The 243,612-nt window shown below is 39.5% G+C and overlaps 12 protein-coding genes and 2 long non-coding RNA genes across 19 annotated transcripts; 7 read left to right on the forward strand and 7 right to left on the reverse strand.

Moving 5' to 3' along the window:
- The first annotated feature begins 1,381 nt into the window (after positions 1-1,381).
- Positions 1,382-10,175, forward strand: LOC133518416 (uncharacterized). Of its 3 annotated transcripts, none has more exons than XM_061852093.1 (7): positions 1,382-1,550; positions 2,085-2,271; positions 4,043-4,175; positions 4,974-5,233; positions 5,658-5,744; positions 6,157-6,471; positions 8,404-10,175. In XM_061852093.1, exons 3-7 carry the CDS (start codon positions 4,046-4,048, stop codon positions 8,554-8,556), a joined length of 945 nt encoding a protein of 314 aa, XP_061708077.1. In that variant the 5' UTR covers positions 1,382-1,550; positions 2,085-2,271; positions 4,043-4,045; the 3' UTR covers positions 8,557-10,175. The 3 variants fall into 3 exon arrangements, with proteins under 3 accessions (XP_061708077.1, XP_061708079.1, XP_061708076.1); XM_061852095.1 differs by having other exon boundaries at positions 2,144-2,271; XM_061852092.1 differs by lacking the exons at positions 1,382-1,550; positions 2,085-2,271 and having other exon boundaries at positions 3,472-4,175.
- Positions 10,176-18,918: 8,743 nt separating this feature from the next.
- Positions 18,919-50,869, forward strand: LOC133518427 (inactive hydroxysteroid dehydrogenase-like protein 1). Its single transcript, XM_061852111.1, has 6 exons — positions 18,919-19,283; positions 34,731-34,853; positions 47,392-47,502; positions 49,043-49,263; positions 50,016-50,243; positions 50,463-50,869. Exons 1-6 carry the CDS (start codon positions 19,124-19,126, stop codon positions 50,565-50,567), a joined length of 948 nt encoding a protein of 315 aa, XP_061708095.1. The 5' UTR covers positions 18,919-19,123; the 3' UTR covers positions 50,568-50,869.
- On the reverse strand, positions 29,183-137,153 carry LOC133518436 (uncharacterized). Its single transcript, XR_009799480.1, has 2 exons — positions 135,068-137,153; positions 29,183-29,383 (listed from the first exon to the last, which is right to left on the reverse strand). It is a non-coding gene; the product is annotated as an uncharacterized LOC133518436 (long non-coding RNA).
- LOC133518435 (uncharacterized) lies at positions 41,975-43,952 on the reverse strand. Its single transcript, XR_009799479.1, has 3 exons — positions 43,332-43,952; positions 42,919-43,080; positions 41,975-42,229 (listed from the first exon to the last, which is right to left on the reverse strand). It is a non-coding gene; the product is annotated as an uncharacterized LOC133518435 (long non-coding RNA).
- LOC133518417 (reticulocalbin-2) lies at positions 53,146-73,617 on the reverse strand. The gene is made up of 8 exons (XM_061852096.1): positions 72,486-73,617; positions 72,191-72,338; positions 69,344-69,494; positions 64,622-64,699; positions 63,310-63,430; positions 59,174-59,294; positions 55,855-56,870; positions 53,146-55,626 (listed from the first exon to the last, which is right to left on the reverse strand). Exons 1-7 carry the CDS (start codon positions 72,679-72,681, stop codon positions 56,702-56,704), a joined length of 984 nt encoding a protein of 327 aa, XP_061708080.1. The 5' UTR covers positions 72,682-73,617; the 3' UTR covers positions 53,146-55,626; positions 55,855-56,701.
- Positions 75,684-86,886, reverse strand: LOC133518426 (enhancer of mRNA-decapping protein 4-like). The gene is made up of 8 exons (XM_061852110.1): positions 86,700-86,886; positions 84,364-84,484; positions 83,225-83,333; positions 82,905-83,070; positions 80,486-80,633; positions 79,120-79,288; positions 78,487-78,698; positions 75,684-76,000 (listed from the first exon to the last, which is right to left on the reverse strand). The coding sequence occupies exons 1-8, from the start codon at positions 86,869-86,871 to the stop codon at positions 75,823-75,825; spliced, it is 1,275 nt and encodes a 424-aa protein (XP_061708094.1). The 5' UTR covers positions 86,872-86,886; the 3' UTR covers positions 75,684-75,822.
- On the forward strand, positions 87,445-95,498 carry LOC133518423 (pre-mRNA-splicing factor CWC22 homolog). The gene is made up of 5 exons (XM_061852108.1): positions 87,445-88,619; positions 89,922-90,576; positions 91,870-92,008; positions 92,235-92,325; positions 94,319-95,498. The coding sequence occupies exons 1-5, from the start codon at positions 87,581-87,583 to the stop codon at positions 95,281-95,283; spliced, it is 2,889 nt and encodes a 962-aa protein (XP_061708092.1). The 5' UTR covers positions 87,445-87,580; the 3' UTR covers positions 95,284-95,498.
- Positions 102,286-111,308, forward strand: LOC133518422 (protein toll-like). Of its 2 annotated transcripts, XM_061852106.1 has the most exons (5): positions 102,286-102,758; positions 106,704-107,910; positions 108,337-108,485; positions 108,669-108,820; positions 109,265-111,308. In XM_061852106.1, exons 2-5 carry the CDS (start codon positions 106,751-106,753, stop codon positions 110,705-110,707), a joined length of 2,904 nt encoding a protein of 967 aa, XP_061708090.1. In that variant the 5' UTR covers positions 102,286-102,758; positions 106,704-106,750; the 3' UTR covers positions 110,708-111,308. The 2 variants fall into 2 exon arrangements, with proteins under 2 accessions (XP_061708090.1, XP_061708091.1); XM_061852107.1 differs by lacking the exon at positions 102,286-102,758 and having other exon boundaries at positions 105,188-107,910.
- Positions 113,387-124,187, forward strand: LOC133518429 (uncharacterized). The gene is made up of 6 exons (XM_061852115.1): positions 113,387-113,715; positions 114,282-114,405; positions 116,315-116,392; positions 117,383-117,462; positions 121,037-121,198; positions 123,461-124,187. Exons 1-6 carry the CDS (start codon positions 113,611-113,613, stop codon positions 123,614-123,616), a joined length of 705 nt encoding a protein of 234 aa, XP_061708099.1. The 5' UTR covers positions 113,387-113,610; the 3' UTR covers positions 123,617-124,187.
- On the reverse strand, positions 124,316-127,340 carry LOC133518428 (rRNA-processing protein UTP23 homolog). The gene is made up of 2 exons (XM_061852114.1): positions 127,202-127,340; positions 124,316-124,975 (listed from the first exon to the last, which is right to left on the reverse strand). Exons 1-2 carry the CDS (start codon positions 127,319-127,321, stop codon positions 124,343-124,345), a joined length of 753 nt encoding a protein of 250 aa, XP_061708098.1. The 5' UTR covers positions 127,322-127,340; the 3' UTR covers positions 124,316-124,342.
- Positions 124,836-127,428, reverse strand: LOC133518433 (anaphase-promoting complex subunit 13). 2 transcript variants are annotated; one of them, XM_061852122.1, is made up of 3 exons: positions 127,339-127,428; positions 126,878-127,101; positions 124,836-124,975 (listed from the first exon to the last, which is right to left on the reverse strand). In XM_061852122.1, the coding sequence occupies exon 2, from the start codon at positions 127,098-127,100 to the stop codon at positions 126,888-126,890; it is 213 nt and encodes a 70-aa protein (XP_061708106.1). In that variant the 5' UTR covers position 127,101; positions 127,339-127,428; the 3' UTR covers positions 124,836-124,975; positions 126,878-126,887. The 2 variants fall into 2 exon arrangements, with proteins under 2 accessions (XP_061708106.1, XP_061708104.1); XM_061852120.1 differs by lacking the exon at positions 127,339-127,428 and adding an exon at positions 127,202-127,323.
- On the forward strand, positions 127,603-166,573 carry LOC133518431 (ras-related protein Rab-5B-like). The gene is made up of 6 exons (XM_061852117.1): positions 127,603-127,808; positions 132,511-132,758; positions 143,567-143,639; positions 158,582-158,798; positions 159,397-159,512; positions 162,249-166,573. The coding sequence occupies exons 2-5, from the start codon at positions 132,514-132,516 to the stop codon at positions 159,498-159,500; spliced, it is 639 nt and encodes a 212-aa protein (XP_061708101.1). The 5' UTR covers positions 127,603-127,808; positions 132,511-132,513; the 3' UTR covers positions 159,501-159,512; positions 162,249-166,573.
- A 3,468-nt stretch (positions 166,574-170,041) lies between these two features.
- On the forward strand, positions 170,042-179,749 carry LOC133518430 (ras-related protein Rab-5B-like). The gene is made up of 6 exons (XM_061852116.1): positions 170,042-170,421; positions 172,490-172,737; positions 173,767-173,839; positions 174,675-174,903; positions 175,747-175,865; positions 179,707-179,749. Exons 2-5 carry the CDS (start codon positions 172,493-172,495, stop codon positions 175,845-175,847), a joined length of 648 nt encoding a protein of 215 aa, XP_061708100.1. The 5' UTR covers positions 170,042-170,421; positions 172,490-172,492; the 3' UTR covers positions 175,848-175,865; positions 179,707-179,749.
- Positions 179,750-188,212: 8,463 nt separating this feature from the next.
- On the reverse strand, positions 188,213-205,445 carry LOC133518432 (calcium channel flower). Of its 2 annotated transcripts, XM_061852119.1 has the most exons (6): positions 205,299-205,445; positions 205,093-205,213; positions 202,445-202,652; positions 198,089-198,199; positions 190,955-191,074; positions 188,944-189,081 (listed from the first exon to the last, which is right to left on the reverse strand). In XM_061852119.1, exons 1-5 carry the CDS (start codon positions 205,299-205,301, stop codon positions 190,957-190,959), a joined length of 561 nt encoding a protein of 186 aa, XP_061708103.1. In that variant the 5' UTR covers positions 205,302-205,445; the 3' UTR covers positions 188,944-189,081; positions 190,955-190,956. The 2 variants fall into 2 exon arrangements, with proteins under 2 accessions (XP_061708102.1, XP_061708103.1); XM_061852118.1 differs by lacking the exon at positions 190,955-191,074 and having other exon boundaries at positions 188,213-189,081.
- Between the last annotated feature and the right edge of the window lie 38,167 nt (positions 205,446-243,612).

The raw sequence follows: 243,612 nt of genomic DNA on the forward strand, positions 1-243,612 counted from the left end.
TTTTGAAGGTCGTCACCAACGGCTGAGAGAGCGTTGCCTGAATGAGCTGTCATCAAATTATATTTAATGGATGATGATGATAATGGCATACTCGATTCGTTGCGTCTATAAATAGGACCGGAAAACAACCATTCGAGTTGAGTTTCCCAAAGGATCGGGAAACCGTGACCCACTTTAATTTTTTGACATCCTTACAAATCCCAGAACAGTTCGGCCCCAATTATCATATCTACATCAGACGGCTTGTAAAAATACGGGTCCGCTAGGCATATGTTAGATGGAATATTTAATTTTGACACGTCAAATCGATGAGAGGGAATAACGTCTGTAATTGAAGGCAAAATATAACAGTGCAAATCAGTTGCGTACCTCTCGTTGAGCGATTTAATTTCGACTCGACACATTTCAGTTATAAGCGACGACTTTTTAGGGTTCCGTAGCCAAATGGCAAAAAACGGAACCCTTATAGATTCGTCATGTCCGTCTGTCTGTCCGATTATGTCACAGCCACTTTTTTCCGAAACTATAAGAGCTATACTGTTCAAACTTGGTAAGTAGATGTATTCTATGAACCGCATTAGGATGTTTACACAAAAATAGAAAAAAAAAACAATAAATTTTGGGGGTTCCCCATACTTAGAACTGAAACTCAAAAAATCTTTTTTCATCAAACCCATACGTGTGGAGTATCTATGGATAGGTCTTTAAAAATGATATTGAGGTTTCTAATATCATTTTTTTCTAAACTGAATAGTATGCGCGAGAGACACTTCCAAAGTGGAAAAATGTGTGTCCCCCCCCCGTAACTTCTAAAATAACAGAATGAAAAATCTAAAAAAAATATATGATATACATTGCCATGCGAACTTCCACCGAAAATTGGTTTGAGCGAGATCTAGTAAGTAGTTTTTTTTTAAACCGTCATAAAATTAATTTTTTTTTTTTCATCAGACCCATACGTGTGGGGTATCTATGGATAGGTCTTCAAAAATGATATTTAGGTTTCTAATATCATTTTTTTCTAAACTGAATAGTTTGCGCGAGAGACACTTCCGAAGTGAAAAAAAGTGTGTCCCCCCCCCTGTAACTTCTAAAATAACGGAATGAAAAATCTAAAAAAATATGATATACATTACCATGCAAACTTCCAACGAAAATTGGTTTGAACCAGATCTAGTAAGTAGTTTTTTTAATACGTCATAAATGGTACGGAACCCTTCATGGGCGAGTCCGACTCGCACTTGGCCGCTTTTGTTTATACCTATGAGACTTTTGTTTACAAAATCGGTTGCCAGGTTTAGTCTATTATACATTTTTTGAAACATGAGACAAGCCATACATAATATATTTTTATAAATGCAGTTGATAACAGTAGTAACAGTACGTCTTGTGCCCTATGTCAGTAGAAGGCCAAGTACTCGGCGAGACATTTGCTGACAACGCAACCTGAGCCGGCTCGGCACTGGCGGGGAACGAGAGCGCGGGCGCAGTCCACTGGTCGACACCGCTGATAACGCCCGTGGAATTATCACTATTTAAGGTCGATCTAGGTACGAGTATGCCCTCAGATACGTGAATTAGCGTATGGTGTTTTCGTTTGCATATCTTGCTACCAGATTTTTTACAGTGATTGCCATAATGACCACCTCTAAAACAGTTAAAACAAACCGAGTCGAGCCGTATTACTTAACGCAAGAAATTGTGCACAGTTTGATAAACAATGATCGCCCTTACATCTCGGGCACGGCTTAGTCGCCGGCGGCTGAGTTTTATTGCTATTATTACTTGAGTCTTAGTTTTAGTTCCACTTTTATTGTGTTGAAGTGACTGATTCGATGATATAGAATTATGATGTTTCGAGTAAATCAGCACGGCTTTGTAAGAAAGTTCGGAACTCCTCGAAAGTAGCAGTTTTGTTTTCATCTAAACCACCCTTGAACTCCTCCCACTCACGAAATGATTTTGTGTCTAACTTTTGTGAAATAATTTAAATGAGAAGTGTTGACCATTCTTTAACGGGCTCGCCTAGTGTTTCTAAAGAACAAAGGTTTTTGTTAACTTGATATATGACCCTTTTAATGCAGCTAGAAGATTCACGTGCAATCGGTTCAATATTGAACAAGGCCGATACATGATTTTGCAGCAATTTGGGCTTGTTATTGAAGCGATCATATAGAAGATTCCAAGCCAAGGCATAGCTGTCAGACGAGAATTCTACCGGCTGTATGACGACTGCAGCGGACGGATGCCTCCAGGGAAGCCATACCTAAGGTAATCAAATTTGTTTTTGTCGTTTTAATCATCGTTACAGTGAATGAGGCTAGTAAAAGTGTCGCGAAAGCCTAAACAATTTTCATAGGAACCATTGTATATTGGCAATTGAATAGTTGGTAATCGAACAATCTTATTATTTCCTTTATGCGATGATTGGTCGCTTGCGGCCGAGTTGAAAGTCGATTCTTGCTTTTTGGAGTATTTGGCCAATATGTCTTGAGCATTAGAAAGTAATTTAAAATACCTACTCTCAAACTCTGCTCCCTCAGTTAACTGGCTGTAAGAGTCGCTCGAACTGCACTCAAGTTTCAATTGAACCTCATCGTAATGAACATACAACGCCTCAATTTTGCCCATACGCAATTGCAATTCATTTACCTCAGCTGATGTGAGTGAAGCAACTTTCAAACCCTCCATATATTTTAAAAAATGGTTAGTCTGCCTTTATAGCTGGGCCGCCTGGCGATTAGCTCTTTTTCTTCAGTCATTTTGGGAAGCGAGTGTAGTCAACCTGGAATATTTATGTTACAAAGGGTATAGGCGCAGGCGGGTAAGCATAGCCAAACTGCCGTTAGCGAAAAAATTAATTTCCTTTTACTGGATTATTAACCTATATATATATGTAGTGCTTTCACCAAAAATTAAGCCTCGAATGCTTCAGGTTTTAAAAAAATGCAAAAAAAGAAAAAACTTTTTTATTTTATTCTTTTTTTTTAAATACTAATCCGATTTATTTGTAATTTCGGTATGTTTTTTTTTTTTATTTTTTTTATTGTAAATCTATTTATTGACAATAACAATATACATAATGGATATATACAGATGAATACTATAACTTTCGGTATGTTGTATATACAATTAAAGTCGTTTTCTTAAAAAAATATTATTATCTCTTGAAAAAATAGTAAAAAATTAAGTTGAAAATTTTCAGAAAAATTAAAAAAGTCCTTGCGAAATTGCGATCAAGGAATATCAATCGATCGATCAAGGATCATTTATTCATTTGAAAGGATTCATTTATTAAAAGTTATAATTTTAATATATACAGTGTGTATTATTTAATTCAGAAACAAGTTCCTGGTCTTGTGATAGGTATTGAGGTACCTACATACCTATTAGAAGCTAGTGTCTTCAAAGTGCTCTGACTTTATATAGGACACAATTATATCTGAACGCGAGAGGTATGGGTAAATATTATTTTGTTTAATGAACTATTATTACCGCGGCTGTGATATTTCTACAATTTTAGTTTTTGAACAATAAAGAGGGCCTTTACCAGTTGGTGTGGTGAAAATATACTTATCTTTGCTATCATCATCATCATCTTAGCTGAAAGACGTTCACAGCTGGACAAAAGCCTCCCCCAAGGATCTCCGTTCGTTGTAGGGTTATTCGCTGCCCTCAACCAACAGTTTCCCGCAACTTTAACCAGATCGTCGGTCCATCTAGTCTGGGTCCTTCCCACGCTGCGTCTTCCGGTACGTGGTCGCCACTCGAGAACCTTTCTGCCCCATCAGCCATCGGTTCTGCGAGCAATGTGGCCCACCAACTGCCACTTAAGTCTGGCAATTCTCTGAGCTATGTCGACAACTTTGGTTCTCATGCGGATTTTCTCATTTCTAATTCGATCACGCAGGAAACCTCCGAGCATAGCTCGCTGCTTTGAGTGACCTTCTTCTTATGAGGTCCATTGTGAGCGATCACGTTTCTGTGCCGTATGTCATCATTGTGCATCAGTGATCTTTGCTTCAATTGTTTAAAATTTCAGGCCATGCTGTCCCCGAATTCCTTGGATTATAATTGCTGGAAATGCATTCTGGATTACCTATCTGTGAGAGAAATTGTCACGACGGCTAAAGTGTGCAGACATTTACATGATGTAGCCCAGCGATACTTACAAGGTAATTCCTTACTTAGGTAAGGCATAGCCAACGACATTATATATCCACAAATTACTACAAAATTATGCAACGGTTGGCACAAATAAATAACAGTTAATTATTCGATGTAGGTACTTATTTAAACAAGGAAAAAGGATACTTATGCTAATTTATTTACGTCATGCTTCATATAACAAATAGGTAATGAAAATGAAATGTTTGCTTAGATAAGTAAATGCATTCTTGGAACATCCTTGCTTGGCAATATCAGATGCACAACAAGCTTTAACTTAAACTAATATTTGCTGTTAAGAATACTAAATTAACTAAACCTCAATTCAATCAAAAGAATCTAAGATAGCATATCTAAAATTAGCCTCGGGTAGCTGATTGGTTCTAGGAAATAGCTACCTAGCCTGGATAGATCAAAAAATTCCCAAAAAAAACAAGAATTTTACCATTTGTATTTAAATAAATAAATAATAATTATATAAACTTGCAATGTATGTAAGTACGTATCTAACTATGTTTGTACGGACCAAATCTTGCAAGTTAAATGTGACCCACTTCCCGGTTTCCGATGAAGCTGAAAATTTGCATGCATATGTAAGTTGGGTGGCAATGCAATATTATAGTACCATCGAGCTGATCTGGTGATGGAGAAAGGTGACCATAGGAACTCTGTGATAAAACAACGGTTTTTTTTCTCTATGAGTATTAGTTGCCTGTGGAAAGAAAAGTACAGTCAGCGACAAAGGCGTGTACCAAAAATTATTTTATTGCCAAAAACTTATTTCATAAAGATTCTTGTCTTTCCAGAAGATTTAAAACTGAGAATAGAGACTATAACCAACATCTGGGAAATGGACAGTGACCGTAGTAACTGCAGGACAATGGTCCTGACTGTGAATGATGATTACTTTCTTCACGACGAACTTTTAAACGATGACACCTACTTCAACACATTGTGTAGTAAATGGGGTCGTTCCGTGCAAGAACTTGTTTATGATGCTAAAAATGTAGACGAGGATAGTCTATGGGATCTGGCGATACAATGTCCGAATATACAGGATATTACGGTATGTATCTGTGTACAATCTTGGACTCTTGTCTCCAAAGAGAAAACTTAAAACCAAACACCTCGTTTAATTATAAACAGTAGGTAGTATGTTTAATTCGGCTGAACTATTATCCACACAAATCATCTCTACAAAAATATATTAAGTCCTTTAAAATCCACGATAGACAACCTTTAGATAGTTGTAGAAATAAAAAGCGACATCTACCGGGAAATTGATTAAACTGTTTAAACTAAACGTTTTATACGACCTGCTTACTAAATTGCCGATTTTTTATTCAATTTTTAATACAACTTGGAACTCCTGATCCCGTTAAATTTTCGCATTTGAAGGGTATGGTGAAAATGTTTGCTGTCAACGAATAACTTTCGACCTTAATGGACATATCAATTGCATAGATTTTGATATCCAAATTAATTTCCAGTTCGTACGATTATCATGGCAATTTCCGTCCTGCGACTGGGCTACAAACTTCACCAAGCTCAAACGAGTTTGTTTTGAAAATAGTTCGGTAAGTATCTAAATATTAGAAGGTAAGTAGGTACTTATTTTTGCATTTCTGACCGACTAACTAATATAGGTTTACAATGGTTGACATTGTATTGTCGGCCACCTTGACTTTACAGTTTACAAATAAATTACTTACACCCCACGCCAAAGCGGTTGGTATCGCTTACAGTTCATACGTTCCCTAGTGCGTTAGAGTCCGGTCCACCTCGCGGCCTAAATCGGAGACTTAAACTAGACATTAACACACCCTGAGAGCAAACAGGGGCTCCTGACGCTCCTGTGCTGCTCCACAAGTACAGTGCATGCATACCACACACCCTTTCCTAACAGGCGAAACGACCGCCCACACGGGACTGGAATAAGTTTAGGATATAATGCAATGTGTTTTTAAATTAGGTACTCTATCTTTTTAGGTACACGATAGCTGTGTCAGCCAATTAATTAAAAACAACGCCATCGAGGAACTTGTATTTCGATTAACAAATTCAGTCACCGGTAGTTTCTTTCTAAATGTCAAAGAAAATTTAGAAAATTGCAGTGCTTTGGCGAAGTTAAACACATTAATTATTAACAACTGCTCTGATTTGGACTTGAGGCACTTGCTGTATGCCGTTGAGCCGGAGAATTACTTGCCTGAATTAGAAAATTTGACTTTAGACGGCGTGCAACTGGTTTTGAAGAATAAGAATATAATGGCAGATGTTATCAGGCAGAGCGCTTTTTTAAAGGTGGGTGTTTATTACGTAGTTTGATCGCTAACCAGTATTTTACACTTTCAAATTGTAAAATAACTATAACTACACTTAAATCGACCGGGATATAAAAATAAATAAAAACATTTTACACAATTACAGTACAATTTATTACATACCAATTTAAAAATTATAGTTACAATTACAATTATTATTAATTACTGTATATTACACTAAACTAAGCTAAGATTAAAAAGGTGTAAGTGAATCCTTACTCATACAATAGCATAACCGTAGAACCGTACCCGTGATTACCTTTTATAAAATTTATTGAGTAACTGGAGATAGCGGGTACCTACCCACCGTCAAAGTTGTGCAGACCGCGCTCGGTCTACCCTCATTCGGGCGCGTCGGCTGCGTTCGCTTTCAACGTTACCACTGGTCGCGTCCACACTTGTTAGTCTATCTAAGCACACCACACTCACACTGTCACTACGCGTGTTTGATTCGGATATCAATGGTTTTTTACAGAAACAAATCACAGAATTCCACACATTTGACAATTTAAACCCTTCTTCACGATTGAAATTTCTATATTTATGAATTTCAATGGCTTCTCTTACCAATCTTATATCCCTCTTTATATCCCGGTCGATTTAAGTGTAGTGAAACTAACCGTGAATCTTTCAAAACTGATAACTATAAATTGCACACGGCGCATCTACCTTGCCTATTAGGGCACGGGCTACAAACAGCAACACTCTTAACTGTTCATCGGTGGACTTTATGCCTTTTGTAATAAGGTCCAACGGTGGACAGTTAACAGTGTGAACGATGGTACATACGCGAACAACAGAACAATATTTATACGCATCGTTTGCGTGTAACTGGCGCGGGTAGCTTGCGCAAGCAGCGTGCGCATGTTATTTGTATTAGCCCCTACCTTACCTTTACCCCCTTAGCCCCTTACCTTTACTTGTTGCTACGTAGATTGAGCTGGTTACTAGTTTGTGCATTTAGCTTGCGCTGACACATGCTCAACTCAATCCCGCTGGAACTGCATAGTCTTTTATAATACTGTTCACACTATGCATATAGTCTGCGCAAGTGTACATGCGCGAGTTATATGCGCCATGTGCAAGACTTTAAAAACGTGGTCTAAATTTAAAATAATTTCTCAAACATGCACGGAAATATAAGTAGCTTTTGTATTCGCGATAATATGCTGTCAAACATCTATCAGGCATTGACATTTTATATAGTTCATAGTATTGATTTTAGATAGTATTTCGGAAATACTATGTCCGCGCATTTGTTTAAGAAACGCACAATACATACTTCGGTATGAAATAGGATTGTCTGTGTCGTATTCCTATTGGAACTCGCTACGCTCGTACGTCTACTTGCCTGGGAATTCCTTTTTTTAGCTTATTCAGAAACCAAACAGTCATATCAACACATTAAAAACTTTAATTTGCCTTCCTCTACCGTAATATACAGTCAGCATCAAATATTGATGGCCAAAGTAATAAATAAATATAAATAAATAAATAATAAATAAATATTACACAAATTGACTAAGTCCCACAGTAAGCTCAATAAGGCTTGTGTTGAGGGTACTTAGACAACGATATATATAATATATAAATATTTATAAATACTTAAATACAATGAAAACACCCATGACTCAGGAACAAATATCCATGCTCATCACACGAATAAATGCCCTTACAAGGATTTGAACCCGGGACCATCAGCTTCATAGGCAGGGTCACTACCCACTAGGCCAAACTAGTCGTCATTTCCGAAATACTATCTAAAATCAACACTCTATGAACTAAAAATGTCAATGCCCGATAGATGTTTGACAGCCTATTATAGCGAATACAAAAGCAAACAAAGCAAGCAAACCGGTCGTCAGTAATAATAATATAAATATATCGAAGTAAAGTATGTTTAATTCATCAGGCGCCCCGATGCCCCCGATTGCCAGTGCAACCTGACAGTGACAACCCAGTGCCATTGCCGGTTCAAGAAGTATACTACTTGCCATTCCGACCTCAAGAAGACGAAATCGAATTTTACTTCAACCTGTTACATTTTGGGCCCCCGTTTCAATAGGCACCATGCGCGTTGGAGGGTACACATGGCTATGACTTCCTATATACTTACTTATTTTACTCTTTAACATTGACACTTCACGCCAAAGGAAGTGCTGCCATCTATCATTCTCGTTCTCTTTTTTTTCTAGTTTAAGAGGCTGTCAATACCTAAAGCGTGCACACTGTCTATTTGTATCGGAGTAAATGAGATAGCTCTGTCGCATGTTACTGGGCCTGGGCAAGGGAATAATAAGAAAAATATTTAAATAAAAAAAAAGTGGATTATTAGTGTAATATTTTACTCAACCACGGTTTAGATATAAATGTTTTGAAATTGTGATTTTAATTGTAGACCCATAAGTCAAAACAATAGAGTATAAAACCGTTTAATTGTGATTTTAAGACCAATCTTTGCAATTATTTTCTATCGAGCCGATTTCGTTCAATCGTGTATCGAGTACAACCACGGTCTTTGAAATATAATTAATATGAACATATATTTTACTTACTTGACTAAAACAAATAGTCTTTCTTAAAAAACTGTTTAAGTAACATCAATTTCAAGGACATTGGGTGTTGACAGCCTCTTAATATCGTGCGTTTAAGTCACATTCATTCACTCATTCATTCAATACTGTTTTTGCTATTAGTACTGTGCAACTCTCCCGGCAATACCTATAGCACGTTATTCTGGGTATGAATGTGTAAAATTTGAATCTTATCATAGGTAGTAGGTTCTGGCATCTTATGAAGCTACATTGGAAGCATAAACTTCACATTTACGCCTCGCGCCAAAAATCTGACGTCTCCTGTGCTGCCCCCTACAGTTGCACGCTCCCATGCCCTTAAGACATTGTCATCTACAACAAAGTGACAATATTTTATAGGGAGCGTGCATGAACTGTAGGAGGCAGCACAGGAGCCGTCAGATTTTTGGCGCGAGGCGTAAATGTGATGTTTATTGTTCCCAAGTAACCCACAAGATGGCAGAACCGACTATGCACAAGAAAACACTTGACGTGTTAATGTACATGTTTATTGTTCCGATTCAGGCCATAAGATGGCAGACCCTCCAACGCGTACGGCCCCTATAGTAAACACCAATCAAAACGTAATGTATGGAAATTATCACGTTACTTTTTTACTTCTTGATTGAAGTTTTTCGATACAGCTTGCTGTTAGCTGCCTGCACTTTAATAGTTTTACAAATAGTAGTTTTTTTTATTATAGCATAACTTTAAATTTAGGTTCAAGGCGGCGGGAACAGTGGCTCAGCTCGAACAGTGGCTCGATCGCCCAAATATCGCTCTATACTGTAACACCCTCGTGTGTTAGAATTAACCATTGCTCGTCCATTCGATTACTGAATACTGAAGCATTTGCTATTTAGCGTCTCTCACTCGTGTTGAAATTAGGTTCTTCTTCTTCTTAGTCGTATACTCTTGTCAGAGTAGTCGTGGTCATTGCGATCGTTGTACGGCTTTTTTCGCTGTTGCCCGCCCAGTGGCCGCGCAGTGGCTCGAAATTAGGTTGAGTGAGCCACTTTTCGAGTTGAGCCACTGTTCCCGCCTACTTGCATTTTATTGTAATAAGATGAATCCAATGTGATTTTAGAAATAAAAATAGTAATATTTTTTACGTTATATTTTGTTATTATACTTACTGTGGGTGTACGTGTATTATACTTACTGTGGGTACGGTCGTCTGGAAGAGATGGCTTTATAGCGATAAGTTTTTTTTTTTTTTTTTTACCAAAAAATACAATATTTTAAGTACCTTAATCTAATTTTTCGCCAAACTGTGAAACAGTTTGTTGGTGGTGCGCTCTAAAATAATCTTAAACTAAATAGGTACACTAAACATTGAGTAATACGGTAGGTAGAAGTATGAGCATAGTAACATACCTATACGCTATATATACCGGCGAGATTTTCATGTATGCGGATGACGTTGCGGTGGTTGTGTGCGCACCGACCTGTGATGCCCTAGATGCGCAACTAAATGTGACTGCCGCATGCCTATCAGATTGGTTCCGAAGTAACGGTCTCATTTTGAATATAAAAAAAACTCACTTCATTCACTTCGATCTCTCGGGTAGGCAGATGGAGTCACTGTCAGTAAACGCGAACGGAATTAATATAGATCAAGTCACAAATACGACCTTCTTGGGCTTTGAATTGGATAGAGGACTGACTTGGGCGGCCCATATCGATAAGGTGTGTGGTAAACTCTCAGCGTCCTGTTTCGCCCTAAAAAGGCTGGCTCGGATCCTCCCCCGCGACATGGTGCGAAATTGTTATTTCGCATCAGTGCACGCACATCTGCAATACGGAGTAGATCTGTGGGCTAGTGCTGCAGATTGGGAAAGGGTGTTTCGTCTCCAAAAACGTGCCGTACGAGCCATAGTTCGCATCTCACAAACGGAGTCTACGAAGCCTCACTTTAAGTCTCTGGGCATATTAACACTGCCATCGCTGCTGATACTCCAAGCAGCACTGCACGCGCGAGAACAGTTGGAAAATACAGTTTTGAGCAAAAGTAACGAAACGTCTCGCCGTTATGCGGTACGTTCCACTCGAATTGGGAGAAGACTCCCAGCCGTATCGCACAAGCTGGCCAAGTCAGCCAAACTCGTGCACGTTATGGGTCCGAAGGTATATAATCATCTACCCAATGAAATAGTTAACACACACAGCAACACAATCTTCAAAACAAAACTGAAGAGTTGGCTAATCGAGCAGGCTTTCTATGACCATAAAGAATTCTACAGCCGTGATCTTACAAAATCTAATATGTAAATAATATAACGTACTCTGCATGTAATAGTGCAGTTATCAGCCATAATATTATGTGTTAATTTAATGTTTTATATTTTCCTATAGATATAGGCAATTACCGTGACCTGTAATTTTTATTACTAATAAATTGATTATGATTATGATTATGATTACCTATAATCTAGTGAGATTTGACGTGCCATTTCACAACACAAGATAGATATGATAGCTGTTCATTAAGGACGAATTATTATAATATTTTAGCGGCACAAACACTTTGTTGACAACCGAAAATAAGTAAGAAAGTATTAGGTAACTAGGTTAAGTTTTCATATTTGTGTAGTAAAATCTGTTTAAATTTTGATGAATGAAGTGCGCCTGTTGTTACCTACCTACTCATTTCAATTCTGATTTTGTTTGTATAATGAAGTTTTCTTAAGTATTGCACAATAAAGTTTTTTATATATTTAATTAATTTCTGTTTCATTTAATTTCAAAACATCCAATATACATATATTTGAAGTCCGTCTAAGCTAACTCTGCACAACTTGGCAAGTAACAGAGTGGGGCAGTGCCACTATTATAAACGTCAATTTACCTACCGTGATAATGGTGCATTTAGACCTGTAGGAATTCGCCGATTGCCGAGCCGATTATTCGTCGAATAACTTAGTAGTGAGGATGGGTGCTCGCAAATCGCCGAGAAACGATTATTCGTGCTCGCCTTGCTCAAGAATATTAGTAAGTAAGTGTAATTATTGCTTCCATCCACAAATAAGGGAAAGCGCTCGGCGTACGGTATGTTTTCTTATTTTTTTTAATTAAATATAAATTTTGTACAGAAACGAATACACCATATCAACTGCATTTACGCATATTTAGGTTAAAAAGCGGCCAAGTGCGAGTCGGACTCGCGCATGAAGGGTTCCGTACCATTTAAGACGTATTAAAAAAAATCTACTTTCTAGATCTGGTTCAACATTTTATTGGACACACATTTTACCACTTTGGAAGTGTCTCTCGCGCAAACTATTCAGTTTAGAAAAAAATTATATTAGGAACCTAAATATCATTTTTGAAGACCTATCCATAGATACCCCACACGTATGTGTTTGATGAAAAAAAAAATTTTAAAATTTTATGACGTATCAAAAAAAAACTACTCACTAGATTTCGTTCAAACCAATTTTCGGTCGAAGTTTGCATGGTAATGTATATCATATATTTTTTTTAGATTTTTCATTCTGTTATTTTAGAAGTTACAGGGGGGGGACACACATTTTTTCACTTTAGAAGTGTCTCTCGCGCAAACTATTCAGTTTAGAAAAAAATGATATTAGAAACCTAAATATCATTTTTGAAGACCTATCCATAGATAACCCACACGTATGGGTTTGATGAAAAATTTTTTTTTTTTTAATTTTATGACGTATTAAAAAAAACTACTTACTAGATCTCGTTCAAACCAATTTTCGGTGGAAGTTTGCATGACAATGTATATCATATATTTTTTTTAGTTTTTTCATTCTGTTATTTTAGAAGTTATGGGGAACCCCCAAAATGTATTGTTTTTTTCCTATTTTTGTGTAAACATCTTAATGCGGTTCATAGAATACCTCTACTTACCAAGTTTGAACAGTATAGCTCTTATAGTTTCGGAAAAAAGTGGCTGTGACATAATCGGACAGACAGACGGACATGACGAATCTATAAGGGTTCCGTTTTTTGCCAGATCTAGTAAGTAGTTTTTTTTAATACGTCATAAATGGTACGGAACCCTTCATGGGCGAGTCCGACTCGCACTTGGCCGCTTTTAGCCATTAATGTGTCTCCCTTGCACGTAAAGTGCGAGTGTAATTTTTCGCTTCAACCCTACAGTGTGGGATATCGTTGGATAAGTATTTCTAAACGAATAAAGGATCTTCACCAAACATTTTTTGATAAAGAGATTATTTTCGGAAATAATCGCACCGAAAGAAAAAAATGTGTCCTCCCCCCCCCCTCTAACTTGAACCAAAAAATATGAATAAAAATCGTGGAAGTAGACCTTAAGAAACACAGTAAATGAAAAATATAGCGAACATGATCAGTTTAGCTGTTTGCAAGTTTTCGCAAAAAGTCTCCTCTTCATAGTAAAAAGATGTACAACCACAGTTAAACGTATATGACGTCATTAAATGGTGGATGGATAGAATTCCTGAAGTTTAGACTAAAGTTTCCCAAAAATTAAATCATAAATATTTAATAAATTAAATCAAGAGGGGACCAATAAACCACGTTATTATTTTCTATTCTTTAATTTTTATATCTCAATGTGGTTAAAACCCACGACGCGCCCTATTTATCGATATCGATATATTTACACATTAAAACGTAAATCCCTAAATATCATCCTTGTCTCGATTGTCACATCTCGTTTTCATGTATCATTTCTCAGTTTCCTCCTCAGGCGGTTTGTGCGTTGTTTCCGTTTCCGTCAGCAGCAGGTTCTTCTTTGAGTGTGTTTATCCCTTTCAGCTTATTCCGTAGTGCTGCCAATGATACTGGAATTAAAAAAAAATTATAATGTAGAAAAGGGAAAATCCACTGTGCTGAATAAAATTTACATTTGGTTTTTTTTTAGGTTAGGTAATAAAATCAATACAAAGATTTATTCCATCTCTACTAAATACGTTAATGTTAAGAGGAAATATAAAAAGACATTCTGATAAAAAATTATAACTAGAAATAAGCCCTATGTCCCGTTCCGACTGTCACCTGATCCAATTCCAAATGTGCCAAAAATGCTAGCGGCATTGTCGCGTTGCACAGCTAGCGATATTTGCTGAAACAGGAAAGAGCCGGCACGGGGGTCGCTGCCCCTATCTCTCAAACGCCGCCCCAAAGTACTAATAAGTTTTTTGGCCTCCACACACCAAGGCCCCGCAGTTTCTATAGCGATCGGAACAAAGTCGTACGCTGGTACCAAGTTTGCGTATTTATTATATTTGAATTTCGCAGCACTCTCGGCGGCCGCGCCTGCTATTTTGCTAGTATGGGTGATGTGGGAGGGGGCAAATGTGCTAAAGCAAGTGGCGTCCCAAATCAGGCTGCGGCCTTTTGCCCAAGGTATCAGCGTAAGGCCGTCCGGTCGCTTACCGTCTGTGCGGCTCCAGGATACATGGTATATTGGCCGAGACCATGGCACGACGGATCAGCTCGTTGATGGCGTTATGTCTTGGTATTCGCCCCGCACATCGCAAGCAGCTTAAGCCGTGGTGCCCATTAGCCTCGACCATCGTCCCGCAGATGCAGCGATGGGTTTCGCATACCTTGCATCCTATTAGTCTTAAGGCCACTCCGACTCTTATTGTGTCATCGTCTAAAAAGGTACCCAATTGCGGAGAAGGCAGTGCGTGCAGCCAGGCCCCCGACTCAGGTTGCCTAACGGCTTTTAGTCTGGCCACATCTTCTACTTGTGGAGCGCTGTTCAATAGGCTGAATATATATATAGGAAAAAATGAGTTTTAGCCGATATAACAAAACCCGTGCTCATTATTTTTTACTGCTTTCAAACATATACTCAAACCAGCCATTAACTAGCAAGTTGCTTGAGCATCACTTTCTATAGGAGTTAGAAGATTTAGTAATTTTTTAGTACTTTGGAGGAAAATTTCTCCCAATAGGTTGACTTTGGGCAGCTAAAAAAAAATACGTGTCTGTTATTTTAGACTATTCTATAACGTATATAAATATAAATCAAATCGGAACCGGACAGTTGGGTACCTTTCCTTGTAAGCCATGGATGTTTACTCAACCCTCGGTGTATCTACATTTTATCCTTACTTTTTAGGGTTCCGTAGCCAAATGGCAAAAAACGGTACCCTTATAGATTCGTCATGTACGTCTGTCTGTCCGATTATTCTTGCTTACAAGCTTTATAGACCGCGAGCCTGGAACAGATTTCCATGACCAATCGCTTCCCGGCCGAAAACTCGGCCTACCTTTGTTTCATCGCCAATTTTTCCGTAGATTTTAGGTTCACATAAAATATTTCAAATAATTTCACAATGTAAAATAATATTTACACAGAATATTTAATTCAAATAATTTTTAGTTCGGAATAGTTACATTCCGTCCCGTCCATCCCATGAACCCTCGTGGACGTTAGTTGGTGGGTTGAGGAATGGCAACCACCGAAACACGTAAAAAAAAATTCATCGCCTCCTGTTGGATACTTTGTCAGATGATAGTTCAGATGCTATTGTTAATTTAAAAAAACATCAGCCGGTTGTATCGCTCATTCATAATTTTTTTACACAAGATTTCTTGCAATAACACAACCAATACAATTGTGCGTCATATAATCATGAGTTTGCCGGGCGCCGGCGTCGGCCAAGGTTACTACACAAGTTACACAACAAAATGCTTTACTTGACTGGTTAGATACAACAAGGAAGTAATCTGTCTATAGATATTAAAAAAATGGTACGCGATTTTTTTTGTTAATCGACAACACTTTTCGGTAAAATATTGTAAAATTTTGGATAACAAGACAAAAAAAATCCGAGATAATCTCGTTTCTACAATAAAAAAATATTTTTGCTTTAGATTGAGAAAAGTTAAAAACTAAATTTCATCTCATACAACAAGCTACAGTCCGTCACATTTTTAGGAGACAAAAAACAAGACAACGAAAAAAAAATTACCCACTGTACTGTTGCCGATTTGTTTCACCCGCTGGTACTAAAGAAGAGTCGTTTTCCAGATAGATTTACATAGAATACACCCATGACTTAGATACAAAATTCAAAATTCAAAAATTTATTCTGCAAGTAGGCCTCAAGGGCTCTTTTACAAGTCAATACAACATTTATTGTAACATCATATAGTGACATGAAAAATACATAACAACATTTACAAATACAACAGCCAATACCTGGGTAAACATTACATTATAATAATCTCAAATATCCGTGTTCCGTGTTCATCACACAAATAAATGCCCTTACCAGGACTTGAACCCGGGACCATCGGCTTCATAGGCAGGTTCACTAGTGTCAATACCCTGCTAGACCGGTTGTCTGTAGGTACAGTAAAAATATTTATTTTGTGACCCATTCCGTACCTTGTCCAGTGACAACAGTATGAGGTCCCTAGCGACTTTCATGTTGTTTGTCACTGTGACAACTTGAAATAATTGACAATTGGTAACAAATTAAATCTTTTGACTGTACCTAAATTCATTAATAATATGTAAGAAGTTAAGAACTAAGTCCTTACAAGGACTTTTCATGCGGCATACTTAAAATGACACGCTTAAATAAAACAGTACCTGGGCGACCGAGCTTTGCTCGGTTATAACTATTTATTGTAATATGGTGATAATCTTAACTACATTTTTTACTAAATTAAACTTGTCTAAAACAATAAAAATTAAAAATATATATATAAACTTAAACATATAAAAAAAAAAGTTAGTCACCGGGCGATATTTGAACCCGTAATACTCGTTTAGCAGTCCGCGTCTTAACCCGCTGGACCAGACGGACAGTGGCCGGCAACACGAAATTAGCGACCATATTCTGCGTCGAAAGAAAAACGCATGAAAACTCGAAAACACGCGTTTTCCCAAACATAAGACTAATCTAGATAGATTGTATACCCCCAAAAACCCCCATATACCAAATTTCAGCGAAATCGTTAGAGCCGTTTCCGAGATCACAGAAATATATATATACAAGAATTGCTCGTTTAAAGGTATAAGATACTTACCACATCGCAAAAAAATATTTTGCTCCTTGTTATTCCTACACAAGTAAACGAGTTCTATCGATGATATTACTGCTACCATCGTTAATAACACACAAGCGATTATTGCTACTAACATTTCTTTAAATTTTAAAGTACTTATGTAAATAAATATGGCTTGACAAAGACGTTGTCACTCGCGGATGATTTTAAGGCGTTTGAGCACAGAAATGACGGAATAGATAATGTTTGGGGCAATACGAATTCGCGTTTGAAATATTCAAGTTCGATTTGTTATGAATAGGAACAGTCGCCATCAGATATATCGGAGCGGTCGAGGTGCTCACAAATATCTGAACACGCCTCTATTGTCAAGGCGTTAGAGTGCGTGTTTAGATATTTTTGAGCACCTTGGCCGCTCCGATATATCTGATGGTGACTGTACGTGAGGAGGTGAAAATTGCGATGCTTTATAACGCAGAGGAGAGTATTGATTCTTCCCAAATTATTTTTAACTTTAAAAAAATATACTATAGCGTTCAATTTTGAATAATTTCTAACAAGTGAGTACGTATGAAAAGAAACTTTAATTCTATAGCTGCCCAATGTTTAGGGTTCCGTACCAAAAGTGCGACTCTGTCCGTCTGTCACATCGTTATAATACCTCGAAACTACCTACAGTAATGAGTAATGACCCTGCCTATGAAGCCGATGGTCCCGGGTTCGAATTCCGGTAAGGGCATTTATTTGTATGATGAACACAGATATTTGTTCCTGAGTCATGGGTGTTTTCTATGTATATAAGTATGTATTTACCTATATACGTATGTATATTGTCGCCTAGTACCCATAGAACAAGCTTTGCTTAGTTTGGGGCTAGGTCGATATGTGTAAAATTGTCCCCAAATATTTATTTATTTATGTTACTATATAGGTACCTATAGATCACTCTAAGTAAACCAACTTACTTAAGAGGCATATTCTAAATAATCACTTCATTGTATATATTTCCTGCTCAGCGAAGGTCAGTCACTTCAAACAAACTGAGTGGTAAATTGAGACCAATATCAATAGTGAGGTATGGACTTAGTTTTAAACACGAGTTCTAATAACTCTTTAACATTAAAAGTGCCTAAAATCCATACTAATATTATTAATTTGGCGACCGTTCTGGCCTAGTGGGTAGTGACCCTGCCTATGAAGCCGATGGTTCTGGGTTCAAATCCCGGTGAGGGCATTTATTTGTGTGATGTGCACGGATATTTGTTCCTGAGTCTTGGGCGTTTTATATATATTTAAGTATTTATATATTATATATATCGTTATCTGAATACCTACAACACAAGCCTTCTTGAGCATAACTGTGGGACTTAGTCAATTTATGTAATAATATCCTATACCTAATATTTATTATTATTGAAAAAAAAACTTTGCGAAAGTAGCCGTGTCTCCCTGTCTGTTTGTTATCAACCTATATTACCTCTTTACGTTGAAACTGTTACCTACTTAAATTAAATCGAGTTAGATGGCATTTGATATGGATATATTTTTTTTGAGGCCCGGGAAAGGACATAGGATAGGTATATAGTTTTTATTAATCATCGTAATTCCAAAAGGCATTATTTATTTATTTCCCCTAGATTTGAAGACTGGCATTGGTTTTTATTAAAACCGGTGTCTGCACCAAATTTTTGGCACAAGCCGACCCCAGGATCCTTTAATATGCCACCGGGACAGCGCTTCGCTATTATCTAATTCTAATGTACTGAAGATAGTGCATTAGCAAAAACGCACGGGTACTAATCAGCATGTATATTACATGTAGGCGTTTCCACGGTATTCCTTTTTATATGAACGAACGAACGAAAGTAATCATATCATTCATTCACTTAACAGCTGTCAGCTCTCAGTTTACATCCATTCGTGATGCGCTCTCGACGCGCTCGCTAGCCGTCTTTACAAACAAACCACAAAAAAACATTCGAATTTCGAATAAGTATTTTCAAACTTTAAAGCAATATAAGTCTCCCGCGCATTTATTATATTAACAAAATTAAAATTGTATCAACAAAATAAGCCATGTTAATAACGATTCTCGCAATTTTTGGAGCGGTGGTGTTGTTTTTCTCTTTACTAAACTTTATGTGGACACCATTGGAATTAATATCGTCCTATTTGATGCCCTTTTTCCTGCCATCGGAAGTGGAGTCGTTGTCAAAGCGATTTGGACCTTGGGCGGGTGAGTTAAGACTCGATTTATGTTTTGTTATTGTTGTTAGGTTAGGTCAGCTTCGGAACCTGTTACTGACCTAGCCGGTGCATTTTTATAACATGTTTATAGTTTATTTATACTCGTATGCGTTACAAAGTACCTACTTAGGTACCATTTAAATCAAGCTAAATATTCGTTATTGCAACAATAAGAATAGATTTGATAAAAAAATATAACTATAGTAAACACCCCTATAATGGAACAGGCACCAGTAATGGGATGGTATAGACAAGTCCTGTAAAACAAGTATTTACCATCAGTTTTTAATCGCTGGCAGCATTTTACCATAAACAAGACCCAAAGAGCTGGTTAAGTTTAATATTTCATTAATATTTGTTAGTTTGAAAATTAATGGCGCCATACATCCCATGACTGGAGCAAAAAACCATCGTTTTAATTGGTTAATAATATTGAAAACAATTGCAGTAGCTTTCATTAAATACATAAAAAACATAAAGGACGAATTCACTAATTAGATAATATGTACTTATATTTAAATTCTAACTGTTTCTGGTAGTAATTTATTATAGTTATGTTATAATTCAATTCTTATATTCCTATGTGTCATGTCTGGTGTATACTATAAGTGACATTATAAAAAAAAAAAAAACTTTTTAAGAATAAAGCGGTATAAATTTTACAGATGTCATTACATTCGTTTATTTCAGGCCGGGGGCCCATAAAAAAATGTTAGTTACAATACCTTAGACTAGTACCTATTCGTATACAAAAAGAAATTACAATGATATTATTAATAATTAAAAATTAGAATACCAATACCAATTCCACAATAATCAAATAAATAAAAATAATCAAATTAAATTTCCCATGATTGATGATGTTAACATATAGGAAATCCCAAACTTGATTGTGGAAGCATTAGTGGTCATTTTTCCATACAAACATTATCGACATTTTCCCCTCTGGATTTTGACCCTAGATGTTTTTTTATACGAGTGCCATATTATAATTACCTGTGTCTAGGTATACGTATTGCCAATGCTCCAAATAAAAATAAAAAACCTATTGTATTGATACTTCATTTAATTTGATGAGCATTTGCATGACAATCGCAGTAAAGGTCAGGTAATTAGAATAAGGCAGGTATTTATGAGCGTTCTTGTTTCTTTACTTACTCGAGACAAGGTTTGAGACAAGGTCATTGGATTAACTGAAAAAATGACATTGAATATTTATTTTCTGAATAACTGCATAATTATCTACCATAGAGGGACATTGTAACTATGAAGATGAAATGGTAGAGCCGGGAGATGACCGAACGAGATGCTCTTATGTAACTTTCAGTAGGAGTAGCAGAGAAAGCGCTATGATTGTTTGTCCTTGTCACAGTCTCATTTTTTTAATTCCCCATCGTACATTTTAGTATGGTTTATGGTGGGCAACAAATAACCCGACCAAATTACGTTGGTTGTTTTTGGTACGTTGTCAGGAATGTAAAAACTTGTACATCATTAATCTTATACCTTTAAACGAGCAATTCTTGTATATATATATATATTTCCGGGATCTCAGAAACGGCTCTAACGATTTTGCTGAAATTTGGTATATGGGGGTTTTTGGGGGTAAACAATCGATCTAGATTAGTCTTATGTTTGGGAAAACGCGTGTTTTCGAGTTTTCATGCGTTTTTCTTTCGACGCAGAATATGGTCGCTAATTTCGTCCTTTTTCGTTCGTCGCTAATTTCGTTCTGGTCCAGCGGGTTAAGACGCGGACTGCTAAACGAGTGTTACGGGTTCGAATCTCGCCCGGTGACACTAACTTTTGTTTTTTATTTTATTTATATGTTCAAGTTTATATATAATTTTTTAATTTTTATTATCACCTATACACCACCATATTACAATAAATAGTTATAACCGAGCAAAGCTCGGTCGCCCAGGTACTTTATTTAATAATAGAAAACTAGGACATATTATAATACCAGAAAAAAAAAACAAATAAGTATCAGAATTATATAACTAAGTTACCTATAAAATCTTAATAGTTCTATATAATTAAGTACAACATATATTTCTTTAGTTTCTGTCAAGTGTCCAAGGTTTGCATAGATGGCGCCATCTTTTAGGTCACCCCTTTCTCTAGTTATGTCCTATGAGATTTGGCTTAAAGGGCTGGCATCCAGGTCATAAAATACCAAAAAAAGCAAGAATTTGACACAATTCTAGGGATGGTCAGGGCAAGCTATGCTGGCGCCATCTGTATACTTCGACCGGCCAACTCCATTGAAATTTCGTATTTATTCCTCTTAGAAGTGAGCTCTTGTTTGTTGTTGTTTATTGTTTTAATTGTTTGTTGGATCGCGAGCTTCAGTTGTCCTTATCGCACACTTTTTAGACTCCGTCTGCGCCTGCGAGACAGCAACATTCATTTAAATTATTTAAATCTGAAAAGGGGCTTAACTAATTTATCCTCTTCAGAGGCGAGACCGTCAACATCTCCAGCATCTCCTGCGGCGGTATCATGGTCGCATTTTTATCACTTGTCATGTCATGCGTCACTTTCGCACTTACATTGTTAGAACGTGACAGGCATGATGACAGGTGATAATAAACCGACCATATTAGCCCTACTGTAGGGCTAATATGGTCGGCTCTTTATCACTTGTCACTATGTCTGTCACGTTCTAACAAGTATATAAGTGCGAAAGTGACGCATGGCATGACAGGTGATAAAAATGCGACCATGATACCGCTGCTGATGCCTCGTAGAGGTTTGTTATATTTAAGTTTGCAATTTAAAAATGCCTTTTGCAATGGCCACCTAATAGCGATACGCCGCTTACTTGCATAGTAGTAAGAATTAATTACTTATGTAATTATTTTATAATTACTTACAAGGAACTTAGTTCTGTCGTCGAGGAAAATTATGTTGCGTTGACGTTTCAATTTATCGCAGGATCTGAATCTGACAGAGATGAAACTCTAGTTAGAAATAATTAACCTTAAGAAAAGGACTCGAATGGAACCAAGTTCAAACCACAATTTGATTATACACCGTGTTTTATTTTATTTTCGCCGTTAATTTCAAGGGTGCATTCTTGAGCTTAAATTAAGTAACTTTCTCAAAGACACCGGTATTATAATTAACTCCATTTCGGTGATAATCAGTAATTTATTTTTTATCTTATAAGACCCTCACGAGTATACTTGCCTTAGGGCCTGTTTACATATTAATTAGTGCTAAGTACGAGTGTGTTTTGTACATTTGCTACTAAACGTAAATACTATCTCGGACGATTGATGTTCGCAATTGCATTGATATGTCATAGTTTTCAATTGTTTGGTTGAATTAGTCTAATGCCCGTGTTACAACAACGCTATAGGCAACATTTAATGACTTTATATATATATATATTTTTTTTTTTTTTTTTATTTATTAATTATGGCATTTGACGACCGGTCTGGCCTAGTGGGTAGTGACCCTGCCTACGAAGCTGGTCCCGGGTTCAAATCCTGGTAAGGGCATTTATTCGTGTGATGAGTATGGATATTTGTTCCTGAGTCATGGGTGTTTTCTATGTATTTAAGTATTTATAAATATTTATATTATATATATATCGTTGTCTGAGTACCCTTAACACAAGCCTTATTGAGCTTACTGTGGGACTTAGTCAATTTGTGTAATAATGTCCTATAATATTTATTTATTATTTATTTTATTTATTTAGTTTCCTTAAACGTACTTACCCATACCCCGGAGTTAACGGAATTCAATAAAAACACGGTGTATAGTAAACAGTTAAACACCCCTATGATGGGACTGGCTCCAGTAATGGGATGGTATAGATAAATCCTGTAAAATAAGTATTTAACATCAGTTTTTAAACGCTGGCAACATTTTACCTCAAACAAGAGCAATAGAGCTACTTAAATTACATTTTTTATTGATATATTTTGTCAGTTTGAAAATGGCGCTATACATCCCATGACTGGAGCAGAAAAACAGTTTTAATTTTTTGTTAATTACATTGAAACCAATTACAGCATCTTTCATTAAATACATAGAAAACATGACGAATCAACTCAACTTTTAACGCATAAAGCAGTAGAAATGTTACAGGTGTCGGTGAAATATCAAAATACTCCAAATTGTCTCTTAAATGTCCCATAATTGGTGCCGTTAACACACAAGTAAATGTATTATTTACTATATAACATTATTTAATCACAGAGGCAAAGGAGTTGAACGAAGCCAAGTTCAAACCTTGGTCTGAATATAAATGCATTATTTACGTTGCGTCATTCCTAGGGTAACGGCGGCTATTAACGCGGGTATCAAAATCGACGTCTAACACCGCGGTGTTTACAAATACGCATTTTGCAAGCAAACAGATCTATTCTCTAAGAAATAAAGCATACACAAAACAAGCTCATTCATTGGTCTATCGTGCCCATTAGTGTGCATTTGTGTGAGTGTAACAAAAAACTCGCGATTCGTCAGTTTGTGCGACGGCGGCGCAAGAACCGGTTGTTCCATACAGACAGACGCGTGACTCCACAGGTAAGTGCACTCCAATCTTACTTAGTGTTTTACGTAATAGTTATGGCAAATAAACTAGTGCAATGCCTTTTAAGAGGTTGTGTATTGTTTTCTACACGATTTTGAATTACTTTTAACTTAGTTTTTGACCGGGAAATACGTTTAAAATTGAAAATAAAATACAGCGGTGATAGGCGCCAATTACTTCTGTGGTAAGTAATTCCGTGGTATGCCACGTTAATAGAAAAAGTGGTAGTTTTGTTATTTACTCTTTAGTTTTGGTACAAATTATCAATTTTATAATTTCTTTTATTTATTCCAATCTTGATCTATTCACGCTATTAAAGAGCTATTTCCGAGGTATGGAAAGTATTCAACTAACCCTTAATTTTTAACAAAAACTTCAGCACCGATTTCCTTGTTTCTATGGGAACCCTTAATCTGTCAACTTTTTTTTATTTTGAGTTAAAACCTAAAATTTACTTGCCAGTTATGTGATTTTGTCTTTACAAGAAGCTTGTAATATACGTGTTTGATTTGATTTGAAAAAACATCTGTGTTTTATTCTTTTTATGGGTCGGAATTAGGTTTAATTAAACTCCAAATTAAGCCTATTACCGATGGTATGATCAGATTACCCTCGGTAATAGAATGTATAGAAATCTATTACCGACCCAGAGAAATATCGAATGGGTCGGTAATAGGCTCTTAAAGAGTTATCTATTACCGAGTGACTATTTGGTATTGTATTGAAATATCGCATTTAGGGTACCGCAAGTACAGATTTCGTTGATAAAATTTAGACTTCAGTTATCATTATCAGATTTAAATTCTTCTGTTTTCTGCTTCAGTTATTACTCTGACAGACAAGGAAGGGTACCCAACTGCCGGACAATTCCGATTAGATTTTTTTTTTTATAATTTTATTTATACAGTAGTCCAAAATCTCAGACATGATTTTTTTTTGCTATAAGAATCAGCAATAAGAAAAGTACTGTGATTTGTTAGTTATAAACGGGTAAATTATAACACATAATATGTGAGAGACTTTATTTAACTTAATTACCTTATCAAAAATATTAGAATTAAAAATTTTCATGTTTTTATATATAGTCGAAATTTTATAATGTGGACGTTTACCATTTCACTGTGGTAAACTTTCACTCAGGTGGTAAACGTCCAGCTTATAAAATTTCGACTATAATTTACGCTGTGCCTTATGAGAAAATGTTACTTACTTGTTTTTTTTTGTGCAGCTAATTATGTCAGTAAGACAAACTCTTATCAATCTTTATAGTATTTAAAAATTACTTTATTTAATAACAGGCAGACCTATTTGTCATATACGTCCTTAGTAAAACTTTACTAACAATAATTTTTGTTGTTTTACATGTAAAACATTCAACTTATAACTTATACAGGTACTCGTGGGTACTTGGTAAGTTAACTATTTAATAGTATTTGATTGTGCCAAAGTGTAATTATAATCTCTTCGAATATATCTCTTATTTTTAAACATACTCCTATAGTTTTATTTTTTATTTTTGTGTCATTATTAAACTGAATGACACAAAAATAATATACAGAACCCACGTCGTTATTATTGTTTTAAGCCTCGGTATTAGGTTTCGAATTTTGAGTTTGGTTTCTGTTAACGAGTGCAGGAAAATCATGCCAATTGTACCCTCGGTAATGAAAGCTCAATTCGCGATAATAGAATCACAGCCTGTCCCTTGCCACGGTAATAGAAGATTTGGTCATTTTGGCTTCAAAAAATATTTTAATACATATAATAACCCAAAATGAATCCAAAAACGTGTGAAACGGAAAGTTCATTAAATGCTCTGATGAAAAAAAAATATTCCTGGCTGTTAGACAGCATTGATACCCTTAATTTTTGGATCTCTTTTGAAAAGTTCCTTAACTACCACGGTAATAGGTGCCTTTACCCTAAGCCGTATTTTACACAGCGTTTGGACTTCAACACTATTATGCTCGTAGGGAAGTATGCTTTTGGTTATGGTTAAATCTTAAGCTGGCTTCTGACCCCTAAGAAATAAAGGAATCCTAAACACTCGCCCATTACCAATAGCTGCGGCTGAGTAGCTTATTCTATAATTAGTATTAATTAATCGCTGGCAAAGGACTTGAACGGAGCCAAGTTCAAACCTTGGTCTGATTATACAGGTAATGCATTATTTACGGCGCTGCGTCATTCCTTTGACTTAGCCGTGCTTACACAATATGTATACTATAAATAAATAGGTAAATATTCATAGTCATATTATGGGACAATCTCGCAGAAGTTGACCTAGCCCCAGTAAGCTCAATAAGGATTGTGTTGTGGGTACCTAGTTACCTACTAGACGACGGTATACCGGGTAGGGCCTGTGACGTGACAGAATATTAAACAAAAACTTTAAAAATATGAATTATAATATTTTATTTACAATAACAATATACAAAATGGATATATACAGAGCTAGAACTAGCTTATTCTTTATTTGATTTCTTTATTCTTCCTTTACTGCACCATGGTAATCACAAAATGGTATTTACATGCGAAAGAGTAAAAGTATCTCATGGACCCAGAATGGGGCAATTTTATCCTTAAAACTAACTTAAGTGCTAATACATACATAGGTATTTACATTTAAATTTATCAATAAGTATTTGAATAGGAACATAATAACACTGATTAATTTACATCTAAAATAGGCCCTTGAGGCATTGTACCAAGGATGCTGGCGGCATTTCCTCGTTGTATCACAATGCTGATACGTTGTGTGAGGAAGCCGCCAGCTCTTCGGTCACCAGTTACATCAAACAGACGCTTCGCGATTTCTGCATAAAACTGGTGGGCGCTGGTACCCCATGGACCTACAGTTTCAACGCCAAATGGTACAAAATGGTACTCTCTAAAAAAATATTACAGTAATATTGAACGAACTGCACACAGTGAATTTACAAAGATTACTAGCTGGCATTTATGCTATCTGACAAATATTTCGTTATGGCTGTGTTTTACTGTAATGTTTTAATTTCGATTTCAATATTTATTTGCAACCAAAGTAGATTACAGTAATACATATTTTATGTGTGTTGTTAATTGTTAATTGTGTTGTTAAATGTTTGTCTTCCTATATGTAATATATATCAAGTATTGGACCAGTCCGTAAGTAGTGTGTATAGTTGATTATAAATAAAATAAATAAGAATCAATAAACTATACTGTAGATGTAGGTTGTGCTTCACTTGTGCTCCTAAACAATAATTTCATTCAGCGAGTTTTTTAAATTAACTAGTGATTTGATTTAAGTACACTTTAAAGCTTTTTCTAAGAAAGAATATTGCGAAGTCAACTACACTGATGATAGCGTACATTGAAATGACTTAGTACATTTAATTTGTATGAAAAGGGAAAATCTCAAAACTGGATATTAAAAAAAATTAAACATTTTATCGTTTAAGTAGTACAATCTATGTTTTAATTTTAAATATATAAATATATTGATAAATACTTATAAATAAAATAAAATAAATAAATATTATACGACATTATTACACAAATTGATTAAGTCATAAGTGACAAGTGAAGTGAGTGTGAGTGAGTGTGAAGTGAAAGTGTGTGTGAGTGATAAGTGAAGTCTTAAGTGTGTAGTAAGTGACAAGTAAAGATGTACTTCGAAAACATCCATAACTAAGGAACAAATATCGTTCACACACAGTGATGAGACGACAACGAACAGACTTTAAAGTTTCAAAAGGAGGAGGTTTCAATTCGGTTGTATGCTTTTTTTTCTATTCAAAATTATCATTAAATACCTTGCTTGTTATTCGGTTGTTGATGTTGTTATTTCGGTTCACTCTTAGAAAAAAAATTTTCGCTTTTGGTCCAAGAAATGTTATTCTGGGTGGAATAAACACGATACCAAAACTTATGCCGAAACAATGTACTTATGTAATTTTCGGTTATTACATTAAGTAAGTAGGTATGTAAGTAAGTATATATTCTTTATTGCACCAAAAATTATAGATGTTACATACATGTAAAACTACAAATAAATTTTAAAGTAAAATAGAACCAGGTAACATCAGGCGGTTAGGGGGGACATTATCATAACTCAGAGAATATTTTTTTCGGACTTACGTCGAAATATTTTGCGCTTATTTTGTACAGTATAGGGAACTCTGTCTAGTTATACACCAAAATTTATAGAAATATACCAAAAAAAAAAAAGAAAAATCGGTACTAAAATATGACCGCCGCCCTGCGCAGTGCACAGTGCAGTGCATGAATACTGTACGATATGAAATTATGCAGACCTTTAAGGTCGACTGCTTTTACTATAGCTAAATAGCTATATGCATCACTATAGGGCTACATAAACACACTTGACACACATTACATGACGGAGCAGCGCCACCTATAGTAGACGCAAACCAAACTGACGACCGAGGTCATATCACTATCTCTCTCATCCTACCTACGACCACGCGAGTGTGAATGAGAAGTTTTACGACCCCGGTCGTCAATTTGGTTTGCGTCTACTATAGCACGCAATGAGCTTATAAGAGAGGCTCAAAATTTTAATTTTAATTGAATTTTTATTCTAAATTCTTATAAAAGCTAATCATGGGACATTTAAGAGAAAATTTGGAGTATTTTTGATATTTCACCGACATCTGTCTAATTTCTACCGCTTTATGCTTTAAAAGTTGAATGTCCAATTCGTCCTTTATGTTTTCTATGTATTGAATGAAAGCTGCTGCAATTGGTTTCAGTATTATTAACCAATTAAAAAAATGGTTTTTCGTTCCATTCATGGCGCCATTAATTTTCAAACTTTTCAAACAAATATCAATGAAAAATTAAACTAAAAGCAGCTCTTGTTTATGGTAAAATGTTACCAGCGATTAAAAAGTGACGCTAAAAACTTGTTTTACAGGTGCCTGTTCCATTATAGGGGTGTTTACTATAGGTACCGATGTCGTCACTCACTGAGGATTCCTCGCTAGTAAGTACATAGTTACATAGCGAGGCATTATGCTAGCATTTAGTAGGTACCTAATACTAGTACCTACTTAGGAACCAGTTACCATATACGAGTACGTACGTTTAGTAAACATTGTTATATTTGTGCAGACCATGTGTTTACTTGAAGCCGAGAGGCCAATTCTGATTTAACATTTTGTTAAGGTTTTGATCTTGTTTTGATACGAATATGACTATCACTCGCGCTGATTGGCGCGCTCGAAATGCACTGGGGCCTAACCAAGACTATCGTACGTCGACAAACGCCAAACGAAAAAAAGCGGCCAAGTGCGAGTCGGACTCGCCCATAAATGGTTCCGTACCATTTATGACGTATTACAAAAAACTACTAACTAGATCTCATTCAAACCAATTTTCGGTGGAAGTTTACATGGTAATGTACATCATATATTTTTTTTAGTTTTATCATTCTCTTATTTTAGAAGTTACAGGGGGGGGACACATTTTACCACTTTGGAAGTGTCTCTCGCGCAAACTATTCAGTTTAGAAAAAAAATGATATTAAAAACCTCAATATCATTATATCATTTGAAGACCTATCTATAGATACCCCACACGTATGGGATTGATGAAAAAAAATTTTTTTTTTTAATTTTATGACGTATTAAAAAAAAACTACTTACTAGATCTCGTTCAAACCAATTTTCGGTGGAAGTTTGCATGGTAATGTATATCATATATTTTTTTTAGTTATATCATTCTGTTATTTTAGAAGTTACAGGGGGAAGTATTCTAAGTATGGGGAACCCCCAAAATTTATTGTTTTATTTTTGTGTGAAAATCTTAATTCGGTTCACAGAATACATCTACTTACCAAGTTTCAATAATATAGTTCTTATAGTTTCGGAAAAAAGTGGCTGTGACATACGGACGGACAGACAGACAAACATGTCGAATCCATTTTTCTGGTTCTGTTTTTTACCATTTGGCTACGGAACCCTATAAAATACCGGGATAGCAAATGACGTAACTACTTCGATTATTTAAGTTTCGATTGCCATTTTCAGTCAACGATTGGCATCTTGGTTAGGTACCCGGGGTAGTCGTAAAAAGTAGCTTCTTTTTGGCGCGCGTCATATACTGTTACACTGACACGTCGTGTCTTAACAAGATTATAACTTTAACAAATTAAGTAATCAGAATCAGCCTTCGCGGAAGACGCTGCTTATTGACGAATGATCACTATTTATTTACGTCTGATCAATATTTAATATCGTGGCTCTAGTCTTTGTTGGTTTGACGACTAAAAGGATTTAAAAAACCGACTCGTGCTAATCAACACCAAAGAATCACGTGACATAGTGGCACCAGTGAGCCTGTGACCAACAGACCATACATCTAACGCGACATCAAGTAAGGAGTCGCGCGCGAGAACGCAAGTCATACCAGTCGGTCTGGGAACCAGTACCCGACAATTTTCTATTTTTTTATTAAGTATCCAAAAAACGCTTTGGTCTCGGACCGTCTAGAACGCAAAATTACTAGTGTAATATTTTGCCTATATCCCTTTTAGTCTACATCGCAAACGGTCCAGAACACAAAATGACCACTTATAGGTAGGTTAGGTTCGTTAGTTATCTTTTAATGGCCGAAGTCCAAACCGCACAGAAATAGAAGCCCCGCGGCAGCGGGGCTCCGTCGACATCGCTAACGTAAAGGTAAATCGACGATACGTAGATAAATAAAGGTCTAAATAATTGTAGTCATTTTGTGTTCTAGACTGTTTGCGATGTAAAAGGGATATAGGCAAAATATTAAACTAGTTATTTTGTGTTCTAGACAGTCCAAGACCAACCCCAAAAAAATAAGGGTATAAAGCCGATTTATTAATGTGGCAACACTCCAGAAGCAATGCCTAACTTTAACAAAATCTGAAGGAATTTAAACATCTCATTGACCTAAATAAGTACCAAACTCATTAAACACCGTGTGACACATCACATCACGTAGGGCCCGTTTGAATTGCACCATTTGCACATCGTGCACGTGCAGTTATGAGCATGGTGAAAGGCAGATCTATTGTTTATCTATGCACTAGGTGCATTACGTAAGAGTGTTACGCGTAGGTTATGCCGGGTCATGCACGGAACAAGACCGATTTCAGAATACTTTGTATGATATTTTAGTCTTTAAATGCGATCTAGAATACACCTTTAGAATCTTTCGGTGTCGGGTTTTACCAGCGCAAGGTGTATAGGTAAATCTAGAATAGGGTTGTTTCCATTTTTTTGAAATGCTTGTATTACGTTCTATATTAACTAAAAGTTGCCCTAAAATTCAACTTTTATACTAAAAACTGCTTTAAATATGTTAAATTAGCAAAATATATATTGACAGATGCTTTCGCGCCCAAAACGCTCTTTGAAAATTGTGTGACGTCACAGTTTACGGTTTGACACATAACCACATACTCACGTAGAAGATACGAACTGTCTACTGACATTTGTCATTTGTTGTTTATCGCCTAACTGTCAACAGTGTCAATCCGAGAGTTGTGACGTCATCAGAATCTTCAAAGACGTTTCGAGTTTGGTCACGTGACGTGTGTCAAAAGATATTTTAAATTCAATATTTACAAAAATATGGTTATTACAGGTCTCCTAAAAGTAGTTCATGTTCTTATAATCCAAAAGAATTTATTGGGATACAATTCTGCCCTAAGATTTGTAGATGGAAACAACCCTATTAGGAAGAGTAAACTTGATCGGTGGATACCTAAAGGTAGACACCTACATATATAGGGTTTCGGTGTCAGGATTTCCTCTTGACATGTCAGAATTTTTGGTTCTTTATCAGGATTCCGGGGAACATGGCAAGTGTCAGGGTTTTTAAAAACAAAATACAAAACTATGAGGCCCATGGGGACCCAGCGCGCAAAAGTTTTTTGTAGAAATCGCGAAGCGTCTGGTTGACGTAACTGGTGACCGAAGAACTGGCGGCTTCCTCGCACAACGTATCAGCATGGCGATACAACGAGGAAATGCCGCCAGCATCCTTGGTACAATGCCGACCGCTTACCGAATGCTTGGTTTGACGACCGGTTTGGCCTAGTGGGTAGTGACCCTGCCTACGAAGCTGATGGTCCCGGGTTCAAATCCTGGTAAGGGCATTTATTCGTGTGATGAGCATGGATATTTGTTCCTGAGTCATGGATGTTTTCTATGTATTTAAGTATTTATAAATATTTATATATTATATATATCGTTGTCTAAGTACCCTCAACACAAGCCTTAATGAGCTTACTGTGGGACTTAGTCAATTTGTGTAATAATGTCCTATAATATAAAAAAAAAATGCCTCAAGGGCCTATTTTGATTTAAGCTAGATATAGTAATACCTCTATATATATCCATAATGTATATTGTCATTGTAAATACAATTTTATCAAATACGAAATCGTACGTACTTTAAATAACTTAGTTACTATTTACTTTAGATATAAACGCTTCTTAGAGTCGACTCGCATTCAGACCAGCAGTTACAGTGATAATTTGGTGTAGCAAGGTATTGAGTGTGCCTTCTGGGTATTGAGACTATAAGTATTAGGCCTCGGGACTTCGTACTTCGCTGTACGCCTGCAGCCTGTGGACGAGATACACGCAGCGTTCTATGAATGCCATGCGTGTACAGTACAATGACGCGTTCAGGGTACTGTTGCGGCTGCCGCGATACTGCAGTGCGTCGGGCATGTTCGCCGACGCGCATGTGGACGGTTTCCACGCGACGATGCGCAAGCGCTGCGCCGCGACGCTCCGAAGGGTGCGCGACAGCCGCCACAGTCTCCTGGCCGTCGTGGCAGGGAGATGGGACAGTGCATTAATTAGGCACTGGACCTCCCAACATCTTAGTTTAGGTACTAACATAGTAATTTAAGTATATTTGTAACTAACAAAATATGGATTGTGATTGTGTCGTCCGAAATAAATGATTTTATTTATTTATTATAAAGTGATATAATTTAGATACCGGAATTGCATCACAGTTTACTTATTTATTTTAAACTTTAGTGCACAAATACAAATAAAAAGTACAATAGGCGGACTTAATGTCTTGAGGCATTCTGTACCAGTCAACCGCTGGGCCAAACAGCAGATATTTTCTAAGGTTAGATGGTTCTTCTCGTTTTAAAGGCGAAGTAACACTAATCCAATCAGTAACCACTTGTCTGCATATGATAAGGATCCTGAACCAGAGAACGTGTCAACTAAATTGATTCATATTGTTCCAGAAAATTATCATGTGTATGCGACTGTTTCCTAAATAAATGAATACTAAATAAAAAAAAATAAGTTCGACCTATGTTGAAGTTGGTACTATATTATTTACTCATAATACAATATCTACTTATCATTAGAAATACATGCTTAATAACTTTCGGGTGGTCAACTTCACCTATTGTTTAAATTACAAGCTTATGCTTAAGCTTAGCTGTTTAACTTGCCATGTAACTATGTATGCTTGTACGGGTCAAATTTTGCAGAATAAATTTGACCCATTTCCCAGCGGTGACGATGCAATATTATGGTATCATCGAGCGGATCTGATGGCTGATGGTGGAGACAGGAGGTAGCCATAGGAACTCTGTGATAAAACAACGCAACCTAATTGTGTTTGGGGTTTTTAGAATTGTCTCGATGGGTATTAGTTGCCTGTGGAAAGAAAAGTAGACGCAGCGATAAAAGCGTTTACCTAAAACAAAATTTTTGCGAAAACTTATTAATAGGTACAGCAGCTTCTGCCCGTGACTATATTATGCTTGGAGTGATAATAATGATGATACAAACTACCCTATTTCCTTTGCCGGAGCTCAAATAATCTCCATACTAAATTTCAACTCCGTTCGACCGTTTAAGTGTGAAAAAGTAACAGACATAGTTAATAGTTACATAGTTACTACCAAGGACCATTCTTCTAACTAGGTATTATAAACACAGACTAACTTCACCATCGTATCATCTTACAAGTTTCACAAGCCATCTCGTTGTCTAGTAATGACACAAAATTATTGCCTTACGAAACTCAGCTGCTTAAAATGAAAATTATGGCCGCAGTGCCCGTAGTACAAAACACTTGCGGTTTTACAAAACTGAGCGGCGCGGGGTCAATTTGCATTTAAGTATCTACGTTGACGGTTTCATCTCAAGTCAGTTTTTGTACTTAGAGGTACCTACGTCCAGTATCCCTAGTGTAAATATTTTCGACAGCGAAACGTTACGTACGCGTTTGCGTTAAGTGTCATTAGTATGAGATTTTTGACTTTCCAAAACGTCCCGCTTGGCGCGCTGTTCAAAAACCCATACAAAATGAGACTTAACGCAAACGCGTACGTCACGTTTCGCTATCGACTAAATTTACACTAGGGGCACAGATGTTTGCTGTCCACAGTTTGACATAACGTGCCTAATTAAAATAACTCATAAAAGTCATAAAGCATGTAGATAGAATTAGTGGGTGTGCATTAATTACGTGAGCGCTTCAAGGGAGGGAGTCAATCCGAATCTCACTAAATCTCACGTTGGTTGACATGATCATGCATCATTCTTGTGGCCTGTGGGAATTGAAATATATATTTAGAAGTATGAATGAGCTTGAAAATGAACTCTTTATTTTCCTGCTCCGGGACCACGCGGGTATGTTTATGGACACTCTAATTTGGGTTCAATCAGACAGTTAGTCCCTATATTTATTAACCCCTTGGATGCCACCACGTCTATAGTACGTGGCGCGTCATAGTGAACCTTATCGTAATGCACAAATGTTGATTTTTGGCTGAAGCAAACAGGAAAGACGTAAACCTTATTGGTATGTATGTGTAAAATAGTAGTTTAAATCATTAAGTACATGTTTTGTTTGCAGCGGTGACGGGCTGCACGGACGGCATCGGCAAGCATTACTCACTCGAGCTAGCTAAACGAGGGCTCAACATCGTTCTCATCAGTCGGAACCCGGAGAAACTACACGCCGTGGCCAAGGAAATAGGTGAGCTTATCAACAGTATTAAATAAATAAATAAATATTATAGGACGCTATTACACAAATTGACTAAGTCCCACAGTAAGCTCAATAAGGCTTGTGTTGAGGGTACTTAGACAACGATATATATAATATGTATATAAATATTTATAAATACTTAAATACATAGAAAACACCCATGACTCAGGAACAAATATCCATGCTCATCACACGACTAAATACACACGCCCTTACTAGGATTTGAACCCGGAACCATCAGCTTCGTAGGCAGGTTCACTACCCACTAGGCCAAACCGGTCGTCGAGTATTCAATTGAAATTAGTCTGAAGGTCGTCGCCAAGGGGCAGCAAGGGCAGCTGGAGACCAAATATTATTTACGATGTATGGTCCTCCCTTCAGATAGGCGTTCTAGGGATTCGCGAGGTTTCTTACAGAGCCACTTGTTCGCATAATATGGAACCAGGTAGGTTTCAGCTTAGCATTCAAGATACTATTAAGCCGATTGTATCAATCGATTTGTGTGACACGGGTGACAGTGGTGACAATAGGCTGACTTAAAAAAACAAGGAGATTATTTCTAAAAAACAACGTAGTGGCATTAATGTTTTTCAAACCCGCTTTATTTCATTATAGTACATTGTGCAACGATGGTGATTATTCCCGACAGCCGCAGGCTGGAGGGATTTAAAGACCCGAGTTTGCAATATTCTTACCCCCGGAGTTACACACAATGTTTTTCATCACACTTGCGAAGAAAAAACTAAATTTTAGACGAAATAATTCTTAAATACGGTGACATATCAAACATTCGTCCGCCATTTTGTAATTTCTTGACAGGTTAGCATCGAGGGCACAGAACTATTCGGCATTCAGCCACGATTGAAAATTATTTTAAAATATTTTAAACGGCTGTTAATCCAATCAAATTATTTAATTTTAAACATAAACAAAAATATTAAATTATAAACGTCAGTATTTTAAAAGTAAAACTCATTTAAGGTATGCTACTTGGTTTCTATGAATAAGTCACATAATAATAATAAAAAAGCTATAACTCCCTAGGGAGTTATAGCTTTTATAGCCCTTTGTCCTTCAGTACACCTGCATGAAATAAGAACTTTTTCGAGCAAGTGTGATGAATATAGATATTTTTTGCGTTATGAATTGTTTTGAAAGTAAAAATAATTGAAGCACTCACTGTACTTAATCATTATGCTATTCACATAAATTAACTTAATAGATGTAATGATATAAGTATTTATGTGCCATTGTATTCCTTATTGTTATCATCACAATAGTTATGTAGTATCTGGTAATTAAGCACTAATTAGTCTTCCTAGTTCCTAGGTGAATAAGCAAGAAAGATGATGAGTCAGAAAAGTGGTTTCGCAAATTTTGCAGTTTGCTTTAAGTTAGATACAATTTTATTCATTAGGTACAACTTAACACCGGTAAGGAATACAATGGTACACCTTTTGACGACCGGTTTGGTCTAGTGAGTAGTTCAAATCCTTCAAATCCTGGTAAGGTTCCTGAGTCATGGGTGTTTTCTATGTATTTAAGTATTTATTAACATATATATATTATATATATCGTTGTCTAAGTACCCTCAACACAAGCCTTATTGAGCTTACTGTGGGACTTAGTCAATTTGTGTAATAATGTCCTATAATATTTATTTATTATTTATCATTATTTATTTATTATTACACGTTAACAGTCCACATACTACATATATGCATATAGTAGTAGTAGTAAAACACTTTATGGTACAAAAAGAAACATAAAACAAGAAAAAACACACATCATTCGTACAAAGGCGAACTTATCCCTTTCAGGGACCTCTTCCAGTTAACCTTTAAGCAATTGAGGAAGACTTGGAGAACGGTAGACATCAAAATTGTAGTAAACGGCATAGAAGAAAATATTTAATTTCCTAAAAGATAGGTAAACCACTTCAAAGTCAAAGTCAAAATATTTTTTATTCAAATAGGCCTAGCAACAAGCACTTTTAAATCGTCAAATTTTACAAATATCATCTTAATCTAAATATCAGAGCAATTTATTGATGCAGTTATTATTGTTCTAAAAAAACATTGAATTATTATAGATATGGTAAACTTAATAATAAGAATTTCACAAAAGGATCATCAAACATCAAAATTGTATAAAAATACTAGTCTTCACACACACACACTTCACATATCCTCGCACTTTCAAGCAAATTACTTCAATCATACGTCCATGCTCCACATTATGCGTCACTGAGAAAAAAACTCGGACACGCAGTCGAATTAGAACAATAACTTTCTGTATGCTGTTGTCTAACTAGCCAAAAATGTAATTATATAAGGATTAGCCCTATATTATCATGCAGTATTATTTATTTATTTATCGTATGGCGTTTACACACTGGTTTTTACAATAATGATTACATCAAATTAAAATTTACAGTTTTGCAGATATACACTCGCGTCCTTTGTCAGTTCTTTAAAATCTTCGACAGGTCCGTTGTATCTAGTGATGGGGCAATCAAAAACTATATGATGTATGGTCTGTTCCGGATCTCCACAGTCGCACGCCGCCGACTCGCTCCACCCCCATTTGTGCCAGAGGTACGCACAGTTGCCCACACCGGTTCTCAGACGGTTAAGCCTGCACCATATTTGGCGGCTTTCTTTAAACCCTTTGGGCCGCTCCTGTGTGCTGAGCTCAAAGAAGGGGTTTGCTGCATTTTTGTGCTGCTGGGCTTCCCAGTCCCTCATCCAAGCTTGACTGGCCTTCCATGTCGGGTCATGGGTATGAAAGGATTTCGCTGGCGCGTTTCGGGACTTCAGTCGGGTGTTTTTGAGGCTGTCCATGTCTTCGTGTATTGGCAGTAGAGTGTTATCGGACATTTTAGTGAATTCCCGTGCTAGGCATTTTTCTCTGCGGATATTCGGCGGTGCAATGTTGCTGAGGGCTGGTAACCAGTAAGTAGGCGTTGGCATGATGCAGCCCGATATTATCCTCATCGTGTGATTAAGCTCCACGTCCACCCTGGCCACGTGTGCACTGTTCATCCATACTGGTGCACAGTATTCCGCCGTCGAGTAGACGAGGGCCATAGCAGTGGTCTTTAGGCAGGCAGCGCTGGCACCCCATGACGTTCCTGTGAGCTTCTGAACTATATTGTTCCTAGTCTTCAGTTTTCCAGACAACTTGTCAAGGTGGTTTTTGTACGTCAAACTTCTGTCAAGGGTTACACCCAGATATTTTGGGCAGAAATTGTGACGCAAAACTGTACCTCTAAATCTCACTTTTAGCTCTCTGTTCGCTAACCTGTTGGACAGATGGAAACAACAGACCTCGGTTTTGCTGGCATTAGGACATAAGCGCCATTGCTTGAAATACTCGTCCATGGCCTCTAGGTCTCTCTCTAATATACCTTCTGTTGTTTCTATGCTTTTGTTCTGAGTTACTAGGGCCAGATCATCAGCATAGCCAAACTTGCGTGAGGTCGTAGCAGGCAAGTCGTGGATGTATAAGTTGAAGAGGAGCGGAGCGAGCACAGAACCCTGGGGCAGGCCGTTATTTAAAATTCTTACTTTACTAGATTGTTGGCCCAGATATACTTGAAACGGTCTATTTGTTAGAGCATCTTCTACCACTTTAAATATTCTTAAGCATGGAACAGTTTTCAACAGTTTATAGAGCAGACCCTGACGCCAAACTGTGTCGTAGGCGGCGTAGTATGAAGTTATACCAAAAATATACATTATTGAGTAAGATATGTAAAATCAAAGACAATTTCGTGCTTCGAATTTGACAGGTAAACGAGAGGGCGCTGTACAGCTCCATACATTTTGCGGTAACTCTGATTGTCAAAAGTTGACGTTTGACGCAAAACAGTTTGGATGTGAAACTAAGGGGCACGTTTTTTTTTAGACGTTACCTCTCTATTTCAGTAAATTCTCTTTGGTTATACTAATCTAATTGCGTAAGTACCAGATCTTATCTGCGTGACCCATATGTGGGGCACGGATGTGTTGAGATGGTTCAGCTGGACTGTGAACGTATTAATGCTAATTTTATTTTTACCGTGTGGCTTCTCAATTTAAATACTAAAACATTAATTGCAAAAATTAAAGTAAAATTATTTTGTCGTAGGAAATGAAAACATTACAATATTGCAAAATATAATTGAAGTATAATAAATAGTAAGTACCTAAACTAGTTAAGTTTATAAAAAATATAAATGTGTGGTATTAGGATTGACGTAGTGCATATTTGCACTGAAAACCCGTAATAATTATCTCAACTAGTAAGTATTAAAAATAAATAAAAATATGACTATAACCTACAGTTAACCTACAGATAGACTGCGCTAACATTCAGTTAAAAGTGTTAAAACTCCGACGAATCGATCAAATCCAATCAATCGTTAAAATGCTCAGATCTCATTATTAGCACGAGGGCTAAACAACTACTTTATTACTTCTTTATTAACGCTACGTTTAACCGGTAACGCGTGTTTTCCTCTTAGTAGCGAAAAATGCCTATGAACGGAGAACCCAGCGGGTACTAGCTCGCAGTGAATTCGCAGCTTTTTAGGGTTCCGTACCCAAAGGGTCAAACGGGACCCTATTACTGAGACTTCGCTGTCCGTCCGTCCGTCTGTCACCAGGCTGTATCTCATGAACCGTGATAGCTAGACAATTGAAATTTTCACAGATGATGTATTGCTGTTGCCGCTATAACAACAAATACTAAAAACAGAATAAAATAAATATTTCAGGGGGGCCCCCATACAACAAACATATTTTTTTGCCGTTATTATAAATAATGGTACGGAACCCTTCGTGCGCGAATCCGACTCGCACTTGCCCGGTTTTTTGTACGCATCTATGCAAATATCAAGAAGTCATGACACGAGATCATGCAGTATGTAACACGTAAAGGCCAAGGTCATTATTAAAACCCAGCTTATTCGATTATAATCTTTTTTACAGCTAAGTTAACTAAGTTTAGTTATTTTTAAACCACAATTACGTGATGTCTGAATGCTCGTCGAGTTTTTGTGAATATTTATATTGTATTAGAACATCCTGTTACATACGATAATGAACTCACTTGAGTAGATATATATTTATGACGACCAGTTTGGCCTAGTGGGTAATGACCCTGCCTACGAAGCCGATGGTTCCTGGTAAGGGCATTTGTTCGTGTGATGAGCATGGATATTTGTTCCCGAGTCATGGGTGTTTTCTATGTATTTAAGTATTTATAAATATTTATATATTATATATATTGTCTAAGTACTCTCAACAATTGAGCTTACTGTGGGACTTAGTCAATTTGCGTAAGTAATAATGTCCTATAATATTTATATTTATTTATCTCATTATTACCTAGCATCAAAGAGAATTTGAAATAGAGGTGTATTATCAAAGAAAACTTTGTAGCGACGTACGCCATCTAATAGATCAAAGGCCAAAGTGTTAGCAGCATCGTTTCGAGCGATGGCGTAACCTTTGGGTAGTGCCCTGTAAGATGGCACCACTTTTTGATATTTAACATATTGAACACATATCAGTGAAAGAATAGGATCAAAGTCAAATGGCGTTGTAAAAGTTTTAATTATGTATCGAAAGATGGAAGTAAATTAACGTCGCTACAAAGTTTTATTTAGCAATAGACCTCTATTTCAAATTCTCTTTGTTAGCATGTACCTACTACCTATTATTTCAACGTATCTAGTTCGGGTTCGTCCTGGTACGGGTATTAATTTGTTCCTGAATTATGGATGTTTTCTATGTATTATGTATCTATTATATACTTTCGTTAATAGCAAATAAACTCATAAATCTCATAATATATAAACAGGCCCTAAGGCAAGTGTACACGCTCGCTTATCACATATAAATAAATCATACGTTATCTCCAAAATGGAGTTAATTAGAATATCGGTTTCTTAGAGAAAGTTACTTAATTTAAGCTCAGGAATGCACCCTTGAAATTAACGAACTTAAAAAAAACACCGTGGTTATCGTCGTGTAGGACCCACAACACAAGCCTTATTGTGGGGCTAGGCCGATTTGTGTAAGATTGTCCCATATTATGTATTTATTATATTATCACCGATTTCGGGTTTCATGAAATATTAAGAAGTGGTTGTAGGTAATATTCCTTAATCATGAGCGTGGTATACCTACAGTTAGTGGTGGAGCGCTGGTGGCCTAGCGGTAAGAGCGTGCGACTTGCAATCTGGAGGTCGCGGGTTCAAATTCAAGCCCCGGCTCGTAGTCACGTCTGAAATAATCGACTCGATCGAAGTGCCACAAAAATATGTATACACGACTTTATGGCCCATATATTAGGACAGTGTGTACATATTTTTTGCACTTTGTCCGTATCGATATTTTCAGACGTGACCGTACCAATGAGTTTTTCGGAACTTATATACGAAATATCATTTGATATTTATTAGTCGCTTTTCGGTGAAGAAAAACATTGTCAGGAAACCGGATTAAAACCAATAAGGCCTAGTTTACCCTCTGGGTTGGAAGGTTAGATGGCAGTCGCTTTCGTAAAAACGAATGCCTACGCCAATTCTAGGGATTAGTTGCCAAGCGGACCCCAGGCTCCCATAGACCGTAGAAGAATGCCGGGACAACGCGAGGAAGATGATGACCTACAGTTAGTGTTGTGCCATTCTCGAGAACAATCTGTCTACATATGAGGAATGTTCTCGAGCGAGAACATTGACTGCTATTATATTGCACACAGCTGTAGCTAGTACCTACCACTTAACTCAGACTTCGTAAAAACTTGTATATATTAAAAATTAAGTCCGTTTGATCCAGGGTAAGCATTGAATGACTGTTATTAACTTTTCCGTACAAAAATTCCAAATTAAGCATAAATTCAGTCTCCTCGAACCGTCATCCTACGAAAAAACACCGTGCACGTTCAACAACCTCACGGACCGTTTTATTTGAGTGATATTTATAAGGTACCACAACAATAAAATCATTGTAACAACAGCGAGATTTTTAAATTTGTGTTCTTTTTTCGAACCGATAACAAGTTGAACCGCCATGATCGACCAAAAAGTTCCTTCAACGTTTTTTTGCTATAAGTCGGACCAAAGAATATAATACTCACTAGGAGAAGAACGCTAACTCCATACAAAAAAATGCCCCTTTCAAAAGTTCGTTTATACTAGTGGCGCTCTCTTTGTATCTCAGTACTAAAATTGACAACCGGTTTAGCCTGGCGGGTTTTGGTAGGTAGTGATCCAGTTCTAGCTAGTGGTTCTGGGTTCGAATCCCGGCGACGGAATTTCTTTTTGTATTTTTTCATTTTTTGTTTTTGTTGGGGTGAGGTTTTTAAATTAGTATCTATCAAATAAAAAAAATATTATGTTACATATTAATCAAAATCACAGGCATATTTTGTCCTAAGAGATAATGATATCTATATTTTAAAGTTTTTTCAATATAAAAGGTAACAATACAGTTTATTATCAAGTTATAAATATTTTTATTCCTATATATTAGGATCAAAAGAGCTTAATTCGTTCGAAAAACATACAATAGGCAGGAAAAAAGTCATTTTCTATACAAATTTATGTATCGGACGGGGCTTGTTGAACTAACTGTGACACTTCCATATAATATCTACATACCTATATGAATTTTATTCAATGAGACCACAGGTCGGTAATTTCGGTTCATTATTGATGAGGGTACCAAATAGTTAACCTATCCTGTGCGTGTGATTATCTCTTGATTTTTTTAAGGCGTTATTTATGTTTAGGTCGTCTATTTTTAGCGCATGTTTTAATTCCCAGATCACCGTCATAACAATAAATAGAAGTCATTAAAATCTTCATGATAAAAACAATTTTATATATATACATATACTATTTATTGCATTTAATATAGCTTTTTATATATCTAAAACATGATCTTTGGCACATCTGATTTTACTCCACAATTGCAATTAGTGTAACTTGTAATCATATCACATATATCAGCCCAAAAAACTAAAAATTACATGAATATATAACAGACAAAGTTGTTATTACATCTAGCCGACTGTCGGACACTTTCTGCTCCACAGCTCAATGCAGCGGTCTTGTTGATGGTCACCGAGAAACTACAACTAGTCGGAATTATGTGGCGGATCCGTGCCTTTTGATTTTGAGCCTTTTCAAGGAAATGATGGATTATTTTCTCACGTTCACCCTCTAAAACAAAACAGTCACATTTTAAACAATACTATAACCTATGTCCCTAATTACTAACCTTGCTAATAGCTACCAGAGTTCTAAATTGCCGGCTAAAACAATGTAAAATTTTACATCTATGATGAATTTTGATTGTAATTTTGGATGCGATAGGGCGTCCGTGGGACTTAAGAGGGTGGTAAGATTAAATTTATGTATTTGAATTTGGCAATAGTACACTTATTTTATTTATAGATTAAAATATTTCTTACCTTGAAATAATTGTTGTTTCTTAGTTTAGTACAATGGATTAAACTTTAACCGAGTCTGAGCGGAGATACTGTGCGGTGGATTTTTAATTTTAAAAATTAATCAATAAATCTATTTCAAGAACATAAATCGTTATTTAATCATTTTATATGAAAACTGATAGTTTTGAAAATGAAAATAGTCGATTACTTTGACAGCATTGACATTGCAGACTTTTGTCTATGTTCTAACCGGCCAGACCCAAGTGCAAGGCTTTATGGATATACCGATATGTGCCTCTGACCAAAGAGCATATAATCACTACGTTTTAAGAGACGGGACTTCCATACTAGCGAGTGGAATCCCTTTGTTTCGCAAATCATTACCAAAATGTACGACAAAGAACTGTCAAAGAACCATAGTACAAACATAAGCAATTTAAATAGTGTAGTACGCTACACGCTTGCGTTTCTTATCGATATCGATAAAATGGGGAGGGTTGAAATATATACTCTTGTCTACAAATTTTGTACTCGAAATCAAGTTAGGATCGAGTCCACATTTAAGTTGTATGTTATATAGTGGATAGTTCTATGAGTGGACTAATACGTGGTTGAGCTTAATGTGGACTCGATTTTTTTTAGAACACCTTGTTGTTCTTCACCGCTAGGAAGGATGAAAGTAGCACTTTTTTTCCCTACTAGGAGGGATCACTTTTTTCCTCTTTTTGCATACTTCTTAGGTTAAATTATTTAATTAAATTTATTTATTTATTTATTTGTACCATAATCATTTCCTCATAGGTGATGTGCAAAGCAGTATGTAAATTTATCACGTGGTAGCAAAAATATTTCGACCTTAGGGTGGTATTCCACCTATCCAATTTCTTGGTCCAATGTCATTGCGTCTCACTCTGTCATTAATCAAAATGTGAGACGCAATACACATTGGACAAAGAAATTGCATAGGTGGAATACCACCCATAGGCGTTAACACTTGAATCCCTCACTACGCCAGGATTCTATTTTAGAATACCTCGTTACACTCAGATTGTAATTACAAAATCCTTCACTAATTTTATTCTTAATTTTTTTTTATTAAAAGCACTATTTTCAAAATGATCTGCAGATACATGTTTCAATAAATGTAACTTTTCTATGGGAAGATGTATCAGGTCTTCGTTCCCAACAAATTTAACCCACTGCCTGCATCTGAAAACATACAGCCTTGGTTATGTACAGTTTATATTCCAAGTGTTTGCTAATGAGATGATCAACTGATTATTTAGCGCTAATATGCATCTATAAATCAAATTAGACATGTTAAATAATGACCATTAATGCATAGATGATAGATAATTTTCCACTGAAAATTTTCGACGAATTAATTTTGTGTCATATTGCATGCAAGTTCTCAGGAAATTTTACATATTTTATTTAATTACTTACACTGATATACAAATAAACATACAATTATCGATCGTTTTAGTACATTCCTAGTTCACAACTAAACATAATATAAATCAATTTTTCGATGTGTTTAAAGCCGGCTGCACCAAAATAAGGTCAAAAGTATCTAAAGCAACCTACGTACCGGTCTTTATCCAAGGGAAATTTCGCCATAAAATCCCTTTTTTTCGTGATTTTCTCGAGTGGCTCGCTTGCCACATATTTCACACTTAGTAAACCGTTTTCTCGGTGGCATTGTAACAAACTCGTTCTTTACTCTGATCACGGTTCACTATTTTCCATATTTTCACTAAATAATAAAGAAATTGCACGAAATACCCGAACAAAACATTGAAGCCTTCATAACAAACAAAACAATTATGCTGACAGTTGACTTGATGTAAACTTGACAGAATAAATAGCACTGACGTTTTATTTTTCTTCGTTGGCAAAGATTTGCGAAACAAGTTCCATACAAAACTTATTTTGTTCCTAGTTGCGTCAGCCTGCCTCTGACCTCCATAGATTTTATGAACATAGACAAAGACAAACTGAAATAGGTAATAATTTATATAAAATAATAATAATTTACATATGGTAGTGTGACATAAATCAAAATATTTGATAAAAATGTTTTTATTTGTTCCCAAAGTTGAATAGACAAAGTCAGATAGGAGCAATGTTGCTGTAGCAAAATATTTTTATATTAATAACTGGTATCTATTTCCAGAGCGTCAGACCACACATGCGCAATTATGAAGCGTCATATCTTTCTAAGGAAGTCGACAGGCCTTGAGTCGGACGGTCAAGATAAGAGCGGTTTCAGACTAGCGTATTTTTCTTCGCGCATTAATTAGCCCTGATGTCCTGAACACAGCCACTCGAGTACTAAACATATGCCTTAATAAATCAATTTATTTAGTCATCCTAATACACTGCAAAAAGGTAAAAGAAGGTCAGATGGCAATGGGTTCAGCAAATAACTTGGGATGCTTTAGGTAGTAATAAAATATGCTAGGTATCTTGCAATATTGTAAGATACTTATATGAAAAAACCGTGTGACATTGTCATACAGTCGAGGTGTACATTGAATGATGTTTATGTGTTTTACTTGTTACTACTATAGCACAAAAAATAATAAATAAACAGAAGGTCCGTTCCCGCCGTTCTTGAAAATACATACCTAAACTTGCCCGACTCACTAGGGTTGCTTCTGTATTCATTTCGAATTTTAAAAAGGAGTAGGTAATATAAGTTTACAGACATACATACATCGATTCGTTTATAAGTACATACATCTTATCATGTTTACATTCCTTAGAGACTGCATTTTGACGTACATGACAGTAGGTACCCACGTAGCGGCGGGGACGTCAAGTGAGCAACGCGCGCACAGCCCGACTAAGCTCTGCCCGAGAGTGCCCGAGAACGCCTGTAAATGTAACGCCTGTGTGCGTAAATGTCACGTCTGTGTGCGTGCCGCGAAAACGGCACTTTGTACTGAGCGAACTCTCTGCTCTGGCGCGCACCGCCGCTATTTACTTAGTGACTATAGTTAGTCATTCTACAGTCAGACCAAGCTAAGTTGGCAGCAATTTTGATAGCCCATGCCAGTGTAAGTGTTAGGTAAACGTGATAATTTCATAGATCTTTGACGTTTAGAATATCCCTTGCACTGTCTGGCCTATTACAATGGCTGTCAACTTATTTTTGTTTGACTTTGTTTGATTTAAAAACCCGATGAAATTTTTATTAAATTATTCAGTCATAGCCGGTAAAACAAGTTCGTCGGTGGAAAAAGGCGCGAATTTCATATTTTCTATGGGTCGATAATCATTCGCGCATAATTTTTTTTTAATATGCCGCTTTTTTCTACTGACGGAAATGGCTTGACAAACTTTATTATTACCTACTTATGTTAAAATACTATCTTTATATTTGAGCGTATGTTTAAGTTTCGTTTTTATGAATTGACTAAAAATAGTTAGAGGTGTTCCTTTCTTGTATAAATAATATGTTATTGCTAAAATTACCACTTTACTTCCCTACTTTATCCTTTTTCTGTATTTCAGCAAGGAACTTATTATCATTTCATTATTCGATCGCAAAGAGCGATTTCCGACTATCGTATTTTTCTGCAAGTACACGGTCGTTTCGGCGTTACGTTACGAGCACACACGCGCGCGCGTGTTACTTTTCCCTTTTGCTCTATACGAGCTTATACATGCGCATACGCATGCGCTCATAGATATATATCTAAGGACGGGTCTTAAGGGCACTAAGAATGGTGCTGGTTCAACGGTGTCACTTACGAATTCGAGCCAGTCGTGCAGCCTAACGCAATGTTACCAATCGCGCGCGTGATGCGAACTCATCAACCAATTGCGTTGTGGCATTAGACTGTACTGGCCCCATTCTTATTGTCCGTAAGGCCCGTCCTTAGACATACATGTATGTCAATGCGTGCGCTCGTATAAAACGCTAGTCTGAAACCGCCCTTTTTAAACAATGAGCCGATTCAAAAATTTTAGAAAATATCTGTGGTGCCAAAGGCCAAAATGTGAATACAAATCAAATATTTCTGTATCAAACACACTCACAAGATCTCAACTGACCTCGATTTGGTGTTTCCAGAGCAGACGCATCATGTGAAAACCAAGATCATCGTCGCTGACTTCACGCAGGGCGCAGAGATATACCCTCACATAGAGAAACAGCTCAAAGACCTAGACCTGGGGATCTTGGGTAAGATACTACATAGTTTTTAGGGTTTCGTAGTCGAGTAGGAATCCTTATATTTCACCATGTCCGTCTGTATGTCCGTCCGTCCTTAAATCAATCATGGCGACAAAATGGTAAAATAAAAAATTAAGACACCTCCCCTACAATTTTTTTTTTCGCTTTTATCTTATGATGTGGGGTGTCGTTGGATAGGTATTTCAAAATGAAGGGGTCTCCAAAACCCATTGATAAAGGATATGATCGAAAAATATTCGCTCCGATAGAACCCCCTCCCCCCTCCCAAAAAAATTATGGGAAAATCATGCAATTAAAGCTTAGTACTATGGCGCACACATACAAGCCGAGCGCGGTGCGTTTGTATAATGATAACCGATTTTCCCACTCTTTGTACTATGACACTGAGCATCGCCCGAAATGCTCTTGGCCGGTTTTTTAAGCTTTCATGTGTGTAGTGGTCAAAAGTAGGTTTCAAACTAGAGCAGAAAAAGTCGTTCTCGGAAACAATGCAAAAAGATGACTTAGGTCAGGATAGATATAGTCATACATAGATAAGAGGTCAAGGAACGTCTCGTACATTGCGAAAAGTGAAAGTTTCGAACCTAAAGTCATGAACCTATCAACCTATACAAGTATACATTGCCAAACCATAGCAATTAATGTTTAACTGCATATTGATCGTTATGATAATGATTTAAGAAGGTACCTAAACATATTAGCTCTATTGCAAGATTAGAAAGAACTCTACAAAAGTAAGCATATGTAACAAAATTTTAAAGACTGACTTACACTTTCCAAAAAAAATATAAAAAATAAACAAAATATAAAATAGAGTCTGTCAAGTAATTTCCGTCAGTAGTAAAAAGCGGGAAAATAAAAAAAAACGGACAAGTGCGAGTCGGACTCGCCCAACGAGGGTTCCGTCCTTTTTAGTATTTGTTGTTATACCGGGAACAGAAATACATCATCTGTGAAAATTTCAACTGTGATAGCTAGTATCACGGTTCATGAGATACAGCCTGGTGACAGACGGACGGACGGACGGACGGACAGCGGAGTCTTAGTAATAGATATAATAGATAATAGTATAGATACGGAACCCTAAAAAGGTAGGCCCGAAGGGTTATTGTTCCATAGAAAATTTGAATTTCGCGCCTTCTACTGATAAAGTTGTTTGATAGACTATAATACTTCTAGTATTTAATAATGAAATAATCTCAGAAGTTGAGTGTCTTCGAAATTTTGCCTTATTATTAATAGGTTTTATGGATTTATGTGGTCCGAAATAAACGATTTTATCAACTTAATACTTATTCAGCTTAAATTTCAGGAAGTATAAATGTTTTCTAAAAGTGCGCCTAAAACTTATTAAAAATGGGGTTTTCTCCATGCACGGAGTGGGCACTCTAAGCTTACTTCTCTATGTTTTTCTTCAACTTCAAATCACTTTATTGCCAAAGCAATAGCAATACAAACAATACATAAATTCTAGGTTAAGTACTAACTTATTGTCTAATCTAATTGGTGTTCTTAATTTTCTTTCCAGTAAACAACGTAGGCCTAAACTACGAATGTCCCGTCGAGCTGTGCTGCGCTCCTCCGTCGCGATCCTGGGACCTTATCGTCGTCAATGTAGGCGCAGCCACCATGCTCACCCGCGCCATGTTACCTTACATGGCGACCCGGGGGCGAGGAGCGGTCGTTAATATATCATCGTCGTCAGAGCTGCAGCCTATGCCGCTTATGGCTGTGTATGGAGCCACTAAGGTATCTTTCTCTCTTTTGCTCAATTCCCTGCGTGTTGCCTTACATGGCGACCCGGGGGCAAGGAGCGATTTTTAATGTCATCGTCGTCGGAGCTGCAGCCTACGCCGCCGCGTGTGTATGCGGCCCCTAAGGTCTGTCTCTCTCCCTCTTACTATATCTCTAGCTCAATCATACCAGCAAGGTCTGTCTGTCACAATGCCTGAAAACTCGCCTCTTTAACCAATGTGTCCTGCCCACCATGACCTACGGTGCCGAGACATGGACGCTCACTAAGGAGACTGTGCATAAAATTCGAGTGGCACAGAGAGCCATGGAGCGCGCCATGCTCGGCATCAAACTTCAAGACCGAGTGAGGAATGTCGAGATCCGACGTCGCACCAAGGTGCAAGACGTCGGACACGACATTACCAAATTAAAATGGAGCTGGGCGGGACATGTTGCCAGGCAGAGTGATGGCAGGTGGGCCAAAGTGCTAACGGAGTGGTAGCCGCTTTCAGACGAAAGGAGTGCCTGGCGTCCGTTGGCTCGTTGGGTGGACGACATTCGGAAGACTGCGGGTACCTTCTGGATGAGATTGGCTCGGGACCGGGATAAGTGGCGTACTAGAAGAGAGGCCTATGCTCAGCAGTGGGCGATAAAAGGCTGATGTGTTGAAGGTCTGTCTTTGTCTCCCTCGCTCTTGCTCAATCAGGGGCATTCCACGAAAATTCAAAGCGTTAAAACTGTTAAAAAGATGTTTATTATTTCTACAGGCGTACCTCCGTAGCTTCACGCACGCCATCCGCGAAGAATACGCCCCGAAAGGCATCTACGTGCAGCACGTCGCGCCATTCTTCGTGTCCACCAAGATGAATGCGTTCTCCGCCACCGTGATGGCCGGCGGGCCGTTAGTACCTACCCCTGAAGCATACGCGAGATATGCTGTAGCTATGCTGGGAAGAGTACAGGATACTACGGGGTATTGGGTTCATGGAGTTCAGGTTAGTATGATTAAAACTGGTTAGAAAGACCATTAACATGTGTCCACAAAGATGAACGCTGGGTACGATTTTATAATTTTATTTTTTAATTTTTATAATTTTGTAATTTTTATTTACTAACACATGTAATGCAAATCAATAATTTGTTTGTTTTGTTTTTTGGAGTAAGCGCAGTTATCCCGCGTTGGACTTATACCAAATAACCTTATTGTGTTGCAGGCTTTCTTTACCCAGCTGGCTCCAGTCTGGTTCCGCACGAAGGTCGCCTGGCACCTCAACCAGGGATTTCGACAAGAATATTTACGAAGCCAGAAGGTGCAATAGTCTAGAACACAAATGTCTTCGTGCGAAATTCGACCTTCTTTCAATTAAATACGGTTTACAGTTCAATATCATCGGTATATTGCCCTTCCTCATCTGTAGCATATGATTTATGATTCCTCAAATTTTCGGATATTTAGCATTGCAACTTCGTTTCTAATTTAATTAAGTTACCGCTAAATTCTGTTTTAAAGTTGTGAACTAATAGGTATAGAAGAAATTCATAGTTTTGTACAAATATAGTATAACTAATAATATAAGACGGCCATATGTGATGTTAATTTTAAATATATATTTTTTAAGCATCGCCGTTTTCATTTTTTGAAGTGAAACCTTACCTTTATGGTTTACCCATCATACAGCACGAATTACCGAACCTGAAGCAGCGTGCCGACAAAATATACAGAGATCGTCTTAGAAACCGTGTTGGATTCCTATTATTTGAAGGTTTTCTTAACGAAGTATAGGTAATGCGTACTTTTAGATAGTTAGATAGATAGATGCGTACTTTTTGACGACCAGTCTGGCCTAGTGGGTAGTGACCCTGCCTATGAAACCGATGGTCCTGGGTTCAAATCCTGGTAAGGGCATTTATTCGTGTGATGAGCATGGATATTTGTGCCTGAGTCATGGGTTTTTTCTATGTATTTAAGTATTTATATTTATATATATTATATATATCGTTGTCTAAGTACCCTCAATACAAGCCTTATTGAGCTTACTGTGGGACTTAGTCAATTTGTGTAATAATGTCCTATAATATTTATTTATTTATATTTATTTATAATATTTAGATAGTGACTGAGACTTTTTACATTTTAATTTTCTATCCCCTTACTGCATGTAATAAAAAAATATTTGTTGAAATATGAACTGTAATAGCTGTATATAAGAGTTGAATATCACATCTGCCATATATGGCTTCGTAGGCGGTAAAGGGTTAATACAAACAATAAAACCGATGTTTATAACATGTATATCGTTAAGATAGAAAATTAAATATAAGAATATGACAACCATACGTCAATTGCAAAATTTAAACACGACGAAGGAATACAAAGAAATGAATTGTTAATAAATACTCACTTTATTAATATAATCAAGTACTTGCATATCAATTGCGTCACTTAAGTACAAGAAAGACACTCGAACAATAATCACAATACATAATAAAGTATATGGCCACATTCAATAAATTAATGTATTATTCGATGTTAACACTGTAAACATAGATTTATGAAAATTAGATTGCTTTTATATCAAATCATATATATGCACCGACAATAGAGAATATTACGCAAAACTCTGCGTAGGCGCCACTACCACAATTCATTACAGGGGGCGTCCATTAATCGCGTCATACGTTTTTGGCTTGTTTTAGACCCCCCCCCCCTTCCCCCATGGTGATCTTTGGTGATATTTTCAGGACCCCCCCCCCCCCCATCCAATATGACGTGTATTTTTTTCGATAACTAAAGAACAGTTTTCTAACAAATGGACCTAAGTACACGTGAAGGATAATAAGGGCGGAAAACTATTATTTTTATTTTATTGACTATAATACAGTATAGCACAGATGAAAAAAAAAATACACGTGATACGTGTCCATACCCCCCGACCCCTGTGGTGATCATTGGTGATTTTTTGCTGACCCCCTCCCCCCCCCTATACAATATGACGCGATTAATGGACGCCCCCACAATCTGAGGATCTACAGCGCAACAAGAAAATCTTCTAACCTCTTCTAACCTAACGATGAAGAGGCAGATAACTTAATTTCGATTTTCGCGTTTCCCGGTAGGCCCTTTCTAAACAAACGACGTCATATTTTGTTATCTGTGAAAACTTGTCAAAAAACAGTTTTAGGCACAGTATGTATAAGTCACTCTATGGTTTACGAAAGGTGCTAGTGCTGCACTCTGGCGGCAGAACATTGCAGTAATACTCCCTATTATACTGTTTTATATCCCAGATACTATATAACAGTTTGTTTGATCAATTTACTAACATATGGACGCTAAGAACGAAGAATTTAGTACATAAACCCTTCATATCGTATCTCTGTCGAACTCGCATAGTTATATTCCTGTACCGCTCGCACAGTGGCATTGACAGCTGTAATTATGAGGACAGCAATATAATTACGCGCATGCTATAGAGAAGGGACCGGCGAGTCAATGTACGAAATTCCTCGTACTTAGTGTCCTTACTTTACCCATTCGTATCGTCCTGTGTTCGTATCCCAACTAATAAGGGCAAACGAATAGTCAGTACAGAATCTGGGTTATAAAAATATTATGGCTAAATAATGAAAAACAAACAAATTTGTGTAGTTTCGAAGCAAAAAGTCCCACTTTGTCGCTTGCCATAAGGACGCTTCGACAGGATATTCTTGTAAAGAAAAAAACCGGGCAAGTGCGAGTAGGACTCGCGCACGAAGGATTCCGTACCATTATTTATAAAAACGGCAAAAAAAAATGTTTGATGTATGGGAGCCCCCCCTTAAATATTTATTTTATGTTGTTTTTAGTATTTGTTGTTATAGCGGCAATCTGTGAAAATTTCAACTGTCTATCACGGTTCATGAGATACAGCCTGGTGACAGACGGACGGACAGCGAAGTCTCAGTAATAGGGTCCTGTTTGACCCTTTGGGTACGGAACCATAACAAGCAAATCTCGTCCTTATGGTAAGCGACAATGTGGGACGTTTGACTAGACTTCGACACATGTGTTGGGACTGTAGTCTTAGCGTGTGACGTAACTACAGTATATGTCATTTGTTTAAAGGTTCTATATTTAAAAATTAAATTATTATGTCAATGTCATATTCATAAAAAATAATTGGTATTAGTCCTAAAAACTAAAATTCTAATTATCAATCCATAAGACGATACATACAAAATGAACATCATCTTAATGATGAGGTGGGTTTAGGACAATAGAGAAATTCAGTGTTACAAGATTACATACTTAAAGATCGATGAACAGGGATATGATTGGAAAATTTGACATATCGGCACCCACCACATTAGGTAATATAGAGTTATGTTACGTTTTAACAACTTTAAACTTTATGCGTCGGCATTAAAGTTGGTTATTATTTTCGTTTGCAGCCGGATTAAAAGTATAATGCTTACAAAGTAAATTAAAACTGATGTTGCGCAAAAACAAAGTACTAAGGGCCGGTACAAATGGACTGCAACCCGACTGCAACTTGTATGGGAATGCCGTCGTTGCAGTTCCCATACAAATTGCAGTTCGTCTGTATCGACCCTATGACGGTGAAGTGGGGTAACTGGAGACAGGGGTGGTAACATTGGTCAAGGAAAATTTCTCAGTTATAAGAACGTGGCTAACAGCAGTTGCAATCATAGAATATTATTTAAGGAGTTTTATAGGAGGGAATTTTTTTCAACTTGCTAGAATGCAGTTACGAAATAATGCCATTATAGAAGAACGAATAGCCGAGCTGAATATAATAGGTGAGACCAAAGCACATCGTCTCCGATGGCTTGGCTACCTCGAAAGGATGGGTGACGATCGGGCAGTCAAGAGGACTTACTTAGGTCGACCAACTGGACGCCGTCCTGTTGGTCATCCTAGATATCGTTGGGCGGGTAGAGTGGAGGCAGATCTCCGTGAGCTCGGCTTCAGCGAAAGCTGGCGCGAGTCCGCTCTGGACCGAGCAAAGTGGCGTGCTCTTGTGTTGGAGGCCAAGACTCATTTTGGGTCATCGCGCTAGCCAAGTAAGCTAGATTATGTTGTTTTTTTTTTTTTTTTTTATACCTATGTCTGAAATTACCCCACTTGAAAGTATTCTTTTGTCTATGCTGTAATATTATGTACAAGTAATTATGACTAGGGATCATCCATTAATTACATCACACGTTTAGGGGGAGGGAGGGGGTCAAGAAAATGTGACATATTGTGACAAGGGGGAGGGGGAGTCACAAACTTTGTGACGTCACTTTGACTTCATCAGTAATCGAAAATTTATTTAATTGTTTTGTTTGCTGCACAGTTAAATAAAAGTTTTTGGAACGATAATAGTTTTTATTCGTTTAAGTTTTATTTCCGAATCAGTTTTGGGTTATAAAATTACTAATATTTCTTTTATAGAAAATATTTTGATATAATATCAATAATACCTAATTCGATTTGCCAATTTTGTTGAAAACAAAATTGCGAAAAATGTGACGTCACACCAGGGGGGAGGGGTTTGCCAAATGTGACCAATTGTGACAAGGAGGGGGGAGGGGTCAAAAAACCTAGAAATTTGTGTGATGTAATTAATGAAAGACCCTCTAGTCATCTAACGGATACAACATTTGTGAGAACTAGTGAAAACACAAAATACACGTAACAATACGATGTGAACGAGATATAAATATAATTATTTATTTTGTTGGCAGTCAAGGTGCTACAAGACACCATTTAGGTAGCTAGTAGTTGTTTATATTATTGTGTTACATAATATTTTTTTATTATTCATTGCTTTACATTTCAAAAACTTATCACTACTGTCTATATGTCTACTATGGTCTCAAATTATTTATTACGTACATAGAATTAATTTATAAATATTAAAATACAGAAAATATGAACGCAAATTAATCATTTAAGAATCAAAGTAAATAAAATCAAGCCAATAAAATAAAATTCATTCAATATCATTATGAACACTGCTTCACAATATACACCTACCTATTTAGAATTATTCTACTTATGTACAAACTCCGACTGACTTAGTGCCATTAGCAAAATACATTCACAGGCGAATGTTCAAAAATATGTACACATCTGTCAATAGTCGTGTAGATATTTCTGAGCCATTTGCCTGAATAAACTTTGGTTACTCACCACTTTTAAGAATAACTATTTGCGCAGAAACGACTGGTAATATGTGTCGTTTCGCATAAAAGGACTCTTGGCAGTTGGTGGTTACGTCGCAAAAGGCCATCTCACTCACAGCCCTTTATTAACCTCTTGAACGCCAGACGGCGAAGGAATATGCCGCGCCCCGGACGCCAGGCACACGCGATTATTTAAGCGAAACTGAACTTTACAGTACATATGGAGCTACTTTATAGCACTAGTGCGAAAATTAGCATATTACGTTACTGTGTCGAACATTTAAAGGGCCATATGTACTGTAAAACGTTGTACGATACATGTGCGAAAAGGTAATTCGCAACTCGTGTCGATTTAAAACACTTCCTTCGGTCGTGTTTTAATTTATCGCCACTCGTTTCGAATTTCCTATTTTTCGCACTTGTATCGTAATGTACTATTATGGAGTTCCGCGAAATTTCCTATTCAATTGGCGAAGCTGTCGGCTGTAGCCGACGTTGGCGTCCTTGGCAAGACTTTCCGATGACGGCCAGAGCCGACTGTGGCGGTCAATAGGTTAAAATGGCACATGAGGTAGAGCTCATTCATTTTCATCTACTATTGCTGAGTTAAGCATTCCCACCCAAATTATATAAAAAAAAAGTTAAATAACATAAACGTATAAATCTTAACTGTATGTAATATTTATTACATAACTCTTCAAACGTAGCTTTGAATATTACCTATGCTTAACTAAGCAGAATAGATGGCTTCGTCTACTCTCTTTAAAATACCCCCAAAATTGTATATAATGTAGGCCCCATTTTAGTGTCCCATTGTTGAGAGCTGTTCATTATATGCCGGCGCCTTTTAAAAATCTTATTATAATGCAATGTAGAGTAGCCCCTTTAAAGTTGGTACATATACCTCGCCTAAAGCTCATCAAAATGATTTCCTTAAGATGGTCGCCACGATCCGTAGCTTCTTGATAAGGGCTAGTCGTTATGTTTAAGGTGGTAAACAGATCTCGCTAAAGTTCAACGTCAAAATGGTCACCTATGAGATGGTCGTAGTTAGTAACCTCTCGAGTAGCTCCGTTAAAGTAGGTACATATACCTCGCTTAGAGCTCATCATAGAAATGGTCGCCCTTGAGATGGTCGCCGTAGTCCATATCTTCTGACCCAAGGAACAGCTGATAGTGGCTTTATGGTGGTACATAGATCTCGCCAAAATTCACCGTCAAGTTTTCACCTATCTGATGGCCGTAGCCACCTGACGAGTTAAAATTGTTAGATATACCTCGCCTACAACTCATCGTCAAAGTGGTCGCCCATGAGATGGTCGCCGTAGTCCGTAGCTTCTGAGCCAACGAACTGCTGATAGTGGTCGAGGACCTCGGTGAAGCTGAGACGTCCGTCTGAATTGTCATCGGCTGATGCGAAGAGATGTTCCACCTCTTCTACCGCGATTTCGCTGTGGAAAATATATAGGAATATTAGGATGTCTCACACAAATCGAGTGTTTATAACGTATACATGTGGAAAATATACATAAATATATTAGGGGCTAGATCTGTTTTGAACTACTCGAAATGCACTCATATGAAATTACGCCCTGTGATTGGCTAGTTGGCTGCAGCGCTTCACAAGCGCTTCTGCCTCAAAACCCAAATGTCAAATACACGATACGGAAACCTTGCGCTTTATCTCCTAATATGCTAAATATAATATATATAATTACAAGGCAGTCTTCCATAAATCAACTTTTAATAGCAACGCTTGACTACCCAACTATATGCTCCAAATCTATCTCGAATATCTACGTTCAGGTGTGAATATTATTTGAATGTCTTCTTCCTCGCGTTGTCCCGGCATTTTGCCACGGCTCATGGGAGCCTGGGGACCGCTTGGAAACTAATCCCAAGATTTGGCGTAGGCACTAGTTTTTACGAAAGCGACTGCCATCTGACCTTCCAACCCAAAAGGTTAACTAGGCCTTGTTGGGATTAGTCCGGTTTTCCTTCACCGAAAAGCGACTGGTAAATGTCAAATGATATTTCGTACATAAGTTCTGATAAACTCATTGGTACGAGTCGGGGTTTAAACCCGCGACCTCAGGATTGCAAGTCGCACGCTCTTACCGCTAGGCCACTAGCGCTTTTGCGAATATTATTTGAATGTCTCAGATCTAAAGGTATTTCCACAAAAGGCAGAAAAAACTCAGGCAACTAAAAAAGGAGATTGGTATTGTTACTTATTTACGTGATCAACTTGTGAAACGTAGTTCTATTAGTTGTATCAAAGAGAATTTGAAATAAAGGTGGATTGGCAAAGAAAACTTTGTAGCCACAGTAAATTTACTGTCATCTTTCGACACAAGATTAAAACTTTTAGAACGCCATTTTACTGATCCTTATACTTTCACTGACATGTGTTTAATTTGTTAAATATCAATAAGTGGCGTCATCTAATAGATCAAAGGCCAAAGGTATGGCGGCATCGTTTTGAGCGATGGCGCCACAACCTTTGGGTTATACCCGGTAACTTGGCGCCACTTTTTAAAGTTTAACAAATTTATCAGTGAAAGAATAAGGATCAAAGTCAAATGGCGTTCTAAAAGTTTTAATCATGTGTAGATGGCAGTAAATTTACTGTGGCTAAATGTTCCTTGACAATCCACCTCTATTTCGAATTCTCTTTAGTTGTATATAGTAATGGGCAGTATGGTGATTTCAGGGTATTATATTAATAGTTGGGATTGCATTTCTCGGACAATGGACGATATATATGACATTTTAATATGTTTCAGTACGGTCACGTCTGAAAATATCGATACGAAAAAAGTGCCATAAAATATGTATACACGAGTTTATTGCCCATATATTAAGGTAGTGTATACATATTTTTGGCACATTTTTCGTAACGATATTTCCAGACGTGACTGTACAATACCTTGGAGGATGGCTAAGGCGCCAAGCATTTCTAAAATTACTATATAAGAGATAAATGAAAGCTAAAGGTTTTGGCGTCAGCTGAGAATGCTAAGGCGCCAGTACAAATCCGGAATCAGGCACTTTTTTTTAAATACGACATTTATTTTCAAGCGTCGATTGAGAAACTTTTTGCTGGAGAACCCATTATATTCAATTTGTGAATGTTTTGACATAAATGTATAATTTAATTTTTCATATTTGACATTGTTTTTGTTTCTTATTGATTTCATTTAATTTTTATTCTACTATTGTTTTTCTATACATTCTGACTTGACGATCCTTTTCAGGTGAACATTTCCATTTAAAAATTCTGGATTATGATGTTATTTTTAGTCATTATTAGAATTTATTTTTGACGATCACAATTTTTTTTTTTAAATAGCCTATTTTGTGTCCCACTGCTGGTCAAAGGCCTCCCCTTTATTCCGCCACTCATCACGATTTGAAGTATGTTCCCGCCAGTTTCTGCAAAAAAGCGTCGAGTTCATCCCGCCATCTCTTTTTTGGTCTGCCTCTGCCCCGGCTAATCTGCGGTGTCCATTCGGTAGCCAATTTGGCCCACCGATCCGGGTGCATACGGCAGACGTGTCCCGCCCAACCCCACTTAAGGCCTTAACACCCACATCTATGATACCAGTTCTGGAGCGCAGTTCGGTGTTCCTAACTCGATCGGTTCTCCGAACTCCTAATAGATTCTTATAAATTGCCATGAATGTAATTTGTAATGCAATCGTATGTTGTTTAATAAATAAATCTAAATCTATTTAAAAATTATAATACTGACTCGTTATCGGGTATGATCCAGCGACGAATCTCCTCCGTGTTGAGTTTCCCGTCGCGGTCCGCGTCGAGCTCGTGGTCGAACTTGTCGCGTTCCGCCAACATCCACGCCTTGTCGTGACCACCTGTAAAAGACGTTCTAAATTTAAGCCCAGGTATTGTGAGAGTCAGAATCGCGGGTGTACCTAAATAAAATCAATTGAAAAGCATACCATATTTTTGTACCTAATTTGTACTATTTAGTACCTCGTTTAAAAAAAATTTTACCTCACGGTACGTAAAGTTATGATCAAAAAACAGGTCACCCGCCATCCTGACAGTCAGAATGGCGGGTGTACTTTATTACGCTATGTTCCCGTGGCTATTGATAAATTCTATAAAAGCCAAATTTTTGTACCTTTTTTGTACCTTTATATTCAATTAAAATATGAGTCATTTTATTTGTGCTTTCCAAGTTTTACTCATTTTATATTTTGCTTGCTATTACAATTTTGCAGGCGTTATAATTTTTCAAGTTATCGATTTAATTTTTAAGAAAAAACGCTAAGGTACAATTATTTTTATTACGCCAGGATTTAGTACCTTTAATGTTTAATCTGTTAAGTTCTAATAGCTCAGAAAATCATGTCTTAAAAATGATTTTTCTTAGGAAGATTTCTTTGAATTGGCGCCTAGCCTTTTTTAAGACATGATTTACTGAGTTATTTGAACTTAACAGATTAAACATTAAAGGTACTAAATCCTGGCGTAATAAAAATAATTGTACCTTAGCGTTTTTTCTTAAAAATGAAATCGATAATTTGAAAAATTATAACGCCTGCAAAATTGTAATAGCAAGCAAAATATAAAATGAGTAAAACTTGGAAAGCACAAATAAAATGACTCATATTTTAATTGAATATAAAGGTACAAAAAAGGTACAAAAATTTGGCTTTTATAGAATTTATCAATAACCACGGGAACATAGCGGAATAAAGTACACCCGCCATTCTGACTGTCAGGATGGCGGGTGACCTGTTTTTTGGTGATAACTTTAAGTACCGTGAGGTACAATTTTTTTTAAAGAAGATACTAAATAGTACAAATTAGGTACAAAAATATGGTATGGTTTTCATTTAATTTTATTTAGGTACACCCGCCATTCTGACTCTCGCCAGGTATTGGCTGTTGTATTTATAAATGTTGTTATGTATTTTTCATGTCACTATATGACGTTACTATAAATGTTGTATTGACTTGTAAAAGAGCCCTTGAGGCCTACTTGCAGAATAAATTTTTGAATTTTGAATTTTAAGCTTAGGTATAACTACTACTAGCTTATTTCCCGCTACATAGTTTACGGAATTTGGAAAGATTATTTAAATATTAAGCTTATTTCTTATCCAATCTGCTTTTTCGTCAATAATAAACCTTAGATATAGTCATTTTTCAAAAGAAATATTGATCCTGATTACAATAATTCTCCACCCCCTTTTTAACACCCTTAATTAATGATTTTGGGGATAAAAACTACTCTTGATCCTTTCCCACAACTCAAACTTTCTCCATAGCAAATTTCATATATATCGATTGATAATATAATATTTCCCATGCAAACTTCCATTTCACCCCCTTAAAGGATGATTTCTGGGATGAAAACTATCCTTCGTCCTTCCCTGGGACTCAAACTAATTATATACAAAATTTCAACTAAATCTGTTAAGGTTAAGCTGTTTAAGCGTGAAGAGATGAAGTAGAACATACAGACAGACAATCCCGTCGCCGGACACTTTCTGCTGGGAGGGAAAGAGAAAAGTTATTTCTCTGTCGCTTAATAGCAGAAAGATGTCCAAAGAAAAGCTCAGTGTATCTCTTTTAAGATCCGGACTATGCTATTTTGGTGTATGATGGACGTGTTATCCTCGTGATGCAGCAACCGTCACTTTTTAACACCGCGCGATTGATAAAGACAGACGCTCTTAATATTACGCTGTCACGTAGACGTAGACCATCACATCCATAACAGACGACGTGGCAATGGCTTGTGAAGTCGGGTTTAACACATTCCCTGCTAGCGACCCGCTAGGCGGGTTCTCTATTCGTAGACGGTTTTCGCTACAAACGGTGGAAAACATGTTATCGGCTACGCTCGTGTGTTAATACTCGTTAATAACCCAATAACAAATGTGTTAAGCAAGACATATTACAAAGAGCCACGTGCATCCGTCCGCCATTGAAGCAACAGAGTCCTGTTGTGTGATGGAAATTAGCATGGAGCAAGATTCCGACTATAAAAATCTAAACTTGATTTGATATTGATTCATTTGGTGGGCGATTTCTGGATAAGATTAGCTCAGGACCGGGAAAAATGGCGTACTGGAAGAGATCTATGCTCAGTTCAGCTCGATAATAGTTTACTTACTTTTTCTTTAAACAATAATACTTTATTTTGCATTAATATTTTCAATGAATTGTATTTTATAATTGTTGATGTGCTTGTTATTGCTTGTATGTAAATTCCATGTTGACGCGTAAAAGTGCCCTTGTGGCCTATTTGCTGAATAAATGTTGAACTTGAAGAAGTTGAAGTTGAAGCAGTGGGCGATAAAGGCTGTTATGATAATATTAATATAAAGTGTTATTCGCAGTGTGTGTGCACCATATAAAAGCTGATTTTGGTATGTCTCTGAGAAGTGAATCATATGTATACTTATTATCAAAGAGAATTTGAAATAGAGGTGGATTGCCAAAAAGTGGCACCTTCTTACCGGGCAAAGATTATAGCGCCATCACTCGAAACGATGCCGCCATACCTTTGGCCTTTGATTTATTAGATGGCGCCACTTTTTGATATTTAACAAATTTAACACATTAGTGAAAGAATATTAAGGATCAAAATCAAATAGCCTTCTAGAAGTTTTAATCATGTGTCGAAAAATGGCAGTAAATTTACGTGGCTACAAAGTTTTCTTTGACAATACACCTCTATTTCAAATTTCCTTTAATCGGTTTTAGAGACTAAAATGTGAAGAAACTTTTTTTGTTCGCCTAGTTTCAGAGCTAATGCCAATTTTTATCGTGTTTCAGTGCATAACGCCTTTTTGATGGTGACGTCCTTATTGACAGATATCAAAGTGACAAGGAACACTTTGGAACAACTAGTTGTTATAAAAAAAATTAACTACCAATTCATATTCATCCATACATTTTTATTATGTATAAAAACAAACGAAAATAAAACACCAGAAAAAAATTTTTTTTCGGTGTAACTGACTTAAACTTGTATAATTTTTTTTTCTTCTTGACCTCAGGAATACGTGGTAAAAAAAAAACCGTTTCCTCGCGGGCACCTTGTATTGCTTCCCGGACTTCTTCTTCGCACAGTGGCATTGGCAATGGGCGGGACAGCAATATAATTACGTGAGGACGATTGAGATGGGAAATAGTGGGTTAATGTACGAAATTCTTTATGCTGTTTAATGTACCCCATAAATAAAAAACACTATTTTGGAAGTTCGAATGCGTCTCTTGGTTCAGTCCATTAACGGGTGAATTGTCATTATTGGCTTAAATATAAATTCATGACTGTCTGTTTATTTAGCAAGCAAGCATTTAGCAATTATTACTTGCAATAAATCTAGATTAGACGTTAAGAATACCTAAATAAGCAAAACTAGTTGGTTCTGTGAGCTGTAGACCTCGCAATAAGCTTAAAACATGTAAAATTTAAAAATATGTACTCACTTCGTTCATTCATTATCTTATAAAGGCGAGCTCACAATGGGCTTAAGCGCCATAGACCCTACTAGCGCTTAAGTCCTTTATGCCAATTTCCGCCATTTTGAACATTTTCCAAAAAAAAAAAGACAAAAAAAAATATCTAACTATCAAACCTGCTCACATTTTTTTTAACAAGAATCAGTTCACCCAGTTTTACCTCGCGTATTAAAGCTAAGGGATGATAAAATACCCTGCAGATGTACCTAGAGTCCTAGACGGATAATGAATGAATGAATGAATGTTTCTTTATTCAGGCAATAGACCCATTACATAATTTTAAAATACAAATTAAAATCAAAAAGATACAGAAATACAGTAAAAAAATACAGTTTAAAAAAAACACTAAAAACTACTTATAATGATTGAATGAATGAGCCTCACCCCTGTCTCCGATGAACTCCTCGAAGCTGATGCTGCCGTCGTTGTTGCTGTCCTTTTCCCGCATCGTCTGCGCGAGCAGGAACGCGTGCATCTTCTCGTGTTCCTCCGGATTTGTGAATACCTGAGGATATCAGAATGTAATAAATAAGTATTAATCCTTCGGTGTTTAACTTTGACCGCCAAATAGGTCAGCTGGCGCGCGCGGCTGCAACCCAATATGAACCTTTGTGCATTCCGACAAGGTTCACGTTGACGCGCCGCGCTCTATAGGCCAAATAGATATATACACGGTAATTTTTTTTAAGTCTATTAACTTCGGGTTATGACTTAGTATATTTAAGGAAACTTAATGGCATAGTTCATTCTCATGTTTTTTTGTATAATGTAATTAAATGCAGCATAATATAGCGTTGTTGTAATATGGGTATACTATTTAATTTAACCAAAAAAGTGAAAATTGACATATCAATATCATTTCGAATATCGATCTTCACAGATAGTACTTGCGTTTAGTAGCAAATGCATAAACTCATTCATACACTAATCAATAGGAGGGTCCACATCGAGCGAGCACACGCGCAAGGCAATTTCCTCGCGCACAAAACGGCCAGTGTAGACGTCGGCCGAGGAAAAGGCGCGCATCGGCTCGGCCGAGGCACGTCTACACTGGCCGTTTTGTGCACGAGGAAATTGCCTCGCGCGTATTGTCGCTCTGTGTGGACCCGCCTAATGTGTAAACAAGCCCTAAGGCAAGTGTATACGTTCATAGGGGCCTTATTAAAAAAGAAATATTAAACGAAACGAACGGAACGGAACGGAATTAATTAGACTACCGGTGTTTTTAAGAAAGTTGCTTAATTTAAGCTCAGGGATGCACCCTTAAAATTGAAATACCGTGTGGATTGTCAGTTTATTTTGATAAACACTAGGTCACCATCAGAATATATCTGAAATTAGTGAAATTAAAAAGTCCGACGACTCAGATTCAGTCGTCGGAGTTCGAACCGTCAACATCTCCTGAGGATGCCTCGTCTAGAACCACGTGTCGAGTTTTGTATTTTCGGTGGTAGATTGTTATATTTATTTGCGTCTTTATTTTTGCGGTGGGAGGGTGGGAACATTAATTGCATGTAAAAACACGCAAGTATAACGGATTAGCACTGATTAACTAGCACGTTTACTTTTCGCGGGTAAGCAAAGTAATATTTTTTTTATAGTTATTATGGATTTCCGCAAAGTAACGCATTGTATCTGAAATTATAGCAGCAAAGTTGGTCAAAAATATTTCGTCAATACAATCCTGCACACTGACCTCAAACTCGTCGATGTCTAATGTCCCGTCCCCGTTGGCGTCCGCCGCCGCCCACATCTGCTTTTCCTCCTGCACCAACTGTCAACAATATCACAAAATAAAAAATAAACAGAAGGTCCGTTCTCGCCGCTCTCGAAAATACGTACCTAAACTTGCCCGACTCACTAGGGTTGCTTCTGTATTGATTTCGAATTTTAAGGAGTAGGTAATATAAGTTTACAGACATACATACATCGATTCGTTTATACATACATCTTATCATGTTTACATTCCTTAGAGACTGCATTTTGACGTACATGACAGTAGGTACCTACGTAGAGGCGGGGACGTCAAGTGAGCACAGCGCGCACAGCCCGACTAACAAGGAAAGGTACCCAACTGTCCGGTTCCGATTTGATTTATATTTATATATGTTATAGAGTAGTCTAAAATAACGGACACGTATTTTTTTTTAGCTGCCCAAACTCAACATATTGGGAGAAATTGTCCTCCAAAGTACTAAAAAGTTACTAAATCTTCTAACTCCTATAGAAAGTAATGCTCAAGCAACTTGCTAGTTAATGGCTTGTTTGAGAACAGGAAAAAATAATGTACACGTGTTTTGTTATATCTGCTTAAACTCAAGTTTTCCTAAAAAAACACCCGTCTTTACGTGTAACTTTAGCGATAAGATATTATAAAACTTCGAATGTCGATTTTTTAGGAAAAATGAGTTTTAGCCGATATAACAAAACACGTGCTCATTATTTTTTTGCTGCTTTCGAACATATACTCAAACCAGCCATTAACTAGCAAGTTGCTTGAGCATCACTTTCTATAGGAGTTAGACGATTTAGTAATTTTTGAGTACTTTGGAGGACAATTTCTCCCAATAGGTTGAGTTTGGGCAGCTAAAAAAAATACGTGTCTGTTATTTTAGGCTACTCTATAACATATATAAATATAAATCAAATCGGAACCGGACAGTTGGGTACCTTTCCTTGTAAGCTCTGCCCGAGAGTGCCCGAGAACGCCTGTAAATGTAACGTCTGTGTGCGTAAATGTCACGTCTGTATGCGTGCGGCGAAAATGGCACTTTGTACTGAGCGGACTCTCTGCTCCGGCGCGCGCCGCCGCTATTTACTTTGTGACAATATCCTTATGTCAAAATATTAAATGGATGTCATATCATCCCCTATGGTGTCGGGTTAAGAATTTCACCACCCCTTTTCCTCCCGTGAGTATCGTAGAAGTCGACTGTGGGATATGGTTTCAAATTTGTTGTGGGCGATGGCCTGGCAACCTGTCACATCATGCAATATCACTTTTTTTTAAATCCCCTTAATTGCTAGAATTGGCACTGAAACTAGCAGTTTCTGAATCGATGGAGTTACTTGACTTGAGAAAGTTTGCTAATAAAATTTTTGGCTACCGTATTGTGATGTCACGAATACCTATTCCCATTCGTTTACATGTGTTTAGTCACCTGTAATAATTTAGGGGTGAATACATAGGTCATACTGAGCAACTATTACTATTATAGGAATACCGAAATCGCGAAAAATTCATACATTTTGGCTGTCTGACCTTGACATTTTCTATGGGAGAGTTAATATTTTTTCGCGATTTCGGGATTGCTGCCACGGTAAAAGTTGCTCAACATGACCTAAATATTCAGCCCGTAAATATATTGCAGGTGACTAAATAAACATGCTGTATTCAAATATTCGCAATATTTTCAAAATTCGCATCAAATGTTTTGCGAATGCGAATGTGCGAAGGTTGTGACTCGTGTCCTGTCTCGTCGACTCGCGTATGGGCAGTGCGCGCAAACTGTTTTCAAGTAATGCATTTTGACCAGTAGACAGCATTTTAATTTTCAACTCTTTATAACACCCCGTTCTAAGGTAACTATGTTTTATGTATTAACATTTTTTTTTCTAATTAGAATCGATAATAGAACTACATATTCCCTAATATTCCTATTCGGACATTAGCATCCTGGACGTTCGGATTCGCATTCGCGAATGTGAAGAATGCGAAATTCGTGACATCCCATGCGTTACTTTATTGGGTACAGTCAACTGCAGAGTGACCCAACATTCGACCCACCTGCATAGAAGTTTGTAAACACGGGTGCTAAGCGAATAGTATTGCCGACTGTACATGTAGTCACAATTACATGACCACTCTATGAATTAACACTATCACTATGTGACCATGCACTTCGCAGGTCGCCGTACAGCAGTTCATACCCACTATATAAAAGGAATTCATTCATCAAGTAGATTGGGTCATTGCGCTACTTTCCGTCCAGCTCTAATTTTCGTTCACTTGACGGAGTAGCAACTTATATATGTATTTTACTTTTAATTCGCTGCTTGCGAAATATTATTAATAAGTCCAAATCTGTGCTCCAATTTATATTCAAATTTTACGCAATTCTTTCTAGCAACTCCGTCAAGTGGACAGAAAACTAGTGATGTAGCCCTACCACGAGCTTGGCACAGAACTGACACTGACATTAATTAACGTTTGCATAACATACTTTCTATGCATCTAGCTCGTACATTCGTGCTCGTGGTATATTAGTGCGAACGATACACTATCGTCAAAAAGTTTAAAACCAAACAAAATTTGTAGTTTCATTTTCATTTGTTTTGCAAGAATACAACGATTTCAAACATTCAAAGAACTGTAGAGGCTACACAGCTAATAAAGGACACTGAGGTGTATTAAAAACATAATTTGTCCACCACAATCACCAGACCTTAACCCGATCGAGTTTTCATGGGATGAACTCGACCGTAGGGTCCGAAAACAATGTCCGACATCAGCAAAAACTATGGGAGATACTGCAATATGAGAGGAAATCCATAAGCCAAGAAACGCTACTACACAAACTTGTAGAAAGAATGTCAAGACTGCTCTGAAGTGGAAAAGCGTCGAGGATTTTTCGATGCGACAAACGTTTAACTGTTTATTATTATATGCCTTTTTTAAATTTACTGATTAATAAATTGTATAACGCTTTATTTTTTCGATTGTAGGTACCTACTTCAAAGTAGTGTTTCGTGGAAAATCCAAAAAATGTTGATTATTTGCATATTTTGTGTTTGGTCTTAAACTTTTTGACGGTAGTGTATGGTAGAGAGTAAGTTATGCAGACATTAGCGAAGATTTAAAAACTAATCCAGTACCCCTAGTGTAAATTTAGTCGATAGCGAAACGTGACGTACGCGTTTGCGTTAAGTCTCATTTTGTATGGGTTTTTGAACAGCGCGCCAAGCGGGACGTTTTGGAAAGTCAAAAATCTCATACTAAATGCAACTTAACACTTAACGCAAACGCGTACGTCACGTTTCGCTGTCGAAAATATTTACACTAGGGGTACAGGACTTTATCGCGTAAACGTACGTTTATTATATGGCCTGAAACGTCAGGCTATATAATAAACGTAAGTTTACGCGATTAAGTCCCGTATTAGTTTTAAAATTATGAATGAAAATCGTGTTGGTTTAAATCAATATATTAGCGAAGATGTGAGTGTCAACAATAATTTGTTATGTTTATAAAGTTTATCCGTTTTGTATAGTGTCGTCTTGTTAAACTAAGTTCAATGCATAGTAACTTACATATTTGGTATAACTGTTACTGTAAGTTAATAAATAAACAATCAACAAATGGTGGTAGCCATTCTAGACGTAAACTAGCGCAATGACCCTATGCCCTATGCTATGCACTTCTGCAGCTGAGTGTACATATTTTACTCAAAACTCACTACGAAAAGTATGCGACTATGTCAGATTATAATGCCTCATCGATATGTATATTTGTGCTCTCTATTCTTTCCCTCCGATAACATAAACAATAGCTACCGCACGTCTTTACTACAGTTAATACAATTGTATACCATATTGCAAAGTCATAAGGTCGCTATTCAAAGTGTTTTCTTCTGATAGACTCCTTGTACGCTTGTTACCTTTTTCCGTTAAGAAAGCGTGTTATCAAACAAATGGGTAGTGTGTGAGTATTGTTTACGTTACAGATACAACTCATAAGTAAAGTATGTTTAAGCACATTACAATAGGCGGGTCCACACAGAGCGAGAACTCGCGCGAGGCAATTTCCAACGGCCAGTGTAGACGTGCCTCGGCCGAGTCGGCGAGCGCGTTTTCTCGCCCGAGTGCGCCGCTCTGTGTGTAGCCGCCTATTCACACACTTTTTATAAATTTTATACCAGGGACCCGTCCACCCCTTCCCAAAATAAGCCTTTAAATGGCTTACCCCCTTATTCATAAACGTGTGCTAAAGTTGACAAGCCGGTAACAATCGTTTGTCCCTTTCCATCATACCAATACGTCGAAAAGGAACAAACGATTGTTAGCGGCTTGTCAACTTTAGCACACGTTTATGAATAAGGGGGTTAGTTGATTATCGAATAGCCCCAACCTGAGTATATGGTTAAAATTTCAACTCTTTACCTCCACGCGCTCCTGAGATAAATGGTCTTGACAGACGGACAGACGGACCGACGGAAAACAAAGTGATCCTTTTCAAAATTTAAACGAACATTCTCTTCTAACAAGTCAAAAGTCTACACCTCGAGATTGGCAGAATCCACCTTGCTAAAATTGGCGAGGAGTAAAAGCCATTTAGGGAAAAAAAAGTGATCCTTTAAGAATTCTTTTTGAGGCAAGAAACCCTAAAAATGAATAGATTTTCCGTAGCTTGGCTACATACCATGCCAGTATCCCCTGTGTCTTCAGGCAGAATCTCCTCCTCGGAGTCCACTCCGAAGGCATCCGACAAGTATTCAGTCCATGTGACTACACCATCATGGTTGTCATCGGCTTCTTTCATCCTCTCCTCTGTCTCTTCTCGGGATAACTTGCTAAAAGTGTAATACTATTTATTGCACAACTTAGAAAATACAGTATCATCTTGCTAAACTGACACTAATTCGACGACCAGTCTGGCATAGAGGGTAGTGACCATGCCTATGAAGCCAATGGTCCCGGGTTTGAATCCCAGTAAGAGCATTAATTTGTGTGATGAACACAGATATTTGTTCCTGAGCCATGGGTGTTTTCTATGTATATAAGCAGACAGAAGTTTTTGTGGCAAAATAAAGTGTTTGACAAAATTAAATATCGACATGTCTATTATCGATGTTACCCTAACGTTACCTATATAGTTAACCTATATTTTATGAAGTGAAGACAGCTACCGTAAAATACACAACACGTTCGATATCTTCTGTAATATATTGGTCGTTTTCTACTCTTTTAGCACTATATACCACGGTTTATGTTTTTTTTTAAGTACAAAATAGATGTATCAAAGCAATTATGTAAAGATTTATAATTAATTTTCATTCTTGAAATTTCTCGGTAGTTAACAGCAAGTAGAATTTACATCTCTTAATTATTAACCTATGACTGACTTGATAACAGATTTATCTATGTTTAATTTTTTCAAACACTCGTTATTTCTACAAAAACTTCTATGTCTGTATATAAGTATATATTTATAGAAGAGAATAAAATTATTTTATTCGTAAACACAAACAAGACAAATTACATAACATGTATAACAAAAACATAGAAAGTATAAAGGGCCACGAAATGTCCTCATCTCATGAGACCACTATTGTTGCCTAGTACCCATAGTACAAGCTTTGCTTAGTTTGGGACTAGGTCGCTCTGTGTAAGATTGGCCCCAAATATTTATTTAATTATTTATTATTCTGGTACTAGATGGTCAGTAGTGGGAAAATGACAGGATACAGGAGCAGATTTATATGTATTTTATGTTTTTCTTTTTAATTAATTATCTTTTAAACAATGTTTAAAAGAAAATTCATAGTTTTTTGTAATTAGCCGGATCCACACAGAGCGCGTATGCTCGCTTTTTGTGGACCCGGCTAGTCGTAATTTATAAAGAGAAGAAGATTGATACTATACAATTACTAACTATGACATAATATCCTATTTTAGTAATAAAGTAACATATTTTTAAGATTTTACTGTTATATTAAATATATTAAAACAAGTCACACGAAAAAACGAGAAATACGTGAGTTACCCGTTTTAATATCAGTGTCTCATGGAAGTTTTGTTATTTTACTTTTATGTAAAAAAACTTATAAGTACAAAATATTACCATCCGTACAAAAGGCAGCTCTATTACTAATCTCTTCTAATATTTTGTAACCTGTATCTAATTTGACCTAAAAACTTTCAAGATTAGAAATCATATGGATATTAACTTTAATTTAAAATAAAGAGAAAAAAGAGCACAATAACTAGGATGTAACATAATGGTGACACATATTTTATAATTTGTATATGTAATTGAATGATTAAGGTATCAATCATAAGGGATCATATTGAGATTTATATATGAAAATCAGACCAGAATTGACTAAAAATATGTTAAGTTGTTACCATATAATTATTATCTTAAGGACAATATGAATTTTATGAAAAAGTTTTTTCAATCTGTTAAACAAAAGGTATTGTTTCTTTTATGCAGCGAGTACTTCTGCTACTGCCAAAAACGCCGTCATAAGTAAACGGCCGTTTAAAAACCAATTTCACCATCCTATTCATATGGTTCAAATTCATTAAACAGCCCATACAGCGATAACAAGTTTTGTCATCTCCAAAAATAATGTTCTGTTGCTTTTGCCACCCCTGTGGCTGATTGGGTTTCGAAAAAACTGTTATATATTTAACCTTAATACTATATATATAGTAACCGCCATTTGTACAGTTTTCTTTGTTTGTGCAATAAAGTTCAAAGAAATAAATAAATAAACATAAATTTGAACCTTAATACTATCACAATAGATGCTTTTTAAAGACAGTTGCTTTAACACATCCCATAAATTTGACTTTGTAATGTATGAAAAAAATAATTTTGCCGTATTTTTTTAACTATGCTATCTGAAGCTACAAAAACGAATTACAAGGCTAGATTTACCTTATCCTATTGTAAGTACAAAGTTTCAGAGCAGCCTATCTTGTTTTAAAATGAGTGTAACTATGTTTGTATGGAGAACCGAGCTTGCTGGGGGCATTGAGTGCCGGTGACCCAATTTATCATAGGAACTGTGATGAAACAATGCAACCTAATTGTGTTTAGGGTTTCTAGAATTGTCTCGATGAGTATTAGTAGAAAAGTACAGTCAGCAACAAAACCTTGTACCAAAAATGAAATTTTTGTCAAATACTTATTTCAATAAAACTCAAAACTACTAGAATATTACCATGCAACTTCATTAAGTAGTAAAGCTATACAACAAGAAACATTTGCAACTATAACGATGTTTATCAGCCCTTATCACAAACTGAGAATGTAAGTACACAACCACAGCAACAAGCTTAATGTAAAAGATTATTTTTATGTGAAGATTGAGTTGAAATGATTTATTGTTTATGTCCAATATAAATTATTTTAAATTTACGCTTTTGTGTATTTGTGGTTTTATAATGCTTATTATTAAACAGGTACTTAAATATTTTCCATCACCTCTAATCAAATTCAATATTTTGAATACTAGTAAAAAAATAACAATGGACTCACCGGAAAGAATTTAAGATCCACTGTTTGAGCTCAATCTGATCAATAATTTTGTCTCCATTGAGGTCCATCTTCAGTAGCAGGTCGCCGAGCCGCCGCTTCGCCTCCTCAGGACTTAGCTGGTCATACTCCTCGGCTTCCTTCACGCTCCCTATGGAATAATAATACGTGACTATGAGCACCACGGGCGCGACCGCGGCCAGCGCGCGCCTCACCGACATCGTCACTGCCACTTATCGTAAAAAGTTTGCATCACAAAACGTCAGACGCGACAGACAAAAAGATGTAAACAACGCACCTAAAATGGCTTCGTGGTCGAACTCTGAATTATGCCCGGAGTCCCCGTAGTGCTCGAAGTCTCTCGCACGGAAGCTACCATCGCTCTCCCTTTCTTGAGTATCCACCTGGTGGTTGTGTACGGCCGCCGACGCACAGTTCAGCAGCAAATACTGCGTCAGTACGAACATAAACGACAGGACGTATGCCGAAGCCATTTTATCGCACCCGCGATCCGGTTTTTTGATTCAGACCTCAATGGCTTTATTATGCAAATCGCATTATATTTAGTTTATTTTCAAAAATAGACTGTCGTCATTCAGGCAAAATAATAGAACCGCTGACAGATACGAGTTGACTGCCCGCTTGACAGCTGGGAGTTTTTTTTAATATTTTATGGCCTGGTTACAAGACCTTTAATCCAATAAAAAAAGGGGACTTCTGAGCTTTCGTTCGGGAATCGTGACAGTTATGAACCTAACCTAATGACTCGATTTAACTCATCAAACTCGATTCCGTAAATTCGAGTCCATTTTCTGTTATCAAAGTTATTTAATTAGCCATAGCAGAGTCACGATTATCAATTTTTAATTAACCATGAAAATATTTTTTGAGTGTGGGTTTAGTAATGAAATTTTCACTAGTATAAAAGCATGTTTTGTAAATAAAAATGTGACAGATTTCCATCTCTAGTTTTAATGAGCAGTTTTACTTTGGCAAGTAATTTCCGTTAATAGCAAAAAGCGGTAAATTTAAAAGCGTATGTAATGTTGTCGCATAGAAAAAACAGAACCCTTATAGAATCAGGATCACTTTGTAGCCAGTCTGTCCGTCCATCCGTCCGGGCGTCCGTCTATCTGTCAAAATACTTACTTTACTCTTTGGTCAAGACCCTTTATCTCGGGAACGCGTGGAAGTATCGAGTTGAAATTAAAACCATATACCTACTCAGGGTCTACAGCAGTCTACAGTCTTTTAAAATTATGAAAAAATCAAACGTCTAAGTTAACCTTTAAAAAAGATACGGCAGTATTATATGTCGCAAAAAAAGTTCGACACTCTGAAGGGAACCAAAATTTATAGGGTACTTCCCGTTGACCGAGAACCACCTTAGAACTGTAAAATTTGGCAAGCAATATTTTTTTACCCTACAATCTGAAAACTATACAATTGCAAAAAATAAAAATAAATTAAATTTGTATTGAACCCTCGGTGGGCGAGTCCGACTCACACTTGTCCGTTTTTTTCATTTTATTGCGCGGCGCACTAAAACGTGACTAAAACAAACTACACTTGTATTCATTTTTCGTTTAGATTCTTGCGTAAGTACCCAAGTAGCATTCGGGGTTCTATATGACATGTCTAGTCGTTCACATGTACTCCACAAGCTGTGTAAGTCAGCTGTATAAGAGCTGTATAGCTTGCTATAATGCTCTTATAGAACCAGTTTGGGCACAAATTAGACAGCCTTAAGTTCACTATGGCTGTACATTAGCAGTATAATAGCATTATAATAGCAGTTTAAGTAGTAACATCGGACTTAAGGCTGACTAATGGCACTATATGGGACGCAGTGTGAACCATACAACGTACATGAGTGTAATAAAGAGTAACAAGTGGCTAAATACACAGCTATCACAGTTATAAAATCCGACAAAAGTACTCCAGTGCTACCTAAAATTCACGTGGGTCCATTATATTTCTTTATTTTATTTATTCCTCATTAAGTTTGGTTTTTTGTGTGCCATCAGAAACACCGGCGGATATCCTTTGGATAAATTTTATGATAACACGCGGTAAAGTACCTGTTTTAAATTCTTAATAATGTTAAATGCTATGGGAATGCAAGTTTATCGTGAAATGTATACATATTTACAGCTAAAATATTCACGCGCCTCTGTAAAAACGCGATATTCATTTTAAAATATTTAAAACTGGCTGAGAGGAAATCAACAATTTTCAGTTTTTGACATTATATTGGCATTATAATTATACTACGGTAATTAATTATAGCATGAAACCAAAACTCAATCGCTCTATCTGCGTATTTTGTGATAAATCTGCATGATAATTTTGGAGATTTATTTAGTAAATATTTTAGGTTACGCAGAACAAAATGGTGGAAATGAAATACGGTTATGTGAACTGATATAACTCCAATTTAATGCGGTGAGCGTATAATAGGTTCACATGTGTTCTGTTAGAATGCTGTTACCTATATAAAGTCCCACATTTGTACCACTACAGAGCCAATGTCTATAAATTTATTCTAATGTGAACTAATGTACAGCTTTAAGATGTAGTTTAGGTCAATTGTGTATCATCGTATAATTCTTTCAATATACTGAAATTTTAGAGATCCTTTCTTCTTCCACCGGTTCTCGCTCTTATTTTCCAAGGTTTGTTATTCATTTTCAGAAATTTTTGCACGCGACGTAATATAAACACACAGCTTGTGGGATAAGTGTAATAGAATATCACATTCACATTCATTTTCAGCTTACAGCAAATTAGAGTAGTACTTGTGGACAAATAAACTGCTATTGATGTTAATGGACAACACATATAATCCTTTTAACAGCCTACAGTGCACATGCGAACCATTTAAACACTTCTGTACAGCTAGTAAAAAAAGGTTATTTTAATGATCACAAACAAGTCCTACTACAGCTACTAGCTGTATAACAGTCTCAAACAAGTAAACATAACAGCTTTTGGCTTTATAAATGACCATGTGTGTTCTATTAAAATGCTAGCTCTACAACATCGTACAAGTAGGCTGTTAAACAGCGGTTGCCGTATCTCTACCCTCCTATAATGCTCTTAGTCAGACGGCTGACTAAAGGATAGTTGTTAGAGTATTATAACACCAACAGTCGTATAAAAGTATAACTCTACCCTCCTATAAGTCCCTTAGACAGGTATAGGTGTTATTAATAGCAATAATGCAGCTTATACATCACGAGTGAACTGTAATAATGCTTCAAGTACACCTGGGAACTAAATGTGTACTCTTAAATGGAGTAAAATGCTACTTGGGTAATATAGGGAGGAGAGGCTCTTCTTATTTTTTCTTACATAGGGGGGCGGGGAGGGGGTCAAAAAGTGGCGAAAATCGTCTTACGTAATAAATGAATAACGCCTTACGAGATCGAGACCTCTTAAGTAACGCGCTTTTTTCTACTGACAAAGTGGGTTTGAGTAAAAATAATAAAACATATTCTCTTTCATAACTTTAATATTTATTAAAATTAAAAGAAAAAAAAAATGCATATTACAACTACCAAGCCTTAATACTAATTATCAATAAAATACAAAAAATAAAAATAAAACATAATTTCAACAGGCAACATTTCGGATCAGAGAAGTTTTTGTGCAGTATCAATAATGCCGGCTATTCTGTGCGCCTGTAGATGGTGGGGGTACTTATGGAGGAAGGCGGTAAGGTAGCGACGAAGCTCACCCACTACGAGGGGCAAGTGCACCCGCGTCGCGGGATCCGCGGGGTTCAGGTTTATCAAGGCGTACTCCAAATAACTGCAACAAGCATTTCACAGTCAATACCTACATCAAGAAGTACGTCTAAGAATATAAGATCCGCGCTCATGGTTGACTGGTAGAGAATGCCTTTAGGCATTAAGTCCGCCATTTGTACTCTTGATGTATTGTGCAATTAAGTTTAAATAAATAAATATATAAAAAAATCCGCAAGAGCACTAACGTCGTTAACATGTATTGTAATCAACTAATCAATATACCTAATATAGTTAGGTGACAAACAAACTCACTCATTACTAAAAAATAATTAGACAAAAATCAACCTTATTACAGAAGTAATATGGTTCATTATGGCTATGGAATTGTGGCGGTAATTAGTGAGTGTTGCTTGTCATCTTTGCCATGAATTTATAATACCTAGCCCAAGAAAGATACGGTTGCGCAAAAATATAAATATATAAAAAATAAATTTAAATGTAGGTATATTTAGATATTTTAAATTCAATATTTACAAAAATATGCACATTAGAGGTCCACTAAAGGTAGTTTAACATGTTCATATAGTCCATAAGAATTTATTGGAATACTATTCTGCCCTGAGATTTGTAGATGGAAACAACCCTATTCTATTAAGATATTTACAGAAGTGATTTTGATAACCCAGACGGAGCAAGCAAACGTATTAATTTCATAGAAGTTTGACGTTTAAAATGACGCGTGCCCCGTCTGGGCTTATCAAAATCGCTGCCATCTTAGCTTGGTCTGACTCTATGCCTAATAATAATGCTACAAACATTCTACCCCGAAACAAAAGTGGGTAAAAAGAAGAAAAACGTGTTTTTAGGGTTCCGTAGTCAACTAGGAACCCTTATAGTTTCGCCATGTCCGTCTGTCTGTCTGTCTGTCTGTCTGTCCGAGGCTTTGCTCCGTGGTCGTTAGTGTTAGAAAGCTGAAATTTGGCATGGATATATAAATCAATAAAACCGACAAAGTCGTACAATAAAATCTAAAAAAATATTTTTTTTTAGGGTACCTCCCCTACACGTAAAGTGGGGGTGATTTTTTTTTTTTCGCTTCAACCCTAGAGTGTGGGGTATCGTTGGAAAGGTCTTTCAAAACTAATAGGGGTTTTCAAGAAACATTTTTTGATAAAGTGAATATATTCGGAGATAATCGCTCCGAAAGAAAAAAAAATTGTGTCCCCCCCCCTCTAACTTTTGAACCATAGGTCCAAAAAATATGAAAAAAATCGTGGAAGTAGAGCTTAAGAAAGACATTAAATGAAAACTATAGCGGACATGATCAGTTTAGCTGTTTTTGAGTTATCGCAAAAAGTTTTCCCTCCATAGTAAAAAAACTTACTTTAATTAGGTACTGATTATGCAAATTTGCCTATTTGTTTAACTCGGGTGAAAGGTACCGTTTCATCCCTTGGTTAACAATTTACTATACTTTAAGCTCCAGTTTAGTTTATTGTGACGGAAGAGTAACTACGGAACCCTACACTGAGCGTGGCCCGACATGCTCTTGGCCGGTTTTTATTTTATTTAAATTAACTCTAGTTATTTTTATACGGACGATACAAGCTACTTATACTAAGAATCCTACAATGTTTTCTTATTAGATATAAGATATTAATATATTGTTTTTTTTTCTGAACTCCCCATCGGCACAAACCTCCTCAAGGTTTTGCCTACGATGGGTGTTGTATTAAATTCTAGACTGTAACTTATTTTGTTTATTCAATAAATAAATAAAAAATTGCAAGCATTAACGACATTTTTGCCTTAAATTAGTAAAAATCGGCATCATATAAAATGTATCCATGGAAAGCTAAATAAATCTACAAATATTCGGCGCATGTGATATTTGTCTTAATTTGCTAGAAACAAATAACAAATACAACAGACACAATAAGTAAACAAATGATAATTAGTTCTTTGTTTAAACATAGGTACAACGATATTTTATACTAGAACCATGATAAATATCCGTTGAACTAATAACATCAGCTCTTACTAATTATTTCAAATTCGCCATACCTCCGGTCCGTAAAATGATCCAGTCATTTTCAGACAGTCAGTAATAGCCCAGAAAGATAATAGATAATTGTAAGTAGGAGTAGATTGATCGTGGAATCGATCGCAGCTAGAGCACAGAGTTCCGGGGCAAGATTGGTCGTCAACGTCATTCTAATGAATACCTAGGGAATTGATTTAATCCAATGAATGACCTCGAAGAGAGGAGGCATTTTGGTCCAGAAATGCTTAGGACATCAAAGTATCTAAATCTGGCACAGTCTGATCTCATTTACCTGTATGGTCTAGCGGGTTAGTAACCCTTTAAAGCCGACGGTCCTGGCTTCAAACCCAGGTAAGGTCTAAAGTACCTATAACACTTACCAGCTTACTGTGGCACTTTGTCAATTTAGTTGATATTGGGATGTAGCCGCACGTGTCAGTTGATGCTTTTGGCAGTCAAGGGGTTTAAGAGTTTAAGGGGCAAATACTAACTACTACTATTACCTGCACTTGAGCGGCGTATCCAGCAACAAGTCAGTAGCCAGCTGCTGCAGCAGGCTCAGCAGCACCGGCTGCGCCAGCGCCGGCCGCGCCGCCACCGGCACCGCGCGGCACGCCGACACCACCACCGCCAGGTCCGCCGCCAGCAGCGCGCGGGAGAACGCGCCATTCACGTCGCCAGAGCGGATCAGCATTGATACTTCCGCTGTATACATCTAGAACGAAAGTAATAACTCTTTTGCTGTCAGTGTCGAACAACAGGCAGCCAGCTGTCAGAAGGAGGAGCAAGCAGATTTTACAGGTTACAGGACTTTTATAAAACGTGACCTTTGTTTAAATGTAATCGGTTGTTGAAGCGTACGCACGCAAGTGACTCCAGGTATATTTTAAGCAAGTGGCCTGCCTTCAAAAACCTATACTCACATTCCTTTCTTGGACAATCCCATGCTGTATAAAGTTCCCTGAGAAAACTTCAACAGAAATGCATTCCGTAGGAGGAGCGTTCACGAAAGGAATCTTTGCTCTATAAAAGCAGTGAGTAAATGCCCCTCCGCATCCAACGAAGAGCGATGTGGTGATAAAAAGCAGCAGGCATCATGTCAAACAGTTCCTAACACAAATAGTATCTAGGCTTACCATGCGATCGACAGGAGACAGGCCAGCATGTTCGTTAAGTTCAGGTAGTTCAGAGCTAGCATCAGGGAGCGGGTCTGGGGATTCAGCTCGGCCTGAGTCACACTCCGACATTTGCGGTGCGGCATTGGAGACCTCATGGCGCCACTGTTTTAGCTCTCGCTCGATGACCCTAAGAAATAAACAGAGTTTAAGACTAGACGGGGTATATAGAAAGATTCATCCGCCACACATTGGCCCGGTTTATACAATTATTAGTGTTTAGTGAACGCGCACTAAACACTAATAATTGTATAAAAATTGAACAAACACGAATCAAATGTAAATAGCCTCTATATATAAGGTGGCATTTTCAATAATTTTTAAAACTAAATACTTAAAAGTCAGAAAGCTGATAACTCTGCACCGTATTTGATAACACAGTGTTCAGAGACAAACTTCTCATCATGTGTCTCTCCGGCGTTACCCTATTAATCGTCTGTAATAGATGAAAGGGCGAATGCGATGCGATGGTGAGAAAATCAAAAACAATTATAAATCTTACTTCTCGGTAGTACTAGTAACAGCATCCCCCAACCGCCGACTGCCATCGCAAGCATGCTTCAACAAACTCTCGTGTCTCTGCAGGGCTTCTTATAAGGATTATGACTGTCATGATGATCAGCCAACAGGACTTTTGCATCGTAATAAAACATAATAGAAATCTTACTTCTCCGAAGTACTAGTGACAGCATCCACCAACCGCAGACTGCCATCGCAAGCATGCTTCAACAAACTCTCGTGTCTCTGCAGGGCTTCTTATAAGGATTATGACTGTCATGATGATCAGCCAACAGGAGATTTGCATCGTAATAAAACATAATATAAATCTTACTTCTCCGAAGTACTAGTAACAGCATCCACCAACCGCCGACTGCCATCGCAAGCTTGCTTCAACAAGCTCTCGCGTATCTGCAGGGCTTCTTGTAAGGATTATGACTGTCATAATGATCAGCCAACAGGACTTTTGCATCGTAATAAAACGTAATAGAAATCTTACTTCTCCGAAGTACTAGTGACAGCATCCACCAACCGCCGACTGCCATCGCAAGCATGCTTCAACAAACTATCGTGTCTCTGCAGGGCTTCTTATAAGGATTATGACTGTCATGATGATCAACCAACAGGAGGTTTGCATCGTAATAAAACATAATAGAAATCTTACTTCTCCGAAGTGCTAGTAACAGCATCCACTAACCGCCGACTGCCATCGCAAGCATGCTTCAACAAGCTCTCGCGTCTCTGCAGGGCTTCTTATAAGGATTATGACTGTCATGATGATCAGCCAACAGGAGGTTTGCATCATAATAAAACGTAATACAAAGCTTACTTCTCGGTAGTACTAGTCACAGCATCAACAAGCCGACTGCTGCCGTCGCAAGCTTGCTTCAACAAGCTCTCGTGTCTCTGCAGTGCTGTTTGTAAGGACTGTGATGTCTGCCGCAATGCTTCGGCGTTGCATGCGGTATTCTCTTCCACTATAAACAGTAAGCAGTAAAGGCAGGTAATTATATCTACAATGGGTGTATCACGACGGTTAAAAGTCCAAACTTGAGGAGAGGCAGGTAACCAAATTGCAATTTTTCATGCTGTGTTTACATAGCGCCATCTATGCCATTCGGGCGGTAGCGGCGGTGGCGCGGTACTACAAGCAGCATGTCAGTCTGTCTGGCAGGATAATACTTACATTATGCTAATTTTACGGTTTTTAGGGTTCCGGATCAAAATGGAGCAAAACGAACCCTTATGGTAGTTATAGTGCGACTCTGTCCGTCCATCTGTCTTGCTTTGCCAAATATCTTGAGAACTACTTGAGCTATCGAGTTGTAATTTGGAATAGTTATATATACAACGCTAACGCAGATATATTGTATTATTAGGTTTTTTTTTATTAAGTATAGAAAATGCCCTATATAACTAGGTCCAGTGGGACTGTGGGATATCATTTGAAAAAGTTCAAATTGTACATTCCAAAACAATTTTTTTCATAGTGGAAAAAAAAGGACTATATTTTTTTTATATATCATTCATATTATCATAAATATTATAGGAAAAATATAATCACACCTCTATTGTGATAACATTTTTTTTATTATCAAAAACATTTTTTAAATTTTTTTGCAATTTAACCTCTTCTGCGGGTGTTTTTTATACTTGAAATTTCTATGAGATTACATTAAAACCATGTTCTACAAATGAAACAAAAATTGTTGAAATCGGTTCACATCATAAAAAACCGGTCAAGTGCGAGTTCGATTTACTCGCGCACCGAGGGTTCCGTACAAACTTCGAATTATCTATCACGCGAAAGACTTCATCAGAAATACCTATAATAATTGTCCGATATTTGTGCACAGCGCCATCTATCGGCAAATTGTCCAACTAATTTGCGCCATGTAGTGCACGTATGTTGGTTTTTCGATGACAATTCTCTCATGTGAACCGATTCCGAAAATTGTTATTTTATTTGAAAAAATGCCTTTAATGTAATCTCATAGAAATTCCAAGCGTAAAAACACAGTAAAGTTGGTTAAATTACAAATTGAATTCGGAAATGTTTTTTGTTAATTAAAAAAACAGTTATCAATATAGAAGGTCTGATTGTATTATTCGTGTAAAGTTTATAGTAATGTTAATATTATGTAAAAATGTCATAATTTTTTTCGGTAAACTTCGAAGATAAGAGGGGGGGGGGGGGGTATTATTTTCACATTTTCCTTCATAAATCAATTTATTTTTGGAATTTGCAATTTGAACTCTATTAAATAATACCCCCCAAGGGTTAGCGTTGTTCATAACTATTCCAAATTTCCATTCTATAGCTTAAATGGTTCCTGAGATATTTAGTGATGGGACAGATGACATAATAGGGTTGTTTCCATCTACGAATCTTAGGGCAGAATTGTATCCCAATAAATTCTTTTGGATTATAAGAACATGTTAAACTACTTTTAGGGGACCTGTAATGACCATATTTTTGTAAATATTGAATTTAAAATATGTTTTGGCACTCGGTACGTGACCAAACTCGAAACGTCTTTGAAGATTCTGATGACGTCACAACTCTCGGATTGACACTGTTGACAGTTAGGCGATAAACAACAAATGTCAGTTGACAGCTCGTGTCTTCTACGTGTGTATGTAGTTATGTGTCAAACCGTAAACTGTGACGTCACACAATTTTCAAAGAGCGTTTTGGGCGCGAAAGCATCCGTCAAAATATATTTTGTTAATTTAACATATTTAAAGCCGTTTTTAGTATAAAAGTTGAAATTTAGGGCAACTTTTAGTTAATATAGAACGTAATACAAGCGTTTCAAAAAATTGGAAACAACCCTATTGACACTGAATAAGTTACTTAAAAGAGACAGCAATACAAGATTGCTGTCTCTATCTGGCATGACACTTACGGTCAGCAAACGCAGTGGCGACCATCTTGGTGACATGTTTGAGCAGCTGCCGATATGTGCGCGCTCTATTACCGACACGTACACCGGCGACACTTCAATGCTGAATAAGTTCCTTATAAGAGGCAGTAATACAAACAGCATGTTCTCACTGTCTGGCATAACACTTACGGTCGGCAAACGCACTGGCGACCATCTTGGTGACATGTTTGAGCAGCTGCCGATGCGCGCGCTCCATTACCGGCACGTACTTACTCCGACCGACGAGCTTTAAATACTGAATAAGTTCCTTATAAGAGACCGCAATACAAGCATGCTGACTCTATCTGGTATAACACTTACGGTCAGCAAACGCAACGGCGACCATCATGGTGACATGCTTGAGCAGCTGCTGATGCGCGCGCTCCATGATCGGCACGTACAGCGTCGACACTTCAATGCTGAATAAATTCCTTATAAGCTCGTTAATAGACGCAGTTGTTGACAACACTATGCGCTGCTTCAAGTCCTATAATACAAAATACAATAGAAATATAAAAAAAATAATTCAATAAACACTCCTAGCCTACCACGCAGTTCGTTCATAATATGATGACATCCATTTCGTGATTCGTATTGCATTTCGTCATTGCGAATTCGTCCATATTGTGATTTGTCATTACCTCGCTCTGCAGTAAGTCCGTCAGCGCAGTCCCGACGCGGCGCTCCAGGCTAGGTCGGGCTTCAATGGCGCTCAGTAGACTCCTCGCACCGCTCTGTCCATTCTTTTCCCTATATATAAATACAACATAGGTGTAATTTTTAAACGAACCCGATTCACCAAACAGTATACAGGATGAATATGTAGGTGATATTTAGCAACTTTTACTATGGAACTAATCCCGAAATCGCGAGAAAAAAAAAATACTCTCCCATAGAAAATGTCAAGGTAATAGCGCTGGTGGCCTAGCGGTAAGAGCGTGTGATTTTTTTTGCGATTTCGGGGTTGGTCCCATAGTAAAAGATGCTCAATATGACCTATATATTCAGAATGTTTATTTAGTCACCTGCAATAATTTACTGAGTGAATGTATATGCCATACTGAGCAACTTTTACTATGGGCTGACCCCGAAATCGCGAAAAAAAAATTGTCTTTTTCATAAATTATGGCTTCACAGTTTCTATGGAAGAGTAAATTTTTTTTCGCGATTTCGGGGTTGGTCCCATAGTAAAAGTTGCTCAGTATGATATATATATATTCACCCCGTAAATTGTTGCAGGTGCCTAATAAACAGCGTGTATAGACATGCCATAAATGTATGGTCTTTACCGGAGACCATGAATTTTAATCAAAGGAATGTTTTTTTTTTTTATACTACGTCGGTGGCAAACAAGGATACGGCCCGCCTGATGGTAAGCAGTCTCCGTAGCCTATATACGCCTGCAACTCCAGAGGAGTTACATGCGCGTTGCCGACCCTAACACCCCTCCCTCCCCTCGTTGAGCTCTGGCAACCTGGCAATGTTCATTTCAGGGCTGTGAATAGATCTCAACTACCGGAGGGTCCCTAACTAAACATTTAATTATTTTCAAGCGGTAACGCATATTTTAGCTAGATAAATATGTGGCTTTCCATCAGAGAAGGGTCCTTATGCACATGGAGCTTAAGGACCCTTCTCTAATGGAAAAGCCATATATACCTACATTACGGCGTCAATGGCGTCTTTGCACCCGCAAATTCATAAGTAATTTCGCTTCATCTCGACTATATTTCGCGCGAGCTCACGAACATTTTCACATACGGCAAGTAAACTCACGTACCCGTCTTCGGCAAGTTTGTCCAGCAGCTCGGCCAGCACAGCGCCCAGTTCGTCGCCAGCGTTCCGGACGCGGACCTGCTCCGTCAGGTCGGCCAGCAGTCGGGCCTGCTCCGCGCAGATTTCTGCCGAAGGTAGCCCATGTTAAATAAATAAGATAATAATAATTTTATAGTAATTCAGCCTATATACATCCCACTGCTGGGCACAGAGGCCTCCTTTCATGGGAGAGACGGCTTGGACTATAGTCCCCAATCTGGCCCAATCTGGGCTTAAAAAATACTATACAGAATGTTTATTAAGCCACCTGCAATAATTTACGGGCTGAATATAAAGGTCATACTGAGCATCTTTTACTATGGGACCAATCCCGAAATCGCGAAAAAAAATTTACTCTTCCATAGAAACTGTGAAGCCAAAATGTATGAAACAGACAAATTTTTTCTCGCGATTTCGGGGTCGGTCCCATAATTAGTAAAAGTTGCTCAGTAATCTCAGTATGGCATATACATTCACTTTGTAAATTATTGCAGGTGACTAAATAAACATTCTGAATATATAGGTCATATTGAGCATCTTTTACTGTGGGACCAATCCCGAAATCACGAAAAAAAATTTACTCTTCCATTTACGATCCTGTACATCACAATGGAGGAGCGGTGTCTCTTGACACAGGTAATTTTATACTTAAAAAGAGGCATTTTTATTTTATTTTATAGAAACTGTCAAGCCAAAATGTATGAAACAGACAATTTTTTTCTCGCGTTTTCGGGGTCGGTCTAAATAAACATTCTGTATAAGTGGAAGCACCGAACTCAATCGACCGATCCTGTTATATCTGTTGTATTTAGGTATAAATGTGAGTTTTAGGGTTCCGAACCAAAAAGGTACAAAAGGAACCCTTATGGTGCGACTGTGTCCGGCCGTCCGTCTGTCTGTCTGTCACATCGGTAAATATCTCGAGAACCACTTATGCTATCGATTTGAAATATGGAATAATTATGAAAAACACTAACCCAGACACATCAAAATGGAAAATGCCCAATATAAAGAGGGGGCAAAATTTTAAAGTCTGGTGACTAAAGTGGGGTATTATTTGAAAGAGCTCAAATTGTACATTCCAAAGCATTTTTTTTCATAGAGAACAAAACATTAATTATAAAGGAAAATGTGTAAAAAAAATACCGGTACCCCTCCCACCCTTATCTCCGAAGTTTACCGACTAAAAATTATACAACATTACAATTTTTAACATAATATTAATATTAGGTACTATAAAATTTACAGGAAAAATATAATCAGACCTCTATCTTGGTAACTTTTTTTTTTAATTAACAAAAAACCTTTTCTATTTCAGTTTGCAATTTAACCAACTTTACGTGTGTTTATTACACCTGAAATTTCTATGAGATTACATAAATACACGTATTTGCTATCACTATTTGCTATCATAGATAATATTATTTACCTATAGACATTTCAGATACTCTCCCATACACACGGACACGCGGGCGTACTCACAGACACACACACGCTCATGCACACACACACACACGCACACGCACATGCACACTCACACACGCACACATACACGCACACGCACACACACACTCACCCCTCTCCCTACTCCCCACTTAAGGGAACTCTCCATAGCCATACACACACCCCTCCCCCTACTCCCCTCTTAAGTGAACTGGAAACCTGGTATCTTTACCCTGTAAGTTTATTAATTTTCTTCTCTATTTTCTACTCAACTCATCATGTAGTAATATAGCATTTTCTGTATTTTAAGTTAATCTGTATCACCTTTGTTAGTTAAGATACTTTACTGCGGAAGAGCGGTGTCTCTTATCACAAGTATCTCTGAATACTTAAAAAGAGACATCTACCCTGTTATTGTAAAAAGCATGTATGCTAACGAATAAATAAAATTTTATTTTTTATTTATTTTATTTTCAAATAAAACATCAATTTTTGGTATCGGTTCACATGATAGAGAATTGTTCTCGAAAAACCAACATACGTGCATTACATCGCGCAAATAAGTTAGACAATTTGCCGATAGATGGCGCTGTACACAACAATACTATAGGTACTTCTATTCAAAAGTCTTTCGCCCTTAAGTTACACGAGATAATTCAAAGTGTGTACGGAACCCTCGATGCGCGAGTAAGACGAACTCGCTCATGACCGGTTTTTTTTTTTATTCCAACACAATGGGTTGTAAACACCGGCTTGAAATTTTTTTACGATTACTTCTAGTATTCAAGCTAGTACCAAATACTTAGACTGAATATTAGTGATTATTAATATATAGACAATTCATCCAAATTTACTCACCATTCAATTTGTCAACTTTCCTCTCCAAACTCAAAAAGCCATCATGAGACTGCACACCACTGTCGTCGCCAGTATAATTCTCATTCCACTCACTATTTTTATAAACATTTTCTACCAAAGAATCTAAAGATTTCGAGCGCTTCATTTTCTTCGACGGAACGGCGTTGGCCATTTTGCAATTGATTTAAGTTTTGTCTAAGTACCCTCTTTCTGTTGTTACAAAACTAAATAGTTGAAGTAAGAAGTTGGTTGGAATGGACTTTATTGCTAGTGATACGTGATTTTGCTTGAAACTCTCAAAGCCCTCAAGACTCCACTATTCAAAACCACCATTTGCACTCATGCTGAAGCGAGGGTCTGAATATATTAGTAAAAGGGGTTAAAGTTTAATCCCACACTTTAACCGTTAAACAACAACTTTTCCCCTTGTCAAAAAGTATCCGAAAAAACCTCGCATGACTTGTGCAGAAGCCCATTAACGAGCAAATGGCTTAAGTAAAAAAAGGGTATTAAAATTGAAAAATTTAGATATGAACGGCTGTTCCATCCAAAACCTATGCGATTTTCATTGCTCCTACTTGTGTATTATTGCGAAATACTGATGAGTAGTATAATATTGTTGTATTATTGCGCATGTTATATGCTGCAACGTCTGTAGAAGCCTTTACTTAATATTTCATATGCGCTATATACAAGCATCCAGACACACAATGATCATAGACAAAACAAAACAACGTTTTAAAAAAAACGTAGATGTCAAAATACAAAATGGCCACGGGACTCTCTCTTGGAATCTGCGACTTGGTTTAGATTCCTATTTTTGTATAAAATAAAAATATATTTACCATTTTTAATTACTGTGATTGTTAATTTTCTTTAATATGGACGCGGAAGAAAACCGTAAACGCAAGAAAGGTAAGCATCGTGAAGATGATAGTCGTAAGGAAAAGAAGTCTAAAAGAGCTCGTTCTAGGTCTCCTTCCCAGGATAAAGACCAAGATAGAGATTCATATCGAAAGCGGAGGCATTCCAGATCACAATCACCAGCCGTCAAGCGTGAAAGAGATGACCGCAACCGCGAGGAACCCAAAGAACCGGAGATTAAAAAAGATGTTCCCGAAAGGAAAGCCAAAGATATAGACATGCTGAACACGAGAACTGGTGGTGCTTACATACCACCAGCGCGGCTGCGGATGATGCAGGCGCAGATCACGGACAAGTCGTCCATGGCGTACCAGAGGCTTGCATGGGAAGCCCTGAAGAAGTCTATACATGGTCATATTAATAAAATTAACGTGGGCAATATAGGAATTATTATCAAGGAATTATTGAAGGAGAACATAGTCCGAGGACGCGGTCTCTTGTGCCGTTCAGTCATACAAGCCCAAGCGGCGTCACCAACATTCACAAATGTTTATGCAGCATTGGTAGCCGCAGTGAACTCTCGCTTTCCAAACATTGGAGAATTATTACTCAAAAGGTTAGTCATCCAATTTAAAAGGGGTTTCAAACGGAATGACAAGCCTACATGCATATCATCAGCCTCATTTATTGCACATTTAGTGAATCAACGAGTTGCACATGAGATTATTGCTTTAGAATTGTTAACTCTACTTGTAGAGACTCCTACAGATGATTCTGTTGAGGTAGCAATAGCATTCCTGAAGGAATGTGGTCAGAAGTTGAGTGAGGTGTCGTCAAAGGGTGTGAATACCGTGTTTGAAATGTTGCGTAACATTTTGCATGAAGGTCAGCTTGACAAGCGCGTGCAGTACATGATTGAAGTGATGTTCCAAGTATGGAAGGACGGGTTCAAGGATCACCCGGCGCTGATCGAGGAGTTGGAGCTGGTGCCGGAGGAGGAGCAGTTTACACACTTGCTAATGTTGGATGATGCCACTGACCCTCAGGATATACTGAGTAAGTAAAAAAAAAAAAACTTTTTTATTTCTGGGTAACAAAAAAATATATAGAATATTTACAACTTAATCTAGGATTTTAAATCTAACATAAAATTACACCAAATCCTCTTAAGAGGTATAGGCCTCTTCCAAATTATTCCATTTTTTGTGTCTTGGTAAGTATTAACCTAATAATTAATACATAATATATTAGTAAAGTAGACAGGCAAAGAATGGCAAAGCGTAGGACTAGACAAAATCAGATGGAAACTGCTAGAGAAAGAGGAAACACCTAATAAATAATATTAGTTAAGGTACATTCAAACCTATATATATATTCTAATAGTTTTTCATTAATTTAGATAATTACATTATAGTATATTTTTGATATTAAGACTTGGACCTGCAATATTTTAGTGTTTATTATGTTCAGTGCAATCTCACTAATCCAGCACTAATGCTGACATAAGAGAGCTGGATAACTGCAAGTTAGAGCTAATCTGCTTATTATATTGATGTGTTTTTAGTATGTCAAAGCAATACACTATAGGGCTTGTGCACAAATCACGCGAGGGTCGGTAAGGGGGGGAGGGGGTCACGAAAAAATCACGACAGATCACGTTGGGGGAGGGGATATATAAGGAGACCTCACATGTATTTTTTCACAGTGAACGAAAGTAAGAAAAAATATCTATCACATACATAGCCAAAAAAACCTCACGTGATTTGTGCACAAGCCCATACTAATATTCTAAATTCAAAGAAAATTGTACTGCAATTTTGATTTTTGGCATTTATAAATATATTAAAGAGTGATAATGTAAGCGCACATAGTAAATTTGGACAGAATGATTACTTGCACCCTTATTTTAGAGCCACTCACTGGGATTACTGTTGTACCTGACTATCGAAGTGCCGATTATTGAGATTTCACTGTATATATATAAGTTCAGCATCTATAGGCTTGTGTTAAAACTGGAATTCACCAGGGAAGTATTTTATAATAGGGTGGTTTTATAAGATAAAGGGATATTTATAAGAGGGTAACATGAAAATATATTGTACCTGTAAAAGTAGTTTAGTGAGGTAGTGAATTATTGTTTTATTTAGAGATTATATTTTTACTACTTTAATTACCTGCACAATTCTATTATAGGCTGCCTTATCATTTGTCTAGATAGAGATAAATAGCATTTGCACACACAAGTTTATAGTTTAAAAAACCAATATGTTTATACATATATGGTACCTAATTAATTTGCTTATTACACACATCTACACATAAAATTTACTTTCTAATTTTACCCATTAACTATTTCAGACGTCTTCAAACATGATGATAAGTATGAAGAAAATGAGGAGAAATACAAGACACTAAGCAAAGAGATCCTAGGATCTGATGCGGAGTCAGGGGAAGATGGCTCAGGAGAAAGTGGCAGCGAAGAGTCTGATGACGAGGAAGAAGACGGGGAACAGAAGGAAGTAACCATCATTGACAATACAGAGACAAACTTAGTAGCATTAAGAAGGACCATATACTTGACCATTAATTCAAGTTTGGACTTTGAGGAATGTGCACATAAGCTGATGAAGATGCAATTGAAACCAGGACAGGAAGTAGAACTCTGCCATATGTTCCTGGACTGTTGTGCAGAGCAGAGAACATATGAGAAGTTCTATGGATTACTCGCACAACGCTTCTGCAATATTAACAGAATGTACATTGGTCCGTTTGAGGAAATCTTCAAAGAATCATATAGCACAGCTCACCGATTAGACACAAATCGATTAAGGAACGTCAGCAAGTTCTTTGCACATCTGCTGTTCACTGATTCCATAAGCTGGGAGGTCATGGAGTGTGTAAAACTCAACGAAGAAGACACAACAAGCTCAAGCCGCATTTACATCAAGATCCTGTTCCAGGAGTTGGCGGAGTACATGGGGCTGAAGAAACTGAATGATCGGTTGAAGGATCCGTAAGTTCTGGTTCATGGGGTGCTAGCATGCTTTTTTCAGTAAAGCAACATTTTTTATGATAAGCATGCTACCACCTCTTGTGCCTCAAGTTATTGTAATCTTCTTTTCATCCTGTTACCCCTTGCTGGGCTGTAGGGCTTGATCCATTTTATTCCTGACTCTGCCCCTGGGCAGCTTTGGTAACCTCCCACCCTCCCCCATTTGTGTAATGGGGATTACATCCAATTCTTGCTCCACGGAATGACGCAAATTAAATTTAGGGCGACCATGTTTCCGTTTTCCGGGCATCGTCCAGGTCACGGCCACTTTGGATAGACCTGGGTGTCAGGCTTCCTGAGGATATAAAAATAAAATAAATAAAATTTGTTTCATTCAGACCAGGTGATCCATATTTTTGTTAGTAGAACTAGAATAAGTTACACCCTATATTAGAACTTACATAAAAACACTTACCCCCTTATTCATAAACGTGTACTAAAGTTACGACGCCGCTAATAACCGTTTGTCCCTTTCCATCATACCAATACGTCGGAAAGAGACAAACGATTATTAGCGGTATCGTACCTTTAGTACACGTTTATGAATAAGAGCACATTAATCACTCATCAAAAGCAATAGTCAATTCGAACGTACATTTTGATAAGTATTTAAATGATGTCACTTTGTTATTATTTTACGCGTGCATTTCACTCGAACTTGTAATTGTTATAATTGTTGGTGCAATAAAGTATATTTACAGTACATATGGGGCTACTTTATAGCACTAGTGCGAGAAGTAGCATATTACGTTACTGTGTCGAACATTTAAAGGGCCATATGTACTGTAAAACGTTGTACGATACATGTGCGAATAGGTAATTCGCAACTCGTGTCGATTTAAAACACTCCCTTCGATCGTGTTTTAATTTATCGCCACTCGTTTCGAATTTCCTATTTTTCGCACTTGTATCGTAATGTACTATTACTTACTTACTTGTTCGTAAATGTTAGCGCAAGCGAGGCACATGGGCGAATGATAATTAGGCGGGTCCACACAGAGCGAGCATACGCGCGAGGAAATTTCCTCGCACACAAAACGGCCAGTGTAGACATGCCTCGGGTGCGCGTTTTCCTCGCCTGAGCGCGCCGCCTCGGCCGAGGCACGTCTACACTGGCCGTTTTGTGCTCGCTCTGTGTATCCTATCGATAATAAAATGACATCATTTAGATTAATCTTAAATTAGTCTCTTGATCACATTTGAGATAGGTATGTATGTGGTGGTCCCAGTAGTGATGAGGTCTGTGTGTTGCAGGACGCTGCAGGAGGCATTCGGCGGGGTGTTCCCGCGCGACAACCCCAAGAACACGCGCTTCTCCATCAACTTCTTCACCAGCATCGGGCTCGGGGGGCTCACGGATGAGCTCCGGGACCATCTCAAGCAAATGCCCAAGGTCTGTAGTCAATTTTGTATCAGATATGAGCATAGGTAATGCAATACGAAATAGCATACCTTTTGAAATGCTTACACAATAATACAATTTACGTAACGGCTTTTCCATAATCTTATTTGTGAGTTTTTATTTCGATTTATTTTGTACTGAAATCCTTCTCTCAGAACAGTTTAAATAAGAGAGATAAACAAATACATACTCATTAAAAAAAAACCTTTTTGTTCAGAACGTGCCGCCGCCGATCACGCAGATCCAGGTGTCCAGCTCGTCCAGCAGCGACTCCAGCTCCTCGTCCAGCGAGTCTTCCAGCTCCAGCGGTGAGTCCACTTTATCATAGGTGCTAGAATAACCACCACCGTAATAGGGCATTTCTTGAAAAAAATTGCCGTCATTCACATCGGTGAGCCAGTAAGATTAGAATTATTACGAACTAGCTTGAGCTAGATAGATAAAACTTTATTCTTCTCATTATTACATGGCTCTAATGGCCGACATTATTAGTTTAAAACATAATTATAAATAAAGAAAAAAATAGAAACATGCAAAAATAATTGGTACAAACATGCATTGTCTTAAATTCCTAAAGTACACAAAAATAACAAAGTATGAAAATGGGTCAAGCCTTGTGATGGTGCAAAGAACAGGTGCTGGCTCAGCATAAACCTGCAGCGCTGGTATTCTGCCAGTACCTAAAAGAGTAGTGACGCTAAAGATGCTGCACAGCATGAACTACATGACGATTTAGACTGCTAGGTAGATAGAAGGCCGTTATTGTCACTCAAATTTAATAATAGAGCAAATGAAACACGTACGATTCTTCAAATTTATTTTATTTCGAAAGGTCAAATTGCGATGGTTAGATATAGCTTTATATCATTCATTATATAAATATTATTAAGGTGATTTTAATTATTGTGTGAGGAATTTATATTTAGAATGTTTAAATCATCATTAAGTAATACATTAAAGTTTTTTAAGACCACAGTTAAATATGTAAAGAGTTTTTGTCTAAAATACGGTTTAAATTTGATTCTTCGTATTGGTGGCGGGATATTATTCCAGCACTCTGTAGCTTGGTACTTGAAACTTCCGCGAAAAGATCGCGTTTTATGAAGTGGAATGGCTAACACCAAAGCACGATTTGCTCTGACTCGTGGGTTGACGACGAGTTAGCGAGCTTTTTGTGAAGGTATTTAGGGATTTTAAGATTTATGACAATTATGACGTCGAACATTACTCGACACAAAAATGTAGAAGATCGTAGCGAGATGAATTTGATGTAACAATAATGTAACATGAGTGCGTGGCGGAATTTTAAAAGAAAATCCAGCGCAGGCTTATTGCACTCTTTGAAGGAGACGACGCGACCGTTCCAGGGGACAAGGCCATTAGGTGGTTAAACAATAGTATGAGGGCTTCACAAAGTCTTATCTTATTCTTAGATCGACGCTAGGAACTTGCGAAAATTGTAGGGGACCTTCAAGCGGTAGAAACAGTTACGGGCTAACTCTATTCCTTACAGGGAAGGACATAGGATATTTTATGTCCTTCCCTGTAAGGCTCGGAACCGGTTTTAAAAATACCGGTTTTACTCCGAAGTTTCATAAGAACGTGATCGCCCTACGCCACAACATTTCCATTCTCACCACTTAGATGGTTGGCAGTTCTCAACTGTGCGTTTCTCCAGGAACTTTCTGCCTTGCACAGCTAAACTGTGAAATGAACTGTCGCCTGTGTATTGCCGGATCGATACGACCTTCGTACCTTCAAGAAAAGAGCGTACTTCCATCTTACAGGCCGGCAATGCACTTAAAACCCCTCTGGTGTTGCAGTTGTCCACGAGCGGCGGTAATCGCTTACAATCAGGAGGTCCGTCTGCTTGTTTGCCTTCTCTATCATAAAAAAAGTTTTAAGAACTTTATTGTAACCTAAATAAACCGGTTTAATTGACGAGTGACGAGACGGCCGGCCTTGGTAATCAATGACATAGGAAGAAACCGGTTTTATTGTTCTAAACCGGTTATTCTGAAATGAACTTTATGGAAATTATCTCATTAAAACCTGTTTAAAAATAACGGTTTAACGAACAAAACCGAAATTAAGAGGTTTTGCGACAAGAACATGATAACGGTTTGAAAATTTAACCGGTTTCCGAGCCTTGCTTCCCTGGGCCTCAAACTATCTCCATGCCAAGTTTCATCCAAATCGGTTAAGCGGTTTAAGTGTAAAGAGGTAACAGACAGACACACAGGGTTAGTATAGAATTTATAATACATATTAGTAAGGATAATATCATAATTCTCATTGCAGATTCCGAAGAAGAGAGCAAAAAAGATAAGCGCAAGAAATCCAAGAAAGACAAAAGTAAAGACAAAGCCAAGAGTCCAGAAAAAGAGAAGGACAAACCTGTGGAGCGCTGGGGGCACGACGGGTTCTACGACCAGCACGGGCCCGGCGCGGGACGCGGCGCGGGGCCTCGTCGGCACGACGACGGGTTCGCCCGCCCGCAGGACCCGCCGAGGCGGGACAGGAGAAACGGCGATAGCCGAAGAGAAAGAGGTCAAGATGATTCTAGAAGACAAGACGGAAGAAACGATGACAGACGCAGAGACGACTATAGAAGTGACAGGGATAGCGGTTACGAGGACTCCAGAAGACACCAGGAAGATGTAAGGAACGAAGGGCGACGAAGAGATGATTCGAAAAGCGGCAGAGATAGCGGAATTGAAGACCGACGTAGAGATGACTCTAGGGATGATTCTAGAAAGAATAGAGACGGGCGGGATAAAGATGATACTAGAGAAAGGAAAAGAGACAGCGACGACCGGCGACGGAGAGACGATAGAGGAAAAGATCGTGATGATAGCGAAGATGACAGAGACAGGCACAGGGAAAACAGAAGCAAAAGAAGTGAAAAAGATAAAAGCAGTAAAGAAATACGGAACAATAGAGATGAAAGTGATAGCGATTCCGAAGATGACAGGATCAAAAATAAAGAAAGAAAACGCCGAGATTCGAGCGAAGACAAGCGAGGTAAAAAGAAAAGTAAAAAGAAATCTGAAAAGGAGAATATTGAAAGTGATCGGAAAAAGGATAGAAGGAAAGAAAGTAGTTCTGAATCTGAAAATGAGAGGAGTTCTAAACATGGGAAAGAAGATGGCTGGGATATAAGAAGAGCAAGCAGTATAAGAAGAGAGGCTCCTACTGGGTACTGGGACAGTTACAAAGTAGATCCGAGGGAGGAAAGAAGATCTAAAGATAGGAGGAAGCGCTAGTAGAATTGTGCTCTAAACAACACAACGGCCGCTTTTTCACTCGGAAGCGTGTACAACTAAGTGAGGGAACGACCTTAATCGCAATTCAACTACTATAAAAGTAGTACTACAAAAATTCTTTTGGAACATGATGAAGTGTAAAATATCCGATATGTAAAGACTTAGGAGTAATTCCATTTGTTAAATAAGTTATAAATTAAATGAATGTGAACATATTTGTTTTCTTATTATTACTTCCTTGTCTGTCTAAATATGATGCTTTACATCGAGAGGCCTATGAGCTCTGGGGCCCGTTTCCGAAAGGATGCATATCTGTACACTGCGTTTACAAAATATGCAAAAATATTATCTATCCACATAAACTGCCCGTGAGCATTGCGAGAGATTTTAAGACTATATTCCTAATCATATTTAAAGACTAAAATTTCCTATTCCTATAAACTTTTTGGTATTCGCCTAATTTCAGAGTTAAAGCCACTTACAAAAAAAACATGGCGATGTTGCCACTATGGGACCTAGTCCAAATAACGTAGTGATTATATGCTCTTTAATGTTTTTGTTTTAATGTTTATTCTCTTTGGTCCAACTCCAAATATCCTCATTGATAGATGTCAAAAAGTGACACTTTGCAAAAAAGTTCAAATTCTTTTTGAGTTACAGTTAACAAATAACGTTTACAAAAAATGAAAAAAGGTAAAAAAATTTTTTTGTGAAATTGACCTATGCCTTATAAAAAAATTCGTTCTTTTGGCCTCAGAAATGCGTGGTTAAAATCTCTCGGTTTCCTCGTGGGCACCTTGTATAAGTGTACAAGAGATAAGAAACGATTTTGAAAAATTCGACCCCTAAGGGGGTTAAAAAGGGGTTGAACCTTTGTATGGCGTTAAAAGGAACTTGAAACTCGGGAGAAGGTATTACATTAAAAGTGTTTTGAGCGTTTTTGAAAATTCATCCCCTAAGGGGGCTAAAAAGGGGATGATCGTTGGTATGTTGTACAAGGTTTATATTAAGTTAGGAACTTGAATTGAAACTTCGTAATTCCTAATAAGACATTTTCATAAAATACGAGAAAATTAATTTCAGCATTTTTAATTCCCTAATAGGTATAAAAAGGGGTTGAATGTTGTAACGTGAACGATTTGAGTAGGGACTTGAAATTAGTAGGAACAGAAAATATTAGAAAGTACGAAAAATAATTTTAGTGTTTTTGAAAATTCACCATCCCACTAACCCGGGGTTAATCGGTTAACCCGCTAACCCAGTGTCAAATTGTACTGGTAACCATGGTAACTCTAAATTTTAATGCTTGCAACTCTCTCATTCTTTCAACATGGAACTGCAGACCATGAGCTCAGCGAGTGGTTAAAAAAGTGAAATCTTGAGCGTTGCGGGGGTTTCAAGGCACGAGAGGTGAAAAAACTGCTACTACTAGAATTACCTGGAACTATACCTCCAATCAAACCAAAATGCGAAGCAAATTATCTGTGGCGACTTCAACGGCTGGCACTCAGCTTGGGGTTCCAGCAAAAATAACCAAAGAGGTGCAGACGTCCTAGATATTATTATAGCCAACGACCTCAATGTATGTAATATCGGATCTAACCCTACCTTTGAAAACACCGCACTTGGACAAACTAGGACATCAATCATAGACCTTACGCTGGCTTCCGGAAACATATTAACTCTCATTCAAGACTGGAAGATCAACTACGATGCCTCACCATCCTCGGACCATCATGCTATAACATTTACGTACAACATGACAAGTGCAAAGCTATCAAAAAATACCACGAAGACAACTTACAGATACAGCACTGAAAAGGCAGATTGGGAAGAGGTAATCACCAAAATCAAACAAGAAATGCACTCAGCCAGTCTTGAAAATCCCAATGTTGAAAGCTTCGATACTGAAAACATTGATCAATACATCAATTATCTCTCTAACATAATTCTCAGTGCATGCGATGCCACACTCCGAAGAAAAACCCAATACAGGCGCGCGGTTTGGTGGAATGACGAACTCACCAACTTGAAAAAACGAGTCATACACCTACACCATCGGACGCAAGATCTAAAACGAGGCAATAAAAACATAGAACACGTAATTAAAGAACAACAAGAAGCCAGAGTAGAATACGTCAACGCTATTCTAAAATCGTCATCAGAACATTTCCGGGAATTTTGCTCTAAACAAAACCAAGAACACGTTTGGAATATTACCAACAAACTGCTTAAAGACCTACCCCAATCACAGCCTCCAACAACACTCAAGATATCCCCAACTGAATACACAAACTCCAGTCAAGAAACAGCAGAAGCACTTATGGATAAATTCTTCCCAGATGACGATCACCTTAATGATAACCATCAACACCAGATCATTAGAAGATCAACTCAATACTATTCTAATAATAACAATGACAGTGACTTTACCCCAGAAGAAATAATCGAAGTCAGCAAATCTATGAACAGCAAAAAAGCACCCGGAATAGACCATCTTACCCCTGACATATGTCACCACTTCATCAAGACATACCCAATAATCTTCACCAGACTTTTGAACCGATGTTTACACCTAAGTTATTTTCCCAAATACTGGAAAATTGCATTCATCAAAACTATTCCAAAGCCCAACAAAGCAGACTATTCTGATATAGCTTCATACAGACCAATAGGCTTACTGAACGTTTTCGGAAAAATATACGAAAAATTAATTGCCAAGAGATTAACTTATCATATGTACATCAACAACATAGCAAATTCCAAACAATACGGATTTAAAGAACAAAAATCCACCACAGATGCAATAATAAATGCAATAGAAATCATGAAAGAGGCAAAACTCCACAAAAAGATGGTCGTAGCTATTTCACTGGATATACAAGGCGCCTTCGATCACGCGTGGTGGCCCGCCCTATTCAGAAGACTACAATACATCAATTGTCCGGTAAATATATACAATGTCATCCAAAGTTACACACAGGACAGGAAAATAGTACTCAATTACGCCGACGCCACTGCCACCAAAATACAAAACCGAGGCTGCGTACAAGGCTCAGTGCTAGGACCAATAATGTGGAACTTAATCATGGACGACCTCCTAGATACAGAATTACCAAATGGGAACTACATCCAAGCATACGCCGACGACATCCTCCTAATTTGCACCGCCCAAAATAACGAACAACTACAAACTAATGCCAACCACATCCTTCAGACTATCTCTAATTGGGGCACCGAAAACTACCTTAAATTCGGCCCACAGAAAACACAACTGATGACATGCACGCCTAAAGCTAAAACTTGTAATATTACCATGGATAACATCCCAATCAAATTTTCCAACAACTTCAAACTCCTCGGCATTATAATCGATCAAAATTTCAAGTTTATCAACCATTGCGAATATGTCATCGGAAAAGCCTTGAAAATGTATGCAAAACTCTGCCAAATTATCCGCCCAACATGGGGAGTACATGCAGAAAATGTCTCCATTATCTATAATTACGCAATCGAACCCATTATAACGTACGGTGCCGAAGTATGGAGTAGTGCAACGAAATACAAAAAAGTGACCAAAGCGCTCCTCAGCCTACAACGTAGATTCGCAATAAAAATCATCCGAGGCTTCCGCACGCTGCCCACCATCGCCTCCATAGCTCTAGCGAACCTCACGCCGCTCCACCACAAATTAAACGAAGTAGCTGAAGTCGAAAAAACGAAACGGAGTGGAATCAGCAAATACTTACCCACTGATCTCACTCTGGACACCCGAATACCACCAGCGCAACTTCTCCACCCCTCGGACAGGATATCCATCAAAATTAATAAAATCCACAGTGCAACAGACCTCGAACCATACAATACAATAGACATGCACCGAATCTACACCGACGGGAGCAAACATGACGGAGGGGTCGGAGCAGCAGTCATAATACACCACCCTGATGGCCGACACACAATCAAACGCAAAAAGCTACATAAATTCTGTTCCGTATTCCAAGCCGAATGCGTAGCCATAGACACTGCCTGCGAAACATGTATCCACCTCCAAATAACCCATTGCACCGTGTTTTCCGACTCCTTGTCAGCATTACAGGAAATCGCCAATAGAAACAGCACAAACCGCATAGTCAACAGCATTCATCGGAAAATCCACCAAATCACACAAGGAGGCACAATACAGTTCTGTTGGATCAAGGCCCATGCAGGACTGCTTGGAAATGAGGAAGCGGACCAGGAAGCCAAAAACGCCGCCACTCTCCACCGTGCACCCGACTTTGACCACTTTCCCATCTCCTACATTAAGCACCTCTGTAAAACTGAAACACAAAAAGCGCACTGCAATGACTACCTCACCTCTACCACCGGAATGCACCTAAAGAACTGGCTACCAACTCTTAACCACATCAAAGAGCTCCGGAACAAGACCACCATTTCCTTCCATCTAACCCAAATTCTCACCGGACACGGCTACCACAAGAAATACCTAAAAAGAATGAAAATTATCACCGACGATCTCTGCCCCTGTGACGGAAACACCCCACAAACAATAGACCACCTTCTACGATCATGCCCAAAATTCAGCATAGCAAGATTCAATCATGAAATCATCTGTCATAATCTCCAAATTCAACCTTACAGCCTCCCAGACCTCATTAGCAGAGAAAGTACATTGACCTCATTTTGCAATCTATCCAGGACCATAATCAACAGTTTAAAAAAGTTCAACAACACATAACAACTCATCTACACCATCCATCTTCATATCTTAACATTCATTACCACCATCACCTTTCATAACAACACAACATCATCCCAGTGTCACATAATTAATTCATTAGAGATATAAAACATCACACAGACCTTACGGATCCAGCCGCCCGTACACTTCGCGGGGACTGGACCCAAAATTTTAAACGCATAATAAAAAAAAAAAAAAAAAAAAAAAAAACTACTAGAATTTCCTACTAAGGTAAGTTTTGAATTTTTTTGGATCGAGACTTTGAGATTATGAACATTATAATAGCTTGATTTGTTATTAGAATAGATTATTATCATTTACGTAGCAGTAGCCTGTAAAAACCAACTCACCACTGTCATCCCTCCTCACCCCATTCATAACCAATCATTCAATATTTTGTATTTTAAATAAAAAAATTAAAACCAATTTGAATTTTGCATTTCAAATAGTCTATCAAGGAAGTATTAAGTATTCAAATACTCTTTATGAATTATTTTTCACAATTCAGCAGTTTCGACATTGGAAATAAAAATTAGCTTTTTCATACATTTCGCCTGATTTTATTTTAAACAAATATTTTTCGGTTTAAAGAGTATAAATTTATTGTCTGAAGAAATTACAAAATTTCACTTATAAGACAACAATTAACTATACATATAATATATTAGCAGTAAGCAAGCATGCAGACTTATTTGATAGATTAGTTAAATCTTTAATAGGTAATTAGTAAGTAGTTTTTAAATATATTAGCCGTAACACTCACGTATTTTAAGTCGAAAATCACTCGACATGGTTCACTCCGTCGGTTGGAGTTGGAGCTCGTGTTTGCCGACCAGCGTGCAGCGCCGACTGCTGCGAGCTCCCGATTTTTATCGGACTAAAATTGCATGAGACTTTTATTGTTGAAAAAATGTTGTCCAAATCATGTTGTTCTCTCCTACAGAACTTTTGCATGCAATTTTTTTCAGTATACTTGTATTGGCAGAGCCATGTTGATTTCCTTTCTACATTATGTTGAATTGCTACCCAAAAAATTAATAATCGTTATTTTTCCTTTTAGTACAAATGGTATTTCTTGTATTTGGATTTAGGTAGTTATTGTAGAATATGTCCATATAAACTGAAACTACATTCGTATTAGCATTAAACATTAGTGAGATTTTAACTAAAACATTATTTTTTTGTATAAACGAGAGAACCTCAAAAAGCGGCCAAGTGCGATTCGGACTCGCCCATGAAGGGTTCCTTTATGACGTATTAAAAAAAAACTACTTAAACTACTAGATCTCGTTCAACATTTTACCACTTTGGACACACATTTTACCACTTTGGTAGTGTCTCTCGCGCAAACTATTCACTTTAGAAAAAAATTATATTAGGAACCTAAATATCATTTTTGAAGACCTATCCATAAATACCCCACACGTATGGGTTTGATGAAAAAAGATTTTTTGAGTTTCAGTTCTACCCCCAAAATTTATTGTTTTTTTTCTATTTTTGTGTGAAAATCTTAATGCGGTTCATGGAATACATCTACTTACTAAGTTTGAACAGTACAGCTCTTATAGTTTCGGAAAAAAGTGGCTGTGACAGAATCGGACAGACAGACGGACATGACGAATCTATAAGGGTTCCGTTTTTTGCCATTTGGCTACGGAACCCTAAAAATGGTCTGACTAGACGAAAACATGCATATTAGCTCCTACTATAAATAAATAAAATATCTTTATTCAGTAATAAAGGACAAATATTTGCTTACGTTTTTGTCTACAACTAAGTACCTACATATAATAGTTAACTTAGCAAGTAGACAGCACAGCACACACATGGCCAACTCCAGTCCCTAAGTCATTATAGAACAAGGTGTACAATTGGTCAGATAATTGCACTGTTTAGTACTCGTAAAGGTTACAGTAAAATAATAAATATAAATAAATAAATATATATTATAAATATTATAGGATATTATTACACAAATTGACTAAGTCCCACAGTAAGCTCAATAAGGCTTGTGTTGAGGGTACCTAGACAACGATATATATAATATATAAATATTTATAAATACTTAAATACATAGAAAACACCCATGACTCAGGAACAAATATCCATGCTCATCACACGAATAAATGCCCTTACCAGGATTTGAACCCGGGACCATCAGCTTCGTAGGCAGGGTCACTACCCACTAGGCCAAACCGGTCGTCAAATAATATAAATAGGTACGTATAGAATTTCATGAATAAAGTAAGCTACATCTGTACCCCTAGTGTAAATTTGATCGACATCATAACGTGACGAACGCGTTTGCGTTAAGTCTCATTTTGTATAGGATTTTGAGTTTTCAAAACGTCCCGCTTGGCGCGCTCTTTCTAAATCCAATACAAAATGAGACTAAACGCAAACGCGTACGTCACGTTTCGAAATCGAATTTATTTACACTAGGGGTACTGTTCCCCGTATTATATAGTATTAGTAAAAGTATGATAGGCAAATAGCACGCGTTGCTATCGTAGGTAATACTCCCACCACACATAAATAAAATATAGACATATTACTGAATGGACTCCCCTCCCCACCACCACCACACCCACTACAGTCAGTCTAGTGTTTCCGCCGACGTAGATCCCACGTCGCTTCTGCGCGTCGCCACGTGATTTAAAAAAGTGATATTTTATTAATGATAAGTTTTTATTTTGGACGTGCTATATACATTATGGGTTCATTTAGATAAGTAAGTATCTAGATAAGAGAAAACGTGCAATGTAATAAACGCACACTTATGTTTTTTTTGCAAATTTGGCAGCCGTAATTATGGAGACCCACCCAACAAACTTTATAACTAGGCTGTATACTAGGCTATAGGCTGTACCATAATGCAAAATGCCAACGAAGTCTAAAAATAGAGCTAGCTAGCTAAAAATATTAGATGTGCGAAGAGAGGGAAAATAAATATTGATAACTTATATCGACCGGTCAGGTCTAGTGGGTAGTGACTCTGCATATGAAGCCGATGGTACTGGGTTCGAATCCCGGTAAGGGCATTTATTTGTGTGTGTGTTTTTTTTTCGATTTTTATTATACATGCTATGTCACACTTACACTATGACAATTACATGTCAACCTTACAAAAACAAAAACCAAATTCGATTATATAATATTATGTCAATAAAGTAAATAAACATGAATGATAATCAATTAAATTAAGTTCAAAAATTCATAAATGCCTTTAATAATTTGGTAAGATGCATGATAAAAAATGTCAACGTCAGATAATCGCAGAGACATATCATTCAACAGAGCGATAGCTCTAGCAGAGGGAGCGTTTGCGGCCCAGCGCGTGCGCCTCGCCGGGCACGCGAACAGGCGCCGGCGATGAACACAGATATTTATTCCTGAGTCATGGGTGTTTTCTATGTATATCAGAATGTATTTATCTACATACGTATGTATATCGTACCCATAGTACAAACTTTGTTTAGTTTGGGACTAGGTCGATCTGAGTAAGATTGTTCCCAAAATATTTATTTATTAGGTAACATACTCATTTATTTCACGGTTACAATTTTCCTTGAACTTACAGGAAAAAGTTAATTTTGCACATGTAATAATAACATCTATGTTGTATATGTATAGCCAATATCAATGTTATTAGTGTTATTACATATCAGTCCAAAAAATAATCCCATATATAACTTTAAATGGGTATGCAAAAATCACATACCTAATACTAATACTTCTTTATGTAATTAGAGAACAAAGTGTTTGCTTCGAGTGTTTAAGTTACGAGCAAGCGAAATATTCTATAATACAAAAGCAATTTATTCTGAATGTGAATCTGGAGCGTAGTAGGTATTCTTACAAAACTCCAATTCTAATTAGAGACTTTGACAGGTCACATGACCGTATCATAGGTAGGTTAGGTAGTATAATAAGTTTTTAGCAAAAAAATAATTTACAAATAAGGCCATATGTACTGTAAAACGTTGGTATTCGCAACGTGTGTCGATTTAAAACACTCCCTTCGGTCTTGTTTTATTTTATCACCACTCGTTGCGAATTAAATTTCCTACTTTCCGCAATTGTATCGTAAAAAACTATTTTGGTACAATCTTTTATCGCTGACTGTACTCTTCTTTCCACATGCAACTTATATTATATATTTTTTTATACTACGTCGGTGGCAAACAAGCATACGGCCCGCCTGATGGTAAGCAGTCTCCGTAGCCTATGTACGCCTTCAACTCCAGAGGAGTTACATGCGCGTTGCCGACCCTAAACACCCCCCCTCATTGAGCTCTGGCAACCTTACTCACCGGCAGGAACACAACACTATGAGTCTTCTAGTGTTATTTGGCTGCTGTTTTCTGTAAGGTTGCCCAGTTGGGCTCTGCTCTAGAACTGGAATGACATCCACTGGCTGTGCCCTACCACACAAAGCGAGATGACATTCACAATGCCCATACCTCTCTTTTGGACGTAGTTTAAGGATGTACCCGGGTCCAACGCTTAACATCATATCTAATAATCGAGACAATTCTAAAAACCCCAAACACAATAGTTTGCGTTGTTTTATTTATCATAGAGTTCCCATGGCCACAATGTCTCCATCATCAGATCAGCTCCATGTCATCCGATTTACATATTTATATAATTATGTATGCAAAATTTCAGCTCAATCGAAAATCGAGAAGTGGCCCAAATTTAACTTCCAAGATTTGACCCACATTTGTTAGTGGTATGTTACCAACATGCTCAGGGCAAGTTAAATAAAAGCTTGTAAAAAGTAAAAACGTCCAATAATTATTACTTAAACAAAATTCTAAAAATTATTCTATTAGTAGTATGCTTCAAGGGCTCTTTTACAAATCAATATTTACTTACAGTAATATCTTATAATGAATAATAGTACATTGTGCAACGAGGGGGGTAAGTGAAATTTTGGATACGAGGGTGGAATTTAAGACCCGAGTTTGCAATATTCTTACCCCCCGGAGTTACACACAATGTTTTTCATCACACTTGCGAAAAAAAAACTAAATAATAAGCGAAATAATTCTTAAATACGGTGACATATCAAACATTCTTCTGCCATTTTGTGATTTCTTGATAGGTTAAGCATCGAAGGCATAGACCTATTCGTCGGCATTCAGCCACGATTGAAAATTATGTAAAATATATTTTTAACGGCTGTGGTAAATTAATCAAATTAAATAATTTTAAACATAAACAAAAACTTTAAATTATAACGTCTGTATTTTAAAAGTAAACTCATTTATGCTACTTGGTTTGTATGAATAAGTGACATAATAAAAAAAACTACAACTCCCTAGGGAGTTATAGCTTTTTTTACAATCCACAACTCCCCGGGAACAATATAGGCCTTTGTCCTTTAGTCCACCTGCATGAAATAAGGTCTTTTACGAGCAAGTGTGATGAAAGTACAATAGCCAATACTACTACAATATAACAGAAGAGATGTATAATGTTTATAGTTAATAATTATATTAAATTATAATATTCAATTAAATGTTGAGACGTAAAAGGTCCCAATGTCAGAGTATTAATACCACCATCCGACTAATCCGGGGTTAACCGGTTAAACCGTTAACCGAGTGTCAAATTGTACAGGTAACCGGGGTAACTCCAGGTTTAACCGGTTAACCTCGGGTTAATGGGATGGCGCAAGTGGCCCTAATAAGAGTGGGAGGTTTAAAGTCTCTCCAAGTGTCAAATTGAAATTTATATTAAGTTTTTAAACAATTTAAACAATTATCCCGTTACCGAAGAACTTAAAATTAACGCCAATGCATATGTAGGTACTGATATACGCAACGTCTTGATATCGGGGTCAAGTTCATGTTTAGACATTTTATGTCTACGATAAGACACAATAATACATACAAATAGGTAAATGCTCAGTGTAGGTTTACGAATTTGTAACATTTACAACCTTTACAATTGAACCCTGTATTATTAACAAATAAAACACTTTTCATTTTCATTATTTGTTTTTAAGTTGTTGTTTAACCGCTCGTGCTAATATTGATAGGTACCCAAGCAAGCTAAAGATTTCGAAACCACGAGTGTAGCGTTGCGAGAGTATCAAGGATTTTATTTTTTAATTTATTTATTAGAGATTATTCACAATTACAGAATATTTGATCAAAAAGTATCGTTAAACCACAATGGTTTGTCTCGATACTCCATTCCGCAATGTTCAAGGCTTCGATAGTAATCTTTGAATTTAATACTTTTATGCTTTTTATTAGGGTTCCGTAGCCAAATGGCAAAAAACGGAACCCTTATAGATTCGTCATGTCCGTCTGTCTGTCCGATTATTAAAACACTACGTAGGTGCAGATGTAAACTTACATTTTTTTTGGAATCACGACTATTTCTCAATACGAGTTGAAATACTAGTACTTATGCAAAAAGTTAGTTTCCCCTCTTGGTTAAGTCAGGTTGCAGTTGCTTTCGAGAATAACTTGGTACCTAAGTGCTATTTATAAATTGTAACTTTACAATTTAGAACATTATCGAATTGAATTTAGAACTCCGCTTTCGCTTCGATGAACTGAATGTTATTGCGTATCAGAAATAACAAACACTTAAAGTGTTCAGCATGGGGCTTCCCTGGACTAACATTAACCCATGAACCGACATTGTATTTTTTCAGGACTACCAATGTAAGCACCTAATGAATCATGAGAAACAAAGAAAAGAATGACGAATTTGAGTGGCGCGGTGTGCGTGATGGCGTTGTTATCCCTGGCGGCGAGCGAATTGACCACAGAAATGTGTCCTTCTGCCACAAGAAGGCCGACAACGTGCATCCTCCAAAGTGGCACGAAGATCGAGCTCTCCTGGAGTGCTCTAGAATACATAACGTTGGAGTGCTTAGGCAACGGCACCTTCACCTGCGCCGAATTACCGAAAGTCAATATACCCTCACCAATGAGGGTAATGATCGTTAACTGCGTGCTGCCGGCCAATGAATCACTAAGTTGTACGTTTCAAGCCCTCGGCGCACCTGGCGCCACTTTGCTCACAATACGTGGAGCTCATTCTTTCCTCAAACCAAAACATGTCCAAAACCTACATCTTTCCACGCTCAATTTAAAGGGTTCAACGCTCGATGATCCATATACACCGCTAATAGAGCTACCCACAGCCGCTCTAGCAGCTCTACCCTTGTTAAAAAATCTCGTAGTGACTGAATCCCGCTTAAACCTGTCGTCTGATTCTCTGGCAGGTGTTTCTCAATTGAAGTACCTAGAACTATCCGCGAGCGATATCAAAGGGCTTAACGAAAGTGTTTTTCGGGGGTTGAAGTCGCTACTCACTCTGTCTTTGTGGGGTAATGATCTGCGTGAGTTGCAAAATGGTACTTTAGATGGACTACACTCGCTGCAGAGCCTTGAGCTGTCCGACCCTTTGCGATCGTTAGGTGAAGGTGTTTTAGCAACAGCGAAAACCTTGCGCGTGCTAAAGCTCACGAACATAGAGCTGGGTGAGCTAAGCCAGTCGGCGTTGCGTGACCTAAATGAACTTGAAGAACTGATAATTTGGAATGGACGGACACCGCTGAAGGTTGGTTCGCGAGCCCTATCCTTGCCGAAGCTGCGTGTGGTGCGTATAGAGCATTGCAGTTTGGAGACGCTGTCTGGAGACGCGCTGGCTGGCGCACAAGCGCTGCAAACACTATTTTTGTCACATAATGCGTTAGAAACGCTTCCATCAGAACTTTTAAGCGACTTGACGGACTTGCGCGCACTGAATCTTAGTTACAACGCCTTACGATCGCTGGAGCCAGCCTTGTTTCAAAGCTTAGTACACCTGGAGGAGCTCAAGCTCGACCACAACCATCTGGAAGTATTCTCAGGGTAAATATTGCTTCATAGAAATTTTCTTATACCTATACCTGGTTCGTTACTTAAGAAATTGCTAAACCGCCTCGAAAAGTTATAATAAACTTATAATATTCACTTCAATTATTTTCCAAAACGTTTAAGTTTAAGTAACATTAACTAGAGTCGTAATATGGCAAGAATTGTCCGTAGGTTAATTTAACTAAACCGATTTATCTTTGACCGCAAGACAGCGCCGCAAAATCATTAAGAAACCTACATAATAAGTACGTCCTTAACGAGAATTGGACCAGAAAAAAAAAATCACTCTTATCCCTTTCGCGCTATTATGAGAGTCACCTCACCACCCATGGATTACATGTGGTGGGGCTTGACAAAACCTATTAAGTATCATTCATTGACATGCGTTTAACTTATTTTTTACTTATTTTCTATTTTCAGTGCCCTGTTCCAGCCATTAACCGCCTTACGTGTCCTATCGGCCCGCAATAACCACTTGAGTGCTCTGTGGTCCACCGAGTTCCAGGGCTTGGGCGAACTGCAGGAGCTTGACTTGGCTCACAATCAACTCACATTGTCAGGAACCCCAGGTCAGGTCAAGTGACAATCATTGTGTCAAAAAATATGGATTTTATCACGTTACGAGACCTTTAAGCCAAAAAATAATATGGTTTTATATCCAGAGTTGCCAGACAGACAAAAGTAGGCTCTCTGACTTGATCTCTAAGGAAAAACTTTTCCTACCGAAGTTTTATACGTATATAATTTTTCAGGGGTATCGATTTCGCCTTTTCATGCGATGAAAAAACTGCGTCTGTTGGACCTTGGGTACAACAACATTACACAAGTATTTTATGATTGGCGCAATAGTTTACTACAACTACAGCTGCTTGATTTGAGATATAACTGGATTGAGTTCCTTGAGGTAAGCATTAGAGAAAGATCTAGAGTCTGTGCAGAAAGAGAAGAGTCGTGGTATATATGGGTTCCCTTACATTCCACGACTCTTCTCTTTCCGCACAGACTCAACATCAAACAATTACATTAGCGTTATCTACAGAAGTTTCGTTAAACCCTAATCTATGTTTGCCTAGCCTATACCCATAAAGCGCTCACCCCTGACATAAAGTGAACTCTTGGCGGAATGTGACAGAATCTTTTAAACAGAGCTAACTGAAATCAGCCGAGCTTACTAATTTCCCTTAGAATTATGAATGCTGCTGAATTGAATTAAAGCCTGGTTTAATATCTAGTTCTCAAAAAACGGACATCAGTCTAAATACAAACCCTCTTTTAGGAACCACTGTCTGTACAGGAGATAAATGATGCCTTGTATAAGCCTTATATAATACATATAACTTAATTCCAGGATACTGACACAAATTTCTTGAGTAACGTAACAGTCGACTTCAGATACAATCAAATATCATTGATCAAGATCGAAGAAGAAAATCAGTATGCTCGCGTCGACCCCGAGGATACCAGAAAAGGCACTTTGCTACTTGACGAAAATCCTTTCCACTGCGACTGTAGTATGTATCGACTGTTGCGACTCATGGATAGCTCGAGCTACGCGTACATACACCCGGCCATGAAGCTTGATGCTGCCGTCTGTGCCACTCCACCTGCGCTTGCTGATACTAAACTGCGCGCAGCTCCTCTGGATAAACTCACATGCGAATTGCCCACATCAAAATGCCCCATTAACTGCAATTGCACTTCACGTCCTGCGCGAAACACGGTCGAACTGGAATGCATCGAACCACCCGACACCGCACCGGCGCCGGAACCAGCAAAGGACTTTAATCACATAGCCCTAAGGCTTCGACGTGCACCGCTAACTCTCGACCTGTCAGTAGTAGTACACGAGCTCCAACTGGCCGGTCTAGGCCTGACGAAGCTTCCATCGGGATCTACTCCGATCCAACTGGAGCTGCTTGACCTCACAGATAATCTGCTGAGTGAGGTGCCCCTGGCATCAGGCGGCTACAAGCTGCGCCTAGCCGGTAACCCGCTCGCATGTGATTGTGCACACTATGATGCCGTAAATGTGCTATTGCTGTCAACGAACCGCATCCAAGACTGGAATAACGTAACGTGTGCGGGCGGTCGTTTCTTGAAACACATTAAAGATGCAGATGCATTATGTGCGGAAGTTCGCGCAGCGTGGGCAGCTAGCATAGGTGGAGCATTGGCGTTGTTAGGGCTGGTCGCTATCGTCGTGACAATCCTATGGCTGCGCCACCAAAACGAGATCAAGGTGTATCTTTTCGCACACGGTTGGTGCGGCTGTCTCACGCGATCTGGTAAAGAAGCTCCCGCTAAGTACGACGTGTTTTTGTCATTTTCGCATGAGGACGAAGAGGTGGTGGTGCAGAAGTTGGTGCCGGAGCTTGAGCAGCGGGGTTACCGGCTGTGCGTGCACTATCGTGACTGGGCGCCGGGGGAGGCAATCGCGGAGCACTTGTCGCGCTCGGTGCGGGAGGCGCGGCGCACGCTGGTGGTCGTGTCGCCGGGCTTCCTGCGCTCCGAGTGGGCGCGCGCGGAGTTCCGCGAGGCGCACGCGCGGGCGCTCCGCGAGGGCCGCTCCAGTGTGATAGTAGTACTCCTGGGAGAGCTACCTGCACCCGAGCCTGGTCAAGACGACGACTTGCGCGCCTACCTCCGCACAAACACATACGTGGCGTGGGGCGACGCGTGGTTCTGGCCGAAGCTGCAGTACGCGCTGCCGCACCACCCACTCGGGCTTCAAGAGGATATTCCCCTTGTGCCCCTATCATCCAGGCTTTCAGCAGATAAGCTGAGGCTTTGACCGAAGGTTTTGAACGATAAGTTAGCCTTTAAGCTAGCCAGGTGTCCCAAAACATTACCATTTTAATATTTCCTATATTTTCGATTGACTGTCGAAGAAAGTATTATATCTACCTCGTAATTAAGTTTAAAGCATACTTTTACCTGAAGGACCAATCTACCACACCATATCGCTTACCATCTTATAATACTCGCGAATGCTAGGAAGCTGATTATTAGACAGATAATAATAATTAGGTGGTGGTGGTATCCTGCTAAAATGCCGGGCTGCCAAAATATATACTTATACCTAGTCACCGCAGAAACCAAGGTCGAGGTTATTGAGGACCAGCTAGTCAATATGTTAACTAATTATAAATCCAATTAATTAAGGATTTGATTTCTGTGTCAATTCGTTCCTTAATTGTTATAGTACCTACCAGGGATCTCATATTGTTGTAACTGTGGCAAAATACAATTAAGTAAATAATAATATTTATTTATGTGATGTATCAAGCATTTACGGAATAGCTATAAGTGTGCCCATTACAATATTATATATAGTGTAGTAAAGTGAAGAATTTTTAAGATTTCATCAATCGTAGGATATATAAATAATGTTCATAAATTATTTAAAAATAATGTTCATAAATGGGTAGTACCTACTATAAGAATACTTGCAATACCCTTTTCAGGGTGCCATGTGTTTCTATAATTAAAATGTAATAACTATGTACCTTGGCTCGCAATAAATGATTTATTATTTATTTGTAAAGCAGGCAGGCAGTTGAAAAAACTGATAATGCCTGTTGGCACCTGAGCGCGGGCTAGTCCAACGCTCAAAAAACCAGTGTAGGTGCGCTCTCCGATGACGCGCCTTTGTTATATACGCATATCGAGGACACTTTTTAGACTGATTCGGTAGCGTTCGACTCGCCGGCACTCAGTAACCGTACAGTGACCACACAAGAAATCGCAAATTATTTTTCTATTTGTTCATTTTGAATCTTATTTCAATTACCATAGGAGTTGTAATTAAATAACCGGTTAAAGTGACCGGCCCTTTTTTTGCAGGTGTGCACGCGCCGTTTTAGTTAACAATAGACAAAGGATAAGCCGTTGGGGCCAGCTACAAATCTAACGACTATACTTACTAGATATCTATGGAGCTGGCTGTAAATATTAAATATGTATAAAAATAGGCACCTACCTATTTACGTAGGTAATATGTGTAATAAATATATTTTTTTGTAAGTACTACCTACCTGACTTTTAATAATTTACCTTGCCACTTTTAGTATACCTTAGGTAGTAAGTATAGTATTAATGTATTACCTATACGGCTTTTTGATATGTACCGGATGTACGAGTATCAAAGAGCATATAATCAGTTAGTACAGCAGCACTAAAAGAGGAACAATTTGCGAACAACGAAGTTCGCAAATTGCGGGCATCTTTCTCTGTAGGTACGCCTACAATGGCCTAGTACCTGGGCGACCGAGCTTTGCTCGGTTATAACTATTTATTGTAATATGGTGGTGTATAGGTGATAATCTTAACTACATTTTTTTACTAAATTAAACTTGTCTAAAACAATAAAAATTTATAAATTATAAAACTTGAAATATTATATTAAAAAAAAAGTTAGCCACCGGTCGAGATTCGAACCCGTAACACTCGTTTCTAGCCGTCCGCGTCTTAACCCACTGGACCAGACGGACAGTGGCCGGCAACACGAAATTAGCGACCATATTCTGCGTCGAAAGAAAAACTCATGAAAACTCGAAAACACGCGTTTTCCCAAACATCACATTGGGGGTAAACAATCTAGATCGATTGTTTACCCCCAAAAACCCCCATATACCAAATTTCAGCAAAATCGTTAGAGCCGTTTCCGAGATCCCGGAAATATATATATTTATATATATACAAGAATTGCTCGTTTAAAGGTATAAGATATGTGATATCATATCACATTATTTTTGTAGTTTTTAATGTGTTTTGTATTGTTGCAGTCAATGATTTATTATAACTCAAGATTAGGAATGAAAAACAAATGTTTTTTTTTTCGGATTTTTTTCAAAATTTAGTTTTTTCTCAGTTTTATACAGAAAAATTTAATACTTACGTCAGACATAATGCCACTGATCATCCACTGATGACAAAGTCAATACAATGCCAGGAGGCCTACCGCGAAAACCGAAATTCGCAAATTGCGGGGGTCTTTATCTTTTACTCTCACTAAGACGTACCTAATTAGACTGACAGAGAAAAATGCCCGCAATTGACGAACTTCCATTTTCGCAACATATGTAGCCCAGACACTAACAAATTAGACGTGCAACCTTAACCTATTTGTTTAAATTCCTAATTAAGTACATATTGAAAAATATACAAGTTTAAAAAATACTTGTTTTTTTTCGGCTTTATTCGTTTTTATTGGAAGTATTTTTTATTAGTTGCAGAACTTAGATATTTGTATTGATATGCACGTGCTAATGAGCTCTCGCTCACCGAAAGAGAAACAGACAAGCTCATGTTTAACAAATAATATGACATAGATGAATGGAATGCGAAAATTAATCAAAAATAACAGATTTCTTCGTAGGTAAGTATGTAAATAAATAACGAAGTATTTTTTGTGCTCCTTATATATGAGACTATGAGTATCTATAGTTATATAATATCATTGGTTGCAGTGCGTCGCTTTGAATGTAAGTGACCATATAAACGTAGAAACGTTAGAACGTAGTGATTATATGCTCTTTGTAAGTGACAAGACGTCTGCTTTGACAGTTCTCATGTTATTTGATGTTCGTAATGTTATTTTTGTGCTTGTAAACAAAATTTAGACTATTTATTCATCAAATACACAAAACAGGAGGAACTAAAGTACCAAAGCCTAGACTAGAGGGCGTAGCAATTATGGAGACTTTGCTTGGTGCAGTGGGTCCCGACATGAGTCCGGTTTCCGGGTCTTCGGTGGCTGCAGGAGTTATGGCGACTTCAGCTCCTCTGATACCGGCCAAGGTAGGAGCATAGTTAATAGCATATTTTTCATGTTAAGGCCACCTTACAACTTCCTACTTTTAGTCAGCTACATTTGGAAACAGTGGCGGGGCAAAACCAAAACTTTATGTGGGCAAGGTACATTTAGCAAGGCCTTCTTGATGGCGCAAGAAATAACGAATACTCCGACGTGCGAGCAGGATGTTGCTGTAATACGCGCAGAGCGTTGTCTCGCTCAAACAGCGAAGCGACCTGCGAATCGGATGCAGTGTGCATATGCCACAAGCGACCGGCGGGCGGAGAGCGGCAAACATACTTTGGTCGAGCGCAATGATTATAAGTATGAAAGGCCTTGGTTTGCCTTGCCGCTCGCCGCCCTGCCAGTCACGTGCGTCCAGACCGTGGCCTTATAGTCAGTGTACTGAGGGCCTACCGCGAACCACGTTCGACGTGTTGCCTCTGTCGCACTTGTAAATCTGTAAGTGTGACAGGGAGACAACACGTCGAACGTTGTTCACGGTAGCCCTTCTTTAAGTTCTTCACCTTGTGTAGGTAGCTCAAGAACTAAATGTCTCGCTCACACTCAGGTATCATCAGAAGTGCGAGTGAAACAACAAGTGTCCGCTCCCAGTTACTTCGCGTCGCTCAGTGAAAATGCAGCACCTCCGTTCCGACGCCCGGGCAAGGAGGCGCGCCCGAGGATTCTCATAGGCACAGTATCTTAAAGGACTATGCGTCAAAATGGACCAAAAACCAACAGAGTTGAGAATAAGGTCATTAGATAGGTACTTCATTTCGTTCTATGGGCACCAAGCGGAATTCCATTGCAGAACTGCGATATTTGTATTTTAGTCAAAATGTAATCACCCTTATTACCTAGGAAATAGAGTCCACCGTTCGGCGAGAGCGGCGAATGGTTTGGCGCGCTCGTAGCGGTGCGCGAACATCTACCTTGTAGCAATTTTACTTACTTGGACTCTATTGCCTAGGTAATAAGGGTGATGAGTTTTTGACTGAAATACAAATATCTCAGTTCGCTTGATGCCCGTAGAATGAAATTAAGTACGTAGAAATACCTATGTAATGATCTAACTCTCATTTCTGTTGGTTTTTGGACCAGGCTCCATACAAAATTGCCCATGGTCCATTTATAAATGTTACATAATTGTATTAATTGTAAACAAAAAAATCTAAATCTACAATCAAGCATTTTAAGTGACAGCTACTCCATATAGTAACAAAATAGGCCAAGAGTATGTCGGGCCATTCTCATTGTTAGGGTTCCGTAGTTACTATTTTTTCAGAATATGCTAAACGGTGGCTATATTAGTAAAGTAGGTATCATGTAGGTACAAACATAGGGAGTACCTTCGCAGCGCTTTATACGTGTTTTTTTTTTCTATTTATTTACTAAGAAGAGAGACTTTTTTCAATAACTTGACAAGGGCTGGAGCGATCATAATCGCTACAGTTTTAATTGAAAGTATTTATTTAGCTTTTGTTTTACGACTTATTTCATATTTTTTGAACCCATGGTTCAACACATTTTTTTTTCTTTCGGAGCGATTATTTCCGATAATATTCACTTTATCAAAAAATGGTTGCTGGAGACCCCTATTTGTTTTGAAAGAGCTATCCAACAAGATCTCACACCGTTGGTTAGAAGCGAAAAAAATAAATTTTGTATGTACCCTCAAAAAAAGTTTCTTGTACTTTTTATTTTACTGTTCTGACGTCACGCATGATTTTTATGTATTGCTAGCACTAACGATCACGGAACAAAGCCGCGGACGGACAGACGGACGGAAATGGCGAAACTATCTGTCCTAGTGGACTACGGAACCCTAAAAATGAACTTTCATAGAGACCACCGTTTGAACTTTGAAGCGAGAGGTATAATAGTTTGACTTCTCTTTCGATCACAATTTTTGGCAATGTACTCAGCTCGGAATCTATAGGGTTCGTGCGCGTTGGAGGATCTGCCATCTTGTGGTCTGAATCGGAAACATAAACATGTACATTGACACTTCACACCAAAGCCACCAAAGCAAGTGCTGCCACCTACCGTTCTCGTACGTTTTCTTGTGCATAGTAGGTTCTGCCATCTTGTGGGTTACATTGGAAGCATAAACTTCACATTTACACCTCGCGCCAAAAGTCTGACGGTTCCTGTGCTGCCCTCTACGGTTTATGCACGCACCCCATATAGTCCGTGGCTTGGAGCTGTATTGTCCGCGCCATCTAAATTAGCTGTACACTGCCAAGCACGAATTTATAATAGATGTTACACATCGAATACGATCGTTAATTCATCTTTGGTTTTGTATTGAATGAACTTGGGTAGGTACTTACAAAGAGAAATTGAAACAGAGGTGTATTGGCAAAGAAAACTTTGTAGCGACGTAAATTTACTGCCATCTTTCGCACATAATTGAAACTTAGAACGACATTTGAATTTGATCCTTATTCTTTCAATCACATGTGTTCAATTTGTTAAATATCAAAAAGTGGCGCCATCGTGGCGTAAATTTACGTCGCTACAGAGTTTTCTTTGACAATACGCCTCTATTTTCAAATTATCTTTGGTACTTAATACTTATCTAAGTTAACCGTGTCTTAGGCACCATAATGAGCGAGCAGGAGGCTATACAGATGGTGGCGGCGGCTGACGCCCCACACGGACTTTGGAAGTATATCTGTAAGGACTGCTTTTATAACTAGCTTATAATTTAACTATTAAAAGCCAATTAAAATCCACATGCAAACGGGCCGTGAACAGGCCCGACTTCGGGCCTGGGCTATAACAGCGAAAATCGAAGTTCGTCAATTGCGGGCATTTTTCTCTGTCACTCTAATTACGTCTTAGTGAGAGTAAAAGAGAAAGATCTCCGCAATTTGCGAATTTCGGTATTCGCGGTAGGCCCCCAGGCCCGACGTCGGGCCCAACATCGGGTCCGTTTGCATGTGGATGTAATTGGCCCTATAATGTTGTTAATTAATTATACTTTTGGCTCGTTACAATCATCTTGTTAGAAATTAAGAGTAAAATAAGTTTTTGGCAAAAATTTCATTTTTGGTACAAGGTTTTATCGCTGACTGTACTTTTCTTTCCTCAAGTAACTAATACTCATCGAAACAATTCTAAAAACCCCAAACACAATTAGGTTACGTTGTTTTATCACAGAGTTCCTATGGCCACCTCCTGTCTCCATCATCAGATCATCTAGATGCTACCATAATATTGCATTGTCACCCGACTTACATATGTACGCAAATTTTCAGCTTCATCGGAAACCGAGAAGTGGGTCAAATTTAACTTGCAAGATTTGATTACAAACAGACAACGGTCAGGTGAAAGTAAATAAAAGCTTGTAATAATAAGTGTGCTTTATACTCGTACCTACAATCTATAATACACTCTGTCTGGTTGTTTATAAGCCAGGTACAGTCAAGTGTACAAATATGGGTGCACACAAGTTGTTCAAAAATATGTCTTATATATGGCTCTAAAGTCGACGAATTACGCGAGCTAAGGGACATATTTTTGAGTAAGTTGCGTGGACCTAGTTTGAGTAAGTTGCGACTGTTGCGAGGACCGTTGAGTAAGTTAGGTAGTAAATTGGCTAAGCACACTTGTGATTTTAATAATCTATGATATTTTGGGTAAATACTTGTCTTTACATTTCAGATAACTTTGTAGTGGAAAAAAATGTTACAGAAAACTTTAATCTGTCCGAGCGTCAGTTCCTTACGAGTCTCGTGTGCGAGGTAAGCTTCTTCAACAGATAATGGGATGTCCCTGAAGTAAAGAGACAAATTTATTTCCATAAAATGTAATATCAGGTAAACGTTAAAAGTTATAATTTTGGTTGAAAAATGAAAGAAAATTAATTAAATTATTAGATTGATATCGATTTTGCGCTCACAACCTCTTAAATATATTTTTTTCTTAAATTGTTCGCGGCCCGTCACCTTACGGCTTTTCACGATTTTGCAGCCACTCCTTTGGCCATACAAAATGTTTCGTCAAAAAATTGGCTTTTGATACAAGTTTTTGGTTCTATGTCACATCTATATGACTGAATGGAAATCAATGAATGGTTGTATGGAAATATTGCCTTCATGAACATCATTGGGGTTCGCCGGAACATTGGTTCAATAATCGTCAATAAAAGCCGAGTACTTTTTCCAGTTAACTTTCATAAACTTTTCGTCTCTCTTTTTACACGTATCTCTTGGTCCTTTATATGTCTAGAAGTAACTTGGTTCATATTACGGAAGGTGGAGATAAGGAATGGAATCTCCATATACCAAAAAGTGTCATCAAAAAATAAGGTCCGACCGAGAACGCTTTTTTTGTCTCGGCCGAGACCGAGACCGAGATTCAATGGGATTCTCGGCCGAGACCGAGACCGAGACCGAGAATTTATAAAATAGAGAAAAAATACGAATTTTGCACTAAAATTGTTTTTATAATCGAAATTCGACGATTTATCAGAAAAAAGTTATCATAATCAATTCCTAGCGCTATTAAACAGTATTTTTAGGGTTCTGTAGCCATAATGGCAAAAATCGAACCCTTGTAGTTACGTCATGTCCTATGTCTGTCGGTCTGTGCGTATGTCACAGCCATTTTACTCAAAAACTATACGGTATATTTTATAACCAAAGTTGGAACGTAGGTGTAGATGTATTATGTAAGTCGCTTCTTAGTTTCGAAAAAAATAATGTAAAATATATTTTCAAATATATACTCCGTATAAATGTAACAAGAAGTAAAAAAAAAAATCATGTGGCTCATCATTAGATAGATCTTTTTAAAATACAGAAAGGTTGCTAAAACGTTTTTTTTATCAAATAAATACTTTTGACATTAATCGATTTAAAAAAAAATTGTGTGATCCCCTCTAACTTTTGAACCGGGAGAGCAAAACCATTAAAAAAATTCTAAATAAGCAAATAATTTTTCAGGAAAATTATTTTGAATATGGAAGAGTTATAAAAAAAACTGATCTTCTTATTAAAACGACAAAAGTGCCACTAACATACGCTCTTTTGCTTGTACGGCTTTTTTGTATTATATGAAGGTACGGAACCTTCCATTATGCGTGGTCCGACACGCACTTGGCCGGTTTTTCAGTACGGATGTGCACAAAAAGAGGTAAAATAACAATAATCAAAATAAAGAGTTCTATATTGTAACCCAAAATATCCGCCACAGGTGTCGTTTTGTACTTACCTACTGCTTTGCTTTTTCCCTTTGACACAAATATATTTAGTATCAAAATATCCAGTGTCATCTTCCACTCACAACAAGTTAATCTAAGTTACATCCCGATAACAATATACACTCATTTATTCATCAATAACAACTACCACAAAACGAAAAAGAAACAAATGAACAAGTCATTACTTGCAACCGCGCCTATCCGATCCCAACACTTAGTATTTGATAAGTAATTGGCTTAAAATGTGGCTATGAAACCAATTTAAATCACAAAAAACGTCACACCAACCGGGCGATGCAACCAACGAGTGGCTTAGACCCCGGGGATCGTGCGCGGAAAATTCAAATTCACCAATGATAACTCATTGCTCATTCTCGGTCTCGGCAAGAATCTCGGCCCATTTTGGCCGAGAGCCGAGACCGAGATCTCGGCCCGATTTTTGGCCGAGAATGCCGAGACCGAGACCGAGATCTCGGTCGGACCTTATCAAAAAACCTTAAATAGGTGGCGCTACAATACCTAGAATACTTGAAAAAAAAAAACAAATCATAGACAGCGCACTTCACTCCGTCAATAACGCCTAGGTTCTTAGCTACTCTAGCGCTACTCTGGAGAGATTTGGAACTATTATTTATAGCTGACCACTGGACACTTTTGCATAAGTTCTGCCTATGGAGATTGCGTTCCTTAACTCTACCTTCCATAGTTCATATGTTTTTAAACTTAGATCGTTCCTTTTTCATTCTGGCGACAGACAGCGTTGATACTTTTAATTTAACCGCTGTCACTCTGACGGACGTGAACTTCTTATTAAAAATCGATTTAACTCGGTTAATGATTCGAGGTAGCGTGATTGTCCTATTTCTTCCCGGAACCTTCTTAAAACTAATCTCAACTGTTTCTTCATAATATCTTTTTATACTATATATACTAGTTTGTCTAGCTCTTCCTTGAAGAAAGTGTTTGAATATATCTTTTTTAATATGAGACTCGTAAAATAAAGGCAATTGTGAAAAACCCTATTAGCAAGTGCTTCATATTCCGATGCTTAAATTGGAAAAAACGAATAAGCAATAACAAAATTCCCGCTTGAAATGACAGACAATGAAACCATAGAAGCAATGACACCAAAACTTTACTATTGTTTTAATAAAATTTTCAGCCAGTAAGACTTAAAAAGTTGTCTCTTTACTTCCGGGACACCCTTTGCTACGCGCTACGTAATCGCTTAGTTGATTACATATCAGTTTCCCTATATGGGTAAAAGACCTCGTAGGTGGCCTCTACCTTATGCGATGGACTGACCAAATCAAATCTGCCATGGAGGGACCCCTGAACGCATTTGCCAGAATGACCTCCAACCGCGGAAAATAGCGAGACATTGTACGGGAAGCAGCATCTGTGCCTGATGTCAGCAGTTGACCACAACACTCTGCAAAGACTACAACGACAAAGAAGAATATATGGTAAGGTATATCAGCGAAAATTTTTCATAAAGGCGAAACGACAATAGGTCGTGAGGTGTCGCCCATGTGACCCCTCTGGAGTTACAGGCTACAGGCGCTTACGGGTTGCATTCTAAAGGAACCTGCCGTCTGCTTTTCACAACTTAATCCCAAGGATTGGCTTTTTTAGAAAGCGACCGCCCAACCCAGAGAGGAAACTAGCTAGCTGCCGCGAAGCGACGTATTCACTTAGGCTAGTTATGATTTGCGGTTCTGTCCAACACCACCGGTTGCTTTTTAGAGACGATCTTTAATGAAATGCCGATGCGTAAGCGCTGATTCGAAAAACTCTATTAGCGTTGCAAATACGTTGGCGCTAGCATTGGTTTTAAGACATAGTATTTGTGGCAAGATCTACATGTAGACGGCCGATCGTAATGTTCCTGTGTTATGTTTTGACCATCAGTCACATAAAACCAATAAATAGGTAGGATAGGTTGCTTCAGATGTCCGAAGGGCAAACTGTCCAGAAATCAGAGCCCATCGACTCAGTAAACGAGACAAAGATTTTCACGTTTCACGATATAAGTATGCTTAGGAATTTTACGATCTGTCTGATGTTACGATCGGCCGCCAAAATATATAGCCCTCTATTTGTAAATGTTCGAGGTGACGGACTACGCTGCGCAGCGTGACTTCACCGCCTTCAAGCTGGCGTTACTCATCACGCTGTACCTCGACACGCACAAGTACTTCAAGTGGTACTACTGGCTGTCTCCGAGCGAGCTGTGGACGTACTTCGTGGAGAACCTGATAAGACACACCATCGAGGTGGGTACAATGACCGTGACCGTAGATTCGCAGACCGTTGGAGAAAATGTTTTATTTTATGATTTTTTAAATTCCATTTAATTTAAATTGTATTTTTTTATTTAATGCATGTTAGTTGTAAGATGTAATGTTCTGAAAAGATGTATCTCGCCGAGTTTCTTGTCGGTCCCATATTGGGATACCCTCCTACAGTTTAGGAGGGATTCTTCTCGGTTCAGATATGTAGGATTAGAGCCGGCGTAGCTTTATTTGACGTTCATAAGCGCAGTTTAATATGCCTACTTGGAAAATGAACTATCTTTATATTTAAAAAAAGATGGAAGCGCTCCAATTCGTACTTGATATCGCTACTGTCGCTAGGAATCGCGAAATATTAAGGGCAAGCTCGGTTCTCCATACAAACGACCGACCGGTTTGGCCTAGTGGGTAGTGACCCTGCCTACGAAGCTGATGGTCCCGGGGTCAAATTCAAATCCTGGTAAGGGCATTTATTCGTGTGATGAGCATGGATATTTGTTCCCGAGTCATGGGTGTTTTCTATGTATTTAAGTATTTATATATTATATATATCGTTGTCTAGGTACCCTCAACACAAGCCTTTATTGAGCTTACTGTGGGACTTAGTCAATTTGTGTAATAATGTCGTATAATATTTATTAATATTTATTATATGTCTTTCCCATCACGGAACAATGGTGTTCCGGACCTTTGGGAGGCGTGCGCGGAGCCGAAGCCAACACGTAGATGCCCTTTTGACACTTTAATGAAATGTAAGGGGTACACCTAGCGGATGTTGCCCTTGCCCGCCTCATGGGACGCACGCAGAGGCAGCACCCGCCAGGGTGTAAGGACTACTTGAGGGTTGATGGAATCTAATATTTATTATTATTATTTATTATTAAACGTACTTAGTTACGCTCTCGTATTAAAACGGCTAGCTAGATTGCTCTGAAGATTTGTATTTATAATAGTATAGGGAGCGTGCATGAACTGTAGGAGGCAGCACAGGAGCCGTCAGATTTTTGGCGCGAAGCGTAAATGTGATGTTTAATGTTCCGATGTAGCCCACAAGATGGCAGAACCTATTGCACAAGAAAACACGTGACGCGTGAATGTACATGTTTATGGTTCCTATTCAGGCCACAAGATGGCAGACCCTCCAACGCGCACGATCCCTATAAATAAGGTATATCTAGTCCTGTAATTAGTGTATGTAGCTTCCGATACCATAGTTAAAAAATACAGCTAATTTAAATTTTTCATACAAGTGTTTTTGCTCTATTTCGTTTCTTTTATAAACTGGAGCTGTATAAACTATTTCCAGGACTAGATATACCTCATTTCATTATATGTGCAAAGTTTCGTTACAATGCAACACGTATAGTTTTAAAATAAGAACGAAACTCCGTCTGTATGGGAAGGTGAAATTCAGCCGAGCTCGCCGGGGACACTTACTTCAAAAGCGGGATAATTTTGAAAATAGCTAATACCTATTTAAAATGATTCACAGTTAGTTTCAGTTTCAGTAGACTTAACTCGACCGGGATATGGACCGTGATTACCTTTTATATTGTTTATGAGCTCCCGATATTTCGAGGCAGTTACATGCATCTTGTTCACGGGTAGAGATAGCGGGTAGGTGAGGGTAGACCGCGCTCAATCTACCCTTATTCGTGCGCGTCGGCTGCGTTCGCTTTCAACGTTACCACTCGTCACGTCCACACTTGTTGGTCTATCCAAACACACTACACTCACTCGCTTACCATCAGGTGATCCATCTGCTCGTTTGCCTCCTGTGTCATAAAAAAGTGTCACTACGCGTGTTTGATTCGGATATCAATGGTTTTTGGTTCAAAACAATAAAAGGTATCACGGTTCATATCCCGGTCGATTTAAGTCTAGCTTATATCTGTCTACCAAACCAGAAGCAGATATGTACTAACTATGCATTTTACCCCCTTATTCATAAACGTGTACTAAAGTTACGATGCCGCTGATCATCGTTTGTCCCTTTCCATCATACCAATACGTCGGAAAGGGACAAACGATGATCAGCGGCATAGTAACTTTAGTACACGTTTAGAATAAGGGGGTAATTATCCAACGGTTAGCATCTTGCTCGCTGTTGCTGCAGTCGAAATTGCTTCTTAGTTTAGTAGATATGTAGGTATTTGTAATTTTTGTCAAAAGCGGGTCCCATAATAACCTCATGCCGAGGTGTCAAGAAAATGGTTGAAAATAAATTACTTTTACATTTTCTAGGACTCCCCCGACGGACAGGAAGCGTTCGAGCCTGACGAGAGCTACGACATCCTGACGCACTTCCACGCCGCGTACGTGAGCAACCTGCCGCTCGTGCACATAGCCACCTTCGGCGCCACCCGCCTGCGGCTCAGCTGGCCCTTCAAACCCAAGTAGCAGAGGGTGCCAAAGCGAGGAAAACGCCACACACCGCGAGCCAGGAACAGATTTCGATGACCATCATCGCCTCATCAGATAGTTTGACGCTGTAACTCCCAAGGGAATTATAGCTTTTTATTTCACAATCCATAACTGCAGCGGGAACAATACATGCCTTTGTCCTTCAGTATACCTGCATGCAATAATTTCGAGCAAGTGTGATGAAAAATATCTCCTTTTCCCTTTATGTATTAATGTACAACATTACCTAGTCGTTTTTGATGAGATGTACAGTCATCTGTGATGCGCGCAAAAGGGTGTCATTTAGGATGCGCTTCCACCAAAGATGAGCAAGGATGCGTAGAGAGGGCTGTTTATTATGAACCATTAAAATCACTTTATTTACCTATTCTCGCTCAGCACAGCTCTAGTGGACGATATCCTATTAGTTTATAACAAAATATTGCTTACTATGCATCTTCGCACATTTCTGGTGAAAACGCAGCCTAATTCAACCTTTGTTGTATATTATTTTAGGCTGCATAATAAGGCATACAGTACTACAGTGTGTATTGTGAATTTTGGCAATCATTTTATTTTTGTTTAGTCTGAGATATCAGGTTTTTTATAATGATAAAAGAAATAGATTACAAAGACTGCTTGATTATAAACTGTAGTATTGTACTTTTAATCAATTGAAAATAATTTAAAGAAACCTTTACTTATTTAAAACCTTTATTTTAATTAAGCATTCACAGCACTTTTCAATTGCTCCTTCAAATGTTTCGGCAACTTCTTTTTCTTCCTTTTCCTGACTTTCCCCTCACTCACTCCTGCCTGAGCTTCTAACATTTTTGCCGATTTGTTTTTCTTCTTTTTGCACGACAAAGGATTAGGGTTGTGAGGCTTTTTCTTTTTAATTTGCTTTTTAGTTTCTTTTTGTTTGAGTCCAAAGGCTTCTTTCATAATTTTCAATGCCTCATTTTGAGTTTCAGTAATGAAAGGGTTGGCTTCTAGGGCTTTGCCGGCCTTGTCATAGCTTGCTTTTGAAGGTTTTTCAAAAGTTGGAGATTTGTTATGTAAATATAGAAGAGGCATACCAGCTTTCTGCCTTAGTTTTTCTTGCAAGTCCCTATCTTGTGTTGCCACTATGTAATGTTTTGGATTTTTTTTACCAACCATAGATAAAATACAGTTAGCTCCAGATATGGCTTCTTTGTGCCCACATTCATGTGTGCCAAATTGTTTTAAAATGGTCAGCGCACCATGAGTCTTCTTGGCAATCTTTTCTGTCTCAATTATGATGCATCTTGTGGTCAGGAGTTTTACTTGGCTGTTCAGATATTTGGGTACTTGCTCTTTTATATTAATGTGTTCCTAAAACAGTAATTTTAATGTAAATAAACATATTCTTACTAGTTAAACCATTGTTTCATTTTGTTGTTGTCACATGAACTCTTTCAAAAATAGACTAAATAGATACACATTTTAGAACTTTAAAAAGTGCAATATAAACAAGTGCTGTGATATACTTAGACGGATCAGCTCCAAGAGCTGCTAATGTGAAACAAAAAATTCTTGCATTAAGTGCTAGGTGAAGGCTAGATATACAATAAATACTATGGATCCATCAATGCGGTAAAAACTGATCACAATCTCACATTCTGTTCACGCAACAAGGCTACATATGCAATATTTATGCGATTTGGGAGCTATTAATCTAGATTTCCGTGATAAATATTGTGATCCATCACTATACTTGACTAGACAATCAACAGATATCACGATATTTGATAAATATCAAACTATACTAAATCACAGTATACATTATATGTCTAGCCTTCATCTTACACACACCGTACATAAGTCAGTAACTGATTACAGCGATGTGGCTAAACATTGAAGCTTTTTAGCAACTACTCATGAACATCCTTGTGTGTGATTTGGACATAAACAATTTATTTGTGGCACTGACATGTTGAGGGATAGTCACCTCATACAAAACATGTTGAGAGTAAACCTACTGCAAGATTTCTAATTTTTGCCTGTGTTGGTTGAAGCACTTAAAAGAAGAATATGTATGTACAGTTGTCAATATATTTTACATAACTGGGGCACATAATAAAAACAACTATAATGAGTAAGTAAAAAAATATATACACAACTTTGCAGTACAGTCAAGTGTAAAAATATGTCCCATAGGTCTTATTAGGTCTTATGTTAGCGAATTAAGAACTAATGGATATATTATAGAATATAAAAAAGAAATAATAAATAAAAATAAAATGGATGGGTGAAAATATTACAAAACCTAGGATCTTAAACCTAATATATTTTTTGTGAGATATCACACCAGAACCCTTAAGAGGTAAAGGCCTCTTCCAGAACCCTCCACTTCTTTCTGTCTTGGGCCTCCCACATCCAGCTGGCCCCTGCCAGTTTTGTTATGTTATCAATAAGTTGAACCAATATTTTTACACTTGACTGTATGTAACAGCCTCTTTAATACATTCACTGCCAGACAAAAAACGGCACACTACCCCAAAAACCGGTGGTCTATAGCTGTGTACAAAACAACTCGCCCCGCGGGTTGTCCTGAACAAAGTTCACGAGTGCCCACCAGGTGGGTTCCCGACAGTGAATATGTTAACCTGTAGTATATCATGGTCCTAACACAAGGTCAAATTACCTCCAAAGGAATTTAAACTATTAAATTGAACAAACTCTTTGTTTTGTTTGATATTAAATAGCTTGCTATTAAAGGGCTTACTTGCGTCAACCAACACAGGGTCGACACAGGATGGTGTCCTGTTGGTCATGCTAATGCAAATCTCTCCGTGAGGTTGATGTCAGCAAAACCTGGCATGGATCTGCCTCTGGACAGCGTGGCATGCTCCTGTATTGGAGGCCGAGACTCATTTTGAGTCAGCACACCAGCCATGTAAGTAAGCGATATTAAGAAAAAGAACAATTTTATTTTCTAATACCATTAGGCGGGTCCACACCGAGCGAGCATATGCACAAGGCAATTTCCTCACACACAAACCAGCGAGTGTAGACGTGCCTCGGGCGAGGAAAACGCGCGCGCCGTCTCGGCCGAAGCAGGTCTACACTGGCCGGTTTGTGTGTGAGGAAATTGCCTCGCATGTATGCTGGCTCTGTGTGGACCTGCCTATTGATTCAAATCTGACTGGGCCACCAGAGGTTAAACAGGTTTTCAGTAGCAAAATTTTGTCATATCTACAGCAGCTACAAAATATACTATAATAATAAAGGTACCTAGGCTAGATTACTGCTCGGTGTTGGCGGCGGGCTCGGGGAAGTTCTCCTGCCAGCGCATGCTCTGCTCCTTGAGCGTGAGGTGCGAGTCTGCGCTGTCGGCCTCGGGGTCCGGCAGCTCCTCCGCCGGCACCGCGATGTCCTCGTCGGGCAGCCGCTCCGCGCGCCACTCCTCGTCTACCATGTCCAGCAAACGCCCGTTGCGACGGTATTTACTGTCCATTCTGAACAATTAAGACAACTTTAAAACACGTATTTATTACCCACGTGTGGTTTAGTGACCGAGCAGTAACCTAGACCGGGTTTTAGCAGTAGAAAACTCACGGTGAAAGCGGCGAAGCAAAATGTTCCATCAATCAACACTTGATACGGCTGGTGGAAACCGAAGTTGTTGTAGTAGAACTTAAGATATTTCTGGACTTTCTTGTAACGAGTGATTTTCATTTTGATGGCTTACGAACCTGAATTACGAAGAACCGTTTACAAATGAGAATCAAAGGCAAAACATTCGCACACAATCATATCACGAACCCACGCTGTTATACCATATACCATAGACCATTTGACAGCTGTCACTATATTTTTTTGCAATTCGTGAAATTTAATAAAATAGATTCCAGTTATTTGATTATAATAGCGTCGTGTAAACTAGGTTTAAAGCCTAATTTTGAAACCATAAACTAAAACTTATCGTTTTTTAGCGTGACGTATCGGATTCATAGACAACTTTTTTGTGAAACGTCTCGCTCTCTCGCTTCCATGTTTGTTCGTGGTCATTTTGCATTTCTGTGCTAGATTTTCCAGATTAGCATTTAATAGATGATTTTATTCGTGTAACTGTGTAATTAATGAAATTTGTGACATCAAGGCGACCTCGTGAGGACTTGTCGCCCAACAAAAAGCGATAAACGGCGATATAATAACAGGGAGGGTACGTCTTGTTTCATGTCCTTATAATCTACTAAATGCGTCATTTTATCGAATTTTACAATAGATCGGTATTGTGTCTGTAGATTTAGGTCTACAATTTAGTTTTGTGTAACTTAGGTATTACGGGGTTAAGGAAAATGTTGCGTTGAGTGTTCTTGAAGGCCTCCAGCTGATTCGGCCGAGGGCGTCACTCGGGGCAATTGGAGCTGAGACGAGTAGGAAACGTATTGATACGGCCAGATACGGTTAGTCATCATCACAACAGACACGTTTTCGATTGCGTCTGATAAAATAAAGTGTAACTCGTAGTTTGTGATGTGGAAAAATGTGCCAAATAGTTCATGATAAAGTGTCAAGTCCTTTTGTTTCTTTGTGTGAGCATGACGATACGTCGCTTGATAATGATCTTGTTTACCGTTCTGTATGCCAGTTTACATTATAATCCTGAGCACACAGGCTCTTGTTGATTACATAGTTTTTCAACTGTTCTAGTAAGATTTGTGAGGCTAGAGAGCTGGTTCCTCAGCCATATTCCTTTAATTAATTGCATTAAGAGGTTCTTTATTGGTTGTTTGTGTGGCAGCAGTGTGATTGAAACCCAGTCAATGGTTTCTACTTGTGTTTTTGTTGGATTGCTTGCTGGTGAGTATTTTATTGCAAATCACTTCACTTTCAACAGATACAAGGAATATTGATATATTCTTAGTAGTGATAAGATGAGATAAACAAAGTTTTACTATGGAAAATTATACAAAAACTCAACTTCAATTTATCTAAATACATTTATTGTTTGTTTTTCTAGACAGCTGATATTTATGAGGAAGTTTACTTTATATTGTTTTACGTCCAATTCACTAAATAATTTAATTCTTGAAATTAATCCTATTCATATTTGAAATAAGACTGTAAACATTCATTGCAAAGTTAAATGTAATCAATTTTATTATTACTTTTTTGGTGCTAATTATTTGTGTAACTGTTGGGCTAAGAAAAATGCAGTTTTTTTCTTTGCTGTAATAGTATTAAAAATAATATTCTCAGTCGGAAAAATTTATGATATGTAGTTGGCTAGCTTCACTTTCTTTTGGAATAGAAAATCCTGACTTCAAAACTTGAAATTTACACTTTTATGTAACTTTTCTGCCACAGTTACTATGAAAATATAAAATATACTTTGTTTCTTTACGTATTTAAATTTGAGGGTAGATTTTGTGTACTTTTAAAACAAACTACCCTCAAATAGCTCTAAGCCAGTTGGGGTAGATGAAAATGTTACATGATCAAATAATGTAAGTTAAATTCAGTTTGTTCAGTGACAGATCCAGGCTGCTTTGTATTTGGTTGGTTAACCAATAAATGTTATAACCACCTGAAAACATACAAATTGTTTATATACTTATATTTAAATACCTAAAGATACAGAGTATAGGGAATGTAAACCCGTTTTTATTTGTATGAAATTCTGGTTAATACATAACCAGTTTTTCATACAATTAAAAACCGGTTTACATTCCCTAGTCATACTATCCCTTCATCAGTGAAACTCCCACAAGCCTCATGATGAAAAACAATGTGTTCATGGTAGAGTTAAGAATTTTACCTTTCAAAGAAGCCTTATTACTCAAAGATGACTAGTAGCCAATAGTTGATTTCCTCATGAATCACAGCCGTGAGAACATAATATACTATGATAACAGTGGTTGAATGTGTAGTTTCCCTTTTTGTTGCATTTGTTTGACCCATCAATTTTTAATTTTGTTTACAAAAAGTATGACTCAAAATCATTAAGATGTATTTGGTGTATTTTGAATAATGGGTACATCAATCATGAGTACGCCAGCACTGCGTGGTCTCCGCATTACATAATGCATACACTGGTTCGAGCACATACAAGAAAAATTTACAAAGTGTCTAAATTATCGCTTGAGAAAAATCCCTGAAACATATGAGGATAGATGCAGATTTCTTAACATTATCCCACTTAGTAATTGGTGCACTGTAACAAACATGATGTTCCTTCACGATATTCTCAGGTTGGATTGCTATCACAGTTAGGGCTCCGCGCTCATTCGCGCCGTACTTGTCACACCACTCTATTCCATATTCCCTGTCATTTACCAATTACGGCCAAAATTCTATCCTGACTAGAATCGCACCTATAATAAATCGTTTCAAAACATTGACCCTTTCTCCTCCAGATGTGTTTTCAAATCTCAAATTACAAAGCAAATTTCCTGGTAGTCACGCACAGACACACCCACTCACTCACATACACATGCACACACAAACACACCAAATTCCCATAATGGCAAGCAAAATAATAGGCTCGCTCGCTTATGTACTGCATGTAATATTCTTATAACACTTTTACGAAATAAATACAATTTAAAATATTTTCATAGGAAAGTAGGAGATTTAATTTGTTCTTAGAGTGATAACTCGCAAAATAATAACTTTATCTACACATTTTAGGAAATTTCCCAGGTTTCAGTTACTATTTTTCTTTTCTTATTCTATTTTTCTTTGTATCTTAAATATCTACAATTTAATTTATATTTACAATTCTTGTACAGCACAAGTCACAAGTCTACCCACAGATGATATTTTATTTTGTGTAAATTCCAGGGAGTTCTGTTCTTGGCTATTGTTTTTTGTATATTATTCATTGTAAACACTGTAGAATCACTCAATAAATAAATTAAAAATCCATTTGTGGATTTTGTTTTTTTCATGTCCATAAAATAGGTACAAATTTCATTCAAAAATGGATTTGGCAGGTTACACTCTTAGCCAATGAGTATTGTTGTTATTGTAGTTTACTGCTAGTTTAAAATTCCAAACAGTTTCAAAGCACATCTACATTTTTAATTTAAATTACAATTGTTATTGAAGATAATAAAACTTTCTACTTCCAAAATACTCCAAACTCCCACATACTCACACATGTACCTTTTTTTGCTCCAATAGGATCACAATATAGACATCATCCATTACAATTTAGATAAACAGCAAGAAGAAAAAACAAATTGTGTCAATAATATAATATGTTTGCTTAATGGTTTGGCCTTTAATAATAGGCTATCATGAAATAAAATTTGATGGGTATATGATTTATGGAATAACATTGTACATGTAATGTAGTTGTTTTAGACTAATATATGGTTCTAATTATGAGCTCATAGACTATTTCTTTCTTAGTGTTGTATTGTGTGGTCAGTTAAAGATAAAAGATAAAGATATACAAAAAAGAAAGAGAAAGAAGAGAAGAGTTAACTGTTGATACCATTATAAACAGTTAACTGACCATTATTTAGCCTTGTTTCAAGCAGATTAGGTTTATTTATAATCATCTAAGTATAATTAGTACAATTTGTCAAGTGTGTATCATCATCAGTGGTTTTTTTTACAACAATGCAATACAATTAGCCATTATTAAATTTTTTTATGAATATTGCGAGTTGTTGCTAGTCACGTTGTCGGGGTTTCCGACAATGGCCTCCTCTAAAGTTTTCCAATCTTCTCTATTTCAAGCAGTTCTTATCCATTTTGGTGAGAATCATCCTCTCATCTCATTTTAGGTTTTTCTTAAACCAATTGCAAACATCGAAATAGTAACTAACTATTCTATAGATTTGCAAAACCTATTATACTTTTCTTGATAGCTGTTAAACAAACTATTAAATTTGTGTAATCACCATCCTAAGGACTAACAATTGCCTTGAGTGTTTCTTAGCGCAGAGATAGCCACCGCAAAATAGATTATGTCTATTGTTCACACTGGGTTTATTTTTGATTGTTTATCATAGAGTATTGTGACGACTGAAGCACATTTGCAGGCAGGAAGCAATGTTTACGTTTTACTCCAAACATCGTAACTATGTTCATTCCTTTATTTCTCTCTATTTAAAGTTAAACTGCTTGTTACTTATGACTTGGCCTTGAAATGTATTTTGGAATTAATTTAATTCATATAAAAGCTACGCTGTAGCCAGACCTGGAATTCTTAGGGTAAGTTAGGAGAAGTATGAGACAAATTTGTAGCTTGCCTAAAATACTTACTAGCTCTCGGAGTATAAGGTATTGTAGGGGTAGGGTAGAATTGCAACTTATTCTTGTAGGTAATAAGGTGACGTGTATAGATATTTTTGACGTCGATGGTCTAGATATAGTTACATGTAAGTGCATCTTTCAGATGAATGAAGTTTTAGCGAGAATGTTCATATAAATAAAGGATTTTTCAGCTAGAATTAGTTTCGACAAGAAAAATTATTTTAAACATAAACAAACGCGTTGGTAGTTATAAGAACGAGAATCCGCCAGCTGTTTGATATCTAAACCAGCAAGGTTTCCAACAGTGACATGTGTAAAGTTGTGCGCTAGTCAGTGCCTTTGCCTTCCTTCCAAGTCCTCCCAAAAAACAAGTCAAAACATCTCGGCACCTGTGAACTCACAGTTCAATCCTATGTTAACCAAGAGACATAAATACTGTGAAGTTATACAGGGAACACTTTAAATATGTTCTCTTCTCCTTTAGACTGTGGTGTCTGCTTTCCATAAAACATACTATATAAATTTCTGTAATTTTCGTGAGCAACTAATCCTCAACTATATTAACAAGAAAATGACCTTTGTTATTTGGAACCTAGAATTCCAATTAATTGAATTAGAAAGCGTTTATCCTCATTTTCGTTTTTTTTATCCAGGCGATGGCGACAAACAGGAGCGGTGCCGCGCGGCCGAACGGCGCGCCGCAGACCAAAGTGTGCCAGTTCAAGCTGGTGCTGCTCGGCGAGAGCGCCGTGGGCAAGTCCTCGCTGGTGCTGCGCTTCGTCAAGGGCCAGTTCCACGAGTACCAGGAGAGCACGATCGGCGCCGCCTTCCTCACGCAGACCGTGTGCCTCGATGACACCACCGTCAAGTTTGAGATTTGGGATACTGCGGGACAGGAGAGGTCAGTAATCTAATACTCGCAGTAGATTAATAACACCCCTTGTAGAAACACATTGAAAAAGTGGACGCCATTTCAAAACGTTGCATTATTGGGGCGATTGCGTTGAAATTTAATAACGGACCGTGTGCCTAGATGACACCACTGTCAACTTTGTGAACACACGCGGTTAAGTTACACAGATCGGTTCAAATTCATAAAGAAAGTGGACGCCGTTTCGAAATTTTGAGTCATGGGCCGATCGCGCTGAAGTTACATACGTACTAAGACGCGACGTTAGGTTTTCGCCCTTGAACTGGTGGGTAGAGAGCTCATTAGACACGTTTAACGCCAACACCAAGCCACACGTGGCGCCAAGCCTGACATGAGAGTAAAAGAGAGCTTGTAATGCTACCAACACACATTTGTGACCTAAGTATAAGTATACCTACATAATAAAAACATTGACAGGAAAGTTGAGTGGCAGTTTGATATTTATCAAACAAACACTCAAATTATTCTGATACGACAAAAACTTGTAAAAAAAATTGGTACTTGGTAAATTATCGAGATTATTTATATCAGGTAGGTAAGCGTCATTGCAAAAAAATGCACAAGCATTCAGAAACAAAATTAAACCTATAAATCATCACAACACACATTATCGTCTCGTATTCGGTTTCAGAAGAAGCATTTCTGATGATAACGATATAATATTAGTTGGGTCGTAATTCCACGCTCTGCAGTGAGTACTGACAAAATGTTTTTTATGGCTTTAAGTATTTTTACTACCTATATTTCAATAACAATAAGCTATAGAAATTTATCCAGCTTATACGATAAGTTCTAAGATAACGTTCAATATAGATCGTGTTATTCATGACGACGCGTGCCTTGACTTCTATTGTCATGTTATTAAGGGTTAGATTTGACAAATTTGCGCCTCATCGTGAATGTCACGAACTATACTTCCGAGGCTGGTTTTTCACGTTGAATGCAGATGAAGGATCAATTATTGATAATACCGATGAGTCTTACCCCCTTATTCATAAACGTCTACTAAATTTGACAAGCCGCTAATAATCGTTTGTCCCTTTCCATCATACCAATGCGTCGGAAAGGGTCAAACGATTATTAGTGGCTTGCCAACTTTAGTAGACGTTTATGAATATAGTGATTACAATTCAACAGTATTTTATTTTGGAATGCGTTCCTCGATATTCAAAGATTTAAAAAAAACGGTCTGAAAGAAGAACTGACATAATTTATTTAATCGTATGGCATTTTATAGTAGTAGTAGGTAACAGATACAGAGAAATCATAAACTCCTAAGAAATATTCGTGGTTTAATTAGATCAGGTCTTCCGGGCCGCCAGTAGGTTACTAATGGGAGTAATGGGCACTTTTGTATTTTAATGGGTGAGTAAGAGAAGGCACTGATGCATTAGAAAGGGTCGACGTGATTCGCTGTCAAACATCGGGTTTGTAAGACAGTGAGAATTCTGTACTAGTCAATACCAAGAATATTGCGTAGGTATTCGTTTCTCGGCAGCGACTGACAAACCCAGATAGGAAAAAAGCGGCCAAGTGCGAGTCGGACTCGCGCATGAAGGGTTCCGTACCATTTATGACGTATTAAAAAAAATCTACTTACTAGATCTCGTTCAACATTTTACCACTTAGGACACACATTTTACCACTTTGGAAGTGTCTCTCGCGCAAACTATTCAGTTTAGAAAAAAATGATATTAGAAACCTCAATATTATTTTTGAAGACCTATCCGTAGATACCCCACACGTATGGGTTTGATAAAAAAAAATATATTTTTTATTTTATGACTTATTAAATAAACTACTTACTAGATCTCGTTCAAACCAATTTTCGGTGGAAGTTTGCATGGTAATGTATATGATATATTTTTTTAGATTTTTCATTCTGTTATTTTAGAAGTTACGGGGGGGGGGGGGGGGGGGACACACATTTTTTCACTTTGGAAGTGTCTCTCGCGCAAACTATTCAGTTTAGAAAAAAATGATAATAGAAACCTAAATATCATTTTTGAAGACCTATCCCTAGATACCCCACACGTATGGGTTTGATGAAAAAAAATTTTTTTTTTTTATTTTTTATTACGTATTTTAAAAAAACTACTTACTAGATCTCGTTCGAACCAATTTTCGGTGGAAGTTTGCATGGCAATGTATATCATATATTTTTTTTAGATTTTTCATTCTGTTATTTTAGAAGTTACGGGGGGGGGACACACTTTTTACCACTTTGGAAGTGTCTCTCGCGCAAACTATTCAGTTTAGAAAAAAATGATATTAGAAACCTCAATATCATTTTTAAATACCTATCCATAGATACCCCACACGTATGGGTTTGATGAAAAAAGATTTTTTGAGTTTCAGTTCTAAGTATGGGGAACCCCCAAAATTTATTGTTTTTTTTTCTATTTTTGTGTAAACATCATAATGCGGCTCATAGGATACATCTACTTACCAAGTTTGAACAGTATAGCTTTTATAGTTTCGGAAAAAAGTGGCTGTGACAGAATCGGACAGACAGACGGACATGACGAATCTATAATCTATAATCGTTTTTTGCCATTTGGCTACGGAACCCTAAAAAGCCGTCTACTATCAAAACGCTTCATGAATTGTAAATACCTTCGCTTTGGAAAAACCACGATTTGGGAATAACGAAAAAAATGGTGCGCGGTGGGACGCATCTGGAAAGTACTTCTGATTAATGAATAATGGCTATTAATACCGTACCTCTTTGGCTGTTATGACTAATGCCGGGAATTGGAATCTGTCTAGTTTCCCCGTTAAGTAGACGATATTTAATCATATCAAAACAAGGGCACAGACAGATAATAGTATTTTTACTTACAACTATCTAAAAAAACTATGCTTGACAGCGAATTCCTTTTTCCCTCTCTCGCATAATGCGCTTTCTTGCTCATTAAACTGTGACTGCTTGAAAGATTCGAAATTGAATGGCTCTCCATTTTGTTTTGTGCCACTGTTCATGATTAGCAGCGATATGTTCAATTAAATATAAATATTTTAATATAAATATTATACGGCATTATTACACAAATTGACTAAGTCCCACAGTAAGCTCAATAAGGCTTGTGTTGAGGGTACTTAGACAACGATATATATAATATATAAATATTTATAAATACTTAAATACATAGAAAACACCCATGACTCAGGAACAAATATCCATGCTCATCACACGAATAAATGCCCTTACCAGGATTTGAACCCGGGACCATCAGCTTCGTAGGCAGGGTTACTACCCACTTGGCTAAACCGGTCGTCATCATCATCAATTATTTATTAAAATTTTATTGCACAAAAGAAAAACATTGTCATCTACCAGTCAACGTTAGGGCAAAGCAGAAAATACTATTAAAACAAGAAAAATTAATTTGTAATCCGCGAGAAAATAACGTGTTAGTCAACCGTTATACTTACTTGCGTATTTTTACATGCAATTAATGTTCCCACCCTCCCACCGCAAAAATAAATACGCAAATAAATATAACAACCCACCACCAAAAGTACAAAACTCAAAAAACAACATGTAAAAATACGCAAGTAAGTATAACGGTTGACTAACACGTTATTTTCTCGCGGATTAGCAAAGTAATATTTCTTGTTTTAATTAGCATGGATTTCCGCAAAGTAACGCCTGATTCTATTAATTATTTGAAAATACTATTATTTTCAACTTATGTTGAGAAATACTAAAAAATATATTAAATAAATGTGAGAAGAACTAAAACATATTCGAAAAGCTTCAAAACATATACAGCACGTTTTAGGACATAAACAATTAATTCCAGACTCAACTGTCAAGCTGTTTGCACACAAGTTGTTATAAATAGTAAACAATATCGCTCGGAAGCGGCGAAATTAGCATGTTTATCAGCGTTATCAGTACATTACTCCCGCACTTATTTGCGCGGTGATCTACGCGGACGGTCAACGTCAGTCGTGCCATATTGCGCCTTATTGCGTTGAAATAAGATCAAGTACTACATGAACAATGTAAACATATCTTTTGCGTCGATTGTACTAAAGACATCATCATTACAAACCTCATTGTGACGAGAAAATTTTCATGATTCACCGAGCCGTTGCATCGCGGTCCAAACTGGAAATAAATGATCTTTTACGAATACGAAGAGAGGTTAGATCCATACGGTGCAAACTTAGAAATGTTTAAATAACACTTGCACCGTCTGGGGTGTCAAAATCGCTGCCAACTTAGCTTGGTCTAACTCTAGTTGTTACTGAACACGAGATCTTAGCTAAACAGAGGCCATACCGCGAAAATCCACAAACTCACTAATATGACAACTCTATGATCTGGGTTGTCTCCGTTAAACGGCAATGGGAATATATATGTACCCCTAGTGTAAATAAATTCGATTTCGAAACGTGACGTACGCGTTTGCGTTTAGTCTCATTTTGTATTGGATTTAGAAAGAGCGCGCCAAGTGGGACGTTTTGGAAACTCAAAATCCTATACAAAATGAGACTTAACGCAAACGCGTTCGTCACGTTATGATGTCGATCAAAGTTACACTAGGGGTACTGGTTTACAATCGTTAAATTGTCTTCTTGTGCACTGACTCGGCGCTAAACGTCCTTCATCCGCTGTGGTGTGATGTGGACTGGATTATGGATTGTTCAATTACTAACAGACTAAAGGAACATTTTAGACGTCTATGTGTGTACAAACACTTTTTATGTTATTTCTTATCAGAATATCGAGCTGCTGGGATCCCATTGGGACAAACAAAAAACGTATGTCCCTAATCTTACAAGCTTTTATTTAACTTGCAATTTATCTATGTTTGTACGGGTCAAATCTTGGAAGCTAAATTTGACCAATTTGACCCACTTCTCGGTTTCTGATTCAGCTGAAATTTTGCATACTGCTGATCTTAAGAGACAGGATGTGGCCATGGGAACTCTGTGATAAAACAACACAAACTAATTGTGTTTGGGGTTGTTAGAATTTGTCTCGATGAGTATTAGTTGCATGTGGAAAAGTACAGTCGGCTATTAAAGCTTGTACCAAAAACTTATTTTTCTGTTTGTTTACCATATTTCATAGCCTTCGTATGACGATAACGGAAAGGATAGTAAGAAAAACGTGGAAATATTGTGAAACTTTTTTCTCCAATTAGGACCGAAAGAACTCAAGATCCTAACTAGAAATAACGTGAAAAATTATATATTGAAGAAAATCGTATAGTCAGCTTTAAATATAATAGCCCCATATAGATAAGTTTCCAAGCCGTAATGGCCTCAAAAGTAGTATTAATTAATTTAGCCGGCCGTACCTGCTTGGCTGTCATTGACTAGGTCAAGTCGCTCGGCCGCGCCACTTGTAAACATGAGTTCATTAAGCGATTACGAACTTATGATGGATGTATCTTTGTCTACATTTTACAATAGGTAAACGACTTATGTAAAGCCCCTGTTTGTGACAATTTACACTGCTCATAAAATACAGTGTAAACTCTATATAACTAGCGACACTCAAGAGACCTGACGTTTTTTTGACGCTATAGAGAGAGAGAGAGAGAGAGAGAGAAATTAGTATTAAAGTAAACCAACAATAGCCAACAAATGTATAGGGAGTAAATCGTTATATATAGTGACGTTATATGGAATTTACACTGTAATTTACTTGTAGTGTCAAACTTATGTTTATTGCCATCATAGCCTCATTAAAAACCACCAAATCTCATTATCGTGAAATATTAATATATGTAATCATTTTACCATGAAATATATGGGCATTGAAGTCACAATAACTACAGCTGCGTAAAAATTGTTTTAATGTAAAAAAAAAGTCGGACTCGCGCACGAAGAGTTCCGTACCATTACGCAAAAAACGCCAAAAAACCGCGTTTGTTGTATGGGAGCCCTTAAATATTTATTTTATTGTTTTTTGGATTTGTTGTTATAGAGGGAACAGAAATACATCATCTGTAAAAAAATCCACTGTCTAGACTATCAGATACAGCCTAGTGGCAGACAAACAAAAAAAAAAGATAGACGGACAGTAGAGTCTTTAAGGGGCCCACTGATTGACAGTCCGCCGGACGGTAACGGCCTGTCATTTGTTAGGAACTGTCAACTTTTTTGTTCTGTCAGGCCTATGTGAACGAGTGGGCCCCTTTAGTAATAGGGTTTTTACCCTTTGGGTACGGAACCTTAAAAACTACAATACCCTAACTTCGCCGCCTGTCCCCAACTTCGCCTAAACTTTTTTTTTATTCTGAATATTGAACTAAAACTTATTCGCGAGTGAATGTGAATTACAAGTTATAGTAAGATTATGGTTGCCAACCCCTATTTTCAATCAACTGCATCATTGATAACGGTGTTTGATCAGTGATCACCACTTAAATGAAATTGACTTCAAGTTTCCTAAGACAGGATCTGTCGCCACTAAAGGGAAAATCATGCCAGTAGGGCCAGTCAGACTGGTCTGATTAATAATACGGTTGAGAGGCCGGTTTAGAGTCTTGGCCCAGCAGGCTTGGTTCTCCACAGAAACGTAGTTACGCTCTATGTTAAAACTACTAGCTAGATTGCTCTGAAACTTTGTACTCACAATAGTAAGAGGTATATCTAGTCCTGTAATTAGTTTATGTAGCTCCCGATACCATAGTTAAAATACAGTGAATTTAAATTTTTCATACAATATTTGTTTTTGCTCTATTTTGTTTGTTTTATAAACTGGAGCTATATAAACTAATCACAGGGCTAGATATACTTTATATCATTGTATGCGCAAAGTTTCATTACAATCTAACACGTATATTTTAAAATGAGAAGGAAACTCCGTTTGTATGGGGAGGTGAAATTCGGCCGAGGTTGCTGGGGACCCTTAAGGCACGAATTGGAACCGCGTCATGTCGCTGTGTTATAATTTCGACCCCGACTGCACAACGTTAGCGCCATCACCATATGCAGTTGGTTCCGATGGACAGTGAAAGAGTTGAGTGAAAGTGCCCATCGTTCACGCTCGGTAGCGTAGTTATCTCTCTCTCTATTACTCTTCGATATTAATGCGACAGAGACAGTTGCGTTTCGTTCGCTACGGAGCGGTAACGATTGTTGTCTTGTCTACGCACCCAGTAGGCCTAGCACATGATTGGCGCGAGAGTATCGCGCGGCGAGATAGACTACCCGTCCTTTTTCTATGTTAATTAAAAAAGGACGGGTAGTCTATCTCGCCGCGAGATAATCTCGCGCCAATCATATGCTAGCCCGGCTGATCTGCGGTCGGGCGACACGTCCCTGACTTTGTACCATTCAAATTTCATAGAAATACATAGAAACCAGTCGTGTCGCCGTGTCGTTTGCAGTCGCGTCGCGTCGCCAGGTTCCAACTTGTACCTTTAGCCTCGTAATGCCTACTGTATCCGTAGTATTAATTACTTAAATGGTAATTTCAACCATTGTCGATTGGAACAGAGTTGCATTTTTTTGTTTTGTTCAATTTCATAGTAAAAGAAATTCAACTATTGCTTCACTATTGATTTTAAATTCCTACTGGGCCTTAGGAGGTTAACCTTTACGACGCCAACGACGGATATATTCGAACCGCAGGTTCAACAACAATACAGTGCAACATAGACCTACGTGCATATGCATAAAGTTCAGATTCAGTTTTGACACTTCGGTGACGTGGCGTCCGAGTGACAGCTTTTGTTTGACACGGCGTCGAAAAAGTTTAAAGTATGGAAGGTGGAGGTAAGGAAAGAAATCTCCATGTACCAAAAAGTGTCATCAAAAAACCTTAAATAGGTGGCGCTACAATAACTAGAATACTTGAACAAAAAAATCAAATCATAGACAGCGCACTTCACTCCGTCAATAACGCCCAGGTTCTTAGCTACTCTAGCGCTACTCTGGAGAAATTTGGTACTATTATTTATAGCTGACTTCAAGTTTCCTAAGACAGGATCTGTCGCCACTAAAGGGAAAATCATGCCAGTAGGGCCAGTCAGACTGGTCTGATTAATAATACGGTTGAGAGGCCGGTTTAGAGTCTTGGCCCAGCAGGCTTGGTTCTCCACAGAAACGTAGTTACGCTCTATGTTAAAACTACTAGCTAGATTGCTCTGAAACTTTGTACTCACAATAGTAAGAGGTATATCTAGTCCTGTAATTAGTTTATGTAGCTCCCGATACCATAGTTAAAATACAGTGAATTTAAATTTTTCATACAATATTTGTTTTTGCTCTATTTTGTTTGTTTTATAAACTGGAGCTATATACACTAATCACAGGACTAGATATACTTTATATCATTGTATGCGCAAAGTTTCATTACAATCTAACACGTATATTTTAAAATGAGAAGGAAACTCCGTTTGTATGGGGAGGTGAAATTCGGCCGAGGTTGCTGGGGACCCTTAAGGCACGAATTGGAACCGCGTCATGTCGCTGTGTTATAATTTCGACCCCGACTGCACAACGGTAGCGCCATCACCATATGCAGTTGGTTCCGATGGACAGTGAAAGAGTTGAGTGAAAGTGCCCATCGTTCACGCTCGGTAGCGTAGTTATCTCTCTCTCTATTACTCTTCGATATTAATGCGACAGAGACAGTTGCGTTTCGTTCGCTACGGAGCGGTAACGATTGTTGTCTTGTCTACGCACCCAGTAGGCCTAGCACATGATTGGCGCGAGAGTATCGCGCGGCGAGATAGACTACCCGTCCTTTTTCTATGTTAATTAAAAAAGGACGGGTAGTCTATCTCGCCGCGAGATAATCTCGCGCCAATCATATGCTAGCCCGGCTGATCTGCGGTCGGGCGACACGTCCCTGACTTTGTACCATTCAAATTTCATAGAAATACATAGAAACCAGTCGTGTCGCCGTGTCGTTTGCAGTCGCGTCGCGTCGCCAGGTTCCAACTTGTACCTTTAGCCTCGTAATGCCTACTGTATCCGTAGTATTAATTACTTAAATGGTAATTTCAACCATTGTCGATTGGAACAGAGTTGCATTTTTTTGTTTTGTTCAATTTCATAGTAAAAGAAATTCAACTATTGCTTCACTATTGATTTTAAATTCCTACTGGGCCTTAGGAGGTTAACCTTTACGACGCCAACGACGGATATATTCGAACCGCAGGTTCAACAACAATACAGTGCAACATAGACCTACGTGCATATGCATAAAGTTCAGATTCAGTTTTGACACTTCGGTGACGTGGCGTCCGAGTGACAGCTTTTGTTTGACACGGCGTCGAAAAAGTTTAAAGTATGGAAGGTGGAGGTAAGGAAAGAAATCTCCATGTACCAAAAAGTGTCATCAAAAAACCTTAAATAGGTGGCGCTACAATAACTAAAATACTTGAACAAAAAAATCAAATCATAGACAGCGCACTTCACTCCGTCAATAACGCCCAGGTTCTTAGCTACTCTAGCGCTACTCTGGAGAAATTTGGTACTATTATTTATAGCTGACAGGTGGACACTTTTGCAACAGCTACTATAAGAGATGTCACTCCTCTTAATTCCACACTCCATAGGTTAAAGGCCAATTCGGTTGTAACAATTTCATATTTCACCTCATTTTGACACCACCTCTAGTCGTGTTGACACTTTATACTGCTTAAGCCTATTAACGGGTGACTTATAGCATTGTTCATAAATCTGCTACACGCCTCAATTAGCTATTGATTGTTTGTCTTTTATTCTATTACTCTTTGTTTTTATTAATTTTGACATAGGAATTGGTAATAAATAAATAAATAAATATTATAGGACATTTTTACACAAATTGACTAAGTCCCACAGTAAGCTCAATAAGGCTTGTGTTGAGGGTACTTAGACAACGATATATATAATATATAAATATTTATAAATACTTAAATACATAGAAAACACCCATGACTCGGGAACAAATATCCATGCTCATCACACGAATAAATGCCCTTGCCAGGAAAAGAAAAAGAAAGGGATATTGATAATTCTCATCCTCACTTCTTAGATACATGGCCAAAATAACGGTACCGGTGTTTTTCCGGTATATACCTTAACCGTTATTATAGCCAAACTGATAGTATTAAATAAAATCAAAAGGGCTTACGGGCTTACACCATAGACAGCTTCATCCTATAGGAAACAAGTTGGCGCAAGGCGCGGGCGGCTTGACAACGACGCCTAAGCTGATAGGATACCTTTATGAAAGCGGTTAAGGTACCTGAAAAAATAACGATACCGTTATTTACCGGTAGTGAAATAAATTTATACGGCTACCTAAATGGTTCGGTCTAAACCGGTATGACGTCATACCGTTATATGAAGGTATCGTTATTTTTCGGTTATGCAGTCCCTGCATACAAGAGACTTTTAAAAATGTCAACGATTAAATATGGCCCAATGACGTCCGTAGACGCTGAACGAACCGTTTCCACTCGTAAATGAGTCCTAAATTTTGGGTATATTTCCAAAATGACGGACCTTTTTCCGAGCCTTGTATATGTCACACCAAAAATAGCGGGCACCATGCTCGTGGCTTCCTAAAACGTGCAGAATGTGGAATATTCCTTTGCGCTACGGCATGGGATTCTTCAAGAAGCGGGTATTTAGGGTCCTCAAGGGTCGGCAACGCTTAAGTGGCTCCTGTGATGTTGCTTATGTCCATGGCACGATGACCGCTTCCCATAAGGCGGCTCGTTTGCTATCACGTAAAAAAAATACTAGACTAGCATAAGTATCGGTATTAGATAGTTACGCAGTTACAATATAACATGGAGTCGATTTGTCCACAGGTACCACAGCTTAGCACCCATGTACTACCGAGGGGCGCAGGCCGCCATCGTAGTCTACGACATCACCAACCAGGTCAGTTTGTACATAATACCATACCATTTTAGACGGTTATCACATCGACGCCGCATCCGGACACCACACGGTAACCGTCTTACCGAGCCATATCAAGCCTTTGGATTCCACTGACTGTCGTTCCGCTCCACTGGATTATATTATAATTATAACCAATGCGGTTTGTTGATTCCCGCATGTTTCTCATCTCCGCCTGAGTTTAAAGGCAGCCTTGAGGGTTAATTTATCCTAAGTTTATCTATCTCCAATTTGACACCGATTTAGATCTCAATTCTTTTGTCTGAATCATTGAACTTTGCTCCGGAATTGGTCCTAATTGTGTATTTTAATCTTCCGTGAGCAGTTTCTCCGGGTTTTACTTTCTTGTCTGGCCCATAAAACACCACGTGGATTCATTTACAATAAAGGTGCGACCAGACCGCAGCTTAAAAAACGGTCACGATACGGAATCGCAGTGACGCGTCGTATGCGTACCGTTTTTGACGCATGCTCCCCACACCGCTGCTTAAAAAACGGTCACGGTACGGAATCGCAGTGACGTGCTTCACGCGAATCTTTTTTGTTCGCAAAACAGTTGCGCCTTTTACGTCACCGGTGTAGTGTCTGCCATAAGATCTCCGTGTAATATTTTTTGCGATTTTTACGCAGATCAATTTACGGTGCGTCAGCGTATTTTAAGCAGCGGTGTGGGGAGCATGCGTCAAAAACGGTACGCATACGACGCGTCACTGCGATTCCGTATTGTGACCGTTTTTTAAGCTGCGGTCTGGTCGCACCTTAATGTCGATTTAGTTTCGTCGGTCAGTAACGTGGCTTAGAAAGTAGAACTCGATAGGTAGATCTTTCTTATGCCTAACCGGCCTAACCGCCGTTGTGGCTTTGTAAAGCGACCCGCGACAAATATACAAGCCCATTCTAACCATAATTAATAATGGTATTAAATAATTCGTAATTATTTTTTGCAATAAATACATGATTTTTAAATAAATGAATAAGGGGTAAAATGCACCGCCTCGAATGAGACAATAAGACTCGAACTCGCGGCTCCGTACCTGTTAGCGGCGAATATTTCCTCCGCTGAGTGTAATATGATTAACTTCATTCTAAGTGATGATATAATGGTCTCTAAACTAGCTTATAACAATGATGTTGTCATGTGCGTTATACCTTTGTTAGAATAGAACATGGAGTTCGTAACCCGCTATAAACTCTATCTGGCTTTTTAGTATTCGTTTTAGACAGATGTCACAATTGTACGCAATTCATTATCTTGTAATCGTTTGCCTGTGCGGATGCAGAATATAAATAAATTAATAAATATTATAGGACATTATTACACAAATTGACTAAGTCCCACAGTAAGCTCAATAAGGCTTGTGTTGAGGGTACTTAGACAACGATATATATGTATAATTTATAAATACTTAAATACATAGAAAACACCCATGACTTAGGAACAAATATCCATGCTCATCACACGAATAAATGCCCTTACCAGGATTTGAACCCGGGACCATCAGCGTCGTAGGCAGGGTCACTACCCACTAGGCCAGATCGGTCGTCAGAATATATTTTGGAAAACCTTATAATACCCTTACCCTTACAGCTTTTAACGACTGGAGACGCCTTGTCTGTAATTTTCTGTACTAAACAGTCTGCCAATTTTTGCGGGGGAGAGGCACGTCAAATATATGGCTGGTACGTAACGTACAAATCAGATAAATGACAGTCCATACAATAAGTATGACTATTGGGCGAGGTTTTCAACAGAGGCATAAGCTCTTAAAGGAGACTCCGGTTGTAAAATGCTCGAAGTCTATTATCATCATCATTTAAGAGCATGGCTCTTGTCGGTGGAGTAGACGCCAGTTTTCGCGGTCCTCGGCCAAGTTCTTTAGGTCCCTGTAAGACACGACATTTGCTTTTCCTTTTAGTTGCTGCGTGTAACTTGCTCGTGGTTTTCCTCTTCCTCTTCTACCTTCGATCTTGCCTTCCAAAGTCTAGATACATTTTTATTAATACATGTACGGAATCTCCAACAATAATAACCACAGTATATTTACGGCCTTACGGCAACACAATACCTACTCGCAGTACCGAAATGTTCGTCACGATCACAAATGAAGGCGTTATTCCTCGTTTGCACGGCAGCTATACGGATTGTAGCGACCGGATCACATGACTCGTGAGTCATCGAGACAATTATCTCATAATGCTTTACATTTCTAATGTTTCCTTTGGTGCTGTGACGTCACACAATATAGCATCCATTCATTCATATTTCATACTCACATCCGTTTTTTCTGTAAAGATACCTTAGATACCTACTCCCAGATCCGTTCGAACGTGCACTGACAGTAAACCGATATAAGAATGATATTGGAATCATATCAGTTAGCTATCATTAGCGCGGGGTCTTGCTACTCGCTCGTTCACTTGTTCGGACAAGTCACAGAGCGAAAAGAACGCGCGAATGACAGCTAACAGAGAGATAGTTTATTGTTCCGATTCTACGCCAAGTTAATAAGGATGGTCGTGTACGACTCTGACTGGGAGTGACAACTTTGTTGTTTACTTTAACCGTTATGGCCTACCCTACCTTTAGTTTAATACTTACCTTTTCACTTTGACCGAAGTCGAAACAATTACAAACCGTGTCGTAGTTGTAAGTTGGTGTCTAAATTCAACATAATCGTCATCGTTTATAAGTAGGAGTCATTATGGAAAAAAATAGGCGCATTGTATTTTTATTTCCCTCGTGGCAGAAATTGCTGCTGTTAAATGATTTTCCTTAAATCTCTGTAACCAATAATTTTCTTTGAACATACATGGTAGTAATCGGTAGCTTTGATCCACACTGAACGCTACACCGTGTATAGGACTTATACTTGAGTTAACTATGAGTATGTCGTCGACAATGCACGATGGTACACAGCTGCAGTTGCGGTGTTTTCTTCGCGGTGCTCGCTTCTGATTCGGCGCGCTTATGCAACCGCTTTTACGGTTTCCGGCGCTCCAAGGACGCAAACAATTCTTTAAACTTGCGCAACTACTGTTGTTTCAACGTATTTACACTTGATGGGCATGGAAAACGAAAGGCATACTAAGTGGCTGTTTTCCGTTAGTGTAGTATGCGTCTCAGTGCGTAAATAATCGAAGTTGTAGATTAGTTAGGTGTAGGTAACAACTCTGTTGCCCATCTCGTGACCGCTTTCTTCATTAGGTTTAGTTTTTTCACAAAACATCGGATCGAGAATGGTAATATTGGAATTTAAAAGGCGCACTTGTACAGGATGGCCAAATAAGAGTGATACGCTTTGTTTTTATGTTTTAAGTATATTAAGTGCAAAATTTAGGAAATATTTTTTCATAAATATATTATTCAGGGTTGGTAATTGTATATGGAAGATAATTTCTGCCAAATGTCTACCTCGAGCAGCGAGCATTTTTTTCTCAAATGTTTGTGTTGTTTAAACGACGTTGTATGCTTGATTAATTTCGAGAAGCAGTGATAGTGATTTGCACCCAAATTCCCCAAATTTTGCAGCTCCTGACTTATTTCTGTGGGGCTATCTAAAATTACGTGTCTATGCTAACAAGCTGATGAAATTTTAATGGTATAATGCGATACCAATTTAATAAGGTAACACCGAAAATGTGCGAAATGTGCGATGATAAGGGCTCACATTTGCCTGGTGTTAGTGGTAGACATATGTCAGAAATTATGCTCCACATCTACTTGCTAACCCTGAGTAATATATTTTTAAAACGATACTTAATAATCTTTGAACTTAACATAGTTAACATTTAAAAACAAAATGTATACTTCTTATTTGCCCACCTGTATATTTTTTCTGTAGAATCAGCTCCAGCGTGTAGTCGAATCACTTGCGAATGTCAGTTCTTCTAGAAAATCACCAATATTTCAATCTTGTTAAGAATAAATTATCGGAATTACGCGATATACGGAACTACGAGTAAATCAGTATTACTCGAGTTCACTTTTTAATGGTTTTTAGTATAAACCTTTTTCTTGCATCCAATGATTTTTAAGCAAAAACTCAATAAAGGAAGTTAGTTAAATTCCCATTATTAGGAAATAGAAACGGAGAGATCTGTACATTGCAGAATCACTGTTTTATACAGGAAAATTTTTTTTCATGGTAGGTAATGTTGAGCTAGAGTACAGTAGCTGACTTATATGGTAATATCTGCTAAAATGATATTTAAACGGCGTGAACTAGCGTGCAGAGGGCTGGTACTGGTGGTAACCTCCGTTGCACTTAGCACCTCATTTGAGCGTGCACGGACAACCTTCCCCTGCCCGAAGAACCAAGGTTTCTTCGTCGTCGTACTCAACATAAAAACCTACTGTTAATGTAAAAATAATAAATATAAGCCTATTTCATAATTAAGTAATAAATTATCATCATTATCATATCTTCATCATTATAACACGTTTATTTTTTAATATTGAATGTTGAAAAACCGTTCTTAATAAGTTGTCTGAATGGAACGGAATAGCTGATGAAACGCCTGTCAAAGCAGAGGCGTTTTTTTTTGCATTTTTTCTTACTGAAGAATGTTCATTCGATATTGTTTTCATACAATTTAAATATACGATACACAAATAATCGTAAATAACGATACTTAGGTAATAATAGTATAATATTTTTTATTAACAATTGTTTCTGTCTTATGTTCTGTGCATAAAAAAGTACTTGTTGTTTTTCTTATTTTTTCGCAACTGTATTAAAAAACGTCGTTCGATACACGTGCGGAAATTTCATTCTTCCCGCACTAGCATCGAAATGTACTATTTTCATTGTAGGTAAATCTTGTCATCAAATAAAATAACTAAGTAATCAGATATCAGTATCACTATTAATTCGCCTGAGGCCTTGCGCTCTGTAACCTTTATATTTATATCGTAAAAAGTTTATTGAAATAACTAAAAATAGCTGTTATGTAATTGGCGTAGGTAAGTTGATACACACCAAGGCCGCCAGCAAGGCCAGGGAACACCAACAAAAGATGACCTTTTATCGATAAACTGAACTTATTACTCATCTCATCTATGTCTATGTTTGATAATGGCCAACTATCAACCTGCTAGCAACGAATTTGAGCTTTGTTTCAGTAGCTTTGGGTCTATTTTTGTAATGTTCCTGGCGATGTTTGGGTTAGACATGATAGATTTTGATACGTATAAGTGTTATAAGTTTGAAGCGTTTTTTTGCAAAACGCGGAAACCTAGTGCCTAAAAGAGGTAAGAATATAGATTAAGCATATCAATAAATGTAATTAAAAAAATTAAATATCATAATAGACATCATATTCGTAGCGAAATGCTAGGAAGATGATGATAACTTGCCTATATTTGCTTTATTACACATAGACAAAAAAAATACAGGAAACACAGTTTCAAAAAAGGAAACGTGTCCCTTTTAGGAGTTTCTTGCACAAAATAAATAATTAATAAATATTATAGGACATTATTTTATTACACAAATTGAAGTCCCACAGTAAGCTCAATAAGGCTTGTGTTGAGGGTACTTTGACAACGATATATATAATATATCAATATTTATAAATAGTTAAATACATAGAAAACACCCATGACTCAGGAACAACATGGACTCTGACATGATAAATTAAAAAAACCGGGCAAGTGCGAGTCGGACTCGCGCACGAAGGGTTCCGTACCATTATTTATAAAAATGACAAAAAAAATATGTTTGTTGTATGGGAGCCCCCTTAAATATTTATTTTATTCTGTTTTTAGTATTTGTTGTTATAGCGGCAACAGAAATACATCATCTGTGAAAATTTCAACTGTCTAGCTATCACGGTTCACAGCCTGGTGACAGACGGACGGACAGCGAAGTCTCAGTAATAGAGTCCCGTTTGACCCTTTGGGTACGGAACCCTAAAAATGATTTTTGATATTACCCGAAATCTTTTTTTTGGTCGTTTGTGAGAGTAACATATGTTATATTAGCTGCTAGAGAAAAGACAAGGAACGCCTCCGTATCCGCGTGTTCAAGGACTGCCATATCGTCACGTTATCAGATAACTGTTAATTTTCATTTGCGATTCCACTGTACTTAATCTTCACGTGTCACTGTTGTGGGGCTAAAACCAACATGCTTGTAGAATCGTAAATTATTAAGCTGGCTGACTCGCTCGCACTCGCAATCTGTAAGCGATGCGTTTTGCAGCTTTCTCTCTTTAATTATATTGCCCTATATATCGTGTCATTCACAATGACGCGTGCCTTAACTCGTAATGTCATGTTATTTAAGGTTAGATTTGACAAATCTGCGCGTCATCGTGGATGGCACGAACGATACCGACACGGTTTTGGCCGCACTATTGGGACCGTCCGAAGTGCATGGTGGGGGTAAGTAAAGCGATCCCAGCGCATAAGGTGGTCAAAATTAGAACTAACTGCGGATAGCGTCTTTAACATTTCGTACAAGTTATATAGCTCGAAATGAAACTTAAATTTACGACTCGTGAAATATTCATTTAAATTGTATGGTGTAAGGGACCATTGTAATCTGTATGAAATGCTTAATATAACTAACGTATTTAATTTGATAATTATTAATACTATATCCGTGTAAATAGCTTTGCAAATGCCATATATTATGTGATATTATTCTAGAAGTTAAGAATGGGTATATAGCGGTGGTGGCCGAGTGGATATGGCGTCCGACTTTCAATCCGGAGGTCGCGGGTTCAAATCCTGGCTCGTACCAATGAGTTTTTCGGAACTTATGTACGAAATATCATTTGATATTTACCACTAGCTTTTCGGTGAAGGAAAACATCGTGAGGAAACCTGCATACATCTGCGAAGAAATTCAAAGGTGTATGTTAAGTCCTCAATCCGCATTGGGCTAGCGTGGGGACTATTGCCCAAGCCCTCCCGCACATGAGAGGAGGCCTGTGGCCAGCAGTGAGACGTATATAGGCTGAATTATTATTATATTAAGAATGGGTATAGTAAGTTATCCTTAAAAGATAGACATTCAACATCGCGGAATTTTTGTGTAGACCCATGAAAGAGAGACAACCCCACCATACATTGTGTTGTTATAGCTCAAACGGATTAGGCAGCGTTTTCGATTATAGCTCCTGCCAGTGTGATTTTTTCCGACTACATCGTTATATTTTAACCAATTTACACAAAACCTTAATAAGTTATATACCTTAAATCCTTCCTCAAGAATCACTCTATTGATAGATGAAAGTCGTATGAAAATCCATTCAGTAGTTTATAGTTTTAGAGTAGTTTTATAAGATGTCCCGATGGTCCCGGGTTCAAATCCTGGTAAGGGCATTTATTCGTGTGATAAGCATGGATATTTGTTCCCGAGTCATGGGTGTTTTCTAAGTATTTATAAATATTTATATATTATATATATATCGTTGTCTAAGTACCCTCAACACAAGCCTTATTGAGCTTACTGTGGGACTTAGTCAATTTGTGTAATAATGTCCTATAATATTTATTTATTTATTTATTTATTTATTTATGTAGTGAATTGGCGTTTTCCCCTAGATTTGCGGCTGTTAGGTTGCGTGACTGTCGTGCACATAGGGAATAGCATCTTGAGTTTATTATACTGTTCACGTGTTGCGCGCACATGCAAACTAGAAATCAAACATTGATTACAAATCCATTTGAAGAAATTCGTGTTCGGACCTGACGAAATGAAAGATTTCGTTGTACGTGGCATCGTATTGGAAATAGTACTGTTCCTAAAGGGGCCCCCTGATTAACAGTCCGCCGGACGGTATCGGTCTGTCAGTTAGAACAAAAAGTTTACAGTTCCGAATAACTGACAGGCCGATATCGTCCGGCGGACTGTTAATCAGTGGGCCCCTTTATAGAATAGAATAGAATAATTTTTATTCGTAGACACAAACAAGACACATTAAATTACATGATATAACAAAAACAAAGGAAGTATAAAGTGCCAAGAAATGGCCTCATCTCAGCATGTTGCTGGTGGCTTCCGGCGCTGATCTTCCGATGAGACCATCAAGTGAGAAAAATCACGAAAGGTAACAGACAAGAAGGAAAAAGACATAAAATAATATAGAGTGAACAAATTGAAAAATAGATAAAAGATAACGACTAAATTAAGTAAAGATTATTTTTATATCAAGCATCGTAAACATAACACTGTATCGGTCCGGTCCAACCATACCTTGGCTGAACATTACAGCTGCATACGCAACAAGCGCCAACGGTAGTTTATAATGTGGACTGTCTAATAATTTGTAAGAAAGGTTTATAGGAAATTAGATTCGTAATTCCTCTTAGTCTTTCTGCTATCCCTGCTCGCTGTTCGTTGCATCTTTGGCACGATTTGCAGCCTTAAATTGCAGATATTGATCATGTTACGTGTTGTGAGATTTAGTGAACTAGGTCGCTGGCTTGGTCACCTACTCAGAATGGGGAATAATCGCGTAGTCAAGGAAGCGTACTTGGGGCGACCAATCGGCCGTCGTCCGATCGGGCGCCCCAGGTACCGCTGGTGTGATGGCGTGGAGGCGGACCTGCGTCGGCTGAATGCCAATTCATGGCAGGAAACCGCGCTGGATCGGGACAGGTGGCGTTCTCTCGTTTCGGAGGCCAAGATTCTTTTTGGATCGCTGAGCCAAAGCAGTTAGTTAGTTAGGTCAAAATCTTCAGTCTTGGTATATATAGATTTTTTTATGAGACGAAATTCTATTTTTTTAATTTTTCATATTATTAACCCGAGATAATCAAAGTAGTCACGTTTGACCCTTTTGGTCCAGATGTACACAAACATCTGAACATGACACGCCGCTATTGTCAAGGGGTTTTACGTATTGACAGATGCTATCTGACCCTCTAGTGTAAATTTATTCGATAACGTGACGTGACGTACGCATTTGAGTTAAGTCTCATTTTGTATGGGATTTAGAAACAGCGCGCCAAGCGGATCGTTTTGGAAACTCAAAATCCCATACAAAATGAGACTTAACGCAAACGCCACGTCACGCTATAAATTTTCACTGGGGTTACTGATTTATCGTAGCAGCCAAGGCGCTTACAAATATACTCAAATATTTCTCATAAATATCTGAGTATCAGTTACATCACATCCAGTCGCAGACACCATAGCCTGTCCGATACAGCTGATGCCGGCTGTACAACACACTCGTCGAGAGCTTTACTTAACCGAAATTTTGGGTAAAACGCCGACCCAATCGGAGAGGGGCGAGACAAGAAGGGCAGTATGTACAGCCGCCATCAGATATATCGAAGGGGCCGAGGTGCTCACAAATATTTGAACACGCCTCTATTATCAAGGCGTTAGAGTGAGTGTTCAGATATTTTTGAGCGCCTCGGCCGCTCCGATATATCTGATGGAATAGAATAGAATAGTTTATTTTCTAATAAGTATTACAGATATAGTTACCAGTTGCGGGGGCCGCACTAGGTTGCACCTGTATCGCGGGGAACCAGTTACGCTTGTATAACTTGATGGCGACCCTATTGTACTTACACACTCGTTCTCGACCTGTCTCGGGGTCTTCTGACGAGTGTCTCGTGACTAACATGTCATGCAGTCGGTTCCGTGTGACATTATTACCATTCGTTCATACCATTAAGTAGCCAAGTTCACAAATATTTCATGTGTTAGATATTTATGAACAGCGTATTTGGTCGGACGGACACATCTGGCCCGAACGGACTCGGAAGTGTGAACAGGGTACCAGTGAATGGAATGCGTTTATCTCACTGGACGTGATAGCGCGCCACATGCCGGGCTAGTGTGACATGTTGCCACGTACGTGGCCGGTCATTTATCTACTGACGACCTGCAGGAAATAATATCTGTCGTTTATCGCGGGCTATTGAAAAAACACACGTTTTAAGCAGTTTGTTGTATGTATCACAATAATAATCACGGTAACTACATACACATACTTCTTAGGGCATGAACGTACGGCTCTGCAGAAAAAAAGCATTTTGACGTTAGCTTAATCCCAGAATACTCATCTTCATAATGAATGTAGCCAAGATACTGAACTTTTATATGTACAGTTAAACAAAATATTCAATTTTAAGTTAAAGCTGGTACGATATAACCGACTCTCCCATAGGGATTACTTATTTTTGTTTTTTTTTTTATAAACTACAACTGTTGGTTAGCAGTCACCATAGCCTATGGACGCCTACATCACTAGAGATATTACATGCGCGTTGCCGACCCTTTAAAAACCTGTGCACTCTTTTTTGGAGAACCCCATGCATGTCCACAAAAACAGCTAATCGGATTACGTTAAAACATGGCACACAGGTAGTTCATACCTAACCTAGAAAAAAAATTACGCAATTGCGTACCCTAAGGGTACAGGGCCTAAAATTGCGCATTAAATGGGATAGTGTCTCAAAAACTCTTAATTTCTAGAATTCTTTTTGACGCTCAAGAGTTACCCAATTAAGAAATCTTAAGAATTTCTTAAGATTCACTCAATACTACCTACCTGTAGAATATTGATCCCCTACGTCACCTGTCACAGGTCGTGTCGCAGTGTTGTCGTGTATTTGTCGCACTCGCCGCCCACGAGTATCGGCGGCGCACTTATAAGACTTCTGAAGTTCAAGGGCTCACGCATACGTCACGATTAACGTTGTAGTGAAAACTCGGCTGGACGGTTTTAGAGACTGCTTGAAATATTGAAATTGATGTTTACAAAATATAGATAACATTTGCTAACCTTAATATGTACACGGTGTAACAAAAAAAAAGCTTAAGGGCATATTCAGTAACATGATCTGACTAGGAAAACAGAAGAGATTTTTTTTGACACGAAAAAAAATTTTTGTCCTATGGGGGTAGGTGGTCGTCCAAGTCGGTCAACCCTACATATAAAGGCCAAAAAAAAATTTCTTTTACTTTTCCTACTCAGAACACGATACCATTCTTTTTACTCTTACACAAATTGACTAAGCCCCACAGTAAGCTCAAGAAGGCTTGTGGGTAATCAGACAACCATATATTTAATATACAAATACTTAAATACATAGAAAACACCCATGACTCAGGAACAAATATCTGTGCTCATCACACAAATAAATGCCCTTACCGGGATTCGAACCCAGGACCATCGGCGTCATAGGCAGTCACTACCCACTAGGCCAGACCGGTTGTCTCTTAAAACGCCCTTATACCGGATGTTTCCTGTAACATGAGCAATAAATTAAACTGTAGGCTGTACTCCTCAAACTCACCAACATTTGTTCAATTTTACTACACATTGAAGTTAATTCTAAAACGCAATGTATTGAGAATTGTGTTACGTTTAAAGCGTGGCAAGCAACGTCGAACACACTGATGTCAGTGTACATTGAAAATAATATTAAATTTGTATGAAAAAGATAAACCCTAAATAATTCATAATTTTTTAAAGTTGTTAATCAAAAGTTATATTATTTTAGGAGTACAATATATGGTTATTTATTTGCTCGTGTTACAGGAAAAACCCGGTATAATATAATATGCCCTCTTAAATCCTCACTATTTTAGGTACAAACAGTTGTATACCCGTATTAAAATAGTACATTACGATACAAGTGCGAAAAATAGGAAATTCGAAACGAGTGGCGATAAATTAAAACACGACCGAAGGGAGTGTTTTAAATCGACACGAGTTGCGAATTACCTATTCGCACATGTATCGTACAACGTTTTACAGTACATATGGCCCTTTAAATGTTCGACACAGTAACATAATATGCTACTTCTCGCACTAGTGCTATAAAGTAGCCCCATATGTACTGTAAATAAAAACATACAGAATAATTCTAAAATAAGCAACGTCAAACAGAAAGCAAGGAGTCTGGCACTCTGGCACAGTAACACGATCTTAAGTAGGTGCTGATATTTCATTTAAACAACTAGTAAACATTATTTAAAGATATTGATATTTATTAACCCTTTTCCAGGCATAGTACGATTTATCGACCACATACGCGCCATTAGAATTTCAACTTCAGCATTCCGATTTAAGGTTCAAATTAGATTACACTTTCAGGAAATGTTACTTGTCTTCAAAGCTGTATTAATTGGAATATATTTGGATTTTTTGTGAAAACCTTGTAGATTAGTGCGGGAAAACGGTTAAACACAAAGTACCAACCAACTTAAATGAGATAGATAAGAATGTGTCACTCATACAGACTTGGAATTGGGGATTCCCCAACTGGGGAAAAATACCTTTAATTCTCAGACGACCGCAGGCATATCGAAAATAGCGCGAAATATTCCTATTCAACGTGTAAGCTATATGGTTAATCCTTTATCATTTGAACACTATACTCCTACGCCAAATAAAAAGGAATCTAACAAAATAATAAGTCTTCTATTCACTGACATTGATGTTTGGGTGCTTTTTGCTAACGCTGCCCGTTATCATTTGCATGCGAATTTAATGTTTTTATCACCGGTTTTTATGTCCGGCTGTATAATTTTAGGCACGTTCGCTTATTGTTGTGGGTGGCGTCGGGGTTCTGTATCGAGTCAGTCTCCAGCTAACTCTGGGGGTCCTGTATAGCATCAGTCTCAAGCTTGCACACACTTTGCAAGCGACAGTGTAGGAGCGGTGCGAAAACGTCCAATTCCCATGGAAATTTGAATTTGAAGTAGGGCGTCCGCTAGATGGCGCGGTTGCACGGAGCGGGTGAGCGGGTTAACGAAAAATAGCATGAGCAACGCTAACTGGCGCGAACGCCGTTATGCTGACACTGTCTCACTTTGTCGCTGCCAAGATGCAAACTTAGATTGGGACTAGGGTGACCAGATTTCCCATATTTTACGGGTTGTCCCGTATTTCAGGCACGAACTTTTCATTTTCCCGTAATCTGGCGGCACTAATACGGGGCAGTACATTGTCCCGTAATTTAATGATAATAATTACCTGTTCGAACAATATTTATTTTCACACACACAGCGGTTATTTAGTAACTAAATATTAGTTGATCATTTCACATTTTCCAAATAATGTACAAATTGTGGTGTTTATTAATATTTATTATTGTTTTAAGGGTATTTCATTGGGAAAGGCAGAATTTTGCCTGTATATGTTATTTAGTAGATTAATGTACATTTTCTTATCCCAATAATTAGCAAATTGTTGATTTATGCTTGTTTTAAGGGTAATTGATAAATAAAATCAAAATTTATATGTACAGGTTATTTAGTTGATTTTTTTTTCATATTTTACTTCCCAGATAATATAAAAATCGTTGTGTTTTATAATATTTAATATTGTTTTTTTAGTCATTCATTAAGAAATTTAGCAATTGTATTGGTTATGCCATATATTTCTCTGCACCAATTGGGTTAATTCCACGAAATTGTAACGTCAGTTACCAATTCTTTCGTGTGTTCTTACATTAATTAAGCAAATTTAAGTCTGTAGGGCTACGCTAGACATACAGGTTCTTAATGAATGACTAAAAAACAATATTAAATATCATAAAACACAACGATTTTTATATTATCTGGGAAGTAAAATGTGAAAAAAAAAATCAACTAAATAACCTGTACATATAAACCTAACATGTTCGAGCCGCACCGTAGTGTGAACAAAATAAATATCCAGACATGTATACTTGACAATACAGTTACCTTTTCTGAATGTTCGACAGTCGTTGAATCGAGCATTGTAATAACTTAGCGATTCTATTATCGGATATAATAGTATTGATGGGAATCCAAGCGTCTGAATGTTTAATTAGACGGCTTTATACGCGGCGGTTACATGCGAGCCGCGACCTTGCATGCGCCGCTATTCGCACAACTGCCCAATGTGGATCTTAGCTCGTTGCAATACGGTTTACGAATGGGCAGTAGGCAACGGTGCCGTGGGGAACAGCTATAATTACTTTACTTTTTAGCTATCGTACTAACCTATATCGTTCGTTTTCGTACTTGAAACTGTTATAGGTGTGCGTGAAAATAATCTGAAATTGTGTTTATTTATTTTTCTTCCAGCTTTGGGTCTTTATTTTGACACATTGCCGTAAAGCGTTTGAGTATATTTTTTGCCACGTTAAACACGATAGTAATTTTGATCGTTTTGGGTTATCTACTCGTATAGTTCCCACGCTAGCGCACTGCAGATTGGAACCTTTGAATTTCTCACGATGCTTTCTTTCTCCAACGGGCTCGGATATATAAATATCAAATTATATTTTACCTTTCCTTTAAGTTAATTACAGGCTTTTTATAATTTTCCGTGTTAGTCAGTATGCAAGTCTGTGTGGATCCAATATTGAAGTTAAATTAGAATCACTTGCTGACAATATTGGGCTTATACAGGATGTTTATTTAATCACCTACAATAATTTATGGGGTGAATATATAGGTTATACTGAGTAACTTTTGTTGGTACCTTAGTAAAAGTCCGAAATCGAGATATAGTACATTACCTTGCCATTTTACGTTATCTCTTAGTTCTATTAAATTTGTGGCTCTTTAGTACATTACCTTAAGTTGACCCCTAGGAAACTATTGATACTGGATAGGAATGAAATCGATTGGCATAAAAATAAAAGTTATCATTTTCATACAAATAGTATGGGAAAAGTTTTCCCCATTTATGGCTTTTCTAGCCATTTTTTTTTGTTCCATACAAGCTTTTGATCCTCGATAGGAATGGGATCGATTGGCATAAAAAAAAGTTTGTCAAAAATGACCTTTTTCTCGCATCGTATACGTTTTTTCTATAATCTGTAAACGCCAATCTTCATTAATTTGAAATCGATGGAAGGTCTTCTAAGACCGTATTCGCAGCACGAGATCTGATAGCTGCCTTCACTGTCCCATTAAGAAATTCCACCCTACAAAATGTTAAACAAAAAATCTTATCAACCCTTTTCATTGCAGGACACATTCGGGCGCGCGCGCAACTGGGTCAAAGAGCTGCAGCGGCAGGCGTCGCCGTCGATAGTGATCGCGCTCGCCGGCAACAAGAGCGACCTGGCCGCCAAGCGCATGGTCGAGTTCGAGGAGGCCCAGGCCTACGCTGATGAGAACGGCTTGTTGTTTATGGAGACCAGCGCCAAAACCGCCATGAACGTTAACGATATTTTCCTAGCGATCGGTAAGTGACTACTGAACTTATTGGGTTAGAGTTGTGATGATCGGGTGTCGAGATCGAAGTCCAAGTGTATGTTGACGAGAACGGGCTGCTGTCCGTGGAAACCAGTGTCAAGACCGGATTTAACGTCAATGACATATTCCTAGCGATCGGTAAATCCAGCTGAACTGTCGGTTTAGAGGTGTAATGGTCGAGTTCGAAGAGGCCCAAGCGTATGCTGACGAGAACGGCCTGCTCTTCATGGAGTCCATCGCCAAGACCGTTTTCAAACGTCAGCGACATATTCCTAAAGATCGCCAAGTGTGCTGAGTGTGCGCGGCAGCGACCAAAGGTGTGTCTCAACCTTATGCCAGCAGACTTGGAGTATCGCATATTCCTAGCGATCGGTGGTATATAGAGATATACAGAGTGCTGGTCAGTAATGGTCATTGTCACCAAGTGTATGGTCGAGTTCAAAAGGCTAAAGTCGATTCAGAGTATAATCAAAAGTAAAGTTGGAAGTTTCCGAGACTTTTACTTAAGACACTCAACAGAAAACCCAAAACTTTTTTGAAATTGGGAGATTGAACCGTATAATTAAATGTAAATAACTCCGTTTCAGCGAACAAGTTACCAAAGAGTGAAGGCGGCGGCGGCGCGGCGGCGGGCGGCGCGCGGCGCCTCAACGACGGCGAGCAGCCGCGCGCCTCCTCCTGCTGCAAGTGATACACGGGGCAGGTGCGTACACTCGCTAGTGCTGCCTGCTGCAAGTGATACACGGGGCAGGTGCGTACACTCGCTAGTGCTGTCTGCTGCAAGTGATACACGGGGCAGGTGCGTACACTCGCTAGTGCTGCCTGCTGCAAGTGATACACGGGGCAGGTGCGTACACTCGCTAGTGCTGTCTGCTGCGAGTGATACACGGGGCAGGTGCGTACACTCGCTAGTGCTGCCTGCTGCAAGTGATACACGGGGCAGGTGCGTACACTCGCTAGTGCTGGCTGCTGCTAGTGATACACGGGGCAGGTGCGTACACTCGCTAGTGCTGCCTGCTGCAAGTGATACACGGGGCAGGTGCGTACACTCGCTAGTGCTGCCTGCTGCAAGTGATACACGGGGCAGGTGCGTACACTCGCTAGTGCTGTCTGCTGCAAGTGATACACGGGGCAGGTGCGTACACTCGCTAGTGCTGCCTGCTGCAAGTGATACACGGGGCAGGTGCGTACACTCGCTAATGCTGCCTGCTGCAAGTGATACACGGGGCAGGTGCGTACACTCGCTAGTGCTGCCTGCTGCAAGTGATACACGGGGCAGGTGCGTACACTCGCTAGTGCTGCCTGCTGCAAGTGATACACGGGGCAGGTGCGTACACTCGCTAGTGCTGCCTGCTGCAAGTGATACACGGGACAGGTGCGTACACTCGCTAGTGCTGCCTGCTGCAAGTGATACACGGGGCAGGTGCGTACACTCGCTAATGCTGCCTGCTGCAAGTGATACACGGGGCAGGTGCGTACACTCGCTAGTGCTGTCTGCTGCAAGTGATACACGGGGCAGGTGCGTACACTCGCTAGTGCTGCCTGCTGCAAGTGATACACGGGGCAGGTGCGTACACTCGCTAGTGCTGCCTGCTGCAAGTGATACACGGGACAGGTGCGTACACTCGCTAGTGCTGCCTGCTGCAAGTGATACACGGGGCAGGTGCGTACACTCGCTAGTGCTGCCTGCTGCAAGTGATACACGGGGCAGGTGCGTACACTCGCTAGTGCTGCCTGCTGCAAGTGATACACGGGGCAGGTGCGTACACTCGCTAGTGCTGCCTGCTGCAAGTGATACACGGGGCAGGTGTGTACACTCGCTAGTGCTGCCTGCTGCAAGTGATACACGGGGCAGGTGCGTACACTCGCTAGTGCTGCCTGCTGCAAGTGATACACGGCAGGTGCGTACACTCGCTAGTGCTGCCTGCTGCTAGTGATACACGGGGCAGGTGCGTACACTCGCTAGTGCTGGCTGCTGCTAGTGATACACGGGGCAGGTGCGTACACTCGCTAGTGCTGGCTGCTGCTAGTGATACACGGGGCAGGTGCGTACACTCGCTAGTGCTGCCTGCTGCAAGTGATACACGGGGCAGGTGCGTACACTCGCTAGTGCTGCCTGCTGCCAGTGATACACAGGGCAGGTGCGTACACTCGCTAGTGCTGCCTGCTGCAAGTGATACACGGGGCAGGTGCGTACACTCGCTAGTGCTGCCTGCTGCAAGTGATACACGGGGCAGGTGCGTACACTCGCTAATGCTGCCTGCTGCAAGTGATACACGGGGCAGGTGCGTACACTCGCTAGTGCTGCCTGCTGCAAGTGATACACGGGGCAGGTGCGTACACTCGCTAGTGCTGCCTGCTGCAAGTGATACACGGGGCAGGTGCGTACACTCGCTAATGCTGCCTGCTGCAAGTGATACACGGGGCAGGTGCGTACACTCGCTAGTGCTGCCTGCTGCCAGTGATACACGGGGTAGGTGCGACACAACCACACGCGACACTAGTGCTGCCCGGGTACAGCTACTCGAGGCTCGAGGGTAGCACGTGTCATAGATACATACCTATATGATTACACGCATATACACTATTGTATACCACTAAATATCTAATAGAAACTAGGTATACGACACGATGCCTAAATCTCTCAAAACGGATGAGACGTGTGTGCAATGAACATTTAGAATGTCATATTCGACGTATGTCGACGACCGGTTTGGCCTATTGGGTAGTGACCCTGCCTACGAAATTGATGGTCCCGGGTTCAAATCCTGGTAAGGGCATGTATTCGTGTGATGAGCATGGATATTTGTTCCTGAGTCATGGGTGTTTTCTATGTATTTAAGTATTTATAAATATTTATATATTATATATATCGTTGTCTTAGTACCCTCAATACAAGCATTATTGAGCTTACTGTGGGACTTAGTCAATTTGTGTAATAATGTCCTATAATATTTATTTATTTATTTATTTATATTCAGATACAGGATATTATTGAGAGTACGCTATGACCCTCTTTATAGATAAAGTGTTCGGCCAGTCGCATAGGTTTTACCTGTCAGTGCTACGAATAGTGTTTTTTTTTTATGGCCTAAAACACAACTAGAGACAAGTAACACCTATGCTTAGCGCCATCTGTACAAACCTTACATACTTAATTCAACGTCATTACCTAAATTAAATATGTAGCATTTTGGAATGTCAACATTTTATTTTTATGGCTGTAAAATTATCATAGTAATATCAATAGGGATTTGTTCTCACTTGTATTTAACAACTTGATAAATAAAACTGACAGGTATTGGCTTTTTATCATTAAAAGTATCCAAAATCAAGAAATGTTATATTAAACATATTTGGAAAATTATTATCAAACTATAAAAACTACATTACACTACTTTATGTTAACCTTGTTAAAAGCCTGTTTGTCAAATTTCAGATAAATTCGCTACCCTGGTCGGGCGCGCTCGGCGCATGATCCGTACGTAGCCGCGGCGCCCACATACTAGCTATAATACACGTACGAGATGTAATTAATAAAAGATATATTTAATTTGGTTCATGTTTTAGGCGGACATAGCGCGGGGATGGCGCGGGCGGCGCGTGTACCTTAGAAATTTGTACACAATACCACACCACGACCGTGTACACGTATATTCAGAATGTACTTGACTATCTGGGGTAAATTAGGATAAGATTGTTTTGTATCTAAATGGCACTGATGCATCACCCCTCGTGCGGCAAGATGCTTCGAAATGGACATGCGACGGCCGCCATTTTTAATACTGAAACCGCCTCGAGGCACCGCACGGCACGAAAATTTAATTTTTTTGTCGCTCGAGAGGATAAACAGATACAAAGACTTTATGGTCAGTTGGTATACGGTCGCTGATTTCTTGTGGAGGGTACACACATGTTAATAACTCGTAGTTAGAGAGCTATTTAATATATTAAAACGTTTACCCTATAGGGTAACTCGCTGCGTGTCCGTACGCGCGCCGCTCGCGTCCGTTTTAGTCTAATCTACAATTTAACAGTTAATTGTATAAAATACTTGGTTAGAAAGCTTCACGGTTCTCAAACTTCACTTATTATATTTTAACCACTGAATTTACTTTTACACGCTTTCATTTTAAACTCTCCGGCCGTAGGGTCGTTCCATCGCTGTCCAAATTGTGGTGAAGGTGCATTTACATTCGTTCACTCACATCATTCGATCGTTCATTGTCATCATAGTGTCAAAAAGAAACCAATAAATAATATATATGAAAAAATCCGCTTCTCTGGCACACATATAACCAAAAAAAATATAATTATTATAAAAATCAATTTATTACAATCTGTCAGAATCTATTCTAAAGATGATTTAGTTTTTTTACCTGTTTGACTATTGATTATACCATAATCACACAGGAACCTTTACTAAAAAATAATTTATTGTATCGAGCTGGATTCTCGACAAGGAATATTAAAACCATTAATGAATTATTATCTTTATGAAACATAAATATAACATATAATTTATACAAAAATACTACACGCTGTCATTGTTCTTGAGTATAAATGATTAACTGATCTTTGTCAAATGTCACGGTTTCTGTCACTAAATTAAAATCCCGCTCACTCGCATCACTCATGCCTACTATGATATATCAATTCACCACCGCCCTACACCTACAACGCAATAAAGGTCTACAAACTGGACTTTTGATTATAGCTGGCCAGACTCAGAAAATAATAACAAAAAGTCCGCCATTTGTACCTTCATGTATTGTGCAATAAAAATTAAATAATTAAATAACAGTATATTACAAGTTTCGATCAATCGATGTTTGTTGGTTACCTTTCATTGAAGGGACGAGTACAATGTCAGGATGGCCGTGTCGGACATGGCGAATTATATTTACAACTGGTAATATTGATATTAAAATAATGCTCCTTTAATGTCTGTGCAATATTCTTTTTAGAACGAGACAATAGTTTATATTTAGCGACGTCCCGTGATATAAGATCGTTGTTAAAAAAAAAATGTTTTAATGGTGTTTTTTTCTGGTCAGCTAAATCAATAGTTTAACGGGTAATATTCTAATGTTGTTCACAAACTCAGTGTTCACTTGCAAATTATAAACCGCATAAAACGTAATTAAGTATTGACAGTTAGAATGGAGCACAACTAGTTTCTGTCTCTCTTACTCTGTACTTTGTCTAGAGAGACAACAACTGTATGTGCCACTCCAGTATTGCGTCGTGTAGGGCGTCGTCACACACATGTGCATAGTTATTTTAAATTAGATTTACATCTCAGTTAGGACGTTATTTTATATACCTAATAAAATAATCATTGGACAAATTTGTTCTATATTACTTGTATTAGTATATTTTCTGTATGATTATATATTTTTAAGAGAAGTGTAACTAGAGGGGTGTTGTGGCAGTTAACTTTAATGTAAAGGTTATTATTTAGCATTCCACTCGCCGCTTGCTTCGCGAGTTTATATACATGGGGGAATTTGGTGGCGCGCCATATGTTCAATGCCAGGGTTCATAAATATTCGATTTTATGGTATCCTTTGATATTGTTACAACTTTGCCCATTCGGCTTGGTTATTTAGGGAAAATTATTTGAATCCTTAAATTTTCTAATAAGATATTCCGGGCATTGATAAAGGGTGGGTAAAGTTGGACGATTTTTGGGTAATGTAATTTTTTGTAACATCTTTCGTGCTTGGCATTAAGTAAGCGACAGTACTCTATATTCTCGGTCGTCTATGTGCATCGCGTCACTCGTCTATATGTGAAGGGAACGTGTGTAGGAACACCTCGAGAGTGCAAAGTCCTGACTTGAGGCATATTTGAACCGGCTGCTGAGCATGCTTTTTGAAAATTAAAATCAAATAAAAAAAAAGGCAAAGTGGCTTATACAATTCAGTAATAGGGCAAGGAACTCTAGATACAGATCAATGATATGGGAATAATGTGACGTTGTCTAAGTATGCAAAGAGGTCCTTCGCGGTCGGTCCAAGTACGCCTAAAGCTTGTATCGCTTAGATTGTTTGTGATAAATCTAACCGCAAAAACCCGTTCTACGCGTGAAGTTATATTTGTTATTTAAAATGTCCCAACATTTTGTATAGTTCCGGTATTAGATATTGGGCGTCGGCGTTCTAAGCCGCCATATTGAATACTTACAGACTTGGTCATATCAAATGAAAGCAATCTTCGGAGCTATTTAGAGGCCTGAGTATATGATAATGAATTAGCATTTGATTTTAAACTGTATTTATCAATATGGCGCCTTAGGATATGCGTAGCCATAGGATAACGAAGATATATAATGTAATACATATGGGGTTCCGAATCATATGTAAACTATAGTGCTTTGTAGTTGACACTCGCGTCCTTGCGTTTATGGCGGGGGTCGGGTTTGTTTTTGATTACACTTAAATAACGTGTACTGTATAGCCATTTAGCAAAATATTTTATTTTTTCTGACTAAATTGACAGAATCTATGATTTTTCTTTTTCATGTTACATGCTCAAAAATGTTAAATATTACCTACTAACCAGATCTCAAAAATGCGGTATTTTTTTTTCTTATATTTTAAGGCTGAATCTGAATAAATATTCATTTAGTAACATTTACTTATCCAGTGGGCTTAGATTGATAGGTGGGCAAAGTTAAAAATTGGCGCTTCCCTAATTTAAAGTGTGATGAAAACCCTATAGTACCCTCTGCAATAGGCGCAGCACGCGGCACAACAACGTTGACTGGTGCCGGCGCGAATATTACATATTGTTTATGTATGTCATACGCATCGACATTGAATTATGGTTTAAATTGTTTCCATCGCGGCCGCACCACTGCAACGTCTTAGTAACACTGAGCTCTCACTGACAGATTCTTGGTGTTCATCAGCAATATATATTTTATAGGTGAAAATGTTGTAAATGTATTCGAATGTGTTACCTTTCGTCGAGATTATGCCTATAATTTACAAAGCTGACTTCAATATAAAGACATCAGTTTTGTATATTTTCACGTTCAAAATAGCAATCTTGATGAGCATATGATTCTGGCTAGTGGGGCAGAGTGGTTTTGAATTCAGTATAACATAGCCTAGGACCGCGGAAAGAATATTGAATTAACTGTATAAGCACTTCGACTGGTCTCGCAAGCTTGCACCGGCGTTAACGGAACAGCAAGTTACTTTGTAATATTGCAACTTTGCCCAGGGCCAACTTGTAGATACCGTGGGGCTACTCAAAACGTTGAGGGTACATATTTTTTTAATTACAATAGTTGGAGAAAAAGTTATATTATATTATAAATTTTTTTTCTGTGTCAAAGTTCATTAACATTAAGCTCGTTACGAAACGGTATTTTACTTGTTTGCATCTGACTGTAGAGAGCCTGACTTCATCCTTGTTAGAGCATAATATTTAGAAGTTTTATTACTGGGCAAAGTTGCAATTTTCGCCTACGGTTTATTCCGTGAAACGTTATGTTTGCGAGCCAGTGGATATGTCGCATCTATAGAACGAAAGATCAACTCAAAACAAATGCCAGTTTGGTTTTTATTTTAAAGCAGTTAAGGTTGAATTTGGAATGCATTTGTTATGTGACTTGTGCTCTTTAGTTGTGAAGGCGCGATAGTACTGGGGGCGAACGTTGACATCCAGGTCAAACTGTATGTTTTTGTATTGTGTAAATATTTTGGATTTATTAAGATTATTATATTGAATAAAAAAAATATTGTAAATGTATGAAGTGTTTTATTTGAGCCATATACGAACTAAATAAAAATGTCCCTTGAGTTTCAACGCTAACCAGTCTTCAGGCAATAAGTAAGGATTCCATACTTATTGCCTGAAGATTCCATACTATGGAAACAAACTTCGTGTAACTGGTTTGAAACTTTTTGAGCGTTGTAATACTATTTATTTACAGTACATATTATATTATATATTTATATTGTATATTTGTCTTCACTTTCCATCAGGTGTGACTAGAGCCAATCGCCAATCAGTTTTCAGTTTTAAAAAAAACATGATGCTACTTAGCGCGGGAGAGCACAGTCCGTGCATATGTCGAAAATTTAAAGGGCTATGTACTGTAAACCGTTGTACGATACACGTGCGGATAGGTAATTCGCAACGCGTGTCGATTAAAAAAACACTACCTTCGGTCGTGTATTAATTTATCGCCACTCTTCGAATTTACTCTTTTCCGCACTTGTAAATAACTATAGTCCGTTTTTAGGGTTCCGTACCCAAAAGGTCAAACGGGACCCTACTACTGAGACTTCGCTGTCCGTCCGTCTGTCACCAGGCTGTATCTCATGAACGGCGATAGCTAGACAGTTGAAATTTTCACAGATGATGTAGAAATACATTGCCGCTATAACAACAAATACTAAAAACAGAATAAAATAGTACATTACGATACAAGTGCGAAAAATAGGAAATTCGAAACGAGTGGCGATAAATCGACACAAGTTACGAATTACCTATTCGCACATGTATCGTACAACGTTTTACAGTACATATGGCCCTTTAAATGTTCGACACAGTAACGTAATATGCTAATTTTCGCACTAGTGCGGTAAAGTAGCACCATATGTACTGTAATAAATATTTAAGGGGGGCTCCCATACGACAAACATATTTTTTTGCCGTTTTTATAAATAATGGTACGGAACCCTTTGTGCGCGAGTCCGACTCGCACTTGGCCGGTTTTTTTTTAGCATTAGAAAGAAGGTAAGCGATTTTAACGTTCTTTTTATTGAAAAATAAGTCACAGTAAATATGTAACAATTATGAATCATATACCATCTTTTAGATTATTTTGCTTTCATAAGTAATAGTTACTGATTTTTAAAAAGCTTTTTTCAATTTAAAAACGTCAAGATTGTTTACCTTTTATCTAATGCTAAAAAAAACCGGCCAAGTGCGAGTCGAACTCGCACAGGAAGGGTTCCGTACCATTATCTATAAAAACGGTCACCCATCCAAGTACTGACCCCGCCCGACGTTGCTTAACTTCAGTGATTGGATGAGAACCTCGAGATTCTAAATAAATATTTATTTTATTCTGTTTTTAGTATTTGTTGTTATAGCGGCAACAGAAATACATACTCTGTAGAAATTTTAACTGGCTGACTATCACGGTTCATGAGATACAGCCTGGTGACAGACGGACGGACGGACAGCGGAGTCTCAGTAATAGGGTCCCGTTTGACCCTTTGGATACGGAACCCTAAAAACGAACTATATTGTTTCACAAGGGGGCAAAGTTGTTGGTACTATTGATTGACACCCGAGCAACCGAAAGATACCAATATTGAACCACGAGCGTATTAGTAAGTTGTTGGAAAATGGAACCTTGAGCGTTGCGAGTGTTTCAAGGCACGTGGAAGTCGGCCCCCTATCCTCCGCTCCAACCGCGAGAACTATAAGGGCTATAATATAATGCCATGCATTTACGTTCAGGGAACCTATTGTTGCTGATGATTCAATATCGCAGTGCGTCGGGCATGTTCGCGGACGCGCACGTGAACGGTTTCCAGTCCGTTCAGTAAAATATTGACAAATGCAATGTTTTAGTGTTGCGAAGACAACTAGGAACCCTTATAATTTCGCCATGTCCGTCTGTCTGTCTGCATGTGTCCGAGATTTTGCTGCGGGATCGTAAGTGCTAGAAAGCTGCAATTTGGCACGAATAGGTATATAAATCAATGCGATACAAGTGGTAAAATAATAACAAAAAAAATGAAAAATCGTGAAATAGAGGTCAATAAAAACCTTCAATGAAAACTATAGCGAACATGATAACACAGCTCTACAAAAAAACATGTTTTTGTTGCCCTGGATATCTGTGCGAATTTATATGTTTTCAAGTGCACAGTATACAGATATATTCACAAAAGTTATGAATGTGCTCTAGTTTTTATGATTTCAGCATATTTCGTATCATATATTTCGATTTTTTCAATATAAAATGAAAATATGGAGTTAAAAAAAGTAGAGCAAATCTTCCAAAATCATTGATAGTTTCATAAATTGTGAGCATAAATATACATCGGAAATCAATCTTATACCAGAGGCAACAAAACCACTGTTGACCATTGTCATTTAAGCCGTTTTGTTTTTGAGTTAACCCTTATGCTTGTTACGTAAGCACATAAATTACATGATGCAGGATACTAATTAATACCTATATTAATCCGTCCGTCACAATAGACCTTGAACGGGTTAGTAGTAGTAGTACCTATACTACTACTACTACTAACCCGTTCAAGGTTTATTGTGGCGGACGGGTAACTTCAGAACCCCACACTGAGCATGGCCCGACATGCACTTGGCCGGTTTTTTTTTAACTAAAATATCCAATGTGAGTAAGTAATATTTTTACAAGCTTTTATTTAGTTTCACCTAGCCCGTTGTCTGTGTGTCGGTCTGTAATCTTGCAAAATTAATTTTGACCCACTTCCCGGTTTCCGATGAAGCTGAAAAATTGCATACATATGTAAGTCGGGTGACAATGCGATATTATGGTACCATCGAGATGATCTGATGATGGAGACAGGAGTCGGCTATAGGGACTCTGTAATAAAACAACGTACCTAACCTAATTGTCTCGATGAGTACCTATTAGTTGCATGTGGAAAGAAAAGTTCAGTCAGCGATAAAAGCTTGTACCAAAAATGCAATTTTTGCCAAATATGTATATTTATGTATATATTTGACGTCATCATTACAATTTACAGCAAGAAGAAAAAAAAATGGTTTCAATGTTCTAACAACATTAAAGCTATCAAGAAATCAATACTACCTAATTACATTAAACGTTTGTAAATGAGTTGAAATTAGATAATACTAATATATTTGTTTCTAATGTATGATCAGCTCATAGAATATTAGAGATGCAACGAATATGCGGCCACTATTCGGCATTCGGCCACAAATTCACTATTCGGCCGAATGCCGAATATTGGCATTGTATTCAGCCGAATACCGAAAACACGTAGATAACGGTTAACGAGGGGTAAATAAGTTACTAACTACAAGTAATCAATTATTAAGATCAGTCTATAGTCAATCTTTCAGACTAAGTACCTTTTATATTGTACCTTAAAAATAAAAAATTAATGTTTTTTTACACACACGACGAAATGTCCACAATTCAATACGCACTGCATGAAGAATAAGCGCAATTCCTTTCAAAAACTGTTTACAACGAGATATAAGTTGCAACTTCACGCGCGCGCGTTCGAGTTTACTTAATTTTAGGTTAAACTTCTAGCCGAATAGTCGGCTATTCGGCCGATGGCTCCACCGAATATTCGGTATTCGTCCAAGCCACTACTCGTTGCATCTCTAGTTGGTACCATTTTCAATAGTTATTTGACCATGCTTTGCCTTACTTCAAGTAGATAATAACGTAAGTCTTAGTGTGTTGCTGTTAGGGTTAGCACATTGTCTTGTTTTTATTATCGTCATACTATTACTAACCCTTTTGAAATTAATTAATAAGTTATTGTTATACTTTTTATGGGTGTTATAAATAATATAATTTATCTAGTCACCATCCGAAGGACCAACAATTGACGAACGTGAGTGTTTACGCAGACATAATAATAATAAATAATACAGCCAATAAGCCTGACATCGTGCTGATAGACCGATCGCAGCGCCGGGCCGTGCTCGTCGACGTCACCATCCCCCATGATGAGAATCTCGTGAAAGCCGAGAAGGACAAATCCAGCAAGTACCTAGACTTGGCTCACGAGAATTACTGCCATGTGGGATGTTGACTCGACGATCATTGTTCCGATAGTCGTATCAGCGAACGGTCTCGACCAACACCTAGAGAGACTCTCGCTAGGTGGCTGGATCAAGGGTCAGATGCAGAAGGCAGTAATTTTGGACACGGCGCGTATAGTACGTCGGTTCCTCTCTCTGCGGCCCTGACCACCGGCAGCTTGGGCCCTGCCCCGCTGCTGGCGGCACCCTAGGTTAGGTTTTTTATAATGTGTTTATATGTATTTTGTATTGTTTTGTAAGTGTTTTTATATTTTACTTTTATATTCATATTATAAAAAAACCTAATCTAAGATATGCAATGAATAAAGAGAATAAATAATACTATATATAATAAAAAGCTTTATTTAATTCCATAAAATTATAAGTTACTAATTAAGACAATTTAAGATATCATTAATATAAAATAAATAATAGTAATTTTGAATTTCAATTTATACTTTTTTCTCACCTATATATTACCTAGTTAATTAATATTATTTATTACAAATAAATAGCTTGGTAACTTATATTATACCGACCCCCTTCGGGTAAAAGCCTCCTTCAAAGAATTCTATTTGTCTGTGTTTTTGCCGTATTTATCCAATTTTGACCCGCAATTGAGACAGTCTATAGTCTCAACGCAGATATAGCTACCCGAAATGAAATCAGACCCGTTTTTGGGCCCGATAAATAATATTTTTCCGTTTCACCAAATATCAGCACATCACATCGTTTACAATATTTGAAATGTATAAAAGTGGCCAAGTGCGAGTCAGACTCGCCCATGAAGGGTTCCGTACCATTTATGACGTATTAAAAAAAACTTCTTACTAGATCTCGTTCAAACCAATTTTCGGTGGAAGTTTGCATGGTAATGTATATCATATATTTTTTTTAGATTTTTCATTGTTATTTTAGAAGTTACAAGGGGGGGGGGGGCACATTTTTTCAGTTTGGAAGTGTCTCTCGCGCAAACTATTCAGTTTAGAAAAAAATGATATTAGAAACCTAAATATCATTTTTGAAGACCTATCCATAGGTACCCCACACGTATGGGTTTGATGAAAAAAGATTTTTTGAGTTTCAGTTGTAAGTATGGGGAACCCCCAAAATTTATTGTTATTTTTCTATTTTTGTGTAAAAATCTTAATGCAGTTCATAGAATACATCTACTTACCAAGTTTGAACAGTATAGCTCTTATAGTTTCGGAAAAAAGTGGCTGTGACATAAACGGACAGACAGACGAATGACACATGACGAATCTATAAGGTTTCCGTTTTTTGCCATTTGGCTACGGAACCCTAAAAATGGTTCAGCCTATACGATTGCCGCGCTTATTCTCATTGCCGGTTTTAGGGTTTCCGTACCTCAAAAGAAAAAAACCGGGCAAGTGCGAGTCGGACTCGCGCACGAAGGGTTTCGTGCCATTATTTATAAAAACGGCAATAAAAATATGTTTGTTGTATGGGAATTAAATATTTATTTTTAGTATTTGTTGTTATAGCGACAACAGAAATACATCATCTGTGAAAATTTCAACTGTCTGGCTATCACGGTTCATGAGATACAGCCTGGTGACAGACGGACGGACGGACGGACAGCGAAGTCTCAGTAATATGGTCCCGTTTGACCCTTTGGGTACGGAACCCTTTTATGCCGCAAAAACCGTCTTATTTCGACACTCGGGGGAATCAAAATTTATAGGGTACGAGTACTTCCCGTTGTCTTACAACTATGAAATTTGGCAAGTAATATCGTCTTGCACTACAAGCCCAGGGCAAAATCTGAAAACTGAATTTGTGAGAAAAAAAAGTTAATTTTGTACGGATCCCTCGGTGGGCGAGTCCGACTCCCACTTGTCCGTTTTTTTTATCCAGACGATGGCGACAAACAGGAGCGGTGCCGCGCGGCCGAATGGCGTATCGCAGACCAAAGTGTGCCAGTTCAGGCTGGTGCTGCTCGGCGAAATCGCCGTGGGCAAGTCCTCGCTGGTGCTGCGCTTCGTCAAGGGCCATTTCACCGAGTACCAGGCGAGCACGATCGGCGCCGCCTTCCTCACGCAGACCGTGAGCCTCGATAACACTACGGTCAAGTTTGAGATTTGGGACACTGCGGGGCAGGAGATGTGAGTAAACTAACATAATAAGTAAATATTCTTTATGAAGAAAAATCACCACAAAGAAAAACATATTTACAATGTAAATAAAGTAAGCAACAGGCGGTCTTTTCGCTGTAAGCGATCTCTTCATTAATACATATATATACCCCTTTTAAAGACACATGCGGTTATGTTACACAGTTCGGTTTAAATTGTTTCATAAAGTGGACGCCGTTTCAAAATTTCAAGTTATTGGGCCGATTGCGTTGAACTTAGAGATACGTACTAAGTCTATAGTAAATTACTACGTTTTTCGCCCTTGAACTGGCGGGTAGAGAGCGCCTAGTGCCTTGATCACACGTACCGAGTCACCTCGAGACAGCAATTTGGTACTCGGCCGAGAGAGTAGGGTGGGTAAGTAGGTGTTTACAGGCATTTTGCTTTTCCTGACGAGTCAGTTCACTTTCGAGGTATTCGTCAGTACGTCTACATAGCAAGAAGTCGTCGCACGCGCCACTCGCGGCTACTGGCGAGTGGTCATGTTGCTGGGCCGAGCACTAGGCCGACTAGGCCGAGTACTCGTCACAAAGTCACGGGCACTCGGCCGAGGGCACTCTCTCGCCACTGTAAGTACTCGGTACATGTGATCAGGGCATAAGTACGTGTGATCAAAACATTAGACGTTCATAATGAGCTTAAAGAGAGCTTGTTATAGCGACATAGAAAATAGATACGAGTACGTAAATGAAATTGGCTTCAAGTTTCCGAAGACAGGAACTGTCGCCGCTAAACGGAATCATGCTAGTAGGGCCAGTCAGGCTACTCATTAATAATATGACGAGAGCCCGGTTTCGCTCGAATTGAACTCGTTGCGGGCCAATCTAGCAGGCAGTTTCGACAAAAAAGGATGACCGCTTCTCCATACAAACGTAGTCCCCCATTTTACTTATCTCTATATATTGACTGTCTATCTACCAAGTAGATTCGTAATACAGTATCGGTATTAGATAAGTGGCTACAAAGTTACAATATTACATGGAGTCGTATTGTCCACAGGTACCACAGCTTAGCACCTATGTACTACCGAGGGGCGCAGGCCGCTATCGTCGTCTACGACATCACCAACCAGGTCAGTTTGTACATGATCCCGTATACCACCACACCACACGGTAACCGCCTCGCCTTACCAATTCATGTCAAGCCTTTTGATACACTAAGCCTGGGATGAGCGGAGAAGTACGGGAATCATGAATAACATTGGTTATAACCTTATAATCCAGCGGAGCGGAGAAGTAACGCATTCCCGCACGTCTTATCTCCGTCTCAGTTTACACAAAAACCACGTAATTTAAAAAAAAAAAATATTTGGAAAAATGCAACGCCCGATGAGACTCGAACCCTTCAGCGCCGTATAATCATTTCGTCTGCCAAGTTTAAATACTAAGAACAAGCCGTTTATGATACATTTGTCCATAGTTTGTCCCTATCTGTCGATTTGATGGAGTTAGACCAAGCTAACTCTGCAGCGAAAATAGTTTTGACATAAACCGATTGTGAGAATCGGGCATCTACCTACATTTAAATAATAATAATACGGAATAATCCCTATGTCAGTTCCTGATGCAAGTCGCCAAACTGTTTCATTTCTAAATAAATGAATGTGTTCAATTACCAAAAACAGTCTACAAACATTTGACATTAAGGGTTACTCCATACAAAAATGAACTGGCATAGGGGTCATCATTCGACGCGCTCGGTATAGTTGTGGTAAATTTTCTGTGAAATAAAAACCTTGGTCTAAACTAATATTATATGTGGTAAAAGTATTATGATGTCTCATTCTGCTTAAATATTTGTCATCTACATGTGCCAGCTAAAAACATTGCCATATATGTATATGTACCTATATTTTCAGTGGTTAATATATGTTTTATGAATAAGGAGGTTAATGGATTTCTTTGCAGGACTCATTCAGGCGCGCGCGCAACTGGGTGAAGGAGCTTAAGCAGCAGGCGGCGCCGTCGATAGTGATCGCGCTCGCCGGCAACAAGAGCGACCTGGTCGCTAACAATAGCCACCTGCGCATGGTCGAGGTCGAGGAGGCCGAGGCGTATGCCGACGAGAACAGACTGCTCTTCATGGAGACCAGCGCCAAGACCGCCATGAATGTCAACGATATATTCCTAGCGATTGGTGAGTACAGTTGAACTGTCGAGTTAAAGTTGTGATGGTCGAGTTCAAGGCCCCGGCGTATCCTGACGGGGACGGGCTGCTCTTCATAGAGACCAGCGCCTAGACCACCATGAACGTTAACGACATATTCTTAGCGATCGGCAAGTAGGTACAGTTGCACGTAACGAGTTAAGAGTCGAGGAAAATGAGCACTTGGTCATGATTGACTGATTATGATTCGCTCAGAAAAGGTTCGTCGATTCGTAGTATAATAGAGTTTAAAGCCAGAGTTGGATGTATTCTATTCTGCTTAAACATAAAAAGAAATCTTATACAATAGGGTTGTTTCCATCTACAAATCTTAGGGCAGAATTGTATCCCAATAAATTCTTTTGGATTATAAGAACATGTTAAACTACTTTTAGGGGACCTGTAATGACCATATTTTTGTAAATATTGAATTTAAAATATCTTTCGGCACACGTCACGTGACCAAACTCGAAACGTCATTGAAGATTCAGATGACGTCACAACTTTCGGATTAACACTGTTGACAGGTAGGCGATAAACAACAAATGACAAATGTCAGTTGACAGTTCGTATCTTCTACGTGTGCATGTAGTTATGTGTCAAACCGTAAACTGTGACGTCACACAATTTTCAAAGAGCGTTTTGGGCGCGAAAGCATCTGTCATAATATATTTTGTTAATTTAACATATTTAAAGCCGTTTTTAGTATAAAAGTTGAATTTTAGGGCCACATTTAGTTAATATAGAACGTAATAGAAGCGTTTCAAAAAAATGGAAACAACCCTATTGAGAGGATCAAAATTCAAAACATGTAATAAAATATATTTTTTCCAGCGAATAAGTTACCAAAGAGCGAAGGCGGCGGCGCCGGGACGGCGGGCGGCGCGCGGCGCCTCTACGACGGCGAGCAGCCGCGCAACCACTGCTGCAAGTGATACACGAGGCCGGGGCAGGTGCGTACGGTCAGGGTCAGACTGAAGGCGACGGTGTACTTGCAAATGACACGACAGTTACACGTGAAGCAGAACTCGAAGGTTGAGTAGCAAACATCACAGATATCAATATTATTAATGCACTTAGAGTCTGTTTCCACATTGATTAGTGTTACATGCGAGTTCATACAACTGCTACTTGCATTCAGCGCCGCCATCGTCTGAAATCCCGACATCACCCTACCAGACAGCACTATTTCTCATGAAACAACCGTTCGATATAAAAGCAAAATGGAAGGACGAATGGAAGACAAACCACCAACTAGGGCAGACGTTGCAACTTTTGACACCAAGCATAAGCCACATTTGGCTTCTCAGCTCCCAGACGGGATTGGTGCCAGTTGAACAGTCTTAGAACAGAACATGGACTCTGCGGGGACTACGTGCAGTCCATAATAGTACATTACGATACAAGTGCGAAAAATAGGAAATTCGAAACGAGTGGCGATAAATTAAAACACGACCGAAGGGAGTGTTTTAAATCGACACGAGTTGCGAATTACCTATTCGCACATGTATCGTACAACGTTTTACAGTACATATGGCCCTTTAAATGTTCGACACAGTAACGTAATATGCTACTTCTCGCACTAGTGCTATAAAGTAGCCCCATATGTACTGTAAAACATATTATCTATGCCTGTGCAAAGAGAAAATACACTGGAGATTCCCTAGACATGCTCTTCCTCGATGTGAACGCAGACCGTTGGGTGAAGAAGCTAGATATTAAATTATAGCCCTTATCTATATTTCCACAAATATTTTGGTAGTAAGCGATCAGTTTTGTAGCCATATATACGATTAAATAAATTTAGTAACTAATCAGTGAACGAACCTTAAGGATGGCACGACATTGCTGCCTACTAAATGTTTATCTTTGTTTGTCAAATAATTAATTGTCTTTACCTAAACACCATTTACCATTTTCGAAAAATTAGCAAGAACAAAGTCATAAAAATAAATATTATAATCCATGCCTTTGTTCTTTAATAAATATAAATTTATTTATTTCCACCAACTTAGGATCATATCACATTACCTGTACCCTGCGTGTGATGTGTGTGCTATTAATGGGTATTTGTCTTTCTTGTATTGTTAAGTAAGCATATATAGCTGCCATTTGCATTTTATAAATGCACTAAAAAATCAAGAAATAAATAATATATAACTGTTAGTAAATGTCTTAAATTCTGTTAAAATATTTTTTTTTCCAATATCCAAATAAATTCGCTGCTCTGATGGTCGGGCGTGCTTGGCGCATGGCGTATGATGCACTACATAGCCGCAAGCGCGGTAGACGCTCACACTTGGCTAAAATACACAAACGAGATATAATTAAAATAATAATAATAATGGAACTGGAAAAGCCCTGGGCCGGATGGATTGCACAACTTCTGGCTAAAATGGTTCCGATGCTCGCACTCACGTTTGGCAGCACAATTTCAACAAGCCCTCGAGCTTAGTTCTCTCCCACCTTCCTTAACAACTGGTGTCACCTTCCTGCTCTATAAGTCCGGTAGTACCACGGAAGCGAAGAACTACAGACCCATCACGTGCTTGCCTACACTCTACAAGCTCCTTCATCCATTTTGAGATCGAAAATAAACGCGCACATTGTCGCTAACAACATTTTGGCCTCCGCTCAAAATGGATGTAGGGTTGGGTCCCGTGGTACTAAAGAGCTCCTCCTCATAGACATGACCATTTGCCAACAAATCCGGCGGAATAAGGGGGCCCTCTCTGCCGCTTGGATTGACTACAAGAAGGCCTATGATTCGGTGATTGTGTTCTTGTGAATAAACTTTCATTCATTCATTCATTCATTCATTCGGTGCCTCACTCATGGCTGGGGAGGGTCTTAGAGCTGTATAAAGTTGATACAGCTTTAAGAGCCTTCTTAAGCGCGTGTATGAGGCAGTGGACCACAGTCTTCAGTAGTGCCATCAACATGGAATTTGGTGTCGATAAATGTGCGGTTATGCATGTACAGCGGGGGAAGGTTGTAAATTCAACAAATTTACAACTATCTGAGACAATGTCTTTCAGATCTATCTCTGAATCAGAAACCTACAAATACCTTGGTATGACACAGTCGTTGGGTATTGAGGACGAGGGTATTAGACAGTCGGTGAAGGAGCGCTTTTTCAGTCGGCTCACAAAAGTCCTTAACAGTCTTTTGTCAGGAGGCAACAAAGTGCGCGCCTTCAACGCCTGGGTAATGCCTCTACTCACATACTCCTTTGGCATACTAAGGTGGACTCAGACCGAGCTGGACGCCCTGGATCGGAGGGTCCGACTACTGCTCACCACACACCGTATGCTACACCCACGCTCGTCAGTTATGAGATTGTACATCTCACGGAAGTGTGGAGGTCGCGGCTTCCTAAACGCCAAAGATCTCCACAACCGCGAGGTGTGCAATCTCAGGAATTATTTCCTTAACAACGAGTGTGGGATGCATCGTGATGTGGTGGCAGTAGACAGGAACCTCACGCCGCTCTCCTCGGCAAACGAGAACTGGCGCAAACCTGTGGTACTAAGTACTGCGGATCGCAAGGCGGCATGGGAGAATAAGGTGCTACACGGGCGGTTCTACAAGGCCCTCACGGGACCCGACGTGGACCTGCTCGCGTCGGTGAACTGGTTACGATTCGGGGACCTCTTCGGAGAAACCGAGGGTTTTGCCTGTGCAATTGCGGACGAAGGACGAAGTGATGATGACGAACAACTATCGGAAATATATCCTGAAGGACGGTACGGTCGACATTTGTCGGGCATGCCGCCGTCCCGGAGAGTCACTCAGGCATATAATTTCCGGTTGTTCTCATCTTGCTAACGGCGAGTACTTGCACAGACATAATCTCGTAGCCAGGATTATTCACCAGCAACTTGCTCTTCTATGCGGCCTTGTGGACCGCGAAGTACCGTACTACAAGTACTCACCTGCGCCAGTTCTCGAAAATGGTCGTGCCACGCTCTATTACCTATTGTAGCCAATAAGCCTGACATCGTGATAATAGATCGATTGCAACGCCGGGCCGTGCTCGTCGACATCACCATCCCCCATGATGAGAATCTCGTGAAAGCCGAGAAGGACAAGTCCAGTAAGTACCTAGACTTGGCTCACGAGATAACCGCCATGTGGGATGTTGATTCGACGATCATTGTCCCGATAGTCGTTTCAGCGAATGGTCTCATAGCGAAGAGTCTCGACCAACACCTTGAGAGACTCTCGCTAGGTGGTTGGATCAAGGGTCAGATGCAGAAGGCGGTGATCTTGGACACGGCGCGGATAGTCCGCCGGTTCCTCTCTCTGCGGCCCTGACCACCGGCAGCTTGGGCCCTGCCCCGCTGCTGGCGGCACCCTAGGTTAGGTTTTTTATAATGTGTTTATATATTTTTTGTATTGTTTTGTAAGTGTTTTTATATTTTACTTTTATATTCATATTATAAATAACCTAGCCTAAGACCAAAAATAAATAAAGGAAATAATAATAAATATTATAGGACATTATTACACAAATTGACTAAGTAAGCTCAATAAGGCTTGTGTTGAGGGTACTTAGACAACGATATATATAATACATAAATATTTATAAATACTTAAATACATAGAAAACACCCATGACTCAGGAACAAATATCCATGCTCATCACACGAATAAATGCCCTTACCAGGATTTGAACCCGGGACCATCAGCGTCGTAGGCAGGGTCACTACCCACTAGGCCAGATCGGTCGTCAAAAAAATAATAATAATAATAAAATTAATAAAGATATATTAAATTTGGTTCATGTTTTAGGCGGACATAGCGCGGGGACGGCGCGGCGGGCGACGTGTGTACCTTACGAGTGTGCAGAATAAACATGAGTGTATGTGAAGTAAACATTCTGTATACAGAAACTTTATTCTATAATACTCTAAAAAATATTTAACCTATCGAGCTGGATTATGAATTATTATTTATCCTGAATTATGACCATTGCCAATGAAAACTAGACACCTGCAACTTCATGAAGGTCTACAAACTGAACTACTGATTATAGCTGGCCAGACTGTTAGTAAATTATGATCGAGATGAAATTCAGGTTTTATTGTACATATATTACATGTCTTGGCCATTCGGCCGAAGTTTAGTAATTGTCTGAAACTGGTTTGTTGGTAATCATTCTGTGAATGTGTAGGGACGCGTTATATATCAGGATAGCCGTGTCGGACATGGTAAATAGTATTTAAAGTTCCTTTTACGTCTGTGCAATATTGTATATTGTTTATACAAAGAAGTAATACTTTATAAAGGCCGTAGATAATTACGATTGTTTATAAAAATAAAGGTTGTATTGTGTAAATATTTTGGATTGATTAAGATTATTCTATTGTTTTTTTTTTTAATGTATGACGCTTTTTATTTGAGCCACACGTGAACAAAAAATATGGCCCTTATCCTCTCGTATCGATGGAACGTGGATCCGATCAGTCAGTACTGAATTCTAATTAATTTTTAATTAGCGTTCAATACCTACTAACGTGGATCCGCGTTCCGAATACGAGAGCTTCAGTTTCAACGCTAACCAGTCTTCAGGCAAGGTTGGAAACAAACTTCGTGTCACTGGTTTGAAACTTTTTGCCACTAAATCTATGTATATATGTATGTATTTATCTATAAACGTATGTATATTGTCGCCTAGTACCCATAGTACAAGCTTTGCTTATTCTATACAAGCTTTGCTTAGTTTGGGGCTAGATTTATCTGTGTAAGATTGTCCCCAAATATTTATTAACAGGCTTTTATTAGGTCGGCCTGTATGTAACTATGTAATGGAATCTAAGGTAACTAATTTAACCATCTTCCAAGGATCGTAGCGTCATGAAAATTGGCAGCTATATGTAGTTCTGACGACAATACAATAATATGGTACTGTATAACTGATCTGATGATGGAGCCGGAAGATATGAACTGGAACTTCATGATGGAACATCGTATCATAGCTGTTTGGATTTGTTAGAAAGGTCTTGTAATGAACTTTGACCACGATTAGGTTTCAAGGTCTGATGATGAAGCCGGAAGATAGGCACTGGCATTCCATGATGGAATATCGTATCATAGTCGTGTTTGCACTTATGAGAAAGGTCACGTAATTGACTCTGAACACGAAAGCGTGTTTTTCTAGTGTTTTTTTAAACTATTTATTTATTTTATTAAACTTTTCATAATACCTATTGATAGCCTTATCAAAGCCAATTCTACCAGCCAACGCGAGGAACCAGCTCAGAATTGGCATCAGAATACTTTTCCTCTCCTGTGGATAAAATACAACTTTCTCATCAGTTTTCGAAGTATGAAGAGAGCCTTCTCAAAGTTAATTCTACCAGCCAACGTGAGAAACCAGATCAGAATTGGCATCAGATTACTTTTCCTCTCTTGTGGATAAAATACCACTTTTTCAACAGTTTTTGAAGTATAAGAGCCTTTTCGATCTGTTGTGATGAAAAATACTAAGCTTTGTTTCTTTAATTTAAGACCCGAGTATCGACATGTGACTGTTATTGAAAGGCGCTGAGGAAACGTAGAAAAAATTAAAGAAAACGTCCAATATACACACATTTATTACAGATATGCCATCCTAACAGTAACGAGGCTACACGGAACAACGATGTAACTATACAACCATACCTAGACAGGACTGACTGGCGGGATCTTGGAGTATTTAACTGGATCGCCTTCCCTTTGTCGAAATCCTCGGCCAATGGTCATATGTTCTGTATGAACCATTGATATATATCTAAGGACGGGCCTTAGGGGCAACAAGAATGGGGAACGGACAGTTGTGTCACGCACACGAATTCCAGCCAGTCGTACAGTCTAACGCAACTAGTTGCGAACAATGCGCGCGTGATGCGAACTCATCAACCGATCGCGTTGTGGTGTTAGACTTCACGATTGGCTCGAATTCGTGTGCGTGACACAACTGTCCGTTCCCCATTCTTATTGCCCCTAAGGCCCGTCCTTAGACATACGTGAATGGACTGACGTTTATCTGACATGGCCATTTATTTGACGTGCCCCTCCCCCGTAAAAATCGATAGACTATTTGCAAATTACAGACAAGGCGTCTCCAGTTGTTAAATCCTCCAAGGACGGAATAGTCACTATTCATTGCCGACGTTACACCATACCATAGACTGATAATACATAGACGGCTAATCCCCTTGACATGCTTGTAACCAAAATGTTTACCGCTAATTGACACTAGATGTCGCGAGTTTAGCGACAAACGTATTAATTTAAAAAAATTAGTTGTAATATTTACTTAGAGTTCCATTGCTAACACTATTAGGTTCAAATTTCACTGACAAATTTTAGATTTTTCATTTGTATGGCTATGCCTTAGGATATGTTTCACAATAATTATTTTTTTATGTGAGCTTTCTTTCTCTGTATTATTATATGTATACTGTTTTTTTTTTTGTTTTTGTTACTTTATTAAGTTTTCATTAGGCGATTAAATGCATTTTATTCATCAACCTAGTGCATTAGCGCCTCGATATGAACTTTAAAATATGCTTTATCAGCATTAACATCTGATATATTTTACTGTATGTTCTTTTTTCCTTCGAACTTTGAGACCTCAATTATTCTGGGCGCTAATGAACTAAGTGTTTCCGAACCTAGGGTCTATTTTAATGGCTTCTATGTATTTTCATTTTCAATTGTGTTTTTGTTTTTTTTTCTCACTTTGTACGCATGTGTGTGTGCGTCAGTGTTAGCATTTTTTTATATACTTTGTAATTACTTGTGAGTTCCTGTAATTGGCTCTCTGTATTAATTTTGTTGTCCTATTGTAAGTTTAAAGCTGTTGGTTCTCCTGAACATAAATAAATAAATAATCAATGGGATATTTTTGATTTTACACGGCCTAATAAGTAGTTGCATGTAAAAATTGGCAAATAATAATTTATTTATAGACCTGGGAGGGGTAAGATACGGCAATGTATAGGTCTGTGTCTCAGGATCAAAAACGAGTCTTTTTCCGCCAGTCATCGTAAATCCTGTATATAGTAATAACTTAACATCGCATACAATCGATTCCATATATGTATAATTTACATGTGTTCTTAATAAGAAATAATTGAATGACTTAAAAAAGTATAATTATAAATGATACAATAATAAATAAATTTTACATTATTAATCGTTTAAAAAAGGAAGCGCTTAAAAAAATCTGACGTACAATCGGTGTTGCCATCGCTCAAAATATTGTCTTAGAAGATCTTAGCATGGCAACACCGTAAGCATAAAAAATACAATCACAAAATTGGCGGTGTGAGCAATATTTAACCTAACATAATTAAACGTCTATTTGGAATGGTGTAGAATACAGCTTATAGAGGGCATTTAGGCAAACCAAATATTAAAATAAATCAAATCTGTAATGCCCGCTTTCCACTGCGAGCGGAACGAATTTTGGTACCGATAGCAAGTTAAACCACCAACTGCAAGATGGAACAAAAGTTTCTTCGGGGTTTATTTTATTTTTTACTTTAATATTATTAGTGTTGAGTGCGTGTTTACACATTTGTTACTAAACGCAAGTAACAAAAGTATGAACTCGCACTTTACAGTAATCAATTAATAAATAGGCCCTAAGTCACATTCACTCATTCATTCATTACTGTTGCGATAAGTAGATACTCTGTGTAGCTGTGTATTTATTCTAAAATAAACTTTCGTACATTTTAATAAGGCTTAAACTGTTTTCACACCATTCGCAATGTTTTAAATTACAAACGCTCTACCTAAAGACTAGGGTCTTAACAATACGGCCATTACCTAAATATATTACAAAAATATCTGCAGACAGTAACAGTGATATTTCGTTTACGATATAGTGATCTAGGGGTTATAACAGTACCTATGTATGATATGAGCGTTTACAAGCGAACTGAATGGTCAGCTGTTTAAGGGAAGATCCATTTTATCGTTGTCTGCATCTCTATTCTTGCATATTCGAGCGATAGAGAGGCAGATAATGATTTTCGATGTTAAAGAAGTTGATTATTTACTTTGCCAAACTATGTTGACGTCTTTCCCTTTGGCCACGAATGTTACAATATATTACAAATCTAAAACTTTCAACGAACAAAAATCACTAATTAATTTTGCTTATATAATTTGTAGTTAGTATGTATATGTATTGAGTCGTAATCTAACAGAAACCCTACGTTACTACAAACTGCGAGTGCGATTTCATTAATGTCTAAACATTTTATTTTATGTATACGCCTACATAACAAATTGACATTTCTATAAACCACAAATACTACGCAAGAAACAATAAATAATATAAATATAATACGGTTTTTATACCGAATTCAAGTCTTAAATTAAAAAAAAAATGGAAGGATTTATGAAGATCGAAATAATGAGCCTTTAATATTGGAATGTATTAATAAAGGAAGACTAACTCTTTAAAATAATTAAAGAAACAAGGAGACAAACTCAGAGGTACCAAAATAATGTTGCCAATGGAATATGTACTCAGAATCATGTACCAACGCTCTTATTACGGCGCGACAAGATCGTGTTACATATTTATGAAAAGTTAGATATATTTTTATGGACTGGACTGTAAAATGTCTAGAAAATAGCTGCCAAAAATGAGCATGACTAACTGTAGTCTTTGACTCGGTGAGTTCGTGTCAAAGAGAATTTATTGTAATTGAGAGGTAAAGTCTCAGAAAAAACGCGCCCCTAGTTTGACATACAAAACAGATGGCGCTGTACTGCGCCATATGTTTTGCGGTCACTGAATTGTCAAACGTCAACTTTTGACAATCAGAGCTACCGCAAAATGTATGGAGCTGTACAGCGCCAGCTCGTTTACCTGTCAAATTCGAAGTACAAAATTTTCTTAGATTTTACGCATCTTAACCAATGTATCTTTGGTTCATGTAGTCATTCTGGCGTGTAGCATTAGATTTGAATTTAAAATTCTTTTGATGGCACCTCTAAATGATGTCACTCAGTAAAGGCCAATTATTAAACAGAAATCGGATAAGAACATCTATTCTCAACTGTATTGCTAAAAGCACAAGACAGTATTTAGATCAGAAATCTGTAGTAATATTGGATATTTGATTGTATATAAGTATACAAAACTTTTACATCAATATTAACATTTTACAAGACAGTACGGTGAACAGTAAGTTATCACTTAAGGGGCTGTCAACACCCAATGTTCTTGAAGTTGATGTTACTTAAACAGTTTTTTAAGAAAGACTATTTGTTTTAGTCAAATAAGAAAAATATATGTTCATATTAATTATACTTCAAAGACCGTGGTTGTACTCGATACATGATTGAACGAAATCGGCTCGACAGAAAATAATTGCAAAGATTGGTCTTAAAATCACAATTAAACGGTTCTATGTCTTTATTGTTTTGACTTATGGCTCTGCAATTAAAATCACAATTTCGAAACATTTATATCTAAACCGCTAACGTGTAAAATATTACACTAATAATGCACTTTTTTTTAATTAAATTCTTATTAGTCCCTTGCCCAGGCCCAGCAACATGCGACAGTGCTATCTCATTTACTCCGATACAAATAGACAGTGTGCGCGCTTTAGGTATTGACAGCCTCTTAAACCACAAGCTAACTCTCGAAACAAAGTCTAAAATTCTCATGTCTGTGAACCAGCTACAAGTGTATACCGTCCTAAGAAGTCTAGTACCTACTAGTCTATGGGCCGATTTTTATTTAGATGTCAAATTTGACAACTATACCTGGGCAATAACCGCGAAAATCGAAGTTCGTCAATTGCGGGCATTTTTATCTGTTCTCTCTAATTACGTCTTAGTGAGAGTAAAAGAGAAAAATCCCCGCAATTGGCGAATTTCGGTTCTCGCGGTAGGCCCGCTGGCGCGTCGAATGATGGTGTCTATGACAGTTCATATTTATATGGAGCAGCGGTCACGTAAAATGTTTGTAGAGATTTTTTTGGAAGTATAGCACATTAAGAGATAGACCACGACCGCCCCGAAACCGCCTTTCATACAAAATTACGCCCTCATTAATATTTAATTATTGTAAAAGTTAGGAGCTTTTAAAATTTTGTATGAAATTTTTACACAAATAAAAAAAGCGAAATAAAGTCAAACATAGCATAGTTTTGGTTAATATACATCAAAATATTTTGTATATTCCCATTTTCTACGTGGAACTACGTTTGTATGGAGAAGCAGCCGCGGCCCATCCTTTTAATTTATTTAGAAATGCAACATTTATGTGATAAAAATACGGTAAAAAGATATTTCTTCAATTCTTTTTTTATTAAGCTTACCCAAAAGCGACTTGGAGGAACTTTAATAAAACATTCGACGCACCAGATATAACTCACGTAATATAAACAAGGATTACGTACAAAATTATGGACAAATTAAAAAATATTAAAAAGCCATCGACATTAAAATACGAATCAATGAACATGTTTACCTCGTTGAGTAGGAAATTGACTTGTTTATTCACTCGTTAATGTCAAGTTGAAGTGACGTTTGAAGTATAGTTTACGATTAGATTAAATACGATATACACAATAAATTATATTTTCAAACAGCCCTGACTTACGTGTATGATTTCGACAAGATTATTTAACAAAATTACATAAAACTCAGAAAATATCCAGTACAATAAGTTGGCAACGCTGCAACAACTTGGTTTGGTCCATTTAGAGTTATTGCGATTTTTTAATACTTTTATGAACCACATAAACACAGTGCAAAGAGAAAAGTATATTTGGCCTTTCTCCAAAATTGTTTGTGAACAACAATTATACTTATTTCGAAAAAAATCTTTTTCAGTCGGATAAAACTTATTGCACGCTTGTATTTAAAGTTTAAAACAATACTTTTCTCTTTTACTGTGTTATCAACACATTTAATAATATAACATTATTTTAATAAAATTGCATCTAGCCTACAATATTTATTCTATAAATTATTATATTTATTTACTGAAGTCATCGAATACGTACATATATAACGCTGGAACACTGTAAACAATCTCACATAACTATATCTACAAGCAACATGTATCATACATTATATTATATGTTTATTACGTGAAGAAAAATCGATAATATTTCTGAAACACTTGGTAGACAGTCCAAATGAGTGTAATACGAAAATTTTACCATTTTATATTATTAACATTAGCCTCCATTTACTCACGCAATCCGTTAGAAAAACACTACCGAATCTTTCATTCTCATAATAAGTATAATATACCGAAAAAGTACCGTACAGCTTTTGAAGGAAAGATCATGACTAAATTGCACTCTGTGCCCAAGACACAGGGTCGAGAACAGAGTTGCATCTTCGTGTGAAAACTCCCCAAAGTATATGGGTAAAAAATGGCGAAACCGCCAGCTGCCTTGATGTCCTATTTCGTAAGGTTGGTAAAATTACTGCATTTCAACTTGATATAAATGAAAAAAAAATCAGGCAGTTAAAATACTTTTTATTATTATATTGTGTATGATTGCTTTTTAAAGGCTGTTTTCTATTTCTTATACCACACAGCTTATATAATTATAGGCCTTCTGGCATTAAGAATAGAGTCTATTACAGTTAAACTCGTGGTCTTGTGAAACCGCTAGCTACAATCTATTTGGCATTGCTTTTTGGAGGACTCAATGCACCTCATGGGCAATGGAATTTTCCGCGCGGTTGTATAACTTATAAAAACGTGTGTAGTCTAACTTTAGGAATGCTAAAAATAGTGGCTAGGGGCCGATACTAGCCGTCAAGTCTTGGTAACTTTTTTGATATAAATTATTAAACATTACATTTTACATTTATTTTTTTTTTAGTTAATTTAGAAACTGTCTGTTTTAGACGATTTAAATTAGTATGTGACTCCTGGTTTTGCAATTCACACAGAAGTTAATAGATAGCGACCAATCTTTGATCTCAGGGCCTCAAAATTATTAAGCAGGAATTTTTCAGATTAACCAATTCAACCAAGCTAGTTTCCCTATTGCGAAGCTTCGCACATATTTAAGAGTAACTATTTTGATTAAAACTGCCAAAGAAACTTCCGGTTACCGCTCACCGGCGCTCATGCAACATGCTCATGCTAGTCAGCAAAACGATTAGCTTATCATCCCTGTATACATCTGTGTATATGCAGGTGTGCTAAGCTAACAGTTTTGCTGACTGTACATTGGGATCTATGGGAATCTAACACTATTAGAGCCTACTCTAAAATTAGAAAAGTCACCGCAATCGGTAGACCAAAAAAAGAAACCTGTCAGCCTTGACGCTCACTTGTCTACTCGGCTGATATCTCATTCCAGATGTTTTTGTGATGGCCCTTACTCTGATAGTCGGAAGCAGGTGGATTTGTAAATTGGAATGATATACATTTATAAAATAATATAACCAGGAAAGAGGTAGACCTGAGTGGACCTGACGGATAGTAGGGTACTTGTTGAAAGTGCCCTAGCATATACCACATAAATCGCTGCACAAATATTTATTAGCGTTAATATCTTGATTGTTAATACGTGCACTGTTAACTGTGCATCGGTGGACCTTCTTACAAAAGGGATAAGGACCACCGAGGGACAGTTAAGTGTGTTTGTACTTAATGTTACTCTACGAAGGCATTAATGTCGGTAATACCACCATAAACTTGCCAATTTAACCCCTTGAGTCCCGAGGATTTAAATTTAGTTTTAAACGTAGAAACGAATTTCGATTATCATTGCTGACCCGATATCGCAACCGCGGGATTAAACTCCATGGATTAATCTGATTCGGTAAAGCCTGACCAGTAATATATGATCACGCATATTGCGGAATTTCATTGGAACTAAATTTTGCATATTAAACTGAACTGTCACCCCGTACATGAGAACAACAGCGCCCTCTCGACAATGATCATATAATTCTGGTCGGGTTTTAAAAGATAACGGCGCTAACAAACATTAGTCAACGTCGTTAAGATCACCTTAAAGTACCAGGGTGGCATAGAGGAGCGGAGATCACTTGCCGGGCACGCCGGTGAAGGAGACGGGCTGCTCGTTGGGCACGAGGCCGGCGCGCGGCGCCGAGCTGGGCAGCCCGGCCTCCAGCGTGGCGGCCGACGTCCGCATCTCGTCCGCTGACGCCCTGGTCATAAAGTTAACTCAGAATGGGCAGTAACATGTTAAAATGACAAGACTATAATATAGCCGATCGTGGCTTTATATATAACCCAATGAATTCCACATAATGATCCCACAGAGAATCTACTAATAGTTGTGAAATAATTTTAAGCAATATGTCTGGGTTTACAATATGATAAATAGGATAATTGTTCGATTAATGTATTATAGTATTAAGTTGCGAAATTGTATTATATACTTTGTAAGTGAAAATTAATTTACATGAACAATGTTTGCCATATATCTCCTCTGAAACACAGGGAATCCTAGTTCAGGCACTATTTTGAAGTCTGTGTTTTACATGAAAGTAACCATAGAATACGTGTTTTGAAATAAATTATGTTTATGTTTATAGACTATTTGTATATTTTCATATCAAAAGGTACCTTGTGCACTTACCATAAGGTACCTTTTGACATAAATGACATAAAAAGTCAAACATAATCTATTGGGTCCTTCCATGGCAAAATGACCGCGACGGACTAACACAAACCAGACAAAATTTATGTGTTGATTAACTTAATACTTTTTATTTTCGTGGGAAAACTTGATTAGTGTTTTTCCTAGTTGTAGTTCATCCGTAATCTTGATATGAAAATATCAACACAAATTCCTGAATACATATCACAGACATAACATGCTTAAAAAAAGAAAGTAAAGTTGATCATACGGACGCGAAATGTAAATAAAAACATGTACCTATTTAATAATATCTCAACAGAAAATAGCGTCAACTCATGCCGGTGCTACCTACATAATAGTGCAAAAAAAAGTTTCATAGCGAAAGTGACCCGTAAATATACAAAAACATAAATAGTTAAAAAAAATATCCAGATATCATTCATTACTTTATATATCATTACTAAGTTGCGAAATTTATAACACTTCAACACAAGACAAGAGTCCTCTATGAATGAGAAAAAATAACGTGCGAACACAAGGTATAGAATATTACAAGAATACTAAAAGAAGGAAAAACGTAGCCATTCTGCTGAACCAGAAATAAAAACAGCTAACTAAACGACAGTCTATTGCTTAGTTGTACCACATGTTCAGTGTTACAGAATGTACGAGGCTGAAAAAAGTTTGCTAGAGAACAAACGTTCTGAAAGTTGACGAGAAGCAAATAACAAAATAAATAAGTAAAATAAAATTCCAACAGCGCGATCGCATACGTTCTTTTATAAATTCGCGATGCTAAAAGAAGTTTGCTGGCCAAAAAAAAAAAATTACAACGCCATCTAGCGTTTAGGTTAGTTGCCTTCAGTTTAAGCACTACACGTCAGGATCGACCGACTGATGACCGACTATATCTAAGTCGCATTTTTTGGCGACAAAAATGCAAAAGACAGTGGTAACCGCACGATCACATGCCTTGTGCTAAAAATTTGTGCGATGCTCAAAAAAAGTTTGATAGCAAAAAAACGCCATCTAGCGGTTGGGTGTTCGTTACCTCTAGTTGGGACGCCACACGCCGGGGTCCTCAATGAGTGACTAAAACCAAGTCGGTATCTAATTGGCGACAGTATAAATACAAAATACTATAAAAGTATAATTCTCATCGCACGATCACATATCTTGTGCTATAGAATGTGCGATGTTGAACGAAAAAATTTGTAGGGAAAATAACGAATTAAAAAGCTAAACGACTAAATCCAATTTATACCTAAATGGCATTGTAAAATAACATTGAAATAGAGGGATCACATGCTGTGCTATAGAATGTGCTATACTGAAAGAAAAAAAAATGCTACGCCATCTAGCAGTAGGGTCAAGTACGAAAAGGTTGTTAGCAAAGGAACAACGCCATCTAGCGATTGGTTGTTGAAGTTAGTTGCCTTTAGTTAGGGCGCCACACGTCGGGGTCCTCCATGAGCGTGGCGTGGTGGTCCTGCGGCTGCGGGCCCGGCGGCGTGGCGCCGCCCGCCGCCATCGCCGCCATGTCGTCCCGCGTGCCCCTGGGCCGATTGTAGCCGTGTTTTGTTGTTAATTGGAACACAACAATTTTAACCGAAAATACGGTTACGTGAAAACCTCTCCTCAATCCAAGTTGGTTAAACATGTAGCCTACTGTCACACACGTCATAAAAACGTAACGATAATTGCTCACTTACAGGAGGTACCAAAGAGAATTTGAAGTAGAGGTGGATTGTCAAAGTAAATTTTGTAGCTACAGTAAATTTACTGCCATCCTTCGACACATGATTAAAACTTTTAGAACGCCATTTGACTTTGATCCTTAATGTTTCACATATATGTGTTAAATTTGTTAAATATCAAGTTTGTTAAATTAAAGGCCAAAGGTATGGCGGCATCTTTTCGAGCGATAGCGCCATACCTTTGACCAACAGTCAAAAGTCTAAGGATCAAAGTCAAATGGCGTCCTGAAAGTTTTAATCATGTGTCGAAAGATGGCAGTAATAGTAAAAATTTACTGTGGCTACAAAATTTTCTCTGAAAATCCACCTCTGTTCCAAATTCTCTTTGGTCTGACGCAGTGGTGGAACTATACATGTGCTAGTTGCGAAATTTTTCAAAAAGTTGGTCAGAAAACAAGGGAAACTTTCAAGTTTCTGTTCTGTTATTTCTCATTTATATAAATGATATGCCACAAGCAATTGGCTACCCAATGGTTCTCTTTGCTGATGATAGCACGGTAATAGTAACAGGCGATGATCCACAAACATGTCAAAATAATATAGATAATGCACTAAAATTAATAATCAATTGGCTTAATCTCAATCATTTACGTATAAACTTAGAAAAAACTAAAATTATGAATTTTTATCAAAGGATCAATAGAATGGCTGACATAAATGTGACATATAATAATTATATAATTGAGGAAACTAACAATACGCAATTTCTAGGATTAAATTTAGACAATAAGTTAACGTGGAAAAACCAAATTGACTCTATATGTAGTAAATTATGTTCATTTTCACATGCATTGTTCAAATTAAATAAAATAGTTAGTCGACCAGCAGTACTCACTGCTTATCATGCATACGTAACTCCCACACTGCGCTATGGTATCATTTTCTGGGGAAATTAGACAGATCGAAATTTGGCTTTTAAAGCACAAAGAAAATGTTTACGATCTGTTTGCGGGCTAAGGGAAAGTGATGATTGCAAACGTTTCTATATTGACCTGAAAATTTTAACATTCCCCTGTCTATATATATTTGAAGTTATTATGTATGTAAAGTTAAATAAACATAAATTCACTGGCTTTAATAGTATTCGTCAACGACACAAAATTACGTGCACAAAGTCACACACAGCCCTGCGTGAAAAAAGTGTATTTGGCATGGCGAATACATTATATAATAAGTTACCTGACAAAATAATAGAATCAGACATGCCTCAATTTAAGATATACTTGTTAGACTTTTTAATAAAAAACGCATTTTACTCAATTAAAGAATATTTAGATTATAAGCCATATCTCTATTAAATTTATTGTAATGTAATTCATGCATGCTGCATGCTTAGGTTAAGATAATTTTTGTATAATATTTGCATGCCCAATCGCAGGCTGAATACACTGTTCGTAAAAATGTATTTAAGATCCACCTGACTGTATTTTAGCAAATAAATGATTTGATTGATTGATTGATTGATTGAAGTTTCCAAAAGTTTGACATGTGAAAGTTTTTGCAACATTCCGACCGCACACCAGGAGATGGAACACACGACACAGATATAGATACGAGTATGCTGCAGTTTCTCCCCCCTGGTTAATGTCAGGTCGTTCAGTCACAGATCCAGGCGGTTTTGTATTTAGTTGGTTAACCAATAAATGTTATAACTACCCGAAAATGTACAACTTGTGTTACTTTTATTTAAATACCTAAAGATACAGAGTTCGCATTAAAGTGGCACTTAATCATTATACGTCAACATATAACGGAATAATTCATCAACGGGCACAAGGTCAGAGGTCAATTTTTTACCAATAAAAAGTAGATCAACAATACACCTAAGGAAGTGACCGTAATGTGTAGTGGAGCGAGTCACAACGCTCCGGAAGTCACAAGGACGAATACCACCTGCAGCCGAAAATAAATATTGCATCGCATCTTTACTTATCTTATCTATATTAGCAGAGGCTAGTATAAATAAAAGACCCTTCGCGAGAATTGCGAGAAATATAAAATTATATTTTAGTTTTTTGTTTGACCGCTGTCTTAGGCACAAGTACAATAAATGATTTAAAAAAGCATTTTAGGCATATTTTTATTGAATGGCGGCATATACTGTTGATTTTTTCTCCTCTAATCAGGAGCGTATTTTAAAATTTGCCGCCCGGGCCATTATTAGTTTCGCCGCCCCAGAAGGCAAAGAAAAAAAAACATTATTATGCTACCCCGGGCCATAACCTGGATAAATACGCCCGTCTCTACGACTAGATGGTGCCATTATTAACTTTCACTTGTCAAATATTCGTTTTTCACTTTCAACAAATACATTTTTAAAACAAGTTATTAAATACATTCTTTACTAAATTAGACCAATCAGCCTCTTCTCTTTTTTTGAACCGTCAAAACAATTAGAAACTATGGAATATAAAAATATATGAAAAACAGATATGTGACGTCACGGTCCAGTTACCTACTCTTTAGTTCTTTCCAATTTATTACATAGAGATTGTGTCACGAAAGAACCGCGGTCTACGTTTTTCCATAAATTTTATAGTGCTTAATTTCGTGCACGGTTTATTTTTTTAACATCGTACAGCCAAAAAACGCCAATGTACAACGCGCCAACACTGTGATCCGATAACAACACAATTTACAATTATTCACCAAAACGTTCGATCCATTGGTGGTAAAACCTCGTTATTAGAATTATTATGTTGCGATCAAAACCCAAACATTCTTGGATTAAGTGAAATTTGGTGTCGGAAAAATGAGTTAGAATGCATTAGGTTAAGTGGGTACACGCTCGCGAACGGCTACTGCCGCGCTCGCGCAGGCGCGCACGGTGGGGTAGCTCTTTTCTTACGCGACGATGTTCACTTTAAACCTCGTAACGACCTTCATAGTCTTTGTGTCCCATACCATATAGAATTTACTGCTGTTGAAATACCATGTTACCGTTTGATTATTATTGTATTATATAGAACATGTAATGGCGACTTCGACATTTATTTGGAAAATCTTGAATTGTTATTAAGTAAGCTAACCGACGAAAATAAAAAATTCCTCATAGTCGGCGATCATAATGTGGATTACTTATCTGACAATAGTTCGAGACGGCGGGTTGACGATGTACTTGGTTGTTTCGGATGTTTGAACACTGTGACCTTTCCTACTCGCGTAACGGCTGAGAGTGCATCATCCATTGACTGCGGCCTAGCGAACTACGCGCGCGACTGCCTCACTGTAACGCCAGTGGACACTGCCATAAGTGATCATAACGCGCAACGCTATGTGTTTACGTTAGAAAGTGAGATCCAAAAATCCGAAACAAATAAGACATTTGAACGCCGATTATTTAATACTGAATCTATTTATTTATTTTATACTGACATATTTTATTATAATTTTAATTTTATTTATGATGATAATATTGACATTAATTCTAAATTTGACAAATTATTTAATATATTGACATATTATATAGATTTGCATTTCCCTGTTAAACAGTTAAGGCCCAAAAAGAAATTACCTGTTCCGTGGGCAACTGACGAGCTGTTTGGATATATGCAAAAACACCGCGACCTTCACGAGATACGACGTCAATATCCTAACAACCCGATCATATCGGACTGCATAGATCATTACTCGAAACTCATCAAGTCAGAGACGCTCCGTGCGCGTCAAAATCACATTGAAACCAGACTGGCAGAAACCGTAAATCCTTCAAAAGAATTGTGGAGGATCATAAATGAGGAGATAGGTAAAAAATCAAACTCCCAGAAGGTCTGCATTAAAAAACAAAATGATAATGCGTATATGTCTCATGAAGAGGTTCCGAATGCATTCAACTCACACTTTTTGAACATCGCTAAAAAACATGCAATAAACAGTGATGAAGAACTGTCCAAACAGTACGTCAGTAGGCACTTGGGCAGCGCTGATATACCGTCATTCACATTTCCTGTTGTTACTCGTGAGCTTTTGGATAAAACTATAAAGTCAATGTTAAAGACCAGTACGACTGTAGATGTATATGACATATCTTTAAATATCATAATAAGTATATGGCCTATTCTATCTGACATATTAATAGTCTTAGTTAATGACATGTTTAAAATTGGAATATATCCGAATGTCCTTAAAAATACACGTGTATGTCCGGTGTACAAAGGAAAGGGTGATAAGAGTGATGTAAACAATTACAGGCCCATAACTATCGTACCTACTGTTTCAAAACTTGTGGAGTCCATTTTATCATCTTCCCTGATGACCTACTTAGAACAGAACGCTTTACTCACCGACAACCAGTACGCCTACAGACAAAAACGCTCCACTACTACGGCAGCACACAGAATCGTTGACTGCATTTTGACTGGTCTAGATGACAGGTACAAGATGGCCGCCATACTATGCGATTTGTCTAAGGCTTTTGACATCATTAGCCATAATTTGCTCTTAAATAAATTAAGCCTCTATGGCATAAATGGTTCAGCACACAAATTGTTTGCATCATTCTTGACTGACCGTCAACAAGTAGTGAAAATGTTACTTAGTGGCAAAAAATACGTTTCAGACACTGGTTATGTTAATTTGGGCATTCCTCAGGGGTCAGCAGCCGGTAATACACTGTTTTTATTATTTGTGAATGACCTACCCTCTGCCATCACAAATGGGCTATCTGTGTTATTTGCAGACGACACAACCGTTGTCCTGAGGGCAAAAACACATGCGCAGTTGGCCGAGGGAATACATGAGGCTTGTGACCAATTACAAACATGGTTTTCATCGAATGGCCTACTGTTAAATATAACGAAATCCAATGTGATGATATTCTCGGGTCGCAGCACCACAGTGCCTCCATGTATTAGTAACGGTCCAATGCCACTATGTAATGAAACAAAATTTCTGGGTTTCATACTTGACTCGAATCTTAACTGGAAGTGCCATGTCGATCTGCTTTGTAAGAGGTTGAGTAGTTCTATCTTTGCATTAAAAAAACTACAACCTCTGATATCAAGGAAGTCACTTAAAGCCGTATATTTCTCGCACTTTCACTCCTTGATGTCATACGGTACACTGCTTTGGGGAAATTCCACAGATGCAAAGAGAGTATTAATTCTCCAAAAACGTGCGATCCGTTTACTAGCTGGAGTTAAACTAATGCATCATTGCAAGGAACTTTTTAAAAATAATGGTATAATGACGCATTATTCGTTATACATGTTTCAAGTTCTGATGTTCGTGAGAAAAAACTTATCTATGTTCAAACGTGTCGAAGTCATGGGCAAACAAATCAGATCGACGGGAAGACTGCGAACAGTGCCGCGTCGCATGGCACTTTCATGTAAGAATCCGCGAGTAATAGGCCCAACTTATTACGAACGTCTACCCGCCGAATTAAGAACTGAAATATCTGACGAAGCATTTGAACGTCAATTGAGGATTTTTTTATTGGAAAACCCATTATATTCAGTGGATGAATACATGGAATTAAAATTATAATAACTGTTTAACATTATAGTTAATGTAAAATTGATTTAAGATGACATTTGTTCTAGAATATTATTATTACTGCTCTTAGTTTTAATGACGATCATTATGTGATATCTACTGAATATTTAATTTGACATGTATCCATTATTTCTTTTTAGTTTCCTGTTTCCTTTGTTTCGTAGTTTTTAATTTGACGGTAATTTCGAATTTGTTTTTTTTTTTTGATAATTATTATTGACGTTTTATAATTATATGTTTGCATGCCAAATCATTGACGATCATAATGTAAATTCATATAGATTAACATAAGAATAATTTATACTGTAATTTATCGTTATGAAAATAAATAAATCTAAATCTAAATCTAAATCTAAATACAGCCAATATTAAAGCTTCGATTAGTTATCTACGTATTATATGGTCCGAAAAATGTTATTGGCCTCGTTAGTGACAATATAAAAATAATGAGAACGCTAATGAACCGTCAGCCCGCATCATTAGTAACCACATTATTAATAATGCTACATTAATACAATAATGAGAACGCTAATGAACCGTCAGCCCGCATCATTAGTAACCACATTATTAATAATGCTACATTAATACAATAATGAGAACGCTAATGAACCGTCAGCCCGCATCGTTAGTAACTACATTATTAATAATGCTACATTTGCATAATAACCAACACAAATGACATGGCGGTCAATGACACGGACGATTTTATTTTTGCAATGCGCCAGAGTGCGGCACTAGCACCTTTCGTAAACCTTAGAATAACTTTAAACTACTGTGCTTAAAACTACTTTTTGACAAGTTTTCACAGATAATAAATAAAATATGACATTGATGCATCAAGGCGGTTTGTTTACAAAGGGCCTACAATGAAACGCGAATAGCGAAATGTAGTTATCTGCTTCTTCGTCGCTCGAATTTGCTAGAGTGATAGAGAGGTTAGATAACGAAATTTCGATTATCGTGTTGAATCCCTCAGATTGTGATGGATTGTGGTAGTGGCGCCCCCTACGCCAAGTTTTGCGTAATATTCCCTATTGCGGTACAAATTCATTTAAAAATGTAACTACTCTGAATTAGACAATGTAAGGGGGCGTCCATTAATTAACGATGCGTTTTTGAAAATGAGGACCGTCCCCCCTGGTAAGATGTCGTAAGATTTGTTTCCACCCCTTCCCCCTCCCCTAATCTTACGTGAGACCAGTGAGACCTTTGTAACGCCATCCCTAATACTAACCCACTTGTCAACTACCCCATTGTCCCATAAGAGTTCCGAATAATCATGGCAACCCTAACTATAACAGTTTGGAGGATACTCACTTCTTGCCGAGCGCCATCATGCCGTAAATGACGCCGGTGGCGAAGATGAGCCCCGAGCCGAACCAGGTGCTGAGGCTCAGGAAACACAAGAAAAACGGGGGAAGAGCCAAGCTGGAAAAAATAGAATTATTTTTTAATAAATTATGGTAAAGTAAGCACGAAGAATTTCCTGCATTAACCCGCCATTTTTTTTATACCACGTCGATGGCAAACAAGCATACGGCCCGCCTGATGGGAAGCAGGCAACGTAGCCTATGGACGCCTGCAACACTAGAGATTTTACATGCGCGTTGCCGACCATACTGTAGCCCCTCGGGAAAACCACGGCACCTCATTCCACAGCCGAAGCGTCCGCGGGAGGATATTCCTCTTAAACCGCACAGTACGCGACCATTTAGGTTCCTATTTATATCGCACGCGCGTAATTAAATTGCTGTCCCGTCCCACCCATGATTCCAGCCTTTCCGGAGGCCAATGCCAACGTGCGAACGGTCAAGCAATATATATTTGGCATTCCAAAGAGTGACACTAAACTCTTATGGCGTTATTCATGAAGTATTACAAGGCTGAATTAGCTATGAATTGTTTGTCTTTATTTCATTTATCTTATATATCATTTTGACTTATGTATTTATAAGAAAGGGATAAAACATAATTTAACTAATTCAGGCACGTAAAGTTTTATGAATAATCAGCTTAGCATCGTAGGAATAAGCTAATAGGTTTACTACTTTAGCCAAAGTACCAAACCCCTTTTTCAAATGCAGTTGCGACTTGCGACTATATATATGTGTAGTAGTTGAATTAAAATAGTACATTACGATACAAGTGCGAAAAATAGGAAATTCGAAACGAGTGGCGATAAATTAAAACACGACCGAAGGGAGTGTTTTAAATCGACACGAGTTGCGAATTACCTATTCGCACATGTATCGTACAACGTTTTACAGTACATATGGCCCTTTAAATGTTCGACACAGTAACGTAATATGCTACTTCTCGCACTAGTGCTATAAAGTAGCCCCATATGTACTGTAAAAAAGTATTGTTTGATATTGAAGTGAATAAAATAAGGGGTTTTGTACCAAAGTGTATTATTGTCATTACCTCGGATTTGCATATTGGAAGGTTTCTTATATATTTATAATTATATAGTCCTCCACATCGATTTCGACGACGGCGACCTCAGCAATCAAGGGTTTTCCTCGTATGAGCTCTTATGTGGCTGGCCAGGCCAAACTTGCTCTTAAACACCCTTTCACATTCACAACAGTATAGTTGACCGGCCGTGTTGAAAGTATGTATACACGTAGGTGTTAGGTCTATCCTTGCGTAGTTGGCGTTTTACGTCTAATGTCGCGAGGCGGTTTTCCTCAAACGACTTGGTAGATTCGAAGAAGCGTGTTTGAAGCAAGCGAACCGGCGCGGCGGATCAGAGACAATACAATTTCCTTGATTTTGATTTAAAAATATCCGTCTAACTCTAAATAATCTACTTTCACAACACAAGGGTCATGCAATTAAGACATTTAAATAAGTTTAAAATCAACAAATTTTTATCTCATTAAGAGCCCGGTAACGATTTTAGAGCAAAAATTTTAAATTTATAGATTTAGTCGTTGAAATTGTACACCTTTTGTTACGTAATATCTAAATAACAAGTATTGGTTTCTATTAGCACGTTTTTTCATCTTGCCTTTTAATAATGAAATCGCAAGCGAGCGTCCCCGGTAATATGTGACGAGAAGGGATAGTTTTTAAAATTTCATCAAAAAATTATGGTAGTAAATTATACAAAATGATGTATAAGAACAGTTTCAGCAAATGTTGTAGATTGTTGAAGGATCAAAATTACGTTGAAATTAAGTCAATTTTCAGAGAAATTGTCACTTGTTTTGAAGTAATTTCTGGAGAAAATTGATTTCGTCTAACTTTCATTTACACCACTTCAAATTTATAATACTTAACAAAAATGTAGTTTATTAAAGTTGAAGTACAGGATATGTGTAATACAAAATTACCATTTTTAGCAGTCCAAACTTTACGAAATTTACAAATAAGATCGACAAAATCATCACTGCTTTACGCGCGTTTACCTAAACGTCCATCAGAAAAAAAATCATTACTAATTAAGTGAGTCTGTTTTCAAAAAAATGATTTATTATAATGAAAGATAACAAGACGTGCTAATAGAAACCAGTACTTGTTATTTTTAATAGTTAACAAAAGTAACATGTTATATGAATATAATAAAATTTCGCCAATTTTTTTAAAATGTATTTGTACAGTAGGGTTCAAAAATGCGTGGACAAGTTATGAATGAAATCATTCATAAATTGTCCATGCAAATTTGAACATGATGGTACATAAAAAGTTAATGTTATGGTAAAACTGGCACTGAGAATGTTTTTTTTTTGTAAAACCTAGTTTTTGCAAAGGTTACTTGTAATTTTTTGATATCTATCAATAATGATATTTAGACTACGCAAATCAAAAAGGCGTTTTGAATGTGATCAGGAATACACTGTAAAAACCTTTCGGTTTCCTCATGTTACACCGTGTATATTGGTTAGCATGAAACAAATGCTCTACAACCAATTATAACAGTGCAGATATCACGGCGAAGTTTCAATTAAAAAGGTACTAAGTACCCTTGTTAGTTAGTCGCTTATGCCGTTTTAAACACCGCCTGGTTTTGTATTATGCCACTAATTCCCTTGATAAGCTTAACGGTATGGTATGATAATTAACGCACTCGTACCGTATGAATGAAATGTTTATAAATGTTGTGTACATTATCTGTGCACGCGAAACACTAGAATTAGACCTTAATTAACGTGTCAATAAGGTTTACATTGACTTAAAAGAGAAATGTACAGGCGATGATAAGGACACCTAATACATTCACCTTATTGTAATGGAATAAGGTGCTAAATTATATAAATCATGATATTTCACTTCACGTCCATTGTTTTCGTGCCATTTATAGGTGTCGGCGCCAGAGTTGATTTCTTTCTGAGAATACAAACCATATGGTTTTTATTTTATTTTATAATATGACGTTGACAAACCCGTTCGTGTGTACCGCTCGCTTGATGGTAAGCGGTCACCGTAAGCTCAAGACGCCCGAAGTTATATTTGACTCAGCAAATTAATTTATGTCATTATCAATCAATCTTATTATAGTATTTTATATGGACTTTGGTATTCCCGATAGGATAATTACATCATATGTCCATTCTCAGAATTACCTGACAATCTTGAAGTATTTGGAATTACACAAAGACACCTTATTTAGTTAATAAGCAGGCAGGCAGTTACAACATTAGCAATTGATATCGCTTGTACCCAACGATATAATATAATATCATTGTTGAGTAGTAGAGCCGTGTATGTGTATATGCTTGTTTAAAGTTTGAACTGACTGTCTGACTTCTTTTGACACCTAATTGAATAAATTAAACATACTGTTATGTTATGTTGGACAATGACAGTAGGAAACATTATTGTGTAAAGTAAGGCAGAGCAGGCGCTCGGTACGGCACCAGAAAATTTCCCCCTATACCGGATTGTTAGAATAGATTGTATGGCTATAAAAGCTTTATAAAGAAAATTGATCGTCATCATTCTCCTGGCGCATTCCCTTTTAGGGTCGCCCTCCTGATACTTGATCCCCACTTGTTGCGATCATTAGTCATTGCTGGCGTTAGGCATAGCTCCGTTATGTCCTTGGAGATGGTTCTAGTCCAGTTGGTTGGTGACCTCTGCCTCTCTTGCCCTCGTCTATATCGTTATATAGAAAATAAATGCTACATTTATAATGCAACCTGTAAAAGGGCGTTCGGCTGAGTACACTGCCGGATTATAGAGCGATTATACAGCGAGTAATCTGAATCAGTAATTGTCTAAGATAGTAAAAGATAGTCTGTCAACGCGCATTTGAACCAGTGTATGTGTTTGGTTTTGGGGAATGGAGAGGCTCAAAGTCGCACAAAGAGCTATGGAACGCAGTATGCTCGGTATATCTCGCTGCAATAGAATCCGAAACGAGGAGATCCGGCAACGGACCAAAGTAATAGACATTGGTCGGCGGATTGCTATTCTGAATTGGGCCTGGGAGGTGGAGCAAGCGTGTCCTAGTGTGGGGGCCTCGTACAACAAGTCCAGATCACAGACCTCCAAGTAGATGGGAGGATTATATCAAAACGATTGTGGGCCCACTATGGAGGAGAGAAGCAGCAAATCGGGCTGCTTGGAGGAAATTTGAAGAGGCGTATGCCCAACAGTGGGCGCATACTCGCTGAGGAAGATGTGTTTGGACCCATAAATTGTGACATTATGAGATATATTACATACCCGACATACGCGGCTGCCTTCTGCCAGTAAGGGCGCGACTCCACCTTATCCGACAGTGTCTGGACATAGTCTATGAAGAAACAGCAACACGGCGCTTCACACACGATGACTATGAAGCCCGCTAACATCTGCCAGATGCCGGCAATGAGGCACTGGACGTCCAGGAGGATGATGCCCAGGCAGTTGAACAGGCCGAGGATTATTGCAACTGGAACAATACAGGAAAAAAAAAAAAAGGTTTAAAAAGGTTTTAAGTAAGTAAGTAAGTAAGTAAATATTCTTTATTGCACCAACAATTATACATTTTACATACATGTAAAACTACAAATGATTTTTAAAGGAAAATAGAACCAGGTAACAACAGGCGGTCTTATCGCTAAAAAGCGATCTCTTCCAGACAACCTTTAGGTAGCAGGAAATTTCGAACTCATACAAAAGTTTTAATTAAGGTAAAAGCCACTTGAAACGATCCGCGTTTAACCCTTCAATGGTCAAGATTTAAACAAAAAACACAATTCAAGCCTCATCAAGTTATCACATCCAGAAAAGTCCAAAAATATCTGCATAAGAAAAAACACAAAAAGATGATGTTAAACGGTGGTCATTTTTGCCATATAATATTTAATTTAAGTGTGCCCTAATACGATTTTCCACGTGATAAGCCACTTTACGCCGAGCCCTGCAACTATAGATTCCGTACTTAGTTTTCCATTTAATATACTTTCCCGGTATATAGCGCAATTTCCAAACTTTCATAAGCGGGTTTTGTTGCATATATTTAGAATTTATGGTTGATCACCAAATGCAGATGTAAGTCTACCTACAACTAGTGTAAGATTAAGTTTTTTGTGGATGGATCAAATAAGTTTTCGGTCAAAAACTTCATTTTTAATACAAGGTTTTACACTAACTGTACTTTTCTTTCAACAGACAACAAATAGTCATCAAGATAATTTTAACAACCCCAACCATCATTAGATTGTGTTGTTTTATCACAGAGTTTCTATGGCCACCTTCCAGCTCCATCATCAGATCAGCTCCATGTCATAATAATATTACATTGTCATCCAATTTACATATGTACGCATATGTACGTAAGGTGTATGATAAGTCCCCAATCCGCATTGCGCTAGCGTAGGGACTATAGCCCAAGCCCTCTTGCGTGTGCGAGGAGGCCTGTGCCCAGCAGTGGGAGATGTATAGGCTGAATTATTATTATTGTAACCTTATCAATGCAAAGTCATGAGTCTTTAAGATTAAATATTATTGACCCAATTTTCATACAGATCATAAAATTCCTAACTATCAGATGTGTTTGATTGTATCAGTAAGAATAAACAATAATTGTATGAACAAAGTTTATCTGACACTGGACAGTTGATGATTCATTCAACAGAGGACCAGATAAGGAAAGTAGATAACGAAAGAAAACATAAGTGCAAACAAACAAAAAACCCACATCACAAAAAAAAATTGTAAAAATTGTGTCTGAAACCATGGGCGTAGGCAAGTACAGGCAGGCAACAAATTTCAGTAGACTTGAATTTAAAGTTAGTGTGGACTGGGTGGGCACTACGAGTAGAATAGATTTTAGATGAAAATATTTAATGAGTTATAGAATTAGTTATTAAATGAGTGCAGGTTTATTATTGACCTGTTCTATCAAACAGTTAATGTTTTAAGGGAGATTAATTTTAAAGTACTTAACACCTATTTTGCCTGTATATTATGGGTCATATTGCCATTTAATAAGTGCAGAAAAATGCTAAATAACATGGGCATAGGCAGGTAGGAGCAGAGGGGGCAGCTGCCCCCCTGAAGCTCAAATTTTACATACAATGTATGCCCCTCTGCCCCTCCCCTAAGCCTCTGGCGATATCAACTTGCCTCCTTCCTCCCCCTAGTTCACTGGCTGGCAACCCTCTTGCTAAATAATTCTAGACTAGTCTGAAACAATCAGGACTTTGTACAATAGCCAAAAGAGCCTTGGAAGCTAGCACCCAGGACATATTGTTTACTCCCATAGGGGGTGTTTCCACCATGAACGACAAAAACATACAGCCTAGAAAGTACTAATTCATAATGAAGATTCATTAGTACTTAAAAAAGTAATACAAATTGAGCTGTTTAAATGATCCAATAGATAAAGTAATTAAATCTTTATAAAAAAAAAACATTTATTTCAGACCTTGGTCCAGGTGTTAGTTTGACTTACTCTAAAAATTATATTAAATTATTATTGAAATAAATTAAACTTACAATATTTTAGGGTTTAAACTGGAGCCAGGCACATACACTAGTAATAACTACATACACTCATGTGAGTTATGTGTATGTAGCTACCACTGAGTGTACCCTGGTCCAGTGCACAAGAAGCTGACTGTCAAGCCTGTTAGCTATAATTGCCAGGAGACTGTTTTTTTTTTTATGAGAGTAATTAACTACAAATGATTGAGCTGCCCACAATTAAATCAAGAGCGCCAAATTTAAGCCTGTCAATAAATACCTACTAAATTAAAAAATATTTATTTTCCTAGGCTTAATGGGTAACTGATAAGATAATGTGTAACAATTAAAACCTGTAGTTCCTAATGCGCACGGACTGTGAAAGGTGTTTAATAGGCGTAATATTACGAGGTATTACGTACTGAAACTGCCAACTGTGCCCAAGCCTCGACCAGCGTAGCGCATCCACCACGAAACATCGTCCTTCTGGACGTTGTCTCCGCCCGGCCGGGCCATAAGCATCGTAATCTTGTCTGTCAGCGACTGTAATCAAAGGGCACATGGTTCACGATTCTTCACAACACTTCAATATGGATTAATAGTAAAATTACGATCAATTATTTCTTACCATTTTCGAAAAATCAATTCACTGTCTGCCTGCCTGCCTTGTCACCTGTCACACAAACTACAGATAACAAAGAAAATAGCAAAGACAAAGAATAATGAGTTCTCATTGCGGGAATAAAACAAAAAAGTAATATTGCTATTTTAATGATGATGAAGAAACTTGAACAATTCATGTATTTATTATATCATATTTTCTGTAGACTAGTAATCGTTACATATTTATTTGTATTTGCCAAAAGATGAGGGTAGGTTTTTCCCTGAATTTATCACTCTCATTCTGCTACAAAGAGAACAAAATTGCGTTTTGTTCTGTTACGCAGTATGTTTTTTAATCTAATTGATTTTTCATATATAGCTATTATAAACGGTTGTTATCATGTAGTATTAAATGGTTTTTATCCAAAAATAGATTTTATATATTTTTAGACTAATGTGACATTATTTCGTAAGTAAAGAATGGACCGAACAAAACGCTTTTAAAAAAATCTATGTCGGTCGGCTTTGTAGCGGACGTCGTTTGTAATTTTACAAATTGCCAATTTTCTGTAAAAGTAGCAGAAGCTCTGCAAGTTAGGAATTTTATTTGAAATTCATGTGGGCCTTTGATTAATATCAAAATGCAACCAACGACGATGCTTCCAAAGTTAGCAGATTCTAAGCAGACTATGTAAGTGAATAGTTAAGTTTTTTCTTGGAATGAGTGGGACGAAAAACATTGTTGCAGTTTTGCATAGTATTTTCACATTGACTAGACTAATCCTGAATTCCCCCAATGCCAGTTTATGTGTTGTCAAAATATTTTGCTCATAACCTGTTGAATATATGTATGAGAGAAATGGGTTCAAATGGGTACTTCAAATTTGCTTACAGTCCTGTTTGTCTTGGTGTAGCGGTTTGAGTGTTTAGGCTAAAACATAACTTATATTGCCATTGCATGCTTCTTAGACAATACCTGATCCCTTGAAGCATAGGCCTCCCTCAAAGTTCTCCAGTGTCTCCTCTTGACTCTATTATGACATCACTGAATTCATATTCTTCTTTACTTACAGATCTAAACATATTGCCAACAGCACAATAGTTGACTGCATACAATTCAATCAAGCCTAAATAGTTTGATATGACTCATTAAGCAAATCATCTAGTGTTAAGCCTTAACTCCTTTGAGTCCTCTGCTGTAAGACTTAAATAAATAAATAAATATTATAGGACATTATTACACAAATTGACTAAGTCCCACAGTAAGCTCAATGAGGCTTGTGTTGAGGGTACTTAGACAACAATATATATAATATATAAATATTTATAAACACTTAAATACATAGAAAACACCCATGACTCAGGAACAAATATCGATGCTCATCACATGAATAAATGCCCTTACCAGACTTGACTTACTTTTTCAGACTAGTCATTAAGTCGAAACTTGAGTCCTTATTGAGACCTAAGTCTTTTGTAAAGACTTGAGCACTTTAACCCTCACATGTCTTAAAAAATATATAGTTTAAATTTGAACTTTAGTAGTTATCAATAGAGTTGAGTATTATAACTGCCATATATTGCATATGAGGTAAAGGGTTAAAGAGAACTCTCAAACTATGTACAAAAGTTTTCTAAAAGGCATTATCTCCACATTCAATTCAAGGGTTTTGCACAAATTATTAATAAATGAAAATTTACATTTGTGTTGTTGTCGTCCATTGGTAGAGAGGGTGTTCGTAAGACATCACGAATTTTGAATGAATAATCTATTCTAAACACTCTTAAGTCTCCTTCTTATTATAAAAAAAAAATGCAATAAATTCATTCTAGTTGCAGTTTTCCAGTTTCTATTCCTTTTTTCAGATCATTTTCCGAAGGTGATGGAGTATGTAGTTCTGAAGTATATGCCAGTGAGGTGGTGGTGACCACCAATGCTGGCAACCACAACCATGGCAGCTCCAAGGTGAAACTGAAGAACCTGGTTGACTACAACTGGGAGCCCAAGTTCTACGCTGGCAACCTGCTGGCTGTCCATATGAGTGGGAAATACTTGGCTTATTGTATTAAAGGTATAACTTACAAAGCACTCATTAATTAATTTTTTAAGAGATGTAATAAACAAACTCTATTTCAATATGTACTTTGCTTAATTTGCAATATACAGCTATTTGTCAAAAATATATCATCCCATGGCAGGAAGAAATCCCCAGCCCTGCAATAATGAGTTAGAATAAAGTTATTCAAAACTTAAAGCTTGTTTTTTGATGGCAAATTTATACACCTGGGCTCAACACTTAGGTGTATAAATTTGGAAGTTTAATCAGAGTACTAGTTCATTAGGCGGGCCCACACAGAGCTAGCATACGCGGAAGGCAATTTCCTCACGCAGCGCGCGCGTTTTCCTCGCCCGGGCGCGCCGCCTCGGCCAAGGTATGTCTACACTGGCCATTTTGTGCACAAGGATGTTCACTCAGTGTGGACTGCCTATTGAAACACAATTTTTATATTTTTTCTACTCAATGGGACTTGAACCTTGTTTTACCTTTAAAGACAAACACTGGTCCCATATTCGTTAAATACTACCTTGTTACCTTCAATTGACAGCTCCAAACACAATGAACCCTGGCACTTGGACGGGCATGGTGCGTGTGGTGTACAATCCAGAGATGGGAAATGACCGAAGAGCACTGATCAAAGGAATGAAAGGAGAGGTAACCTCGATAAATTAAATTTTCTCGTAAATCCGTACCTGAAAAAACGGAACCTTTATAGGATCACTTTGGTGTCCGTTCGTCCATCTGTCTGTCAAGACCCTTTATGTCGGGAATGTGTAGAGGTGTTCTTCTTCTTTCCATCCTGTTACCCCCCTGCTGGGGTGTAGGGCTCAAACCATTTTCTTCCACTGACTCAGGTCCTGGGCAGCTTGGGTAACCTCCTCCCACCCCATCACCAATACACCCAACTCTTGCTCCACGGAACGGCGCCAAGTAAATTTAAAGCGACCATGTTTCCGTTTTCCGGGCATCTTCCAGGTCAGGGCCACTCTGGATAGGTGGGTGTCAGGCTTCCTGAGGATATGCCCAATCCAATGCCATTTGCGCGTTTGGATCTCCTTGTGTACGGGTACTTGTCCGGTAATTCTCCATAAGTGAGCGTTTGTGATCCAGTTTGGCCAAAAGATGCGTAGAATTTGCCTTAAGCATTTGTTCACAAACACTTGGAGTTTCGTTGTCAGATCTTTGCGAACAAACCAGGTTTCGCACCCGTACGGTAACACGGCTTTTACATTTGAATTGAAGATCCTCACTTTAGTTCTTTTAGTCAGGGTAGAGGAGTTCCACACTGGTTTAAGCTGGCTGAATTATTTATTTATTTATCGTATGGCATTTTTTTTTTTTAATTACTGGATTTAAGTTAAATATTAATCTAGTGATTAATGTTTGCACTCTTCAGATACTCGATGGCCCTTTCACTAAGGTTCGCGAGGTCTTCAATCCGTCCCTTGAATTTGGTGAGAGCCTCAGAGGGCATTCCAGAACAATGTGTTCGACCGTCTGCTCAGGGTCACCACACACACACTGAGGCGAGTCACACCAGCCCCATTTATGCCAATGATAGGCACAGTTTCCAACACCTGTTCGTATGCGGTTCAGTTGACTCCATACCCGGCGCGGTTTCTTCTTTCCAACACAAAGCTAGCTGGCTGAATGCTCGGGCTTTATGAATGTGTGGAGGTATAAAGTTCAAATTAAATACGGCTGTTTTTGCCGCAAAAATCGTAAATTTCGAAACACAAGAGAATCAAAATTTATTGGGTACTTGTTCTTGACCTAGAACTACGAAATTTGACTAGTCATATTGTCTTTCATTGCATATATAGGGAAAATCTGACAACTCAAAATTTGTAATTCTAGTTCTATTTGTACGGAGGAACCCTCGGTGGGCGAGTTCGACTCGCACTCGTCCGGTTTTTCAAGTAATGGTACAATTTGTCAACCACATATGTTTCAATAGAATCTCTTAGTATGTATTACGATTTATGGTTCAAATTGTTTCTTGTTTTGTATGACTTGTTCTCAAATGAATTACCAAACAAAAAAAGAAAATAATAATATTAAGCTAGATCCCCCAGGTCAGATATTTTTTCCATAATACTTGTCACACTGATGCTAATCCATGAGCGAGTCAGCACCATGCACATATATAGCAATGTCCCGTTTGCACACAGGCGCAGGGTCCGGCTGCTAACCCGAAACCTAATTATAATAATTCCTGTTTTCTGAACAAAGCTCGTGTTTGCAGGTGCAAGACCTCGCGTTCGCGCACATCATGAACCAGGTGGTGCTGGCCTGCATTGACGAACATGGCAACTTCTACGTCCATGAGATTGAACTTACTGACAGTGGCCTCAGGTAAATACCCTCTGTGTGTCACAGTTTGTGTTTCCGGAAAATTGGATTTACCAATAAAAAAATAACTACAATAGAATCCGCTCATAATGACATCGGAGGAAAGTGACAAACACGTCATATCATATAAAGCAAAGTTTTACAACTTCATATTTTTGTTAAGTTTTCCATAATAATCTCAAACTCCTTTGTGAGAGATGGGTTTTATTAAACTTGTAACAATTATCAACTTGTCACTGAGAATCAAAACTGCAATTAGTTACACGCCACGAACGCATCAAACGTCCTCGTAGGCAAAGACGTGGTGACGGCCATGAAAACCAGCTATAATATGTCGGTATAACCGGTCAGAATTTCATGAAAATAGGTCATAATAAGCGATTTGTCACTATAAGCCAAGTCATCTTATCCAACTTTGTTCCAAAAAAAACATGAAAATCCAACTTCGGACAGTAATTACGTCATAGTAAACGGTTGGTCGGTATAAGCGGAGTCATAATAAACGAATTCCACTGTACTTGATTTGACAGAAGCAAAGCATTAGAGAAAAATAAACACACTTCAGGCTTTATTTTGTAAAAAATCTAATTTTTCGAAAAATGTAGACTTCGTCACACGCATCATAAAACAAATTGATTGATACCTCATTTTCCAAAATCGGTTCATAAGTCTTGATTATGGTGAAACGCACAACACCAAAACACCCACATATACTGCTAAAGTCATAAACCTTCCTGTAGTAATTCATTACCAAATAGAATGAAGCTATCTTCAGCACACAGAACATTGAAACAACTCTAGGGTTGACAACGAACGGAAATAACAAGTAATTTAGTAAGTTTACAAACAAATAGAGCTGTTTAACGATAAGTCCGCCTGTTGTTACCTGCACTGTTATAGCCCAATGAATTCTCTGTAACTTTTATTTTGTAGTGTGCAATAAAGTATTTTATTATTATTTGTCTGTCTTACCATATCTCGGGACCATGGGGTCCCGGACCTTTGGGAGGCATGCGTGGGGCCGAAGCCAACAGCGCAGAGGCCCTTTAAGACAAATTAATCTAAAAGCAAGGGATACACGTGGCAGATACCATCCCCGAGCGCACAACATCATACATCCGGAGTTGGTCCCCGCCAGGTGCAAAGACTATTGCAGTGCAACACTTTTGTGCTGCGATGAGATCTAAGGTCATAAGGCTATTGATTTGAAAGTTGGATGGACTGGATAATGGGCTATGGGAGGAGACTAGCGGACACCTGCCGTGACAATCAGTCTTTCGGAATTGTATAAGACAGGTGGTGACTCGCCAACTCATTGAATGGGCCCCACAACGGCCGCACGCACAGTGCGACAATAGGGCAACACTTTGGAGCGGCTGTGAGGTTGTCGAGAGGTGAGTCTGCGGATGCTAGATCCCGGTAATCCGTTCAGCAGGCCGCCGGCGTTATGACATTTTACACTTCCAACCTGGAGCATAGGTCCCACTCTTGCGACTCCACTCTGGCCGGCCGGTGAAGGCAAGTACAGAGGCGAGGGCCAAATAAAAGGGCCCTCTGGAATAGGGGTCTGCGGTGTCACCACTCATCGTCAGCTCGCCTCAAGCTGCCCCCGCGGGTTTATTATTATTATAGAGCTATCCTAACATCATTGTTTGTTATAGATGCACCCTGGCGTGTGAAATACGTGAGGAAGCGGGCACCCCCGGCGGGCCACATCGAGTGGTGTGGTGCCCCTACATCCCTGACGACCATGACGCTGAACCTGATGACGTGGCACGATTGTTGCTCACCACACACGAGAACAAAGGTACCCTAATGTAGATGCTTGCCCCTTGAGTTTCAAGGATTTCAATTTGCTAGAGTAAAAATGACCTTGTAGTCTTAAGTTTAGAGTTGAATTTTGGCTAACTCGATATCGCGTCCATAGGATTCGAGAGATTACAACAACAATTTATATTTATTAGTTATCTTCCCTATTTGAATTTAACACTGTAAAATGTTACGAATTATGCAAAATTATGAGTAAGTATTTTCATATCAATAAAGTTTAAGAGAACAGTGTGTAATATGATCTTAACGTGGTTAACACATGATTTCGGTCCGCTTGCTGCTCTGATGTGTGAGCGAGACAACGTTATGCACGTAATGGCTATGTCCCGCTCATCAATGTACGCCGCTCCAGTATGTGGGACCGCATATAATGTTTTGGGCAAAAATCAGTAAAACTTACTACTTTTTAGGGCTTCGTAGCCCCCTAGAAACCCTTATAGTTTCGTCATGTCCGGTTGTCCGTCCGTCCGTCCGTCCGTGGCCTTGTTCCGTGATCGTTAGTACGATTTAGCATGGATACATAAATCAAGCATGGCGACAGAACGGTAAAATAAATACTTCGTTTTTTCCTAGACAAAATGATAAATATATTTTTTTTTGCTTTGACCAAATAGTGTGGGGTGTCGTTGGATAGGTCTTTCAAAATGAATAAGGATCTCCGCAAACTATTTTTGGATAAAGGTAGTATTTTAGGAAATAACACATCGAAAGAAAATAAAATATATCCCCCCCTATTCTTGCTGAACCATGGGTCCAAAATTTACGAAAAAATCGTGAAACGAAAGCTTAGTAAATACTTTCAATCAATTTAGCGAACCTGATCGGTCTAGCCGTTTTTTGAGTTATTACAAAAAAAATCTCTTCTTAGTAAAAAGACGTACAAAGATCTGCGAAGGTACTTCCTTATGCTTGTAATGTACATGATACGTACTACTCGTAATAGGCGGGTCCACACAGAGCGAACATACGCGCGAGGCAATTTCCTCGTTCAGAAAACGGCCAGTGCAGACGTGCCCCGGCCGAGACGGCGCGCGCGTTTTCTTCGCCTGAGCCCGCCGCCTCGACCGAGGCACGTCTACACTGGCCGGTTTGTGCGTGAGGAAATTGCCTCGTGCGTATGCTCGCTCTGTGTGGACCTAATTAATAGCCCTCGTTTGACCTGTTCTGACAGAATGGTATCTACGAAACCCTACCCGAAATGCTCTTGGCCGATTTTTTTGCAGTTGCAATATGCCGTGGTTTGGCGAACCCCATTTAAGAGCATTGTTTATTTTCCCGTAGCCCGCATGTGGAACATCAGCGTAGTAGTGCGCGCGCTCGCGGGCACGGAGGGTGTGGGCGCGGGCGCGGCGCTGACGCCGGCGGCGGGGCGCGTGGCGGCGGGCGAGCACGCGCAGCCCATCGTGGACGCCGCCTTCTCGCCCGACGGCACCGCGCTCGCCACCGCCGCGGCCGACGGGCTCGTCATGTTCTACCAGGTGCCTCTTGCTTTTTATAATCGACTATATTTAACATTTCAGACAAATCACTGAACTGGACTATATTGGTTTCATTATACTACACTTCAGTGAACTATAATGAATTCATTATACAATGTTTTTGTAACTATAATGAATAAAGGACATTTTGTCTTGCAGGTGTACACACATAACGAGAGCGCGCCGCGTTGCCTCCACAAGTGGCAGCCGCACGACGGCGCGCCGCTCTCTTGCCTCGCCTTCCTCGACAACCACAATAACACAGACACTGAGTAAGTCAGAATACAAGTTAAAACTTCCTTGCTATATTGATTGGTTATGCCTCGTTTTGCCTTTGGCATTAAATAATTTTTCGAAACCCCAAAAACGTATGATGTACTGAGAATAAACAACTGATTATGGGATCAACCGTAAGGACCCGGAAAAAATTATCTATGTTTTCGTTTGACAACATTTTCGAATACCACCCCCGTATTTATTTATTTATATGTATTTATATTCACATTCACAACATAATCATTCAAGGGCTTAGGCCGCTGACTGGACGCAAGCGGCGCACGTCGCGGCGAGCGGCAAATCAAGGTCATTCGTGTGTACATTCCGCTCGACCAAATATATGAATGGCCTCAATTGGGTACTTGACACATGTTGAATATTATAATCAAATTTAGTTAAATGGATAGAAAATGAGCCACCCATTATAAAAAAAATGGAATTTAAAAAGACATATTTAGATTATAAAAAATACAAAGCTCTAAAGTCAAAAAAATAATGTATTAGAGGCGTTTCAAATGGTCGAGTGCGAGCGTCAGAATTTAACTCTCATTTCTGACCTTTGTGTTGCTTAAATGCCATGAGTCCTATATAGACATTAAATCCTCAGAAAAATCAAGATCGATTGACATTATTTACAAAAAAACTGTCAAGTAGCCAATTTTCAGCCGCGCGCTGCTTGCGTCCACTCCATGGCCTTACTGTAGGATTATGTCGATCTTTTTTTTTTTCTTTTTTTAGCGTCCAATTCTGGAAATTCGCCGTGACCGGCGCGGAAAACAACACCATCATCAAGATCTGGTCCTGCAAGTCGTGGAACTGCCTCCAGACCATCACATTTACCCCCTCCTTGGGCGCAGAGACCTCCTTAGGCCTCAAGGTGAACCATTATGACTTGGAGAGGGCACTTCGAATCTTATTTGCATTATTATATTTATTTTAGCTTGAGGGCTTTACATTATCAAACACATCCTAAATAATATATTCCCGTTTTCAAACGACTACTTCGCAAGCATCTTCTGTCAGAAGAACTTAAATAAGGTTCACCATCATGTATATGTACATAATTATATGTATTAGTCTATCTTTTATACATTATATAAGTAGTAGTATTTAACTATTTATATATTTTTGATATTATTTGACTTCACGTTTAATTTTTTCCTTATTATTTGTTATTATTTTTTCCTGCACCAACATACACAAATGTCTCTGTTTGACCCAATGGTTGACTGGTAGAGAATACCTTTTGGCATTAAGTTCGCCATTTGTACATTTTCTTTATGTGTGCAATAAAGTTTAAATAAATAAAATAAATAAATATATTAAATGTGAAAACAAAACAAAAAATAGTACTACTGGTAATGTTTGACGGCCATAGCCGACAAAGATTCATCATCATCATCATCATATCAGCCTTTTATCGCCCACTGCTGAGCATAGGCCTCTTCTAGTACGCCACTTATCCCGGTCCCGAGCCAATCTCATCCAGAAGGTACCCGCAGTCTTCCGAATGTCGTCCACCCAACGAGCCAACGGACGCCAGGCACTCCTTTCGTCTGAAAGCGGCTACCACTCCGTTAGCACTTTGGCCCACCTGCCATCACTCTGCCTGGCAACATGTCCCGCCCAGCTCCATTTTAATTTGGTAATGTCGTGTCCGACGTCTTGCACCTTGGTGCGACGTCGGATCTCGACATTCCTCACTCGGTCTTGAAGTTTGATGCCGAGCATGGCGCGCTCCATGGCTCTCTGTGCCACTCGAATTTTATGCACAGTCTCCTTAGTGAGCGTCCATGTCTCGGCACCGTAGGTCATGGTGGGCAGGACACATTGGTTAAAGAGGCGAGTTCTCAGGCGACAAAGATTAGAGAATATAATTTTCAAAATCGTTTCAGAAATGACAGAGTTTTGATAACCTCCTCTATTGAAATCTTGAAGTCAGTTAAAAATAAACCTTAATACATTCTAATAATGTTCTGATTGTATGTTATATAAAATAGTCGCGGCGGTCAAAAAGTGCTCGTGAAATCTTAATAAAATGCTGTTAAAATTTATAGCACAAACACAAATAAAATAATCATAGAGATTCAATAGTATACAGATGAAATGGGGGAGGGGCCAGATGACCGAACGAGATGCATTTATGGAACTTTTAGTAGGAGAAGCAGAGAAAGCGCTATTATTGTTTGTCCTTGTCACAGTTTCATTTTTTTATTCCACACCATTAATTTTAGTATGGTTTATGGTGGGCAACAAATAACCCGACCAAATTACGTAGGTTATTTTTGGTACGTTGTCAGGAATGTTAAATTACGTGTTTTTAATTTTGTCGCATTGCATATGTTCTGACCCTCACGGGCGCACGCGTAGGTATATCTATACGATCCTACCGTCTATGGAAATAATAGACGCACGTTGAGACTTTAAAGCAGAGAAAATATATTCCCACAATGATTTTGAACATTATTTCAAAGTGATAGAGTTTAATTTTGCATACTTTCTTACACTAATGCCCATCAATGGGTTGATGAGACGTAAATATTTAATTTATTTTTCCTACTCCTCTACTGTTATCTGTCATTTATGCATTCATTAACACGAATATAAGAACATACATAAAAGGTTTCAAGAAATGTCTATATTGTCTATATTGTCATTTCCTATTATATTCATTGTCTATATTGTCTTGTGCTTTTAATCGCTATAACGTTACTGCGATTAATGGCTACCAACCTAACAAAACCAAAACGAATACAGTTTTAAACTAAGTGCATTGCTGCCAACTTACAAAATATTCATTTGGTTGCATAGTAAAAATAATTACTTCATAAGTCAGAAACACGTATGTGACACCCGTAATATAGCAACACCCATAGACTACGAAGACCGCTTAGCATTGCTTGTTAGTCTCCGTAGGCTACGGTGGTCAAAATTGAGAAAAAACTGTCCAAAAATTTAATTTAGCAAGTAGCAAGTACCAGGGCCTCATGAGTTACGAGGTGTCGCTGACCGGCCGGCCGCGGCCCGGGGCGGGCTGGGCGCGTAACAAGGTATGCTCGCGCGTCTTGGCTATATACTTTTGCTTTGTTTACCTAAATTAAGATTTATTTTTGTTGACTCGTAGGAAAAATATTGTATGCAACGTTGTATAAGTAGGTCAAAAAATGCTCGTGGCGTATTCCTTTACAATGTTCGCCTACGCCTTCGGCTCCGGCTCACATTGTAACTCACGCCACTCGCCTTTTTTGACCCTTCTTATACAACTGTTGCATAAAATACTATTGCAGGCCATGCTAGACGCCAGCGCCAACTACCTGCTCCTCTCCGACTTCAAGACGCGCAGCCTGTACGTGCTGAACATGGCGAGGGACAGAGACGACACCATGGCCTACTGTAAAAGTATATCGGAGTTCCTGCTCTCGTATCCGGTGCTCAGTTTTTACATATTCGATGCTGGTGAGTTTTGGATATATTACGATCACTGACATCCTTTTTTTGTTTTAATATAAAGGGGCGTAAACTGTAGGAGGCAGCACAGAATTCCTATGTTCCCATAACAAGAACAAGAAGAAACAACACTTCAAAACAGCCGTTTATTAAACTTTTTGTCAGCAAAAACGCTATTAATTACCGACATTCGACATTAATACTTCACGCTAATAAGCAGGAGCGTCGTGCCAATATATGTACAGTCACCATCAGATATATTGGAGCGGCCGAGGTGCTAAAAATATCTGAACACGAACCCTAACTCCTTGACGATAGAGGCGTTCCTGCTTATTAGCGTGAAGTATTAATGTCGAATGTCGGTAATTAATAGCGTTTTTGCTGACAAAAAGTTTAATAAACGGCTGTTTTGAAGTGTTGTTTCTGTTGTAACAAATACTAAATACTTTAAATGTTGCAGAGGAGGTCCAGGCCAAATGCGAGTCCAGCTGCGACGACCCCTTCCACAGGAACGGCTCCGGCGGAGACGTCGGCGCGTCGCCCGAGGACTTCGACATACACGAGGTAAGGTTGCTTCCGACTTTATTACTTCCTAGCTTAGTTGCTGTGCCCTGCCTACGGAGCAGGAGGCAAGGATCGGAAACCGGTAAAATTTCTAAACCGTTATCATGTACTTGGCGCAAAACCTTTTAATTTCTTTTTCGCTCGAAAAACCGTTATTTGTTATTTTTAAACCAAAGGTGTTACATGCGCGTGGCCGACTCTAACACTCCGCACCTTCTTTGATCTCAGGCAGTCTTACTCACCGGCAGAGGGGTCTAGTGTTATTTGGCTGCGGTTTTCTGTAAGGTGGAGGTACTTCCCCAGTTGGGCTCTGCTCTAAATCTGGAATGACATCCGCTGCGCTGTGCTCTATGCCCATGCTTTTATTTTGGACGTAGTTAAAGGACATACCCAGGTCCAGATTTGTCTAAGATAGTCCTATAATATTTATTAAGTTATTTATAATTGAACGCTTTGACCGACTATGGTACCGATATGGTATAAAATGTAGTTGTTCTTGCTAGCGGCACAGAATAAGTAAAAGTACTAAAGTAAAGGTCTTTCTTCCGCGCGGAAGTGGCGCCACTGCAAAAATTTGCAACACGCTCACCCCGCGGTCCGACCGCTGTGGCTTGAATTCATCACTACTACGTAATTTCGGTAAGGCAACTACGGCTTTTGGACTTGTATTGAAGTACCGCCACTGAGACCCTTCGAGAAAGGGGTTCCTGCTTACAGTGCTTACTCTTGCCTCGGTTCCTGAGTTACAACAGAATATACTTTACAGGAGAGCGTAGGCGCCGGCTGCGGCACCCGCGCCCGGCTGCGGCTGTACGTGGTGCAGCCCAAGGGCCTGCAGGAGGCCGAGCTCGTGTACGAGCCGCCCGCCCCGCAGCCGAGAGACTGCGAGGTGCCCGGTACGTACTATTGTAGGAGAGTGTAGGCGCCGGCTGTACGTGCTGCAGCCCGAGGCCTGCAGGAGGCCGAGCTCGTGTACGAGCCGCCCGCCCCGCAGCCGAGAGACTGCGAGGTGCCCGGTACGTACTATTGTAGGAGAGTGTAGGCGCCGGCTGTACGTGCTGCAGCCCAAGGGCCTGCAGGAGGCCGAGCTCGTGTACGAGCCGCCCGCCCCGCAGCCGAGAGACTGCGAGGTGCCCGGTACGTACTATTGTAGGAGAGTGTAGGCGCCGGCTGTACGTGCTGCAGCCCGAGGCCTGCAGGAGGCCGAGCTCGTGTACGAGCCGCCCGCCCCGCAGCCGAGAGACTGCGAGGTGCCCGGTACGTACTATTGTAGGAGAGTGTAGGCGCCGGCTGTACGTGCTGCAGCCCGAGGCCTGCAGGAGGCCGAGCTCGTGTACGAGCCGCCCGCCCCGCAGCCGAGAGACTGCGAGGTGCCCGGTACGTACTATTGTAGGAGAGTGTAGGCGCCGGCTGTACGTGCTGCAGCCCAAGGGCCTGCAGGAGGCCGAGCTCGTGTACGAGCCGCCCGCCCCGCAGCCGAGAGACTGCGAGGTGCCCGGTACGTACTATTGTAGGAGAGTGTAGGCGCCGGCTGTACGTGCTGCAGCCCGAGGCCTGCAGGAGGCCGAGCTCGTGTACGAGCCGCCCGCCCCGCAGCCGAGAGACTGCGAGGTGCCCGGTACGTACTATTGTAGGAGAGTGTAGGCGCCGGCTGTACGTGCTGCAGCCCGAGGCCTGCAGGAGGCCGAGCTCGTGTACGAGCCGCCCGCCCCGCAGCCGAGAGACTGCGAGGTGCCCGGTACGTACTATTGTAGGAGAGTGTAGGCGCCGGCTGTACGTGCTGCAGCCCGAGGCCTGCAGGAGGCCGAGCTCGTGTACGAGCCGCCCGCCCCGCAGCCGAGAGACTGCGAGGTGCCCGGTACGTACTATTGTAGGAGAGTGTAGGCGCCGGCTGTACGTGCTGCAGCCCGAGGCCTGCAGGAGGCCGAGCTCGTGTACGAGCCGCCCGCCCCGCAGCCGAGAGACTGCGAGGTGCCCGGTACGTACTATTGTAGGAGAGTGTAGGCGCCGGCTGTACGTGCTGCAGCCCGAGGCCTGCAGGAGGCCGAGCTCGTGTACGAGCCGCCCGCCCCGCAGCCGAGAGACTGCGAGGTGCCCGGTACGTACTATTGTAGGAGAGTGTAGGCGCCGGCTGTACGTGCTGCAGCCCGAGGCCTGCAGGAGGCCGAGCTCGTGTACGAGCCGCCCGCCCCGCAGCCGAGAGACTGCGAGGTGCCCGGTACGTACTATTGTCTAACTTCGTTTCAGTATTCGTCACGCGTGCAGTCGCGTACGGCTTTTAAAACTTACAACTATTCTCCATGTATTACGTGTGTGTTTGATAGAACTAACAAACCTCTGGCCAACTAAATACTTTGTAAACCCACCCAGACAACAGACCATCGCCTGGTTACTGCGGACTCATGCTTACTTCTGCACATCTCTACTTCACAAAATAAGGTGTAGCAGCTTTGTATTGTTGTGACCTTGCTTAAGTCTTATAAGTATATATTGCACTCTTGATCAAGATTGTTAAGTGAAAAATAAAATCATACATAAAATAATATAATATGCACATTCACACAAATCTGAACAGTGAAAGCTATTGACACAGTTAAACGCATAATTAATTCATATTTTCTCAATAATATTACTTTGGGAACCGAACCGCGCAAGACGAAAAGCAACAAACGGTGAGGCCCACCTCACCTCATGGTGAGGTACCTGAGGTTGGACCTCAAATGCATTGTCAACAAAACTTGCTAATAGAGCCTCTTTTGTGCAGCAGAAGTGGCGGGCATTCCTGAGGAAGAGTCACCGCCAGCGCTCGCGTCCAGCATCCTCCAGCAGCAGAGCCAGCAGCTCAAGAACCTGCTCATGCGAAGCCAGGTATACTCTACTTAGGGTTGGTTAAGACACGAGTCCTTTGAGTCCTCTACTTTAAGACTCGACTCGGTTTTTCAGACTCTAGTCATTAAAGTCGAAACTTGAGTCATTATCGAGTCTTTTGTAAAGTCTAGAGCCCTTTGATGATGACTCAAATTATGTGCAAAAGTTTTCTCCACATTAAATTTATGGGTTAGGCACAAATCATTAAAAAATGACAATTTTTCTTTGTGTTACTCGTAGATAATACCTATAATTTTTGACGAAGTCTTTATTCGAGCTCGATTGTCCTTTTAATTTGCACTTAAAAACTCAATAAAGGGATGGACTCGGGACTTAAGTTTTGGAATTTTTTTAAGCTCAGTATCGCCTAATAACGACTGGAGTTCTGAGATCCTATAATTGGCTCTGTTTCACTATTTTATGTTGTTATTAGCATAGTTATAGCTGTTGGTTCTCCGTGTAAAATAAATAAATAAATAATTTAGGCTTAAAAGACTCGAGTATTCGTATTCGCGGGCTGGGTTTCCGCAACTCGACGTCGCAATTCGCGCCTATTTTGCGTAAAAAAGACTCGAGTAATACCAACTCCACTTCTATGCCCGTAACTTCTGCGTAGAAGTTAAACTGTTCTCTGGTTATCCTCTCTTAGCACTCTTGGTGTTTCACAATTAATAAAGAAGTACTACAAACAACGAAAAAAAAAAAACAAAACACACAAAATGTAAGTAATCACATTGTCGCAGATTCTATTTTAATAAAATAGCAATTTTTTGTTATTTAAATCAACGACGGAATCATATCCAGGTGTGATGTCATGTTTATATGTATTTTATCATATAAGTAGTAAGAAGCGTTTTCATTTTCGACTTTTGTATTGCTTTAACTCTTTGAACGTCATGGGTACAAGCGAGCTAATGTAAACCTTACTTGAAAGTGTTAAGGTTACTTTAACAGCGTACGCCATAACACGTGTTCATGGCTATTTGGGTAGGACTAGTTACGACGCCTTTACGTGTTCTTGGCGTTGAAAGGGTTAATGCAAATTGATCCATAGAAATAAAAGACACAGTAGCAAAATAAACCAAGTAAAAAAAAAGTCATCTAGGATATTCTCACTGTCTAACAACAGACGTTGTCCCTCCCTAATGAGACGCATGACTCATTCTCAAATATATGATAGTAGTGATATTACAGACACAGCCGGGCAGCCTGATCAGCCAGCGGCCAGAGTCGCCGCCAGCCATCCCGCCGCTCAACCTCATGACGCCCGACGCCTTCAGCTCGCCGGGCAAGCGCGACGAGGACGACCCGCCGCTGTCGGCCACACCCGACGTCAGCAAGCCGCGCTCCACAAGTAAGATCACTGATCCATCCCCCGCTGACTCGTGACGCCACGTTCAGCTCGCCGGGCAAGCGCGACGAGGACGACCCGCCGCTGTCGGCCACACCCGACGTCAGCAAGCCGCGCTCCACAAGTAAGATCACTGATCCATCCCCCGCTGACTCGTGACGCCACGTTCAGCTCGCCGGGCAAGCGCGACGAGGACGACCCGCCGCTGTCGGCCACACCCGACGTCAGCAAGCCGCGCTCCACAAGTAAGATCACTGATCCATCCCCCGCTGACTCGTGACGCCACGTTCAGCTCGCCGGGCAAGCGCGACGAGGACGACCCGCCGCTGTCGGCCACACCCGACGTCAGCAAGCCGCGCTCCACAAGTAAGATCACTGATCCATCCCCCGCTGACTCGTGACGCCACGTTCAGCTCGCCGGGCAAGCGCGACGAGGACGACCCGCCGCTGTCGGCCACACCCGACGTCAGCAAGCCGCGCTCCACAAGTAAGATCACTGATCCATCCCCCGCTGACTCGTGACGCCACGTTCAGCTCGCCGGGCAAGCGCGACGAGGACGACCCGCCGCTGTCGGCCACACCCGACGTCAGCAAGCCGCGCTCCACAAGTAAGATCACTGATCCATCCCCCGCTGACTCGTGACGCCACGTTCAGCTCGCCGGGCAAGCGCGACGAGGACGACCCGCCGCTGTCGGCCACACCCGACGTCAGCAAGCCGCGCTCCACAAGTAAGATCACTGATCCATCCCCCGCTGACTCGTGACGCCACGTTCAGCTCGCCGGGCAAGCGCGACGAGGACGACCCGCCGCTGTCGGCCACACCCGACGTCAGCAAGCCGCGCTCCACAAGTAAGATCACTGATCCATCCCCCGCTGACTCGTGACGCCACGTTCAGCTCGCCGGGCAAGCGCGACGAGGACGACCCGCCGCTGTCGGCCACACCCGACGTCAGCAAGCCGCGCTCCACAAGTAAGATCACTGATCCATCCCCCGCTGACTCGTGACGCCACGTTCAGCTCGCCGGGCAAGCGCGACGAGGACGACCCGCCGCTGTCGGCCACACCCGACGTCAGCAAGCCGCGCTCCACAAGTAAGATCACTGATCCATCCCCCGCTGACTCGTGACGCCACGTTCAGCTCGCCGGGCAAGCGCGACGAGGACGACCCGCCGCTGTCGGCCACACCCGACGTCAGCAAGCCGCGCTCCACAAGTAAGATCACTGATCCATCCCCCGCTGACTCGTGACGCCACGTTCAGCTCGCCGGGCAAGCGCGACGAGGACGACCCGCCGCTGTCGGCCACACCCGACGTCAGCAAGCCGCGCTCCACAAGTAAGATCACTGATCCATCCCCCGCTGACTCGTGACGCCACGTTCAGCTCGCCGGGCAAGCGCGACGAGGACGACCCGCCGCTGTCGGCCACACCCGACGTCAGCAAGCCGCGCTCCACAAGTAAGATCACTGATCCATCCCCCGCTGACTCGTGACGCCACGTTCAGCTCGCCGGGCAAGCGCGACGAGGACGACCCGCCGCTGTCGGCCACACCCGACGTCAGCAAGCCGCGCTCCACAAGTAAGATCACTGATCCATCCCCCGCTGACTCGTGACGCCACGTTCAGCTCGCCGGGCAAGCGCGACGAGGACGACCCGCCGCTGTCGGCCACACCCGACGTCAGCAAGCCGCGCTCCACAAGTAAGATCACTGATCCATCCCCCGCTGACTCGTGACGCCACGTTCAGCTCGCCGGGCAAGCGCGACGAGGACGACCCGCCGCTGTCGGCCACACCCGACGTCAGCAAGCCGCGCTCCACAAGTAAGATCACTGATCCATCCCCCGCTGACTCGTGACGCCACGTTCAGCTCGCCGGGCAAGCGCGACGAGGACGACCCGCCGCTGTCGGCCACACCCGACGTCAGCAAGCCGCGCTCCACAAGTAAGATCACTGATCCATCCCCCGCTGACTCGTGACGCCACGTTCAGCTCGCCGGGCAAGCGCGACGAGGACGACCCGCCGCTGTCGGCCACACCCGACGTCAGCAAGCCGCGCTCCACAAGTAAGATCACTGATCCATCCCCCGCTGACTCGTGACGCCACGTTCAGCTCGCCGGGCAAGCGCGACGAGGACGACCCGCCGCTGTCGGCCACACCCGACGTCAGCAAGCCGCGCTCCACAAGTAAGATCACTGATCCATCCCCCGCTGACTCGTGACGCCACGTTCAGCTCGCCGGGCAAGCGCGACGAGGACGACCCGCCGCTGTCGGCCACACCCGACGTCAGCAAGCCGCGCTCCACAAGTAAGATCACTGATCCATCCCCCGCTGACTCGTGACGCCACGTTCAGCTCGCCGGGCAAGCGCGACGAGGACGACCCGCCGCTGTCGGCCACACCCGACGTCAGCAAGCCGCGCTCCACAAGTAAGATCACTGATCCATCCCCCGCTGACTCGTGACGCCACGTTCAGCTCGCCGGGCAAGCGCGACGAGGACGACCCGCCGCTGTCGGCCACACCCGACGTCAGCAAGCCGCGCTCCACAAGTAAGATCACTGATCCATCCCCCGCTGACTCGTGACGCCACGTTCAGCTCGCCGGGCAAGCGCGACGAGGACGACCCGCCGCTGTCGGCCACACCCGACGTCAGCAAGCCGCGCTCCACAAGTAAGATCACTGATCCATCCCCCGCTGACTCGTGACGCCACGTTCAGCTCGCCGGGCAAGCGCGACGAGGACGACCCGCCGCTGTCGGCCACACCCGACGTCAGCAAGCCGCGCTCCACAAGTAAGATCACTGATCCATCCCCCGCTGACTCGTGACGCCACGTTCAGCTCGCCGGGCAAGCGCGACGAGGACGACCCGCCGCTGTCGGCCACACCCGACGTCAGCAAGCCGCGCTCCACAAGTAAGATCACTGATCCATCCCCCGCTGACTCGTGACGCCACGTTCAGCTCGCCGGGCAAGCGCGACGAGGACGACCCGCCGCTGTCGGCCACACCCGACGTCAGCAAGCCGCGCTCCACAAGTAAGATCACTGATCCATCCCCCGCTGACTCGTGACGCCACGTTCAGCTCGCCGGGCAAGCGCGACGAGGACGACCCGCCGCTGTCGGCCACACCCGACGTCAGCAAGCCGCGCTCCACAAGTAAGATCACTGATCCATCCCCCGCTGACTCGTGACGCCACGTTCAGCTCGCCGGGCAAGCGCGACGAGGACGACCCGCCGCTGTCGGCCACACCCGACGTCAGCAAGCCGCGCTCCACAAGTAAGATCACTGATCCATCCCCCGCTGACTCGTGACGCCACGTTCAGCTCGCCGGGCAAGCGCGACGAGGACGACCCGCCGCTGTCGGCCACACCCGACGTCAGCAAGCCGCGCTCCACAAGTAAGATCACTGATCCATCCCCCGCTGACTCGTGACGCCACGTTCAGCTCGCCGGGCAAGCGCGACGAGGACGACCCGCCGCTGTCGGCCACACCCGACGTCAGCAAGCCGCGCTCCACAAGTAAGATCACTGATCCATCCCCCGCTGACTCGTGACGCCACGTTCAGCTCGCCGGGCAAGCGCGACGAGGACGACCCGCCGCTGTCGGCCACACCCGACGTCAGCAAGCCGCGCTCCACAAGTAAGATCACTGATCCATCCCCCGCTGACTCGTGACGCCACGTTCAGCTCGCCGGGCAAGCGCGACGAGGACGACCCGCCGCTGTCGGCCACACCCGACGTCAGCAAGCCGCGCTCCACAAGTAAGATCACTGATCCATCCCCCGCTGACTCGTGACGCCACGTTCAGCTCGCCGGGCAAGCGCGACGAGGACGACCCGCCGCTGTCGGCCACACCCGACGTCAGCAAGCCGCGCTCCACAAGTAAGATCACTGATCCATCCCCCGCTGACTCGTGACGCCACGTTCAGCTCGCCGGGCAAGCGCGACGAGGACGACCCGCCGCTGTCGGCCACACCCGACGTCAGCAAGCCGCGCTCCACAAGTAAGATCACTGATCCATCCCCCGCTGACTCGTGACGCCACGTTCAGCTCGCCGGGCAAGCGCGACGAGGACGACCCGCCGCTGTCGGCCACACCCGACGTCAGCAAGCCGCGCTCCACAAGTAAGATCACTGATCCATCCCCCGCTGACTCGTGACGCCACGTTCAGCTCGCCGGGCAAGCGCGACGAGGACGACCCGCCGCTGTCGGCCACACCCGACGTCAGCAAGCCGCGCTCCACAAGTAAGATCACTGATCCATCCCCCGCTGACTCGTGACGCCACGTTCAGCTCGCCGGGCAAGCGCGACGAGGACGACCCGCCGCTGTCGGCCACACCCGACGTCAGCAAGCCGCGCTCCACAAGTAAGATCACTGATCCATCCCCCGCTGACTCGTGACGCCACGTTCAGCTCGCCGGGCAAGCGCGACGAGGACGACCCGCCGCTGTCGGCCACACCCGACGTCAGCAAGCCGCGCTCCACAAGTAAGATCACTGATCCATCCCCCGCTGACTCGTGACGCCACGTTCAGCTCGCCGGGCAAGCGCGACGAGGACGACCCGCCGCTGTCGGCCACACCCGACGTCAGCAAGCCGCGCTCCACAAGTAAGATCACTGATCCATCCCCCGCTGACTCGTGACGCCACGTTCAGCTCGCCGGGCAAGCGCGACGAGGACGACCCGCCGCTGTCGGCCACACCCGACGTCAGCAAGCCGCGCTCCACAAGTAAGATCACTGATCCATCCCCCGCTGACTCGTGACGCCACGTTCAGCTCGCCGGGCAAGCGCGACGAGGACGACCCGCCGCTGTCGGCCACACCCGACGTCAGCAAGCATTAGGATTCTTAGACCGATTCCCTAGGGTATCCTGATGAGCTAGTGTTTTACAGGGGCATTCCGAGGAGATTTTTTGTCGGCGAATAGCCGAGTAGGCCATGGCCAAACTCACAAGTGGTATTGAATCTTTAAGTCTAAAGAGAGACTTCGCCTTCTTGTGTGTTCTACCGCTTGTACAATGGGCTGTGCTGCTATGAAGAATTATTTAACATGATGAAAAAAGATCACGGCCTTGTTCCAACCTGCACCTGCAACCTTTTTGGGGTTCTGTTGTCAAAATTGCAAAAATCTTATAGTTTGGCCATGCATGTCCATCTGTCTGCCCGTATGATAGTTATTTTTTTAAATTATAAATGTTTTTAGGTATATCGACCGAGGCAGTGGAGCCGGTGAACAAGTTCACGTCGGGCGGCTCCAGCCCCAGTCGGGAGGTGCAGGAGATCATGTCGCACAACGACGACGACGCCTACTACAAGGGTAACATGGTGAGTCATACACGTCGCACACTAGATATGTGGTTCTTCACCCTTTCAGTAGGTGAGGGACGTGGACGACCGCCTACGGCCTCGCGGTCCGAGGGGCTTCACGCCTCAAATATGTACGTAGGTATGTATTACTAATACTTAGACGCCCGTAGGTATGTATAATTTGGACGCTCGTAGGTATGTATTACTTGGACGCAACGTAAAAATGTATTCGTTATTTCTTGCGCCACCAGAGGGCCACTGTAATTTATTGTATGGTAACGTAACATAGGTAGTAAGTTGATACTAACAAATATGGACTGTATTAATTGTCTGAGAATAAATAATTTTTATTTTTATTTATTTATAATTACATATTTTGTGGAGTTTAAATCTTTTCATGCCACTGCTCCGAAATGTGGCAATATATGGTCTAAATTTAAAAAAAAAAAAAATTTTTTCACGCCTATGTTCGGAAATGTGACAATAGATGGTCTAATACCAAGCTGCAAAGTAGGCAATAGCTGTAGCACCTGAACAATACAATGTTTCATTGTTATCATCATCTGTCATTGGTGATGGTAAAAGGTCTTTTTGGCGCTACTTTTACTTCAAAAATAAAATTAGGTTAATAATAGGACCAATTACTTGTTAAAAAAAAGAAACGTCAAAACCATTCAGTTCACGCTTAAGTCGTATTTACTTTTGTGGTTTTCTAAGCAAAAACGCTTCTAAGTTTAGAGTTGGTTTGAAGCAAACAAAAGACGTCTCTTAAAAGTAAAAAAGGAGGGGTCGGAAAATATTTACTGAATTAGATAGTGTACATTGTGTTTGACTAAAAAATACAAGAAACACACGCTACAAAAATGAGCTACGCTAGCTCTACGCTATAAAAATGAGTTCTTACAGTGAAGAAAATATAAATGTTCCTGGCAAAAATACATCGCTTTCTTTCAACAATTGTCCTCACTCCAATTTATATATATATGTTAGTTAGTTAGTTAGTGCTTCTGGGCATTTTCCGCAACTCGACAACCATTGTGCCTATTTTGCGTGAAACGAGGTAGCGCTACTCTAACCACCCCAGCTCCTCCACGAAGCCTAGCAAAGTTTTCAGGCTGCTAATTGCCTCTCCTAGTGTGCACGGATTCCCTAGGTATTTGTTCCTGTATACTTCTACCTGTTTGCAGTCTAGGAGAATATGTTTTGTTGTTTCTTCTTCTTCCATGCACGCTCTGCACATGGGGCTGTCTGTTTTACCTATATTGTGTAGGTGTTTGTTAAGTGTGTTATGTCCTGTAATTAATCCTACTATTTTACGTAGTTGGTGTCGAGGTGTTTTCAGTAGTATTTTGGTGAGTTTGTGGTTCAGTTCCGGTAGAAAATCCTTGGTCTGCCTGCATGTGTCCATTTCATTCCAGTATTTATTGTGCAGTTGTCTGTGATGTAGGTCTAGCTGGTTGTGTATATAGGATATTGGTAGGGGTATGATGGGCTCGGGTCCATATGCCGTCGTTTCTGAGCCTTTCCTGGCCAGTTCGTCCGCTGCATCGTTTCCTCTTGATCCACTATGCCCCTTTATCCATTGAATTGTTACTTTGTTGCCTTCTTTGCTCACTTCCGTGAGGCTTCGATGACATTCGAGTATGAGCTCTGAGTTAATTTTGTCGCTGCATAGCGCTTGTAGTACTGATTTACTGTCTGACAGTATTAGTATATTTTCGTGTTTCACCTGTCGTCTTGTTATAGCATTGCAAGCTTCTATTATTCCCACACATTCAGCTTGGAATACCGTGTTATGTTCTCCTAGGGGTTTTGAGATGTGTATGTTCAGGTCTTCCGAGAAGACACCACATCCTGTCCCTTCAAATGTTTTTGAGCCGTCTGTGAATATTCTTAGGTTTGTTTGGTCTAGTCCTTCTTTAGGATCCTCTGTTAATGATATGGCGTATTCTTTCCAGAAGATCATAGTTTTTGGTGTTTTGTCGATGGGCGCCGCCAGCATGGGTAGTTTTGAGATCATATTTTCATAGATCTTCTTGTGCGATGAGCTGAAGGATGTCCATAGGTTTAGCTTTTTCAACCGAAGAGCCGTGGCAGCCGCTTCTTTTTGTATATATATGTGTAATGGTAGGAGTCCTAGCATTATTTCTAGCGCCGCAGTCGGAGTAGTTCTCATACAGCCCGTCGCAGCCACACATGCTAGTCTTTGTGTTTTATTTAGTTTGTCTATTACCGTGGTTAGCTGGGTGCGGGGCCACCATACGACCGAGCCATAGCTGATCATTGGCATTATTACCATTTTGTATAGCCACAGTATGATGTGAGGAGCAAGTCCCCATCTCTTGCCCACCATCCTCCGGCATTGCCAAAAGGCTACTGTTGCTTTGTTTAGTTTATTGTCCAGGTGTTTGTTCCAGTTCAGTCTATCATCCAGGATTATGCCTAGGTATTTTACATCCTTTGAAAGTGTCAATCTTGTGCCAAAAAGGGTTGGCAGTTCGTATGTACCCAGTTTTCGTTTGTGTGTGAAGAGAATTGTGTCGGTCTTTTTTGGGTTTACCGATAGGTCATTCTCCTTGCACCATTTCTCTACTATTTTCAGTGCTGTCTGTGTGAGATCACACAGTGTGTTTATTACTAGGCCGCTGATTAGTATTACTAAGTCATCTGCGTACCCTATAGTCATAAAATGTTCGTTGTTTAATTTTGTTATCAATTCGTTCACCACCAGGTTCCATAGCAGTGGTGAGAGTACTCCTCCCTGGGGGCATCCTCTCATGACTAGTGCTTGATGAGTTTGGTTTTCGGATAGTCTTATTATTCTCTGTCTTAACATATTCATTATCCATTCGGTTACGAGTGGATTGGTTCTATGTCTTTGTAATGCTTGCTGAATGCTGCTAAAGTTTGTCTTGTCAAAGGCTCCTTCTATGTCGATGAAGGTGCCTAGGCATGAATTCTTCCTTGCTAGCGCATTCTCTATGTTGCTTACTACAGCATGGAGAGCTGAGTCAGTTGATTTCCCTTGACTGTAGGCGTGTTGGTTTGGATGGATTTCTATGTTTTTTAGGGCCGTGTCCTTCAGTTCTCTGTCACATAGTCTTTCTAGTGTTTTTAGCATGAAGGATGTAAGGCTGATTGGTCTGAAAGACTTGGGGTCCGAGTAATCGGTTTTGCCTGGCTTTGGGAGGAAAATCACTTTCACTTCCCTCCATTTATGTGGTATATATCTAAAGGCTATACAGCTGCACAGTAGATTGGATAGGTGTTTGATTAATGTATGTCCACCCCATTTTAGTAGGGCTGGGTAAATTCCGTCTGTTCCCGGCGATTTAAAGTTATCAAAACTATTTACCGCCCAGGTCGTTTTGTTATATTCTGTTATACATTCTGCTGTTCTCCATTCGCTTTCAGTTGGATTATAGTTCATTGTATCCTGTTCTGGGTCTTGCTCATTTACTACTTTGCATCCTGGGAAGTGAGTCTCCACCAGTAGCCTTTCTGTCTCAGCTGGGCTGCTAGTGGTACTATTATCTGGTCTCCTCAGGGTGCCCAGTAGTTGTCTTGGTTGGTCTGCAAGGATTTTCCTTGTTCTGTTTGCTTGAGTTACTGTGGATATGTTGTCGCAGAAGTTTCTCCATGTGGCTGATTTTCTGTATCTTAGTCTTTTCTTGTAGTCTGTTTTAGCTGTTTTGTACCTGTCCCAGTCCTCTTCAGCTCTTGTGTTCATTGCTCTGTTAAGTAACCTTCTCATTTTTGTTCTCATTCGTTCCAACTCCGGTCCACACCAGCTGTTATTGTTATTGTTATTGCCTTTTCCTCCAGCTGATGGAGTCGATAGCGGACATGTGTTTTCGTAGCTTTCAGTTATGTTTTTAATAATTAAGTTTACCTGTTCCTCCAATTCCTTTGTGTTGCTAGGTCTGTTAGTGTGTGTGTTATTGTGTAGTTTACCTTCCAGAAGTTCCTTGTACGCCGCTATGTCCGTGCGTCTCGGGTTTCTTCTAGGTGTGGGTGTTTGGATGTCAGCTGTCAGGTCATACCGAATCCATCTGTGGTCGGAGCAGGATAGCTCGTCCGACACGTGCCAGTTGGATATGTGTTGAGCTGCCAGTCCTGTGCTTAGAGTAATGTCAATTATAGTATTACACCTACGAGTGACAAAAGTTGGTTTGGATCCTGTGTTTAATATATCTAGGTTAGTTGACATAAGGTATTCAACAATATCGTTACCTCTTTTGTTGTTGGTTTCCATTCCCCATAGGTTGTGATGGCCGTTGCAGTCTGCAGATATGACCAGCTCGAGCCTTTCTCGTTCGCAGTAGCGTATGAGGTTGTTCATCTCCACTGGAGGTGGTTCGTCCTCCGCCGCCATGTAGGTGGACGCCAGGACTATCTCCGGTAGACTTGAGTTTTGTGTTCTGAGGAGTTTTATGGCACACACGTCTCTGGAACAGAATTGAGTTAGTGGTTGTGCCATTATGTTACGAGATATGTATATGCAAGATCTTGGTTTGAAATGTGTATTGTAAAATAAATTACCTCCGGTATTACCAAGGCCGTTTATGCGTGTGTTCCTGATCCACGGCTCTTGAATCAGGGCTATGGATGTTGGGTTAACCTCCAGCCATCTTCGAAGTTGAGCCGTTGCAGATTCGCTGTGCTGGAGGTTAACCTGGAGGACCTTACAGTGGGAAGGCGCCATCTGGGGATATCCCTTCCGCTGCCTTTCCCTTTAGGTCCAGGAGACTGATCCCCTTTGGTAGACCATCCTCGTCCTCAGAGTCCAGCAAAATGCCTTCCTCGATGTCTGAGGTGTGTGGTTCCGCGCAGTCGGTGTCCATTGCAGAGGGGGTGTTCTTTTCAGGCGCGTCCTCTGCAGATTTGTTCTCCCCTCCGTCAGTGTTCGCCTCTGTTGCGTTTTTCTCCGGTGGAGAATCTCTGAAGCGTCCTCCGCCGTGCTGGAAACGGATGTAGACTGTCCCACATAGGTAGTTCAGTCTTCTTCCCTTTTCCATCACAGCAGGAACAACGTCTTCAGGTATTCCCACCAGGAGTAGGGTACAGGCCCTTTTCTTCAGGGGGATCGCCTGGTGGAGTGTCCACTTCCTCACCATGGCCCACGGGTTCTGGAAGTTGAGGACCCTGCCTATTTTGGTGAGGTTTGTCTTCCAGGGACGGGATCAGGATACCGCACCTAGTGTTCCGGACCATCTCGTCCTCCCTCTTTCCAACGAGCTGGTCTCCGTTCTGAAGGGTGGCCGACTCCAGCCACTTCATCAGCCACGCCTTGGTGTTCGCGTCCTGGCACCACAGCTTCAGGTACCCATCCACAAAACTGGGTCTACCTGAGAACGCTGGGGCCTCCGCTGCGGTGTCCAGATCGGTTTCGATGGCTGCTTGGAAGATAGCGTCCCCGATCTTCTTCTCCACCTCTGCAGCATCTTGCTGCGTCAGTCTGCCCGTGCGGTTATTGGTAATCGCCACCGTCAGATCTGATGCTGCTGCCGCCGCATAGGAGGAGGGTAGTTCTCTGTTCCCCGAGGTGGCGTCTGTCCGTTGTTTTTTTGTGGTCGCCTCTGGGGGATATGGTTTCATCCAGGCGTGCCCTCTTGGCTTTCCCTTCTGGTTTCTTCTTTGCCTGGGTTTGTTCCGCAGGGGTCGTCGCTCCCTCGCCCTGTCCCTCCGGGGCGTCAACCTCCTGTTTGTTTCCAGAGGAGCGGCTTTCTGCTTCTCTTCGCTTTTGGAGCCGCTGCCTCTTCCTCTGCGAAAGTTTTTTCCGCATAGGTGCGTCTTCTTCGGTCTGGGCAGGCTTCCCTCTTGGTTTGCACCTGATCTCCCAGCCGGGATCTATGACCTGCTTCGAGGGTTCAACAGGTGTCGTCCCACTCTCAGCCGCCATCGTTTTGTCAGTCGAGGGTCCAGCTGTTGAAAGCTCCATCGTCTCTGGCTTAGTCACCTGGGCTGGGGTTCCGATAGGTACCCCGGCTTTCAGCGGCCTCTCCAGCTTCGATGGCTCCTCCTTAGCCTTCCCGCTCTCTATTTGTTTCGCCCCCCTTAGTGCTTCAGCATGTGCCGTCTCATCTAAGGAGGTCGGGTGGGTTTGTTGGTTTTTATTGATTATTTTTTTTGATTTATTGCTATACATATGGTTCCCACGAGTAGCTAGGGATATAAAGGGTCAGTACTACGCAGAGCCCCGCTTGCGTAGACAAGGCTATATTACAACGGGTTTCGCCCGGTACCCGAGGCCTATCGTTCGCGACTGAGGTCCCTCTCAGCCACGCATCCATCGGCACGATCAGTTACACCTTGGATTAGGGTTTTTGGAGTCGAGGTTTTCTCCTCCAGGAAGGGGGGGATGTGGATAAATGGATTAAGATGGGAAGGGGGGACAGGAGGGTTGGTCTGGGTAAGGTTTTATGGGTAAATTGGGGGTTTATAGGAAGGGATAAATGGGTCGTTTTCATGGCCCTCAATCTCCGAGCCTCCCCGTGCAGGACACCTTTCCGCAGTATCGACCTTGGCCCCTTGACGTTGTCTCCCTTCATCCGGTCTAAGAACAAGTCTCTTACCGGATTTTAGGAGAGTAACGTCTGGTTCCCCGGTCGATGCGTCAGAAGTGTGTCCACGCGAGGCGGCGGCTTAAAGAGTGCCTTGCTAAGACCCATTTTTAAGGATTTGGGAATGGTTCATGAGGAGTTGTACCACGAGTTGGGATTTGCTCGGGTTCAACCTCCATTGTCCGGGTCCTTATCAGGACTAAGGGGCTATCCGCAACCTGCCCACCCGCTCGGTCGCTTTGGAGACAGCGTGTTTTCTCGGTAGAAGTTCCAATGCTGGGCGTCATAAGGGTCACCTCCTGGGAGGTAGCCCAAACGTCACCCAGCATAGACCTTCAGCCAAGACACCCGAGTTATATATTAATTTCTATTAAAGTACTTATGGTTATGCAAATATTTTCTTATATCCTCGCAGTAGTCGTGAAAAGCACTATGTAATGCCTCGGCCGGAAACGCTAAAGATGGATTCGTTTTATTTGAGGGCCTCTACTAACGTGTCGGCCTTCAAACTCACTCGTCCATCTTTGAGCGGTTTTCCTGACTCTCCTACCGCGAAAACACTAATTTTCCACTCACTGATTGGTTGACACAACCAACATTTTCGCCCCAAATTCACTAGGTAATGTAGACTAAAACCGGTTTAATAACTGGCATTTTTGAGCCTGACTAACTTATAGATCAAAAAACTATCAAAAATCTAACCCACTTCCAGATGACCGAGAAACTTGAAATTTGGCATCAAGGTAGACTATTACGTGTATATCGCGAGTTCTACCAACACAACACACAAAACAGATTATAGAACCACTATTTTAACCCTTTCAACGCCACGCCTATCGTGTGCGGCGTGTCGTCGTGAACCTTCGGGATGCACGAAGATTGATATTCGCATGCGTCATAACGGTTAAAGGGTTAATAAGTAGTGTGGTCGTTGCACAGGAGGAGGACTCGGAGTCGCTGCCGGCGGCGGCGGCGTCGCCCGCGCCCGCCTTCAGTCCGCTGCCCGCGGCGCTGCCCGCGCTGCCCGCACTGCCCGCGCTGCCCGACCTGCCCGACCTGCCGGACCTGCCGCCGTTGCCCGCAAGTATGCTTGTCCTGTTATGATCGAATTTTCCAACGTTTTTCGACAAATCTATACATGTTTCATTCCTAGAATAAATAAGCTGGCAAACCGATGGTCAGCTAAAAATACGCGATATTAAAATTCACAATAAAAGCAATATCGGAGAAAAAACTTGGGTCGCGGTCTTAGAATGTATCCGCGGAATGTATCTTAGAATGTATGCACTCTGTATCTTTTTTCCAAAATCTGTGAACGCCAATCTTCATTAATTTTAAATCAAGAGAAGCTGTCCAGGATTGGGGCTGATGATGGATAAGCAACAAAAACAACTCTGAACACAGTAAACGCAGTGCTAGCGTGAATAGAAGCTCTAAGGGAATATCGTTTTCTACAGGCAACGACACGTCCTGGCCCCAGATATCGTTGGCGCAGATCACCGAGGCCAATCAGCGGAAGGCGTCGAGCGACAAGTCCGGCAGCCAGTCGCTCAACAACTCCGTCGCCGTGTCCGAGCGCCCGCCCAGCGCCTCGCCGCGCCGGGACCACCTCGAGCAGAAGATCGACCAGCTGACCGGTGGGTTGTCTGGCGACTAGTCGACCGACCACAAAACAAATGCATCAACTTTAAGGACTCTTACTGTTAAATGTAGTATGTTTAGTTTTTATAGTTGCCCAATTTCACAGTAGATGTCGCTGATCTATCGGCTACTTCACGCTATTAAGATTTTTCTACAGCCCCTTATAAGGTAAATTTGGTTTCGGAATAAATGAGTATTAAGTTGTCAAGTGAAGTGTTTCATTACAAAAGGTAGGAAGTGCAGTGCAGTGTAGGGAGTGAACATTGGTCCTTCGGAACCTAGGATAATCGTGAGTACAGTGACAGTGGAAATGTGAAGTGTCAAAGACTTAGTCAATTTTCGCGGTAACACACACTTAGGATATTTCGTGTGAAAAAAGACATAGTGCAATTTCGAGTGAATTTAGGACTTAGAAATAAACCGTCGAAAAAACACTTAGAATAATTTGTTTAAATTTTGGACTTAGTCGATTTTGTGAATTCTTGGACTTAGCGTAATTTCGGTTGAAAAAACACTTTGAAAAATTGTGTTCAAAAATAAACTTAGAATCAAATAGACTTTGAAATCTGTCATTCACTTAGCAAATTTTAAACAATAATGGCTAACATAGCATCGCAAGAAGAACTTTTTAGTCAGATTAAAAGACTTCACACTAATCACAAGAAAACTTCGTCAACGCGTTATACAGCAAGTTACTTGAAAATACGGATAGAGTCGCTTGAAGAATACTGGAATCAATTCCTTGCTGAACACCGAGAAATTCTTAAGTCTTCAGTAAGCGTTGAAGAGAAAAAGGAACTGAAAGCACTCTATAATGATGTTGAAGATTTCTATATGGAGTTCAAGACTAGTTTATTGGAACTGACGGAATCTGTCACAATACAAGAAGGTGCCTCACCTCAAGTGCCTCATGCATCTCAACCTCAAGTTGTCACAAAGAGTAAACTCCTACCGATAAACCTCCCTTCATTTTCCGGTGATTACCAAGAATGGATGCACTTCAAGGATTTGTTCATCTCTATGGTACACAATGAGCCAGGTCTGAGTGACATACACAAGCATCATTATTTGAGGTCAAGCTTGAAGGGTGAAGCAGAACAAGTAGTCCGTCATTTCGAACTCACAGCCGCAAATTATGGGAAGGCTTGGAACGCCTTAGTCTGCCGCTACAGCAATGATAGAGTGATAGCTAATACCATACTGAATCGCCTGCTCAATCAGAAGAAACTCACGTACGAATGCTCTAAAGGCCTCAAGGATCTTCTTGATACTACAAACCAGTGTCTCAGTAGTCTAGCAAATTTGCAGATTGATACAACTACTTGGGATTCGATAATCGTGCATATTGTGGTATCCAAGTTAGATAGTGAAACTCACAAAGCTTGGGAGCAATCGCTTGGTTCATCTATAGAGTTACCCACGTATAAGAAGCTCACATCATACTTAGAGGGACGATTCAGAGCGATGGAAATGGTACAAGCGACACAGAAGAAAGATAAGAAAGAGACCACATTTCAACTACCAGCTACTGCACCTAAAATAAAGAATGTGAGATCTTTCACCGCTGAAGTTGATACGGAATGCACATATTGTAAGAAAAGTCACTACATCTGCCACTGCACAGAATTTGCACAACTCAACATAGATCAACGCAAAGAATTTGTAAGAAACAACAACTTATGCTTCAATTACCTTGTCAAAGGACATTCCATACGGAATTGTAGACAAGCCACAACATGTAGAACCTGTAATCGCAAACACCATACGCTTTTACACCACCAGAGTATAACTGCGAATACAGTCACTATGGAGAAACCCACAGAACCTGATGACACACAAACCAAGCAACTCACAAGTCTGAAGGTCTCACAAAGAGGAAAACAGGTGATATTAGCCACAGCACAGATATGCTTGAAAGATAGCAGTGGTTCTCTCGTACAACTCAGAGCCCTTATTGACCAAGGCTCACAAGGAACCTTCATTACGGAGTCTGCAGTGCAACTACTGCGACTAAAGAAGACTTTGCAGCCAGCTAATATCACAGGTCTCGAAGATCAAGCATCATTGCCACGACACGTCGTTAACTTAGATATTTACTCACCGATAGATACTCACTATATAATGCAAGTTAACGCTCACGTACTCTCGAAGATAAATGGTTGGTTACCCTCAAAGGAGTTTGACATCTCACAATGGCCTGCCCTGTCCCAATTGCAACTAGCGGATCCTCACATGCAATCGCCGGGACCTATTGATGTTCTACTGGGCGCCGAGGTCTATGCATTTATGTTGCTAGACGGACTTCACAAATATAACGATGACAAGCTTATAGCACAAAACTCGAAACTCGGATGGTTTGTCTCTGGAGCGTCTAAATCACGAAGTGATCTGCCACCTCACAATATTGTAGCTCACCACGCATTCATCGAGGTAGATCAACTCCTACGCAAATTCTGGGAGACTGAAGAGTACAAGCCATATGAGAAACTGATAACACATCTTGAAAAACAATGTGAAGAGCACTATAAAGAAACCCACTATAGACAAGATGATGGACGATATGTCGTACGATTACCTTTTAAAGATGATCACGAAAATAACTTAGGCGACTCTCGACAGATCGCACTACAGAGACTAAAGCACATGGAGAAAAGATTCGCAAACAAGCCTAAATTTCAGAAGGATTATGCGGACTTCATCGATCAATATCAGAAGCTGAATCATCTAGAAGATGTAGACCCACAACATAAGCCAACTCACAAAGTCTATCATCTCCCCCACCACGCTGTGATAAGAGAATCCAGCAGCACAACAAAGCTTCGCGTGGTCTTTGATGGAACTGCACAGCCGTCAAATGGCTCATCTCTGAACGACGAGTTACTTATTGGACCATCACTATTACAAGACTTGCGAGACCTCATTGTTCGTTGGCGTACTCACAAGATTTGTCTGCTTGCTGACGTAAAGCAAATGTATCGCCAGATACTCGTCGCTAAAGAAGATGTTGACTATCAGCGCATACTGTGGCGCTCATCTCCACAAGATGAAATCGTCGAGAAACGTTTGTTAACTGTGACATATGGTACGTCATGTGCTCCGTTCCTCGCTATTCGCACATTGAAGCAGCTTGCACAAGACGAAAAAGAGCAATTCCCAGACTTAGTTGAAATTATAAGTAATGACTTTTATATGGATGACTTACTCACTGGTGCGAATGACGTGGAACAAGCAACTAAGTTACAGAGTCGTATCACACAAGCTATGGCAAAAGGGAAATTTGAAATGCACAAATGGGCATCCAACAGTCCTGACGTGTTGAAAAATATTCCTAGTTCGGAAAAAACTAATCAACCAAGTGTCGAGATTAAGCTTGATGATACCATCAAAGCTTTAGGTATCAAATGGAACTCACATCACGATGTCTTCGAACTTAAGGTAGATATTTCGGAACCCACAGAACGCTTCACCAAAACGTCAGTACTGTCGGACATAGCTAAATCATATGACCCTTTAGGTTTTTTAGGGCCTGTGATTATCACTGCAAAAATGTTTTTGCAAAAACTTTGGTTGAGTGGTATTGGTTGGACAGATGAACTTCCTCTCGAACTTGCCACAGAGTGGTCAAGCTACAGGGACCAGCTCTGTCACATGCCAATCTTGTATTTAGATCGTTGGGTTCACACACAATTTGACGGCAAGGAAAGAGTGGAAATTCACGGGTTCAGTGATGCCTCTTGTTTAGCTTACGCTGCTGTTGTTTACTTGCGAGTTATCACGCCCCACGGAATCTACGTGTCACTTGTCATTGCTAAAACAAAAGTGGCACCAGTAAAACAAGTCTCCGTCCCACGATTGGAACTGTGTGGCGCGGTATTGCTCTCGAAGTTACTCAAAGATGTTCAGCACAGTCTTCGTTTGCCCGAAGAATCTGTATTTGCGTGGACAGATTCAATGATTGTCTTAGCGTGGCTTCGAAGAAACCCTAGCACTTGGAAAACGTACGTAGCTAATAGAGTCACTGAGATTGTTAATAATGTAAGTAGTGGCCGGTGGCACCACATAAAATCGGCAGAAAACCCTGCAGACGTTGCGTCGCGTGGCATTCGTCCCGATCTGTTTAAAGACTGCGAGTTGTGGTGGCGCGGACCAACTGTACTTCACCAAAAGAATGATTTTGATAACTGTCGCTCACTTTCTCTCGACATACCAACAACACAACTAGAAGCCAAAGAAAATTCGAAAGGAAATGATAGTAAGATAGTAGCACTTCAAGCTGGTGTATCGAATGAGAGTGATGATCGACTTACATATTTGGCTAGATACTCTACTCTGACAAAATTGATTCGCGTTACAGCATACTTACTGCGATTTGTAAAGCTGTGTAAAGCACACATTGATGTAAAAATGAATCAGATAGTTCCTGAGACTTTTCCTCAGCATCCCACAGTTACCGAATTGAGATATGCCACAAAAGTTTGCATTCGACTCTCTCAGGAGTTTTGGTTTCAGGAAGAGTTACGAATGCTGAGAAAAGGCCAAAGGCTTCCGAAATCTGATGTTTTGACCCCACTTGCCCCGTTTATAGACGAAAATGGCATTATTCGAGTTACTGGTCGCATACGTAATGCAAATGTTAATTTTGATACAAAGTCACCTGTCGTTCTAACCTCGAAATGTCACTTAGCTGTTTTGATTGTGAATGATGCTCATATTCATTGTTTGCACGGAGGTCCTCAACTGACTCTGAATGGAATTCGTTGCAAATACTGGATAATCGGTGCTAAAAATTTAGTTAGGAAAGTTGTTCATAAATGCATCCCTTGTTTCAAACAGTCTGCAACACCGATCAATCAATTGATGGGTCAGTTACCTGCGTGTCGTGTAACGCCAGATAAGCCCTTCCGTAAAAGTGGAGTGGATTTTGCTGGTCCAGTCCAGTTAAAATTGTACCCAGGTAGATGTCAACGTACATGTAAAGCCTACATTGCTTTGTTTGTTTGCACCGTGACCAAGGCCATTCATTTAGAACTTGTGAGTGACTTGTCCACGGCTGCTTTTATTGCCGCCTTTCGTCGTTTCACTTCTAGACGCGGTCATTGTAGTGATCTGTGGAGCGACTGTGGTACCAACTTCATCGGAGCGTCTAAAGAGCTTGACACCATGTTTAGGAATAGGAACTCAGAAGTAGTTGGAGAAATATCTGAGATTTTGGCAAATGACCAAACTACATGGCACTTTATTCCTCCTGGCTCACCACATTTTGGTGGACTCTGGGAAGCCGGCGTGAAGTCGATCAAGTCTCACCTTAAGCGTGTAATCGGACAAACTCTTCTCACGTTCGAAGAGTATTCTACACTGTTGACTCAAGTGGAGTCTTGTGTAAATTCTCGGCCACTAACTCCCATCAGTAATTCTATTGATGATGCTTCTCCAATTACACCGGGACATTTTCTTATAGGCGAAGCTCCTATCACTGTTCCGGAAGAAAGTCTCGCCACTGTGCCAGTATCCCGTTTGGATCGGTGGCAATTGCTCCAAAGGATGTTGCAATCGCTTTGGACTCGTTGGAGTTCCGAGTATTTAACAACACTACAAAACCGGTATAAATGGACCGTTACTAATCCTGATCCTGATATTGGAACAGTAGTTTTGGTCAAGGATGAAAGACTCCCTCCCGGAAAGTGGTTGTTAGGTCGTATAATAGATAAGCATCCTGGTAGAGATGGTTTAACACGAGTGGTTACGTTGAAATTAAAGAATGGTACTTTTCGAAGACCCATTGCTAAAATTTGCCCTCTACCTCTGGATCCTTAACTATCTGTTAAGAAGTTTAATGTGTTTTAGTTTTGAAGAATAGCTCTATTTGAGTTTCACTATGTAATTTAACCTTATTATTATTGATTCATGTTTTCACGTGCTGTTTACTTCACTATTCTTGGTTTGTTTTATTTACATGGATCTTTATGAAGGACAAGTCGTCCTTGGGGGCCGATAATGTTAAATGTAGTATGTTTAGTTTTTATAGTTGCCCAATTTCACAGTAGATGTCGCTGATCTATCGGCTACTTCACGCTATTAAGATTTTTCTACAGCCCCTTATAAGGTAAATTTGGTTTCGGAATAAATGAGTATTAAGTTGTCAAGTGAAGTGTTTCATTACAAAAGGTAGGAAGTGCAGTGCAGTGTAGGGAGTGAACACTTACAGTTAATTATAAATGTTTTCCTACTCCTCTACTGTTATCTGTCATTTATGCATTCATTAACACGAATATAAGAACATACATAAAAGGTTTCAAGAAAAGTTTATATTGTCTAGTCCTCATAAAAGCTCTTGTGCTTTTAATCGCTATAACGTTACTGCGATTAATGGCTACCAACCTAACAAAACCAAAACGAATACAGTTTTAAACTAAGTGCATTGCTGCCAACTTCCAAAATATTCATTTAGTTGCATAGTAAAAATAATTACTTCATAAGTCAGAAACACGCATGTGACACCCGTAATATAGCCATAGACTACGAAGACCGCTTAGCGTTGCTTGTTAGTCTCCGTAGGCTACGGTGGCCAAAATTGAGAAAAAACTGTCCAAAAATTTAATTTAGCAAGTAGCAAGTACCAGGGTCTCATGAGTTACGAGGTGTCGCTGACCGGTCGGCCGCGGCCCGGGGCGGTAACAAGGTATGCTCGCGCGTCTTGGCTATATACTTTTGCTTTGTTTACCTAAATTAAGATTTATTTTTGTTGACTCGTAGGAAAAATATTGTATGCAACGTTGTATAAAATACTATTATGTGACTCTTCTTAATGATTTTATCTTTATTACAGAGCAAGTGACGGCGCTGTCGCGGTCCGTGTCCAGCCTGCGCTCCGCGCTGGGCGTGTCCGTGCCCGCCATGGTGCGGCAGGCGGCCGACGAGGCTCTGCAGGCGCACGCGCCGCGCACCGCGCAGGCGGTGGAGGCGGCGCTCACGCACGGGTGAGTGTGTGTGTATGTCGCTAGTGTCCGTGTCCAGCCTGCGCTCCGCGCTGGGCGTGTCCGTGCCCGCCATGGTGCGGCAGGCGGCCGACGAGGCTCTGCAGGCGCACGCGCCGCGCACCGCGCAGGTGGTGGAGGCGGCGCTCACGCACGGGTGAGTGTGTGTGTATGTCGCTAGTGTCCGTGTCCAGCCTGCGCTCCGCGCTGGGCGTGTCCGTGCCCGCCATGGTGCGGCAGGCGGCCGACGAGGCTCTGCAGGCGCACGCGCCGCGCACCGCGCAGGCGGTGGAGGCGGCGCTCACGCACGGGTGAGTGTGTGTGTATGTCGCTAGTGTCCGTGTCCAGCCTGCGCTCCGCGCTGGGCGTGTCCGTGCCCGCCATGGTGCGGCAGGCGGCCGACGAGGCTCTGCAGGCGCACGCGCCGCGCACCGCGCAGGCGGTGGAGGCGGCGCTCACGCACGGGTGAGTGTGTGTGTATGTCGCTAGTGTCCGTGTCCAGCCTGCGCGCCGCGCTGGGCGTGTCCGTGCCCGCCATGGTGCGGCAGGCGGCCGACGAGGCTCTGCAGGCGCACGCGCCGCGCACCGCGCAGGCGGTGGAGGCGGCGCTCACGCACGGGTGAGTGTGTGTGTATGTCGCTAGTGTCCGTGTCCAGCCTGCGCTCCGCGCTGGGCGTGTCCGTGCCCGCCATGGTGCGGCAGGCGGCCGACGAGGCTCTGCAGGCGCACGCGCCGCGCACCGCGCAGGCGGTGGAGGCGGCGCTCACGCACGGGTGAGTGTGTGTGTATGTCGCTAGTGTCCGTGTCCAGCCTGCGCTCCGCGCTGGGCGTGTCCGTGCCCGCCATGGTGCGGCAGGCGGCCGACGAGGCTCTGCAGGCGCACGCGCCGCGCACCGCGCAGGCGGTGGAGGCGGCGCTCACGCACGGGTGAGTGTGTGTGTATGTCGCTAGTGTCCGTGTCCAGCCTGCGCTCCGCGCTGGGCGTGTCCGTGCCCGCCATGGTGCGGCAGGGCGGCCGACGAGGCTCTGCAGGCGCACGCGCCGCGCACCGCGCAGGCGGTGGAGGCGGCGCTCACGCACGGGTGAGTGTGTGTGTATGTCGCTAGTGTCCGTGTCCAGCCTGCGCTCCGCGCTGGGCGTGTCCGTGCCCGCCATGGTGCGGCAGGCGGCCGACGAGGCTCTGCAGGCGCACGCGCCGCGCACCGCGCAGGCGGTGGAGGCGGCGCTCACGCACGGGTGAGTGTGTGTGTATGTCGCTAGTGTCCGTGTCCAGCCTGCGCTCCGCGCTGGGCGTGTCCGTGCCCGCCATGGTGCGGCAGGCGGCCGACGAGGCTCTGCAGGCGCACGCGCCGCGCACCGCGCAGGCGGTGGAGGCGGCGCTCACGCACGGGTGAGTGTGTGTGTATGTCGCTAGTGTCCGTGTCCAGCCTGCGCTCCGCGCTGGGCGTGTCCGTGCCCGCCATGGTGCGGCAGGCGGCCGACGAGGCTCTGCAGGCGCACGCGCCGCGCACCGCGCAGGCGGTGGAGGCGGCGCTCACGCACGGGTGAGTGTGTGTGTATGTCGCTAGTGTCCGTGTCCAGCCTGCGCTCCGCGCTGGGCGTGTCCGTGCCCGCCATGGTGCGGCAGGCGGCCGA

The sequence above is a fragment of the Cydia pomonella genome, chromosome 5 (assembly GCF_033807575.1).
Source record: "Cydia pomonella isolate Wapato2018A chromosome 5, ilCydPomo1, whole genome shotgun sequence".
Taxonomy (NCBI): Eukaryota; Metazoa; Arthropoda; class Insecta; order Lepidoptera; family Tortricidae; genus Cydia; species Cydia pomonella.

Excerpts from the sequence above, each read along its gene's own strand:
- LOC133518428 (XM_061852114.1), bottom strand. The coding sequence starts at position 127,321 with ATGAAAATCACTCGTTACAAGAAAGTCCAGAAATATCTTAAGTTCTAC. Across the intron at positions 124,976-127,201 it reads TTTGCTTCGCCGCTTTCACC|GAACACATTAATATAAAAGA; the intron begins GTGAGTTTTCTA and ends TTACTGTTTTAG.
- LOC133518431 (XM_061852117.1), top strand. The coding sequence starts at position 132,514 with ATGGCGACAAACAGGAGCGGTGCCGCGCGGCCGAACGGCGCGCCGCAG. Across the intron at positions 132,759-143,566 it reads GATACTGCGGGACAGGAGAG|GTACCACAGCTTAGCACCCA; the intron begins GTCAGTAATCTA and ends ATTTGTCCACAG. Across the intron at positions 158,799-159,396 it reads CGATATTTTCCTAGCGATCG|CGAACAAGTTACCAAAGAGT; the intron begins GTAAGTGACTAC and ends ACTCCGTTTCAG.
- LOC133518422 (XM_061852106.1), top strand. The coding sequence starts at position 106,751 with ATGACGAATTTGAGTGGCGCGGTGTGCGTGATGGCGTTGTTATCCCTG. Across the intron at positions 108,486-108,668 it reads CACATTGTCAGGAACCCCAG|GGGTATCGATTTCGCCTTTT; the intron begins GTCAGGTCAAGT and ends ATAATTTTTCAG. Across the intron at positions 108,821-109,264 it reads ACTGGATTGAGTTCCTTGAG|GATACTGACACAAATTTCTT; the intron begins GTAAGCATTAGA and ends ACTTAATTCCAG.
- LOC133518423 (XM_061852108.1), top strand. The coding sequence starts at position 87,581 with ATGGACGCGGAAGAAAACCGTAAACGCAAGAAAGGTAAGCATCGTGAA. Across the intron at positions 90,577-91,869 it reads AATGATCGGTTGAAGGATCC|GACGCTGCAGGAGGCATTCG; the intron begins GTAAGTTCTGGT and ends TGTGTGTTGCAG. Across the intron at positions 92,009-92,234 it reads ATCTCAAGCAAATGCCCAAG|AACGTGCCGCCGCCGATCAC; the intron begins GTCTGTAGTCAA and ends CTTTTTGTTCAG.
- LOC133518429 (XM_061852115.1), top strand. The coding sequence starts at position 113,611 with ATGGAGACTTTGCTTGGTGCAGTGGGTCCCGACATGAGTCCGGTTTCC. Across the intron at positions 117,463-121,036 it reads TTACGAGTCTCGTGTGCGAG|GTGACGGACTACGCTGCGCA; the intron begins GTAAGCTTCTTC and ends TAAATGTTCGAG. Across the intron at positions 121,199-123,460 it reads TGATAAGACACACCATCGAG|GACTCCCCCGACGGACAGGA; the intron begins GTGGGTACAATG and ends TACATTTTCTAG.
- LOC133518417 (XM_061852096.1), bottom strand. The coding sequence starts at position 72,681 with ATGGCTTCGGCATACGTCCTGTCGTTTATGTTCGTACTGACGCAGTAT. Across the intron at positions 59,295-63,309 it reads GGAGTTCATCGGAGACAGGG|GTGGTCACGACAAGGCGTGG; the intron begins GTGAGGCTCATT and ends CGTCTTTTACAG. Across the intron at positions 56,871-59,173 it reads TGGATCATACCCGATAACGA|CGAAATCGCGGTAGAAGAGG; the intron begins GTCAGTATTATA and ends TATTTTCCACAG.
- LOC133518430 (XM_061852116.1), top strand. The coding sequence starts at position 172,493 with ATGGCGACAAACAGGAGCGGTGCCGCGCGGCCGAATGGCGTATCGCAG. Across the intron at positions 172,738-173,766 it reads GACACTGCGGGGCAGGAGAT|GTACCACAGCTTAGCACCTA; the intron begins GTGAGTAAACTA and ends TATTGTCCACAG. Across the intron at positions 174,904-175,746 it reads CGATATATTCCTAGCGATTG|CGAATAAGTTACCAAAGAGC; the intron begins GTGAGTACAGTT and ends TATTTTTTCCAG.
- LOC133518427 (XM_061852111.1), top strand. The coding sequence starts at position 19,124 with ATGTTAATAACGATTCTCGCAATTTTTGGAGCGGTGGTGTTGTTTTTC. Across the intron at positions 34,854-47,391 it reads CGCCGTGGCCAAGGAAATAG|AGCAGACGCATCATGTGAAA; the intron begins GTGAGCTTATCA and ends TGGTGTTTCCAG. Across the intron at positions 50,244-50,462 it reads ATTGGGTTCATGGAGTTCAG|GCTTTCTTTACCCAGCTGGC; the intron begins GTTAGTATGATT and ends ATTGTGTTGCAG.
- LOC133518432 (XM_061852118.1), bottom strand. Across the intron at positions 202,653-205,092 it reads GGGCACAGTTGGCAGTTTCA|TTGCAATAATCCTCGGCCTG; the intron begins GTACGTAATACC and ends GTATTGTTCCAG. Across the intron at positions 189,082-198,088 it reads ATGATGGCGCTCGGCAAGAA|GGCGTCAGCGGACGAGATGC; the intron begins GTGAGTATCCTC and ends CTTTATGACCAG.
- LOC133518433 (XM_061852120.1), bottom strand. The coding sequence starts at position 127,230 with ATGGAACATTTTGCTTCGCCGCTTTCACC. Across the intron at positions 127,102-127,201 it reads TTTGCTTCGCCGCTTTCACC|AATGGACAGTAAATACCGTC; the intron begins GTGAGTTTTCTA and ends TTAATTGTTCAG.
- LOC133518416 (XM_061852092.1), top strand. The coding sequence starts at position 3,992 with ATGTCATCATTGTGCATCAGTGATCTTTGCTTCAATTGTTTAAAATTT. Across the intron at positions 4,176-4,973 it reads AGCCCAGCGATACTTACAAG|AAGATTTAAAACTGAGAATA; the intron begins GTAATTCCTTAC and ends TTGTCTTTCCAG. Across the intron at positions 6,472-8,403 it reads GGCAGAGCGCTTTTTTAAAG|GCGCCCCGATGCCCCCGATT; the intron begins GTGGGTGTTTAT and ends TTAATTCATCAG.
- LOC133518426 (XM_061852110.1), bottom strand. The coding sequence starts at position 86,871 with ATGGCCAACGCCGTTCCGTCGAAGAAAATGAAGCGCTCGAAATCTTTA. Across the intron at positions 83,334-84,363 it reads GACAAACTTGCCGAAGACGG|GGAAAAGAATGGACAGAGCG; the intron begins GTACGTGAGTTT and ends ATTTATATATAG. Across the intron at positions 79,289-80,485 it reads GTGACTAGTACTACCGAGAA|GGTCATCGAGCGAGAGCTAA; the intron begins GTAAGCTTTGTA and ends TTTATTTCTTAG.